Source organism: Erinaceus europaeus, chromosome 8, assembly GCF_950295315.1.
Source record: "Erinaceus europaeus chromosome 8, mEriEur2.1, whole genome shotgun sequence".
NCBI lineage: Eukaryota > Metazoa > Chordata > Mammalia > Eulipotyphla > Erinaceidae > Erinaceus > Erinaceus europaeus.
The window spans coordinates 29,159,686-29,448,043 of NC_080169.1; the positions used below are offsets into that span (position 1 = coordinate 29,159,686).

At 40.0% G+C, this 288,358-nt stretch overlaps 1 protein-coding gene, 2 long non-coding RNA genes and 2 pseudogenes across 3 annotated transcripts in view; 2 read left to right on the forward strand and 3 right to left on the reverse strand.

Annotated features, from left to right (window-relative positions):
- Window positions 1–23,063: 23,063 nt before the first annotated feature.
- On the forward strand, window positions 23,064–134,022 carry LOC132539770 (uncharacterized). The gene is made up of 4 exons (XR_009551070.1): window positions 23,064–23,112; window positions 78,482–78,630; window positions 102,406–102,515; window positions 133,698–134,022. It is a non-coding gene; the product is annotated as an uncharacterized LOC132539770 (long non-coding RNA).
- On the reverse strand, window positions 23,252–28,559 carry IL6 (interleukin 6). Its single transcript, XM_007523958.2, has 5 exons — window positions 28,104–28,559; window positions 27,746–27,930; window positions 26,540–26,653; window positions 25,340–25,486; window positions 23,252–23,836 (listed from the first exon to the last, which is right to left on the reverse strand). Exons 1-5 carry the CDS (start codon window positions 28,120–28,122, stop codon window positions 23,669–23,671), a joined length of 633 nt encoding a protein of 210 aa, XP_007524020.2. The 5' UTR covers window positions 28,123–28,559; the 3' UTR covers window positions 23,252–23,668.
- Window positions 128,195–128,309, reverse strand: LOC132539992 (small nucleolar RNA U3; annotated as a pseudogene).
- Window positions 128,781–131,514, reverse strand: LOC107522559 (large ribosomal subunit protein uL11-like; annotated as a pseudogene).
- A 49,602-nt stretch (window positions 134,023–183,624) lies between the features above and the next one.
- Window positions 183,625–288,358, forward strand: part of LOC132539891 (uncharacterized) — a 144,517-nt gene continuing 39,783 nt past the window's right edge. Inside the window, exons 1-2 of the long non-coding RNA XR_009551177.1 lie at window positions 183,625–183,790; window positions 255,869–255,985. This is a non-coding gene — a long non-coding RNA (uncharacterized LOC132539891). The remainder of the gene's footprint in view (window positions 183,791–255,868; window positions 255,986–288,358) is intronic.

Sequence of the window (288,358 nt, forward strand, 5' to 3'; positions counted from 1 at the left end):
AGATAGATAGATAGATAGAGATGGCATTGCTTCACCCTTTGTGAAGCTTTTCTCCCTGCAGATGAGGTCTGGGGACTTGAATCTGGGTCCTTGTGCATTGTGACATGAACTCCACTGCCTGGTCCTGTTTATTAGTCCTTTACTGATGTCTACTATGTAAAGATCTTCTCCCATTTTATAGGGCGTTTTTCTGTTTTGGTGATGGTTGCATTTGCTGTGCAGAAGCCTTTTCAGTTTGATATAGTCCCAATGGTTTATTTTCATTTTTGTTTTCTGCGCTATTGGATTTTGAAGACATTCTTTGAACAACAGATTGTGAAGTGTGCTGCCAATGTTTTCTTCTATGTATTCGATAGTTCCTGGTCTAATTGCCTATATCTTTGATCCACTTGGAATCGACTTTTGTGCATGATGATATGTCATGGTCCAATTCAATTTGTTTGTAAGTTTCAACCCAAGTTTTCCAAGCACCACTTGTTGAAGAGACTCCTTTCTTCATTTAATATTCTGGGCTCCCTTGCCATAGATTAGTTATCCATAGATATGGGGGCTTATTTCTGGGCTTTCAATTCTATTTCTCTGTTTTGGTTCTTGCACCAGGTAGTTTTGATTTCAGTAGTCCTGTAGTATAATTTGAGGTTAAGAAGTGTGATGAGAGGCATTAATAGAGAGGAAATCATTAAGGCAAATATATTATAAATGAGGAAGAATAAAGAAATGCAACTCACCTAGACAATTATATTGTAAATAGGTAGGGATAAAGCGTTATAAAGAAACTAGAGTTTCTGTTCTTCACTTGAAGAGATAAAATGTCAACATCAAATAGTCTGATAATTTATGTATATATAAAGTAATGAATGCGTTGAAGAAACACTGAAAGAGCTTGAAAAAGAGAAAAACTCAGAAACACAACAGATGAATCAAACTGGAGTTCTAAAAAAATGTTCCAGTGACCTTCCAGAAGGCAGGAAAACAATAGCAAAAATACAGAAAAATCATACACAATGTAGAAATGTATAATGGCAGGTCTAAGGCATAACATATCAGTTATATGGAATATAAATATAAATGGTTTAAACATACTTATTAAAGACAGATTGGTATAGTTGATTTTAAGGAGTGACCTAACTATATGTCATCCAAGAAACACACTTCAAAAATTTAAATTATATATGGGAATTAAAAGTAAAAGGATAGCCATCTCAACATGCTTCACCTCAGACTGTATCCAGAGTCTTCACGTGTGGAATGACAACCCTTCAGCTTCATTACTCGGGTGAGACCTTTCCTTTAATAGTACACTCTAATTTCATCTCAGGTAGTTCACTTTCTAACAAAGTCCCATAACCTAGATATACACCAATTTCTGTGAGAGAGAGCTTATGTGCACACGTATCCATAAACTACTGCAAAATATATACCTGAAAGCAGGATTACACTAGAGTTTGCAGTGAGTACCTCCCTAACACTTCCTCTCCACTATTCCAAGCTTGGGATCCATGATTGCTCAACAAATTGTTTGGCTTCGTATGTTAACTCTCTTTTCAATCACCAGGTTCCAGATGCCACCAGGATGCTGGCTAGGCTTCCCTGGATTGAAGACTCCACCAACGTGTCCTGGAGCTCAGCTTCCCCAGAGACACACCCTACTAGGGAAAGAGAGAGGCAGACTGGGGGTATGGACCGACCAGTCAACGCCCATATTCAGCGGGGAAGCAATTACAGAAGCCAGACCTTCTACCTTCTGCAACCCTCAATGACCCTGGGTCCATGCTCCCAGAGGGATAGAGAATGGGAAAGCTATCAGGGGAGGGGAGGGGATACGGAGATTGGGTGGTGGGAATTGTGTGGAGTTGTACCCCTCCTACCTTATGCTTTTGTTCACTAATCCTTTCTTAAATAAAAAATTAAAAAAAAAAGTAAAAGGATATATATAGATGTATATATATATATATTTCATGTATATTTATTTTTATTTATTTATTTATATCTTTCTTTTTTTTCTTTTTCTTTTTTTTTTCTTTTTTATTTAAGAAAGGATTAATTAACAAAACCATAGGGTAGGAGGGGTACAATTCCACACAATTCCCACCACCCAATCTCCATTTCCCACCCCCTCCCCTGATAGCTTTCCCATTCTCTATCCCTCTGGGAGCATGGACCCAGGGTCATTGTGGGTTGCAGAAGGTAGAAGGTCTGGCTTCTGTAATTGCTTCCCCGCTGAACATGGGCATTGACTGACTGGTCGGTCCATACTTCCAGTCTGCCTCTCTCTTTCCCTAGTAGGGTGTGTCTCTGGGGAAGCGGAGCTCCAGGACACATTGGTGGGGTCTTCAGTCTAGGGAAGCCTGGCCGGCATCCTGATGACATCTGGAACCTGGTGAATGAAAAGAGAGTTAACATACGAAGCCAAACAAATTGTTGAGCAATCATGGACCCAAAGCTTGTAATAGTGGAGAGGAAATGTTAGGGGGGTACTCACTGCAAACTCTAGTGCACTTCTGCTTTCAGGCATATATTTTGCAGTAGTTTACGGATACGTGTGAACATATGCTCCCTCTCACAGAAAGTGGTGTATATCTAGGTTTTGGGACTTTGTTAGAATGTGAACCACCTGAGATGGAATTAGAGTATACTATGAAAGGAAAGGTCTCACACAAGTAATGAAGCTGAAGGGTTGTTATTCCACACGTGAAGTCTCTGGACACAGTCTGAAGTGAAGCATTTTGAGGTGGCAATCGTTGTGTTGGTTAGGTTGTGATCAGCAGATGCAATATTATTTGATATGGATTGGGAGAGGCATACGGGAAAGTGGGCCCTATCCAAGGGTTCCAGGACTGGGGGAAGTAGGGGCTCTATAGTGGAGATGTGAGGTTCCTGCTGTCTTAGGGTTCAAAAAGAGAATGGATAGTTAATGTTATCATCACATTATTTGGTAATTGGGTTAACTTTGAAAAGTCCTTTTGTTAGGGTTTTCTGTACAGTACCCAGTATCTTGTATATTGGTTGCTTCTGATCTACTTAGTCTAGGCTTTTGAGAGAGTCTGCATATCAATTACACAGCCTATATATTGAAAAGATTCAGTTTGTGTTTTGAAAAACTTCGAGACATACAATTAATTTTCCCCCTCTTATATTAATTAACTAGTTATTTATATGACTACATTTTACTAGGAGTGTACATAAACACCATTCCCACCACCAAAAGACTGTGACCCATCCCTCCCACCTGCTCCCACCCTCCACTGTCCCAGGAAGTTGCATGTCTACTCCTCACCACAGGGTTTTTACTTTGGTGCCCTACTTACAATTTGGTCAGGTCCTGCTTTTAGTTTCCCTTTCAGATCTTCTTCCTCAACTTCTGTTGATGAGTAGGATCATCCCATACTCATCTTTATCTTTATGACTTAGCTCACTTAACATAATTCTTTCTAGCTCTGTCCACTATGGGTCAGAGAAGGTGGGTTCATTGTTCTTGATAGCTGCATAGTATTCCATTGTGTATATATACCACAGCTTTCTCAGCCACTCGTCTGTTGTTGGGCACCTGGGTTGCTTCCAGGTTTTAGCTATTATGAATTGTGCTGCTATGAACATAGGAGTACACACCTCTTTTTGGTTGGGTGTTATGGAGTCCTTGGGGTATAACCCCGGGAGAGGAATTACTGGGTTATATGGAAGGTCCATGTCTAGCCTTCTGAGAGTTTTCCAGACTGCTCTCCACAGAGGCTGTACCAATTTACATTCCCACCAGCAATGTAAAAGGGTTCTTCTGTCCCCACAACCTCTCCAGCATTTGTTGCTGCTGTCCTTTTTGATGTATGCCATTCTTACAGGAGTGAGGTGGTATCTTAGTGTTGTCTTAATTTGCATTTTTCTGACAATCAGTGACCTAGAGCAGTTTTTCATATGTTTGTTAGCCTTTTGGATCTCCTCTGTAGTGAATGTTTTGTTCATATCCTCTGCCCATTTTTGGATGGGGTCATTTGCTTTTTTGGTGCTAAGTTTGCTGAGCTCTTTATATATTTTGGTGATTAGTTTCTTGTCTGATGTATGGCATGTGAAGATCTTCTCCCATTCTGTGAGGGGTCTCTCTGTTTGTTTAATAGTTTCTTTGGATGTGCAGAAGCTTTTCAATTTGATGTAGTCCCATTGGTTTGTTTCTGCTTTAGTCTTCCTTGCAATTGGGTTTGATTCATCAAAGATGTCCTTGAGGTGTAGGTGGGAAAGTGTTTTACCAATGCTTTCCTCTAAGTATTTGATTGTTTCTGGTCTGACATCTAGGTCTTTGATCCATTTGGAGTTGATTTTTGTTTCTAGTGAGATAAAGTGGTTCAATTTCATTCTTCTGCATGTTACAACCCAGTTTTCCCAGCACCATTTATTAAAGAGAGCCTCCTTTTTCCATTTAATCCTTTGGGCCCCCGTATCAAAGATTAGATGTCCATAGGTGTTGGGATTTATTTCTGGGCTTTCAATTCTGTTCCACTGGTCTGTGTGCCTATTTTTGTTCCAGTACCATGCTGTTTTGATGATGATAGCTTTATAATATAGTTTAAGGTCTGGGAGTGTGATGCCTCCATTTCTGTTTCTTTTCCTTAAGATGGTCTTGGCAATTCTAGGTGTAATGTTCCAGATTGTAGTGTTTGTTCTATTTTCTTAAAGAAGCTTGGTGGAACTTTGATGGGTATTGCATTAAATTTGTATATGGCTCTGGGGAGAATATTCATTTTGATGATATTTATTCTTCCAACCCATGAGCATGGGATATCTTTCCATTTCTTGGTATCAGTTTCTATTTCCTTGAGTAGTGACTCATAGTTTTCAGTATATAAGTCTTTCACTTCTTTGGCCAACTTTATTCCTAGGTATTTGATTGATTTTGCTGAAACAGTAAATGGGAGTGATTTCTGGATGTCTTCTTCTTCAGATTTAGTGTTTGCATAAAGAAATGCCTCTGATTTTTGTACATTGATTTTGTAGCCTGATACCTTGTTATATTGCCTAATAACTTCCAGTAGTTTTCTGCTGGATTCTTTAGGTTTTTCTCTGTATACTATCATATCATCTGCAAATAGTGAGAGCTAGACTTCTTCCTTTCCTATCTGTATCCCTTTGATTTCTTTCTCTTGCCTGATTGCTATGGCAAGAACTTCCAATACCATGTTGAAGAGTAACGGTGACAGTGGACAGCCCTGTCTAGTCCCCGATCTAAGGGGGACTGCTTTCAGCTTCTGTCCATTGAGTATGATGTTGGTTGTAGGTTTGCTATATATAGACTCCACTATCTTGAGGAATTTCCCATCTATTCCCATTTTTTGTAGAGTTTTGAGCATGAATGGGTGTTGGATTCCGTCAAAGGTTTTCTCTGCATCTATTGAAATAATCGTGGTTTTTGGCTTTGCTTTTATTGATGTGGTGAATGACATTGATTGACTTACGGATGTTGAACCAGCCTTGCATTCCTGGGATGAATCCCACTTGGTTGTGAAGAACAATCTTTTTGATATGTTGCTGTATCCAGTTGGCCAAGATCTTGTTTAATATTTTGGCATCTATGTTCATCAGAGATATTGGTCTGTAGTTTTCCTTTTTTGTTCTGTCCCTATCAGCTTTTGGTATCAGGGTGATGTTGGCTTCATAGAAGGTGGAAGGCAGTATTCCTGTTTCTTCAATCTTATGGAAAAGCTTAAGAAGTATGGGTAGTAACTGTTTCCTGAAGTTTTGTAGAATTCATTTGTGAAGCCATCTGGTCCAGGACTTTTGTTGTTGGGGAGGTTCTTAATAACGGTTTCAATTTCTTTGTCTGTGATTGGTGCATTTAGATTTTGTAGTTCTTCTTGGTTCAGTTTTGGAAGGGCATATGCTTCTAGAAATTGTTCGATTTCTTCCAGATTCTCTAGCTTAGTGGCGTATAGTTCTTTATAGAAGTTTCACAGTATTTTCTGGATTTCTGTGGTGTCAGCTGTGATATCTCCTCCATCGTTTACAATTCTATTAATTTGAGTCTTCTCTCTTTTTTGTTTGGTGAGTCTGGCTAGGGGTTTGTCAATTTTGTTTAATCTTTCAAAGAACCAACATTTGGCTTCATTGATCTTTTGTATGGTTCTTTTATTTTCGATGTTTTTTTATTTCTCCTCTAACTTTAGTGATTTCTTTTCCTCTGGATGCTTTAGGGTTCCTTTGTTCCTCTTCCTCTAAGTCCTTGAGGTGTGCAGTAAGGTCGTTCATTTGAGCTTTTTCTTGTTGTTTGATATGTGATTGTATGGCTATGAGTTTCCCTCTCAGTACTGCTTTAGCTGTGTCCCAAATATTTTGATAGGTTGTGTCTTCATTTTCATTTGTTTCCAGGAACATTTGAATTTCCTGCTTGAGTGAATCTCTGACCCAGTGGTTCTTAAGGAGTATGTTGTTTAGTTTCCAAATTCTGTGACTTTTAATAATTTTCTGTTTGTTGTTAAATGTTAGTTTTATTCCACTGTGGTCGGAGGAGATACTTGGGATGATTTCAATGTTCTTGAATGTATTGATGTTGTCTTTGTGGCCTAACATGTGGTCTATCCTTGAGTATGTGTTATGTGGATTTGAAAAGAAGGTGTATTCCAGTTTTTTAGGGTGAAGGACTCTGAAAATGTCCAAGAGGTCTAGTCTTTCAATCTCTTCATTCAATTCTCTTGTATCTTTGTTGGTTCTCTGCTTTGTTGACCTGTTTAACTGTGAGAGTGGGGTATTGAAGTCTCCCACTATTATTGTATTACTATTGATGTATTTTTGAAGTTCTTTCAGTAAGTGCTTGACGTATTTATATGGTCCCTCATTGGGTGCATAGATGTTAATGATTGTTAAGTCTTCTTGGCTGATTGATCCTCTAATCATTATGTAGTGTCCTTGCCTATCTTTTATTACTGTATTTAATTTGAAATCTATCGTGTCTGAGATGAGAATGGCTGTTCCTGCCCTTTTATTTGGTCCGTTAGCCTGTATGATAGTTTTCCATCCTTTCACTTTAAGTCTGTGTTTATCTTGTTGTGACAGACGGGATTCTTGCAAGCAGCATATGGTTGGATTATGTTTTCTGACCCATCCCCCAACTCTGTGCCTTTTGATGGGTGAGTTTAAGTCATTGACATTTATTGATATTATGGATTTAATGTATTGTAGTGCCATTGTTCAAAAAAAATTTTTTTTGTTTGCTCTGATATATTTCCAGTATTATAGTGATGTTCTTGTTTATAAGAGGTCTTTTAGAACCTCTTTCAGGGCAGGTTTGGTGATGGTTGCCTCCTTTAACTGTTGTTTGTCTAAGAAGGTTTTGATCCCTCCATCTAGTTTGAATGAAAGTCTAGCAGGATATATTATCCTTGGTTGAAACCCTTTTTCATTCAGGGCTTGATAGATATCTTGCCATTCTCTTCTAGCTTTTAAAGTTTGAGTGGAGAAATCTGCAGATAATCTTATGGGTTTTCCCTTGTATGTGACTTTTTGTTTCTCTCTTGCAGCCTTTAGGATCCTTTCTTTTTCCTTACTACTTCTCATTGTGACTATGATGTGTCTTGGTGTCCTCAGGTCTGGGTTGATTCTGTTTGGTACTCTCTGGGCCTCTTGAATCTTGATGTCCTTTCTGTTATTCAGGTCTGGGAAGTTTTCTTCTATTATTTCCTCTAGAATGTTTGCTTCCCCTTCCTCTCTTTCTTCCTCTGGCAGGCCAATTATGCGAATGTTACTTCTTTTGAGATCATCCCATATGTCTCTGCTGTTGTTTTCAGTGTCTCTCAACCTCTTTTTAAGCTCTTTCACCTCTTAGTTTTCTCTAACTCATCCTCTGTCTGACTAATTCTGTTTTCTGCTTCTGTTAGTCTGCTTTCCCTTGCTCAGCTTCTTTCTTCATTACAGCTATTTCAGCTTTCAGTTCTCTAATTGCCTCAAGATAATCTGTATTTTCCTTGGGGGTCTCAACTGTTGTTTCCCTAATACTGCCATTCCTTTCCTCCAATGTTGTTTTCATTTCTGTGATTAATAAGTTTATTATTGCTTGCATACTTTTCTTTTTTTTTTAAATTTATTTTATTTATTTATTCCCTTTTGTTGCCCTTGTTGTTTATCATTGTGGTTCTTCTTGTTGTTGTCATTGCTGTTTTTGTTGTTGGATAGGACAGAGAGAAATGGAGAGAGGTGGGGAAGACAGAGATGGGGAGAGAAAGATAGATACCTGCAGACCTGCTTCACCGCTTGTGAAGTGATTCCCTGCAGTTGGGAAGCCGGGGGCTTGAACCAGGATCCTTATGCAGGTCCTTGCACTTTGTGCCACGTGTGCTTAACCCACTGCGCTACCGCCCGACTCCCTTGCATACTTTTCTTATCTATGGTTACTTCTGGCTGATTTGTAGTTTCTTCTGGGCTATTGTCTTCATTCATTGGAGTAGCAGTTTTATTTGTTTTTGATCTACCCATTTTTTTGATTTATGTGTTTATTTTCTTTATGCTCTGTTGTTCGTCAGTTGTTGTGTCTTGAGCACAAGCAACACTGTACTAAATACCTTTATGACAATTGCACTCACCAACCTCAGGAATTGCAGTAGCAACTGAAGCAAGTATTGAAGCAGTTTAATCACTACCAGTTAGACAAACAATTTCTCCAGTCTGTGAAAAAATAGTTAACTAAATCCCAGTGAAGAAGAAACAGAAAAGAAAGAAGGGATAGCAAGAATAGACAGTTATGCAAATCTACTATTCGCCGTATATTCTAGGGGTAACAAGAGGGGAAAGGGAACTAGAGCAGAGATACACACATAGAGAGTCCACTCTGAGTCAGATTTCTTCCCCAAAATAATTCACAAATTCAGAAAGGCAAAGAAGAAGGAAGGAAGAAGTGTATGACAAGATAAAAAAAAAAAAAAAGAAAAAGAAAAAAGAGACAAGTGAGAGAAAAGGGAAAAGAGAAGAAAAAGAGCTGTAATTAATGAGCAGTGAAAAGAAAAAAAATCCTCAGGACTAGACAAGGATAGCTGAAATAGACAGTTATGCAAATCTACTATCCACTGTATGTTCTAGGGGTGGCTAAAGGAGGAAGGGAAGTTGAGCATAGACACTCGCAGTGAGAGTCCACACTGAGTCAGAATTCTTCCCCCAAATAATTCCCAAATGTGTATCAGTGAATTCAAAAAAGCACACTGTTTGGTGGTGTGGGGGCTGGGGCCTGTGGCTTTGGAAGCTGTAGGATTAAGGAAGAAAGGATGACAAGAATGAGAAAAAGAAGAAAAAAAAAAGAAAGAGAAAAAAGAAAAGATAAGAAAAAGAACAGTCATAAAAGAGCAGTGAAAGGAAAGATTTTAATTTATTTATTTATTTTTAATAATTTAATTAGCTATGCGGGGTGAGGTGGGGGGTTGGCTACTTAGAAAGAAAAAAAAAAGGCCAGAGGTTTCAGAAGGGTATAGACTTAGAATGAATGATACTCCCTGGTGGGACAGGAATTTGTAAAGACAGAAGCTCAGCAGGGGAGCCTGCTAGGAGCTGGTCCCCAGGGACTAGTTATGGGGGGGTGGTGAGGGGGAGGAGGTGTGCTTTATAATTAAACGGAAAAAAAAAAGTTCCCCCTTTTTTTCTACTCTATTTCTTAACCCAAATTAAGTTATAGTCACCTCCTTGGTGTCACCACTAGGACCCCTTATTGACTGGCCTACTAAAGGCAGAAAATCCTACCGTTTCCAGAAGATGTGTCAGAGCTCAGGCCACTAGCAGCTTCTCAGTCCGCCATCTTCTGGGAACCTCTCATGTATCTTTAAGAAAGAAGAAGTTACTGTATTAATAGCAGGTAAAGTAGACTTAATGCAAAGACAATTGCAAAAGACAGGGGGATTTTATATAATAACTGATACTATATGATATAATCATAGCTGTATTTGATCCACCAATAAAGCATAGTAATCTCAGTTGTGTGTTCACTATCTAACAGAATTACAAATATGTGAAGCAAAGACTGATAGAACTGAAAGGTGAAAAAAGCAAATGTATAATTTTGTCTGATGACTTTCGTACCCCTCTCTCAAAAATCAGTAAATAGAGCAGCTAAAGGAAATCGTCAAGGATATAGAAGAACTCAACAGTATTTATTTACTGATACCAAAAGGATCTAATTGGAATATTAAACTATTTTATCTAACAATAGATTATATATTGTTTTAAAATAAAAAATTAAAATTAAAATATTAATTTTATTTCTTTTTGAGGTAACTTCCATTTACAAGACTAGTTTTACACCTCTTCAAAATATGTTATAGGGGCGGGGCAGTGGTGTACAGGGTTAAGTGCACAAAGTACAAAATATGTTATCACACCATAACCATCACCAAAGTAACAATATCCCTCCACCCAAGTTCACTGGACCTCCCCCCACACACACCAAAATCCACTGGATCCCTTCCTCCATCTTTGCGACTCACCTCCCTGACCAGTCCTATATGGTGACCTCAGTTCTGCAGACCAAGTCTAAAGGCCAGTCTTCAAACTGCTTGTTCTCTTAATAGTTTATCATTTATGAATGAGATAATCCAATGTTTTCCCTTTATATAAGTCCATTTAATTTTATCTATTTTAAAAGAATGATTACTCTTTTCTTTCTTTTTAAATATTTCACTTATTTATTAGAGAGAGAAAAATTGAGAGGGAAGGGGAAGAAGGAGTGAAAGAGAGATACCTGCAGCAAAGCTTCACTGCTCGCAGAGCTTTTCCCCTACAGGTTGAAAGCTGAAACTAGCTTTATGACCCAGGATATGATCTTGGTTTGTGTTCCATGGATTACTAAGAATACATAGTCTGATAAAGAGCAAATATTAAAGACTGCAAAAAAAAAAAGCAACATGTCACAGATAAAAGAACTCTCATAATCATTTTCCCAACAGTCTCTCCAGCTAGGTTATCACTTAGGTTTTGAAGAAGTGAAGAATTTCCCAAATAGTCCAAGGAATTCAGTAAACTACCCCTACAGTAAATACTAAATGGCCTCAGTGGCCCAGGAGGTGGCGCAGTAGATAAAGAGTTGGGGATTTGAAACGTGTTTGGTAATGTGTATGCTCTACCATGTGTGTGACCACCTGATTATTTATTTGTTTGTTTACTTATAGAGGCAGAGAAAGAGCGAGGCACCACAGCTATGAAGTTTCCTTCAGTGTGCTGGGGGCTAGACTTGAACCTATGTCGTATGTTTGACAATGCAGCACACTATCCAAACGAGCTATTTCTCTGGTCCCATTTATTTTTTATTTTTAGATTTATTTATTTCATGAGTGATAGGTAGATTGAAAGAGAAGGAGAGGGATGGATGGAGGAATGAGAGAGAAAGAGAGAGAGAGGCCAAGAGACTAGTGTCTGTCAGCACCTGTTGTCAAATTTAGGACTTTATGCTTATAAGCCCAACTTTTTATCCACTGCACCATGGTAGGAGTGGTTTACTGAATTCCTTGGACTGTTGTTTGGGAAATTCTGTAACACTTTGCTTTTCTTTTTCAGCCTTTAATATTTGCTCCTTATCAGACTATATGTATTCTTAATAACCCATAGAACATATACTAATATCATAAAACAAATCTCTACACACAAAAAAATCCTAAAAAGGATTAAAATCATATAAAGTATCTTTTCTGACCACACAGGCTCAAACTAGAAATGGACATTGGAAACACAGTAGAGAAATCTCCAAATATTGGGGCTCTGTACAACATACTTCTAAATCATGGACCAAAGAAATATTAAGAGAAATGAAAATCATACTGGGCTGAATGTTCTTTTTTTTTTTTTTTTTTTTTGCATGTCTATAAAAGTTTGTAGGACAGAGATAAAGCAATGGAAAGGAAATTATAGCAATACATTTTTATATGAAAAGGAAGTATAAGGATTGTTTGTATAAATACTTTTCACTTAGTGATTATCAAAATAGTGATGGTAGAGCAATAGCAGAACTTTTCAGGTCCTGGGAGATCCTATGCAGTATGGCCAATGTTTTCAAGAGGAATATTCTTTGATTAAAGACCTATCATCAGGAGAAGCTATTTTCCTCAGATATACTGAATCTGCTCCTATCCTTCCTGATTATTTTGCACTGTGCATAATCTAAGTTTTTGTTAAGACTAAACTGGGAGTCATGTTAGAATTATAGAGTAAGTTTCTTTTTTTAAAATTACAAATTATTTCTGTATGTATGTATGTATTTCTTTCTTCACCACTTCTATCATCTAAGATCTGTGTCTCTACCTCAACCCCTGTAGGTAACCACTATGGTTCTCTCACAGTCGTAGATACAGGTTGATTTTTTTTTTCACATTTGTATGTTCATTTTTTAAATTTATTATTTATTTATTTTCCCTCCAGGGTTATTGCTGAGGCTTGGTGCCTGCACTATGAGTCCACTGCTCCTGGAGCCTATTTTTTCCCTTTTGTTGCCCTTGTTGTTTAGCGTTGTTGTTGTTATTATTGTTGTTACTGCTGTCGTTAATTGTTGGATAGGACAGAGAGAGTTGGAGAGAGGAGGGAAAGACAGAGATGGGGAGAGAAAGATAGACACCTGTAGACCTGCTTCACTGCCTGTGAAGCCCCCCCCCCCCCCTCTCGCGAGCCAGAGGCTGGAACCCGGATTCTTATGCTGTCCTTGCACTTTACGCCATGTGCGCTTAACCCGTTGCACTACCGCCGGGCCCCCTGTTCAATTTATTAATTTATTTTAATTTGTTTATTTCCTTTTTGTTGTCCTTGTTTTTTTTATTGTTGTTGTTATTGGTGTCGTCATTGTTGGGTAGGACAGAGAGAAATGGAGAGAGGAGGGGAAGACAGAGAGTAAGAGAAAAACACCTGCAAACCTGCTTCACCACCTGCAGGTGGGGAGCCCGAGGCTCCCGGATCCTCAAGCCAGTCCTTGCGCTTTGCACCACATGTGTTCAATCCCCACCTACCCCCTCTGTTCAGTTTTTTATATTATGCATATGAGTGAAAACATTCTGTAGTTGTCCTTCACCTCCTTACTTGCTTCACTCAGCATCATCATCTCTAGTTCCATCCACTTTATCCAAAGGACACAATCTCATCTTTTTTTTTTTTTTTATTGCTGAGTAGTACTCTGTTGAGCATATGTCCCATAACTTTTTTTTTATTGAGGAGGTTAATGCTTTACAGTGCAGTCATTGGCATATGCATACAATTTCTATATATTTTCTTCTTACTCTTTCTCTCTCTTCCTCCCCAAAGTCCTTTGCTTTGGTGCAGTACATTATGTTCAGTCCATGTTTCATTTTGTGCTCTTTCTCCTTGTCCCTATTTTAATAAGTCCCACTAATGAGTGAGATCATTTGGTATTTGTCCTCCTTTTGGCTTATCTCACTCAATATGATATCCTTGAGGTTCATCCAAGAGATTGCAGAGGAGACAACCTCACCATTTTTAACAGCTGAGTAGTATTCCATCATGTATAGATACCACACTTTTTAAAAATTACTCACCTGATGCTGGACATCTGGGTTGCTTCCAGGTTCTTGTGATTGCAAACTGTGCTGCTATGAACATAGGGATACACAAATCTTGTCTGATAGATGTTTCTGTCTCCTTTGGGTAAATCCCCAGGAGAGGAATTGCTGGGTCATAGGGCTGGTCCATTTCTAGTGTTTCAATAAGTCTCCAAATTGCTTTCCACAGTTGTTGGATCATTTTGAACTCCTACCAGCAGTGAAAAAGTGTCCCTTTTTTTCTCCACATCCTCTCCAATATTTGTCATTTCTGATATATGACATTCTCATAGTTATAAAGTGATATCTCATTGTTGTCTTTATTTTCATTTCTCTGATGATCAATGACTTGGAGCACCTTCACATATATCTGTTGACCTGCTGCATCTCTCTCTTTTTAAATTTTATTAGTGATTTAATATTGATTTAAAAAATTACATGTCAACAGGGGTTTAAATCTACTCCATTCCCACCACCAGGGTTCTGAATCTTCAGTTGCCCCACTGCAAGCCACCACTTGGGCCAGCCATAGTCTCTACAACTATCTGTCTACATTTATACATAATTGCCCCATTTTTCTTCCTGATCCAATCCTCTCTTCCCCTTTAAGCGACTCATGACAACATTACTACCTCCACATGTCCCTCTCCTTTTCCTTCTCTCTCTGGTTGCTGGTGAAGCTGGAGTTCAGAGCCCTTTTATCTTCTTCCTATGACTTCTTTTTAAAAATTTTTTATTATGTATTTATAAAAAGGAAACACTGACAAAACTATAGGATAAGAGGGGTACAACTCCACACAGTTCCCACCATCAGGACTCTGTATCCCCTCCCCTCCCTTGATAGCTTTCCTATTCTTTAACCCTCTGGGAGCATGGACCCAGGGTCATTGAGGGTTGCAGAAGGTGGAAGCTCTGGCTTCTGTAATTGCTTCCCCGCTGAACATGGGTGTTGACAGGTTGATTCATACTCCTATTCTGCCTCTCTCTTTCCCTAGTGGGGTAGGGTTCTGTGGAATCGGAGCTCCAGGACACATTGGTGGGGTCGTCTGTCCTTGGAAGTCTGGTTGGCTATCATCATGCTAACATCTGGAACCTGGTGGCTGAAAAGAGAGTTAACCCTCCTATCATTTCTTTCCCACTGGAAGTGTGGATCAAGGTTGTTTTGGGGGTGCAGAAGGTAGGAGTTCTGGCTTCTGTAACTGCTTCTCTGCTGGATGTGGGCATTGCAAGGTCAGTCCATACCCCCAGCCTATTTCTATCCTTTCCCAGTGGGCCAGAGCTCTGGAGATGTGAGGTTCCAGGACAACACGGGTGAGGTTATCTGCCCAGGGAAATCGGGATGGAACCATGGTAGCATCTGCAACTTGGTGTTTGGAAGGACATAGATTGAGACAAAATGCTTAATCATTAGGAACCAGAAAGTAGGAACTGAGTATATGAGATTAGGGACTTTAGGATAGAAGAAAGCTAGGATGTCCATTTTAGGCATTCTCCTGGGGGCACACGATTATGATAATTTTGCTTGAGTTTGATAGGTAGCCTGAAGTTGAGTAATAATATCCCTCTGGATCTCTTCCTTGGTAAAATGTTTCTCCATGTCCTGGCTCCATTTTCTAATGGGGTTGCTTGTGTTTTGGTGCTTAGTTTACTGAGCTCTTTATTATTATTATTATTATATTACTATTATTATTATTTTGGTTATTACTCCTTTGTCTGATGTGTGTTGTGTAAACATCTTCTCCCATGCCATTGAGTGTCTCTCTATTTAGGTGATGGTACCCTTTGCTTTGCAGAAACTTTTCAGTTTGATGTAGTCCCATTGGTTTATTTTCACTTTCATTTTCTTTGCTATTGGGTTTGAGCTTTTGAAGAATTGTTTGAAGCATAGGTCATGAAGTGTCCTGCCAATATTTTCTTCTATGTATTTGATAGTTTCAGGCCTGATGTGCATGTCCTTTATCTACTTGGAGTTGACTTTTCTGCATAGTGATAAGTGATGGTTCAGTTTCATCTGCTTGCATGTTTCAATTCAGTCTTCTCAGCACCATTTGTTGAAGAGACTCTCCTTTCACCATTTAATAGTTTGGGGCCCCTTGTCAAAAATTAGCTAGTGGGGCCAGGCGATGACACACTGGTTAAGTACACACATTATAGTGTGCAAGGACCTAGGTTCAAGCCCCTTCCCCCCACCTGCAGAGGGAAGGCTTCATGAGTGGTGAAGCAGGGCTGCAGGTGTTTCTCTGTCTCTTTTCCTTTCTATCACCCCTTTCTCTCTTGATTTCTGGCTGTCTCTATCAAATAAATAAAGATAATAAAGAAAATAAATCTAAAAAAAATTTTGAAAGTAGCTGGCTTTAGATGTGGGGTGCTTATTTCTGATCTTCAATTTTATCCCACTGTGTGTCTATTTTGGTTCCAGTATCAGGCCATTTTGATTACAGTAGCTCTGCAGTATAGCTTGAGGTCAGGCAGTAAGTATAATGCCTCTAGTCTTGTTCTTTTTTTCTTAAGATTGCTTTTGCAGTCCTGGGGATTTTTTGGTTACAAATAAATTTTTGAGGTTTTTATCCTGTTCCTTTAAAGAAGTTCATTGGGGGGCCAGGCAGTGGTGCACCTGGTTAAGCACACACATTACAGTGCACAAGGACCCAAGTTCAAGCCTCCTGGGCCCCACCTGCAGGGGGAAAGCTTCAGAAGTGGTGAAACAGGGCTGCAGGTGTCTCTCTGTTTCTCTCCCTCTTTATCTCCCTCTTCCATCTCAATTTCTCTCTGTCTCTATCCAATAATAAATAAGTTATAAAAAAATTTTAAAAGTTCATTAGTACCTTCATGAGGATGCCATTAAATCTGTATATCACTTTGGGCAGGATGGTCATTTTGATGATGCTAATCTTTCCAGTCTATGAGCAATCCCACAACTTTTTTTTTTATGACTAAGTTTCTATAACAAAGAAATCCCAAAATACAGTTGTTTAAATAGGATAGAATGTATCATCTAACCATCTAGAGATTGTTGGTGATTTAGGTTGATGAGTCTAATTCTTTTTTTTTTTTTTTGTCTCCAGGGTTATTGCTAGGGTTCAGTGCCTGCACAGTGAATCCACTGCTCCTAGAGGCCATTTTTTTTTCCCTTTTGTTGCCCTTGTTGTTCATCATTGTTGTTATTGCTGTTGTCATTGTTGGATAGGACAGGGAGAAATGGAGAGAGGAGGGGAAGACAGAGAGGGGGGAGAGAAACATAGATAACTGTAGATCTGCTTCACCGCCTGTGGGGAGCAGGTAGGGAGCTGGGGGCTTGAACTGGGATCCTTAAGCTGGTCCTTGCCCTTTGCACCATGTGAGCTCAACCCACTGTGCTACTGCCTGGCCCTGATAAGTCTAATTCTTTTCATGAGACTGTTTTGTAACTAAGATCCCATTCATCTTTTTTTTTTTTTTTCCTCCATGGTTATTGCTGGGGCTCGGTCCCTGCACTATGAATCTGCTGCTCCTGGTGGCATCTTTTTTCCATTGTTATTATTGCTGCTGCTGCTGCTGCTGCTGCTGCTGCTGCTGCTGCTGCTGCTGCTGCTGGATAGGACAGAGAAAAATTGAGAGAGGAGGGGAAGACAGGAAGACACCTGCAGACCTGCTTCACTGCTTGGAAGCAACTTCTCTGCAGATGGGGAAATGAGGGTGTGAGAGGGGCACAAACCCAAATCCTTAGGCTTCTCTGTTCACTTAACCCAGTGTGCTACCATCTGTCCCCCATCCCACTCATCTTTACACTTCACTAATGATATACAGGAGAAATGTGTGCAGAATCTAGTCTATATATACTGTCCTATACATTTTGAGAGTTTCTAGCACACATGACAGTAGAGGTTTTAATTTTATCTAATTAAAAAAATAATCAGACTTAAATACATGCATTAGTTTTTTACAAGACCGAACATTTCACTTATGGAATTTCCCTGTTCTGCATAACTTGAAGCTGATTGTTTTTCTTCTAATCCATATAAACATGAAAAACTATAAATAGGCAGTTAGAAATATCTTTTTTTTTGCCAGGTAAAACAAAATCACATCAATTCTATTCAGATTTCTTAGGTGGGAACCTAGTCACTGTGTTAGGAGTTCCCAAGATCATGTTTGGTAATTTGCTAGGACTCATCCTCCTGAATATGTCTTATTACAGAAAAATGATAAAAATTCAACAAAGGAAAAAGATAAGTGAAGTGAATTATAGAGAAAAGTGTGCCCAGACTGCTAAGACTCACAGTGGAGTCACACAAAACACCCTTAATCAGTCTGGGAATGTGTCTGCCAGGGCAGCTTGTTAGCAAAATTCAGTACCCCAATTTTTTAATTTTTTAGTACCCCAAAATTTTACTCACTTATCATGAATTACAATTTCAGATTCTTAAGTATAGAGCATGCTTACCATTCAGGTTCCCAGATGCCAAAGACAAACCCCATAAGCAGATTTTTCTAGGAATACAAATACCTATGTCAGTTTTGTTCTCTTTTCAACTACATATATCTGCAAAGGATAAAGGGTAGTGTAGCCCCTATACGGGTGGACACATATACAATTCAATATCTCCTCATATGGAAGAAATGGAGAATGAATTTGAAAAAGTAGTAGTCTGCTATGAAATTTATTTTACTTTTTATTTATTAGTGATTTAATATTGATTTACAGAATTACATGTCAGTGGGTATATTTCCATACTGCTCCCACCACCAGAGTTCTGAATCCCCAACCCCTCTATTGTAAGCTACAGCAGTATTCCTAAGGTTGTAGATATGGATTAAGTATTATTTCTACAACTATCTGTCTATATTTGTATATAATTGCCCCCCCCCCTTTTATAAAGATCCCATCTTCTCTTCCTTTCCAAGCTACACATAACCCTATTACTACATCCAAATGTCCCTCTATTTTTTCTTCTTCTCTCTCCGGGGATGGAGCTGGGGTTCAGAGCCCTCTTATCTTCTTCCTTCTATCACTTTTCCCCTCACTGGGAACATGGATCAAAATTCGTTTTGGGGTACAAAAGATAAGAGTTCTGGCTTCTATAATTGCTTCTCTGCTGGAGATGGGCATTAGCAGGTTGACCCATACCCCTAGCCTGTTTCCATCTTTCCCTAGTGGGGTAGAGCTCTGTAGAGGTGAGGTTCCAGGACACATTGGTGAGGTTGTCTGCCCAGAGAAGTCAAGATGGAATCATGGTAACATCTTCCAACTTGGTGGCTGAAAGGCAGGAAGATATAAAGTGGGACAAAATGGTTAATGAATAGGAACCAAAAAATAGGAACCGAGCAGATGAGATTAAGGATCTTTTTTAAAAAATTTTTTCTCCAGTGTTTGTTTGTTTGTTTGTTTTTTACAAAAAGGAAACACTGACAAAAACCATAGGATAAGAGGGGTACAACTCCATACAAGTCCCACCACCAGAACTCCATATCCCATCCCATCCCCTGATAGCTTTCCTACGATAAAGAATGGACCAAGGGACATTATGGGGTGCAGAAGGTGGAAGGTCTGGCTTCTACAATTGCTTCCCGGTAGGTGGATCCATACTCCCAGCCTGTCTCTCTCTTTCCCTGGTGGGGCAGGGCTTAAGGATCTTAAAGTAGAAGGAAGCTAGGAAGTTCATTTTAGGCATGTTTCTAGGGGCCCATTACTATTATAGTTTTTTGCTTGAGTTTGATAGCTAACATGGAGTTGGACAAAAATATTGTCTGAGAAGATGGTGTCAGAATAGAGAAAAGGGCTAGAAAGTTGGATTAGGGAAGAGAGTACCTCCCATTCTTGAAAAAAAAAATTTATGAGTAAAATGAACTGTTTACCTCATCCACCTGATCCAGGACTTATATATGTATTTATTTTAGCATAAGATCTTGTGTAACCTTAAGTCCCTATTGATCTGAGCTCAAAGTTTATGGCCACAGTTGGGAACATTGCAGGCTACACTCATTTGGGGACCAGTCCTCGTCAAGTGGCAGGGCAGGATGACCCAGCCTTTCTCTGGAGCCTAGGGCAGGCCCTACCTTTGCTGCTTTATGGTGAGCTCAAGGTCCTGTGAGGGCCAGTCTGCTATGAAATTTACAAACTTTATGACTGCATAAATTCCTTAGATTCTCTGACTCTTCAGTGAATACATGCAATCCTGAAATATTACATTGATCTATGCATAGCACATAGTAAATGCTCAATAACAGTCAATTTTTTTTCAATAATAGTTAATGATAATGTTATCTGGCATTGGTACAGGAACAAAAATAGACACAGATTAGTGAAATAGAGTTGAGAGTCCAGAAATATGTCTTCAAACCTACAGGCAATTTATGACAAAAGGGCCCTAAATATTAAATAGAGAAAGGAGAATCTTTTCAATAAGAAGTTCTGGGAAAATTAGCTTGAAACACAAAGAAGGATAAAACAGGACCACCATGTGCTATTATGTACAAAAGTCAACTTCAAATGGATCAAAGACTTGTATGTTAGACCAGAAACAGTAACATACTCAGAAGAAAATATTGGCAGAATACTCCACAATGTTTGCTTCAGAAATATTTTTTTTGGAGACTTTAGTCCAATAATAAGGAAAGCAAAACCAAAAGTAAACCAGCAGTACTACATGAAACTGTTTTGTAATTGCTTCTTTGCTGAACATGGGCTTTGACCGGTAGGTCCATACTCCCAGCCTGTTTCTTTCCCTAGTGGTTCAGGGCTCTGGTGAGCCAGGCCTCCATGACACAATGGTGGGGAAGAGGAACATTTCTATACTGTTAGTGGGAAAATAAATTGGTTGAACCCTTTTGGAAAGCAGACTGGAGACTCCTCAGAACATTACAAATGAGTTAGCCTATGACCTGGCAATTCCTCTCCTAGGGATTTAGCCACCAAGCAGAAAAACGCCTGTCCAAAGAGACCTATGTAAACCTCTGTTCATAGCAGTACTATTTGTAGTGTTTCAAATTTGGGGACAACTGAGATGCACAATAACAGGTTAGTGACTAAAAAGGTTGTGGTATAAATGTGCAATGAGATACTATTCACTGTAGTATAGTATAAGAAATGTTGAAGTTCTTCACCACATCTTGGATAGAAGCTGAAGGAACCATGTTAAGTGAGATAAGCCAGAGGGAGAGGGATTAATACCAGATTATCTCACTTATTGTGGAATTTAAGAGACAGATAAATGGAAAACACAAAGTGAAAATTACATTAGTTGTAGTCTAGTGCTACCAACAACGTATATCCTAAAAATTAAGATGTAGTATATTGGATCATCAAAGACTCTAAAGGAGGGAGTAGGGAGTGGGTTGAGAAGATGGGCACTCAGTCCATGATACTGCAGTTGTTGGTGGTTGTCACATAGAAAGATAAGGAACTGTATTTATGTGACAACAACTTATTGTAAATAATTATTTTCCACAGTAAAGAGGTTTTTTTTAAAGTACTGTTATTGTCTTTTAGTCTATTCTTAGAGTACATGGATTGACTTATTTCTTCTTTCTCAACCTTAACCCACTAGAAGTTTTGTCAACAGTGTAATCTGAAATGCCAGGGAGTTAGTTCATGAGCTAGGGTACCTGCCTTCCAGTGCTGTTCAGCCCAGGTTCATGTCCCTGCATGGGTGTTGCCATGGCAGTAGGGGAAACTGGTACTAAGGAGTAACACACATAAACACCACATACCCTCTGTGGTCTTTGTGTCTCTGTCTGAATGAGAAAGTAGTCTGGGAAGAGTGAAACTACTCAAATATAAGGTCTAGGTTCCATGCGAGGAAAAAAAAAAAAAAAGAATCTGGTTGGCAGTCTATACAGTTCTTATCAGTCAGCTTCCTCACTTACAGATTTTTTTTGGGAGTCATTACTGCCTTCCCCAGGATTAGTTAGATTCCCTGCTATTGGTGACCCCAAGATAGATTCTTAGTGCATCTCTAAATGTCTGTTTCCCATGTTATTTACTTAATGACATGGGGGGCTAAAGCCATGCCTTTCTTGTTCACCTCTGTCCCTTCAGCATCACCTGACTTACACATTTTCATTTGAAAAATGAGCATATTGACTGACTGCTATTTCTCTTCTTCTTTGATTTTACCCAAATTTTGGGAAGCTCCCTTATGATGCATGGTTTGTAGAAATCAAAATATGTGAGTGACTCTTTTCTTGTTTGGCTCTTCTCATTTTTTAACATCTGTGGCTAATCCCTTCCTCAGCAGAACTCTGCTCTTAAAGAAAAGGAGTCTAGGGTTGTTGGAATGGGAAAGCTTTATCAGAACAGAACTTTTATTATATTGGTAGTTGAAGGGGGAAATCTTTATGGAATTTCCAGCGTTGTGTTGAGATGGAATGAAGGGCCATATACACCTCTCCAGATTGCCTCTCTTGAGGTATATGAGAAAAGAGTAGATGAAGAATTTTGCTGGTGATACCACTAGTATGTGGAATATAAGAAACAAAACAAGGCAGCAGATGAGGTGAAACCTAAACAAACCCCTAGACTATGTCTGGAGATCTAAGTTTACTAAGTGGAGTGGAAGGGGGAGATTTAAAGGATGAAGGGGGCCAGTGCTCCCTGGTGAAAGGAGATGGCCATTTTGTAGTGCATGAGCTGTGCTAATTATTTTTAGGATGTGTGAAATTGAATCCTTGAAATACCTATAATTTCGTACATCTCCATTTAACAAACAAACAAAAAAATTAACATTTAAACAGAAAAAAGAACATTGCTGGTGGGAAGTAGAAGTCAACATAGATGTACCAATATGCATAGCCTTCTCTTAGAATCTTTGACTCTTACTAGTATTTTCCCTCAAGAGAAAGAAACATAAATTTATAGGATTTTTAATCTCCCTTTCAATGACCAACAACATATGTCCTGAAAATTGAGATGTGTTATATTGGATCATCTATGCATGTCTCTTTTTTTCATTATTTCTTCTCTTTCTTTTTTCTCCTTTTTTAAAGATTATTTATTTATTTATTTATTAGAAAGGCAGGAGGAAAGAGAGAAAGAACCAGATATCACTCTGGTATATGCACTGCTAGGGATCGAATTCAGGACCTCATGAGAATCTAATTCTTTTTGTGTTTTTTTTTTTTTTGAGAATCTAATTAATTCTTTATCCACTGCACCTCTTCGTGGACCACTATTAGTGCATGCTTTCTTCATTCAACAAATGTTTGTTGGTATTTCCTAAATTTTGTACCATAGGTCTAAGATTCAAAGAAAAATACAAAAATACAATGAATTCTGCCTTTTTGAGAAATTCACATTATGTCTGGAAAGAAAAAATGATCAATTATAACAGACCGATTGCTTCAGTTTTTGAAGACCCTATTTGGAATTGGCCACATCACTATGCCATACAAGTAGCCATGTCATCTTAAAGGCTTTGGGTTGCATCTTTAAATATTTTCGCTGTATTACATTTGGGTTTATCTGCATAATCTGTCAGTTCTATGGGAGGCAATGAGAATTGGGGCCTAGAGACAGATAGATTTGTTATCAAATCTTGGACCTATGCCTTATTTTCGTACTGATAACTCACTCTGTTTCTCATCCCTTACAGAATGTTCAGGAGCCAGGGTTGCCTGATATGCTGGATGTGAGGCATGGAGCAAGGTACCTGACACATAGTAAATGATCAGTTTATCCTTCTTCAGGTGATTGTACCAACTGAAATTTTTTGGGTGATGCTAGTATCAAGAAGCTTGTTTATCTTAAGTTTCCCAGGACACACAGAGACAGTTACTGATTTTTTTAAAAAAGATTTTATTGATATAAAAATGATTTAAAAATTATATAAATACATTATAAATATTTCTTCAAAATATGTATAAATTAACAATTTATCTGAGGTAATCTCACACATTTCAAAAAATGATCTGGCTCTGAAACAATGAGGACATTCAAGCTTCATAGCCCTTTTAAGTTAATTTTTCAAAATTAATACATAAAATATTTCTTGTGGCATTTCATAAAAATATAAATATCTGTCACATAAATTAACTCAGAATCACATATTTAAATATCAATAAATTAAAAAACAATCAAAAATAGTGTCCTAACTCATACTACTAGTTCTTCAGAGAGAGCAGCATAAATTATGTGCCCAGTGGACAGGTTTCTGACCAAGGGAAGGAATGCCCAAAAAGTACAACAGTTCTAAATAGCCAGGCTACATCATCCGAATAGCCCTTACGGTATACTGCAGGAACCTCTCAAGACTTTGCAGGGTGAGGTAAAACGTTGTGTTCATCTGCCAGTTGTTCTGTGATCTCAGCATTTTTGACAGTGTGTCATATTTCACTGGGTTAGGGGTGGTTATTTCATCTGCGTTGTTCTCCTGAGGGGAAAAGAAAACAAACACAACTGTTTAAAATATTGCACATATTCTTTGCAGTGGAGGGATGCTCTAAGCTGTAGGGAGATGTTCAAATTTGGAACCTGACATGTAGGAGGTGATCATAGCAGATTTGTAAGAAGTACATAGTTAAGGTGAAAGAAACTAATTGGGGCCACCTGCGCTGACTCTCCTGATTAGGGAAGAAGGCTTTTCTCCACTGAGCCCATGACACTTTTGTAGCAACTGAACTAATCATTTCTTTGCTGTGTTCATTAAATGGAAATCAATAGCTGAATGAAGAACTTAGAGCTCAAAGGCCTTTTCATGGATTTTTCAGTGACCTCTAAGTCTATTGTTTTTCTCTGGTTTTTGATCAAGTGGTACAAAAACAACCTGTCCATAGACCCACTAGCAAAGGAATAAGTAACTGTGGAAGACTTTGCACCCCAAAGTGTGATCTCAGACCCCAGCAGCACTGACATCACCTGGAGCTTGCTAGACATACAAATCTCAGGTCTCATCTCAAATCTTGCTGACCCTTCAAATCAGGCTCTGCAGTGTAACAAGATCGCTAGGGGATTTGTGCATACATCAAGTTGGGGAAAGCCCTGGTTTAAGGCAAAGAGCAGAAAGGCAGAGGTAGGATAAAGACCTGTGTGCCTGCTTCTCTATGTTATTGCGCTTTGCCTAGCTTACTCACAAGCTGAGCCATCAGGGCTCCGTTACATGGCATTTGAATGGCTAGCTCTTGGTAACACCTCCTTCAATCTTAAGCCATTTCTCTGTACTAACTCTTCTGGCAAAAAGGTAAGGGGGAAAAAAAAAATATCTGAAACTACCATAATGACAAGACTGTCACTTGGCAGTGATTAAAACATTAGCTATTTTTATGCTTTCTGTTCCTTGTTATATGTACAACTTAATGGGGTTGGATGGATTTTCTTCTCTTACTATAGATACCATTTTCTTATTTTCTAAGCTACTAGAAATTGATATTAAAATCCACCTCATTCTATGTAGTTTTCAAGATAGTGGTTGACATTTTTTGCAGAAGAGAGCCAAACACTTTTTAAACTACCGGGAGGTATTACTCAGGGCCTTATCACCTCATCACAGACCCCTGCAAGCGTCAACCCAGCTTTGACCTAGCACGTTATGATTGGGCCCTCCTCAATCGCTATCGAACAGGCCATGGCCGGTGCGCCGCTATGTTCCATCGCTGGGGAGCCAGAGATGACCCGAACTGCCCCTGCGGCTCCAGACAGACTATGACCCACATAGTCAACGACTGCCACCTCTCCAGATTCAAAGGAGGTCTCAAAACTTTACATCAGGCTCAACCTGATGCTGTTGACTGGCTATGGAAGAAGGGCAAACGCTAGAAGAACGCAGGGCTTTTCATTTACATACAAACCTCTCTTTTGAATCAACCCCCCACTATTTAGGCTGCTTTCTTTAAGACTGACTTTTCTATGCCAACTAAAGGGATGAGGATACACTTACCATTTGCTTCAGGATCCGAATCAGGACTTTAAAATAGGTTTGAATATCAATGGCAGTTCGCTCATTAAGGTTGTAATTTTCCTGAAGATAATTGAGGTATGGTTGATACTCTGAGAGACTGGTGGTGATGGTATTCAGGCAGGTCTCCTATGAGGAAAGATTGGTTATTACCAGGAGGATACAATTGACTTTAACAGTTAAGATTACTATAATTGGGAGTTGGGCCGTAGCACAGCGGGTTAAGTGCACGTGGTACAAAGCGCAAGGACTGGAGTAAGGATCTTGGTTCAAGCCCCCGGCTCCCCACCTGCAGGGGAGTCACTTCACAAGTGGTGAAGCAGGTCTGCAGGTGTCTATCTTTCTCTCCCCCTCTCTGTCTTCCTCTCCTCTCTCCATTTCTGTCTGTCCTATCCAACAAAGATGACATCAATATTTACTACAACAATAAAAAAACAAGGGCAACAAAAAGGAATAAATAAAAATAAAAAATATTTAAAAAATTACTATAATTCAGTATTTTCTCTCTATAGTTTTGGGGAACTTCAAAGTTTAGGCTTTTTTTTTTTTTTTGAGACGTTGGAGAGCATCAGTTACCCCATTTTGTGTATCGGGACAATCAGAGACCACACTTCACCAGTTTTACCCAAAGCTCAACAGGTATTGTAATGTGGCAAGGGAGTCCTTCTGGTTCTTCTCTTAATGTTATTTCTACTGGCTGCACTCCTCCCTTTTTGTCAATGTTGTGCCCAAATGTCCCTTTTTATGAATTAGTCAAAATTCAGTGCAGGTTCCCTCCCTGTTTGGAAGAAGAAGGCACAGAGCAGGGAGGTCAGTCCTGGGTTCTGCCAAGGGCAGCCAGAGACCATGGATCCAGAAAGTTTCTTGGACTGTCTTATCCAGGACAAGTTCCTTAAACATACCACAGTGTCTAACATTTGGCAGATGTAAAAACTTCAATATTCAAAGATAATTTGCCTTTAAAACGGTTAAGCTGGCTTACTCATAGCATCTATGTGACATTTATTTTTTACATCTGTACCCCATTTTTTTGCCACCTGCCAGCTATATGTACATAAGTATCACATGTAAGAGTGAGAGTTTTTATCTAGGGAATAACTAAAAGAGAATGTAACATGTGCACTCAACCAGGTGCACCACCACTCAGTCCCATAACTAAAAGAATATATGATGAATTTGTACCTTGTTGAACCCAGATGGCAAACATCCTCCATCCTCTGTTATCTGTGGAAAATTCAGGTTGTTGTCTTCCAGGGCCACCATACCATTTCTGCACATGGAGTGATTTTCACATATCTGGGGAAGGAAAAAAAGGCTTATCATATAAATGTCCCTAAAACACACACCACTAGAGGGCCAGTTGATGTTCTGCTGTTCTACCATGGCCAGTAAGTTCTCTAAGAACTCTAAGGACAAATGAAGCCAAATCACTAGCATCCAGGCAAGCAATGACCAAGGGCACATTAGGATGCAACTCCAGACTTACCTGTGACTTCACTTTGTTACTTAACCCATCTCAGTGTCCCTGGCTCCTTAAACTGGGGATAATAGAACACCTCTTTTATAAAATTGTGTTGAGGGTCAGATATACTATTTGTATAAAGTATCCAACACATAATAGGTACTTAGTTAATAGCTATCCTGATGATCATTGGACAAACATAATTCAAGTCATGAAATATTATAGCTAGAAGGACCTGTGAATTCATCTAGTTCAGTTCCATACAGAGGGGCGCCCAACCCAGAGGCGTCAAGAAATTAATTCAAGGAGAGAAAGCTGGTTCGGCAGAGTAAGAATTAGATTTGGGGCTCCCAGTCATTGTCCTGTGGCCTTTCTTTCCTACAAAACAGACAAATTCCTTTGCGTTTAAAGCTTGGGAACAACTTTGACCTACCTATGATTTTACCAGCTTACAGGTGATAAGGCATGCATTTCATAGACAGAAATGGCTTTAGGACATCCCTAGTTAGTGGGCTTGCATAGCCTAAAGGTTATGTCCTGAGGAACTGAACATTCATTTCAGGTGGCACTCTTCTAAGCTTCTTAAAGTTCCCTGGACAAAAAACTAACAGACTATATTTTTTTGATTAGAGAAGTGGAGAGAGTACTGAGAGGCAGTGGCCCACAGATCCTGCCAAATGTGAGGCTGGGAATGAGCCAACAGCCATGGGTTCTAGTCCTATTCGACATTTTCCAGGAGGGGAAAGAGCAACAGCAGAAGAGATAACAGAAACGGGTCTGTCCCATTGGACGCAAATCAAGACAAAATTGGAGCCCATTAAAGATCACCCAAAATGGGTTTCAGTCCACCAGTTCATGCCAAGAAGCTAGGATAGGAATGTCCACAAAGGCATATATATATTTAACCAAAAGTCAAGTCTACGTACCTCCTGTTTCAGTTCAGAGATTTTGCCGAGGATGTACCTAATGCTCCCCTCAGTCTTGGATGAAAAGGCGGTTGTACTCAGGGTGGCATCCCCATGAGAGCTGGCACTGGTGGTTTCATGGATGGGGAGAGCAGTAGCCATCCCCAGGAGCAGCCCCAAGGAGAAGGCAAGTGAACTGAAGATGCCTGTGCGGGAGGGGAGGGAAGGCAGAGCAGCCAGTGAGCAGACCGGACAGCTGGGGGAGCTGTGCTTCTGGCTGCTGGCTGCCTGCCAGTCAACCAGCAGCGGACACACACCCCCTCCCTCAGACAGGCAAGTCCGCCAGACAGTTCCAGGGCCAGGGATTTCCTTCACTTACTTGTGGAAAGGGAACTCATAGCTGGTTTCCTGGAGGGCAGATGGAGCTCTCTTTCGTTCCTGGTGGGCTCGGAGGCTAGAATGAGTCTCAGGCATCCCCAGCCTCATATTTATTGTGGGTTGAGGCTCTAATTTTGAGACTCATGGGAAAATCCCACATTTGATAAATCTATGTTGGAGGGTGGGGGGGGGTGGGGCTAATGCGGGTGCGGCTGATTGGAAACCTTATTAAGATTGTGCAATGTGACGTCCTTTAGCATCATAGGAATCATAACCGGGGGGGAAAAGTGCCGCTTAGGTCATTACTGAGGCTAGCCCTAAGAAGCAGGATCACTCTTCCTTTACTTTCTTTTATTTCTTTCCTTTTTTTTTTTTTTTCTTTTAGTGACTCAGCACTTTGGCATGTCTTGAGAAAGTAAAGCTGAAGTCATACACGAGGTTTAACAAAAGGGGAGGTGGTAAACTAAAGCTGACTATGATTTATAAAAGAAAAAGACTTCAATTACCAGATTAGCAGGCTAGAATTTAGTCTTCCAGTTTATTCATATTTGTTAAAAAAAAAAAAGCTCTCAGGTGGTCCTCACGTGTTTTTAAACCTATAGCCTGGGGCTACAATTAAGATGATACTAAACTACTGATTCTTCTTATCAGCTATTGATTGCACAACTCTCTGCCCCCTGTCTCCAGCAGTCACCTTTGGGAGACTTTAGGTGTATGTGTGTGTGGGGGGGGTGGGTGACAACACATTTTTGTCACCATGTGCCATCTGCCACTTGCTGTCACCTGCCTCAGCTCAGTGAAGTCAACCCTAACCCTGCTTTCAACTTAATGGCCCCTGGGGCACCGTCCCAGAGAAGACTTTGATCAATCTCTTTGCCCAGGGGCTTGTTCTGTGCTGTGGGTGCTGTCCCACCACTGGCAACAGGTCATCCTATGTATGCACTGAGGAGCCTGGGTGGGTGCTGAGTGTGCTAAGAATCCTCATTACTGATGCTCATTTTGTTCAGGGTAGAAGTGGGGGTTGGGGGGAATTCTACTCACCTTTTTTTTTCTTCTTTTTTTGATGGGAGGTCAAAGGAGAACCTTGTGCCATTTTCTTGAGCCTTTGTTCATAGCTCCTGCGTGCTGCATAACTTGGCTGAAATCCAGAGGTAGCTGGGAAGAAATCTATTATTACAGATAGGGCTCTAGTCTCTGAATCAAGCTTCCCTCTTAAATGCCTCAGACCTGGTTATTGGGTCGCGCTTGGGCAGGCTTACTCACAGTCTCATTTGGGAGGGAACTTGGTCACATGCAAATGATCCCTAAACCAGACTGCACTACTTTGAGGTCTCTGAAGATTGGCCCTAGCCTGAAAGTAGAGCCCTCCTTTGCACAGAATTTATTTACAAAACACAGAATTAATTTGCAATCTACTTCTTTGGCAAGAAGATGTTTTCAGGCTTCCTAAAACCAGAGTAGGATATTTAAAATATGAACCGATTTTTCATGTTTTGTTTTGCCTAAAACACTTGAAGGGGCCTCCTGTTGGGGAAAGTGAGGTCACTTATTCTTCCTCTGACTTTCTAAGCAGAGGCAGGGCCAATGGTGGTGGCAGGGTTTTAGTTTGAAAATGAAAATGCCCCCAGCTCCCCACCTGCAGATGGGTCGCTTCACAGGTGGTGAAGCAGGTCTGCAAGTGTCTTTCTCCCCACCTCTCTTCATTTTCTTTCTGTCCTATCCAACAACAATGACATTAATAACAACAGTAATAACCACAACAATGATAAAACAACAAAAGGGGAAAAAATAGCCTCCAGGAGCAGTGGATTCGTGGTGCAGGCATTGAAACCTGGAGGCAAAAAAAAAAAAAAAGAAAAGAAAATGAAAATGAGAGAGGGTGACTGAATGGTTTTGCTTTTAGTGCTGTCAGCCTTGAGCAATTTAGACACCCACAGCCAAGTCTGTCTTCTGCAGTCGATGAAGCTGCTAGCTCCCCTGCCACTCACGCACTTAGACCTCTGTATGGTAGGGGAAACACTGCATTTTCTCACATTTCTGTTTTAAATAAAAGACATGACTCAGTACACTTCAAATACTTAGTGATGCAAGAACATAGAGATTTTTTTTAAATTAAATGTTTTTGTTTTAAAGTAGGCAGTACATGTATATGGTAAAATGTTCAAATAGGACTTTAGGGCATGAAAAAGAAAACTATTCTTTTCTACCTTCTTTACCTAGAGGCAGCACATGGCTCACAGTATTTTGAACCATATATTGTGTTACCCTAATCTGGGATTTTGGGAGGCTACCATGGTGTTCACCTTTGCATTTACATTATTGCTTTGTATACACACACATCTATGCAAACATACCCTCTCTGTAATTTCCAGCTAACTGCTGTGTAGCTGAGGACACATAGTAGAACACAAAATCTTGACTCACATAGCTTGGACTTGAAGCCAAGCTCTGCCACTTGCTAACTATATGCCTTTGCTTTAACATTCCTCCCCCCCCCCAAATCTGTGTTCTGTTTTGCTCTTCTGTGAGACTGGGATAATAAGGATAGTTTCTCCCATATTGCTGCTGTGCAGAAAGAATAAAAAGAAATGTGGCAAATCCCTGGCACATAGGGATCCTTCAAGAAGCCCTTGATCTTTGTAACAGGTGGTCTGGGGTCTCAGCCTTGAACACCTCCAGCTAAGCTCCACCAGTCCTCATGGCATTTCACCTATGAGGGAGCCGTGAATGAGCCAGGTCACTGTGTCACTGATCACCTGGGTTCCGCATCATCTTGCCTCTGAAGAAATGATATATAATGTTTTGTTAAAATACATAATGGCACAAAATGGGGGACAAAAAGTAGTTTCTCCTCTTTTTGAGGCTGTTAAGGACCCCCCTAACCCTGACCCCAAAGTTGGTCATTCAGTTTAGAAAGTGAGCTCAGCTCATGTCTTGTGAGAGGGCTTGATTTAACCCTCTGTTTTACGTTTCTGGTAAGTTATATGTGAAGGGAATGCATGTGTGGTTAAGCTGCTTGCCTGCCATCTTGCCTGTTACTAACCTTGAAAGTCTTTCTTGGTGTTAGTGTTTTAGATTGACATTTGCTTGTGGGAGAAATAGACCTTCCCATGCTCTAAAGTATTAATGCTATACCCATAACTCTTCATGATAACTTCCTTCCTTTATATCTAACTTGGAGAGCCTATATCTCTTATTTCATTTGAGTGAGCAGGAAAGAGTGTGTTGCCAGTATTCATTAATTAACACTTTAATTGCTTGATTATACCTTCACTGACTTGAAGTGACTGCCAACTTAGACTTAGAGAAGCAGGACAAATGAGGATATGTGGGGAGAAGGGAAATCAAAGTAGTTTCGCTTCTCTTTCTCTTCTCTTTCCACTTAAATCTAGGGCTGGCCAGTCCTGTCTGTGCCCCTTGGAATTACTGCCTATGACTGCTGGCATTCCCCCCACACACACACACAACCCCCGGAGCCCTGCTCATCTCTGGTTTATGGTGTTACTGGGGCTTGAGCCTGGGACTTTTGCTGCCTCGGGCATGTAAGTCTTTTTGTATAACTGTTATGCGGACTCCCCAGCGCTGCTTTCCAACATGTTGGTAGAGGCTGAGGAGACAGAATAATGGTCATGCAAAAAGACTTCAATGCCAGAGGCACCACAGTTCCTAGTTTCAATCCCCAGCACCACCATAAACCAGAGCTGAGCAAGAATAAAACGACAAACAAACAAGAACCAAACAAACTAAATTGGCTCTAAACCAACATATTGGCAAAATTCAATTCAGAGAGATTGTTAATACATTGCAAGTAAAGAGGGTTGGGAGGGGGATAACTTGGATCTGTTGATAAGCTCTCAGAGGGGTTCTGTTTTCCAGATCTCACTAGCTAATATGTGGTGGTATGCTCTCTTTCTTTTGACTTGGGCTTATGTTGGGTGGGTCTGTAATTCTGCAGGAGGGAGTATCCCAAGGGAAAAAAGGGAAGTAACCGGTACGACAAACTTGCAGTTGTTGTCAGAATGTAGTTTCACTCGTCACTAAGGTCACTAAGTCACAAGAAGTTTGTAAACTGAAACAGTGGGTGATTTAATGGCTCCTTCCAGAATCGAGTCTCACTGAGCAGATAACAGGCCTGTCAGACTCTGGGAAATGTCTCTCCTTTGGGAAAAGTAGTAGTATTACTAGGAGAGAGAATATTACAGACATGTGGTATGCTTATTTGGAATGGACTGGCTGATCTTGGAGGGTAGCCAGGCTTGGAGACCAAACTTTAGAACAGTTCCCAACCTGACCTGGTCTTAGGCCTGACCCTCATAACCTCAGCCCTGATGTCATAGTATAGCTCCTGGCCACATTTTGCAGTGGACTTGGCTTTTCTGAGGGCAAAGGTGTGCTGGGGATGGGTTTTTTTTTCTCTCTCTCTCTGTAGGCAGGGAAAAGACACAACTGTACTGAGGGGTTTCTGATTGAAATCTGTTCAGGAAGAGCATCTTCTTGGTACCCTCATTTTGTTGTGTACAGAGTTATTTTCTCCTGCCAAAGTGGAAAATCCCAGGCATCTTAGAAGGGAAGTGGCCTCTCCTAGGGGCAACAATGGAGACTTTCCCTGCCTTGGAGACCACTCCACTTCTGATGGTCTCCAGGTCTGGAAAAAAAAAAAAAAGAAAGAGTGTCCAGAGTTCCATATGTTTATAAACCAACTGATTTGAAGCTGGGTTGGTGATGAGAAGTTGCTTTGCTAATCCTGAAGGAATCCTGATTGGTCTTGTAACCCAGGTGTGTGTGAGGTCCCCCAGACTGAGTTTCTGGTGCTTGACCTCATCTCCATCTATGGGGTAGACCTTCTGTGCTAGTGGGATATCAGTTCTGTTTTCCAATTAGGAAACCTCAACTTGTCAGCAAGGAACACTGGGTTCATGTTCTTGCCTGCCACAAATCATTTGAACTTTCTTTGGTTTCTTCAGAGGTCTCAGTTCTCTTGCATTCAGTGTCATAGGCAGAAACCAAACATGCAAAAACATGGGTTAGTTTCTATGTGCCCTTTTCCTTCAAAATTACGCTACCAAGAGCCCAGCTGAAAGCATTATATGTGATTGCAAGATCAGGTGATTCTTCTGGTTTGCCCGTGAAATGTTTTAGCTCCATTCCCTACTCTTCTGATTACTTATTTGAAAGAAAAAGCCTCTTGTCTTTTTTGAGCTAAGCCACAGTATTTGCTCTTAGAAGCTAAATTCATGAAGGCAAGGGAAGGTCACTAAAGTCATCGTGGTGGAATAATTTTCATGATATGCTTTGGACACCGAGCTGAATCACAGATTTGAACACTGTAATTCTGAGAACTTGGAGTATGCTATCACTAAAGAGGAGTCTACAAAGATGCATTAAATTATTATGAAAGAATTTGAGCCAGGTAAGTATGTCAAAGGATAGTAGGAGATGTCTTCAAGATATAGACTTCTATGTCTGTTGTTAAGTGTGGGTGTATTTGTAGCACAGAACTCAGTCCTTGATCCACAGATCTGCCATAGCCATGGTGCTGGGGATGCTGCCCTCCCTATGTAAGGTGGCCATAGAGGCTTGTGAACCCAGGAAATTAGGCTGGTGGTCTTAGTCTTCCAGGCTAAAGCTCATTTTGTGCTATAGGGTAACTTCTGGGATCTGTACCAAAGCTGTAAGTTTGTATCCCCTGCAGGGACATGTTAGTTGGGATGACAGTACAATAGCACATATTCTAGAGTGTGTGTTTTCATGTGCTACTTTCCCATGAATGTGAAGTGGTGACAAGAGGTGAAAGTTAGGTCTTCTGTGATGAAAATGCAAATACTTGGAATACTTGTAAATAGTTTCCTCCACTCTGGCATTTTGGAATTGTATTTGGTGATACTTCTGGTGGTGAACTTTAAACAGGAGTTATTTCTCTCCCAAAACTTTGTCAGGGTGATGGTGCCTAGGCATTTGATGCTAATTGCTTCAGATTCTTTTCTAGGATAATCAACAAGACTGTAATACATACTTTCTTTGTCTTAAGTTTGCTCACTGTGACTCCAAGTACAGCCATTAAAGATAACAGGTGTGTATTCTGGAGTAGTTTACTTGTCAGAAAAGATTTGGGTTCTGAACTGTTATCATTTAATATTGTGCCTACTTTGATGGATAGACTTTTAAGGGCTCCACTTTAAAAGTGACTTTCTTGACTTCTCTTAGATTGCAGGATTCAGGAGGCTGAGCTTTTATCCTGCCAGTAAAACTTTTGAAATAATGTTAGAGTTCCCTGATTCAGCCTTCTGTTTCCCCTGGATTGCTGTATACTTGGTTTTTTGAGTGTCATGGTTGGCAGAGATAAAGATGGAAATATTGAATAATTGGAGGATTTGGGGCAGGACACACTCCCATCTGACAACTCCATTAAAGAGAGATTTTCTGAAGTCCCTTCTAGAATTCAGGATTCTGTGATTTTTTTTTTTTTTTTTGGTTTGTTTGTTTTTGGATCCACATCTGCCATACTTAATCCAATAATCCAGAACTCACTTACAACAGAGATACAGGAGTGGCAGACTCTAAATTGGGAAATAATTCCTCAAAATCCAAAATTCTCATTCCAGTCTTCCAGTTCACACTCAAAGACCTATTGTTGGTTTAGGTACCACTTATTTTGACAAGTCTAGGATCTTGTTGGCCTCAGGCAAACTAAATGAATTTGGAAGATATCAAAAACATACAAAATTGTCTTTAGCACAAAAGATGATTACACAAATAGTACATGTTCAGTGTAGAAACTGGAGATTGGCAAAAGGAGAAAAATTGCAAAACAGTCTTATCACCTAGTGATAATCATGGTTAACACTATGTTGCCATAATCCTGGTCATTTTTCTATGTAGCTGTGTACATATAAATGCATAGTAAGTACAAAACTACCAATCCAAAATGCTTTATAACTTGCGATTCTTTCTTTATATTGATTTTCATATATGACATCTTGGGTAGTTCTTTGAGTGTAAGCAATGTAAATAGTAGCTATAGGTATAGCCAAATTGAAAAGGGAAATATCAAATGAGGTTTTTTTTAATGTTTATTGTTATCTTTTTTTTTTTACTATTTATTTTATTTATTTATTCCCTTTTATTGCCCTTGTTGTTTTACTGTTGTAGTTATTATTGTTGTTGTCGTTGTTGGATAGGACAGAGAGAAATGGAGAGAGGAGGGGAAGACAGAGAGGAGGAGAGAAAGATAGACACCTGCAGACCTGCTTCACCGCCTGTGAAGCGACTCCCCTGCAGGTGGGGAGCCGGGGTTCGAACCAGGATCCTTATGCCGGTCCTTGTGCTTTGCGCCACCTGTGCTTAACCCGCTGCGCTACAGCCTGACTCCCTCAAATGAGGTTTATAAGTGGCTCCTGCCTTTGTACACTGTAAAGTTTAGAAGACACAGAAGAGAAATTTTATATTGTAATAAGGATAAGATGCATTTTCTCTAGTCTTGATTTCCCAGGGAGGTTAAGTTCTCTTTATTCATGGTTTCTTTAAATCAGTAAGCCATATTGTTTGCTTGGCATCATGAAAGTGAAATTTGCTTTTCAGGTGGAAACTTGACATAACCAAGCTCTGGTCCCTGTGTGGTGGGCATCATTTGTTGATTGGTTTTCACTGATGACAGGATGCCGGAGAGTCATTATGGGCAGTGCCATCATCTCTCCTCATCTGGTGTGGTTCATTTCCTCTGGTACCTCAAAAATTCTCATTGGGTCATGTTTTACAAAGAAAAAAAGTACATCTTGATAAGAAGTTTGTAGTCTTGCAATATTTTTCTCCTTTTCATTTCCAGTTACAGCTGTATCTTTTTCAGTTTACATTTCATCTGGTGTGACTGTGTTGCTTGTGTCAAAAGAAACTGCATTTCCTATGGGACTGAAGGTAGAACCGCAAAGCTGATTTTCTACCTTGATGATGACGAGGGAAGGTGCTTGAGTAAAAGGTAGATAGTTATAACCTTCCCTGAGGGCTCAGAGATGCTGAAATGAGATATTACTTGGTATTTCAATATCTTCAGTACTGATCTCGATAACAGGACATTTACAAGCAACTGTTGAGGAAGAGTTTGGGTGTTCAAAATGACCTGGGTGGATTCTTGGCCCTTGGATTTCATAACTTGAGTATAGTCTTCTTTCTAAGATATTTTGAATAATTGCAGAACCAAGCAGATACTTTTTGGATGTCAGGTGCTTAGTTATATTTATTACACACATTAATTCATTTAAATTGATTCTATGGAAGAGTTTATAGATGAGAAAACTGAAACTCAGAGAGCTTATATGGTTTACAAAAAATAATGTAGGCTCCCAGAATCCCGAAGAAGCTTTCTGATACTTAAAAGGAGATATAAATTGTGGTGGATAAGTTTGGCATAAAGTTGCCAGGTGAAATGCAGTATACTCACGTAGATTTCATATATAGGAGTCATTTTTAGTATGAGTTCAGTATATCACATGGAGCATATTAATGCTCTAAAGTATTCCTGCATCTGAACCTCAAATCTTGGCATCCTATATTTTAATTTTTAAATTAGTTTTTAAAGTAATGATCTACAGGAAGGGACTGGGAAGAGGCACACCTAGTTGCATGCACATGTTACAATGAGCAAGGACTCTCGTTCAAGCCTCCAGTCTCTCCTTTTGTTGGGGAGCTTCATAAGTGGTGAAGTAGTTCTTATCTCTGTCTCTCCCTCTCTATCTCTTCCTTCACTCTCAATTTCTCTCTATCCAAAATAATAAAATAAAATATTATAAGATTACATGAGTACAGTTCCACACCGGAATTCTGTACTGCCCCAGTGCTCCCTTCCCACCCCCATAGTTCTTTCAACATCTTAGAGACATTTTGGTCACTCTTATCTCTCTCTTCCCTCCTTTTTTTCCTCCCTTTCTCTTCTCTTCCCTCCCTCTCTCCCATTCTCTCTCTCCCATTTTATCTTTCTGTCTCTCTCTCTCTCTCTTTCCCAGGTCATGTATTTCTTTTCTCTAAATCCCACAAATGAAGAAAGCCATCTGGTAGTTGTGTTTCACCTTCTTACTTACTTCACTAAGCATTATCACTTAGTTACATCTATTTTGTTCCAAAGGATACAATACCACCTTTTCTGATTTCAAAATAGTATTCCATTCAATATATTGGTTAAAACTAGCACACTTTATTTCATGGCTAGACTGTAGTGGCAGGGACCTAAACAAAAGTGAAGGGGATGGGGAGTCAAAGTAGGTGGTTTGAGAAGGACAGTGATGTGATGGCAGTATTTAATCTGAGTGACTAGGAAGATGAGACTGGGATTAGAGAGGGAGGTAGGCTTGGGAATTGTTGCAACTATCTCAGCAGCCCCAAACTAGGACTGAACCTAGAAGGGGTGTGATGAGACCAACTGACTCAGTCTCAAGGAAGTGTGATTCTCACTGGTAGCTTCCCTCATGTTAGGAATGATAGGAATATTTATACCATAGAAATTACAGGTACGAGAGCTGGGCAGTGGTGCACCCAACTAAGTGCACATAGTACTAAAGGTAAGGATCTGGGTCTGAGCTCCCATTGCTTCACCTGAGGCAAAGCAGATCTGCAAATATCTATCTTTCTCCCTCTCTCTTCCCCTCGTCTCTCAATTTCTCTCTGTCCTATCTAATAAAATAGAAAAAAAATGGCTGCCAGGATAACCTTGGAGGGGGGAAAAAAAAAGAAAAAAAATTACATGTAGTACAACACCCCCCATGAAAGCTTCTTGCTAAATATTTTCAGCACACCAGTGAGTACAAAAGAATAGAGTAGTACTTCAAAGGCAAAAATTAGTTTAGTCCAGAGATTGATTCTTACACAGCTACTGTTGAGTGTATAGAAAAAAGCAATTATCAAAGTTACTAGGAACTATTTGATTTTTTTTTTTTACATTTTCAAAATAATTGACTTTAAAGCCTTTTTGAGGAAAGGAATTGTCTGGTCAAAGAATGTCACTTTTATAAAGGCAGCTTAAGTAAAGGCAGCTGTCTGTATAAACAAGTAGGTACAGGCTACCAGCTGGGTTTAGGAAAGTCAGACTGTTCATAGAGCAGAATTTCAGTTCTACAGCTTTATATGTCCTTGGATTCCCCCAGCTTTCTCCAGCCAGGTACCATTTCATGCTATAAAGAGAAGTATGAGGAGAGGCTGAACTTTTCTTTGAAACTTAACCCAAGTTAGAGTTAGAAGATTGGTCACAGTGGCAGTTAGATGCAGTATGGCAGTAGCTCAGGGGTTATAAATTTCTGCTTTATCATTGTCCATTCATAGCCAGAGCTGATGAATCAACAGTCTAGCTTTAGGACCTGTACTGGACAGGATGAGGAAAGCCCTGAAACATTCTTAGGGTCCCTAAAGGATTACTTGTTGGATCATAAGTTTAGCTCTTTACTGTACCAGAATCACACAGAATTACTTCTCCTACTGTTATTCTTGGCATTGTGTCTATTGCCTGTGTTCTCCTTCTGATTCATCTCCGCTACAGCTCAGTTGCATATTTCTAGGACATTACATTAGGAAAACAAACAGTACCATTAAATTCAACCTTCTGCCCTTTCTAACAGTGCCCGCTGATGACAGGAACCTGGTTGATACTTTACTGTATCATAGCCAAACTTCAGAATATTGAGTAAAACATAAAACCCCCAGACAGAAACTTGGTTCTTTTACATGGCACAGCTTCCAGGCAGAACACACAAGGCCCTATGCTGCTTTTCCTCCCTTATTCTTCAACGGATGTAAGTCTTTTCCTAACAGTTTCAGTGACATCTTGCGGATACTGTGACGTCTCTCTTCTGAATTTCCATCAAGACTTGTGTGCCTTTGATCCTCTGGGATTCAGACCCATTTCCAGGAATAATAAGGATTCTCCTTTGGGTTCTTCTGCAGTGTCATATTCTGTACTAATCAGTTTCCTGGCAATGCCATGATGGTACAGGCTCTAGAGATTAACTGGGTCAAATTCCTATTCTGTAATCTATAAACTGTGGTCCACTGGGAAATATTGAACATCCCAGTCTCATTTGTAAAGCAAGGGTAGTAATAACATCTTACATCATAAGGCTTTGTGAGAATTAATTAATTAATTAATTAGACCAGAGCACTACTCAGCTCTGGCTTATGGTGGTGCTGGGGAATAAACCAGGGACCTCTGCAGCCTTAGGTATGAAAGTGTTGGTGCGTAACCACTATTGCTATTTCCCCAGCACCCCTTTTTTAATTTGTGATTTGCAAAATTATAAAATAATGGGGGCATAATTCTACATTGTTCCCACCACCAGAGCTCTGTGTCCCCATTCTCTCCATCAGAAACTGCAGTGGTTCTCCCAATGTCATAGATGGGTGGACTATTATTGCTATAACTGTCTGTCTGTCTGCCTATCTATCTACCTTTCATCTACCTATCTATTTTTTCCCACAGTCCTATCTTCTCTTCAATTTTAAGTCACACCTACACCTATTAATAGTTTTGAATGTCTTTCCTTTTTCCCTCTTCTCTCTTCAGGTCCTGATGGAATTGGATTTCATAACCCTTCAGTTATCTTCCCCTAACATTTCTCCCCCTCTGGGAGTATGAACCAAAATTCTTTTTTGGGGTGCAGAAAGCAGGAGTCCTGGCTTCTGTCATTGTTTTTCCATTGAACATGGGTGTTGGTAGGTCTATTCATACCTCCAGCCTGTTTCTATCTTCTAGTGGAGTAGGGCTCTGAAGAGGTGAGGTTCTGGGACACATTAGTGAGGTCATCTCCCAGGGACTTCAGGATGGAGTCATAGTAGCATCTATAATTTGGTGTCTGAAAGGCAGTAAGTTATAGTGCAGGACAATTTGTTTAATAAAAAGAAACAAGAAAGGAATTAAGCAGGTGAGAATAGGGATTTCGGAGTGGTAGCAAGCTAGGAAGCCTCATTTAGGTATGTTCTTAGGCGACCATGACTTTAGTGATTTTTTTTCTTTGAGTTTGATAGTTAACATGGAGGTGGACTAAAAACTGTCAGAGTTGAGACTAGAACTATAAAGCTGGGTTAGGGTAGAGAGTAGCTCCCATACTTGAAGGAAATATATAAATACAGTTAACTGTTTACCCCACCAATTTGTCTCAGGGCTTATATATATTCATTTTTATCATAAAATCCTGTATAACCTCTAACTCCCTGTCAGTCTGAGCTCACAGTCCACGGTCACAGCTCGGAAGACTCTAGGCTGTACTTATTTCAGGTCCAGTCTTCCACAAGTGGCAGGATAGGATGACCTAGCCTTCCTTCGGAAAGTGGGAACCCTTACCCTAATTACTTTATGGTGAGGGCAAGGTCTTGGAGAAGGCATTGAAAGGGCTTTGATGACATTTCTGATGGAAGTGACCACTGATGGTGGAGAGAGGGGTCTGTTAGAAGGCTAGGCCCATTGTATCTATTGAGGAATCCTAGGATTCCTTGACTTGGGCCCCAGGTGATGGGATGACATGATAGTGACCAAAGAAGTCATCATTAAATGATCTAATCTCTTGCCCTTTTCTTGCTTTTATAGTCCCTTCTTTATCTGACAAGTTTGGAATTTCTCCCAGCTGTTAAAACATTGAGTGTCATTGTGTGGAATTGTACCCCTCTTATCCTATGGTTTTTGTCAGTGTTTATTTTTTATAAATGAAAATTAAAAAAAAAAAGAATTCATTTAGTGACCTGAACGTTGTCTGAAACACAGTAGGAACTCAGTAAACATTAATGTTGCTTTATCTGCACTTGACTGAGAGTTTACGAAGAGCTCCATCTTTCGAGGTCAGCGAAGAACACAATTTTGAGCAATACTGATAAATGAATGAAATGAGCTAGACTGATGAGTGAGCAGGCTTATAAATGAATTAAAAGACAGGTTTCCTTTCAACTGATTAGTTGATAATAACCATCAAAAGCTTAGAAATAAAAAATACTTCAGTTCATAAAATTTTCTTTTTGTACATGCTTTTTAAAAAAGTCATAAAGTAGGGGGCTGGGTGCTGGCACAACCAGTAAAGTATACAAGTTAACATGTACAAGGACCCAGGTTTGAGCCCCTGGTCCCCACCTACAGAGTGGGAAGCTTTGCAAACACTGAACCTAGTGCTGCAGGTGTCTCATTTTCTCTCTTCCTATCTATCTCCCTCTCCCCACTCAATTTCTCTTTGTTTTATAAAAACAAACAAAAACAAAAAAGAAAAAAATGGCTACCAGGAGTGGTGGATTGGTTGTGTAGGCATCATGCCCCAGCAATAACTTTGGCGGCAATAAAAAAATGATAAAAATATGAAGTTTTTTCTTTAATATTTATTTATTCCCCTTTTTTTGTCCTTGTTGTTTTATTGTTGTAGTTATTATTGTTGTTGTTACTGATGTCGTCATTGTTTGATAGGACAGAGAGAAATGGGAAGAGATGGGGAAGACAGAGAGGGGGAGAGAAAGATAGACACCTGCAGATCTGCTTCACCTGCTTGTAAAGCGACTCCCCTGCAGGTGGGGAGCCGGGAGCTTGAACCAGGATCCTTATGCTGGTCATTGTGCTTTGCAGCCACCTGTGCTTTGTGCCACCTGCACTTAACCCGCTGTGCTACTACCTGACTCCCCAAAAGATGAAGTTTTTAAAGAAGATTATAAAGTAGGATAAGCAAGATAACTTACCTGGGAAGGTACCTGCTTTGTCATACTCAACCCAGCTTCTACTCAGGTCCTTACTATGCTTTGGTGCTTTGTTGCATCCTCTCTCTCTCTCTCTCTCTCTCTCTGACTGGAGTGGTGAAGCCCCAACAAAAGATAATAAAGTATTAAGCAGATACTATTTATTTTATGCTGTTATTAATACTTTGCACAGGTGATATGATACAGGGAAAAGAAGGGAAGAGAAAATAGGAGAAAAGCAGCTTAAAACCAGAAATGGCTATCAAAAATGTGAAGACTAACAGATTTAATTTTGGTTTTAAGTTTATTTACTTATTTATTCATTTACTTCTGCCTCCAGGGTTATCGCTGGGGCTTGTTGCTGGCACCACAAATCCAGTGTTTCTGGCAGCCATTTTTTTCTCCATTATTATTGGCTAGAATGAGAAGATAGAGAGGGAGAGACAAAGATACTTGCAGACCTGCTTCACTGCTGCAGGTACGGAGCCGGGGTTTGAACCCGGATCCTTGTGTGGGTCCTTGCATTTATGTGCGCTTAACCAATTTATGTATTTATTTAAAATTTAAATTTTCTTTTTTTATTGAATAGAGACATCCAGAAATTGAGAGGGAAGGGGGTAATAGAGAGGGAGAGAAACAGAGAGACACCTGTAACACTACTTCAATGCTCACAAAGCTTTCCCTCTGTAGGTGGAGACCATGGGCTTGAACCTCGGTCCTTGTGCATTGTAACATGTGTGCTCAACCAGGTGCACCACCACCGAGCACTTATTTATTTATTTAAGTTTTTGTATAGGTAACTCCTACCTGCAACATAAAATTTATTTAAAAAAATTCATCAGTGATTTAATAGTGATCTGCAAGACTATAAAATGACAGGGAAGGGGCTGGACAATGGCACACCCAGAAGAGAGCATATATTACAGTGCACAAGGACCCTAGAGTTCAAACCCCCGGTCCCTACTTGAAGGGGCCAGGGCATTTTTAAGGAGAGGTGAAGTGGTGCTGCTGGTGTCTCTCTTCCTCTCTATCTCCCAGTTCCCCTCCCAGTTTCTCTCCATCTTTATGAATCGTTTAATCAATAAATCTCAGCAGCAACAAACAAGAAAATAAAATAGAAAGATATAAGGAATATAGTCCCACACCACACCCTGCACCGAAGTTCTGTACTCCCCTGCGCACCCAACGATAGCCACCATAGTTCTCTCAAAGGCTTAGAGTTAAGTTATTTACTATATATTTTTTCTTTGTAAGTTCATGTGTTTTGTTTCCCTGCATTTCACATATGAGTGAAACCTATGACATGAAATTTGAAATAGCTCAATTGGTAGAATATGAACCAGACTTTGATGCCCGAAGTTCCTGATTTGATCTGTGAAAAATAAATCACTTACATTATTCTTAAATCTGTTTACCTTTTAGGAGAACAAGAATTTATTTATCCTTCCTTTCTCCTTCTCCTTCTCCTCCTTCTCCTTCTCCTCCTCCTCCTTCTTCTTCTTCTCTTTATCCTTCTACTTCCTCCTCTTCCTTCTTCTCCTTCTCCTCCTCATCCTCTTCTCCTCAACCACTTTTCTTCCTCCTCATTTCTCCTCCTCCTCTTCTCCTCCTCCTTCTCCCCTCCTTTGTCTCTTTCTCCTCCTCCTCCTTCTCCTTCCTCTCTTCCTCCTCCTGCTCCTTCTCTTCCTTCTTTTGCCTTGTGATTCCTTCTAGCTACCCCATAGCAAAATATTAATTTCCCCTATTATTTGATTTCTCTTCTACATATTAAGTTCACTGTTTTATGCCTTGCTTTCTTTATTTAAAAACTCATTCCTTTTTGGGAGATAAAAGGCTGCCTCTTTTCTTTCTTGTATGGCATTTTTTTAATATTCAACTAGTTTTTCCATTGATAGTTTTTTAGGTTTCAGATCTTTTGTCATTACAGGTAATGACAATTGATGAATAATTTAGTCCAGGGGGCAGGCGTTGGTGCACTAGGTTAAGTGCATACACTACAGTGCACAAGGACCCGGGTCTAAGCCCCTGGTTTCCACCTGTAGTGGGGGAAGCTTCACAAGTGGTGTCTCTCTGTCTCTCTCCCTCTCTCTCTCCCCCTCTCAATTTCTCTCTGTTTCTATCCAATAGTAATATTGTATTACACCTATGTATATTTGGGTCCATTTTGAAACATTTTATATAATTTATTTTATGGGCTTGTAATATACTTAAAAAGGATTGGTCTACTGTACTAGCAAAAAAACTTTTCTAGTTTTTCCTTGCATATATTTAAATAATAGGATTTCATACTGTTTAATAAATACAGACAAGATCAACTAGTCTTAGAACACACTGATGTATATATACTTACACAGAAAAAAGAAAAGTCCCTCCTGTACTGCTGGTGGGAATGTCAGTTGGTCCAGCCCCTGTGGAGAGCAGTCTGGAGAACTCTCAGAAGTCAAAAAGTGGACTTTCCCTATGACCCTGCAATTCCTTTCGTGGGCATATACCCTAAGGAACCCAACACACCCATTCAAAAAGATTTGTGTATAGCCATGTTCATAGCAGCAAAATTTGTAGTAGCCAAAACTTGGAAGCAACCTAGGTGTCCAACAACAGATGAGTGGCTGAGCAAGCTGTGGTCTATGTACACAATGGAATACTACTCAGGTATTAAAAATGGTAATTTCACTGTTTTCAGCCCATCTTGGATGGAGCTTGAAGAAATCATGTTACTTGAAATAAGTTAGAAACAGAGGGATGGGGAGTCAGGCAGTAGTGCAGTGAGTTAAGCATTTGTGGCATGAAGTGCAAGGACCAGCATAAGGATCCCAGTTCGAGCCCCCGGCTTCCCCCCTGCAGGGGAGTCGCTTCACAGGCAGTGAAGCAGGTCTGCAGGTGTCTATCTTTCTCTCCCCCTCTCTGTCTTCCCCTCCTCTCTTCATTTCTCTTTGTCCTATCTAATAACAATGACATAAATAACAACAATAATAACTACTACAACAATAAAAAACAAGGACAACAAAAAGGAAAAAAAAAAAAAACCCAGAAAGATGAATGTGGGATGATCTCATTCACAAGCAGAAGCTGAAAAGCAAGATCAGAAGAGAAAACACTCAGCAGAACCTGGGCCGGAGTTGGTGGATTACACCAAAGTAAAAGACTCTGAGGTGGGTGGAGGGGAGAGTACAGGTCCTGGAAAAGCATGACAGAGGACCTAGTGGGGGTTGCATTGTTATATGGAAAACTGAGAAATGTTATGCCTGTGCAAACTATTGTATTTCTTCTTGATTGTAAAACATTAATCTCCCAATAAAGGAAAAAAAGTAAAAAAAAAAAAAAAAAAAAAAGAAAAATTGAAGAGAAACAGAAAAAGAAAAAAAAGCTAAAAGAAAAAAGAAACTTGGAAAGTGTAATAATACACTGAAGATTTCTCCTCTTTTTGCTTTTCTTTCTTTTCTAGGCTTTCTGTATTGATCGTGCATTATTTTGATACTTAGAGAATTATTCATTAAACATTTCTTTTACCTCCTTTGACCCTTTTAAAAGATAACCTTTAGAATGTCTTGGAAATGCTAGTAATTTTTATTAATCTTGCTTTGGAAGCAACAGTCTGCCTGACTTCTACCTCGAATAGCTTTGGTCTAGGCCTAAAAGACTTCCTTGTTGCTAAATCAAGTAAGAGTATTTTATCCCTAATCTTACTTTCCCCCACTGCATACCTGAAGTTCCTGACCACACCTTCCTGTTTGACCTATGTCTTCTCTCTCCCTGTAGTTCTTTCCTCCTCCTTTGTTGTGGATGCTTCTTAGGCTACGACCTAGCTGACCTCTATGTCGGGTGCATTTGGGAGTACGGACTGTGCATCAGGTGTTATCAGTGCTTTGCATATATTGCCTCATTTAGTTCTTACCACAGTTTTTTCTTTAAACTCCCTCTCTCTTTTAAAAATTTTATTATGTATTTTTAATTATTATTGGATAGAGACAGAGGGAAACTGAGAAGGGAGTGGGAGATAGAGAGGGAGAGAGACAGAGAGGTACCTGCAGCCCTGCTTCAACATTTGTGAAGCTTTCCCCCTGCAGGTGGGGACCAGGTGATTGAACCTGGGTCCTTGTGCACTGTACCCTTAACCAAGTGCACTGTCGACAGTTTTTAAGGGAGCTATGGTTATCAACTAGACTTTTCAGATGAGACAACAGAGAATTAGAAAAGTTAAGTAACAAGCCCATGAGCATTTATCTAGAAAAGGGTAGAGTCCAAATTGGAGCCAAGGCCTCTGTGCTCTAAACCACCCTAAACTGCATCCCTAATACGCAAGCTAAACTGTCCCAGGCACCCCTGACTCAATGCCTTCTGGGACAGTTACATCCTTGTGTGACTTTAATCACGCTTTCATTCTTCTTCCCTCCATCCTTTCATTTTTTCATCTCCTCCCTCCCCCCATCACTAGGGCTATTGTTGGAGTGCTCCAACTTTTCCTGGTGGTCTTCCCTCCCTCCATTTTCTTCTTCTATAGAGAGTGAAAAAGAGAGAGGCAGACAGAGAGAAGGAGAGACAGCTGTAGCACAAGGACCAGGGCCTTGAACCTGGGTTCTCGCACATGATAATATGTGAGCTCTGTCAGGTGATAGAGCTCAGCTCCCCCTTCTCTTTCATAAGATGACTCCCTCGTTTATGTTTGTGTTGCTAGTATTCCTCTTAAGTTCTAGACATACACTTAAGATAGTTCAAGTGAAATAACTCACTTAGATAGTGTGCTGCTTTGTCATGGGCGTGACCTAACTTCACATCTGGCTTCTACTGCATTGAAGGAAGCTTTGGTGCTTTTTTTTTTTTTTTTTTTTTGCCTCCAGAGTTATTGCTGGGGCTGGGTACCCGCACTACAAATCCACTGCTCCTGGAGGCTATTTTTTCCCATTTTGTTGCCCTTGTTATTGTTGCCATTGATGTTGTTGTTGGATAGGATAGAAATTGAGAGAGGAGGGGAAGACGGGGAGAGAAAGATAGACACTTGCAGACCTGCTTCACCACTTGTGCAGCAACCTCCCTGCAGGTGGTGAACTGGGGACTTGAACCAGGATCTTTACGAGATCCAAATGCCCGTTGTTGGGCTTCACACCTTGTGCGCTTAATCCACTGCACTGCCGCCTGGCTCCCTGGTACTGTGATATTTTTTTTTTTTTCAATTTTCTCTGCCTTTGTGCCTTTCTCCTTCTATCTTAAAAAGTTATATTTTTTACTGTTAAGTGGACATTTTCACTTAGATTTCCCTCAAATAATCTTAGTTTCAGCATGCCAATTTGGTGTCTTGAGAACATGGATCTGGTGTTGGTCTTCCTCTTTCTGAACTTAAGAATAAAGAACATTAAGGGAAAACAAGGTGAAACTTGGCCTGGGTGTGGCATAGTGCACCAAAGCAAAGGGCTCTGGGGAAGGAGGGTAAGAGACAGGAGGAAGAGACATTGGGATCCTGTTGTGTCTCTGAGACACCCATCAAGGGGAGATGAGAGGCTGTGCCTATGTGTTAAAGACTATACTGTAAGCCATTACCCCCCCCCCCCAATTAAAAAACAAAAACAAAAACATGCATCTGGAAAGATGGGGTTGCTGTCTTATTTATTGTCTTATCCTACAGTATCCTGTAGAAAAGCTAGCAGTTGAGAACACTTTGATCACAGACATTCTATATTTGGGGCTCGTGCTTTGCATTCATTAAAACTAGATTCAGTTCATCAGTGCCTATTGCTAGGCCTCAGCCTCAGCCCTCAAGCTGCAATGATTCAGTTTGATTTGCATGTCCTTGGTCTTCTAAGGCCAGTAAATTCTTTAGGAAAGTTCATTGCTTTCCCCCCACACTCCTAAGTAATTTACTTATAGAAGGTTCATTCATTTCCCAAAAGTGAACAGGACTTCCGCTCATGGAATAATTAACACTGAAGGTCTGTACTTGAGCCTGTGGTACAACCCATTGGAATTAGCGATCACAGAAAAGTCAAGGTGAGATATCATTCCATTTAAAAACAATTACATTCCAGAGGGAGGAGAAGACTTCTGACTGAAAGATTGGTTTTGATGCCTTTGTAACTGATTGCAGTAAGGAAGATTATCATCATTCCACTTCCCCAGAGCATTATTTTTCTTTTTATTGCTCTATTAATTAAAATTTTAAATTGTAAAAGTAACAAAACTGCCAGGCCCTTGAGATGATTGCTACCAACAGCTTCACAGCCTTCTACACCCTGCCACAGACTCACACCAATGGATAGATACAGGCACACTAATCACATATTTGGAGACCAGGTTTATTGTTTCTAAAGTAATGAAACCATATAATGCTTATTAATCTCCCACTTTTTTCTCTAACTTAACTCTGTATCATCAATTTACCATCCATGTCAGTTAACCTTTTTATCTTTTTAATAACAGTAATCTAGGGGTTGGACAGGTAGCTCAGCATTAGAGCATAGGACCTGTATGTCTGAGATTCTCTCTCTATATATATATTTATAATGCTTGCTCTCATAAAAATAAGTAGATACTTAAAAACATTTTTAGGGGGCCAGGTGGTGGTACATTCAATAGAGCACACATATTGCCATGTGAACCTGGGTTCAAGCCCTGTGTCCACCTGCATGGGAGGGCAGGGTTCATGAGAGGTGAAACAGCTACAGATGTATCTCTCTGTCCTTCTCTATCTCCCCCTCTCAAATTCTGTATCTATAAAAGGGAGGGGGTAAGAAAATTGGCTACCAAGGAGCTGTGGATTCACGTGCAGGCACCAAGCCCTAGCTATAATCCTGGTGGCAATATAAATAAGTAAATAAACAAATAATTTAAGAAGTAGCATGTAGGAGCTCAGTGATAGTTCACTCAGGCACACACTTATCATGTGGGAGTGTCCACAAGGACATCACTAAAGCTCCACAGGTGGGAGCGGTATTGTTTCTCCTTTTACACACACACACACACACTCTCTCTCTCTCTCTAATTAAAAAGTCAGTCCATGTGCAGTAGAATTGCATATGCACAAGGATCTAGCATGGTCCCAAATTATTAGCAGAGCACATTCTAAAATTTATTCAACTAATTCCTTTTGCTGAGCATTACATTGTTTTCTATTTCTTTTCTTTTTTTATTCCAAGCCATTCTTTTAATTAGTGATTTAATGTTGATTTACAAATTCCATACTGTCCTCATCACCAGAGTTGTGTGCCTCCATTTCCTCCAATGGAAACTGCAGTGGTTCTCCCAAGGTCACAGATACTAGTTGACTATTATCTATCTATCTATCTATCTATCTATCTATCTATCTATCTATCTAATCTATCTATCTTGCTTTCTATTGGGGAATTAATGTTTTACATTTGACAGTAAATACAATAGTTTGTACATGCATAACATTTGCCAGTTTCCCATATAACAATACAACCCCCACTAGGTCCTCTTTCATCCTTTTTGGACCTGTATTCATCCCCCTGTTCAGTATTTCTATAGGCAAAGTTATAGGAGACACCTTTGTACATATTCTCTTATATAATGAGATTTATTTCTGAAAAGTTCTAAAAGCAAGATTACCAAGCTACAGGGTTGGCTAGTTTCTAAAATGATACTAATATATGAGCAGAGGAAGGGAAAAGGGAAGTGATGTGCTTTTCTGTCTGCCAGGTACTACAGTCGGTACTTTCCATAAGTTGTTTGGTTTCATCTTGGTCTCCTGCTTCTGGTCTTGCCCCAATCCCTCCTCTACATAACCACAGATGAACATGCCACTTTGTGCTATGAAACTCTGCACAGTTCTCATCTCCCTCAGGATTAAGGCCAAACTTTTAACAGGATCCACAAAGCCCTCCGTGGTTTAGTCCTGTCCATCTCTTCAGCCTCTTTGCTCCTCTCCTGTCAGTTTGTTCCAGCACATCTGCACTCTTGGCAGTTTCCCACCATTGCAGATCACCAAAGCTTTTGCTCTCCTTTCTTCTGATGGTCTTTTATCACTTCTTCCCCTGACACATTTCACTCAGAAGTGAGCACTTTGTCAGTCTCTGGTTCTTTCAGAACACTGTTTGTAGGTTGGTTTGTGAATCAGTGATGCTAAATCATGTTGCTGTGAGTCAAAAGCTCACCAGTTTAATATAAGTCCATTGATTGACCATCAATGTGTGCTTCAGGTCTGGGTTATTCTCTTGGGCAGTTTACCTTAATGATGTGCCTGATGGAAGGTTTCCTATCCTGTAACTGCACCATCTTAAACTCTTGGATTTCTTGATTGCTGTGGCAGGGAAGGAGAGGGCTGAAAGCATTTAGTTGTATTTAGAGAAAAAAAGAGAGTGCTGAGAGTATTTAGTTGCCCAGAGGTGAGGTTTCTCCCATTCACTCAACTGGTTAGCTCTGTCATACAGCCATTTTTTTTAAAACTGCAAGGGGGCAGAAGTGTAATCCTCTCATGAGATAAGAAAAATGAGGATTGGAAATAGGGGGATATCTACCACAGCTACCACCCCTATCTCTCTCTGCCTACTGGAATTGCTTTGTGGTAGCAGAATAGAGGCTTTTATGTTCAGACCTCTAGCATCTGGCACACTGGTTCCTAGGAAAAAGCTGAGAAGCATTTGTGAAGCACATGCATTCATATAGAACAGTAATCCATACTTTATACGTGGAGACCACACAGTGGTCAAAAGGCCTATAATTATACAGCAAAGAGGCAGCAAAGTTGGTTTCAAACACAAGGTTTCCAGTTTCTAAAATTAATTCTTTCAGGAAAAGTTCTAGATGTTAAGATTCTCAGGTATGATTTGGGACAATAAACAACTCACCAGGGGGCTTCCATTTTGTGTTCTGGAAGTCTGTGCTGAAAAATTTAGCAGGTATTTATGACCTAAGTCCTTCCATCTATGGACTTGAGGGAAAAAAAAATACTGGGAAAGGAAGATAGATCTGTCTGTTGGAGCCCAGAACTTGCATCCCTGAAGCCCAATGGCTGTAGGTTCAATCCCCAGCACCACCTTATTCCAGAGCTGAGCAGTGCTCTGGAGTCTACCCCTCCTCTTTCTCACATACATCCTCTAACAAAATAAACAAATAAAAATAAATAAATAAATATTTTAACAAAGAAAAAAGTAGAAAAGCCAATCCTTAACCAAATTGAAGATCCTTTGGTCACTATTAGAGCACCACTCCATCATTTTTAAAAATAGCTTTGAATTTTATTTATCTATTTTTAAAAAAATTATTAGTGATTTAATAGTGGCCTACAGGATTATAAGCTTACAGGGATTTATTTTGACACTACAGCCACTAACATAGTTTTATGCTGTCCTCCCCTTAATCAATAATCACCAGAGTCCTCACAATGTCTTAGAGACAGTTTGTTACTTTTTTTGCTTTTGCCAGTTTATGGGTTAATATGTTTGAGTTTTAAGTAACCTTCTTACTTTTATAATTTTGTGGCTACCGAGTGCTATAGAATTGGGGATTCAAACTGAGTTTGAACCCCAACTCTGTCACATCCCTCCTGTTCCCATGACCAAACATTTCTGAACCTCTTTCCTTATCTTTTTTTTTTTTTCCTCCTCCAGGGTTATTGCTGGGCTCGGTGCCTGCACCATGAATCCACTGCTCCTGGAGGCCATTTTTCCCCCCTTTTGTTGCCTTTGTTGTAGCTTCCTTGTGGCTATTATTATTGCCCTTGTTGACGCAATTCGTTGTTGGATAGGACAGAGAGAAATGGAGAGAGGAGGGGAAGACAGAGAAGGGGAGAGAAAGATAGACACCTGCAGACCTGCTTCACCGCCTGTGAGGCAACTCCCCTGCAGGTGGGGAGCCGGGGGCTCGAACCGGGATCCTTACGCCGGTCCCTGCGCTTTGCGCCACATGCGCTTAACCCTCTGCGCCACCGCCCGACCCCCTCTTTCCTTATCTTATAAAGCAACACTGTGTGAATACTCACTTCACTATAATTTTTAGTTGACCACAAAGTGCTAACTTGGTCCTCCAATGACTCAAAATTCTAATAGAATTTCTGGTAACTACACGTTTTTATCAGAGCTATCCACAGAAACTCAGCCAGTAAGATAAGTGCCTACCCGGCACCTATGTGTAATATATGTATATATATGTGTGTTAATGTATGTTTATTTGATATATATGTGTACAGACATACCTGCTGTTGGCTCTGTCATTTTCTTATTTTTAAACTTTTCTTTCTTTTTTTAATATTTATTTTATTTATTTATTCCTTTTTGTTGCCCTTGTTGTTTTATTGTTGTAGTTATTGTTGTTGTTGATGTCATCATTGTTGTATAGAACAGAGAGAAATGGAGAGAGGAGGGGAAGAAAGAGATGGGGAGAGAAAGACAGACACCTGCAGACCTGCTTCATTGCCTGTGAAGTGACTATCCTGCAGGTGGGGAGCCGGGGCTCGAACTGGTCCATTAGCGCTTTGTGCCACATGCGCTTAACCTGCTGTGCTACCACCCACTCCCTTATTTTTAAAGTTGTTAGTTTAAATCTGGGAGTTATATTTTAACAGTTTAATTTCTCTTTAGAACAAGTCACATTTTGCAAGCAGTATTTTGGAAGCAGGATTACACTAAGACAGACTAGTTTTCTAGGAATCCAGATTCAAATCTTGTGATCTTCAGCAAAATTACATCATAATACAAAACACACTAACAACAGGATTGTAAACTACAAATAATTACCCTGTATGTACATTTTTTTTTCCTTAGAAGATAGTTGGAGTCTAATCCTTGACACCAGGATATACAGAACATCTTTATCTACCAAGGACAGAATGACCTAAGTCATATATTAGTCAAGCTGTTGACCATATCAAAACTGGTCAAGGATGGATGAACAGAGAAAGTGTTTACATTTTGAAAGCTTGTTCTGAGGTTTAAAAATTTCTGGTTGCTATTAATAAGAAAGCAGGCAAACAATATTACAGATGCATTCCCACTGATACTTGATCTTGTCGAGATCTTCCACTGGAACATGATGTTAGAGATGGACATAGGGGAGACATTACTTAGATATTTTCAACACTACTGAATAATAAGACATTTGACGTAAGGGACATTTCCATTTGCCACAATAGCAAATTATTGCTGAAGACTGTTTAAAAGAAGTGCTTTCCTCTAAAAAGGTTGGTGACACTGACACTTTTTTCCTATAGCACAAGAACACCCTCCTGCTTTCTCAGACAACCAACACAGCTAAGAAAACGTGCTGTGTAGAAAACCTTGTCAGGAGCTTTGACAAAGAGCAGGAGATGGAAAAAAAAAAAAAAGAGGATGTTTTAATTAACTAATGGTAAATTTAGTTATCATCTTTAGGATGAACTCATAAAAGCTGGCCATTGTGTTAAATAACTATAAATTGCAGAATTCCTTAGCTCTTAGCTAGAGTCTCTCCTTGTTGTCTCTTTTTTTCTTTTAAATTTATTTTTTCCTTTATTGGGGGATTAATGTTTTACAGTCAACAGTAAATACAATAGTTTGTAAATGCATAACATCTCTCAGTTTTCTACATAACAATTCAACCCCCACTATGTCCTCTGTCATCCTTTTCCAAGACCTGTATTCTCCCCACCACCTACCCTAGAGTCTTTTACTTTGCTGTAAAAAACCAACTCCAGTCCAGGTTCTGCTTAACGTTTTTCTGATCTTGTTTTTCAGCTTTGGGCCTGTGAATGAAATCGTTCCCTATCCATCCTTCTGTTTCTGACTTATTTCACATAACCTGATTTCTTCAAGCTCCATCCAAGATGGGCTGAAAATGGTAAAATCACTATTTTTAATAGCTGAGTAGTATTCCATTGTGTGTATAGACCACAACTTGCTCAGCCACTCATTTGTTGTTGGACACCTGGGTTGCTTCCAGGTTTTGGCTATTATAAATTGTGCTGCTGTGAACATAGGTGTACGTGAATCTTTTGGATGGGTGTGTTGGGTTCCTTGGGATATATCCCTAGGAAGAGGAATTGCAGGGTCATAGGGTAGGTCTACTTCTAGCTTTCTGAGAGTTCTCCAGACTGCTCTCCACAGGGGTTGAACCAATTTACATTCATAGCAGCAGTGAAGAAGGGTTCCTTTATCCCTATAATCTCTCCAGCAGTTGGTTGCTGCTATTTTTTCTGATGTATGACATTCTCACAGGAGTGAAGTGGTATATCATTGTCTTTATTTGCATTTCTCTGACAATTAATGACATGGAGCATTTCCTCATATGTGTGTTGGCCTTCTAGACTTCTTCTGTTGTGAATATTTTTTTCATAACTTCTCCCCATTTTTGGATGGGGTAATTTGTTTTCTTGTTGCTGAGTTTGATATACTCTTCATATATTTTGGTTATTAGCCTTTTGTTTGGTCTATGGCATGTAAAGATCTCCCATTCTGTGAGAGGTCTCTTTGTTTGTGTGGTGGTATCTTTTGCTGTGCAGAAACTTTTTAACTTGATGTAGTCCCATTGGTTTATTCTTACCTTAGTCTTCTTTGTAATTGGATTCATTTAATTGAAGATGTTTTTAGAATTTATGTGGAAAAGAGTTCTGCCAATATCTTCCTCTAAGTATTTGATAGTTTCTGGTGTAACATCCAAGTCCTTGGTCCATTTGGAATTTACTTTTGTTTCTGGTTCAGTTTACTTTGGTTTTTGGTTCAGTTTCTTTCTGCTGCATGTTTCAACTCATTTTTTCCCCCAAAACCATTCAGTGAAGAGACTCCCCTTTCCTTATTTAATAGTCTTGGCACCTTTATCAAAGATTAGATGGCCATAGGTATGGGGGCTTACTTATGGGCTCTTAGATCTATTCTATTGGTCAGTGTGTCTATTCATGTTCCAGTACCAAGCAGTTTTGATGACAATGGCCCTATAATACAATTTGAGGTCTGGGAGTGTGATGCTTCCAGTTCTGTTCTTTCTTCCCAAGATAGTTTTGGCAATTCTAGGTCTTTTCTGGTTCCAGATAAACATTTGTTGCATTTTTTTTATTTTCCAAAAAAATGAGTTTGGGATCTTGATGGGGATAGCATTAAATTTGTATATGGCTCTGGGTAGTATATTCATTTTAATGATGTTAATTCTTCCAACCCATGAACATGGAATATCTTTGCAGTTCTTTGTGTGTTCTTGTAGTTCCTTGAATAGTGTGTCATAATTTTCAGTATACAAATCTTTCACTTCTTTGGTTAGGTTTATTCCTAGATCTTTTATTGTTTTTGTTGCTATAGTAAAAGGAATTGATTTCTGGATTTCTTCTTCTTCTAACTTAGTATTTGCACAAAGGAATGCCACTGACTTTTGTAAGTTAATTTTGCAGCCTGACACCTTGCTGCATTACCTGACGATTTCCAAAAGCTTCTTAATAAAATCTTTAAAAAAATTTTTAAAATATTTATTTATTTTCCTTTTTTTGCCCTTGTTGTTTTATTGTTGTAGTTGTTATTGTTGTTTTTGCTTTTTATTTGTTGTATTTTGTAGTTATTATTGTATTGTTTGTCATCGTTGTTGGATAGGACAGAGAGAAATGGAGAGAGGAGGGAAAGAAAGAGATGGGGAGAGAAAGATAGACATCTGCAGATCTGCTTCACCACTTGTGAAGGGATTCCCCTGCAGTTGGGGAGCTGGGGGCTGGAACCAGGATTCTTACACCAGTCCTTGAGCTTTGCGCCATGTGCGCTTAACCCGCTGCGCTACCGCCCGACTCCCAATGAAGTCTTTAGGTTTTTCTATGTATAATATCATGTCATCTGCAAATAGGGAGAGTTTGACTTCTCTTCCAATCTGTATCCCTTTAATTCCTTGCTCCTGCCCAATTGTTATGGCAAGAACTTCCAATACTGTGTTGAATAGTAATGGTGATTGTGGGCATCCCTTTCTAGTACCTGATCTGAGGGGAAGTGCTTCCAGTTTTTCACCATTGAGTATGATGTTGACTGTAGGTTTGCTATATATGGACTCCACTCTCTTGAGGAATTTTCCATCTATTCCCATTTTTTTGTAGCGTTTTTGACAATAAAGGGATGTTGTATTTTGTCAAAGGCTTTCTCTGCATCTATTGATATGACCATGTGGTTTTTGGTCTTGCTTTTATTGATGTGGTGGATCATGTTGATTGATTTACGTATATTAAACCAACCTTGCATCCCTGGGATAAACCCCACTGATCATGATGAACAATCTTTTTTAATATACTGCTGTATTCAGTTGGCTAGAATTTTGTTCAGTATTTTAGCATCTATCTTCATCAGCGATATCGTATCGGGCTGTGGCTTTCTTTTTTTTGGTTGTATCCCTGTCCACTTTTTGTGTCAGAATGATGTTGTCTTCATAGAAGCTAGAAGGGAGTATTCCAGTGTATTCAATCTTTTGGAAGACTTTTAAGAGTAGAGGTACTAGTTCTTCTTTGAAGGTTTATAGCATTCATTTGTAAAACCATCTGGTCCAGGACTTTTATTCTTGGGAAGGTTTTTGATAACTGTTTCAATTTCTTTGGCTGTTATTTGCCTGTTCATATTTTCTAGTTCCTCTTTATTTAATTTTGGAAGTTCGTTGGTATCTAGGAAATCATTCATTTCTTCCAGGTTCTCTAGCTTGGTGGCATATAGTTCTTCATAGAAGCCTCACCATGATATGTTGAATTTCTGTGGTGTCTGTTGCGATAGATACTTGTTCATTTACAATCTGATTTATTGGGTCTTCTCTCTTTTTTGTTTTGTGAATTAGGCTAAAGGTTTGTTGATTTTGTTCACTCTTTTGAAGAACCGACACTTACTTTTGTTGATCTTTTGTATGGTTTTCTTATTTTCAGTGTTATTTATTTCTGCCCTAACTTTAGTCATTTCTGTCCTTCTGGTTGCTTTAGGGTTCCTTTCTTCTCTTTCTCTTCCTCCTCCTCCTCCTCCTCCTCCTCTTTCTCTTTCTCTTCCTCCTCCTCCTCCTCCTCCTCCTCCTCCTCCTCCTCCTCCTCCTCCTCCTCCTCCTCCTTCTTCTTCATCTTTAAGGTGTGTAATCAGGTTGTTTATTTGAGCTTGTTCTTGTTTCCCAACATGTGCGTGTATGGCTCTGAACTTCCCTCTTAGTACTGCCTTAGCTGTGTCCTATATATTTTCATAGCTTGTGTCTTCATTTTCATTGTATTCTTGAAACATTTTGATTTATTCCTTAATTTCCTTTTTGACCCAGTAGTTGTTAAGTAGTGTAATATTGAGTTTCCACATTTTGTGACTATTACTAATCTTTTCTTTATTGTTAAGTGTTAGCTTAATTCCACTGTGGTCTGAGAAGATGCTGGGGATGATTTCAATGCTCTTAAATTTGCTAACGCTGTGTTTGTGGCCTAACGTATGATCTATCCTTGAGAATGACTTATGTGGACTTGAGTAGAATGTGTATCCAGTTTCTTGGGGTGAATGACTCTGAACATGTTCAATAGTTCTAGTTTATCTATCTCTTCGTTTAACTACCTCATTTATTTATTTATTTATTTTCTGCCCAGATGACTTGTCAAGTTGAGTGAGTGGGATGTTGAAGTCCCCTACTATTAACTGTGTTGCTGTTAATATATATAATATATCTGTAGCTCTTTCAGTAGATGTTTGATGCATTACATGACCTCTCATTGGGTGCATAGATGTTAATAATTGTTAAGTCCTCGTGATTGAATGATCCTCTTGAGCATTAAGTAATGTCCATCCCTAGCTATTTTATTTTATTTTATTTTATTTATTTATTCCCTTTTGTTGCCCTTGTTGTTTTATTGTTGTAGTTATTATTGTTGTTGTCGTTGTTGGATAGGACAGAGAGAAATGGAGAGAGGAGGAGAGAAAGATAGACACCTGCAGACCTGCTTCACCGCCTGTGAAGGGACTCCCCTGCAGGTGTAGAGCCGGGGTTCGAACCGGGATCCTTATGCCGGTCCTTGTGCTTTGCGCCACCTGCGATTAACCCGCTGCGCTATAGCCCGACTCCCCCATCCCTAGCTTTTAAAATTTTGTTTATTTTAAAGTCTATCATGTCAGTTATGAGAGTAGCTGTTCCTGCTCTTTTTGTTTTTGTGGTCCATTGGTTTATATGATAGGTCTACATGCTTTCACTTTGAATCTGTTTTTGTCTTTTGAATTAGGTGGGTTTTCTGCAGACAGGATATAGTTGTGTTGTGTTTTGTGATCCATCTTCCTGCTCTGTACTATTTGTTTGTTTTTATTTTTTAAATTTTTTATTTATAAAAAGGAAACATTGACAAAACCATAGGATAAGAGGGGTACATTTCCACACAATTCCCACCACTAGATCTCCATTTCCCATCCCATCCCCTCTCCTGATAGCTTTCCTATTCTTTATCCCTCTGGGAATATGGACCCAAGGTCATTGTGGGTTGCAGAAGGTGGAAGGTCTGGCTTCTGTAATTGTTTCTCCACTGAACATGGGCATTGACAGGTCGATCCATACTCCCAGCCTGCCTTTGTCTTTCCCTAGTAGGGTGGGGCTCTGGGGAAGTGGAACTCCAGTACATATTGATAGGGCTGTCTGTCCAGGGAAGTCTTGTTGACATCATGCTAGCATCTGGAACTTGGAGGTTGAAAAGAGAGTTAACATACAAAGCCAAACAAATTGTTGATCAATCATGGACCTAAAGGCTAGAATAGTGCAGATGAAGAGTTGCGGGGTCTCCGTTTTATAGATAGCTAGTAAGTATATTTTAGTTATATTCCAAAGGGCCTGTGGGTATACTAGTGTTTTTTTTTTTTTTTTTTTTTTTGCCTGAGCTCCCAAATATGGGAAAGGTATATAAATATTGTTGACTGTAAACCCCATCGATTTGATCTGACCTGGGGCCCATATTCAGCTTAGGAGCCTATGTGACCTCAGCATCCCTGTAGATCTGAGCTCACATTCTGTGGTCATGAGTAGGTACATTCCAAGCTGCCCCAATATTAGGACCCGTCTTCCTCAGGTGTAGCATAGAGTATATTGTCCATCCTCTCTTCGGAGGATGGAACATTCTCTACCGTTGTTGATCCAAGTTGAGGGCAAGGTCCCATGGGGATGCTCTGTACTATTTGGTAGCCTCCGCAGGACTCTTAGTGAGCAGTTCTTTTTATGTGGGTATTTTATGTTATTTAAAAAAAAAACATTAAAAATTGAAGCCGGAAGGTAGTTCAATGGCACAGTTCATACTTTGCTATGTGTAAGGACCAGGATTTGAGCTCTTGTTACCATATGGGAGCACCATGCAAAGCAGAAGCTTTGTTAGTAGTAGGAGGGTGCTCATGACTTTACTAGTTTTTGCCTGAGCCTGACAGCTAACATCCAAGTGAGCTTAATGCATTGTCTGGAAAGATGGTGTCAGAGTTGAGAATAGGACTAGAAAGCTGGATCAGGGCAGAGAGTAGCTCCCAAAGATGGGGAAAATATATAAATACCATTAACTGTAAGCCCCATTGATCTCAGAACTGGTTTTGATGTGTGTGATGCAAGAGTTAACCTGATAACTGCTATTTCAATGAGATTTAAGTGTGATAGACTCTTAAACAAGTTTGGCTAGATTATTTTTCCTTCAACATAGGACTAGAAAGTTCATCAATGATTGATAAAATGGTGGAACTCATTGATTTTCACCTAAGTACTATTTTAACTTATATATATTTTTTGTTATAACCAAGGCTTTATCACTCTGAGCTGACTTTTGCAAGAGACAGTAACAGAGATGGAGAAAGAGAGGCAGAGAGAGAGACAGTGAGAGACAGAGGAAACCATCACAACACATAGGAACTTCCCACATACTGGTATGGGCTGGGTTGGAGCATGGTCCGTTCGCATGGTAGAACAGGCAGCCTTCCCATTGAACTATCTTGCCAGCCATATTTTAACATTTAAAGCAGAAATAGAATATATATAGGAAGTGGAACTCTTTTGCATCACATGTGCTTCTGGACATAAGTAACTGCTTAAAAAGTTTAAAACTGATAAAACATCTATTAAGGACGTTTTAGTAAGGAACAAGATTTTCTCCCCTACACATTCACTGACCCCTAACTCTACTGTTAGAAGTTCCCTCTGCTAAGACTTCCAGAATTTTTGTGTCAAGTATACATTTTTGTGTGGAGTACGTCGCAGATGAATTCACTCCCTACACTTGGCATGTACAAAATACAACAGCTGGGGGTCAGGCGGTGGCGCAGTGGGTTAAGCGCATGTGGCACAAAGCGCAGGGACAGGCATAGGGATCCCGGTTCGAGCCCCCGGCTCCCCACCTGCAGGGGAGTCGCTTCACAGGCGGTGAGGCAGGTCTGCAGGTGTCTATCTTTCTTTCCCCCTCTCTGTCTTCCCCTCCTCTCTCCATTTCTCTTATCCAATAACGAACAACATCAACAATGGCAATAATAATAACCACAACGAGGCTACAACAACAAGGGCAACAAAAGGGGGAAAAAATGGCCTCCAGGAGCGGTGGATTCATGGTGCAGGCACCGAGCCCAGCAATAACCCTGGAGGAAAAAAAAAAAATACAACAGTTCCCTTTTGCTTTAACAGTGGGTCATCTTTTCATTTCTCACTAGTTCTTCCCCAACAGGCAACCGGAAAGCCAAATTCTGCCAGTTAGCTGGAGCTTTGTCGCGTTCTGCTTTTAAGTTTCTTTTTGCTTTGAAACAACTCCTTTAGAGGAAATGCTTAGTCCCCTGCAGGTTCCTGCCCCAGATAGCACCTTGGTGAATTTATTTGAGAATTTACCAGCAGTAGGAGTGAAGGTTACACTTTGCCTTGTTCGCTTGCTGGTATCTGAGATTGAAGCTTGTGGCTAGTGGGCTTGAGGCCTGTCCTCCCTCAGTCCAAGCTTCCTACAGACTTTCTCAGTCACCTGTCTGAAAGCCAAGTGGGGCTGGCCTTAGCAAGACCCATGTTCCACTTGTGTGCACTCTCATGCTACATGGCAGCCAAGGGAGCCCTGGGGCACTAAACTCAGGTTCTGTTTCTGCCTCTACTGATCAAGGAGCTATTTGAAGTGCTATCCTCCCAACTTGTCAAACAGTAAAAGACTTTCTTCTCAGCCTAATGTTCACCTTCTGGGATTCTGGCCTGGGAGAAAAGAATTCTTAGATACATATGTTTGGCCCTCTTACTCCCCTTTATTTCTCTTCTTCCCACAACCTACTGAGCCTGAAAGTTGGGCTTTTTGTCCATCTCTTTTTCTGTTTATTAGACACTTCAGTGATAGACTCTTGTCCATTCTACTGTAGTGCTTTATCTTAGTCTAAACAGTTAAGTATAGAGTTCAGGGAGAGAAGTAAGCTAGAAAATAAGGGAAAATGCACTCACTGGGGAATATTTTAAGAATATATGTTAATTTAATCAAAGATGAAGTTACATTACATATAATATTCTACTCTTATGTTTTGATCTCTTGAAGTTCTTTCCATATTGATATACATGTTCATATTTAAGTTTTTTTAAAAAGAACTATTATATTTCCCAAAACTAGTAATTTCCAGTTAATCACCCTCCTTCTGAAGGATGTTGTAGTAATTTTCTATACAAATCATACTATAGTGAACATTACTAAGTATAGCTTTGTTCTGTCGCATATTTCTGTGATTATATCCTTTAGTCATATCTCTAGTATGGTCTTGAAGGACCAATAGTGTTTAAAATTATCTTTAAAAGTTCTAGCACTTTTTAGTTTCATCTACTGATAGGAAAGTTACATTTTTTTAAAAAGATAATTCCTGTATAACTATGTCAATGACTAAGAGAATATAAGTTCTTTGAAAGAAAGACAAAAAGAAACAGGAAGGAAGAGGAGTCATTTGGTAAGTACCTATGTAGTGTGGGCTTATGGATTTTACATACTTATGGATTTAGGGAATCACATAGACCTGAGTAAGAATTCCAGTTCTACCACTTACTAGTAATGCACCCTCAGTTTCTCTATTTATATAGGCTGTTGTGAAGATCAGATCAGATAATGCATGTATTTTGCTCGAAAAACATTCTTACTCTTAGTACATAATTCTATTAGTACGAATCCAGCAGTATAATAAATGTTTGACATATACCAACTAATTTTATTCTATACTAGTCCGACATAATACAATGAACCCACTGAAAACCATTAGGAAACTATGAAGACTATTAAAAGCTCTAAATACGCAGGAGATTCAGATATATTTTGGAGATTATTTATGTGGATATATATATATATATATATATATATATTAGGTAGGTTATATGAAATAATTTCTTCTTGGGAATTTAGTTCTTTTAAAGAGCTTTCTTTAATTTCACATGACATATATATACTATTGGATAGAGACAGAGAGAAATTGAGGAGAGAGTAGAAGGTATAGAGGGAGAGTCAGAGAAACACCTGCGGCTCTGCTTCACCACTCATGAAGCTTCCCCACTGCAGGTGGGGAGCAGGAGCTTGAACCTGAGTCCTTGTACACTGTACTGTGTGCGCTTAACCAGGTGCATCACCACCCAGCCCCCCACATAACTTTCTCAAATGCATCTTACAGGAAATATGATAGGTTGATATCTTCACCTTATTTTTCAAAAGTTCAACAATCTGTTGGAATTTCTTTCATTTTTGTTTTTTTTCTTAAGAGAGAGGTAGCCTGGGAATATGGATCGACCAGTCAATGTCCATGTTCAGCGGGGAAGCAATTACAGAAGCCAGACCTTCCACCCTCTGCAACCCACAACGACCCTGGATCCATACTCCCAGAGAGATAGAGAATGGGAAGGCTATCAGGGGAGGGGATGGGATATGGAGATCAGGTTATGGGAGTTGTGCGGAATTGTACGTCTCTTATTCTATGGTTTTGTTAATGTCTCCTTTCTTAAATAAAAAAAAAAAATAAAGAGATTAGGACCACACTATCCCCACAAAAAAAAAAAAAAAAAAAAGAAAAGGAAAGGAAACATTGACAAAACCATAGGATAAGAGGGGTATAGCTCCACACAATTCCCACCATCAGAACTCTGTATCCCATCCCCTCCCCTTTCCTATTCTTTATCCCTTTGGGAGCATGGACCCAAGATCACTGTGGGATGTAGAAGGTGGAAGGTATGGCTTCTGTAACTGCTTCCCCGCTGAACATGGGCATTGACAGGTGGATCCATACTCTCAGCCTGTCTCTCTTTCCCTAGGGGGGCAGGGCTCTTCTATAGAGCTAACATACTGAAATTCTATTTACTTAATTTGTGTATGTATTTTTGTGGTGCTGAGGTCTCAAGACTAATTCTAGGTTGATTTTTTTTCATTGCAAGTTTGTTTATTTTTCTGGAAATCCTGTCAGTTCCCTTCTAGTTAATTTTCAGATTTATCTTCTTGTGTCTGCCTCAACTGCTACTACTCTACTTCAAGTTTCTATTACCTCCCACCTGGCCATAATTCCCACATGGTCTCAGACTGAACTTTTCACAACATGATTCTATTGTCTTTATTTATTTGTTTATTTGATAGAGACAGTCAGAAATCTAGAGGGAAGGGGAGATAGGGAGGAAGAGAGGCAGAGTAACATCTGTAACCCTACTTCACCACTTGCAAAGCTTTCCCACTGCAGGAGGAGACTGGGGGTTTGAACCCACGTCCTTGTGTATTGTAACATGTGCCCTCAATGAGGTACGTTACTACCCAACCCCAGCACATGATTCTATAACTACATGATTTGTATAACTATACAACTGATTTTAATCTTTCTCACCTACCATATTTCTGTAAGAGCAGGTAACGCGACTAATTTTGCCCACTGCTGTTTACCACTGTATTTAGCAGAGAGCCTGGCACATGCTATTACTCAATTAAAAAAATGATTAATGAATGAGTGACTTTATCTCATCTGACTTTAATTGTACTAAGTCCATCTATCCTATATTTACATTTATATGTTCATACATGTCTTTCTCTTACATTCTCCTAATCATAAGGTGATTTCTATATTCTGTCTTGGCTGTCTATATTGATACTTCCTAATCTGAGTGTGTTAGATAGGAAATGGCAGAAACCTCATGACTGACTGTAGGGAAGGAAAGTACTTAGTAAATTACCCTTCCTCTCTCTCTTTTACCGAACTTCTGGGGAAACTCCTTCAGCCATGAAAACCAAGGACAGAGACCAGAGACTGCAGGTTACTATTGTTTGAATCAAGGCTTGAGTCCTGGATAGCTCAGAAAAAGAAGATGGAAATCCATACATATTCTGAGGTCACCGAATTCCTCTACTTGGGACAATCATAGTGTGAGGGTGCTTTTTAGGTACCTCATGAATGATCATCTCATGGATTTCATTCTATTATATCCTTATTGCAAATTAACCTTTAAGCTACAACTAGACAAGACTGAAGATAGTAGGTAGTTGGATTCCATGGTATAGGACACCTTACCAAGTGCAAGTTCAAGAAGTTAAACTATTGGCACGAGGCAGAGATGGATTGGGGAGGTTCTGAGATCTTCCCTGGGGCATTTGGGAGTGCCCCCAAGAACCAGAAAGTTGGCATTGTGAAACTAGGGACTATCCAAGATAGGTACACTGCCTTTGCACTTAGCACTCAGTAAATGTTTGCAATTCCTTTATTACTGTAGAAGGCAAATAGGCACTTATGCTTTAGTTGGGGTAAAGAAATAAATAGCATGCACAGCTCTCCTTTCCTTTAAGTTCTGGCACATTAGACTCTGTCTCTTCATTTATTAAATGGTCTCAGTTACACACACACACACACACACACACACACACACTACTATATATATGTACATATATATATAATTTTTTTATTTTTAAATTTTAATTTATTTAATTTACCAGGTTACTGCTCATCCCTGGCTTATGGTGTTGCGGGGGATTGAACCTGGGATTTTGGGGGCTTAGGCATGAGATTCTCTTTGCATAACCATTATGTCATCTCCCCCACTGTCTGTTACACTTTAAAATAAAAAAAACCTATAGAAAATATAATTCTAGGGCTATGTGGTGGCACACCTGGTCAAGTGCACATATTACCATGTGTAAGGACCTAAGTTCAAGCCTCCAGTCTCTATCTTCAGGGGGATAGTTTCACAAGTGGTGGATCAGTGCTACAGGTCTCTCTCTCTTTCTCTCTCACTCTCTCTCTCTGTCTCTCTCTCTCTCTATCCCCTTTCCCTCCCAATTTCTCTCTGTCCTATCAAATTAAATAAAGTTAAAAAATGCAATTCTAAGTGGAAGGAACTATAACATACTCTAAGTGTTGATAAAGAGGAAACTATTTACTTTTTACAGGGCTTCACTGATCTAGGCCAACTTTTCTAACTAGAAAGAGAGAGACAGAGAGGGAGAGGGAGAGATAGCATGGCATCTAAGCTTCCCCTAGTGCTGTGGGGGCTAGGGCTTGAACTGGGTGGCACACATGGCAAGTAGGCACACTCCCACATGATCTACCATGACAATCCAAAATAAACTTAAAAAAATTTACTAGGGTGCGGGAAATAGCACAGTGATTGTACTAAAGATTTTCATGCCTGAGACTTTTGACGCTCTAGCTTCAATCCCCTGCATCACCATAGACCAGAGCTGAATAGTGCTGTGGGAAAAGGAAAACATTTATTTACTTACTTATCCATACCCCCATCCTGCCTCTCTCTTTCCCTAGTGGGGCAGGGCTCTGGAGAGGTGGGGTCCCAGGACACATTGGTGAGGTCAACTGCCCAGGGAAGTCAGGTTGGTGTCATGGTAGCATCTGCAACTTGGTGGCTGAAAAAGGGTTAAGATATAAAGCAGAAAAAATTGTTAAATAATCAGGAACCTAAAAGCAAAAATATTGCAAATGAGATTTGGAGTCTCCATTTTGGATAAAGGTAGTAGGTCTATCTTAGGGATATGCCAAGGGGCCCATGACTTTACTAGTTTTTGCCTGAGCCTATCAGCTAACATGCAGGCAGACCCAAGGTATTGTCTGGGGAGATGGTGTCAGAGTTGGAAAAAGGACTAGAAAGCTGCATCAGGGAAGAGAGTAGCTCACAAATATGGGAAAAAATATATAAATAACATTAACTGTAAACCCCATTGATTTGATCTGGGACCCATATTCATTGTAGGAGCCTGTGTAACCTCTGCATATCTGTAGGTCTGAGCTTGCATTCTGTGGTCATGGCTAGGAACATTCTAGGCTGCAGTAATGTCAGGACCCATCTTCCTTGAGTGGTAGAGTATGTTGCCCAACCTCCCTTCAGAGAATGGGGCTGACCCTACAATTGTTGATCCACACTGAAGTCAAGGTCCTATAGGGGCCCACAGAGGGGTCCATTATATTGTTCCTGATGCAGATAACCCGTGCCAGTGGCGAGAGGGATCTGTTAGATGTCTAGGCCCATAATGTCTGTGAGGGAATCCCAGGACTCCCTGAGTCAGGCCCTATGTGATGGGGTGGCCTAGTAGTGACCAAAGAGCCATCACTGAAGAATGCCAGTCTCTTGCCCATATCCAGCTTTTGTAGTCCTTACTTTGTCTGAGAAGATTAAAGTTGGAGTGAGTGATTGAGGGAAGTGAAATTGGAAGTAGGTGAGAAGGGTATCTAGGTCTAAGTAGAAACTATCGACTGGCTACGGAAGAAGGGCAAACGCTAGAAGAAGAAGAAGTAGAAACTATTTGATTAGGTGCTTTATGGTGTATTTTTTAGGTCTTTCTACTTGCTTGCTGCATTTATTGACTCACTGAAAACTATTGTGCACTTTTGTTTTTAAAGTATGTATTTTCCCCTGTTTTATGGATACATGTGTACATATGCCCTATCTAATGGGCTTTAGTGTATATATAGGTTTTGAGGCTTTGTTAGGAAGTGCACCACCCGAAATGGAATTAAGGAGTCCTATGAGCTAGGAAAGGTCTCGCCTGAGTAATGAAGCTGGAGGGTTGACATTCCATGCCTGACATCTCTGGATACAGTTTGAAGTGAAACATGTTGAAGTTGTACTGGTTGCATTGATTAGGTTGGGATCAGCAGATGTAGTATCAGTTGGAATGAACTGAGAGAAGCATGCAGGCAAGTGAGCCCCACCCCAAAAGATTCCAGGACTGGGAGAAATATGGGTTTTATAGAGAATAGGGAAGGCTCCTGCTTTTTTAGAGTTTAAGAAGGCAATAGATAGTTATTGCTACAACTATATTATTTGGAAATTGGGTTGACTTTGAAAATCCTATTGTTACAATTTGATGTATCATATAAGACTTCATAATTTATGTCCTTTAATGCTATTTAGATACATATACTGTATCTTATAAAGTGACACCACTAGTTACTTCTTTTCTCCCTGGTTTAAGATTATAGATGATTTAATATTTCAAAGAAAAACTCATTATTAGAAATGTATGAACACCCCACACCTATGGACATCTAATCTTTGACAAAGGTGCCCAGACTATTCAATGGGGAAAGCAGAGTCTCTTCAACAAATGGTGTTGGAAAAAATTGGTTGAAACATGCAGAAGAATGAAACTGAACCACTATATTTCACCAAATACAAAAGTAAATTCCAAGTGCATCAAGGACTTGGATGTTAGACCAGAGACTATCAGATACTTAGAGGAAAATATTGGCAAAACTCTTTTCCACATAAATTTTAAATACATCTTCAATGAAACGAATCCAATTACAAAGAAGACTAAGACAAGAATAAACCTATGGGACTACATAAAATTAAAAAGCTTCTGCACAGCTAAAGAAACTACTACTCAAACCAAGAGACCCCTCACAGAACGGGAGAAAACCTTTACATGCCATATATCAGACAAGAGGCTAATAACCAGAATATATAAAGAGCATGCAAATCTCAACAACAAGACAACAAATAACCCCATCTAAAAATGGGGGAAGGACATGTACAGAATATTCACCAAAAGGCCAAGAAACACATGAAAAAATACTCCAAGTCTCTGACTGTCAGAGAAATGCAAATAAAGACAACAATGAGATACCACTTAACTCCTGTGAGAATGTCATACATCAGAAAAGGTAACAGCAGCAAATGCTGGAGAGGTTGTAGGGTCAAAAGAACCCTCCTACACTGCTGATGGGAATGTAAATTTGTTCAGCCTCTGTGGAGAACAGTCTGGAGAACTCTCAGAAGGCTAGATATGGACCTACCCTATGATCCTGCAATTCCTCTCCTTGGGATATATCCTAAGGAACCCAACACACCCATTCAAAAAGATCTGTGTACACATATGTTTTTGGCATCACAATTTGTAATAGCCAAAACCTGGAAGCAATCCAGGTGTCCAATAACAGATCAGTGGCTGAGCAAGTTGTGGTCTATATACACAATGGAATACTACTTAGCTGTAAAAAATGGTGACTTCACCGTTTTCAGCTGATTTTGGATGGACCTTGACAAATTCATGTTAAGTGAAATAAGTCAGAAAATAAGTCTGGCAAACGCTAGAAGAAGTCAGAAACAGAAGGATGAGTATGGGATAATCTCACTCTCAGGCCGAAGTTGAAAAACAAGATCAGAAAAGAAAACACAAGTAGAACCTGAACTGGAATTGGCGTATAGCACCAAAGTAAAAGACTCTGGGGTGGGTGGGTGGGGAGAATACAGACCCAAGAAGGATGACAGAGGACCTAATGGAGGTTGTATTGTTTTATGGAAAACTGGAAAATGTTATGCATGTACGAACTATTGTATTTACTGTTGAATGTAAAACATTAATTCCCCAATAAAGAAATAAAAAAAATGTATTAACAATTTGAGCATACTGTTGAAATTCAATCAGATTGCCAATTGGAAGTCTTAAGAGGTTAGATTGAAGGAATATATATATATATATATATATATATATATATATATGTTTAGAACTATGGTCTATGCATCAAAAAGCTTGAGACATTCAGTCTATTTTTTCCCTCATATTGATTAAATAGTGATTTGTAAGTTAATAGGAGTGTATATTAATACCATTCCTGCCACCCAAAGTCTGTGTTCCTCTCCCCTCCCCGCCACAGTGAAGCTGAAAATGTACTCTTACCCCCCACCAGAGATTTTTACTTTGGTGCCATACTCAGAACTCAGTCAGATTCTGCTTTGAGTTTCCCTTTGTGTTCTTCTTTCTCAGTTTCTGTTGATGAGTGGGATCATCCCATACTCGTCTTTGTCTTTCTGACATGTCACTTAACATAATTCCTTCTAGCTCCATCCAAGATGGGTCAGAGAAAATGGGTTCATTATTCTTAATAGCTGCATAGTTCCATTGTGTATATATATTTCACATTTTCTCAGTTGTACATCTGTTGTTGGGCACCTGGTTTGCTTCTAGGTTTTGGCTATAAAGAATTGTGCTGCCATGAACATAGGTATACACATATTTTTTTTTGGTTGGGTGTTACAGAGTCTTTAGGACATACCCCTAGGAGAGGAATTACTGGATCATATGGAAGGTCCATGTCTAGCCTTGTGAGAGTTCTCCAGACTGCTCTCCACAGAGGTTGGACCAGTTGACATTCCCACCAGCAGTGGAGGGACTAAAGTCCCTCCAAGTCTGGCTTTAATGGTAATGGGGATTGAGCATGAGACTTCTGGAGCCTCAGACATGCAAACACAATGCTATAATATATATATATATATTTTTTTCCCCAAACATTTTTTTCTTATTCTTTTTTTTAAATTTATTTTTTATTTAAGAAAGGATAAACTAACAAAACCATAGGGTAGGAGGGGTACAACTCCACACAATTCCCACCACCCAATCTCCGTATCCCCTCCCCTCCCCTGATAGCTTTCCCATTCTCTATCCCTCTGGGAGCATGGACCCAGGGTTGTTGTGGGTTGCAGAAGGAGGAAGGTCTGGCTTCTGTAATTGCTTCCCCGCTGAACATGGGTGTTGACTGGTCGGTCCATACTCCCAGTCTGCCTCTCTCTTTCCCTAGTAGGGTGGGTCTCTTGGGAAGCGGAGCTCCAGGACACATTGGTGGGGTCTTCAGTCCAGGGAAGCTTGGCTGGCATCCTGATGGCATCTGGAACCTGGTGGCTGAAAAGAGAGTTAACATACAAAGCCAAACAAACTGTTCAGCAATCAAAGGTTGGAATAGTGGAGAGGAAGTGTTGGGGAGGGGGTATTCACTGCAAACTCTAGTGTACTTCTGCTTTCAGGTATATATTTTGCAGTAGTTTATGGATACGTGTGAACATATGCTCTCTCTCACAGAACCTGGTCTATATCTAGGTTTTGGGACTTTGTTAGAAAGTGAACCACCTGGGATGGAATTAGAGAATGCTATGAAAGGAAAGGTCTCACCCAAGTAATGAAGCTGAAGGGTTGTCATTCCACACATGAAGTCTCTGGACACTGTCTGAAGTGAAGCATGTTGAGGTGTCAATCGTTGCATTGATTAGGTTGCGATCGGCTGATGCAATATTATTTGATATGGATTGGGAGAGGCATGCAGGAAAGTGGACCCTATCGTAAGGTTCCAGGACTGGGGGAAATATAGGCTCTATAGTGGAGATGTGAGGTTCCTGCTGTCTTAGGGTTCAAAAAGACAATGGATAGTTAATATTATCATCACATTATTTGGTAATTATTTGGTTAACTTTGAAAAGTCCTTTTGTTAGGGTTTGCTGTACAGTACCTAGTATCTTATATAGCTGTGCCACTGGTTGCTTCTGATCTACTTGGTCTAGGCTTTTGAGAGAGTCCGCATATCAGATACACAGCCTATATATTAAAAAGACTCAGTCTGTGTTTTAAAAACTTTGAGACATACAATTAATTTTCCCCCTCTCATATTAATTAACTAGTGATTTATATGACTACACTTTACTAGGAGTGTACCTAAACACCATTCCCACCACCAAAAGACTGTGTCCCTTCCCACCCACCCACCCCTGTTTCCCAAACATTTTTTTTAAATTTGTGATTAATAATGGGTTACAGGATTGTAAGATTACTGAGTATAGTTCCACATTGTACCCACCACCAAAGTTCTTTGTTTCCATCCTCCCAGAGATAACCACCATAGTTCTCACAAAGTCTTAGAAACATTTTTGTTTCTTTGCCAGTTCATGTGGGTCATTTATCTAGATTCTACACATGAGAGACTATCTAGTGTTGTATATCTTTGAGATATCTCCCTAAGTTTTCTTTTCTTTTAAAATTTTTTTAATTATCTTTATTTATTTATTTATTGGTTAGAGACAGCCAGAAATTGAGAGGGGAGGGGATGATAGGGATAGAGACAGAGAAATCTGCAGTACTGCTTCACTACTTGTCAAGCTTTCCCCCTGCAGGTGAGGACTGGGGGCTTGAATCTGGATCCCTAGGCACTGTAACATGTGTGCTCAACCAGGTGTGCCACCACCCTAAGTTTTCAATGAATATCTTTTGTTTTGTAATCCTTAATTCCTACCAGAGCTGTGATAATTTGCTAAGAAACAAACGACAGGTCCCTCATTGTCACTGTTATCACACTTTTACACTTTGTTTACAGACCTTATCACAATGTGTTATTATTTGTTTTTTTATTTTTAAGTTAATTTATGCCATTTCTACTAGTCCTTAAGCTCCTTGGGGATAATGAATCTCTATTGTGAAGATACCTTTCTGTATCCATAGGACCTAGAACTATCTCTGGCTTATAGTAGGTGTGCATTGTGCACTTATATGTATCAGTTAGTCCTTCTAAGATCTAAGAAGGCTTACATCATTATAATATTTATTTTAGACATGTAGAAGCAGAGTAAAGAGAGGTGAAATAATTTGCTCATCAGTAAGAGAGTCTTAGAACTTACTAAGTCTGGATGAGTTCATGATTATCATCTTATGCCACAAATACATGTTTGTTAAAAGAAGGAAGGTTTAGGGAGTTGGGCTGTAGCGCAGCGGGTTAAGCGCAGGTGGCGCAAAGCACAAGGACCAGCATAAGGATCCCGGTTTGAACCCCGGCTCCCCACCTGCAGGGGAGTCGCTTCACAGGCGGTGAAGCAGGTCTGCAGGTGTCTGTCTTTCTCTCCTCCTCTCTGTCTTCCCCTCCTCTCTCCATTTCTCTCTGTCCTATCCAACAACGACAGCAACAATAATAACTACAACAATAAAACAACAAGGGCAACAAAAGGGAATAAATAAATAAAATAAATATTAAAAAAAAAAGAAGGAAGGTTCCATGGGAACAGACTTAGAGCAACTTTGACTATGTGACGTAGGAATCATTCAGGACAGACATGTTTAGATTTCAGTTAGTTGATAAGGCCTAATTATAGTTTATACCTACATGAGTGGGGGAGGGTGGGGACAGGTAAGTGATGTAGAGATATTTGGAAATGCTCCAAGAACCCAGGTGATCTAGTCTAGTTTATTTCAGAATACTCCTTTTCTGGATTATTGTCAAGCTATAGTTTGTTGCTATACTCGGAAGCTTTTGTGAGTGAGTGAGTGAGTGTGTGTGTGTGTGTGTGTGTGTGTGTGTGTTTGTGTGTGTGTGCCACTTTAGAAGATTTCTGTAGATAGTTTGTATGCTTTCCAGCTGCACAACTGGTTTTAATTCTCTCTGATACCATTGTATATACTAGAAGAGACTGTTGGTTTAGGGTAGTTTATACTGACCTCTTAAAGAGAGCATAACAACATGTTTTCTCTATTATGTCTTATTTTTATTTTTAAAACTAGATCTTTAAAATGTATTCTAAGAAAAGTATACTTGTGAGGAAAAGGAACCACCCATTATGGAAAGGCACAAAGAAAGTCAGTAAGCCACATCCAGAAGCTTTTTTTTTCTTTCTTTTTATTTCTTTATTGGGGGTTAATGTTCTAAGCCAACAGTAAATACAGTAGTTTGTACATGCATACAGAAGCTTTACTATATCTGTTGTCCTATATATAGCCTTATCTTTTTTCTTTGTATAAATGGGAACATACTGTGTTATGTATTCAAAACTTAAAAAAATATGTGACATTAGAGAATAAGTCTAGAACCTTATGTATGCATGATTCTGCTGAGTGGTCCTGGTCCCAGGCCCAATTTTTAGTCTTGTGAGAAAGAGGGAGGAAGGAGAAAAGATGAGGAGAGAGGAGAGATGTGAAATGAGAGAGTGGAGAGAGAGGGAGAGGGAGGGAGGGGAAGGGTGTGGAGGAGGGAGGGAGGGAGGGAGAGAGAGAGAGAGAGAGCGAGAGAGAGAGACCAATACACTTCCATTATCCACGAAACTCCCCCTGATGCTATCCATGTGCATCTATATCACATGGTCTCCTATGTGTTGCTGGACCTTCCCACATTCTACCCCACTTTGTGTGTGTGTGATTCAATATTGGTTTACAAAATTACAAGATAAAAGGTTCCACGCCATTCCCACCACCAGAGTTCTGTGTCCCCATTCCCTGTACTGGAAACTGCAGTGGTTCTCCCAAGGTCACAGATACAGATTGACTATTATTTCTGTTATCTGTCTATCTATCTATCTATCTATCTATCTATCTATCTATCTATCTATCTATCCATTTTTCTATGGTCCTGACTTCTTTTAAGACACACCAACACCTATTACTACTTCTAGATGTCTTTCCTTTTTTCCTCTTTTCTCTCTGGGTCCTGATGGGATTGGGTTTCAGAGCCCTCTAGTCATCTTCCCCTAACATTTCTCCCCATTCAGGAATATGGATCAGAATTCTTTTAGGTGTGCAGAAGGTGGGAGTTTTGGATTTTTCAGTTGCTTCTCCCCTGGTCTTGGGCATCGGCAGGTTGATCCATACCCTTAGCCTGTTTCTATTTTTCCTTAGTGGGGTAGGGCTCTAGAGGAGTGAGGTTCTGGGATACATTGGTGAAGTCAAATGCCCAGGGAAGTCAGGATAGAATCCTAGTAGCATCTGAAACTTGGTGTCTGAAAGGCAGTTAAGATATGAAGTGGGACAAAATGATTAATGAACAGGAACCATAAGATATGAATAAAGCAGGTGAGAATAGGGATTTTAGGGTGGTAAGAAGCTAGGAAGTCAATTTTAGATATGTTATAGGGGGCCAAGACTTTACTAATTTTTGTTTGAGCTTGATAGTTAACATGGAGGTAGACTAAGAATTTTGTCTAGGAAGGTGGAGTTGAGAATAGAACTGGAAAGCTGGACTAGGGCCGAGAGTAGTTTTCAAAGTTGAAGAGGAAATATAAATACAATTAACTATTTACCCCATCAGTCCAACCCAGAGCCCATGTATGTCCATAATTAGCACAGAAGCCTGTATAACCTCTGAGTCCCTGTCAGTCTGAGCTCACATTTCCTGGTCACAGCTGAGAACATTCTAGGTTGCACTCATTTTAGGATTCGTCTTCCTTGAGTGGCAGGGGAGGCTGATCCAGCCTCCTTTTGGAAAGTGGGGCAGTCCCTACCAGTACTGCTTTATAGTGAGGACATAGTCCTGGAGAGGCTCTCAAAAGGGCTTCAGATGATGTTCCTAATGGAAGTGACCAGTGATAGCGGAGAGAGGGGTCAAGGCCCATCATATCTATGGGGCAATCCTGGGATTACCTGACTAGGGCCCAAGGTGATGGCCATCTAACCTTTTTAAAATTAGAAATAAATTTACTTTTGGAAATTTCTTGGCAAATATGGTAGGATATACAACACATACTTTTTTCTGCCTTCCAAAAGTCCACTGAAACTATAAAAAGAGGTTTCTTTCCCTTTAAGACAAAAATTTATAAAGACAGAGCAAATGGAAGAGAAATCAAAAGCTCTAAATATATGCAACACTGTAAACTGAAATAGGAGATGCCTGAAAATTAAACCCCAAAATATGCAAGGAGAATGCTAAGGGTCACCTGCTCTAACTCAGGGTGCCCTAAATCTTAACTACTGAGGACTAGAAACCAGTTTTAGGATGAGGGCCAGGGAAGCAAGGATGGTTTGAGTAAGGGTGGTTGGACTAAGATCACAGGGCACACAAAGGCATGTACTCTGTACTGAAAATGAAGTAGGGTTTATATGTATACCAATGCCGGTGCATAGCAAAAGTCCAACCCCTCCCCTCCACACAAAAATTTTTTCTCCCTGAGCTCAGAAGTCAGGGTTTGATCTCTAGGTAGGGGCTGGAGAAATTCCTAGAGTTCCTGATAAGGAAACAGAAAACATAAAGAGACTTGACAGTTTATTTTACGCTAAAGACTGTATGGTGAAGCTCTAAGTGATTATTGAATTCAACTCAGTTCTTTATGCCCATTATTTTCCCCCTCATTTTAAAAATTTATTATTAATAGTAGGTTACATGACTATAAGATTAGGGACCAGAGGGGGTCGGGTGATAGCACAGTGGGTTAAATAAGCACACATGGTGCAAAGTGCAAATACTGATGTAAGGATCCCGGTTTGAGCCCCCAGCTCCCCACCTGCAGTGGGGTCACCTCACAAGTGGTGAAGCAGATCTGCAGGTGTCTATCTTTCTTTCCCCCTCTCTGTCTTCCCTTCCTCTCTCCATTTCTCTCTGTCCTACCCAACAACAATGACATTAATAACAACAATAATAACCACAGTGATTAAAAAAAAAAGGGCAACAAAAGGGAAAAAGTAGCCTCTAGGAGCAGTGGTTTGTGGTGAGCTGAGCCCCAGCAATAACCCTGGAGGCAAAAAAAAAAAAAAAAAAAAGCCAACATGGCACTAAAAAAATAAGAACTATTTGAAAAAAATAAAAACAGATTAGGGGCCAGGGGTTGTGCACCTAGTTGAGTGTACACATTATACTGAGCGAAGATCTGGGTTCAAGTCCCTGTCCCCACCTGCAGAGGGGAAGCTTTATGAGTGGTTAAACAATGCTGCAGGTCTCTTTCTCCCTTCCTATCACCCCCTCTCTTAACTTCTGTCTGTCTCTGTCCTAGATACATGAATAAACAGAATATTTACAAAAACAAGATTGCAAGATTACATTGCATATTTCCACACCACACCTACCACAAAAGTTCTGTCCCCCCCACTTCCACCTCCCAATGATAAACATCATAGTTCTCACAAGTCTTAGAAATAGTTTGCTTCTGTTTTTCTCCTCCTCCTCCTTCTTCTCCATCTCCTCCTCCTCCTTCTCCTTTTCTTCTTCTCCCTCTTCCTCCTCCTCCTCCTCTTTCTCTGGCTCATTCTTCTTTGAGCCTGTGGGCCTGCCAGTGGTCCTTCTTGCCTGCTTCACTTTTGCCCTTGGCATGGTATGCAGCAGTATCCTTTTCATATTTTTCCTGCAGTTTATCTGCTTTCTGCTCATATGGCTGTTTATTCTTTAGCCGACTCTTCAGAATACATTTCACCCAACTTTTTTGCAATATCACCAGTGGATAGGCCAGGGTGTTAACTTTTGATCTCTGGGTGATGTTTAAAACAGGAAGAAAGCAGATGAAGGCCTCTTAGGAACATTGGGATCCCTTTTCTTTTCTTTTCTTTTCTTCCCCTTTCTATTTTTTTTTTTTACTTATAAAATGGAAATATTGACAAGACCATAGGATAAGAGGGGTGCAGTTCCACATAGTTCTTACCACCTGAACTCCATATCCCATTCCTCCCTTGAAAGTTTTCCTACTCTTTATCCCTCTGGGATTATGGACCCAGGGTCATTATGGGGTGCAGAAGATGGAAGATCTGACTTCTGTAATTGCTTCCCTGCTCAACATGGGCATTGGCAGGTCGATCCATACTTACAGCCTGTCTGTCTCTTTCCCTTAGTGGGGCAGGGATCTGGGGAGATGAGGCTCCAGGACATATTGGTGGGGTTGTCTGCCCAGGGAAGTCCGGTTGGCATCATGGTAGCATCTGGAACCTAGTGGCTAAAAAAGAGTTAAGATATAAAGCAGAACAAATTGTTGACTAATCACGAACCTAAAGGCAAGAATATTTCAGGTGAAGATCTGGGGTCTCCATTTTGGAAAAAGCTAGTAGGTCTATTTTAGGTATATTCCAAGGGGCCCATGAGTTTACTAGTTTTTGCCTGAGCCTGACCTCTGATATGCAGGTGGACCCAAGTTATTGTCTGACACCAAGTTATTGTATGACACCAGTCATAGTTGGAAAAAGGACTAGAAAGCTGGATCAGGAAAGAGAGTAGCTCCCAAATATGGGAAAAGTATATGAATATTATAAACTGTATACCCTATCAATTTGATATGGGGCCCATATTCATTGTAGGAGCTTGTGTAACCTCTGCATCCCTGTAGTTCTGAGCTCACATTCTGTGGTTACAGCTGGGAACATTCCAGGCTGCACTAATTTCAGGACCCATCTTCCTAGGGTGATAGGTAGAGTATGTTATCCAACTTCCCATTTGGAGAATGGAACATTCCCTACAATTGTTGATCCACATTGAGGGCAAGGTCCTGTAGGGGCCCACAAAGGGATCCATTATGTTGTTCCTGGTGGAGATTACCAGTGACAGTGGAGAGAGGGATTTTGTCAGCTGTTCTAACTTTCTGTTCTAATATAATACAGTTATCCTAGAGCAATCATCAAATCTATTTAGTTTGTTCAAGTTAAGAAGGAAATTATTTTGGGGCTGGATGGTGGTGCACCATGCACAAGAACCTGAGTTCAAGTCCCCAGTCCCCACCTACAGAGGGGAAATTTTTCATAAGCAGTGGAACAGTGCTGTAGGTGTCTCTCCTTCTCCCTCTTACAAACAAACAGAAAGAAAAAAAAAAAAGAGAGATAGAAATAATGGCCCAGGGAATGGTGGAGTTACACAGGCACTGAGCTCCAGTAGTACCCCTGGTGGCTGGAAAAAAAAAAAAACCGTATGTTTTCTGAGTTATGTGAGAAGTAGATATTTTGTTACCTTTCTTCCCCACCAGAGTATTGCTCAGCTCTAGTTTATGGTGGTTCTGGGGGACTGAACAGGGACTTTGGATCCTCAGGCATGAGAGTCTTTTTGCATAACTATTATGCTACCTATCCCCACCTAGAAGTAGATTATTTTGTTAAATAAGAATTGGCTGACAGCATCTGCCATGTTGATTGAATATATTTTTTTAATTTTTAAAATAATTTTTATTTATAAAAAGGAAACACTGACAAAAACCATAGGATAAGAGGGGTACAACTCCAAAGTAAGGACTACAAAAGCTGAATAAGGGCAAGAGACTGGCATACTTTAATGATGACTCTTTAGTCACTATCAGGCCACCCCATCAGCTGGGGCCTTAGTCGGGGAGTTCTGAGATTCCCAAATAGACAAGATGGGCCTAGACCTCGAATACATTTTTTCAAAGTTTTTTTCCCCTAGGATCCTCAGTTTACCCAAAGGTAATTAAGGAATTTCTCCAATTGTATGCTTGTTATCAGTACCATTCCAGTCAAGATCTTATCAGAAATTCTCTCTTTCACACATAGTTTAAGCCAATAAATCTGGAAACTTTAAAAGTAAATTTAGATTATGCTATGAAATGAATCAGTATATCTTCAGCTTGTTGAGGAAGAAACACTTTGCATTTATATCTAGAACACATTTATCCCAGTGACATTGTACAAACACAAATTGAATACATATGAAACCAGTAACTACTTGATTTTGATGAATCTTACCTGTGTTATTTTTGACTGCAATTTTTCTGCTAGAAAGCAGATCTCACATACATGTTAGGTTTAACTTTCTTATACATGTTCCATATTTTAAAATGTTAAAGTTTTAAATTTTTTGTGGGGTTTCCTGAAAGTTTTTTTTTTTTTTTTACTTTACTTTACTTTATTTACTTATTTCAACATGATCTCTAAACACAATCTATCTTAATTCACAGGTGTTGGAAAATCTGAGGGGTCTGGCAGAAACAGAGCTTGTGAAACCAACCCTGTGCACAGTTACCAGCTGTTCAGGGACTAGACCAGTATGGAGGAACTCCTTCAGTACCCTTGTAAACTGGGGAATCGATCCAGACACTCGTAACAGGTTGGTGGCAGATGGTTTGATTTCAAGTTTTTAAAGAATTCTTTGGGTTCCTTGAAGCCTAACATTTGATATTAGACATAATTTTTCTTCATTAGTACTTTCCACAGTTCACTAGGCGGGGCGGGATGGCGGTGGTTTAATTAGTTCGTAACTTCCAGATTTATCAGAGTGATTTCAGCCTTGAAACCAATAGGGAGGGAGGGAGGTGGTGAGAGACAGTAGAAGAGGAAAAGAACCTGAGAAATATAAGAAGAAGACCAATTTGGAGCTTGGATAGTTCCTATAATCCAGCCTCTTGGTAATTGTTTTTGTCTTTGCTTTCTTCACTTGCCATTGCCACTACCAAATGCTTGATTTTGAGAGGTTGAAGTCCTAAAAGGAATCCTGATTACATTACTGCTTTTTTTTTTTTCCCCTTGGGCAAGTGCAAATTCTGATTTCTATCTGAACTTATGTGGAAATTTTGAGGAATAGGTTATGCAAGGAAAGTGATCATGATGATAATGCTGCAGCGGCTTTGTGGATCACATTTCAGTACAACAAAACTCCAGGATATTTCACCCACTTTATTTAGCATGGCATCGAATATAATGTAATTGCCAATTGACTTGTACCCTCTTTTTAACCCTGCTTCTTAGGAATTGGATTCTCCTAACAGTGGTTATCTTTGGGACTTGCTGGGAAAGTGACTTCTTCCTAACCATCTGGTACTCAATGATTTCATTTGTTATTGCCCATACATTGAATAAATATAAATGTCTAGAAATTTAGATTTTATTTTTGTAGCACCAGAGCTACTGATCTTGGGGCAACTTTTAAATTTGTATTATTTATTTATTTTAATAACACTTTAAATATTAAGTATTTTTATTATTTTGGATACAGAGAAAATTGAGAGGGAAGAGGGAGGTAAAGAGGAAGAGAGATACTTGTAGCATTGCTTCATCGATTGCGAAGCTTTCCTCTTACATGTGGGGAGCTGGTGTTTGAATTCAGAGCCTTCCATATGGTAATGTGTGTATTCAGCTGGATGTACCACCACCTAGCCCCAACATTTTCATTTTAAAATTTTGAAAATAGAGGTGGTAAAGAGACTATAGCACAACTTTACCATTTCTGAGACTTCCTTCAGTGTCATGGTGTTCTTTTGTGGTGTTGGGGCTTAAACCAAGGATTCTATACTATACAGATTGAGCTATTTCCCAGCCCTTTTAAAATATTAGTGTATTATTTTTCAACAACTTTTCAGTATGCTATCTCTGTAGTCTACGACAATAAGAAGTTTTAACTCTTGTAACCCTATGGCATAGTTTATTGCACCTTAACAACTTTGTAAATGTTTTTTTTATTAGTAACTTACAAAATCACAAAATAATAAGGGTACAATTCCACACCATTTCCCTCACCAGAGTTCTGTGTCCCCATCCCCTCTACTGGAAACTGCGGTGGTTCTCCACAGGTCACATGAATGGATGAAGACTGTCTGTCTGTCTGTCTGTCTGTCTGTCTATCTATCTATCTACCTATTTTTCCTATGATCTTCTCTTCTTTTCTAAGTCACACCTACACCAATTACTACTTCTGAATGTCTTTCCTTTTTTCTTTTTTTTCTCTCTGGGTCCTGATTGGGTTTCAGAGTTCTCTAGTCACCTTCTTCTAACATTTCTCCTCCTTTGGAAATAAGGAACAAGATTCTTTGTGGGGTGCAAAAGGCGGGAGGTTTCTGTAATTGCTTCTCCCCTGAACATGGTTAATGGCAGGTTCATTTACACCCCCAATCTATTTCTGTCTTTCTCTAGTGGGGTAAGGCTCTGGAGAGGTGAGGTTCTGGGACACATTGGTGAGGTCATCTGCCCAGGGAGTTCAGAATGGAATCATAGTAACATCTGTAACTTGGTGGCTGAAAGGTAGTAAGTTATGAGGCAGGACAAAATGTTTAATAAACAGGAACAAGAAAGTAAGAATAGAGCAGGTGAGAATAGGGATTTTAGAGTGGTAGGAAGCTAAGAAGCCTAATTTAGGTATGTTCCTAGGGACCTATGACTTAAGTAATTTTTGCCTGAGCAATATGGAGGTGAGCTAAAAATATTTTTTGAGAAGGTATAGTCAGAGTTGAGAATAAATCTATAAAGCTAGGTAAGGGAAAACTTGAAGAAAATGTATAAATACAATTAACTGTTTACCCCATAAATTTGTCTTAGGGCCAATGTATATTCATAATTGGCACAGGAGCCTATATTATAAGGCTCTGAGTCTCTGTCAGACTGAGCTCACAGTCATGGTCACAGCTGGGAACATTCTAAGCTGCTGCATTCATTTCAGAACCAGTCTTCCTTGAATGTTAGAGTAGGCTGACCCAGCCTCCCTTTGGAAAGTAGGGAAGTCCCTGTCATTGCTACTTTACAGTGAGGGCAAGGTCATGGAGAGAGAGGCCCTTGAAAGGGCTTATGATGGCATTCCTGATAGAAGTGACCATTGACAGGGGATAAAGGGATCTTTTAGAGGGCCAGGCCCATCCTGTCTATGGAGGAATCCTAGGATTGCCCTGACTTAGGCCCCAGGTGATGGAGTGGCCTGATAGTGACTAAAGACACCATAATTCTCTCGCTCTTTTCCTGCTTTTGAAGTCCCTTATTTGTCTGACGAGTTTGGATTTTCCCTCAGCTGAGTGTCATTTGCACTGAGTGTCATTTGTTGTATCAAAATTGGTCTATACAGTCTGGCCTCAAGTTGGGAAGAAAACAGCTAGGATTTCAGTGAGGTCTAAGTTAGCCTTGAGTTTTATTGCATTTGTTTGATGATTCTAATAAAGGCTGTCATAGGGGCAATAATTGTCCTTTAGTTTATGTAAAGTTTTGCTAGTTTATCTCTTGGCCAATTGTATATATTTTTTTCTAAATATTATCAAGGGGTAACAATAAAGCTGATGCTGTCATAAGAGATTAGGAAATAGATATACCTTACTTTCTTTTGTGTAGTAAGTTGGATAGAGAGATTGAGGGATGTGAGGTAGGGGGTAGGAGAGGAGGTATCTAGGCCTAAGGAATAAATATTTGACTTGAAAAATTATGGTACCTCCTTTAGGCCAGCCATTCTACTAGATTGGTGAGCTTATTATGTCTTAGTATAATCATAGAGGACTATTAAGCACTTTTACTTTGAGGTACATAATTGCCCCTAACTTATGGATATATGTATACACCCTTAGACCCTCGCCTATATCTAGGATCAGTAACTTTGTTGGAGAATGTGCCATCTGAAATGGAACTGGGTAGTCCCATGTGACTTTAATAACTTTTATCCTGGTGTTTTCTTTAGAATTTAGATCCTCCAACACCCATTCATGCTCAAAACTCTACAGAAAATGGGAATAGATGGGAAATTCCTCAAGATAGTGGAGTCTATATATAGCAAACCTACAGCCAACATCATACTCAATGGACAGAAGCTGAAAGCAGTCCCCCTCAGATCGGGGACTAGACAGGGCTATCCACTGTCACCGTTACTCTTCAACATAGTATTGGAAGTTCTTGCCATAGCAATCAGGCAAGAGAAAGAAATCAAAGGAATACAGATTGGAAGGGAAGAAGTCAAGCTCTCACTATTTGCAGATGATATGATAGTATACATAGAAAAACCTAGAGAATCCAGCAGAAAATTACTGGAAGTTATTAGGCAATATAGCAAGGTATCAGGCTACAAAATCAATGTACAAAAATCAGTGGCATTTCTTTATGCAAACACTAAATCTGAAGAAGACATCCAGAAATCACTCCCATTTACTGTTTCAGCGAAATCAATCAAATACCTAGGAATAAAGTTGACCAAAGAAGTGAAAGACTTGTATGCTGAAAACTATGAGTCGCTACTCAAGGAAACTGATACCAAGAAATGGAAAGATATCCCATGCTCATGGATTGGAAGAATAAATATCATCAAAATGAATATTCTCCCCAGAGCCATATACAAATTTAATGCAATACCCATCAAAGTTCCACCAAGCTTCTTTAAGAGAATAGAACAAACAGTACAATCATTTATCTGAAACCTGAAAACACCTAGAATTGCCGAAACCATCTTGAGGAAAAGAAACAGAATTTAGATCCTTCTCTGCTTCTTTCCTTCTTCCTTTTCTCTCCTTTCTGTTATTTCTTTCATTCACTAAACATTAATTACACCCTAGTGGAGACACTGTCGTTTGGGCAGTTCTAGTTGGGGGTGAGAGTTAGGACTATATAGCAGAGGACTGATGAAACAAAGAGAAAGTGAATACCACCAGTGTTTTTCCCTTCTCTCCCTAGACTGTGACATTAATTTTTAACTTTTCATTTTCATATAAAAGCCCTATTTCTCAAAGGGTACCTTACCCTAAACCAATAGTTACTTAGTTTTCCCCTTTGCTATCATAACCAGAAAATATCCATGAATTGTTTAATGCTTTGCAATGACAATATGCAATGGCAGTTCAGTTGTCTCTTAAAGTTTTTAAACACTCTGAGTTGTCTTTGACAACTGAAATTCCTATTCTTGCTCCTCTGAGGAGAATTAGTGACAACTTGTGAAATTCTATTCTCTTTGAGATCTTCTCAAGTTTTAGTGATTGCCACTTCTTTTTTTCATTTCAACATTTCATTTTTATTTTTTACTATCTTTATTTATTTACTTATTGGATAAAGACAGTCAGAAATCAAGAGGGAAGGGAGTGATAAAGAGGGTGAGAGACAGCGAGACACCTGCAATACTGCTTCACCACTCGCAAGGAAAGAAAATCACTTTCCCCTGCAGGTGGGGACTGGGGGCTTGAACCTGGGTCCTTATGCATTGTAATATGTGCACTCAACCAGGTGTGCCACCAACCAGCCCCCATTTGTTGTATGCTTTACATTGGGTAGTTCTCCCCCCGCCGAGAGAATTAGATCAGTCCAGTTAGTTTCGCGAGCCCACTTGGACCCGCCCCAGGAACCCCGCCAGAGTTGCCAGAGTTTGAGAGTTCCTGGGTTCCAGAGTTGAAGAGTTCCTAAGTTCGAGAGTTCCTGAGTTCCAGAGTTGTAGAGTTGCAGAGTAAGAGAGAGTGCTTGCGCCGCAGCAAAGAGACAGCAGAGTTCTGTTTGGTGATTAGTTTGTCTTAGTTTATGAATCGTTGTTCCTGGATAAAGAGATACAGCTTCCCTGCCCAGCCGTTGTCTCCGCATCTCTGTTACCCGCCCGTGAAGCTAGCCCGGCCAGCAGGAGCCGTCCAAAATTTTAACAACAAATGGCGCCCACGTGGACCTGACCTGCGCATCTCTCAGATAAGTAAAGACAATTTGGCTACCTATGCACTATAGCCTTCTCTTCTGCTTGTGAAGAGATCTCCAAAGGCCTCTGCTCTTTCTTCACGAGACTGTTTCGCTGTTTCTGGAACATTTATATCTGGACCACTCTGTGATTTCCACTCGCTCGGGTGAACTCAGAACAGTCAGCGGGAAGAGCCAGCGGGTGGGAGGCGAGGCACGGAGCTGCTGTTTCCACCTGGTTAAACAGCCAGCCAGCCGGCTGCGCCCAGACAACCCCGCGCACTGCGCCCGCAGCCCCGCAGTCCGCAGGAGGCTGATGCCAACACACAAGAGCCCCAAGAGCCCAATGCCAGCACGCTGGAGCCCGATGCCAACACGCTGGAGCCCGATGCCAACACGCAAGAGTCCGAGGCCAGCCCACAGGAGCCGGCTCTCCACCGCGTGTAGCAGGGCACTGGATGCGTGATCCCTCCACGCTGCTCGGCCACTGCGAGCAGGGCAGCAGACATGGCAGGGCCATGGGGCAGGGCTGCGGCGGCCTATCATGGCCGCCACCCTTGGGCACCTAGGCCCACACCTTCTACAAGCCTGGCCCGCCTGCCCTCTTGCTATGAATTCTGGAACGATCCCGGGCCTCCCGGACCCTCAGGCTCCCTGCCGAAACTGGGCACACGAGATCTCCAGCTGCCAGTCCGGTCTGAAGGCAGACAAGCTGGAGTACGCAGAGATTTGTGCAGAGATCGCAACCTGCAATTCCTAGAAGTGGAGCTGTGCAGGAAGCCACCTCCAGATGGTGAACCCCCCCCAACAACTAAGACAGTACAGGTCTAAATTCGTGTTTGAAATGACATGTCTTCGTAACAAAGGTTTCTCTCCTTGTGTATTAATGACCATGTTTATGTGTATGTTTAAAGTTTGGTAAACAGTAACTTTAAGGCTAAATTCTTACTAGTCGAAGTTAAATGAAAAAGGTTTTCAACGTAATTCTCATAAAGATAAAATTAACTTACATTTAAAGTCTGAGGTAAAAATTAGTTAACAATCAATATATTTTAACTAAGTTGGTCTAAACAAAAGGTTAAATAGACTTGTTGATATGTAAAACTCTCCATTACCTTCTCTCTTAGAAATGGTAGATCGTGGGGAGTCGGGCTGTAGCACAGCGGGTTAGGCGCAGGTGGCGCAAAGCACAAGGACCAGCATAAGGATCCCGGTTCGAACCCCGGCTCCCCACCTGCAGAGGAGTCGCTTCACAGGCGGTGAAGCAGGTCTGCAGGTGTCTATCTTTCTCTCCTCCTCTCTGTCTTCCCCTCCTCTATCCATTTCTCTCTGTCCTATCCAACAATAACAACAACAATAATAACTACAACAATAAAACAATAAGGGCAACAAAAGGGAATAAATAAATAAAATAAATATTAAAAAAAAAAGAAATGGTAGATCGCACAGTGGCTATGCTAATTATTCTCATGCCTGAGGTTTCCTTTCCTGACTCCATCTTGAATGGGTGTAACAAAAGGTTAAAAAGATGTTGTTGCTATGTAAAAGTCTCAAATTCCTTCTCTATTAGAAATATGCTAATAACAAGTTTTGTTTCATAGTAAGTAAATTGCAGCCAGCTGCCTTTGGGACTCTAGGCTGTTCCCCGCCTCCATGCAAATGCCCGTCGAGGCAAGTAGCCCCCCAGAGGCAAAAAATGTTTTTTTTTAAGCTGATAAAGTTTAGCTCACAGAGGCAGATATGGCCCCCTCAGGCCTTCCCTTGGCAACACGCTGGTTCTTGTTACTTGCTTACATGTTTCTCCATGTTTGTGCCAGTTTCTTTTTTAAAAATGCCTGTATGATATATGTTTCTGTTCACCCCACACCCTTGATACTATAGTCATTTAGTTAAAAAGAAAAGGGGGAATTGTTGTATGCTTTACATTGGGTAGTTCTCCCCCCGCCGAGAGAATTAGATCAGTCCAGTTAGTTTCGCGGGCCCACTTGGCCCCGCCCCTAGGAACCCCGCCAGAGTTGCCAGAGTTCGAGAGTTCCTGGGTTCCAGAGTTGTAGAGTTGCAGAGTAAGAGAGAGTGCTTGCGCCGCAGCAAAGAGACAGCAGAGTTCTGTTTGGTGATTAGTTTGTCTTAGTTTATGAATCGTTGTTCCTGAATAAAGAGATACAGCTTCCCTGCCCAGCCGTTGTCTCCGCGTCTCTGTTACCCGCCTGTGAAGCTATCCCAGCCGGCAAGAGCCTCCGAAAATTTTAACAACACCCATTTCAACATATTATAGCAGTTCCTCACCTTGAATCTTTCGTAAAGATTTATTTTTCATGACATATAGAGACCAGAGCACAGCTCAGGTTTAACATGATGGTGCCAGGAACTGAACCTAGGACCTTAGGGTCCTCAGGCACAAGAGCCTGGCACACTACCACTGTGCCATATCTCCTTAGCCCCCACATTGAATTTTGCCACCTAGCAGGACTGCTTTCCCCATTAAGTTTTAAAGGTCAGACCCCTTCCTGCTTACAACTTTAGCTTTTCCTGTCCTGACACTCGCTTTTTCGTTAGGTCAGCTTTTGAATTTTACCAGATCTTTCAGCATCTAACACTTCAAATGGGTCATTCCTCTTTTTAGTTCAGGTATTTTCCTGACCAAAAAGATCTCTGTTTATGTATGTATCTGGTGTTTGTATAAGGTATGCTACATCTGTTTTGTTTCAGATCATTTATTTTTACTGAAGCAAAATGTACATACACTAACATGCTGATACTGAAGATAGATAGCCTGCAGCATTTTCACAGGTATATCACTTTTTAAAAAAAAAACTATCACCCAGATCAATGCATAGAACATTTCCATCACCTCATTGAATTCTATTTGCTCTTTTCCAGTTAACAACCACACTCCAGATATCACCACTATCATGACTTGTAATCAGCAGAGATCAGTGTTGCCTTTGCTTGAACTTCCTATAAGTAGAAAAATTTCTGCTTCATAGAAATCGAGATTTAAATGGTCACCACAAGGTGAATATTGGAGGTTCTAAATGTGTTTCATAAACTTCACATACACATGTAAGTGTATGTCCACTAACATACACACCTAGTATAATACAGAAGAAATTCTTTAAAAAAAATTTTTTTTTAATTTAAGAAAGGATTAATTAACAAAACCATAGGGTAGGAGGGGTACAACTCCACACAATTCCCACCACCCAGTCTCCATATACCAACCCCTCCCCCGATAGCTTTCCCATTCTCTATCCCTCTGGGAGCATGGACCCAGGGTCATTGAGGGTTGCAGAAGGTAGAAGGTCTGGCTTCTGTAATTGCTTCCCCGCTGAACATGGGCGTTGACTGGTCGGTCCATGCTCCCAGTCTGCCTCTCTCTTTCCCTAGTAGGGTGGGTCTCTGGGGAAGCGGAGCTGCAGGACACATTGGTGGGGTCTTCAGTCCAGGGAAGCCTGGCTAGCATCCTGATGGCATCTGGAACCTGGTGATTGAAAAGAGCGTTAACATACAAAGCCAAACAAATTGTTGAGCAATCATGGACCCAAAGGTTGGAATAGTGGAGAGGAAGTGTTAGGGAGGTACTCACTGCAAACTCTAGTGTACTTCTGCTTTCAGGTATATATTTTGCAGTAGTTTATGTGAACATAAGCTCTCTCACAGAAACTGGTGTATATCTAGGTTTTGGGACTTTGTTAGAAGAAGAAATTCTTTTCCCACTATGTAATAGAGATCGTTGTCCTTTCCTTGGGTAGACTGTCCCTGGAGATGTTTGTCTAGAGCTCTTGGCAGTTTATGTCATTTAGCTGAGTATTTTTTAAAAATTTTATAATTTTTATTTATAAATCAGAAACACCAACAAGACAGTAGGATTAGAGGGGTACAGTCCCACACAATCCCCACCAAAAGAACTCTGTATCTCATCCCCTCCCCTGATAGCTTTCCTGTTCTTTTTTTTTTTTCCATTACTAAAATGATTTATATATTCACATGCTGTTGATAATCTTTTTTTTAACTTTTATTTTTAAAAAGGAAACATTGACAAAACCGTAGGATAAGAGGGGTACAAATCCACACAATTCCCACCACCAGAACTCCATATCTCATCCCTCCCCTGATAGCTTTCCTATTCTTTACCCTTTTGGGAGTATGGACCCAAGGTCATTGTGGGATGCAGAAGGTGGAAGGTCTGGCTTCTGTAATTGCTTCCCTGCCGAACATGGCCATTGACAGGTCAATCCATACTCCCAGCCTGTCTCTCTCTTTCCCTAATGGGGAAGGGCTCTGGAGAAGTGGAGCTCCAGGACACATTGGTGGGGAAGTCTGGCCTGCATCATGCTAGCATCTGGAATCTGGAGGTTGAAAAGACAGTTAACATACAAAGCCAAACAAATTGTTGAACAATCATGGACCTAAAGGTTGGAATAGTGCCGTTGAAGAGTTGGGGGGGGGGGGAATCTCCATTTTGTAGATAGCTAGTAGGCCTATTTTAGTTATATTCCAAAGGGTCTGTGGCTATACCAGTTTTTTTGTTTTTTTGTTTGTTTGGTTTTTTGCCTGAGCCTGAAATCTGATTTGCAGGTGGATCCTAATTATTATCTAGGGAGATGATGCATGGCTGGCAGAAGGACCAGAAAGCTGGATCAGGGAAGAAAGTAGCTCCCAAATATGGGAAAGGTGTATAAATATTGTTGATTGTAAACCCCATCGATTTGATGTAATCTGGGGTCCATATTCAGTTTAGGAGCCTATGTGACCTCTGCCTGCCTTTAGATCTGAGCTCACATTTTGTGGTCATGAATAGGAACGTTTCAAGCTGCCCCAATATTAGGGCCCATCTTCCTCAGGTGTAGCATAGAGTATATTATCCAGCCTCCCTTTGGAGGATGGAACATTCTTTACCATTGTTGATCCACCTTGAGGGCAAGGTCCTATGGGGGCCCACAAAAGGGTTCTGTTTTGTTGTTTCTGATAGAGATGACTGGTAACAATGGAGAGAGGGATTTATTCGAGATCTAGGCCCATCATGTCTGTTTGGGAATCTCAGGGCTTCCCAATTAAGGCCCAAGCTGTTGGGCCTTAATAGTGACTAATAGTGACTAAATAGGCCTTAATAGTGGCCTGATAGTGACTAAAGAGTCATCGTTAAAGTATGCCAGTCTCTTGCCCTTATTCAGCTTTTGCAATCCTTGCTTTAATAAGGTTAGCTTGGGAGTGAGTGAGAGAACTGTAATAGGAAGGTGAGGAGGGTACCTAAGTCTAAGTAGACACTATTTCATTATGAACTTTATACTAACTCATTGTAGATTATTGTGTACTTTTGATTTCAGGTATATATTTTTCCCTAATTTATGGATACATGTGAACATGTGCTCTATTTTATGGGACCTAGTCTATATCTAGGTTTTGGGACTTTGTTAGGAAGTGAACCTCCTGAAATGGAATTAGAGAATCTTATGAAAGGAAAGGTCTCAGCTGAGTATTGAGGCTGAAGGGTTGACATTCCATGTCTGACGTCTCTGGACATAGTCTGAAGTGAAGTTGGTACTGAGTTGGTACCACACTCGTTGTGTTGATTAGGTTGGGATAAGCAGATGCAATATCATTTGGTATGAATTGAAAGAAGAATGCAAGAAAGTGAGCCCCACCCTAGAGGTTCCAGGACTGGGGAAATATAGGCTCTATAGGGGAAGCGGGAGGTTCCTGCTGTCTTAGGGTTTAAGAAGACAAAAGATAGTTATTGCTATAATCATATTATTTAGCAATTGAGTTAACTTTGAAATATCCCTTTGTTAGGATTTGCTGTGTCATACACAACATCACCATAATGTATGTCCTTTGACATTATTTGTATATAGCTGTGCCACCGGTTGCTTCTGTTCTCCCTGGTCTAACCTCTTAAGATTGAGTCAACATATCAAAGACAGCCTATGTATTAAAATGACTCAGTCTGTGATGTAAAAAGTTTGAGATATTCAATTTTCCCCTCTCATATTAATTAAATAGTAATTTATCTGACTACAAATTGATAGGAGTGTACACAAACACCATTCCCACCGCCAAAAGACTGTATTCCATCCCCTCCTCCCTCCCCTCCCCCCGACCCCATGAAGCTGAGCATCCACCCTCATCCTCAACCCAGGGTTTTTACTTTTGTGCCCTACTCCAGATTCAGTCAAATTCTGCTTTTAGTTTCCCTTTCTGTTCTTTCTCAACTTCTGTTTTTGAGTGGGATCATCCCATACTCATCTTTATCTTTCTGACTTAGCTCAATTAATTCCTTCTAGCTCCATCCAAGATAGGTCAGAGAAGGTCGGTTCATTGTTCTTAATAGCTGCGTAGTATTCCATTGTGTATATGTATCACAGCTTTCTCAGCCACTCATCTGTTGTTGGGCACCTGGATTGCTTCCAGGTTTTAGCTATTACAAGTTGTGCTGCTATGAAAATAGGTGTACACATTTCTTTTTGGTTGGGTATTATGGAGTCCTTGGGGTATATCCCTAGGAGAGGGATTACTGGGTCATATGGAAGGTCCATGTCTATCCTTGTGAGAGTTCTCCAGACTGCTCTCTACAGAGGTTGGACCAATTTACATTCCCACCAGCAGTGCAGAAGGGTTCCTCTGTCCTCACAGCCTCTCCAGCATTTGCTGCTGCTGTCCTTTTTGATGTATGCCATTCTCACAGGGGTAAGTTGGTTATCTCAATATTGTCTTTATTTGCATTTCTCTGACAGTCAGCGACCTGGAACAATTTTTCATATGTTTGTTAGCCTTTTGGATCTCTTCTTAGTAGTGAATGTTCTGGATCTCTTCTTAGTAGTGAATGTTCTGTTCATATCCTTTGCCCATTTTTGGATGGGGTCATTTGCTTTTTTGATGCTAAGTTTGCTGAGCTCTTTGTATATTTTGGTGATTAGTGCCTTGTCTGATGTATGGCATGTGAAGATCTTCTCCCATTCTGTGAGGGGTCTCTTTGTTTGTGTGATAGTTTCTTTGGCTGTGCAGAAGCTTTTCAATTTGATGTAGCCCCAATTTGATGGTTTGTTTCTGCTTTAGTCTTCTTTGCAATTGGGTTTGTTTCATCAAAGATGTCCTTGAGGTTTGGGTAGCTTTCCTATTCTTTATCCCTCTGGGAGTATGGACCCAGGGTCATTACTGAGTACAGAAGGTGGAAGGTCTGGCTTCTCTAATTGCTTGCCTGCTGAACATGGCCATTTAATCAGATCAGTACTCAGTTTTGTTTTGTTTTTGTTTTTTTTTTAACCAGAGCACTGCTCAGCTCTGAGTCATGGTGTTGTGGGGGATTGAACCTGGGACCTTGGAGTCTCAGGCTTTGATGTCTTTTTGCATATCCATTATGTACTGTGATATCACCCCAGTTTGAGTATCTTTTTAAAAAATGGAGCTGGCTTTTTTTTTTTTTTTTTTTTTGGCAAGAGCACTGTGCAGCTCTGGCTTATTGTAGTTCTGGGGATTGGACCTGGGTCTAATGTTCACTTTATGGATACAGTTTTGGAGTTGGTTCACCTCTTTAGAATGTTTGTCACCCAAGGCTAGCAGGTGACTCATCCACTAGAGTATACATGTTACCATGGGCAAGGACCCCACGTTGGATCCCCAACCACTGCATGGAAGCATGTGCAGGGGTTGGGTGGATGGGGGAGCTTCATGAATGATGAAGTAGTGCTATTGTGTCTCTCCTCTTTCTCTCTCTTTTTCTCTCACTTTCTCTATGTATCCTACCCTCTATCTAGAGGAAAGTAAAAACAGGGTCACCACGACTGGCAGAATCCTGCAGATACTGAGGCCCAGCAATAACCCTAGTGGCAAATAAAGTATGTTACCATGCATGGCACACTCATCACCAGAGTCCCAATATCCCTTCAGCACAGTATTTTAAACCCCTTCCACTCAAGTTAATTTCTTTCTTTCTTTCTTTCTTTCTTTCTTTCTTTCTTTCTTTCTTTTTTCTTTTTTTCTTTCTTTCTTTCTTCCTTTCTCTCTTTAGATTTAAATCTAAACCCTTAGATTTCCAAAACAGCAAGATGGAGCTCACTGGAGATTATTCAGCGGAAAGTTTAGAACTGGAGCTGCTAAGAGAATACACTAAGCAGATCTTAGAATGGAGTTGGTAAAAGTAAAAGACTCTGGGGTGGAGGTGGGGTATTCATATTCAGGTCCTGGAGCATCATAGCAGAGGACCCAGTGGGGGTTGTATTGTTATATGGAAAACTGGGAAATGTTATGCATGTACAAACTATTATATTTACTTTCAAGTATGTAACATTAATTCCCCATTAAAAAAAAACCAAAAATATTAAAATCAACTTGGAGGTAAAAAAAAAAAAAAGAACTAGCTCAGTTTAGACACAAAACAAAGGGACACTTTAGTTAGCCTTTTAATTAGCCTTGAAAGGTTTTGATGCCCTGATGGGAACGATTAACTAGCAGGCCAGTGAGTTCCCACAGCTCAGTGGGGTACTAAGCTGATGCAGGGACAGTGATTTACAATTATGACCATTTCTGTAGCTACTTAGAGAAGGGAATCAGTTTATCTTTTTTTCTAGACTCTACCCTACTCTGAGAAATGCCCAAGGAAAGATATTTTTGGTTAGCAACAAAGATGCTTTTGGGGGAGCAGGGTACAAAAGGGAATAGATCTCATGCAAAAAGGTCACATAGCTGTAGGTTTAAAAGTTTATGCTTATAAATAGGAAAGGGTACACAGTTTACTATAATTTTGACTGTGCTTATTCATTTAAGTAGTCCATATAAAAATGTGTACTGTATTCTGGTCCTATTTGTCCTAAACTGTATACAAGAGAATATATAGTGTCATGATCCAAAGGAGTCAACCACCTTCATTGTTTATCTTAATCTCTTTGTAGTCTCCAGATGACTTTTTATGTGTTCCCAGAAATCTGCTCTGGGTCGTCTTTTTCTACCCGCCACACACTCTCCTTGGGGAATTTCATCATCTGTTGTGGCTCTAGTCATTATCTTGATGGGTGTGACTCTCACATATGTTCATGTCAGCCCAACCTTGGATGGATTGATCCCTTGACTCAAATCTGCGCTTTCTGGATGTGGATATATTCTACAGACACGTGCATGAGCATCTTCCACATATGTTCTAGAGGCATGTTTATTTATTTATTTATTGGATAGAGACAGAGAGAAATTGAGAAGTAAGGGGCATATAGAAGGAAATAGACAGAGAGACACGTGCAACCCTGCTTTACCACTTGTGAAGCTTTCCCAAGGGTTTGAACCCAGGTCCTTGCACATTGTAGTGTGTGTGCTTACCTAGGTGTGCCACTGCCTAGCCCCTTTCTATAGCATCTTCAAGCTACTACTTCCTAAACTGAATTTCAGTGTTCCTTTTCTCCAAGTCTACTCACCCTCCTGTGGTCTATACATTGGTGAAGTGAATCTCTTTACACCCTCACCTCTGATTTCTTGTTCTTTCTTAATTTTGTATTGATCTCTAGGGCTTTACTGCTCTGGGTTTTTTCAGATATGAAGAATGAGTAAAGAGAGACAGAGATAGAGAGCAACTCCAAGCAGAGAAAAAGAGAGAGAGAGAGAGAGAGAGGAGACTGATTCTACTGCACCAAAGCTTCCTTCAATTTGGTTGGGGCCAGACTAGAATCTGGGTCAGCCATATGGCAAAGGAACACATTACCTAAGGGGGCTATTTTGCCGACCCTCACCTCTGATTTCCATTTCATCCAATTCTCTTTGATCTGTGTCTTCCTCTTCAGTTCAGTTCTACTTTTGCCGCCTAGTTCAAGGCCCTCTTCTCCCTGCTAGGCTTTGCCTAAGAGCCTCCCTGTTTTGTTATCCTTCATCTCTTCTGCTCCTACTGCCAGCTTTGATGGAAGATTTGATCATATCACTCCGATTCAAAATACTTCAACAACTTCGCATTTCAACCTCTTCACCTGGCTCTCAAGTTTCTTACCATCTGGCCACTGACTGCTTATTCAGACTTTCACCTTGCCACTTTTTCTTCAAACTTTTGAGTTTCTGCATAATGATGAATATCAGACCCTTGTCTGAATATACTTCTGCTATGCTTTTGCTCTTCATTTTTTTTTTTTTCCTGAGCTAACCTCTTCCTTTCTGTTCAGCTAGGAAGAGTAGGGGACCCTTAATTCTACCAGCTTTGTGAACTCTTCCTTCATTCCTAACTCCTTAAGCAAAGAGCCCTCAGTCCTACAGTTACAAGGTAATCAGTTCTGCAACCACTTGAGTCAACTTGAATGTAACTTCATGGAGACAATGTTCCTACATTGTAGTAGTTTTCATTCTCTCACTCCTGCTTGTCTATAAGTTTCCAGAGGACAGAGTGTTTATTATTCAGTCTCACACATAGATGATATCCAGCATCATTCAACTAGTGTGTTGTGCTAGCTTCTTTTAAATAGGTTGAATAATAGATATATCATTTTTTTCTTTTTTAAATTTTTTATATTTATTTTCCCTTTTTGTTGCCCTTGTTGTTTTTCATTATTGTTGTAGTTATTATTGTTGTTGATGATGATGTTGTTGTTGTTAGATAGGGCAGAGAGAAATGGAGAGGGGAGGGGAAGGCAGAGAGGGGGAGAGAAAGACACCTGCAGACCTACTTCACCACCTGTGAAGCTACTCCCCTACAGGTGAGGAGCCAGGGGCTCGAACTGGGGTCCTTACACCGGTCCTTGCACTTTGCGCCACGTGCGCTTAACCTGCTGCATTACTGCCCGACTCCCTGAAATATCATTTCTATTCCTTTATACTTCACTGTGGAAAGAATGATAAAGGTCGGAAAGATAAAAGACAAAGCAAAAAAGAGTTATCCTTTGGGAAATACTTGTTTTGAAATTTTTTTAAATTTATTTTTTATTTAAGAAAGGATAAATTAACAAAACCATAGTTGAACAATTTATTAAAGGCCATTTAAGTGAATGTGAGTTGTGAGACTCCTAAAAATTGTCTTCTGTTTCCAATTAGTCAGTGGAGCCTTGACAATTGGGGAGACCTGGGCTGGAGTTGTAATGAAAGGGCATGTTCAGAGGGCGGGGGAAGGATTTACCAGACACTGGGTGTGTTTTTGGAAGAGGATCCTGAGCATGAGTAGAATGTTGCTAGGAAGGCACTTAGCTCAGATTTGCCTAGGGTGACAGCTTCAGCAGCACAGGAATGAGATAAGCAGTGGGATAGTGAGATAATTCAGGACATAATGACTAAAAGGCAGAGTTTCAGATTGCTGAGGCCTCTCTAGATCCTTTTAGTGTGTTCAGATTTCTGCCCTTGGGGATTACCTTGACTTTATCTGTCCATCATAAGGACTAATCTATTATAATTGTAAACTGACTGACTGCTGTCCTTATTTCCAGCAACACTGAGAATATAGAGTATGTCAGTAAAGTTGAGAAAAATTTATTCTGCTCATATCATTAATGTGTATGAATTTTGTTTAGTCTTTTTTTTTATTTAAGAAAGGAGACATTAACAAAATCATAGGATGGGGGGTACAGCTCCACACAATTCCCGCCACCCAATCTCTATATCCCGTCCCCTCCCCTGATAGCTTTCCCATTCTCTATCCCTCTGGGAGCATGGACCTAGGGTCGTTGTGGGTTGCAGAAGGTGGAAGGTCTGGCTTCTGTAATTGCTTCTCCGCTGAACATGTGCATTGACTGGTCGATCCATACTCCCAGTCTGCCTCTCTCTTTCCCTAGTAGGATGGGTCTCTGGGGAAGCGGAGCTCCAGGACGCATTGGCGGGGTCTTCAGTCCAGGGAAGCCTGGCCGGCATCCTGATGGCATCTGGAACCTGGTGGCTGAAAAGAGAGTTAACATACAAAGCCAAACAAATTGTTGAAGAATCATGGAACCAAAGGATGGAATAGTGGAGATAAAGTGTTGGGGGGTACTCACTGCAAACTCTAGTGTACTATTGCTTTCAGGTATATACATGTGGACAAATGCTCTATCTCCTGGAACTTGGTCTATATCTAGGTTTTGTGACTTTGTTAGGAAGTGAACCACCTGGGATGGAGTTAGAGAATGCTATGAAAGGAAAGGTCTCACCCTAGTGATGAAGCTGAAGGGTTGTCATTCCACACCTGAAGTCTCTGGACACAGTCTGAAGTGAAGCATGCTGGGGTGGCACTCGTGTTGATTAGGTTGCGATCAGTGGATGCAATATTATTTGATAAGAATTGGGAGAAGCATACAGCAAAGTGGGCCCTACCCTAGGGTCCCAGGACTGGGGGAAGTTTAGGCTCTATAGTGGAAATGTGAGGTTCCTGCTGTCTTAGGGTTCAAGAATACAATGGATAGTTATTGTTAACATCAAATTATTTAGTGATTGGGTTAACTTTGAAAAGTCCCTTTGTTAGACATATAATTTTCCCCCCTCGCATATTAATTAAATAGTGATTTATATGACTACAATTTAATAGGTGTGTACATAAACACCATTCCCACCACCAAAAGATTGTGTCCCATCCCACCCACGCACCCCCACCCCCACCCCCCCACCAGCCCAGGAAGCTGCATGTTCATCCTCCCCCTCACCACAGGGGAGAGAGAAAGATACCTGCAGACCTGCTTCACCACCTGTGAATCTACTCCCCTACAGGTGAGGAGCCGGGGGCTCGAACCGGAATCCTTACACCGGTCCTTGCACCTGCTTTGCTATGCATGCGACACAGGTTTGAGCTCCTGCCTCCCATCACACAGGGGTGTGCTTCAGTCCAGTGATGTCTTTCTCTTCCTCTCTCTGTTTCTTTTTATCTGAAAAAAATTGGCATGGAGCAGTAAAGCATTAGTGATGACAAAAAATTTACTAATATTTTAAAATATACAAAACAAAACATTTTAAACTATAAGATGAAAGAGAATTCTAGAAGAAACAATTTATTGAGGGGCTAACTAGTGGCACACTTGGTAGAACACACACATTATAGTAAGCAAGGAATCAGATTCAAGCCTCTGGTCTGTACCTGCACCTGGTCTGGTCTGTACCTGTACTTGGATGTTTCTTAAGCAGTGGGGCATTGTTGCAGGTCTCTCTCTCTCTCTCTCTCTCTCTCTCTTTCTCTTGCCACCAGGGTTATTGCTGGAGCTCAGTGCCAGCACTATGAAACTATGAATCCACTGCTTCTGGTGACCATTTCCCCCCTTTTTTTTCCTTTTCCTTTATATGTTATTCAATAGGACAGAGATAAATTGACAGGGGAACGGTACATAGGGAGAGAAAGACCTGTTTCACCGCTCACGAACTATCCCCGCTGCAGATAGGGAGCCTGGGGCTCAAACCTGGGTTCTTGTGTGGATCCTTCTGCATGGTACTTTGCACACTATTATTATTAACTAGGTGGTTAATGACATGGAAAGACAACATTTCATTCATATATTTAATGATGCAGATCCAGAAGAATTCTCAAAAGAACTTAGGAAGTACATTGCTGGGAAAAATGAAGAAACTCAATGTTCTCGATTTGATATGGGAAACAGAAATCCTTGGTTTCAAAGATCCATTTGCTAGGAAAATCAATGAAAACAGAGTTATAGAGTATGAAGGACACTAAGAATGCATTCCAGTTTCAGATAGCAAGGTAAGGAAGTAGACTTACCTATAAAGAAGAGAGAACATCAGGAGTAGAAGACAAAATGACTTCAAAGTAGGAGAAAAATGTTTTAAGAAAAATGAAGCAATCCTTCAAGAAATTGAAGAACTGATTAGAAAAACAAATATAAAAAATATATGGGTCTTAGAAGGAACAGTAACAAAGAAATTAACAGAAATCATATTAAAAAATATAAGAAAAATTTCCAAATTTGGGATGTTGTCAGGATATAGATGCTCAGGAAGCAGAGTGAACTCCTGAATACAACTAAACCAAAGTATATCAGTATGACCTTTGATAAAAGGTCAAGGACAGGGGGCTGGGTGGTGGCGCACTTGGTTGAGTGCATGTCTTACAATGTGCAAGGACCCAGGTTCGAGCCTCCAGTCCCCACCTACAGGGGGAAAGCTTTACAAGTGGTGAAGCAGGGCTGCAGGTGTCTCTCTGTCTCTGTCCCTCTCTATCACCCCCCCACCTCTTGATTTCTGGCTGTCTCTATCCAATAAATAAAGATAATAATAAATTAAAAAAAATTTTTTTTAAGTCAAGAACAAAGAAAAAATTTTGTAAGTTGACAGGGAAAAGAATAAAGTGATTGGTAAAGGCAGTGTAATCAGACTCATACTAGACTTTCCTGCAGGAACCGTGTAGGCCAGAAGAGAGTGGGATAACATATTCAAGATATTAAAAGGAAACATCTACCACTCATACATGTTTTTCTCTGTAAGACTCTAATTCAAATATGAAGGTGAAATAAAAACAGTACCAGATATATAAAACTTAAGAAGTTTGTCATTACCAGCTCTGCCATGCAATAGATACTGAAAGGAGGGCCATGTTTTTTATTCCCATCAGAACACTGATCAACTTTGGCTTATGGTGTTGTTGGGTATTTAAGTTGGGACCTTTGGTGCCTCAGGCATGAAAGCTTTTTTGTATAACTATTATGTATATTATGTATAACTATCTTCCTAGCCAAGTATGTGTATTTTAAAATTTGTTTTATATTTTACTTGTTATTAATAGTTTGCTACAAGAGTGTAAGATTACAATGTATATATAGTTCCACATCCACAACCAATGTTCAGTATTCCTACCCTTCCAAAGATAACAACTATTGTTCTCATAAAATGTCTTTCAAACAGTATGCTTGCTTCCAAACAGTTTGGATTTTTGACAAGGTCATGTAAATAAGATCTCTAGATTCCACATATGAGTAAAACCATCTGGTAGTTGTCTTTCATTTGTTAACTTATTTCACAAAGTAGAATCACCTCCAGTTCCATCATTTTTGACCCCAGAGACATAATATCATCTTTTTTGATTATAGAGTAGTATTCTATGCAATATATATGCCATAACAACTTTACCCATTTATATGATCAAGTATGCATATATTTATTTGCCATACTTCTTGTTTTGTTAGTTAAAATTAATTTTGCAATATTGTACATTATATACATTTTTATTTTTTAATTTAATTTTTTATTTATAAAAGGAAACACTGATCATAGGATAAGAGGGGTACAACTCTACACAATTGCCACCACCAGAACTCCATATTCCATCCCCTCCCTTGATAGCTTTCCTATTTTTTTTTTTGCCTCTAGGGTTATTGTCGGGGCTCAGGACCTGCACCACAAATCCACTGCTCCTGGAGACCATTTTTTCCCCTTTTGTTGCCCTTGTTGTTTTATCATTGTTGTGGTATTATTATTGTTGTTATTCTTGCTGTCATTGGATAGGACAGATAGAAATCGAGAGAGGAGGGGAGACAGATGGGGGAGAGAAAGAACGACACCTGTAGATCTGCTTCTCTGCCTGTGAAGTGACTCCCCTATAGGTGGGGAACTGGGGGCTTGACTGGGATCCTTACGCTTGTCCTTGGGCTTTGCGCCACGTGCACTTAACCCACTGCACTACTGCCTTGGCTCCCAACTTTCCTATTCTTTAACCCTCTGGGAGTATGGAGCCAAGGTCATTGTGGGATGCAGAAAGTGGAAGTTCTGGCTTCTGTAATGGCTTTCCCGCTGAACATGGGCATTGACAGGTCGATCCATACTCCCAACCTGTCTCTCTCTTTCCCTAGTGGGGAAGGGCTCTGGGGAAGCGGAGCTCCAGGACACATTGGTGGGGTTGTCTGACCAGGGAAGTCTGGTTGACATCATGCTAGCATCTGGAACCTGGTAGCTGAAAAGAGAGTTAACATACAAAGCCAAACAAATTGTTGAACAATCATGAGCTTAAAGGTTGGAATAGTGCAGGTGAAGAGTTGGAGGGGGTGTCACCATTTTGTAGATATCTAGTAGGCATATTTTAGTTATTTTCCAAAAGGCCTGTGGCTATACTCGCTTTTTTTCTCCCTGAGCCTGAAATCTGATATGCAGGTGGATCCAAGTTATTGTCTGAGGAGATGATGTCATGGCTGCATAAAGGACCAGAAAGCTGGATCAGGGAAGAGAGTAACTCCCAAATATGGGAAAGGTGTATAAATATTGTTGACTGTAAACCCCAAGATCTGATGTGATCTTGGGCTCATATTCAGCTTAGGAGCCTATGTGACCTCTTCATCCCTGTAGATCTGAGCTCACATTCTGTGGTCGTCAGTAGAAATGTTCCAAGCAGCCCCAATATTAGGACCCATCTTCCTCAGGTGTAGCTAGAGTATATTGTCCATCCTCCCTTCTCTACCTTTGTTGATCCAAGTTGAGCACAAGGTCCTATGGGGGCCCTCAAAGTGGTCTATTGTGTTGTTCATGATAGAGATGACTGGTAACAATGGAGAGAGGGATTTATTTGAGGTCTAGGCCCACCATGTCTGCTTGGGAGTCTCAGGATTCCCCGACTAGAGCCCCGGCTGCTGGGGTGGCCTGATAGTGACTAAAGAGTCATCATTAAAGTATGCTAGTCTCTTGTCCTTATTCAGCTTTTGCTGTCCTTGCTTTGATGAGCTTAGCTTTGGAATGAGTGAGGGAAGTGTAATAGGAAGTAGGTGAGGAGGCTATCTATCTAAGTAGACACTATTTCATTATGGACTTCATACTGACTCACTGTAGACTCACTGTTTACTTTTGCTTTCAGGTATATATTTTGGATACATGTGAACTATCTTATGCGACCTGGTCTATATCTAGGTTTTGGGACTTTGTTAGGAAGTGAACCTCCTGGAATGGAATTAGAGAATCTTATGAAAGGAAAGGTCTCAGCTGAGTATTGAGGCTGAAGGGTTGACATTCCATGCCTGACATCTCTGGACACAATCTGAAGTGAAGCATGCTGAGGTGGTACTCATTGAGTTGATTAGGTTGGGATTAGCAGATGCAATATTATTTGGTATGAATTGAGAGAATCATGCAGGACATTGAACCCCATCCTAGAGGTTCCAGGACTGGGGAAATGTAGGCTCCATAGAGGAAGTGGGAGGTTCCTGCTGTCTTAGGGTTTAAGAAGACCATAGATAGTTATTGCTATAATCACATTATTGGGCAATTGGGTTAACTTTGAAATATCCCTTTGTTAGGATTTGCTGTATCATACACAACATCACCATAATTTATGTCCTTTGACATTATTTGTATATAGCTGTGCCACTGGTTGCTTCTGTTCTCCCTGGTCCAAGCTTTTAAGAGAGTCAACATATCAAAGACTCAGACTATGTATTAAAAAGACTCAGTCTGTGATTTAAAATGTTTGAGATAGTCAATCATTTTCCCCTTTCATATTAATTAAATAGTGATTGATCTGACTACAAATTGATAGGAGTGTACATAAACACCATGCCCACCACCAAAAGACTGTTTCCCCCACCCCCCACCCCGCTCCATGAAGCTGAACATCCACCCTTACCCTCAACCCAAGGTTTTTACTTTTGTGCCCTACTCCAAATTCAGTCAAATCCTGCTTTGAGATTCTCTTTCTGTTCTTCTTTCTCAAGTTCTGTTTATGAGTGGGATTATCCCATACTCGTCTTTGTCTTTCTTACTTAGCTCACTTAACATGATTCCTTCTAGCTCCATCCAAGATGGGTCAGAGAAGGTGGGTTCATTGTTCATCATAGCTGCTTAGTATTCCATTGTGTAAATTTACCACAGCTTTCTCAGCCACTCATCTGTTGTTGGGCACCTGGATTGCTTTCAGGTTTTAACTATTATGAAATGTGCTGCTATGAACATAGTGTACACATATCTTTTTGGTTGAGTATTACTATTTTTCTTACAATACATAGTAACTTACCTGAGTGTTATGCATTCACCTTTTGCATGATTTATATTTGAATAAGATGGTTTATCTGGAACAAACTCTTTGAATATGACCTGGAGGTTGGCAAGGTGGGAGACAGCCCACCCAGTAGAGTATTTGCTTTACTATGTGTGAAGGCCTGGATTTGAGCTTTGGTACTATCATAATAAATATGGAGCTCCATATTTATTATGAGCAGGAGCTCCATGGTTGTATCATTTTTACTGTCCCTTCTCTCTCTCTCTCTCTTTCTCTCTCTCTCTAGCCCTGTCTCTTTGTCTTCATCTCCTCCATTTCCTCCTCTTTCTCCTTCTTTTTCTCAGAGCACTGCTCAACTCTGGCTTATGGTGGTGTGGGGGACCGAGCCTGGGACTTTGGATTTTTGAGAGTCTCTTTGCATAACCATTAATTATGCTATGTACCCTTGCCTCTTCTCCTCTCTTCTCCTCTCTTCTCTCTTCTCCTCTCTTCTCCTCTCTTCTCCTCTCTTCTCCTCTCTTCTCCTCTCTTCTCCTCTCCTCTCCTCTCTTCTCCTCTCCTCTCCTCTCCTCTCCTCTCCTCTCCTCTCCTCTCCTCTCCTTTTCTCTCCATTTCATTTCTTTTTAAATTTATTTATTTTCTCCTTCTTCTTTTCACCAGAGGCTTATGTTGCTGCTTTGGACTGAACCTGAAACCTTATTGGCTCAGCATGAAAGTCTTTGGTCTAAGAATTATGCTGCCTTCCACTCCCTTACTCTGCATTAACAAATGTAAGTTGTGTATGTATGTATGTGTTAGAAGTAAATTCAAGGATTTTATTCTTCGGTTTTCTGAGTTTAAGGAGTCTTAATGTGGTTTATACCTGTTATCAAATAATGTGCATTTCTCTGAAAGACAAGTACAATATCTTTGAACATATATGGAATATAAGAATTGAAGCACTTGAACTTGTTTTAAAAAAACCAGTAGCCAATACAGAAGTTATGGGATATATATTCCATAATAATACTCTACAATCCGAAAAGATGGTATTGAGTCCTTTGGGATAAAATATGGATGGAAATGGAAGTATTATGTTTGTCAAAATAAGTAAACAGATGAAAGAAAAATTACCAGATGGTTTCACTCATATGTGTAATCTAGAGATTGGATTCACATAAACGTCCATAAGAAACAAATAAAACAACACCAACAAAACAGAAGAAAGCAAAGTGTTTCTAAAACTTGTGTGAGAACTATGGTGTTTATATTTGGGAGGAAGAAGGGTGGGGATACAGAATTTTGGTGGTGTGAAACTATGCATTGTAATCTTATAATCTTATAACGTACTATTGATAACAAAACAACAACAACAAATTAGTAGCCAAACTGTCACTAAAATTTTGTAAAATCTATGATTGTTATCCTTGTCAGGAGGGGACATTAAGGGGACTGAACTTTGGTTGTGGGTGTAGTGTGGAACTATATCCCTGTAATCTAATAATCTTGTAAACCATTATTAAGCCACAAATTAAAATAAATAAAGCAATAATGATCAGAGGATCTGTTCAGAAAGTGCAATTTCTGAATAAGTGTGTTTGAAAGAGGGAACTGAATAGCTGAAGAGAAGAAATCACTAGCAAACTAATTCAAGCACATTTTCAAGAACGGGAAGACATGAGTTTCCTGACTGAAACTGCTTATTGAATGTCCATCGTAATGCAAGAAATCAGATCCACACCCAAGACAAAGCATTGTGAAATTTCAGAACACTCAAGACAAGGAGAAGAATGCCTGAAAAATTCCAAGTTGTCGGAGACAAATCAGGTTACATACAAAGAACAACTATTAGAATGATTCTAGACTTGTTAATGGGAACATTAGAGACCAAAATACAAATTTGAATCAAGTATGAAGTGGAATGAAGACATACTTAGTCTTGAAAATGAACTCTGCCTCCCACACAGCCCTTCTCAAGAAGCTGTTGTATATGAGTATCAGGAAAACAATGGAGAAAACCAAATAAGAAAGATACAGGAGTCAGGACAGAGGTGAAGGGAATCTCCAGGTGACAGTAAAGGGAAGTTCCAGATGACTCCTTGGCACCACTCAGGGAGTGGAATCAGTCTACTTTAGAATCAGCCAAGAGACTCTGAGAGATGCTTCTTCAAAGAGGTAAAAAGGCTAGAATACATGATGTACTTGAATGTCTGGAGAGGAAGTTCAGACATTTGACAGAAAGTTGGGAGTCTAAATTATTCATAAACATAACAATTAGCATGTACAAAAGCAAGACTTTCTTCATTGTTTTTTTTTAATTCCCTTTTGTTGCCCTTGTTGTAGTTATTGTTGTTATTGCTGTCATCGTTGTTGGATAGGACAGAGAGAAATGGAGAGAGGAGGGGAAGACAGAGAGGGGGAGAGAAAGAGAGACACCTGCAGACGTGCTTCACCGAAGGTGGGGAGCCTGGGGCTCCAACCGGGATCCTTATGCCGGTCCTTGCACTTTGCCTCACGTGAGCTTAACTGGCTGTGCTACCGCCCGACTCCCAAAGCAAGACTTTCTATTCAGAGAAAATGCAAATTTATAAGAAAGGAAAAATAGTCATGGTTTACATAATGACTTAACCCTGAATAGTGTTTAGTTACAATAATATAAAAATTAAATAGTGAGAGGCCAGGTGGTGGTGCATCTGGTTAAGTGCGCACATTACAGTGCCAGGGACCAGGGTTCAAGGTCCCCACCTGCAGGGGAAAACCTTCACAAGTGATGAAGCAGGGCTGCAGGTTTCTCTCTGTCTCTTTCCCTATCTATCTTCCCCTCCTCTCTCAATTTGCCTCTGTCTGTAGCCAACAATAAATAATTTATATTATACAAACTAAATACGGATCTAACTCAAACCACTACAGAAAACATAGTGGAATAAGAAGGAAATGGGAAGGGCATGTATGTATATTCTGAGTGGGGGAATGAAAGAGAACAAAAATCATATAACAATGTGGGAAGTTAATGGAGAATGTTTAATACTGAAAAATTAAGAGAGGACAATATGTTGTTATTATTTAGGGGTATAGAGGTATAATTTTCTTTTTTAAATTTAATTTTATTTATTTGATGAATTTATTATTAGAGGTACAGTTGCCTCAAAACTTTGAAAAGGGAGGCCTTCTATATATTTTTTTTTAACAAGTCTTGTAGAATGATGCAACTCCTTAAATTGTATGTATGTATGTCTAATTGTTTGGGGGGGTGGAATGAGAGCCTTGCACATGTGTGATGTCACTGCTCCAGACATTTGCTAAAATTTAGATATACATATAGAGAAACACAGCTGGGGAGACCACAACTCCAAAGATTTTTTCATTGCTATTGTACCTTCTGTGTGGTGCGAGGACTTGAACCTGTGTCATATGAATGGTAATGTAAACACCTTGCTTGGTGAGCTATCTCTCCAGCCAACTTTAATGTTAAAAAGCACTCAAGTGATGGAAAGGAGATGACTTTATCATTTTTAACAACTGACTATTATTCCAGTGTGTATATATAATACAGTTTTTGTCAGCTGCTCATCTAAGACATCATGTTAAGTGAGATAAGTCAAAATACTCAATGATCTTATTTATAGGTGGGACATAAGAAATGGGGACAAGGAGGGAGGACACAAAGTGAAACTTGGACGGAACCAAGTGTATTGCATCAGAGCAAATGATTGTGGAGAAGAGGGGAGGGAAGGGCTGAAGAGAACCTTGGGGTTGTTGTGCAGAATGAGAGTGTTCTGCAGAGAACTTTCACAAGGAGATGAGAAATTATATGCATGTATCAACAACTGCATTGTAACCCATTAACCTTCCAATAAAAATGATTTAAAAATACTATGCATTCTCTGGTGTGGTCCTTATCTCTGAAATGTTTCAGATCTTTTAGGAGGGTGATGCTACGGTGATCCAAACATCCTGAGGCCGACTAGATGAAATTCCTTTTGCTATATATTTTTTTAGTTTGACGAGTGAATGTTTTTCATTAGTGGTTCTATTTTCCAGTGCTGTTAATTTCCCATTGATCTGTAGAAATGTTCTCTCTTAAAATGAAATATAATTTCGGATAATGTCTACTGTTGGTTTTGGTTTTACTGTTGGGACATACCAAGTAAGTCCATTTCCTCTTTACCAGCCCCCTTGAAACAGGATAGACTGTTATCATTGATAAAATATCCCTACTTCTCACACCCGCTTGCATGGCTTTTGTCTTCTCACTTCCTGTTCAACTTCCTATGATTACATTCCATTTTTTAAAGTGTGTGTGAATGTCTAAAACAGAACAGAATATTTTAACTGTGGCCTGTCCATATGACTTTTCTATAATGTTTAGTAGTTTTGAGTAGATTCTTCAAAGCTGATTGATTTCAAGTTAGTATGGAACCTCCACTGTCTTCCAAATTCTTCTTGTATAAAATGGGGACATTGTCAGCACCTTCTTCATGCCCAGCACTTAGAAAAGAGACTGACACACTGTGAGCATTTAATGGGTGCAGACTACTCATGTCTTCCCCCAAATTGTTCTGTTAATATATCCTAGGAATTCATTAATAGCACACAGAATCAAATGGCAAATATTTATTGAATTCCTACTCTGTGTTAGATACTGGAAAATAGGAGAGTAAGACCAGCTCCATTGTTGGAAGAATTGATATTTTATCACCTTGTAAACTAATTGAACTAACAACTACAGTCCTTTCCATTTGTTTTATTTATTTATGTTTTTCTTTGGAGAGTGTAACAATTTAAAAAGTCAGTTATTTTATCATTTGTGTCAAGTGTGCACATAATTTGGAAAAGTGGATAATATATATATTTTTACAATTATAGTAAACCACAAAAGTTTCCCATTTCACTTCTCATAGCCCTTCAGGGTCCTCTTAGGAAAAACAGCATTTGCTATTCTGATACATCTTGGCACTTTCAAATATTTCTAGACTGTGATATTTCTAAGTATAAGTTTTAGATTTTTTTTCCATCAACTATTATGGTAGACAAGCATCTAACTCTCTTATCCTATCTTCCTTCCCCATACCTGTATTGCCAAAATAATGCTCTTTTGATTAAATTTCTGTGTTTTCATAACTTATCTGTGCAAATACAGTTTGCAGTTGAGCATTGTAGAATGTGATCTTTTCATATTCTAATATTAGTATGTTACCTCCCCCTGCCTTGCTTGGTTTTCTTTGTATTCACCTTCTAGTAGATACACTCCTAATAAATAAAAGGTCAGTTAACACTTCATAATCCACTAGTGTCTTTCTCTGGAATAATACTTGACTCCTTCAACCATATTTTTTTCTACCTGAGTTTAGTGCTCCCCATGCTGTATGGAGTTGTCTTGGAACTTCCCTTCACTATCAACTTTGGAATTCCCTAAGTTTTTCTTCCAATTCGTGTTCCTCATCTCTTCCTGTTTCTTGATTTATACTCGTTAGTAGATGGCATCCTCTACTAGTCAAGGCATAAAAGATCTCCTCTTTGTGATTAGTATACTAAAATTTCATTGTAGTACTCCAGGGCTTGAGTTTGTTTTCTTTCATCTGTTATGTTGGCCCTTTGTGACCCATTCAGAAATTATATCTTTCAATTTGTGTGAAATTTGCTTGAATTATTTTATTGATGAATTCTTCCTCTTGATTATCTGTTACTTCTATTTAAAACTCTTGTAGATCAAGTATTGGAATTCATGCATTGATCCACTAGTGCCTCGGCTTTTTTAATTTCTTTTTTCCCTTTCTCTATCATTACATCTCCTTAGTAGACTACCTGAACTTTTTGTTCTGATTCTCCTCTGGAATTTCATTATTGCTATTATTTTAATTACCTTCTAAATTTCTTTCTCTCTATTTTGTGACACTGAGGCCTTATGCATGCATAATACAACTCTGTGGCTAACTTTCATTTTCTTCTATTCCAGTCCATTCCACTCCCACCTCCCCTCCATCTCATCTCATCTCACCCCACCCCATCCTACCCTATCCTACTCCCCCCCAATCTCACCTCACCCCACTTCATTCCACTCTACTCTGAGAGAAAAACACCACAGCATTGCTTCACCATCCATGGAAGTTCTACCAGTGCCATGGTATTCCAGTCTGCTGTCAGGGCTCAAACTCAGGGCGTTGTGCATCATATGAGTACACCCTATAGGGTGGGATATTTCCCGACACTTTTTAAAATATAAAACTTATTTTTTTGATAGCCTAAAACATTTAAAAAAGAAAGTAATTCCCTGTTTTTATTTTAGGTTTACAAATATCTCTTATTTCTCTAAGAGAATATATATATATTTAAACCAGAGCACTGCTCAGCTCTGGGTTACAGTGGTGCCAGGGAATGAACCTGGAACCTCAGAGTCTCAGGAATACAAATCTTTTGCATAACCACTATGCTGTCTCTCTAGTCCCTTTTCCAAAGAGTATTAGTGACACTAAAGTTTGTTTTAATTCTTGTATATTTTGTTTCCTCTGAGTTATTGTTATCTATTTGTTTTGTTCTCTAGTATTCTTATTTTGAGTCTTCCTTTAATAGTTGGTAACTTTTGGATGTTTGTTTAGGGTTAAAAGAATAGAGTATTAATTAGAAACTGAGCTTATAAATGAGACTTGTTGACTGAGCTCTCTAAAGGGTGATATGAAAGCAATATTTACTTGAGGAAACTACCAGTTCAACTTTTTTCTTTTTTTAGGATTTTTTTTTAAGGTACAGATTTCATCTTTCAAGATTTCTGTTTAATAGCTTTAGTTTTTTTTTTTTTTTCTGGTCTTCTTTTGTGTGTTTGAATGTGTATGGGGGGAATGTAGGGTGTGGCTGGTCACATTCTCCAGAAGGAAAGAAAGATTTCTTCTCTCCTGCAAAGTTCCAAATATGCTGCTAGTTTTCTGGTAGTCAGTTGGGGAAATAGGATGAGGAGGGACAACTAGGAGACTCGGCATGTTATGGTTACTATATGCCCAAGTTTGTGCTACTGTAGTTCTTTCTTTTTTATTTTTTATGCATTTATTTCATTTTTAATAATATTTTGACCAAAGAACTGATCAGCTTTGGCTTATGGAAGTGCAGGGTTGGAACTTGGTACCTCTGGACCTAAGCCGTGCAAGTTTGTCCCATAGCAACTCTGCCATTCCCTGGCTCCAGCAAATTTTTAACTAGCTAGATTTTAATTAATTACTTTATTTTTATTGTCACCAGGGTTATTGTTGAGGCTTGGTGCCAGCACTATGAGCCCATTGCTCCAGGTGGATCCACTGCTCCCAGTGGCCATTTTTTTCTTTCTATTTTATTTGATTGGACAGAGAGAAATTGAGAGTGGAGGGGGAGATAGAGAGGGAGAGAAAGATGCCTGCAGACCTGTTTTACCACTCATAAAGTATCCCCCTATAGGTGGGAAGCTGGGGTTTAAAACCTGGGTCCTGCACATTGTAATGTGTGTGCTCAGTTGGGTGTGGCACTGCCTGGCACCCAAATAGCTAGATTTCTGCCTCAGAGCCCATGTGTAGAGCCACTACACCAGGTCAGCACTCTGCAAAATAGTTAGACTTCTAAGGGTCATTTCAAATAATCTGACATCGGGAGTCCAGACATCTGTAGTTAAATGAATCTAACATAGAACCAGAAAAAGTCCCATGATTCTTTTTAAAAATTATTAATTGAAGAAATATTATTTTACAAACTGTTTCAATCACAGGGGTACAGTCTTCCAGCTTTCTCAAGTAGATGCCAGCACACCTCACCCACTACCATATTGCCATCTCTCTGTACCACAGGGCACTCCGCTTCCTCTCACTCATTTCTCACCACCCCCATTTTGAGTCCTTGCCTTCAAGAGCCCCATGTCAGGATCTGAGAACAGAGACCAGGGTGTGTGTGTGTGTGTGTGTGTGTGTGTGTACACAGTGTACGTACTTCTTGCTATTTCACAATGTATTTCATTCAGTTGGGACAGTGTTTTCTAATTTTATTTTCATAAAAAATTAAACCCTCCTACTCTTGCTCAAATCCCCTTTCCTTCTAGTAGTCTCAGCTCTGTTTTTGATGTTCACAGACATTTTTATTTATTTGTTCTTTAATCTGCTTTGTTTTCTCATATTGCACATACAGATGAAATGACCCAGTAAATGTCTTTCTCCAGACTTATTTTGCTTCATTAAATTCCCTCAAGTTCCTTCTGTTTTTCTGCAACTGGCAAACTTCTCCTATTTTTAAATAGTCAAATAATATTCCACTTTGTATATATCTACCACATCTTATTTTTAAAATTTATTTTATTTTTTACATCTTATTTTTATAGTGATTTAAAATTGATTTACATGATTTTAAGGGATATAATTATAATAGGGATATAATCCCATGCAGTTCTCACCACCAGAGTTCTATGTCACTTTGCCTCCATTGGAAATTTCCCTTATTTATCCCTCTGGGAGTAAGGGCCAAAATTCTTTTTGGGGTACAGAAGGTGGGAGTTTTGGTTTCTATAATTGCTTCTCTGCTAGACATGGGCAATGGCAGGTTGTTCCATACCGCCAGCCTGTTTCAGTCTTTCCCTAGTCAGTTAGGGGTCTGGAGAGGAGAGGTTCTAGGAAGCAGTGGTGAGGTTATCTGCTCAGGGAAGTCAGGATGGAATCATAGCAGCATATGCATCATGGTGGCTGAAATGCAGTAAGATGGAAAGCAGGACAAAATGTTTAACAAACAGGAACCATAAAGTAGAAATAGAGCAGATGAAAATAAGGACTTCAGGGTAGAAAGAAAATATGAAGTCTATTTTAGGAATTTTCCTAGGAGCCTATCACATATAATTTATTTACCTATCAATATAGGTTGTTTCCATATCTGAGCCACTGTTAATAATACTGCAGTAAATATTGTGATCCACTGCTGATATAACAATTCAAAGTAATGATTTCTTATACTTGGTCATTTTTTTGTGGGTGTAATTTTACATGTTAACGTTTCTGCTTCATAGAACATAGTACACCCATGAGACATACTTTTCAGGTTTAATTTTATTTTTCTATTTTTTATTTATGATTAGTAGTAGATTATGAGATTGTAAGATTACACGGTATAGTTCCACACCACCAAAAAACTCTGGTCCCACCCTCCCTGTCATTTGTTTTTATGACAGAGGGAGACCAAAGCACTGCTCAGCTCTGGCTTATCTCAGTGCCAGGGATTGAACCTGGACCTTTATGCATGCTAGTCTAGCCCTCTAATTTGCTTATCTATCTCATCAGCTCTTTAGGTTTTTTTTTTTTAATCATTTTATTGGGGGCAAACAATGATTGACAAGACAATTGTTATCACATGATTACAATTTCTTATTTCCTCATGATATGTTTCTGTACACCACTCCCACTGCCACTGTGCACTTGTTCCTGAAAACCCCTGTCCCACTCTCCCTCTCTTTTCCCTTTCTTTCTTTCTTTCTTTCTTTCTTTCTTTCTTTCTTCCTCTCTTTTTTTTAAGGATACTCCATAATGTTTTTTCAAAATCAGTTCACCAGTTTACATTCCCACCAACATTATACATGGGTTCCATTTCTCCATGCTTCACCAGTACTTGTTACTCCTAGTCTTTTTTTTTTTTTTTTATGTAAGTCATTCTCACAAGTATGAGATGATGGATTATTATGGTTTTGATCTGAATTTCTCTAATAATGAGCTATGAACTTCTTTTTCATAAGCCAGTTGACCATCTGTAAATTCTCTTGGAGAAGTTAAATTGTTTATCTGAAAAATTTTCATTTCTTAATATAGACCTATAATGTCATTAACTTCTCTTTTAGTGCTACTTTTACTGTATCCAGTTGGTTCTGTGTCTTTATTTTCATTTATCTCTAAGCATTTCTTAACTTTCTGCTTTAAGAGAAGGATAAATATGGAATAATCCCACTCATAGACCGAAATTGAAAACTAAGGACAGAAGGGTAAACACAAAGCAAAACTTAGACTGGAGTTGGTGTGTTGCACCAAAGTAAAGCACTCTGGCGGGGCGAGGGGTGGAGTGTGGGGAGTGTTCAGGTCCTGGAACATAATGGTGGGGGAGGATCTAGGTGGAGGGTTAGAATGTTATGTGCAGGTAGGGGGGAGAGTACAGGTCCTGGAACATAATGGTGGAGGAGGATCTAGGTGGAGGGTTAGAATGTTATGTGGAGGTAGGGGGGGAGAATACAGGTCCTGGAAAAGGATGACAGAGGACCTAGTGGGGGTTGTATTGTTATGTGGAAAACTGAGAAATGTCATGCATGTACAAACTATTTTATTCACTGTGAAACATAAAACATTAATCCCCCAATAAAGGAAAAAATAGGACTAGAAAAAAAAAGAATGTAGTGTGCAAAACTGAGAAATGTTACACATGTACCAACTACTGTATTTTACTGTCGACTATAAACCATGAATCCTCCCAATAAAGAAAAAAAATCTGCTTTAATTCCTCCCTGACCCAATGGTTGTTGAGAATCATGTTATTTAGTTTTCACATGTTTAAGATGTTCCCAGGAGGTAGAGAAAGATCTCACCTGGTAGGTCTCTTGCCTTTCATGTACATAGCCCAAGGTTAAGTCCTGGCACACCACATGGGACTACTATGTCATTGGGAAGAAGATTCAGTAAGATAGTATCTTTTCCTTTCTGTCTGTCTACCTTTCTTTGTCTTTGTCTCCCCAAATGAAAAAGTCAGCCCAGACCTCACAAGGATCTGGTCACCAAATTAATTAGGTGTTTCTATTTTTTTTTCTTTGTGTGTGTGTGTGTGGTTGATTGCTAGTCTTCAAAAACTTTATAGACTTCTTCCTTTCTGTTATGCTTGAATCCCCTTTCCAAGTTTGTATGTATTGCCTCTATGAATTTAATTTTAAGGTTATCATGGAGCTTATATGTAAGGCTCTATTTTTATTGCTGTTTAGCAGATTGATTATTCTAAGGGTTCACAATTTAATCCCTCATATATATTTTTGGTGGTGTCTATATGTATATAGATATAAAGGATATAGATAAATAGATACATTTTAGTTTATTTAACTGTCTTGCCTCTAAGTGGGATTTATTTTTATGTTTATGGGAATTCAGTATTTCTTGAAAGACTACGGATGGATGACTTCTTGTAATTTTTGTCTATAAACCTCTTTATTTCTTTTTTAAATTCTGAGTGATAATCTATCAGGGATATAGTATTTTCAGTTGAGAAATCTCAACATTTTAAATATCTCATGTTACAGCCATCTAGTTTGCAAGATTTCCCACTAAGATTCCACAAGATTCCCACTAAGAAATCTATAGATAACTTTGTCAGAATTCCCTTGTCATGCTTTGTTTTTCTCCAGATGCTTTTTTTTAAATTAAGTTTTTATTTATTTATTTATTTATTTTCCTTTTTGTTGCCCTTGTTGTTTAACATTGTTGTGGTTATTAATGTCATTGTTGTTGGATAGGAGAGAGAGAAATGGAGAGAGGAGGGGAAGACAGAGAGGAGGAGAGAAAGACCTGCTTCTGAAAGACACCGCTTGTGAAGCGACTCCCCTGCAGGTAGGGAGCCGGGGGCTTGAACTGGGATCCTTACGCAGGTCCTGGCGATTTGCCCCATGTGCGCTTAACCCACTGCGCCACCGCCCGACTCCCTTCTCCAGATGCTTTTAAACAAAAAACAAAGAATTTGCAATTATGAAAATAAAGTAAGAGTGTTATGAGACAACATCAAGAAAAATAATATCCATAGCATAGGGTTCCTAGAAGGAGAAGTGAAACTTATTTGAACAAAGAATATCTAAGAACTTCTCTATCTCAAGGAAGGAAACATATCCAGACATAAAAATCTTAAAACATCCCAAATGATATAAAACCAAACAACCATGAAAATTAAAGTGGAAAAAAAAACTAAAGATAAGGACAAATCTTTGTTTTTTGTGTTGCTGGTCTCTGGGTGTTTTCAGCCGCACTGTACTCTAGTTCACTGGTTCTGTTACCTGTTTCTTTTTTTCTTTTTTTTTAAATTTTTTTATTTAAGAAAAGATTAACGAACAAAAACATAAGGTAGGAGGGGTACAACTCCACACAATTCCCACCACCCAATCTCCATAACCCACCCCCTCCCATGATAGCTTTCCCATTCTCTAGCCCTCTGGGAGCATGGACCCAGGGTCGTTGAGGGTTGCAGAAGGTAGAAGGTCTGGCTTCTGTAATTGCTTCCCCGCTGAACATGGGCGTTGACTGGTTGGTCCATACTCCCAGTCTGCCTCTCTCTTTCCCTAGTAAGGTGTGTCTCTGGGGAAGCTGAGCTCCAGGACACATTGGTGGGGTCTTCAATCCAGGGAAGCCTGGCCAGCATCCTGGTGGCATCTGGAACCTGGTGATTGAAAAGAGAGTTAAAAATTTGTTGAGCAGCTTCCCCAGAGTCACACCCTACTAGGGAAAGAGAGAGGCAGACTGGGGGTATGGACCGACCAGTCAACGCCCATGTTCAGCGGGGAAGCAATTACAGAAGCCAGACCTTCTACCTTCTGCATCCCTCAACGACCCTGAGTCCATGCTCCCAGAGGGATAGAGAATGGGAAAGCTATCAGGGGAGGGGGTGGGTTATGGGGATTGGGTGTTGGGAATTGTGTGGAGTTGTACCCCTCCTACCTTATGCTTTTGTTCACTAATCCTTTCTTAAATAAAAAATTAAAAAAAAAAAAATTCAAAAAAAAAAAAATTTGTTGAACAATCATGGATCCCAAGCTTGGATAGTGGAGAGGAAGTGTTAGGGAGGTACTCACTGCAAACTCTAGTGTACTACTGCTTTCAGGTATATATTTTGCAGTAGTTTATGGATATGTGTGCATATAAGCTCTCTCTCACAGAAACTGGTGTATATCTAGGTTATGGGACTTTGTTAGAAAGTGAACTACCTGAGATGAAATTAGAGTGTACTATAAAAGGAAAGGTCTCACCCGAGTAATGAAGCTGAAGGGTTGTCATTCCACACGTGAAGTCTCTGGACACAGTCTGAGGTGAAGCATGTTGAGGTGGCAATCGTTGCGTTGGTTAGGTTGTGATCGGCGGATGCAATATTATTTGGTTTGGTTTGGGAGATGCATACGGGAAAGTGGGCCCTATCCAAGGGTTCCAGGACTGGGGGAAGTAGGGGCTCTATAGTGGAGATGTAAGGTTCCTGCTGTCTTAGGGTTCAAAAAGACAATCGATAGTTAATGTTATCATCACATTATTTGTTAATTGGGTTAACTTTGAATAGTCCTTTTGTTATGGTTTGCTGTACAGTATCCAGTATCTTGTATATAGCTGTGCTATTGGATGCTTCTAATCTACTTGGTCTAGGCTTTTGAGAGAGTCCGCATATCAAATATACAGCCTATATATTAAAAGGATTCAGTTTGTGTTTTGAGAAACTTTGAGACATACAATTGATTTTCCCCCTCTCATATTAATTAACTACTGATTTATATGTCTACATTTTGCTAGGAGTGTACATAAACACCATTCCCACCACCAAAGGACTGTGACCCATCCCTCCCGCCCACTCCCACCCCCCACTAGCCCAGGAAGCTGCATGTCTACCCCTCACCACTGGATTTTTACTTTGGTGCCCTACTTACAATTTGATCAGGTCCTGCTTTTAGTTTCCCTTTCAGATCTTCTTAATCAACTTCTGTTGATGAGTGGGATCATCCCATACTCATCTTTATCCTTTTGACTTAGTTCACTTAACATAATTCCTTCTAGCTCTGCCCAAGATGGGTCAGAGAAGGTGGGTTCATTGTTTTTGATAGCTGCATAACCTGTTTCTTATATACCTTTGAGCCCCTCTATTGTATTTTTAAAATTTTATTTATAAAATAGAAATGCCAACAAGACCATAGGACAAGAGGGGTACAACTCAACACAATTACCACCACCTATTCCCTTGAAAGCTTTCCTATTCTTTATCACTCTGGGAGTATGGACTCAGAGTCATTATGGGGTGCAGAAGATGGAAGGTTACGTTATCTACTTATGTTGCATTTACATTTTTCCTTAGGTTTTTTTTTAATTAAAAAAATTATTTGTTATTAATAGTTTGTTCTGGCTTCTGTAATTACTTCCCTGCCAAACATGGGTGTTGACAGGTCGATTCATATTCCCAGCCTGCCTTTCTCTTTCCCCAGTGGGGCAGGATTCTGGGGAAAGAGGGCTCCAGGACACACTGGTGGGGTTGTCTGTCCAGGGAAGTCTGGTTGGCATCATGGTAGCATTTGGAACCTGGTGGCTGAAAAAAGAGTTAACATATAGAGCCAAACAAGTTGTTGACTAATCATGAACCTAGAGGCTGGAAAAGTTCAAATAAAGAGCTGGGGGATGGGAGTCTCCATTTTGTAGATAGTTACTAGTTCTATTTTAGTTATATTCCAAAGAGCCCATGATTATGATATGAAGGTGGATCTAAGTTATTGTCTGGGGAGATGATGTCATGTCTGCAAAAAGAACTAGAAAGCTGAATCAGGAAAGAGAGTAGCTCCCAGATATGGGAAAGGTATATAAATATTGTTGATTGTAAACCCCATCGATTTGGTCTGATCTGGGGCCCATATTCAGCTTATGTTGACCTCTGCATCCCTATAGATCTGAGCTCACATTCTGTGGTCATGAGCAGGAACATTCCAAACTGCTCCAATTTCAGGACCCATCTTCCTCAGGTGGAACATAAAGTTCCTTCAGAGGATGGATCATTCTCTACTCTTGTTGATCCACGTTGAGGGCAAGGTCCCATGGGGGCCCACAAAGGGGTCTATTGTGTTGTTCCTGATAGAGATGACTGGTAACAATGGAGAGAGTGATCTATTCGAGGTCTAGGCCCATCATGTCTGTGTGGAAATCTCAGGACCCCCCGAATAGGGCCCCAGCTGCTCAGCTAGCCTGATAGTGACTAAAGAGTCATCGTTAAAGTATGCCAGTCTCTTGCTCTTATTCAGCTTTTGTAGTCCTTACTTTGATAAGTTTAGCTTTGGAGTGAGTGAGGAAAGTATAATAGGAAGTAGGTCAGGAGGGTATCTAAGTCTAAGTAGACACCATTTCATTAGAAACTTTATAATGTCTTTTTAGGTCTATTTTCCTACTGGATATACTGACTCACTGCAGACTATTGTGCACTTTTGCTTTCAGGTATATATTTTGTCCTAATTTATGGATACATGTGAACATCTGCCCTATCTCATGGGACTTGGTCTATATCTAGGTTTTGGGACTTAGAGAATTAGAGAATCCTATGAAAGGAAAGGTCTCACCAGAGTAATGATGCTGAAGGGTTGACATTCCACGCCTGACGTCTATGGACATTCTAAAGTGAAGCTTGCTGAGGTGGTACTTTCATTGATTAGGTTGGGGTCAGCAGATGCAGTATCATTTGGTATGAATTGAGAGAAGCATTCAGGCAAGTGAGCCCCACCCTACAGGTTCCAGGACCGGGGGAAATATAGGCTCTATAGAGGAAGCGGGAGTTCCTGTTGTCTTAGGGTTTAAGAAGGCAATAGATAGTTATTGCTGTAATCAAATTATTATTTTTTTCTTCTCTATTTTTTAAATTGGGGAATTAATGTTTTACATTCAACAGTAAGTACAATGGTGTGTACATGCATAACATTCCCCAGTTTCCCATATAACATTACAACCCAAATTATTTGTCAGTTTGGTTAACTTTGAAAATCTCTGTTAGGATTTGCTGTATCATACACAACATCACCATAATTTATGTCCTTTGACATTATTTGTATATAGCTGTGTCTTATAGAGTAATGCCACCAGTTGCTTCTGTTCTCTCTGGTCTGGTCTCAGATTTTAAGAGAGTCAGCATTTCAAAGACTCAGCCTATTGCATTTAAAAATTTTTTTTTTTAGGTCTTTATACTTGCTTTCTGCCCTTACTGAATTACTGCAAACTATTCTGCACTTTTACTTTAAGGTATATATTTCCCCCTAACTTGTGGATACATGTGCACATGTGCTGTGTGTGTCTCATCAGCCCTGGTCCCCTGTATTGCATTTAAAAAATCATTTTACTGGGGGGGTTAATGGCTTATAGTACATTTGTTAACATGGATATTGTTTCTCATGATAAGTATCCATGATAAGTGTCTGAAAAAGATTATTACTCCCAACTTAGGTTCTACTTCATTTTAAAGTTAAATTCTTGTGTTCCTTGGTCCTGTTCTTTCTGTTTCATACTCTGTCATATTATTCTGCATTTATTGTAATTTGATTTTGTTCACTTGTTCTTATTTCATTACATACTGCTAGGACTATTACTTTAAACTCTCTTTTTAGGTACGTTATCTACTTATGTTGCATTTACATTTTTCCTTAGGTTTTTTTTTAATTAAAAAATTTATTTGTTATTAATAGTTTGTTTGAAGATTGTAAGATTACAATGTGTAGTTACACACTGTCATTTAAGTTCAGGGCTCTAGTAGGCTAGGCTAGCTTCGCAGTGGTAGACAGAGACTCAAGGACACACGCTAGGCAGAGAAGCTGTATTTATTCACGAACAACGATTCAAAAACTAACCCAAACCAATCACCACACAGATCTGTCCTGCATCCTTCTCCTACGGTGGCAGTGGTAAGAACTCTGGAAGTCCATAGGGGGCAGGGGGCGGGGAGAAGGGGGCGTGGGAAAGTAGCAGGGGCCAAACCACAATCTCCCAGAGGCCGGAGGGGTGGGGGTGAGACCAAAACCAATGTGAAGCATACAACAACACACCACACCCACCACACTCCCATCTCCCAGTGATAACCACCATAGTTCTCATAAGTTCTACAGTTTGCTTGCTTCTGTTTTGCTCAGATTTTTCTTTTTTGCTAAGTTCATGTAAATCAGATCTCTAGATTCCATGTATGAGTGAAGCCATCTAGTAGTTGTCTTTCATCTCTTTACTTATTTTACTAAGCATAAGCACCTCCAGCTCCAGCCATTTTGTCTCAAAGGACACAATATTACTTTTTTTGACTGCAGAATAGTGTTCTATGGAATTATATATCCCACAACTTCTTTTAAAATATATTTATGTACACATATATATATTATTGGAAAGAGACAGAGAGAAATTGAGAGGGGAGAGGGAGATAGAGACAGAGGAACACCTGCAGCACTGCTTCAGCACTTGTGAAGCTTTCCCTGGGAAGGTGGGGACCAGGGGTTTGAACCTGCATCCTTGCACACTGTAATGTGTGCGCTTAACCAGGTGTGCCTGGCCCCCTCCTATAACTTCTTTAGCCAATCATCTGATGATGGGCATTTAGGCTTCTTACACTCCCCTAAGATTTTATTAAATATCAATATTTGTGGTCTATTCCTGTCTCTCATTTTGTTTAGAATTACATGTTAATTTCTATGGATTGAGATAAATAGCTTTCATTCCTTAGCTTATGCTGGCCTCATATTAAGATTATAGATTGCAAGAAATAACCCTAGATTTTTTTTTGACCAGGATATTAAGGTATGTGCTGCTTTCTATTATTGATATCTCTGCACCATTTGGATGACTGTGGCTTTAATGTTGGCACAGGGTAGAAACTGGAGCAGCAGGAAGTAATGAAGTTGTTACTAGAAAGGACGAAGAGTTCATGCCCCTAAAATGTCTAGCTGGAACTGATTGGGAGATTAGCAACAAACCTCTAAATTATTTCATCAGAGCTTTCACAGTAACCTGAGGCTAAAATTGATCCCTGAATTGTGATCCAGTTCTAACCTGCAATTTTTGCAACCAACATTCTCACCACGAAGTGTAGGCAGGTCACAACAGTCTGATAACTGAACTGATGACAGGACAATCTGATAGCTGAACATTCTGATAGTTTGGGTTGCAGACAGGCTGCATTCAGAATAGTGCTGCATGCAGATAAGGTCTGCATGCAGATAAGGTTTCTCAGGGTCTTTGGGTATCCTCCATAAGAATGGTTTCCCTTTTGTTGACCTCTGTTAATCCTCTCTCTGTAGTCATGACCTTATAAGAAGAAACTACAACTGGGTCTGTTTCCAGCAACTCCCATGTACAGAACTTTCCCTCAAGTGCTTCTAGAGCCTAGGTGCTTTAAACTCTGACTAGAGCTGAAGCTCAGTGGGTTAAAGTAATTCCAGTGATAGCCCCAAATGAGGGTGGGACAGGCGTTTTGTATAACACAGAATTTAGTAATAGAGAGTATCCTGTGTGTGTATGTTTGTTGGGGTGAGGGGGGTTACAGGTAGACCTTTCAAAATTTTTTATTAGTGATTTAATAGTGATTAACAGAATTGTAAGATAACAAGGGTACAGTTCTGCACAGTTCGCACCACCAGGATTTCTTGTCCCATCCTTTCCTCTGGAGCTTCCCTCTTCTTTATCCCTCTGGGAGTATGGACAAGAATTCTATATGGGGAGCAGAATGTGGAAGTTCTGGCTCTATAGTAGCTTTTCCACTGGACATGGACATTGGCAAATTGATCTATACCTCCAGCCTGTTTCTATCTTTCCCTAGTTGGGTAGGGTTTCGTAGAGGTAAGGTTCCGGGACACATTGGTGAGGTCCCAGTCTGCCCAGGGACATCAGATCAGGATGGTGTCATAGTAGATGCAGCTTGGTGGCTGAAAGACAATAAGATATAAAGCAAATGGTTCAATAAACAGGAACCCAAAGTAGGAATAGAGCAAATGAAACTAGGGGTCTTCATGTGGAAAGAAGCTTAGGAAGTCTATTTTAAGTATGTTCCACGTGGCCCATAACTTTAATAATTTTTGCCTGATCCTGATAGCTAACATGCAGGTAAACTAAAAGTATTATCTGGTAAGATGGTGTCAGAGTTGAGAATAGGACTAGAAAGTTGGATTATAGCAGAGAGTCGCTCTCAAATATGAGGAAAGTATATAAATATCATTAACTGTTTACCCCATCTATCTGACCTAGGGCCCATATCTACTTATATTTAGCACAGGAGCCTGTGTAACCTCTGAGTTCCTGTCAATCTAAACTTGTAGTCCCTGGTCACAGCTAGGAAAATTCTAGGCTGCTCTCATTTCAGGACCAGTCTTCCTCAAGTAGCTGAGTAGGTTGATCCAGCCTTCCTTTGGAGAGTGGGGAAGATCTTATTCATTTCCCAACATGTTCTGCTAATCAGGTCTTCTCCAAAGTCTTGAACTCCACCTAGAGTTGTAGGCTTAAGCTGCCAGTCACTAGCTTCATCAGGTGTTAAATCAAAAATTGTAAAAACTGTATGATGACCTGAGGTATTGCTAATAATAAAGGTGAGGATATTTCACCCTCTGTTCCCTGATCGTTGGTTGACTTCTAGTATTACAACATCTCCCTTGCCAGCATCTGATACCTGAATTCTTGGCCTCAAATCTCTGCTTTTCAGTATCTTTTTGTTTTCTGGAAGAAGGTTCCTCAGTTGTTCACGCCTGGTCATGTGATCCACTTACTAATGCAATCTCCAGGTGCTAGGACCACCAATGGGGACCCTTCAGTCATAAAAAAATAGTCTGGCCTCACTAATGTGTCCTGGAATCTCATCTCTCCAAAGCCCTATCCCACTAGGGAAAGCTAGAAACAGGCTGGAGGTATTGATCGACCTGACAATGCCCATATCCAGAAAAGAAGCAATTATAGAAGCTAGAACTTACATTTTCTGCACCCCATAAAGAATTTTGGTCCATACTTCCAGAAGGGGAGACATGTTAGGGGAAGATGATCAGATTGCTCTGAATTCCAATTACATGAGGACCTTAAGAGAGAAAAGGAAAAAACAAACAACAAACACACAAAGCAAAACAAACAAACAAACAAAAAGCCAAGGAGGGACACTCAGAAGCAGTAGATGTGACTTAGGAAGGAAGAGAAAGCAGGGCCATAGAAAAATGCATCAATATATAAAAATATATTTTTTATTATTATTTCCAATGGAGGGAATGGGGACACAGAACTCTGGCTGTGAGAAAGGTGTGGAATCATTCCCCTGTTATCTTACAATTTTGTAAATCAATACTAAATTACTAATAGAAAGTTTTTTAAAGTTTGGCATTTCTTTTCTTACAATGCCCAGTGATATTCCAAGTAAAATCATGTTGCAATTTTTCAGACCCATCTGAAACCTGTTTTTCTTTGTGCAAATAGGAATACCTCTCCCTAAATACATATACATACATAAACACACACACACAAACACACACATATGTTCCTTTTGTAGTTTATATGGGGGACTGAATGAATCTGGCATCTTTACTGTCTGTCTTCTTGTCAAAACTCCTCCTAAATTTTTTTTTTTAATCATTAAAAAAAACTCTTATTTTAGGAATAACAAAAGGTGAAACTTGTACTGATGTGATGTTTGTACCAAAGCAGAGGACTCTGGGGAAGGTGGGGGAGGGAAGGGCAGGAGAGGCTGAAGAGATCCTTGGAGTCCTGCTGTATGATGATGGAAAGACCTAGGTTGTGGGTGAGAGTGTTCTATAGAGAACATTCACAGGGAGGTAAGAAATTGTATCCATGTGTACCACACCTTAAACCATTAACCTCAGGAATAAACACATGGACAAATAAATAAACCCTCACTTTTTTCTTATACTTTCTGGAAGATTCACTCTGTTTTATTATTTAACTTTTACTGAGCTTTTCATCTCTGCTGTTATATGTTCCAAGGACCTCTTTTTAAAAATAGTGCCAAAAACAATAGATGAAAAATGAAAAACAATAGTGCCTTGGGACTGGGTAGTAGCAACACCAGGGAGAATGCACATGTTACCATATGTAACATCTGAGTTCAAACCTTTGGTCCCCGCCTGAGTGGGGGAAGGTTCACAAGTGGCAAAGCAGTGCTACAGTGCTTCTTCATTCTCTTTGTTTCTCTCTTCCTGTCTTTCATCCTCTATCAAAACAGGAAGAAGAAAACAGATGCCCCAAACAGTGGTATTTTGCAGGAGCTGAACTCGGCAATAACAGTGGTGGTCATAAGCCAACAAATAATCCTAGTGTCTTGAATGAATACTATATCATCCTTTCCTGCTCTGAGGAAATTACTATTAACTTACAATATTTTTCTAATATTCCACTCATTTATTTACTTCCCCCTGAATTTTTTCCTTCTATAAATTTGGTTTATTGGTTTCTTTCAAGGATGTGTATTTACTCAGAAATCTTGGTTTTTTTTTTTTTTTAATATTTATTTATTTATTCCCTTTTGTTGCCCTTGTTTTTATTTTTTATTGCTGTCGTTATTATTGTTGCTGTTATTGATGTCATTGTTGTTGGAAAGGACAAACAGAGAAATGGAGAGAGGAGGGGAAGACAGAGAGAGGGAGAGAAAGATAGACACATAGAGACCTGCTTCACCGCCTGTGAAGCGACTCCCCTGCAGGTGGGGAGCCGGGATCCTTCCGCTGGTCCTTGGGCTTTGTGCCACCTGTGCTTAACCCGCTGCACTACAGCCCGACACCCGAAGTCTTGGTTTTTGTTTGTTTTTGAGAAAGAGATATGGAGAAGGGAGGGACGGAGGGGGAGAGAGAGAGAGAGAGAGAGAAAGAAAGAAAAAGAAATTGAGAGAGATTCACAGCATTGACTCTTCTTTCAGTGCAGTAGGGGCCAGGTTTGAAAGTGGTTCACAGACATGGCAAAGCAGTGCACTATCAAAATGAAGTATTGGCTGACCCTTGGTTACTTATTGTTAAGGGAGAGACATTTAAATGTAGTTAGGAAATTTTGTACATATGGAGCTTATTAGCTGGTGGGCTTTTCTGAAGTGAGATTTGACAGGTCTCTAATTCTTTCCATTGGAAGATCTTTAAATATTAGTTTATATGCAAGGTATATGACAGGCGTCTCTTGGGACATTTAGTTTTCCCAGAGAAAAGTTGTCCTGTCTCCTACCCAGAGTATATAAACTCACCTTCTAAGTATTCTGACAGCTGAACCTTGAAAAGGTTTGCAGGTATTGGTGGTGTACATGCATACCTGCATGAGTGTCTCATTGTCCAGTTCTTCTTCTTCTAGCGTTTGCCCTTTTTCCATAGCCAGTCAACAGCATCAGGTTGAGCCTGATGTAAAGTTTTGAGACCTCCTTTGAATCTGGAGAGGTGGCAGTCGTTGACTATGTGGGTCATAGTCTGTCTGGAGCCGCAGGGGCAGTTCGGGTCATCTCTGGCTCCCCAGCGATGGAACATAGCGGCGCACCGGCCATGGCCTGTTCGATAGCGATTGAGGAGGGCCCAATCATAACGTGTCCAGTGTGACTTTTTCACTAATCTCCTTGTTGTCTGGTATTTCACTCTGTCCACACCTGTGAATGAAGTATCAAATTTAAATTACTTTGGCATCGTAGGGTAGTTTTTTTAAGAATTATTTTCATAATATCACTTCAATGAAAACGAGGGAGTTATAAACACAAATCTTTAATTCTTTAAATGGAACTACAAATTCCACTTACTAACTTCAAATTCTAGCCAAGTCATGTCTTCTCTCTGAATTTGTAAAATTGTTTACATGAAACCTTACTCCTCTGCATCTTACTTACTCTGAAAGGGGGCATATTGGGATTTTGATTTTTGCCTTTCATGAGTCAGAGAATTTGGGTATTGGTGTTGGGATTCTGAATTATGAGTCGACATATCAACTTCTTCAGGTAGTTGTGCTCAAGAGAGAAGAATCTGACATAGGAGTAAGTAAACCTGTGTATGTGTGAAGGCACAATAGTTATAGTGGCAGCTGCTGTGTTTTTTTTTAATTTTTATTTATAAAATGGAAATACTGACAAGACCATAGGATAAGAGGGGTACAATTCCACACAATTCCCACCACCTGAACTCTGTATCCCATCTCCTCCCCTGATAGCCCTCCTATTCTTTATCCCTCTGGGAGTATGGACCCAGGGTCATTATGGGGTGCAGAAGGTGGAAGGTCTGGCTTCTGTAACTGCTTCCCCGCTGAACATGGGTATTGACAGGTCAATCCAAACTCCCAGCCTGCCTCTCTCTTTCCCTAATGGGGCAGGCAAGGTTCTGGGGAAGCGGGGCTCCGGGACACATTGTTGTGGCCATCTGCCCAGGGATTCTGATCTCACACTGCAGCCTCTTGAATTCTTTTCATGGGGGTCCTCTTATTCCTTGTACATGCCTAGAGAGCTGTGCTGACACTATTGCTCTGTGCTTTACTCTGTTCTCACAGATCATCAGTTGTCCCTTTCTACTGGAGCAGTTTTCTTAGCTTTTCCTTCTTAAAGTCCTACATGCAATCAGTACTCTAGAGGTCATGACCTAATTATGATATAGTGGACAGTGAAAATAATTCACATTGGGCAATCACATACCCTTGCTATTGTTGAAATGGGAGTAGAATTTTATCTATGTATATGAAAGACTAAATATATAAACAAAGGCCTAAAAGAATAAATGACTTCAAAACTCTACTTGGATATTTTAGAACTTAATGAATGGCTGCATTCTTTGAATTACTTCATTCACTAAAAGTCTCTAACCTAGTCACCAATCAAGAGACTGCCACAAAATAGTCCTTTGCTAATTCTTAGTCATACTATGAATTTGAAAGTAATTAAAAAAATTTTTTTTAAATTCTCCCATCAATTACATTAAAGAATAAAGGAGGTTTTCACTAACTTAGAGTGACAGCCATCCTGTTAGTTCAGAATGACCCATATTGGCAAGTAGATTTTAAGGGTTTCTTTTGAGTAACTAGTGGACACTTTAATGGCTCGTGAGGAATTTGCTTCCTGTTCACATCCAGAATCCAGGAAGCTTGTTTGACGTCAGTACCAAGTTGGAGTACTATGGGGCAAGGTAGGAGCAGGGCCCTAGTCAAGGTTGGCAGGAGTCCTCAGTTCCTTATGCTATCTCCTTCGTGTGTCTGTCTGTCTCTATTTAAAATCTAGGAGGAAAAGGAAAGTTGATTTGTCTTAGACTTGAGTGTATTAAAAATTATCTGCTGAAATAACAGTTTTTTATTTTTATTTATTGTGAGTTTCCAGGGAATGAATTCAGGGTTTTCATTACTCTATACACTGCTGAAATAGCTTTATCTGATTGTTCTATTGTATATTTTTATGAGAGAAAGAAAAAAAAAGAGGGGGAGATGCCAAAGCATCACTCCATCATTCTTGGAGTTCTACCTTATTGTCCTTGTTGATCTCATGTGGTATGGGGTATGTGGAATGGCATGTGTTCAGCCATCTCACCCATCAGGATATAGGTCACATTTTTTTAATACTAAGGACAGACTACTTGTGACTCAGAAGTTGTGTAGGTGGGAGGTGGGGTTTTTATGACAGTTCTTAGGAAGTCAGTATACTTTCACCTCCATAATTTTCTGCAAACTTGCTTTGCATTATTTATTTATTTATTTATTCCCTTTTGTTGGCCTTGTTTTATTGTTGTAGTTATTATTGTTGTTGTTATTAATGTCATTGTTGTTGGACAGGACAGAGAGAAATGGGGGGGGGAGACAGAGGGAGAGAGAAAGAGAGACACCTGCAAACCTGCTTCACCGCCTGTGAAGCTACTCCCCCACAGGTGCGGAGCCGGGACTTGAATCAGGATCCTTACTTTGGTCCTTGCACTTTGTGCCACCTGTGCTTAACCCACTGCACTACTGCCCAACTCCCTGCTTTGCATTATTTTTTAACTGTGTAAATGATCAGTGAATTTTTAAAGTATGCGGAAATGAAATTTATAGGTTTCATTTCCAGGGTTTTATTTATCAATGTTGTGTTTGAAATTTAAGATGTTGTAAAACCCTCTATTACTATCTTGCAAAATTCCACTATTATGCCATCATCATTAGCTAATGTGTTTTTTAGCCACAGGAATAAAATTTTTCTCCCAATAATACTACTGGAATTTTTATTTATTTATTTATTTATTTATTTCTTTATTTATAAAATGGAAATACTGACAAGACTATAGGATAAGAGGGATACAATTTTACACAGTTCCTGCCTCCTGAACACCGTATCCCTTCCCTCCCTTGAAAGCTTTCCTATTCTTTATCACTCTGGGAGCATGGACCCAGGATCATTATGGGGTGCAGAAGCTGGAAGGTCTGGCTTCTGTAATTGCTTCTCAACTGAACATGGGCATTGGCAGGTCGATCCATACTCCCAGCCTGTCTCTCTCTTTCCCTAGTGGGGCAGGGCTCTGGGGAGGCGGGGCTCCAGGACACATTGGTGAGGTCATCTTCCCAGGGAAGCCAGGTTGGCATCATGGTAGCATCTGGAACCTGGTAGCTGAAAAACGACAACATATAAAGCCATATTGTTGACTATCCATGAACCTAAATGCAAGAATATTGCAAATGAGATTTGGAGTCTCCATTTTGGATAAAAGTAGTAGGTCTATATTAGGTATATGCCAAGGGGCCCATGACTTTACTAGTTTTTGCCTGAGCCTATCAGCTAACATGCAGGCAGACCCAAGGTATTATCTGGGGAGATGGTGTCAGAGTTGGAAAAAGGACTAGAAAGCTGCATCAGGGAAGAGAGTAGCTCACAAATATGGGAAAAAATATATAAATAACATTAACTGTAAACCCCACTGATTTGATCTGGTACCCATATTCATTGTAGGAGCCTGTGTAACCTCTACATGTCTGTAGGTCTGAGCTCTCATTCTATGATCATGGCTAGGAACATTCTAGGCTGCAGTAATGTCAGAACCCATCTTCCTTGAGTGGTAGAGTATGTTGCCCAACCTCCCTTCAGAGAATGGGGCTGACCCTACTGTTGTTGATCCACAATGAGAGAAAGGTCCTATAGGGGCCCACGAAGGGGCCCATTATGTTGTTTCTGATGCAGATAACCAGTGACAGTGGAGAGAGGGCTCTGTTAGAGGTCTAGGCCCATCATGTTTGTGTGGGAATCCCAGGACTCCCTTACTTGGGCCCTGTGTGATGGGGTGGCATGGTAGTGACCAAAGAGCCATCACTGAAGTATGCCTCTCTTGCCCTTATCCACTACTGGAATTTTTAATGTCCTTAAAACATTTACCTTTTGAATGAAGGATAAAGAAAACATATTTTACATATATTAATATATTCTTTCTAGCTCAGGGGAGAACATTAAGTTTTTTTCTGTTTTATTTATTTATTTATCTATTTTTCTTTATTGGGAGATTAATGGTTTATAGTTAACAGTAGAATACAGTAGCTAGTACATGTGTAACATTTCTCAGATTTTCATATAATAATTCAACCCCTCTAGGTCCTCCTCTGCCATCATGTTCCATGATCTGAACTGCCTCCTCCACCCCCAGAGTCTTCTACTTTGGTGCAATACACCAAAAAACCAAAAACCATTAATTTTAGTCATGGTGAGATAAGTGTTCCTTCATGGATATTGATGGAATGGAAGGTGCAAAAAAGTTGAATTTTACTTCTAGGCACTTGAGCAAAACAATCTGGGTTTCAGGACAGATTTATATAGCCTGAAGGTCACCTTTCAGAAGTATGCTAGCTAATGGATGTCTTTTGTGGGAGCAGGTAGGAGAAAGTAAAGCAGCAAGAATTCTAGTAACAAACTATAGAAATGATCCCTGAAAGTATACTCTTGAGAATTCTATAGCATATGCATTGCTGTGCTTACTTATTTTTTCTTTCTTTTTTTTCTTTCTCTTTGTTTCTTTCTTTACTCCTCTCTTCCTTCTACTTCTTTTACAATTTCAGATAATCCTTTATTGAGGCATCTTCCTTCGTAATTTTTTTTTTTTTTGCCTCGAGGGTTATCACTGGGGCTCAGTGCCTGCACTACAAATCCACAGCTCCTGAGGTCATTTCCCCCATTTTGTTGCCCTTATTATTGTTATTATTGTTATTGTTGTTATAGCTGTTGTTGTTGTTGTTGTTGTTGGATAGGACAGAGAGAATTCGAGAAAGGAGAGGAAGACAGAGAAGGGGAGACAAAGACACCTGCAAACCTGCAAAACTGCTTGTGAAGCGACCCACTTGCACTGTGGTTCTTGTGCTTTGAGAGGAGTACACTTAATCGCCTGCACCACCGCCCAGCCCCCTCCTTTGTAATACTTAACTAGTTAGGCATTCCACAATGCCACTGTTGTTATCATCTATGATATCATGAGGGTAGCAGCCATCAACATTGCAGCCCACAGATTGAACCATCCCCAGGGTTTCTTTGATGGTCCCAGAGATTTGTCTAAAGATCTGGTGCCTCATTTATTAGGAATGTTAACAATTTCATCAAAAGTGATGTTTCCACTGTGCTTAATATTTTTTTCCTTTCCTTTTTATTTATTTATTGATAAAAAGGGAACACTGACAAAACCATAGGGTAAGAGGGGTACAATTCCACACAATTCCCACCACCAGAACTCCATATCCTATCCCCTCCACTGAAAGATAGTTTTCCTATACTTTACTTTAATCTTCTGGGAGTATGGACCCAAGGTCATTGTAGGATACAGAAGGTGGAAGGTCTGGCTTCTGTAATTGCTTCCCTGATGAACATGGACATTGACAGGTCAATCCATACTCCCAGCCTGTCTCTCTCTTTCCCTAGTGGGGTGGGGTTCTGGGGAAGTGGAGCTCCAGGTTTTATTGGTGGGGTTGTCTGCCCAGGGAAGTCTGGTTGGCATCATGCTAGCATCTGGAACCTGGTGGCTGAAAAGAAAGTTAACATATAAAGCCAAACAAATTGTTGACTAATCATGAAACTAAAGGTTGGAGTAGTGCAGATGAAGAGTTGGGGGGGGTGTGTCCGTTTTGTAGATAGCTAGTGGGCATATTTTAGTTATATTCCAAAGGGCCTGTAGCTATACCAGTTTTTTTTTTTTTTTTTTTTTTTTGGTTTTTACTCTGAGCCTGAAATCTGATATGCAGGTGAATCCTAGTTATTGTGTGGTGAGATGATGTCATGGCTGGAAAAAGGACCAGAAAGCTGGATCAGGGAAGAGAGTAGCTCCCTAATATGGGAAAGGTGTATAAATATTGTTGACTATCAATCCCATTGATTTCATCTGATCTGGGGCCCATATTCAGCTTAGGAGCCTATCTGACCTCTGCATGCCTTTAGATATGAGCTCACATTCTGTGGTCATGAGTAGGAACATTCCAAGCTGCCCCAATATCAGGACCCATCTTCCTCAGGTGTAGCATAGATTATGTTGTCCATCCTCCCTTTGGAGGATGGATCATTCTCTACTGTTGTTGATCCAAGTTGAGGGCAAGGTCCTATGGGGGCCCACAAAAGGGTTCTGTTTTGTTGTTCCTGATAGAGATGACTGGTAACAATGGAGAGAGGGACTCATTCGAGGTCTAGGCCCATCATATCTGTTTGGGAATCTCAGGACTCCCCAAATAGGGCCCCAGCTGCTGGGGTGGCCTGTTAGTGACTAAAGAGTCATCGTTAAAGTATGCCAGTCTCTTGCTTTTATTCAACTTTTGTAGTCCTTGCTTTGATAAAGTTAGCTTTGGAGTGATCAAGGGAAGTATAATAGGAAGTAGGTGAGGAGGGTATCTAAGTCTAAGTAGACACTATTTCATTATGGACTTCATACTGACTCACTGTAGACGATTGTGTACTTTTGCTTTCAGATATATATTTTGCCCTAATTTATAGATACATGTGAACATATGCTGTATCTCATGGGACCTGATCTGTATCTAGGTTTTAGGACTTTGTTAGGAAGTGAACCTCCTGAAATGGAATTAGAGAATCTTATGAAAGGAAAGGTCTCAGCTGAGTATTGAGGCTGAAGTGTTGACATTCCATGCCTGACATCTCTGGACACAGTCTGAACTGAAGCATTCTGAGGTGGTACTCCTTGCATTGATTAGGTTGGGGTTAGCAGATGCAATATCATTTGGTATGAATTGAGAAAAGCATGCAGGAAAATGAGCTCCACTCTAAAGGTTCCAGGACTAGGGAAATATAGGCTCTATAGAGGAAGCAGAAGGTTCCTGCTGTCTTAGGATTTAAGAAGACAATAGGTAGTTACTTCTATAATCACATTGTTTGGCAATTGGATTAACTTTGAAATATCCCTTTGTTAGGATTTGCTGTATCATACATATCACCATAATTTATGTCCTTTGACATTATTTGTTTATAGCTGTGCCACCAGTTGCTTCTGTTCTCCCTGGTCTAAGCTCTTAAGAGAGTCAATATATCAAAGACTCAGCCAATGGTCTGTGCATTAAAAAGTTTGAGACATTCAATCAGTTTTTCCCCTCTCGTATTAAATAGTGATTTATATGACTACAGATTAATAAGAGTGTACATAAACACCATTCCCACCACCAGAAGTCTGTGTCTCATCCCACCCATCCCTACCACAGCCCCATGAAGCCGAACATCCACCCTCACCCTCAACCTAGGGTTTTTACTGTGGTGCCCTACTCCAAGTTCAGTCAAATCCTCCTTTGAGTTTGTGATTAATATTTTTCTGCTTCTTTCTGTTTCTTTGTGGTTCCCTCAGGGCTTTTATGATGAAGGCAGATGTAGAAGGCACCACCTCAAACTGGGTTTGTCAGTGCTGGATGGTCAGTTTTACTGTCATCCTCAGACCCTTCCAATCACCAGTAGTCTTGGCAAAATGTCATCACCAAATTTTTTTGGAGGCAGGCCAAACAGCCCAATTTTGGGGGCTAAGGTTGAAGTGGCACTGACTTCCCAACTGGTGCATCTCAGGTACACAACTTTGATCTCACTGGGGTCAAACTTTGGTGGCATGCTAGAGGTAGTTGTTGTCGGATGAACCCAGATTCTGGATGACCAAAGAATGTTGCACCTTGGCCTTTTCCGAGCAAAAAGCCCAAAGACTTATTTTTCTTTATTAAACTTAAAAATATTTTATCTATTTATTAATGAGAAAGATAGGAGGAGAGAGAGAAAGAACCAGACACCACTCTGGTACATATGCTGCCAGGGATCGAACCCAGGGCCTCTTGCTTGAGAGTACAATGCTTTATCCACTGAGCCATCTACTAGACCACAAGACTCATTTTTCTTTATGCAGTCATTTATCATGGAAAATGACAGTTATACACAGTAGTGGAGAGATTCACATAATGAACCACAATTGTGAAATTTTGTTTTTAACCTAATGTCTTCATCCTGATTTGAGGGAAAAACCAAGTGTCGTTGTAATAAATCCTTACAAATGTAGTGGAACTGAAAACCCACAGAAAGGACATATTTCCTCGACTGCCTAGATCTACTCCTTGTCTAACAAAAACCTGCAAGAAATAAATGGCATTTTAAACAACAGCCATGCTTCCAGACTTTTGGCAATGCCTTGTTTCTTAGGATTCATATGGGTTCAGTAGCTTTTAAAGTAGGCTCATGGAGTAAACCTGGCTCTCTGACTTCACCATATCCACTGTGTTAAGGAAGGTGTAAATTTAGTCAATGATAGTTGTCACATCATGAAAGGCAAGTGCTGAAAAGGTACATGTGACAGGTTCATGATGATCTGGGAAAAGCTATCAGATGAGCGATATGCTTGACTCATGGGCCTTAAAAATGCTTGTGTCGAGTGATATCTAATGGAAGTAGGGGCTGCAGTTGCAAATTGCCTTCAAACCCCACCCTCCAAGCTCCATTTACCTTCCCTTTCTAGCTTTTAATTATAGTTGTTCCACAGGGCAAAGACTGTACATTGTTTTTCTGTCTGTCTTCCTCTTGTTGTTGTTATTGTTGCTCTTCTTTTTCTTCTTTTGAAGGAATGTCAATATTTAATTTACCACATGGAAAACCCTAAAACCCCCCAGGGCCTTCCAAAAGTAGATAGAATTAGTCAGTAGTGACATTTAAGGGTTTTTTCCCCTCCTTCTCCCCCCCCTTCTCAGGAATGACAAAAGTTTTTCTTCTTTCTACTCAGTAAACGTATCTCCCTTGAGGATTTTCACCTTATGGAAGAAAGACATGGTCAAATTCTATCTTAGATTTACTGGACCCTATTTTAAAACAACAAAACACAACTAATTTTTCTGTGGTGATTTTTGAGGAAGTATTTCAATTATGTTGATAATGGAGAATGCTATCAACTGGAAAAAAATATGGTGAATTAGTGTGAAGTTGAATGCAGTGATTCTTCTGAATGAGTTCATTTCATGCAGTAGAAACTAAGGAAATGTTTACATAAATACTGCTGAATTCTTTTCAAATTACAATGGAAGGTGCCCAGCACTCACATCTGCTTTACAGATTGATAAAATGCAATCACATCCCAGACAACAACTTGGGTCCACCTGCATATAAGATTTCTGGCTCAGGGAAAAACTAGTCTAGTCATGGGCCCTTTGGAATATAACTAAAATAGGCCTACTAGCTATCTACAAAATGAAGATGCCAAATCTTCATCTGCAATATTCCAGCCTTTAGTTTCATGACTAGTCAATAATTTGTTTGGCTTTATATGTTAACTCTTTTCAGCCACTAGGTTCCAGATGCTAGCATGATGCCAACCAGACTTCCCTGGGCAGACAACCCCACCAGTGTGTCCTGGAGCCCCAATTCCCCAGAACCCTGCCCCACTAGGGAAAGAGAGAGACAGGCTGGGAGTATGGATCGACCTGCCAGTGCCTATGTTCAGCGGGGAAGCCATTACAGAAGCCAGACCTTCCAGCTTCTGCACCCCATAATGATCCTGGGTCCATGCTCCCAGAGGGATAAAGAATAGGAAAGTTATCAGGAGAGGGAATGGGATATGGAATTCTGGTGGTGGGAACTGTGCAGAGTTGTACCTCTTTTATCCTATGGTTTTGTCAGTGTTTCCTTTTTTAGAAATTAAAAAAAATGCAATCACATGTGTCTGGCAACAGAGATGTACTCATTGAGAAAGAACCCCAACAAGAGGTAGAGTGGAAGTAACTGAGGGCAAGGCCAGGTTATTTGGTCATTGTTCTGTTTGCTTGTTGATTGATTGACTCACACATTCATTCACTCATTCATCCTTTTATTTTGTCTTCTTTCCCATGAAGGACCTTTGGTCTCCTGAATGCTGCTTCAGAGCTTATTCTTACTATTCTTTCATCAGATTGGAGACATAACTGCGTTTCTTCAGGTAAGTCTCCCTGAACCTCCTCTTGCATTTAAAAGGTTGATCAGGTTTTTATGGAACTACTCTCTGTAGTACATAATAAACACTTAATACATACTTGTGGAATGAATAACCAAGCTGATCCAATCATCTGTGGTCATTTGTCTCTTCACCAAGTAAGACTTTACTTAATAACATCTGGATGAGAACTCTGGAAAGGAGGGTCAGGCTAGGAGAGCAATCTTTTACACATGAGGACTTATTCCTGTTAGGATTCACCTTGTTTAAAAACATTAGGCATCTGAGAGTAAGGTAGATTTCAGCCTGGGTTTAAAAGTGGTTGTTTTTGAAACTAGCCAAGAACAGAGAAATAGGAAACCAAGTTAACAGTTGTGCCAAACTCATCAAACTCTTAGAAGCTGAAATATCATTTTCCTGGTAACGACTCTGAGACCAAGAGAGACTGACTGACACTGAAGTCATGAAATTAACTCATTTCTCTGATATTTCTTTGAACTGGTTAAATTGTTGTGTATCAAACTATAGGAATGCACAGAATGTTTTGCTGCCTTGAAATTGAAGTGGATACTTTTTTTTCTCAGAGAAGTAAAAGGACTCAGAGTGTAAACCCTAGAGGAAATGTCTAAAAGAGAAACTCCTTAGAGCTTCAGGACTTTCCTACCTTGAGATGGTAGTAACAGAGGGGGTATCTCTCAACCTCACCAGGAAAGCTTTCTGGGATTGTGCTTACTATTACTTCAACAATTGATTTAACTACTGCTGAGTTTTACCAAAAAGCACGTTTTTTTTTTTTTTTTTAGATCAGTGCAGAAACTTTATGTGATTCCAGTTCCTAGATAGTTTCTAGGATATTCTATCTAGAAGGGAAAGACCCAAGTTGGAGGTGTTTTACAGATACCTATCATGGGGAGGTGAGAAATTGTGCACATGTCCACAACTGCACTGTAAACCATTAGCGCCCCCCCCACACACACACACACATAAAATAAAACAAAAGCAAACCCATCCAGTGTGTATCTCGGAAATAACTGTACCTCATTTGCAGGGTTTTGGTAAATACAAAGTTATTTCACACATGTTAACTTATTTGGCTCTATAGAACTCCTGTGAAGAAATTCACACCTAAAAAGTCTGTGATTATCCAAGAATCACAAGGCAGGTAGGTAGAGGGAAAAGGATATAAACCTTGGCCCCTGACCCAGTTCCAGTACCACAGCTGACTCACATAAAAGGATGTGTTTCCCCCCTCAGGCTAGAGACACATATTGAAGTGTGTCAAAGTTTTGAAAGCACTCACATTTCACTTTTAATACTCTTATTTATGTGCTTGCTATCCCTCTCAGAAGTCTGGCTTATTTACTGGGAACTTTTCATTTACTATAGCAGAAGGTGATAGAAGTGAGCAGTAACTTAGGAGGATAATTGTCAGCAATCTTCTACGTAGTATTTACTATGTGCAGATACCAAGTGCTTCATTTATATTAGTTAACCTAGTCTTATAGTAAATCTGTAAAACAGGTGTGATAATGATGCCATTTTATAGATGTAGAAACTGAGGCGCATAGTGTGACAAACTGCATTAAAGTAGCAGTAGTTTTAGTGATTGAAGTCTACTTTTTAAAAAATCACCACATTAAGAAAATGTACTTACTTTTTGCTTACATATAGTTATAAAACAACTTAAAGACAAAGGATAGGCCTCAATATTCAAAATTAGAAGATATTCTGACTGCCAGAGAAGTAGCTGACCTGGTAGCTGAGGCTCCTGGTCCCAGCTTTATGTGCTAAAATGGTGTTTGAATTCCTTTCTTTCTGTCAGCTGAAACTCCCTCTCAGATGGTCTAAATAGCAAAATGAATCTTTGAAAATATTCTGAAGACTCTGGGTTTCAAAAAAATCACTTTTCTTTGTAATTTTAAAAGTTATTTTTTATTTGAAACCAATTTATTCACTGGACAATCCATACATATAGCACAACACTCAAAAGTACTCAAAAGAGTGTGGGGGAAACAAAGTCAAGATCCTTCTTCCCTGTCTCCCAGCTCCACTGTTATCCTCTCTAGAGGCCTCTGCGACCAATAGTTTCTTGTGTTGAAAATGAAGTGTGAAGATTCCCTTAATCATTTGTTCTACTTTAAATTTCTTTATTGGGGGATTAATGGTTTAAACAGTAAAACCCAATAGTTTGTACATGCATAATATTTCCACATAACAATACATTTCACTTGCTCTTAAAGCAGCCCTCTTCCCCACCCAGTCCTCCAGCCTTGAGCTCAGTCTTTCTCAGGATGAAGAGATTGTGCTGCATGATAAACTGGCAGCCAGCCAGATGGCAGGGCTGCTTTGAGTGAGGAACTAAGTGTTCAGGAGAGACAAGTGCCTGGTGCCTAGGAGAGAAGGAGCTTGGCCCCACATCAAAGCTTTCAGGCTTAGTGGGTGGGGGCAGGGGGAGGAGGATTCTGAGGAAGCAGGGGTGATTTCCTTGATTCCCATAGCAGACCAAGCTCTCCCCACATGGAGTCATTTCTGAGTCCTTTGGTTTGGAGGAAACTCAGTGGACAGAGATAAAACCTGCAAAGGCTGCTTCTTTGAATATTCTGGAGGGTGTTCAGTAGTGCTGGCGGCCCCCTTTATCACAACAGACCTGGATAAGGGAGAAGCTCCTTCATTGATATCCCCTAGATTATTGGACAGTGTTGTCACTGAGTTTCCTGGAAGTGTTGCTGGAGGGTCAATGTCTTGAAGGAGGTAGCAGAACAGTGAGTATCCGAGGGGCATTACTCAGACTAGAGGGGTCTCAGAAGCCAACCTTTCCAAGAGACTTGAAAGCAAGAGAAAAAAATGGCAGGCCCAACTCTACAAAATCATGACAGCATATAAAGAACTCAGATAAGAATTAAAATGTTATTTTGAGCTTTCATAGTATTCTCTAATTCCATTCCAGGTGGTCCACTCCCCAATAAAGTCTCCAAACCGAGATATAGTCCAGGTCCCCTGAGATAGAGCATATGTTCACACATGCCCATAAACCAGGTAAAAATACATACCTGAAAGCAGAAGTACACAAGAGTCTGCAGGGAGTACTCCCCCAACACTTCATCTGCACTATTCCAGCTATTCCATGATTGTTGATCGATTTGTTTGGCTTTGTATATTAACTCTCTTTTTAACCACCAGGTTCTGGATGCCAGCATAATGCCGACCAGACTTCCCTGGACTGACGACCCCACCAATGTGTCCTGGATCTCCGCTTCCCCAGAGACCCACCCTACTAGGGAAAGAGAGAGGCAGACTGGGAGTATGGACCGACCAGTCAACACCCATGTTCAGCGGGGAAGCAATTACAGAAGCCAGACCTTCCACCTTCTGCAACCCACAATGGCCCTAGATCCATACTCCCAGAGAGACAGAGAATGGGAAGGCTATCAGGAATGGGACGGGATATGGAGGTTGGGTTGTGGGAATTGTGTGGAGCTGTATCCCTCTTATCCTACGGTTTTGTTAATGTCTCCTTTCTTAAGTAAATAATTAGAAAAAAATAAAATATTATTTTTTAGTTTTTTAAGCTTTTTTAAAATTTAATTTTTATTTTATTTTTATTTATTTTATTTTATTTAATTTTTAAAATTTAATTTTTATTTAATTTTTATTTAATTTTTAAAAGGAAACACTGACAAAAAACATAGTAGGATAAGAGGGGTATGACTCCACACAATTCCCACCACCAGAACTCCATATCCCATCCCCTCCCCTGATAGCTTTCCTATTCTTTATCCCTCAGGGAGTATGGACCCAGAGTCATTATGGGGTACAGAAGGTGAAAGGTCTGCTTTCTGTAATTGATTCCCATGTCCTTTAATGATTTAATAATGATTAACAAGATTGTAAAATAAGAGGGATATAATTTCACACAGTTCCCACCAACAGAGTTCTGTGTCCCATCTCCTTCTTTGGAAGCTTTCCTATTCTTTATCCCTCTGGGAGTATGAACCAGAATTCTATTAATTAATTAATTTTGTATTACCAAATTACATGTTGACATGGGTTTGAATCCACATCATCCCCACCACCAGAGGTCTGAATCTTCACTTTCCCCACTGCAATTTACCACAGTTCCCCTAAGGTTGTGGACATGGGCCAACCATCTTCTCTACAACTATCTGTCCACATTTATACATAGTTGCCCCTTCTTTTTCTGATTCAATCCTCTCTTCTCCTCTAAGCCATTCATGACATCATAGCTACCTCCATAGCCTCTCCTTTTCCTTCACTCTTTTTGGGTGCTGATGGAGCTGGAGTACAGAGCCCTCTTATCTTCATCCTCTTATCTTCATTCTCCCCCACTGGGAGTATGGATAGAGGTTGTTTATGGGGAGCAGAAGGTAGGAGTTTTGGCTTCTGTAGCTGCTTCTCTGCTGAGAATGGGTACTGACAGTTCGATCCATACCCCTAGCCTGTTTCTGTCTTTCCCTAGTGGAACAGAGCTCTGGAGATGGGAGGGTCCAAGACACATTGGTGAGTTCATCTGCCCAGAGAAGTCAGGATGGAGTCATGGTAGCATCTGTAACTTGGTGTCTGGAGGGTGGCATGACCTAAGTTGAGACAAAATGGTTAATGAACAGGAACCAAAAAGTAAGATTAGAGCAGATGAGATTAGGGATTTTAGGGTAGAAGAAAGCTAGGAAAATCATTTTAGGCATGTTCATGGGGGTATGCAACTATGGTAGTTTTTCTTGAGTTTGGTAGTTAGCCTGAGATTAGATAAGGATATTGTCTGAAAGAATGGTGTCAGAGTAGAAAAAAGGGCTAGAAAGTTGAATTAGGGCAGGGAGTAGCTCCCATTCTTGTAAAAAAAAATCTATGGCTAAAATCAACTGTTTACCTCCATCCACCTACTCCAGGCTATATGTATATGTATATATATATATATATATATATATATATATATATATATATATATATATATATATATTTGGCACCAGAGCCTGTGTAGAACCTCTGAGTCCCTGTTGGTCTGAGCTTATAGCTCATGGTCACCTCTGAGGAACATTGGAGGCTGCACTCATTTCAGGACCAGTCTTTTTTGAGTGACAGGGCAGGATACCCCCAGCCTCCCTTTGGAGACTGGACCTATCCCTACTGTCATTGCTTTATGGTAAAGTCAAGTGGGCCAGAATTCTTTATAGGGAGCAGAATTTGGAAGTTCTGGCTCTATAGTAGTCTCTCTCTCTCTTTATTTATTTATTAATAAGAAAGATAGGAGGAGTGAGAGAAATAACCAGTCATCACTCTGGTACATGTGCTGCCAGGGATTGAACTCAGGACCTCATACTTGAGGGTCCAGTGCTTTATGCACTGCACCTTCTCCTGGACCACTCTTCTTTTCTTTCTGCAGGCCTGATGAGATTGAAGTTCAGAGCCCTCTGGTCGTTTCCACCTAACATTTCTCTCTCTCTGGGAGTATGGATCAAAGTTCTATATGGGGTACAGAAGGTGGGAGTTCTGGCTTTTGTAATTGCTTCTCTGTTGGACATGGGGCATTGGTATATTGACCTATACCCTCAGCCTGTTTCTAGGGCTCTGGAGAGGTGAGACTTGGGGACACATTGGTGAGGTCATCTGCCCAGAGAAGTCAGGATAATATCATAGCAACTTCTGCAACTTGGTGGCAGAAAGGTGGTAAGATATAAATCAAGACAAAATGTTTCATAAACAGGACCAAAAAGTAGGAATAGGACAGATGAGAATAATGAATTTAGGGTGAAAAGAAGTTAGGAATGTATATTTTCCATGGAATATTGTTCTGTGATCAAGAAAGATACTATGTTCTTTAGGACAAAATAGATGGAACTGGAAGTGATTATGCTTAGTGAAAAAAGTAAACAGATGAAAGACAGCTAGCTACCAGATAGTTTCATGCCTATGTAAAATCTAGAGATCTGATTTACATGAACTCCACCCCCACCCCAAAAAAGGTTTAAACAAAACAGAACCAAGCAAACTGTCTGCAAGACTTGTGAGAACTATGGTGGTTATATTTGGAAAGTGGGAGGATGGGGATACAGAACTTTGGTGGTGGGTGTGGTGTGGAACTGTACTTTGTAGTTTTACGATCTTGAAACATACTATCAATAACAAAAATAATAGTGTACCTTCAAGAACAGAAAAGAAGCTAAGGAGTCTATTTTAGGTATGTTCCTAGGGGCTCATGGCTTTGATACAATGAATTTAGACCTCTAATGAAAGTCTTTTTACATCACCATTATATTATCTCCCTAGCCCTTTGGCTATCCTTTTAATATGTGGTCAGGCTGCTTCTTTCTTTCTTTTTAAAATTATTTTTATTATCTTTATTATTTATTGGATAGAGATAGCCAGATAGAGAGGGAAGGAGATGATAGAGAGGCAGCGAGACACCTACAGCACTACTTCACCACTCACAAAGATTCCCCCTTGCAGGTGGGAACTGGAAGCTTGAGCCTGGGTCCTTGTGCATTGTAACATGTACATCAACCGGGTGTGCCACCATCCAGCTCCAGACTACTTCTTTCTTACACACCCTAGCCCCTGATCTTACAGAGATGTTATACTGGCTAAGATCATGAACTTTTCTTTTTTCAATTTTATATTTGTGATTAATAGTGGATTACAAGATTGTAAGATTACTGTGTATAGCTCCACACCACACCCACCACCAAAGTTCTGTGCCTCCCCCACCTCCCGCTTCCCAAAGATAAACACCATAGAATGAACTTTTTCTGTTTAGTGGTATTGATCAGTTCTGTAAGTATGACCAGTTCCAGTATCTGATTTTCAGTAGATATACTGAGAAAGTGTAGAGTTCCTACAGGATACTCTGAGCTATACCAGGAATACATTTTGTCTTTACAAAAGATCCCCCAGTGAAAGCTAACTTAGCAAACTTAGAACCTTCATTTTGGTTGGGAGTGGAGCTAAAAAATGTCTGCTATTGATAGATAAACTATCTATTATTTTTATTTAATAGAGACACATTTGGAACAGACTGCACTGGAAAATGAGCTGTATCAGCCTATCACCATTTAATTGTCTTAAGTTTCCATCAGAGTACTAACTATTGCTCATATTACTCAAGTTTAAGTCTTAACACACACACACACACACGCACACACACGCACACATGCACACACACACACACACACACACACACACACCTTGAGAAATCTCATACTGTTTCAGTGAAGATAATTTTCTGAGAGTTTGTTGAGATTAGCTGGAGAAAGACTTCCTTCCTATCTCATCTCTCTGTGTCACTTCTGTCTCTCTCCCTCTTTGACTCTCTCTCTCTCTCTCTCTCTCTCCATTCTAGACATGAGGCATTATATCAGTTGCCTTGGAGGCAAGTTTGGGACATAACATGTGGGTCAGTGTGGAAGAAGTAAGCAAATGATAATGTTTCTAAGTTGCACAGGGGAAATAAACCCTAACTGGTATACTTTTGGTATGTAACATGTTGTCTCTTTAGAAGACTGTCAGGGATATTGCAGGGGAGTAGGGGTGGAGGATAAAGGTCTGAATTCTCTGAGTAGGTTTTGCTTTGGATTGTTCTAATTAAATAGATGAAGCTTGTGCTCAAAGATTGTAAACCTATATGTAGTGATGCAAACTGAAGAGTCACACTCTGTAAAAGTGGTAATTTCCCTATTTGGAAGGTAAGGAGACAGAAATGGGAGGGGTAGGTGGGGGAATCAGTGTGTAGGTTAAAATTTTGAGTTTTCAGTGCAATCTTCTTAGTCATCACTTTCATTTCTGTCTTCTAGGGAAATCTGACACAGCTAGAAAGCAATGGAAAATACAAATGATTGCATCAGTTGTTGAAGAGGAACTGGTCAGACCATGGAGATAAGAATGATTTCTTTAAGGAGGATTTTAAAAAATGCTGACTATTTAAAGGTAGCTTTTTTTTTTTCTGGGTCATGGGGAAAGTTGAGGGGCTTTAGAGGTCAGTGTTTCCTAAATTAGTAATGTTAGCCCAATGGTGGAAAGAGGAATGGTTATCTGTTGCTGTTACTACTACTACTGCTTCCTCCTCCCCTCCTCTTTCTGTTTAGTATAGATTCATAAGGGTAGGATGCAAATATACCTTTTCTCTTTCCAGGATGCCTCCCTATAGAGCAGGTTCTAGATTCATTCTATGGAACAACATTGACCAACATACTTGGTAAGATTACAGTTTTGCCTTAATTCTCTTGGGCACATTACTTTCTTTTATTCAGCCTCAACACTGAATCTAATACTAGCCTACAGTGTTACTGGTTCTGTAAATGACTTAGAGTAGGGTTAGAAAGGAAGTAAAATATGTAGCCACAGAAAGCTCATTGGGGAGAAACAACACAGTAATAATTAACATTCAAGACAATGCTTGACATTTTAAAGGTCACTTCTACTACTTTATCTCATCTGTTCTCTCCATAAGTACTTTGTATATTCTTATACTTTTCTCTATTCCTGCTATGAATGAAGATATAGCAGCTTCCAAGCAGTTGAGGGGTTTCCCTAGGATCCAGTTAAAAAACAGGATATGAACTTAGTATTTTGATTTTAAAACTGTGTCAGACTCCACTGAAAATTGATATAGTCCAATCTCTATACAACACCTACTTTGTGAATGATCAAAGGTCAAGGGATTCCTTAGGGGTGGGTTTTTGGGAAGAAAGCAGCACATGCTAGTTTTTTTAAATTTTTCTTTTTAAATCACCTTTATTTATTAGATAGAAGCAGCCAGAAATAAAGAGGGAAGGGAGACATAGAGGGAGAGACACCTGCAGCACAGCCTCACCACTTGCAAAACTTCCCCCCTGCAGGTGGGGACTGGGGTCTCAAACCCAAGCCCTCCTGCATTGTAACATATGTGCTCAACCAGGTACGTCACCACCTGGCCCCCACATGTTGATTATTGGTGGAGTCAGAGGAGGCTCTCCTGTGAGGTGAAAGGCAGAAATTGACATGGGAGGAGGACAAAGGCAGATGGTTCCCCATGGTGTCAGAGAAAGGAGGCAGACCTTCCTAAGCAGAAGAGCATAGTTGGAAACAAACAGTGAGACAAGTCTAAGACATGCTGCGAATATTAAGTCAACGGGGTAGAGGGACTCTCCCTGATTGTCTCAGGAAGCTTATAGAAGCTCTGTGAGAACTCTTAAGGACATGTTATTATTATTGTTGTTGTTGCTGTTATTAAATTTTATCTATAAGTATCAGCTTACAGTGCTATAAAATTTCAGGAGTACAGTTTCATACCTCTATAATGTATATAAGACTCACTGTACACATCACCAGAGTTCCTGTGCCATCACACTATCAAAATGGTATCCTCTACCCATCCTTCCTATTTTCATTCTCTCTTCCTGCGGGTAACCACTATACCTTTCAGAGCATCTAATAGTTGTTTATTTATTGATTGATTGATTTTTGCTGTTTTGCTTTATTATTTTTGCTTATTTGTTTGGTTTTTGCTGGGGCTTGAACCTATGACCTCATAAATGCTAGGCATGGAATCTACCACTGAACTACATCCCTGGTCTCCTAAGAACGTGTTTTGCACTAGTGCTTTAATGGGTAGAAAAGGGGGGAGCCAGGGGCTGGGTGGTGGCACACCTGGTTAAGTGCATGCATTACTATGCACAAGGACCAGGCTCAAGCTCCTGGTACTCATCCGCAGGAGGAAAGCTTCACGAGTGGTGAAGCAGTGCTGCTGGTATCTGTGTCTCTCCCGCTCTATCTCCCCCCTCCAGCTCAATTTCTTTCTGTTCTATCAGATAAAATAAAGTTTAAAATATGTTTTTTAAAAAAAGAAAAGGGGGTTGCCAAATGAGCTATATATATAGAAGCTGTGCAAGGGAAGTTCTTATGCAAACGACTACAATGGTCCATTGCCCTGCCTAGTTACTTATGAATATATAAGTATAAGTGCAGAAGTTGATGGAACCAGACACTATTTAAGAGGTTGCTCAGAGAATAAAATGAGAAAAAGCAGTTGTTTGAACAGATGAAGGAATAGCTCAACTGGTAAAGCATTGGATTTGAATGCCTGAGGTTCATGGTTTGACTCCTTAGCACTGCGTGTACCAGAGAGGTTCTCTGGTTTCTCTGTCTCATGTGAAACTCTTCCTCTCATGTGTAATTAATAAAACAAAACTTTTTTTTTTCAACTTTTAATACTTTTATTGAGTAGAGACAAACCAAGAAAAGAGCAGCATGTAAAGGAATGACACCTGCAGCCCTGCTTCACCACTTGTGAAGCTTCCCTGCTGCAATAAAACAAAACTTTTAAAAAAGTTTCTCTACAAATTGTGCTGCTAGGAACACAACTATATTGTAAGATAATAACCTCCCAATAAAATGTTACTAAGTAGGGGCCGGGCAGTGGCACACCTGGGTAAGTGCACACATCCCCATGCTCAAAGGCCCAGGTTTAAGCCTCAGCTCCCCACTTGCCTCAGGAAAGCTTCACAAGTGGTGAAGCAAGTGCTGCAGGTGTCTCTCTCTGTGTCTCTCCCATCTGTGTCTCCTTCCTCTCCTCTCAGTTTCTCCCTGTCTTGTCAAATAAAGAAAAAAAAAAATGGCCATCAGAAGTGGTGGATTAGATGTGCAGGCACCAAGCCCCCAGTGTGACCCTGGTGGCAATAAAAAAATAAAATTGTAGATGCTAATAAATAAACAAATAAATATTCCTTGAAATAAGGAAAAAGGTAGATTTGGGGGAGAAATTGATCTAAAAGATAGGGCTTCTCAATGGCCTGCTGTCGTTGATGACATTTTATCTCTCTGTCATAGTAAAGACAGTTTTATTCACTTTCCCATCAAGCATTTTCTTTACTGAACAATGATGCCTTTGAGCTTGGGGGATACTGGGTAACAGAGAGCACTGACTTAGAGTTGGTGTGTGGAGAAGGAAGAGAGACCTGCCGCAGAACTAGATGACCTCTACAGTAATGTAACTTTAACAGCAAGTTGCTTATTACACCTTTGAATTCATAGGTTCAGGATCACTGTACATTTGAGTCATTCCAGTTATCTTGAGGTACATTTTCTTTGAGACTCATAGGACTGTAAATAGCACCTCAATCTTGGTGATATAGGCTGGCAAGATTACTTGTCTGGGAAGGTACCTGGTTTACCCTACTTGAGACACAGGTTCAAGCCCAGTTCCCACCACACTGGGAGAAGCTTTGGTGTTGTGTGTCTCTCTCTCTTTCAAAGTAGGATTTATTTATTTATTGGGTAGAGACAGAAAGAAACTGAGATTTCTAAGGAGAAAATAGAAGAGACGGAGAAGGAGAGGGAAGGTGGGAGAAGGAGAGGGAAGGAGGAAGAGAGAGAGAGAGAGAGAGAGAGAGAGAGTGAGAGAGAGAGAGAGAGAAGGAGAGAGAGAGAGAGTGAAGGAGAGAGAGATGGAGAGAGAGAAACCTGCAGTACTGCTTCAGGACTTGTGAAACAACTCCACAGGTGTGGATCAGGAACTTGAACTCAGGTCTTTACACATGCTAATTGATGTGTGTGCTCTATTGGGTGGGCCACCGACTTCTCCCTCCCCCCCCCACATAAAGAAGTTGACCTTGAGTACTAAACCCCTGCAACAACAAAAAGGAAAGAAATCTGAGTGATGCACCACTGATGCACTGCAGTCTACTCTGTGTCTCAGCTTCACTTATCACAGTTCTGTAAATAATGTTTACCAGAATCACGCAGCTCCTGGGAAGACTTAGAAGAGCAAATTGAATAAAATGAACTGGAGCCCTCACTGAAGCAGCTACTCTTGAGGTCACGACATATAATCACTGCCTTCCTTTTCCACTAACCTCTCTGGCTTCTCTTTACTTGTATCTGGTACAAGTGACTTACTTTGAGGGCACAAACAAGACTGTGAGTGCTGTACTTACTCATTTTTCACTAAAAAACACCGAAGAAGATTACCTGGGTTTTATTGTTTCCCATCTGGAAAAGCAGCCTTGTCACTTTTTGATTTCAGGCCCAACCACTCATGTGAGAATGACTCTTTTCCCTTGGTAGGAAGAATTTTGATTTAACTGTATAATATTAACACTGGAAGCAGACTGCCACCCATGCTATGATCCTCTCTGTCTTTGTCATGTTTCTCTTCTCCTGTCTGAAGAACATGTGACTTATCGTCTTCAACGCACTTGCCTCTTCTTCCTCCTCAGGTCCAAATAACATACTGTCGTCCACAGAGTGGACTGGCATATTCTTCAAAATGTCTAAATGATCCAGGTATTTTGGACTAAGTTTTGTTATGGAATAAGAGAGTTCACACATACATGGACACGGTTAAAAATGTTTCTTCATTTCTCCCCCTAGTGAAGAACTGCCTATGATCTTCCTTTCTGAGAAAGCTTGCAGGAAATGCATTTTTTCATATCCCTGTCTGCAAACTGTATACCTGAGACAATGCTGATCAGCTCTAGACAAGATAGAGCATCTGAGGTAGCTGCTGCAATTGGGCCTAGAGCTTACTTGAGTTTGCACTGACCCACAGTCATTTTTGCAGGATGACCAATCTTGGTGATGCCACACTGCTGAACTAAATGCCAATGTAGGGGGAATCACCACTCCTGAACCATATAGATTTGCCATTTCCTTTGAAATTTGTTTTTGTTTTCAGTTAACTATCTTGCTTGAAGTGTGGAGGGATATTTTCAGAGGCTTCTACTTGGCTTTTCCAAGGTGGTAGGGGCTTCTGTCAACCACAAAGTATAACCATGCTGATTTTATGTTCAGGTGTAAGGAGAGGACTACTGGAAGGGTCTAAGGACCCACTGTATTCACTGTAAGCCAAAACTAAACATGGGTCCCACTTGGCCACCTCAGACTTCTGCTCTAATGTGGATGTGGGGAACATAAAGTTGTCTTGAAGCCCTGGGTTTCATTGTAAACCTTTGTCCTGTCTTCTACACTTCTAAAAATGTTTGGTATTTCCCATTTTCTAGGCATACAATTACCTGGAAGAATCAATATATATCCTCGATAGATTAGTAGAGATAGTCAATACTATATAGATTCTTACTATGGCATTATATGGTACTCTCTCCTAGAAATCTCATTTAATTTGCAGGTTCCAGGACACAGCATTGACTCAGATTCAGAAATTGGACTAGGGAATCTTGCTTTTTACATGCTTCTTCTAGAATCATGATAATCTATTCTTGATTTTTTTTGTACTTTTTAAAATTTTTTATTTATAAAAAAGAAACATTGGCAAAACCATAGGATAAGAGGGGTACAACTCCACACAGTTCCCACCACCAGAACTCCATATCCCATCCCATCCCCTGATAGCTTTCCTATTCTTTATCCTTCTGGGAGTATGGACCCAAGGTCAATGTGGGATGCAGAAGGTTGATGGTCTGGCTTCTGTAATTGCTTCCCCACTGAACATGGCCATTGACAGGTCGATCTATACTCCCAGCCTGTCTCTCTCTTTCCCTAGTGGGGTGGGCTCTGGAGAATCAGAGCTCCATGAAACATTGGTGGGGTTGTCTGTCCAGGGAAGTTGATGGTTGGCATCATGCTAGCATCTGGAACCTGGTAGCTGGAAAGCGAGTTAACATATAAAGCCAAACAAGTTGTTGACTAATCATGAACCTGAAGGCTGGAGTAGTGCAGATGAAGAGTTGGGGGGGGGGGGTCTCCGTTTTGTAGATAGCTAGTAGTTATATTCCAACTAAAATATTCTATATTTTAGTTATATTCCAAAGGGCCTGTGGCTATATTAGTTTTTTTTTTTTTCTCCTCTAAACCTGAAATCTGATATGCAGGTGGATCCTAGTTATTGTCTGGGGAGATGATGTCATGGCTGAAAAAAGGACCAGAAAGCTGGATCAGGGAGGAGAGTAGCTCCCAAATATGGGAAAGGTGTATAAATATTGTTGACTGTAAACCCCATTTATTTGATTTGATCTGGGGCCCATATTCAGCTTAGGAGGAGCCTATGTGACCTCTGCATGCCTTTAGATATGAGCTCACATTCTGTGGTCATGAGTATAAACATTCCAAGCTGCCCCAGTATCAGGACCCATCTTCCTCAGGTGTAGCATAGAGTATGTTGTTCATCCTCCCTTCAGAGGATGGAACATTCTCTACCATTGTTGATCCAAGTTGAGGATAAAGTCCTATGGGGGCCCACAAAGGGTTCTGTTTTGTTCCTGATAGAGATGACTGGTAACAATGGAGAGAAGGATTTATTTGAGGTCTAGGCCCATCATTGTCGGGGTACATCGCAGGGGAGAGAAGAGACCAGGAACTTGTGGCAGAGCGGAAATGCAAAACTTTATTCACGCAGGCGCCCCAGAATTGGGTGTGGGCACAGCGGTTCGGGCCACGTGGAGCTAGCAAAATGGCCGCCTCCCACTATGCCCAACAGGCCTTCTCCAGGTTGGGTCATGGAAGAGAAAAAAGCAAAGAGAGCGAAAGTGGAAATAGGAGAGGCTTTTATGAGAAGATTCCAGAAGTGGCAAGTCGGGGCAGGATGGAGAGAGGCAAAAGGCATGTTGAGAAGGTGGAAGCATCCTTAACAACTGTTGCAATGGTTTTAACTGAATTAGCAATACCCTGAGGGGATAATGTGGTGGATATCTGTAAATAATGCTTACATGGAAATATAGTGGTTTGTGGGCCCTGTCAATGTTCGGCCACATCTTCTGCACAATTTCCCAACACATCATGTCTGTTTGGGAATCTCAGGACTCCCGAAATAGGGCCCCAGCTGCTGGGGTAGCCTGAAAGAGTTATCATTAAAGTATGCCAGTCTCTTGCCCTTATTCAGCTTTTGCAGTCCTTGCTTTGATAAGAATAGCTTGGGAGTGAGTGAAGGAGGTATAATAGGAAGTAGGTGAGGAGGGTATCTAAGTCTAAGTAGACACTATTTCATTATGAACTTCATATTGACTCACTGTAGATGATCGTGTACTTTTGCTTTCAGGTATATATTTTGCCCTAATTTATGGATACATGTGAACATATGCTCTATCTCATGGGACCTGGTCTATATCTAGGTTTTGGGACTTTGTTAGGAAGTGAACCTCCTGGAAAGGAATTAGAGAATCATATGAAAGGAAAAGTCTGAGCTGAGTATTGAGGCTGAAGTGTTGACATTCCATGCCTGACGTCTCTGGACACAGTCTCATCTGAAGCATGCTGAGGTGGTACTCATTGTGTTGATTAGGTTGGGGTTAGCAGATGCAATATCATTTGTTATGAATTGAGAGAAGCATGCAGGAAAGTGAGCCCCACTCTAGAGGTTCCTATAGAGGAAGCAGGAGGTACCTGCTGTCTTAGGGTTTAAGAAGACAATAGATAGTTATTGCTATAATCATATTATTTGGCAATTGGGTTAACTCTGAACAATCCCATTGTTAGGATTTGCTGTGTCATACACAACATCACCATAATTTATGTCCTTTGACATTATTTGTATATAGCTATGCCACCAGTTGCTTCTGTTCTCCCTGGTCTAAGCTTTTAAGAGAGTCAACATATCAAAGACTCAGCCTGTAGTCTGTACATTAAGAAGTTTGAGAGATTCAGGGGCCAGGTGGTGGCACACCTGGTTGAGTGCATGTACTACAGTGTACAAGGACCTGCGTTTGAGCCCCCGGTTCCCACCTGCAGCCGGAAAGCTTTAGGAGTGGTGAAGCAGGGCTGCAGGTATCTCTCTGTGTCTCTCCCTCTCTATCACCCCCTCCCTCTTGATTTCTGGCTGTCTCTATCCAATAAATAATGATTAAAAAATTTTAAAAAATTGAGACATTCAATCAATTTGTCCCCTCTCATATTAATTAAATAGTGATTTTTATGGCTGCAGATTAATAGGAGTGTACATAAACACCATTCCCACCACCAAAAGACTATGTCCCACCCACCCCCCACCTCACCCACATCTGCCCCATGAAGCTGAACATACACCCTCACCCTTAACCCAGGGTTTTTACTTTGGTGCCCTACTCCAAATCCAGTCAAATCCTGCTTTGAGTTTCCTTTCTGTTCTTCTTTCTCATCTTCTGTTTATGAGTGGGATCATCCACGCAACATAATTCCTTCTAGCTCCATCCAAGTTGGGTCAGAGAAGGTGGGTTCATTGTTCTTAATAGCTGCATTGTCTTCATTTTTTTAATAGTTTAAATATTATCCTTATTGGGTTGCCCTGGAAATCTTGTGTTATGTTAACCATCTCCATGACTTGTAGTAATTGTAACTGGTTTGTTTATGGTCATTAAGGATGGTTACCAGGACTCTTTTCATAATTCTACCTTCTCTATTGCTATCAACAAGTTAAGTGCTATGATAGCATATACCACTGTTACTGTGGCCCTACAGAAAATGGCAACTGAATTACTGAAATTCTAAATGAAATTGGCATCCCTTCCAAAGTGACAAGTATTCCTTGTCACTTTGGTAAACAAAATATTTTAAATTATATTACCTTTTATTTGTATTTATTGAATAGAGAGAGTCAGAAATTAAGAGGGGAGGACAGGTAGAGAGGAAGACAGACAGAGAGACACCTGCAGCACTGCTTCACTATTTGGAAAGCTTTTCCCCTGCATATGGGTACTGGGGGCTCGAACCTCAGTCCTTGTGCATTGTAACCTGTGCACTCAACCAGGTGTGCCATCACCTGGCCCCAACAAAATATCCTTTAAAAAATTTTAATTAAAATTTTGAAATATTTATTTGATTGAAATAGCCAGAAATTGAGAGAAGAGGGAGGAGATAGAGAGGGAGAGAGACACCTGCAAAACTGCTAAACCCCTCGCAAAGCTTCCCCCCTGCAGGTGGGGACCAGGGGCTCAATCCCAGGTCCTTGCACATATAACATGTGCACTCAACCAGGTGTGTCTCCAGCCAGTCCCAATAAACAGAATGTCTTCAGGGTCCTCTTTCTGGATAAAGTTACTGATGAATTTTCTCATCTTGTTTAATCTATCAGATTTTATAAATACATCTACTCCTTTGAGTTCTTTGCCTCTTTCTTTCCCTATTTTCCAATGCGTTTCTGGCATTTTTACTTCACTAATTTCTCTCTCATTTATTTCTTTTCTTTTTTTAATTAGTGATTTAATATTGATTTACAAAATTACAAGATAACATGGGTACAACTCTGCACCGTTCCCACCACCAGAGTTCTGTGTCCTCATTCCCAAGGTAAGCTACAGCAGTTTTCCCAAGGTTGCAGATATGGGTCAACTATTATTTCTACAGCCACCTGTCTATATTTGTATATATTTGGCCTTTACTTTTTGTCCCATCTTCTCTTCCTTTCCAAGTCACACATAAACCTATTATCATATCCAAATGTCCCTCTCTTTTTCCTCCCCTCTCTCTGGTTCCTAATGGAGATGGAGTTCAGAGCCCTCTGGTCATCTTCCTCTATCATTTCTCCTCCACTGGGAGTATGGGTCAAAGTTGGGTTTGGGGTGCAGAGGGTGGGAGATCTGGCTTCTGTAGTTGCTTCTCTGTTGGACATGGGTGTCGGCAGGTCGATTCATACCCCCAGCCTGTTTCTGTCTTTCCCTAGTGGGGCAGGGTTCTGGAGTGTTGTGGTTCCAAGACACATTGGTGAGGTCATCTGCCCAGGGGCTTCACTGATGTCTCAAGCTTCCAAGATCCATCCTAGTTTTGCCTTAGCACTGTTTCCTGGGATCTTAAGTCCTTGTCATAGATATTATATCCCAGTTCCTTCTGGCATATGCTAACTAAATTCTGCAGTTCGTTTGGACATAGAACCTCTTAGTTTTCTTACAATTTCCAGAACATCCTTAATTGGACTATGTTTTATTATTATTATTTTTAACATTTTACTTATTTTATTTTTGAAAGCGTCCAACAGAGAGACACCCAGAGAAACACCAGAGCACTGCTCATGCTCAGCTCTGGCTTATAGTGGTGTGGGGGATTGAACCTGGGACTTTGGAGCCTCAGGCATGAGAGTCTGTTTGCATAACCATTATGCTATCTCCCCCACCCCAAGGCAAAATTTCTTTTTTTTTCAATTGGGGAATTAATGTTTTACATTCAACAGTAAGTACAATAGTTTGTACATGCATAACATTCCCCAGTTTCCCATATAACAATACAACCCCCACTAGGTCCTCTGAATCCTTCTTGGATCTGTATTCTCCCCACCCACCCACCCCAGAGTCTTTTACTTTGGTGCGATATGCCAATTCCATTTCAGGTTCTACTTGTGTTTTCTTTTCTGATCTTGTTTTTCAACTTCTTCCTGAGAGTGAGATCATCCCATATTCATCCTTCTGTTTCTGACTTATTTCACTTAACATGATTTTTTCAAGGTCCATCCAAGATCGGCTGAAAACGGTGAAGTCACCATTTTTATAGCTGAGTAGTATTCCATTGTGTATATAGACCACAACTTGCTCAGCCACTCATCTGTTGTTGGACACCTGGGTTGCTTCCAGGTTTTGGCTATTATAAATTGTGCTGCCAAGAACATGTGTACACAGATCTTTTTGGATGGATATGTTGGGTTCCTTAGGATATATTCCCAGGAGAGGAATTGCAGGATCATAGGGTAGGTCCATTTCTAGCCTTCTGAGAGTTCTTCAAACTGTTTTCCATAGAAGTTGGACCAATTGACATTCCCACCAGCAGTGTAGGAGGGTTCCTTTGACCCCACACCCTCTCCAGCATTTGCTGCTGTTACCTTTTCTGATGTATGCCATTCTCACAGGAGTGAAGTGGTATCTCATTGTTGTCTTTATTTGCATTTCTCTGACAGTCAGAGACTTGGAGCATTTTTGCATGTGTTTTTTGGCTTTTTGGATTTCTTCTGTGGTGAATATTCTGTCCAAGTCCTCCCCCCATTTTTGGATGGGGTTATTTGTTTTCTTGTTGTTGAGTTTGGCAAGCTCTTTATATATGTTGGGTATTAAACTCTTGTCTGAATACATTTTATTTTGTAAGAGATTGTTAGAGGAAAGGGAATGAGAACACAGTTATACATTCTGTTCACTCAGAAATATGTATTCATAATAAAATAAGTAGGAAGTACTTATGATATTTGCATTCTTTTTTTCTGTCCCTAGCCATGTTAAAGACAGGCCATAGCTATTTTTTGTTTTTGTTTTTTTTACCACCAGAGGGTTTTTTAAAAAATTTATTTATAAAATGGAAATATTGACAAGACCATAGGATAAGAGGAGTACAATTCCCACCACCTGAACTCTGTACCCCATCTCCTCCCTTAAAAGCTTTCCTATTCTCTATCCCTCTGGGAACATGGATCCAGGATTATTATGGGGTGCATAAGGTGGAAGGTCTGGCTTCTGCAATTGCTTCTCCACTGAACATGGGCTTTGACAGTTGACCTATATTCCCAGCCTGTCTCTTTCCCTAGTCGGGCAGGGATCTGGAAAGGTGGGGTTCCAGGATTTAATAATGATTAACAAGATTGTAGGACAAGAGGATTATAATTCTATACAATTCCCACCACCAGAGTTCCATATTCCAACCCCTCCATTGGAAGATTCCCTATTCTTTATCCCTCTGGTAGTATGGACCAAAGATCTTTATTGGGTCCAGAAAGTTGAAGATCTGAATTCTGTAATTGTTTATCCACTGAGCTTGGAAATTGACACTGACAGATTGGTACATACTCCCAGCCTGTTTCTATCTTTTCCTAGTTGGGTAGGGAATTTTGGGAGGTTAGGTTCCAGGACACATCGGTGAGGTCATCTGCCTAGGGAAGTCAGATTGTCATGGTGTCATGGTAGCATCTGCAACTTGGTGGCTGAAAAGTGGTAAGGTATAAAGCAGGACAAATTGTTTAATAATCAGGAACCTAAAGGTAAGAATATAACAGATGGAACTAAGTGTATTTGGGAAGAAGCTAGGAAGTCTATTCTAAGTATATTCCAAGGGGCCTATAACTTTACTAATTTTTGCCTGAGCCCAATAACTAACATGCAGGTGGACCAAATGTATTGTCTGGGAAGATGGTGTTAAAGTTGAGAATAGGACTAGAAAGCTGGATCATGGAAAAGGATAGCTCCCAAATATGAGAAACATTTATAAATACCATTAAGTATAAACTCCAGTAATCTGACCTAGGGCCGTATCCACATTTAACACTGGAGCCTGTGTAACCTCTGCATTCCTCTCAGTCTGAGCTTGCATTCCATGGTCACAGCAAAGAACATTCTAGGCTGCACTTATTTCAGTATCAATTTCCCTTAAGTGACATAGTATGTTGAGCCAGCCTCCATTTGGAGAGTGAGGGAGTCTCTACCATTGCTGTTCTACTTTGGGGGCAAGGTCCTGTAGAAGCCCACAAGAGGACTTATGATGATGTTCCTGATGGAGATAGCCATGATAGTAGAGAGAGAGTCTGTTAAAGGTCTAGGCCCATCATATCTACATGGGAATCCAAGGAGCCCCAGATGATGGGATGCCACCAGAGTTTTTACTGAGACTTAGTGTCTGCAGGACCCCAGAGTTTCTGGTGGCCATTTATTTTTGACAGAGGGTAAGAGACAGAAATAGGGAGGGAAGGAGAAATAGAGATAGAGAGGGTGAGACACTACAAAAGTGTTCTACCTCTCTTGAAGCTTCTCTCCTGAAAACATTCCTCTGCAATAACAGAGGGCTTGAACCCAGATCCTTGCATATGGTAGCATATATATTCTACCAGGCGCGTCACCACCTACCTGTCCCTCATCATATATATATATATATAATTTATTTTTTAGTTACTTATTTTAGTGAAAGAGGTAGGAATAGAGATAGAGTTAGAGAGATGTATAGAGACCAGAGTGCTACTCAGGTCTGGTTTATGGTGGTGCTAACAGCCTCAGACATGAGTCTTTTTGCATAAACATTATGCTCCCTCCCCATCATGTAGCTAGGTTTTTTGTTGGCCTATGGTTACAGTTTTTCCTATCACCAAGATAGGTGTCTGTAAAACACTGTTACCCTCAATTTAAGTCCATCAGTTTGTTCCAGGACCTGAATGACCCCCTGATCCCACCCCTCTCCCTGTCCTCTGTCCCCAAAGTCCCTTGCTTTGGTGCAGTACACCAAACATATATCCAAGTTTTACTTTATTTCTTTGTTCTGTTCTTGTTTCTTAAGTTTTGCCCATGAGTGAGATCACCCCATATTCATCCTTCACAAATTTCTTGGAGAGAATACAATAAAAGCTACAAAAGTTTATCTGGAATCAAAGAATATCTAGAATCACTTAATTCTCTTTTCAGCCACCAGGTTCCAGATGCTAGCAGGATGCGACCAGACTTCCCTGGACAGATAACCCTACCAATGTGCCTTGCAGCTCTGCTTCCCCAGAGCCCTTCCCCACTAGGGAAAGAGAGAGGCAGGCTGGGAGTATGGATTGACCTGTCAATGCCCATGTTCAGCGGGGGAAGCAATTACAGAAGACAGACCTTCCACCTCCTGCATCCCACAATGAACTTGGGTCCGTACTCCCAGAGGGTTAAAGAGTAGGAAAGCTATCAGTGGAGGGGATGGGATATGGAGGTCTGGTGGTAGGAATTGTGCAAAGTTGTACCCCTCTTATCCTATGGTTTTGTCAGTGTTTCCTTTTTATAAATAAAAAAAAATTTTTTAAAAAACCTCCCTGAAAAAGCAAAAAAAAAAAAAAGAAGTAATGCTTTATAGAATACCATAATGGCAGGTTGGCAAGTCAGATGACCTGGGAAGGTACCAGTTCTTTTTTTTTTTTTTTTTCCTGTTGTTTGTTTGTTTTTTTAATGGGGCATTAATGTTTTACAGTTGACAGTAAATACAGTAGTTTGTACATGCATAACATTTCCCAGATTTCCACATAACAATACAACCTCCATTAGGTCCTATTCTGCCATCATGTTCCGGACGTGAGCTCTCCCCCTAACCCCAGAGTCTTTTACTTTGGTGTAATAAACCAACTCCAGTCCAGGTTCTACTTAGTGTTTTCTCTTTTGATCTTGTTTTTCAACTTCTGCCTGTGAATGAGATCATCCCATATTCGTCCTTCTCTTTCTGACTTGGCTTACTTAACATGATTCCTTCAAGCTCCATCCAAGATGAGATGAAGAAGGTGAATTCACCGTTTTTAATAGCTGAGTAGTATTCTAAGCTGTATATATATATATCACAACTTGCTTAGCCACTCATCTGTTGTCAGACACCTGAATTGCTTCTAGGTTTTGGCTACTACAAATTGTGCTGCTATGAACATAGGTATACACGAATCTTTTTTTGATGGGTTTGTTTGGTTCATTGGGCTATATCCTCAGGAGAGGAACTGTCGGGTCATAGGTTAGGTCCACTTCTAGTCTTCTGCTCTCCACAAGGGTTGGACCAATTTACATTCCCACCAGTAGTGCAGGAGGGTTCCTTTGTTCCCACAACCTCTCCAGCATTTGTTGCTGCTATCTTTTCTTTCTTTCTTTTTTTTTTTTTTTTCTCCAGGGTTATTGCTGGGCTCAGTGCCTGCACCATGAATCTACCGCTCCTGGAGGCCATTTTTTCCCCCTTTTGTTGCCCTTGTTGTAGCCTCGTTGTAGTTATTATTATTGCTATTGTTGATGTTGTTCATTTTTGGATAGGACAGAGAGAAATGGAAGGAGGAGGGGAAGACAGAGAGGGGGAGAGAAAGACAGACACCTGCAGACCTGCCTCACTGCCTGTGAAGTGACTCGAGCCAGGGGCTCGAACAAGGATCCTCAAGCTGGTCCTTGCGCTTTGCGCCACATGTGCTTAACACACTGGGCCACAGCCCGACCCCTGCTGCTATCTTTTCTTATGTATGACATTCTCACAGGAATGTCAGATACAGAAGTGGTATCTCATTATTGTCTTTATTTGCATTTCACTGACAATCAGTGACTTGGAGCATGTTTTCATGTTTGTTGGCCTTTTGGATTTCTTCTGTTGTGAATATTCTGTTCATATCCTCTCCCCAATTTTAGATGGGGTCATTTGTTTTCTTGGTGCTAGGTTTGGTGAGCTCTTTATATGTCTTGGTTATTAGCCTCTTGTATGATGTATGGCATGTAAAAATCTTCTCCCATTCTGTAAGGGGTATTTTTATTTGGGTATTGGTTTCTTTTGCTGTGCAGAAGCTTTTTAATTTGATGTAGTATCATTGGTTTATTTTTTATTTAGTCTTCCTTATAATTGGATTTGTATCATTGAAGATGCCTTTAAAATTTAGATGGAAAAGAGTTTTGCCAATATTTTCTTCTAAGTATCTGATAGTTTCTGATCTAACATCCAAGTCCTTGAGCCATTTGGAATTTACTTTTGTGTTTGGTGAAATATAGTGGTTCAGTTTTCATTCTTCTGCATGTTTCAATCCAAATATATATATATATATATATATATATATATATATATATATATATATATATACTTTTTTTTGCCTCCAGGGTTATTGCTGGGGCTCAGTGCCTGCACTATGAATTCACTGCTCCTGGAGGCCACTTTTTCCGCTTTGTTGCCCTTGTTGTTCATTGTTGTTATTGCTATTATTATTGTTGTTGTTGTTGTTGCTGGATAGGACAGAGAGATGTCAAGGGAAGAAGGGAAGACAGAGGTGGAAGAGAAAGACACCTGCAGACCTGCTCCACCATTTGTGAAGCAACCCCCCTGCAGTTGGGGAACTGGGGGCTCAAGCTGGAATCCTTATGCTGGTCCTTGCACTTTGCACCACATATGCTTAACCAACTCCGTTACTGCCTGGCCCCTCAACCCAATTTTTATAACACCACTTTTGAAGAGACTTCCCTTTCCCCATTTAATAGTCTGGGCACCCTTGCCAAAGATCAGATGTCTGTAGGTGTGGAGGCTTGCTTCTGGACTCTCAGTTCTATTCCGCTGGTCAGTGTGTCTGTTTATGTTCCAGTGAAGCTACCAGTTCTGTCATAGCTACAAACCCAACCCAACCCCCACCGTACTTTGGTGCTTCTCTCCTTTTTTTTTTTTTTTTGTGTGTGTATGTGTCTTTCTGTTTTTCTATGTAAAAGAAACATAGCCTGGAGAGGTGAAGCTATGATAATGGAAAAACAACAACAACAACAACAAAAAAACCCCACTCAAACAATACCATAAAGATTAGTAAATAAGGCATTCTTAATGTCATAGATGGTAGGTTTGGCAGAAGCAATAAACACAGGGAAGGCAAATCTGTATCTAGATTTTTCCAGTAAGAACAAAAATGCAGTTCCTTTTATGATAGAAGAAGCCCGATGCAATTGCCACTAGGTAACTGACTGATTACCTCAGGGCAATGGTGCTCTATAGGAGAATTAGTGCTTCTGTCTATTGCTGAAAGACTGGGCACTCAGCAGTGGCTAGTAGAAATCCACATTGCTGAGTATAACCTCTTCCAGACATAGCCTTCATCACTGCCGCTGTGGATACTTCATTCATGTATGCGTTGATCAATGGCAAATGCGGAGAAAATGGGAGAAAAACCTTCTGGTATCTACAAAATGGCCTATCCTGTCTACTCAGATATTAAACACCTCCTCAATTGAAACCATCTTTTGGCTAGTAGTAGTTACATGATACACAGAAGCTTTTTCCTTTCTCTTCTTCCTCTCCTCCTCCTTCTTTTCCCCAAAGGGTTCTATCCATTTCCCCCTCATATTTCTTTGCTTTCAATTTTCTCGTCATGTTACACTCAGCTCATTAGCCATCCCATCAAACCACTGGCCCCCAAACTGTCATATAGTTATACATCTGGTTGTTTCTCCTTCCAAGAAAATTAAGCAGTCAGGTGTATTATTTGAAGAGCTATCTATTAAGTTTATTTCTCTTCTCCATAGTCCAATAGGGAAAATCAGCCAGGTCACGTTTTTTTGTTGTTGTTGTTGGATGTGCATGCATATTGTTTAGAACAATATCTAAATCAGACTTGAGTCTGCGAATTCTCTCAAGTTGTAGAAGACTTCCTGAGAGGCAATAGCTGCTTCTTGAGAGAGAAGTCTGTGTAGCAGGAGTGGCAGCCATGATCATTTAATTCACTTTTTTTTTCCTGCCTCCAGGGTTATTGCTGGGGCTCAGTGCCTGCTCCTGAAGGCCTTCTTTTCTTCTTTCGTTACTGTTAGGACAGAGAGAAATTGAGAGAGGAGGGGAAGATGGTTAGACACCTGCAGACCTATTTCACCGCTTGTGGGGCAACCACCCCCCTGCAGATGGGGAGTCAGGGGCTCGAACTGGGGTCCTTGTGCTTTGCACTATGTGCGCTTAACCTAGTATGCTGCTGCATGCCCCCATTTAGTTCACTTCTTTATATACCTTGTGTCTTCAGGAAACAGTTGGACTTAGGTATGTTTCACTTCAGTTGAATAATGGAACTTTGCTATGCATGTCAGACTTTGTAACTTGGTAGACTAGATACTTGGTGCATAATGGGAAACTCAGGTTATGTGGTAAATAGTGAGTCATGGTTAAATATTCAGTCTCTGCTGAAGCCTAGGAACACTCCATGAACTGTTACTCTTTTCTTTTTGTTTTCAATTTTTTTTCAAAGCATTTATTTATTTATTTCCTTTTGTTGCCCTTGTTGTTTTTATTGTTGTAGTTATTATTGTTATTAATGTCGTTCGTTGTTGGATAGGACAGAAAGAAATGGAGAGAAGAGGGGAAGACAGCGATGGGAGAGAAAGATAGACACCTGCAGACCTGCTTCACCGCCTGTGAAGGGACTCCCCTGCAGGTGGGGAGCCGGGGGCTCGAACCGGGATCCTTCCACCAGTCCTTGCACTTTGTGCCACGTGTGCTTAACCTGCTGCGCTACCACCCGACTCCCTGTTGCTCTTTTCAAAAGGAGTGTAGTTGTTTGTGGATGATGGCAATACATTGTTTCAAAATCCTAATGATCTGTGCTTTAATTTACCTCTATGGTCTACTAAAGGTTCCAAACAGTATCTCTATCTGCCACTGACACATTAAACTTCATCAGATCTTTTCAATCACATAAACAAGTGGCAAAGCAGTTTGTGTAGAAGCATGGAACTGTTGTGGAACCTTCGCTTGTTCTGAACCCTGCTGAAGACTGATACCTGTGTATGACAGTCAGAAAATGGTTCCAAGTGACACAACTAAATGAGGGACTTCCAAAATCCAGTGAGGTTGGCAAATACTGTGTCTCTTTATTTATTTATTTATTTATTTATTTATTTATTTATTTATGAAAGGATAAATTAACAAAACTGTAGGGTAGGAGGGGTACAACTCCATACAATTCCCACCACCCAATCTCCATATCCCACCCCCTCCCCTGATAGCTTTCCCACTCTCTATCCCTCTGGGAGCATGGACCCAGGGTCATTGTGGGTTGTAGAAGGTGTAAGGTCTGGCTTGTGTAATTGCTTCCCCGCTGAACATGGGCGTTGACTGGTTGGTCCATACTCCCAGTCTGCCTCTCTCTTTCCCTAGTAGGGTGGGTCTCTGGGGAAGCAGAGCTCGAGGACACATTGGTGGGGTCTTCAGTCCAGGGAAGCCTGGCCGGCATCCTGATGACATCTGGAACCTGGTGACTGAAAAGAGAGTTAACATACAAAGCCAAACAAATTGTTGAGCAATCATGGACCCAAAGCTTGGAATAGTGGAGAGGAAGTGTTAGGGGGATACTCACTGCAAACTCTAGTGTACTTCTGCTTTCAGGTATATATTTTACAGTAGTTTATGGATACGTGTGAACATATGCTCTCTCTCACAGAAACTGGTGTATATCTAGGTTATGGGACTTTGTTAGAAAGTGAACCACCTGAGATGGAATTAGAATATACTATGAAAGGAAAGGTCTCACCCAAGTAATGAAGCTGAAGGGTTGTCATTCCACACGTGAAGTCTCTGGACACAGTCTGAGCTGAAGCATGTTGAGGTGGCCATCATTGCGTTGATTAGGTTGTGATCGGCAGATGCAATATTTTTTTTATATGGATTGTGAGAGGCATATGGGAAAGTGGGCCCTATCCAAGGGTTCCAGGACTGGGGGAAGTAGGGGCTCTATAGTGGAGATGTGAGGTTCCTGCTGTCTTAGGGTTCAAAAAGAGAATGGATAGTTAATGTTATCATCACATTATTCGGTAATTGGGTTAACTTTGAAAAGTCCTTTTGTTATGGTTTGTTGTACAGTACCCAGTATCTTGTATATAGCTATGCTGTTGGTTGCTTCTGATCTACTTGGTCTAGGCTTTTGAGAGAGTCCGCATATATATCAGCCTATATATTAAAAAGATTCAGTCTGTGTTTTAAAAGACTTCGAGACATACAATTAATTTTCCCCCTTTTATATTAATTAACTAGTGATTTATATGACTATATTTTACTAGGAGTGTACATAAACACCATTCCCACCACCAAAAGACTGTGACCCATCCCTCCCACCCACTCCCACCCCCCACTGGCCCAAGAAGCTGCATATCTACCCCTCACCACTGGGCTTTTACTTTGGTGCCCTACTTACAATTTGGTCAGGTCCTGCTTTTAGTTTCCCTTTCAGATCTTCTTACTCAACTTCTGTTGATGAGTGGGATCATCCCATACTCATCTTTATCTTTCTGACTTAGCTCACTTAACATAATTCCTTCTAGCTCTGTCCAAGATGGGTCAGAGAAGGTGGGTTCATTGTTCTTGATAGCTGCATAGTATTCCATTGTGTATATATACCACAGCTTTCTCAAATACTGTGTTTCTTTTTATTACCAAGGAAGAAAGTAGCTGGATGTGCCCCGCGCTGTGGGACTCTTGGAAAGATCAGTAAAATAGAAGACCCCTAAATTTCAGTCCAAGTTAGTTATCTCCCACCTTCAGGTATGCCGATATACTTCTGGTATGCAGATATACTACTTCTAGAGTAGTTGCTGGATGTTTCTCAAAAGAGACAGCACAATATCCTCAATATAATAAGCTGGTGTGACAGTGTATGGAAGGACAAAGTGATGAGAACCCCTGTAAACTAAATTATGACCCAATGGCTAGGGAAGTGGCTTAATGTGTTGGAGTAGTCCTCTGTTTTTCTCTCTTATAAAATGAATAAATAATTTTTTTTTCAATTATGACCTAGAACTGGAGAGTTAACATACACTTGATGTGAGATAGTTAAGATACATTGATAATCTTGTCAGTTGAAATCAAACTGCTTCAAATGGTGCATTTTATAGACAGGGACTGAGAAAAAGGTATTTTCCAGATCAATAGCTGCATACTTAGGTGTCAGGTTATATTTACCTGTGATTTCCCTTTACAGTTCTGTTATTTATTTTACTGTTAAGCACACCTTGGTCAAGTAGCCAGTACCACAAGTCTGTACAAATCAGACTGCTCTGTTGTAGTAGATTACGAGCCTAGGACCTTGCATCTGTATGGCACCACCAAGTCTCCCTGTTCTGATTGTTATTTTGATTCTGCTGCTCATCATACTAACAATACTTGTCTTACCTTGGCAGGAAGGACCATATGCCTTGGTGACTGAGTGCTACCATTTGAATATTGTTAACTCAGAATACAATTATTTCATTGAGTTTAGTTTTCTTAAGTCAGTGACTGTAGTTTTTACTATAAGGTTTGCCCTACAGAGAAAATGGACTTCTAGATTACTGGGACTTTTTTCACATTAATTTCTCACAGTGCTGGTGAAAGGCAAAGTTTTCTAGACCCTCCCAGTGTGGGTGGGGAGGGATAAATGACATAACTGCTCTGACATAACCATCATCCTAAGACTCTTAATCTTTTCCTGGTTTCACTGAGTTAAGCAGAGTGAGCATTTCTAATTCATCCACACAGATCATTTTTGCTACATGTTGAAGCCAAGCAAGCATCCAAATTGTCAGAGTCATTTCTGAGTTACCATGCTGAACAATTAAATGCAGGGGATTTGCTTAGTGAGTCCATATCTATAAATTTGGACTGGTCCAATTTTATGTTCCTTCTGTCATACTTTATTGTCTTTATTAGTTATTGGATAGAGACAGTCAAAGGGAAGTGGGAGATAGAGAGGAAGAGAGACACAGAGATACCAGCAGCACTGCTTTGCCACTCACAAAGCTTTCCACCTCCATCTAGGTGGGGACTGGGGGCTTGAACCTGGATCCTTGTGCATTGCAACATGTGTACTCGGCCAGGAATGCCACCAGCTGGCCCCTTCATTATCTGATACTTTTAGTTTCCATTCCTACACATATCTCCCCACATTTCTACTTGTATATATTAGAAAACTGAAGTAGTTCTTTTGAACTGTAGTGTACCTCATGAGGAATCATACTCTTTCCTCACCTTAAGGAATCTATATGGACTTGAGTCTACTTGTGGGTAGGTCTAGAAACAGGAGGAGGTGGAGTCATAGAAGAATTACTATTGTCTTACATGATAACTGCCTCCTGGGATGCCATTACCACTTATTTGGTCAGTGCAGAATTAACCCCTCATGGACAATGGTAGAAAGGTTGCTATAATTCTAGAAGTAGGGATATCACTGCCTCTCAGTGTGGTGAGGCCTAATTCACTGGGGGTGAGTAGAGCTTTAATACTGACTCAGCAGAATTTAGACTGAATTTTCCTTGCTTCATGAGGGTCTTTTCACATGATTCCGATACTCGATTTACAGGATCCTTTTCTTTCTCAATCACTGCTTTCACTAAAACAGCAGTCACCCTGTAAAGCTGAAAGTTCATGTTATGTTGCAATCCAGCTAATTTCAGATAAGAGCCTGCATTTGATTTTCAGCAATTTTTGCCCTATGGCCCAATGAAAACTAGGGACTTCCTTCAAGGCATACATGTTAGCTCTGGGGTTCTTTATGTCATATTGGAGCTGGGAATTCATACTCCTGACTAGGTACTTTTCTTTCACCACTTGTCTGATGATATTAGGAGCAACCAAACTATTATATATTCAGTAGTTTCCTTCAAATGTTTGAAAGTATCATATACAATGTCATCTACCTCATTTCTTCTTACATGTAGTTGAATAGGAGTAATTAATGCAGACATTTTGTGCATATTTCTAAAGGATTCATGCTTTAGACTATTAATGATCTCTTTCATTATGGATGCAGAATTATTAGCATCTTTAAACTTAATCAAATTAGCTAAAATTTGGAAAACTCATTCTCCCCACCTGTAGGGGGTTGCTTCATGAGCAGTGAAGCAGTGCTGCAGGTATCTTTCCTTCACCCTTCTCTCACCATTTCTTTCTGTCACAATCTAATAAGTACATAAAATTAAGTATAAAAAGAGAAACAAAAGAAAACACATCCTTAAAATTCTCTAGAGCGGGAGTCGGGCGGTAGTGCAGCGGGTTAAGTGCACGTGGCACAAAGCACAAGGACCAGCTTTAGGATCCCGGTTCGAGCCCCCGGCTCCCCACCTGCAGGGGAGTCGCTTCACAGGCGGTGAAGCAGGTCTGCAGGTGTCTGTCTTTCTCTTCCCCTCTCTGTCTTCCTGTCCTCTCTCCATTTCTCTCTGTCCTATCCAACAATGATGATAACAATAATAACTACAACAAGAAAACAACTAGGGCAACAAAAGGGAATAAATAAATAAATACTTATAAAAAATTCTCTAGGGCTACTCTCAATACAAAAATTGTGTTATTAGGGTTCTCTAGAGAGACAGTCTATAGGCTATGCATATATTCACATATATAAGCATTTATACACATGAAGAGATTATAAGGAATTCACTCACAATTATGGAGGCTGAGAAATCCCTTGGCCGGCCATCTGCAAGTTGGAGACTCAGGGAAGCCAATGTTCAAAGTCTGAGAGCCAGAGGAATCAGTGATAGAGATTCCAGTCCGGTTGTTAAGGTCTGAGAACCAGTGGTGCCAACAAAACAAGACTGTTGTTGCAGCTCAAACAGTCAAACAGGAAAGGCTTAATTCTTGTTTTCTGTTCAGGAACTCAGAGGATTAAATAATGTTTATCTACTGTCCTCAATGGGGAGGGTCTACTGCTTTAAAAGAGTACACTGATACGAATGCCAATTTAATCTGAAAACACCCTCACAGACACACCCAGAAATAATGTTTATCCAAATATCTGGGCAGCCTGTGGTCCAGTCAGTTTAACACACAAAATTAACCATTCCTCGGGTGGAACCTAAACATTGAGGATAGCAGAAGGGCCTGGAAAAATAGCTGACCTGGAGAGTGTACACAGTCCAAGTTCAAGCCTGACCTCCACTAGAGAAAGCATCAGTGTTGTGTCTTTCCCTCTCTTCTTCTGTCTCAGTTTCCCTCTGAAAAAGTCAGTTTGGAGTGATGAAGCCCTAATGAGGACCCAGGACTTGTGAAGCCAAGACATTCACATGCTTTATTTTATTACTCCTGGACCACTTTTTAAAAATTTTTATTTTTATAAATATATATATATATATTGTTCTAGAATTACATGTCAACAGAGGTTTGAATCCACACCATTCCCACCACCAGAGGTCTGAATCTTCACTCTCCTCACTGCAATCCACCACAGCTCCCCTAAGGCTGTGGACATGGGCCAACCATCTTCTCTACAACTATCTGTCCACATTTATACATAGTTGCCCCTTCTTTTTCTGATTCAATCCTCTCTTCTCCTCTAAGCCATTCATGACATCATAGCTACCTCCATAGCCTCTCCTTTTCCTTCACTCTCTCTGGGTGCTGATGGAGCTGGAGTACAGAGCCCTCTTATCTTCATCCTCTTATCTTCATTCTCCCCCACTGGGAGTATGGATAGAGGTTGTTTATGGGGAGCAGAAGGTAGGAGTTTTGGCTTCTGTAGCTGCTTCTCTGCTGAGAATGGGTACTGACAGTTCGATCCATACCCCAACCCTGTTTCTGTCTTTCCCTAGTGGAACAGAGCTCTGGAGATGGGAGGGTCCAGGACACATTGGTGAGTTCATCTGCCCAGAGAAGTCAGGATGGAATCATGGTAGCATCTGTAACTTGGTATCTGGAAGGTGGCATGACCTAAGTTGAGACAAAATGGTTAATGAACAGGAACCAAAAAGTAAGATTAGAGCAGATGAGGTTAGGGATTTTAGGGTAGAAGAAAGCTAGGAAAATCATTTTAGGCATGCTCATGGGAACATGCACCTATGGTAGTTTTTCTTGAGTTTGGTAGCTAGCCTGAGGTTGAATAAAAATATTGTCTGAGAAAATGGTGTCAGAGTAGAGAAAAGGGCTAGAATGTTGAATTAGAGCAGGGAGTAGCTCCCATTCTTGTAAAAAAAAAAATCTGTGGCTAAAATTAACTATTTACCTCTATCCACCTGTTCCAGGACATATATATATACTTAACACCGGAATCTGAGTAAACTCTAAGTCCCTGTTGGTCTGAGCTTATAGCTCATGGTCACCTCTTAGGAACATTGCAGGCTGTACTCATTTCAGGACCAGTCTTTTTTGAGTGACAGGGCAGGATACCCCCAGCCTCCCTTTGGAGACTGGGCCTATCCCTACCGTCATTGCTTTAAAGCCAAGGTCCTGGGAGGGCCCACAAGATGCAGTTCCTTATGGAAGCAACCAGTGGTAGTGGAGAGGGGGACCCTTTAGAGGTCTAGGCTGGGCCACTTTTTAATCAGTTGGTGGGGTGGTAGAGGGCAATAAAATACCTGAGGTTCCTCTGGTGCCATGGCACCTCCCATGTAGTACTGGGACTTGAACTTGGCATGTACACAAGGTTGCTTTCTGCTACCTGCCCCTCAAATCACCTATCATAACAGATTATGCCAACTGACCATTAAATCCCCATAGTGTTTTATGGTTTAACCATCAAGCCTCTGTTAGAGCCTAATGTGTAAGGAAATAAATTGTTTATATGATCTCCCTATAATCAGAGTATTATTTATATAAACTAGTGGGATTATCATGTGTTATATCCAAGAATATATCCAAGATGTAACCTATATTTACTTTAATCCTTCTCTGCCTAAAACCATAGTGAAACTTGCATTTTAACATTCTGTCCAACTTGAGTAATGTGCATCCATTAGAAAATAAATATCAGGAAGGGTCTGAGTATGGAAATAGAAGACTGATCAGATTCTTGACAACTTGTTGCTGCTGCCATGGGTCTGGATGCACTGGCATTAGAGGTAGTATACCTGCACTCTAAAAGTGGTTGGTTCTTCTAAAAGAATAAACTTCAGGAGAAAGCATTGAACCACTAGGAAATGAGCAGATAGAGACTAATTAACAGATATGAGAGAGGAAAGAAGGGGAATTTGAGAAGATGCCCCTGATTTAGCTTTAAGTTAACTATTATCTTGGAACCTTATGAAATATCATCTCTCAGCCTATGGACAATTCTGAGGTTCCATCTGACTCAGGGAACCTCTGGGCTGGGTGCTACTACTGGCTGGCATTCACATTTGTTATTGGATATTTCTACCTCATGAAAGAGAATACAACTTTGGGGTTATCTCTCCAGGTACTTCCTGTGACTATCCAGCACTTTTCCCTGTTGTAGGGATGAATCCCTCTCTCCTAGTTGGTTCATAAGTTATTATTGGCAGATCCTGGCCGTAGCTGATTGGTGTTTGATCTAAGCCAAACCGTATCTCTCAAGCCCTTTTACTAGTGTTCATCTGCTTACAGTGATTTAACTAAGAGCATGAGAGGTAGGTTTTATCTATAGTTCCATCCATAATGTGAAGGGTTGGGAGCTATGAATTGGTCATCTTCTGCCCAACATGAAAATGGATAAGTAAAAAGACCAGACTTTAGAGAAAGAAGGACAGGGCTCTGCTTGCCTCCATCTTTAAGCAGTTGATACATGTCTCATCTTTGTCTCTTATTGAGTGTCTCTATAACTTTCTGGCTAGAAATAATGCTTTTGCATATGTATTGATTTTCTCCCCAGCTGTTATTTCTTCTAGAGGCTTTTGCTTCTTTGAGTTAGGATTTGATCTTATTTACTTTCAGATGTCAGTTAGGATCATCAATTAAAATGTCACAAATGCTTTCCTCTGAGTATGCAAGGATAACATTAGAACAGAGAACACCGAAGCTGTGATGCCTGGGGTTACATAAATACTCTCATTATACCAAGTACGCCCCACTGTTCTCACACTTGAAGTTTTGGGTTTCATGGTGTGTAGAGTTCAGCCTCTTTGCCTTTGTTCTGTTATAGTATTTGTACACACCTTTGCTCTTGTGCTGCTTTTGTGAGCTCTTGTTACCAAGAAACAAAGAAAGTCTGAAACTTTTTATTACTGTTTTTGTGAGTTTTGTGTCTGTGCAATTTCCCACTTCTTGGTGAACATATTTCTTATTTATTTATTTTTGCCTCCAGGGTTATCGCTCGGGCTTCATGCCTGCACTACAAATCCACTGCTCCTGGTGGCCATTTTTTCTATTTTTATTGGATATGACAGAGAGAAATTGAGAGGGGAGGGAGAGATGCGGGGGAGAGAGAAAGACAGACACCTGCAGATCTGCTTCACTGCCTGTGACGCGACTCCCCTGCAGATGAAGAGCTGGGAGCTCGAACCGGGCTTCTTGCTCAAGTCCTTGCACTTTATACTATGTGCCCTTAATCCAGTGCACTACCACCCAACCCCCAACACTTTTCTTTAGATAAACAAAGAAAGAAGGATGCCGTTGTACCTCCCACGTGGTGCTGGGATTCAAACCTGGGCCATGCACATGGCAAAGCACATGAACTAACAAGAAAGTTAGCTCTCTGATCCCCAGGTCAAAGTTCTTCACATGAAAGGTGTTGTTAATAACAGAAGGGGGGAGAGAGGAATGATTGTAGATAAAAAGTGTCAGATGTGCTTTATGTCAACTTGAATTTTCACCAGAAATGCTATTTGCCAAACATCAGTATTAAGGAAGGGTCCAACAATGACTGGGTTAGTAAACTTCTTCTGTGCCAGGAGTTTTACAGTAATGAGAATGAAACTAGTGCTCAGTCCTTGAGTAGAGGCAACTCCACATCATAATGGTTTTGACACAGATAAAGACTGATAGCAATGAGGGTAGTTAAGGAATGCTGCAAATTGACACATGCATTTACTCACAGAAGAGGAGTATTTAGATATTTTAAGTTTCATTTTAAGCTATTACAACATTTTTTGTTTAATTTAAATTTTTAAAAAATTTTTATTTATAAAAAGCAAACACTGACAAAAACCATAGGACAAGAGGGGTGTAACTTCACATAATTCCCATCACCAGAACTCCCTATCCCATCCCTTCTCCTGATAGCTTTCCTATTCTTTATCCCTCTGGGAGTATGGACCCAAGGTCATTATGGGGTGCAGGAGGTGGAAGGTCTGGCTTTTGTAATTGCTTCCCCGCTGAACATGAGTGTTGACAGGTTGATCCATACTCCCAGCCTCTCTCTCCCTTTCTCTAGTGGGGTGGGGCTCTGGGGAATCAGAGCTCCAGGACATATTGGTGGGGTTATCTGCCCAGGGAAGTCTGGCTGGCATCATGTTAGCATCTGGAACCTGGTGACTGAAAGGAGAGTTAATATATAAAGCCAAACAAATTGTTGACTAATCATGAACCTAAAGGCTGGAATAGTTCAGATGAAGAGTTGGGGGGGAGCTCCATTTTGTAGATAGTTAGTAGGCCTATTTTAGTTATATTCCAAAGGGCCCATGACTATACTAGTTGTTTTTTTTTTCTGAGCCTGAAATCTGATATGCAGGTGGATCCAAGTTATTACAATATTTTTAAAGATTTATTATCACATGTGAGAGAGAGAGAGAGACATAAAACAGAGAAAAAGAGATAAATTAGAGTTTTACTCAGGTATATGCAATGCTTGGGGTCTGACCGAGAACCTCAGACATGCAAGTCTGATGTTTTGCCAGTTGAGCTACTTTTCAAACTGAAAGTTATTAAAATATCTAAGTCTAAAATTAGTTTGATATCAAAATCTGGTTATAATAGTTATATATGTCAGTGGTATCTAAGTCTCTTAATTTGCTAAAAATTAGACTAAAACAAATTTTGTGTTTTTTCTTATAGTGTGGACTTTTTTTTTTCTACCGAGGTTATTGCTGAGGCTTAGTGCCAGCATGACAAGTCCACTGCTACTGGAAGCCCTTTTTTTCTTCTTCTTCTTCTTCTTTTTTACCTCTTCTTTTCCTTTCTTTTTTTTATTGTTGTAGTTATTATTGCTGTTGTTATTGATATTGTCATTGTTAGGTAGGACAGAGAGAAATGGAGAGAGGAGGGGAAGACAGAGGGGGAGAGAAAGACAGACACCTGCAGACCTGCTTCACCACCTGTGAAGCTACTCCCCTGCAGGTGGGGAGCCGGGGGCTCGAACCCAGATTCTTACAATGGTCCTTGTGCTTTGCGCCACGTGCGCTTAACCCACTGCGCTACAGCCCAACTCCTTTCTTCTTTTGCTTTCTATATTTGACAAGACAAAGAGAAATTAAGAGGGAAGAAGGAGATAGACTGGGAGAGAGACACTTGCAGACCTGCTATACCACTCATGAAGCTTCCTCACTGCACATGGGGAGTGGGGTTCAGACACTGTAAGATATGCTCTTAACCAAGTATGCTGCTATCTGGTTCCCTAATATAGACTTCTGAATTATTGGTACTCTGCTTTTCTACATGGTGCATTAAATATATCCATGTATGAATAAAGGTCTAAATGATAATTTATGAAGTCTTTTCTTTCTTTCTTTCTTTTTTTTTTTTTTTTTTTGCAGAACTGTAGCATCACTCATGTGATTTCACAGGTCCTAGACCATTTTTTATTCAGAGAAAGAAACAGAGAGATACCACAGGAAAAAGAGCCTCCTTTGCTATCATGTCACTCATATATGGTGCCAGGGATTGAACCTGGCTCATGTGTATGGCAAAGTATGTGTCCTACTTGTTAAGCTATCACTTAGACCCTCTTTTGAAATTTTAATGTGCATAATAATCTCCTAAGTATATTAATAAAATGTGGATTCTGGCTCATGCAGCAGGTCTGAAAAGGGCCTGAGACTCTGCATTTCTAACAAGTTCCTAAGTTATGCTTACATTGCTGCTATATGGACAAGATTTTGAGTTGCACAGATTTAGAATACTAGAAAGAACTTCATACAGAGCAATATCCTTTGATCTTTTTTTTTTTTTTCTTTGACTGTCCAAGTTGTTGCCATTTACCAGTAAGGTAAATGAACACTGAATGTTGTAGTGTGAGGTGAAAATTTGACTGATAGTCCTGACCTTGCCCTTAGTCCCACAATTTGAGGCAGAATGAGGTGAATGTACTCTTTGGAGTGTAATTTTCTGCCCTATAAAATGAGGGAATAGGTCTGGGTTTCAGGTTGTCCTGAGGAATCCTGTTTCTCTACAGATACCTAGGGGACCCCTAAGAAAAACTGAGGTGGAAGCCAGCTGGTGGCATACCTGGTTCAATGCTCATGTTACCATGCACAAGGACTCAGGTTTAAGCCTCTGGTCCCCATTTGCAGGGGAGAAGCTTCATGTGTGGTGAAGCAGTTGCTGTGGGTGTCCCTCTATCTGTCTCTGTTTCACCCTTCCCTCTCAATCTCTCTCTGTGCTATCAAATAAAGAGGAGAAAAGAAAATTGAGAAATGGCAGAATGGCCACTAGGAGCAGTGGATTTGTTGTGCAGGCACCAAACTCCAGCAATAATCCTGGTGGCAAAATACACACACACACACACACACACACACACACACACACACACACACACAGACTGGTGTGAAGAGGTAGAAAAGTAGTGAAGGAAATGGAGGCGAATCATTAATTATAAAAGTACAACAACCATTTAACTGTCCTGTCAACAAAAAATGACTATACAGGATGTGATGATGGGTTGTGGCAAACATGTTTATTCAACTGTCATTAAATATAGTGTTTAAAGCTAACACATTCCCAATTTCTAAGCTTTTAATGTGTTCAGTGTTCTGGTGACATCTGAAAAATTAAGTCTGGACTCAGCCTTCACTGGTGGGATCTGTAGTATTTAGGATAATCTTAAATGGCTTTAGAGGAGGGAAGAGAAATAGGATCTGAATCAGAAGTCACCAGAGCTATTCTACCATTCCTGAGATCTGATCTGTTCTTATTCTTTTCTTCTGATTCCCTGAGTGGATCTCCTTCTTGCTATTGTTTCCTTAGGAATGGAGAGACAGCTGAGTCAGCTGCCATTCTTGGGCAGAGCTCCAGGAGGTAATGATTGATGTCGGGTCCTGGGCAAGACATATATGCTGAGGTCACTTTTAGATCCTCTATTTCCAGGAAAAAGAGAAGAGGAAGGAGAAAGAAGAATTCTTCAGCAACTCATTTTTACAGTTTAAAACCATTTTTTCCCCCTCACTTTTGGTTGTATTTTAGAATTACCTTACTGTTACAAGACACAGATGCTCAAGCCCCCTGTGCTCTGGCCCTGCCCAGCTTCTGATTAGTTGTTAAGAGAGTGGAACATGTGTTTTTCTTGTTTTTAACTTCCCCAAGATGATTTTAATGTGCAACCAGAGTGAGAATGGCTTTAGAACTTGGGCTTAGTGTTTCTCTTCTGTCAGTGTCATCTTGGACAGTGTGCCCCATGATGACTATGTGCTATTTAAAGGACATCTTGATCTAGGAAGCATTGTGCAGTTAAATTTCTGTTCAAAAAATGATGTATCCCAGATTCCTGTGATATTCCGGCCTCAGCAGTCACAAGTGATGACTCACTGAGAAACTACAAGGCAGAGTGATAGTTTTTAGGTAACAAAAGCTCTAAGCTGGTTTGTGAGACCCAGTAGTATTTCCATAACTTCAGCATATATGGGATGTTTTAGTTAAGCATAAGGTCCATAGATGATGGGAATTGTATCTGTCTCAACTTGTCAGTCAGTGAGTAGATGTGTCTGGATTTTGTTGCTCTATTATTTTGCTTGAGAGTGAAATTTAGAGGCAGAAACTTGAGATTAGGGCCCAGAGTGGTATTCAAATATTACGTATCATGATTTCATTCAACTGGTAGTAATTCTCTCTCTTCGTGGTTTTGAAGGAAATCAGAATATGCCACCCCAGGATATGCCAGTTTGACATAAAGATTGTTTTGAGCTAAAGACATTTTGAGATTTCAGTGTTCCTCCCCTGGTTAGCTGCACCCCCATGGGCCCATGGTCTGTAACTCTATGGGAGGCCATTTAGCTTTCTTCACAAGCCATTTTGAGTACCTGCGGTATACCAACCACTGACATAGAGTGACAAATCAAATAGAGGTCAGATTTCCTGAAGCTTGTAGTACTATATTGAGAGAGGTAATAAAAAAAAAATGAAGGTATTTCAGATAGTGAGGAGTATGTTGAAATATGTAAAACAATGGAAGACAGAGTGATGGGAGAGCTATTAGGTTGTCAGAAAAGTCCTGATGTATTTTTTCATAAAAAAATATGTCATGGCTTTTCTGGCAACCCAATACTTTAAGAAGTACAACCACAGAGAGCCTTTTACAGGGTCAACTGGAGTGGGAAGGGCCATGGGAAAATGGGAGATGATTATTCAAGATAAAGATCACTACAGGTTCCTGTGTCCTGATGCTGTTTGTAAAGAATCCGAGGGAATATCTCCTGGAAAATATTGGGCCAGGGAGAGGTAAAGAAGGCCATATCATATTGGATTTGTAGGGAATGATGAAGATGTTGAACTTAATTATGTTTTTTTTTGGTCCACATTTCTTATTTATACCTTTATTCATTTCCCCTCTCCTAATTGGGTGTGTGTGTGTGTGTGTGTGTGTGTGTGTGTGTGTGTGTGTGTGTAATTGTCAAGATCCTGTTATATTTCTTCTGAACTGTTTACCTTCTCAGTTTTTCTAATTATTTCTCCTGCTCAGGAATCTTAGTAGAATCTTTTCTTCCATTTTCTCACCTCTTAGCATTCAGCAATATTTAAGCTTCTCTCCTATTTCTTCCAGGGATGTAATATACCTGAGGGGTAGAATATCTGGTTAATCATTTTGCCCAGGCCTTGACATATTATAATGTCAACCTGGCAAGCCCTTTACTATAGAAAAGGATTATTACCTTTTTATTTTATACTCATTTGTCTCCCCAGCCTCTGTTTTAACCAGTATCTTTTTTATTTTAGTTCATTCTCATGAGGTATATATTTTATTTGTGTCTTTATTTTAAATTCTATAAATCACAAGATATACATTTTTATTTGTGTGTCTTCATTTTATATTGTTATATATTCCAATCACCTTCCTGATTTTTTATTAAGCATTATGTTTTTTCAAAAATATTTATTTACTCCCTTTTGTTGCTGTGGTTGTTTTATTGTTGTCGTCATTGTTGGATAGGGCAGAGAGAAATGGAGAGAGGAGAGGAAGACAGAGAGGGGGAGAGAAAGATAGACACCTGCAGATCTGCTTCACCCCCTATGAAGCAACTCTCCTACATGTGGAGAGCCAGGGGCTTGAACCAGGATCCTTAAGCCAGTCCTTGCACTTTGTGCCATGTGTGCTTAACCCACTGCGCTACCGCCCAACTCCCTGGCATTATGTTTTTAAGCTCTATGAAACTTGTGTATTTCAAGTCTATGTTTGTTTCTTGATGTACATATTTAGTTAGGATAAGTTAGAATGTGCTGTAGTAATCACTGTGATTTTATTTCTAATTCAAGCAGAATCCTGTGTAAGTCTGGCACTTTTTTAGGGAGGCTCTCTTTTCATCTCTGATTTAGAGATCTCTACTTTTGGTTTATACTCTCATAAACCTAGATAAACATTTTTTTTCTGGGATATTGCATGACATTGAATGATGGCTCTCAAAGAGACATGTCCATAACCTAATCCCTAGAATTTGTGAGAAACTTCGTTATTTGGGGAAAAAAAATTTTTTTTTAATTATTACTAGTGATCAGACAATGATTTAAAGCTGTAACATTTCAGGGACCTAGTTTCACATCCAGACATGGTATGTGTAAATCACAATACCCACCAAGGAGAAACTACTTTAGTTCAATTAAGATTATGTGCAGTTTACCCTGAATTATGCAACTATAGTCATATGGATAGAAGAGTGCCAGGCTAGTGTTGGGGTGCTTCTTCCCTGGGCACATACTCTCTGGGTTGGAGAGAACTCGACCAGAGCCAGCCTGGGCTGCTACTCACTCAGTGATGGAAGATATATGACTCAGGAACCAAACACATGGCGTGAGGTAATGCAATCTTTATTGATGAGAGAGACAATGCTTTTATAGGATAGAACTGGTAGTGGCAAGTCGGAAATGGAAATGGCTAGGAAAAGGGGTGGAGAAAGGCAAAAGCAGGCTGAGAAGCTATAAACTTCCTTAGCAACTGTTGCGATGGTTTTAACTGGCGGGATTAATGTTACCCAGAAGGCAGGGTGGTTCTCGAAGAAGACAGAACAAAAGAATGGAATGGGTGGGGATCTTTCAGGCAAAACAGTGATTATGTAAATAGGCCATAGTATCAGCAATGCAGGGTGGAGCAGGGGGAGCTGGCTTAATGCCCAACAGAAGAGAAGTCTTGAAAGGAGAAAACTCTTAAAGATGGAGGCAGAGATTGGAGTTTTATGTAGTCATGGCCAAGGAACACCTCTAGGCTCCAGAAATAGAAGAAACAAGGAAGAATTCTCAGTCAGAACCTTCAGCAAAACACACTCTTAATTTCAGACTTCTAGTCTCCAGAATTACTAGGGATACATTTCTGTTTTACTTATCTATTTATAAAATATTTTTTGTTATTAATAGTTTGTTAGAAGATTGTTAAGATTGCAGTGTATAATTTCATACCACACCTACCACCATAGTTCTGTAATCCCCACCCTCCCACTTCCCAAAGATGATCATCATAGTTTTTTTAAAAGTTTTGTTAGTGATTTAATATTGATTTACAAAATTACATGTCAACAGGGATATAATTCCACACCATTCCCACCACCAGAGTTCTGAATCCCAGTCTCTCCACTGCAAGCCACCCAGTTCTCCCAAGGTTGCAGACATGGGATAACCATTATCTCTACAACTCTCTATCTAGATTTGTACATAATTGCTCCCTTATATATATATATTTACCACAAGAGCCTGTGTAACCTCAGAGTTCCTATTGGTCTGAGCTCACAGCTTAGGATCACAGCTGGAAACATTGCAGACTGCACCCATTTCATGACCAGTCTTCCTCAAGTGGCAGGGCAAGATACCCCAGTCTCTTTTTGGAGACTGGGGCTGTCCTTACTATCACTGCTTTTTGGTGAGGCCATTTCCAGGGGAAGCCCACAAGAGGGCTTATGATGACATTCTTGATGGAAGTGACCAGTGATCACCATAGTTTTCACAAGTTTTATAAACAGTTTACTTGCTTCTGTTCTGTTTGTTTTTTTCTTTTCTATTTTTGCCAAGTTCATCCAAACCTAAGTTCCACATATGAGTAAGATAAGTTGTCTTTCATGTCTTCACTTATTTTTCTAAGCATAATAAACTCCAGTTGTATCTATTTTGTTCCAAAGGATACAATGTCATCTTTTTTGATTGATGAGTGCTATTCCATGGAATATATATATCCCATAGCTTCATTATCTAGTCATCTGTTGATGGGCATTTAGACTGCTTCTGATCCTTAGGAAGTGTGAATAATGCAGCTATGAAGATAGCTGTTTTTGTTATGTTCCTGGTTTTATTCTAATGCTGATCATCTCATTAAAGGTTGAAATTCCTTTGCTTCATATTTTGATGTAGGACTCTTCTCAGTAATTCTTGCAGTGCAAGATTAGTAGTGGCAAATTCCTTAAGTTGCTGAATGTTTGAAAAGATCTTTATTTCTTCCTCATATTTTAAGGATAATCTAGAAGAATACAGAATTCGTGGCTGACAACTCTTTTAATGCTTTGAATATGACATTCCACTCCTTCCTTGCTTCTAGGGTTTATGATGAAAAATCTGATGAAAGCCTGATAGTTCTTCCTGTGTAATTTTTTTCCTTTCCTTGGCAGCCTGAAATATTTTTCCATATCCCTGGCTTTGGATAGTTTTACAAGGATATACCCTGGTGTGCATCATTGGATTCAAAAATTTAGGTGTATGTTCACCTAATTTCTATATTTTGAACATTGCTATGGTGTGGAAAATTTTCTGCTAAAATTTCTTTGAATATGTTTTCTACACCTCTCTGCCTCTCTTCTTCGTCAGGGTCCGCAATAACTCGAATATTTGTCTTTCTTGTGGAGTCTGCTATTCTGTTGACAAGTGCTTCATTTTTCCTAAATCTTTCCTTTTCAAGAGTTTTAAATTCATATAAAGTGGTGGTTGATTTTCTCTCTTTCACGTGATTAAGTCTACTTTCAGGGTATTTACCTCAACCTGAACTGCATTCAATGTGTTCTTTAAACCCTGAAGTTCTGTTTGAAGTACTTTTCTTTGTACTTTGTAATTATTCTTTGGTAAAATGATCACTAAGTTCCTGAATATTATCTTTACTTTCATGAAGTAATTTCATAATGAGTTTTCTGAGCTCTATCTTTGTCATTCTTTTTTCTGGATCTGAGCCTGTCTGGTTGTTTTCTGTCATTGCTATCGGTGTATTTCTCAGTTCCTGCATTTAATGTGGCTTTCATTTTTGTGCCAGCAAGAACGGGAATAGAACACTAAGGTGTTCAATTTCCCTGTTTATATATTTTGATGGAGGAGGGGTGGTTTTATCCTGAGTCGCCAGGCTAGGTCAGTGTTTCCTATGTCAATATAGGATTTCCCTGCTGCTGTTCCAGCCTCTGTGGGGCAACAGCATTGGAAACTCAAAAAGTCACCATTATAAATCTAGGTAACTTTTTTCTTTTTAACAGTTCTCTGTTGCTTTAACTCATGCCCTGAAGTGGTGTGTCTCAGCTGCCAGTCTCCCATTTTGGTACCAACAATCCTTGAGCACTGGTTTTTAGTCCTGGCAATTACTTCCTCACCTTCTTTCCATCCACAACCCATACATGTCTACACTCACCTGTGGCTTAGGTGATTTTTATCATCTTTCTTTCTCTCTTTCTATAAAAAAAAAAAAGAGGAAATAAATGAAATGCAAAAAGAAAAAGTAGCCCAACTCTCTCTTAGGCTTTGTGAGTAATATGGAGGATATGGGATGGGAGGCACAGGACTTTGATAGGTGCAATGACTTATGCCTACATATTTGGTTGTAAAATTGTATCCCTGACACCTTATACTTTACTAAACCAATTTTAAAGCTTTAATAATAAAACACTAATTTTAAAATTAAGGATGATATGTTGAGGAAGGAACTATTAAAAAAAAGTTAACAGTTTGGGGAGATTCTTTTTTTACTGGGGGAGTTACTAGTTTACAATAAATACAATTATTGATACATGTGTAAAATTCGTCAGATTTCTGTAAGGCACTCTCATCCCCAGCCTAAGTCCTCCTCCGCCATTATGTACCAGGACTTGAAAGCCTCTCTGCAGTCCCCATCTTGCACCCAGTCCTTTACTTTACTACAATACACTAGACCCAATCCACGTTCTACTCTGTGTTTCCCCTTCCTGTTCTTTTTGACTAGGGAGATTCTTAATCTACCCACATTACAAAGGATGCTAAAATTAGAAAATTCACTGTTGGGAAATATGCTCATGGAGAAGACTAAGTGTGGCATGACTAAACCACCTTCCCTGAAGAAGCTAAGCATGTGATGCATGGATCCACTCAATCATCTCAGCAGAAATCAGGAATAGAAATGGAGTTATGAAGAAAATATCTGTAGAGGACCCTCTTGTCTAATCACATGGACACTGAGACACATACTGGAAACCCACAGATTTTTGAGACTGTTCTATCAGCAGAAACACTGAAAGCTTAAGCTGAAAGATGCAGAAATGTGATGAAATGATAGAATACTTCCAAAATTCTTCAGGCAGGAAATGAGCTGATAAAAGTACTCATTTTCAGACACTTTCTATCATTCAAGAAGAAGGAAGAATGTCTCTGAGATGCCAATATAGATTTAAAGAATAGGGCCACCATCAGCCGAGAAGACTGAGTTGCCCTAGTCCCATAGGGTGAATGGAGTCATAGAGAATTAATTCTCAGTCCTGGAAATCTAGTGATATTTGCTGTGCTAGGTTTTGACTTTCTTTGCAATCATTGCCCCATAAGTCCTTCCATTTTCTACTTCTCAGAATGGGGATGCCAGTCCTTTACATTGCTCTGTACGGAAGGAAGCATATAACCCATTTTCTAGCTTCAGAGGTCCACAGATGGAAAGGAATGTGCTCCAGAATGGACCATGCCTGAGGATTCACTCACTCACTCACTCACTCACTCACTCACTCACTCACTCTTAGTTTATATTATTTAGATGATGAGATTTTGGATTTTTTTTTTCTTTTTTTTTTTTTTGCCTCCTGGGCTCAGTTCTAGTACTAAGAATCCACTGCTCCTGGTGGCCATCCCCCCCACCCCCATTTTATTGCATAGGACAGAGAGCAGTTGAGAGGGGAGGGAAAGATAGAGAGGGAGAGAGAAGATAGATACCTACAGACCTGCTTCACTGCTTCTTAAGTTAAGCCATGGACTCAAACCCAGCTCCTTGAGCAGGTCCTTGTGCTTAGTACTATGTGAAATTAACTGAGTGTGCCACCACCCGGCCCCTGATTTTGAACTTTTCTGAGTTGATATTTGCATGAGATTTTGTTTATTGGTTTTACATAATGTAGGATTCTAGGACTATAGTTCCACATCTGTGTATATTTGTGTGTGTGTGTGTGTGACTCATTACACCCACCACCAAAGTTCCAGATGTAATCTCCAATCTCTTCCCCTCTCTTCCTCTTTTCCTCTAATAACCACCACAGTTTTCATGGTGTCTAGAAATGAGTTTGTTTATTATTATTAACAAGTTTGTTTTAGTTATCTACATTCCATATATGAGTGAAAGCATCCTGCCATGTAGTTCTTAATTTTACTTAGCACAATAACTTCTAGTTTCATCTTTGTGATGCCAAATGACATGTCATTTTTAACAAACAATTAATATTTCTTTAAGTCTATGTGCCATACTATGACTTCTTTATCCATTTGTTTATTGATAGGCATTTAGTCTGCTTCCAATTCTTGGCAATTGAAATACAGCAGCTGTGAACATAGAGGTACATAAATTGTTTTAAATTAGTTCTCCCAAGGTCTTAGAGATGGGTTGCCTACTTTATTTTTTTTTTTGAGTTTATGTATTTCAATTCTGTATATTCCATATGAGTATAACAAACCAGTAATCCTTTCTCACATCATTACTTAACCTTCTTCTTCTTCTAGCGTTTGCCCTTCTTCCGTAGCCAGTCAACAGCGTCAGGTTGAGCCTGATGTAAAGTTTCGAGACCTCCTTTGAATCTGGAGAGGTGGCAGTCGTTGACTATGTGGGTCATAGTCTGTCTGGAGCTGCAGGGGCAGTTCGGGTCGTCTCTGGCTCCCCAGCGATGGAACATAGCGGCGCACCGGCCATGGCCTGTTCGATAGCGACTGAGGAGGGCCCAATCATAACGTGCTAGGTCAAAGCCGGGTTGACGCTTGCAGGGGTCTGTGCTGAGGTGTTTGTTCTTTACCTCAGCTGACTGCCAACTCTGTTTCCAAGAGTCTGGAACAGTGTAGGCGTAGGGGACCAGATTGGGTGACGAGACATCAAGCGTTGGACAGGGTGGGTGAAGATATCCGCGTATATTGGCAGGTCCTGTAGAGCGTAGACGTGGGAAATGAACTTAGATGATGCCGCATCCCGACGAATATCTGGTGGGGCGATGTTGCTAAGAACTGGCAGCCATGGAACCGGGGTGGAACGGATGGTTCCAGAAATGATCCTCATGGAGGAATATAATTTGGAATCGACCAAGTGGACATGGGGGCTACGGAACCATACTGGGGCACAGTATTCTGCAGTGGAATAGCATAATGCCAGAGAGGATGATCGTAGTGTGGAAGCGCTCGCGCCCCATGAGGAACTGGCCAGTCTTGCAATGATGTTATTCCTCGCGCCCACCTTTGCTGCAGTTTTTATGAGATGTTTGTGAAATGACAGAGTGCGATCGAGAGTAACACCAAGATACACTGGCTGGGCTTCATGCCAGATTCTCGTATCATCAAGCTGCACATTAAGCTCACGCGAGGCCGAGGCATGGTGTAGATGGAAAACAGATGATACCGTTTTTGCAGTGCTAGGGATTAGTCGCCATTTTTTACAGTAATCAGATATCAGAGACATGTCTTTCGTGAGTGTTTCCTCGAGGATGTCGAACTTGGATGCCTGAGTTGCACAGCAGATGTCATCGGCGTAGATGAACTTCCTTGAAGAAGTTTCTGGAAGGTCATTGATGTAAATATTAAATAGCGTAGGAGCCAGAACAGAGCCCTGGGGGAGGCCACTTGAGACAAGTCTCCATCTGCTAGACTTGTCACCCAGATGCACCCGGAATCTTCTGTTTTAGAGAAGAAACGATATAGTGTTGGCCACCCATGGAGGCAGGCATCTTGAGATCTTGACTAGGAGACCACGGTGCCAGACCGTGTCATAGGCTGTTATGAGATCAACAAAGACAGCACCCGTCTTTAAATTCTCCTGGAATCCATTTTCAATGTAAGTTGAGAGGGCCAGGGCTTGTTTGCAGGTAGATCTTCCTGGGTGGAAACCAGCTTGGGCGGGTGATAGGAATTTCTCTGTAAGATGAGAAATACGTGACAGAAGCAGCCTCTCAAGGAGTTTGTAACACACAGAGAGGAGAGAAATTGGTCTATAGCTGGCGGCCAGTGTTGGGTCTTTCTTTGGTTTCAAAACCGCTATAATCTTCGCACGACGCCAAACTTTGGGCATAGACTCAGATTCCAAGATGTGGGACAGGAATGAAGCGAGCCACTTCTTTGCCGCAGGACCCAGGTTAAGAATGAGTTCTGGGGTGATGTTATCATAGCCAGCAGCTGTTCCCAGTTTAACCCTCTTCAAAGCATCTTCCAGTTCAGACAGTGTAAAGGGAGAGATTTTTGGAGATGGACAAGATAACCGGAAGTGGGATGACCACTCATGGGAAATTTCTCTTTTCCAGACTGGGTCAATCTTAGCACGTCCAACTTGAGTTAGGTGACTGGCCACTGAGTTTGGAGATATGGGAGGATGGGAGACGGGAGGGGGTTGGCTACCGGCACCCAGTCTGTGAAGAAGCTTCCAGGCCTTCCTACTTGAGTGGGTGAAGTTCAGACTTTCCTCAGTAAGCATAATCACCTTCATTTCCATCCATTTGGTCCCAAAGAACACGCTATCATGTTTTAATTGCTATAGTAGTACTCCACTGAGTATATGTCCCATCATTTATGTATCTAATCATCTGTCAGTAGACATTTAGGTTGCTTCCATATTTTGGCTATTATAAACAATGCAGTTATGAATTTGAGAGTGCATATAACCCTTCAATTTTGTGTTTTCATGTCTTTTGGATTAATACCCAAGAGCCATGTTGCTGGATCATAAGATATTTCCATTCTGGGAGTCGGGCTGTAGCGCAGCGGGTTAAGCGCAGGTGGCGCAAAGCACAAGGACCGGCATAAGGATCCCGGTTCGAACCCCAGCTCCCCACCTGCAGGGGAGTCGCTTCACAGGCGGTGAAGCAGGTCTGCAGGTGTCTATCTTTCTCTCCCCCTCTCTGTCTTCCCCTCCTCTCTCCGTTTCTCTCTGTCCTATCCAACAACGACGACAACAACAATAATAACTACAACAATAAAACAAGGGCAACAAAAGGGAATAAATAAATAAAATAAAATATTTTTAAAAAATTAAAAAAAAAGATATTTCTATTCTTATTTTTATTTATTTACTTAGGATAGAGACAGAGGGAAATCAAGAGGGAAAAGGGAGATGGAGAGAGAGAAAAAGGAGAGAGAGAGATAAAGGAGAGAGAGAGAGAGTTCTGAAGGACTGACAGCTACACTACTCATTTTCCCCTGCAGGTGGTAACTGGGGACTTAAACCTAGATCCTTGTGTGTTGTAATGTGTGTGCTCAACCAAGAATACCACCACCTGGCCCCTTTACTCTTACTTGTTTAAGGATTATCCATAATCCATACTCTTCGTTATAATGACTGCACCAGTTTGCATTCCCACCGGCAGTGTAACAGAGTTCCTCTTTTTCCATACTTATTTCTTGTTTTGCTGATAGGAGCCATTCTCACAGGTGTGAGGTAGAATCTCATTGTGGATTGTTTGTTCTTTCTCTCTATATATCTCTATTTCTCTCTCTCAACTTGTTTCCTTTGCCTTACATTCCTGCTCACCAGTTCAACCTCTAACTTCTGTCTTACTGAGACTCATCTATTGTTTGTTTTAACTTCAGTTACTGAATTCTTAGTCTCTGATTTCTTCTGTGACTTTGTTAAAAATTTCTTCTGGGAGTTGGGTGGTGGTCAGCAGGTTAAACACATGTGGCGCAAAGCGCAAGGACCGTCTTAAGGATCCCGGTTCGAGCCCCCCGGCTCCCCACCTGCAGGGGAGTCGCTTCACAAGCGGTGAAGCAGGTCTGCAGGTATCTGTCTTTCTCTCCCCCTCTCTGTCTTCCCCTCTTCTCTCCATTTCTCTCTATCCTATCTAACAACAATGACATCAATAATAATAGTAACCACAACAATGTTAAATAACAAGGGCAACAAAAGGGAAAATAAATAAATAAATATTTTAAAATCTAAAAAATTTCTTCCATTGAACTTTTCATTTCAGTGAGCATCACTATGGCCATAACTTCTTTAGGAAGTTGGGTTTGGAGTTTTCTTCAAGCTACCGTTTTGGGCCATCACTGGGGGTGATTTCTTTTGTGTTCTCTTAATGTCTGGTTTTCTGTGAGGATCAGTGGTTTCAAGTTTCAGATGCTATTTCCAAATGGTTTGTAACCTTTATTTCCAATTCCCTTGTATTGCACAGCTATGGTCACAAAATTGTAATTGCTGGGGGTGGTGTGCTATGGAGCAGGAGTGTGATGCATGCAGGGACCTCAGAGAGCTGCATGCATCTGGGGAGTGACTACCCTGGAGCCAGGTCATGGGTAAGCCAGGCTGAGAGGTGAGGAGCCAACAGGCATTTCTGTTATCTTTGGTATATGAATTAATGTGTCCTTTCTGCCTGAATGCTGGGCCTTTTTACATTGTCAGAGTTTATTAAATCTAACCCTATATCTATGCATGATTTTCCATGTATATTATAGTTTTTATTGTAGTTGTGGAGACAAATAAAAGCAGAACCTGCTGGTTTTTCATCTTGGCTCTGTCGTTCCCACCTCCAGCCCTCCTGGATATCTTCATTATAGACTTCTGACCTTATGAACTGTGGGAGAATCTTTTTTTCACTATATTGCAACACTTTAACCATCAATTTAACTTTATTTATCATTAAATTTAATAACATCAAATTTCTGTTTCCTTAAAAATCAATAAATTTATGGTACTTTGCTAAGACAACCCTAAGAAACTAATACAGAAGTTTACCCAGTAAAGGTCATAAATATAAATGTACTAAATAATTGTATTTTCCTCACCTTATAGCCCCCTTAGCCCCATTAGATCATTATCTGTTAGATTTCTCTCCATACTTACAGAGTAAGTTTATACTCACACCACAGTGCACAGTTTCTATACTTCTGCCAATGTTTTGGCATTAGCCAGTTGTCTTATAGGTGAAAATAAATATCTTATTCATTTGAATTTCCATATCCTTGATTATTCCTGATTTTGAGTATCTCAGGGTACTCTTTCTAGCTTTTGAGTTTTTTCTTTTGCTAATTGTGTTTGATTATTTTTCTTTTGGGATCGATTTCTGTTTCTTAAGTATCTTCATGATTTCCATAGATGTTTTATATTAATCTCTCACTGGCTTTAGACATTGCCAATAACATTTCTCATCTTTTTAAAATCTGTCCTTTTAAATCTTGTTTATGCTGTTCCTCACTGAGTAGAAATTATTGTCTCATAATCTTTTTGCTCTCATCCACGCCAGTGTCTTCTTTTACTAACTTTGTTGAATTTTACTGAGTGTTATTGTAATAATTGAGTTAGACAGCTTGTTGTCTGTTCACTTGCCATCATCTGTTGTACATTATTTTTTTTTCTGAACTATGCAATTGTATGTTTAGCAAAATCAGGTCTGGAAATGGCAGGGCTATTCTATAACAAAAAATATTGTCACTAATCAGGAATTTGGAACTTCAGGACATTTTCTCACAGTCAGGCTGTTCACATGTGGCTGTGATGTTATGTGTTTGGATGTAAATTTATATTTTACTCACCTTATAGCCCCATTAGGGAACCTGCTCAGACATTAGAGGGCAAGTGACAAACAGGTGTATATGAGAGCAGGTGTGTCTAACCTTGTGGAACTGAGACCTAGGGAAGTAAAGGGGCTTGTTCTATTTCACATGACTCAATGGATTGCTGAGACTAGAACTCAAGTCTTGACTCCCATTATGTATGTTTCCATTTTTTTCTGCTTCCCCAAGAAGATATCAGAAGTTGGGGGGGGGGGTTCTGGGAGGGATTCTACTAGACCACAACTAGTTTGTGGTCTAGTAGAATTTGATCTAGGAAATTAGAAACATCCAGAATTCAGATATACCCAACCTCTCTAATGTTATTTATTTATTTTTATTAGTGATTTAGTACTTACTTGCAAAGATATAAGATCACAGGGTACTATTAATTGCCTACCTTCCCCACCACCAGAGTTCAATGTCTCTATTCCCTCCATTGGAAATTGCATTGGAGGGGCAGAGTGGTTGTGCACCCGATTGAGCACACATACTACTAAGCACAAGGATACCCACAAGGACCCAGGTTCTAGCCCCCAGCCCCCCACCTGCAGGGAAATACTCCATAAGCTGCAAAGCAGGTCTGCAGATGTCTTTCTCTCACTTTCTTTGTGTCCTATCCAATAAAACAGAAAAGAAAAAATAGGGAGCTGGGCGGTAGCGCAGCGGGTTAAGTGCAGGTGGCTCAAAGTGCAAGGACTGGCATATGGATCCTGGTTCGAGCCCCCGGCTCCCCACCTGCAGGGGAGTCACTTTACAAGCAGTGAAGCAGGCCTGCAGGTGTCTTTCTCTCCCCCTCGATGTCTTCCCCTCCTCTCTCCATTTCTCTCTGTCCTATCCAACAATGATGACATCAACAACAATAATAACAACAACAACAACAAGGGCAACAAAAAGGAAATAAGTAAATATTAAAAAAAAAAAAAAAAGAAAATAAATGGCCACCAAGAGCAGTGGATTCATAGTGCCAGCACCGAGCCTCAGTAATAGCCCTGGAGGAAAAAAAAAACATATTAGTTCTCCCAAGATCATAGATACAGGTTGACTATTATTTCTATAGCTACATCTCTACATTTATATTTAGTTGCTCCCTTTTTTCTATGGTCCTGCCTCCTTTTCCTTTCTAAGTTACACTTACTACTTCTGAGTATTCTTCCTTTTTTTTTTTCTTACCTATTTTCTTTCTAGATTATTTTTTTAATTTTTAATTTTTATTTATAAAAATCAAACACTGACAAAAACCACAGGATAAGGGGGGTAGAACTCCACACAGTTCCCACCACCAGAACTCTGTATCTCATCCCCTCCCCAGATAGCTTTCCTGTTCTTTATCCCTCTGGGAGTATAGACCCAGGATCACTATGAGGTGCAAAAGGTGGAAGGTCTGGCTTCTATAATTGCTTCTGATGACATTGAAGTTCAGAGCCCTCTGGTCATCTTCCCCTAATAGCTAATGTTATTTCTTGCCATTCTAGGTTAACCTCTGCCTCATCCCTCTAACATTCCATGTTCTACTTTTATCTTTACACCTTCACTCATGCTATACTCATACATATCATGCCTAAAATCTTCTTTCTGGCTAGTATCATTTCTCAAGTGTTCATCTGCTACTTAACATTATCCCCTGCCCCCTTTATTTTGATTTAACAACATCTGAAATCTATAAAAGTTCAATTTAGACTTGATTTATCTTGCCTTTATCTTTTGGAATGTTTTAATTGCACAGATGACTAAGAAAGTCATTTAATATCACTGTGCTTTTCTTAACTTTACTTACTAATAAAAAAAGAGTTGATCAAGATTGTTTCTAAGGATATTTCTATATATAACATTCCATATTTCCATAAGATTCTAAAATAATCCAGTAAAATGACTCTCCCATTTCTCTTGCAATTTTCTTAGTCTAATATTTCTCAACTGAGAACAGTCTTACTCTACAGAGTCATTAAACAGAATTTTTTTTTTGAGTTGTTAAAACTGAAGGAAGAAGGCACTATTGCAGTCTAGTGGTGAGAGGTTAGGGCGTCAGCCAACATCTTTTTAAAAAATTTTTTTCATTATTTATTTATTTATTCCCTTTTGTTGCCCTTGTTATAGTTATTATTGTTGTCGTCATTGTTGGATAGGACAGAGAGAAATGGAGAGGGGATGGGAAAACTGAGAGGAGGACAGGAAGATAGACACCTGCAGACCTGCTTCACCACTTGTGAAGCGACTCCCCTGCAGGTGGGGAGTCAGGGGCTCGAACCAGGATCTTCCAGCCCTTGTGCTTTGTGCCACGTGCGCTTAACCCACTGCGCTCCCGCCAGACTCCCATCAGACAACATCTTATAGTGCATAGTACAACCCCCCCACAAGAATGAATTATCTATCAAAATTCCTGGCAAGGTAAGAAACCAAACGCCATAGACACAGAGTAAACACTAAATAAATACTCTCACTTTTCAGTTAAAGAAAATTGTCTTTGTATAAGAAACCCTGTCAGATGTAGAGCTGCTATGAGGGGTGAAAGTAAAAAAAATGCCCATGCCTATAAAACCAATACTAAGTCAGAGAAACAATATACTTCTTCTTAGTCAAGAGGTAGAGGAGAGGGTTCAGTAAAGAAGGAAATGATAGATGGATGAAAAAAGCACTAAGAAGGATAAAGTGTTGATTTAAATGCCTCATCTTCTGGACATCTCTGCGGGACCTGTTTGTGCCAGTGATAAACAGTGATAGCGATAGTATCGGAAACCATAAAGAAAACTTCTGGGAACCATCACTCATGTTGTCAAGGAGATTCATATTTCTAATATCATCATTCTTACCTTCACTTTAAATAAATTCTAAGCGATAAAAGTGGCTCTAATTAATTGATGAGGCAAGGAAATTGATTTCATGAGCTCTGTGTTTCAACATTGAAAAAAAAAATCAGACTATTTTTCTAAATGCCCACTGAAGGCTTTCTGAGGTTAGGGATGATGGATGGCTGTGTTCGGTGACTCCTCCAAGCCTCTGCCTTGGCTATGCTCTCCATCTTCTCTCTTTCTGTTATGCCTGTCTTCTTCTTTAGGTTGCAATATTCAAGCAAGTAAAGTTGTTATTTCTTAACCCTCCTCCTCTCTCCTCTTAACCCCTAACTATATATATATAAGAAATATCTTTGACATACAAAATAAAAAACTCCCCCCAAATGGGGATTGGAGGGAAAGTCCATGATCTAAAAAACTCTTTTGAGATGCATATCATTATTCTCAACTTCTCCAAGCACTTGGCAGTAGGAGACTGTTAGTTCTCCTGTCTACTAAAGTAATTGGGCACCATTTCTATTTAGATTTTTCTGGGAGAAGAAATGCTGAAGTTAAACATTAAAATTTATGGGAATATTTCAGTTCCTTGTACACTCTTATAGTCATAACTGCTTCCAGAGAGGTGCCATTTGAGGCTCCTCACTGAAGAAAAGTTCTCCTGTGGGGAACTTCCAACAGTTCATTTCAGGAGACATTATTCTGTTGCCTAGTGAAATATATATGTTAGCAAGACTCATGAACTGTTTTAGGGTTTAGGTTCCTCTCTGTGGTATAGAGCTTTGTTGGCTCTACAGAAAAGTCAATACTTAAATATACCCATGTTCATAGTAGCAAATTTGTAATAGCTCAAATTGGAAGCAACCAGGATGCCCAATGACAGATGAGTCACAAAGAAAGCTGTGAATATATCATCTATTAACAATGATGAAGTCATTTTCTTTACCTTATCTTGGAGAAAATTTGAGAGAATCATGTTAAGTGAGTTAAGCCAAAAGAAGAATGACAAATACTGTATGATCTCACTTAATGGTGGAACTTAAGAAATGGGGACAGAATAGGGAAAACACAAAGGAAACTTGAGATAGGTGTAGTGTATTGCAGCAAAGCAAAGGACTCTGGGCAAAGAGAAGGATGAAAGTGGTAGAGAAAATGTTGGGGTCCTGGTGCATGATGGTGGAAAAGGGCTTAAATTGGGGGTGAGAATGTTTGGCAGACACCTATCACAGGAACATGAGAAATCGTACCTCTGTGTAAGCAATTGTACTATAAACCATTAAGCCCCAAATAAAATTATTTAAAAAAATTGTGTTTCAGGAATGCCTCTAGAAAGCATTTTTTCTTTTGAAGATTACTATAAATATTTGTGAAAAGAACAATAGATAAAATCTACCATCTAGCCTTAATTTCTTTCATACTCTGTTAAAGATATTAAGTGAAAAATAAGAAAGTTTAAGACTTATTTATTATTGGATAAAGACAGAGAGAAATTGAGAGGGATGGGGAAGATAGAAAGTGAAAGAGACAGAGAAACACCTGCAGCACTGCTTCACCACTCATGAAGCTTCCCCCCTGTAGATGGGAACTAGGGGCCTGAACCTACCTTCTTGCACATTATAAAGTATGTGCTTAACTAGGTGTGCCATCGTGTGACCCCAAACTTAATACTTTTCACCCAGTTATGTCTGCATTTGTTGTTCATTACACCAGGTCTGCTACATTGTTTAATGCTGTGGTCTATTTACATAATCATTGTTTTGTTTGAGACCCACACTGGTTTACTCCCCATTGGTTTAATCTCCACTGGTTCAAGCTTTTTTTTCACTCCACCCCCTTATCCTATGTACTTCCTGTTTTCCACCCTACCACTTCTGTCTTAGAAGATATTTAAAGGCAGACTCTTTTCTAATTAATAAACACATTGGATTGCATTCTGCTCCGCAAGTCCCAGAGTCTCTCTCTCTCTCTTTCTCTCTCTCTCTCTCTCTCTCTCTCCTGCAACACTAGCCCAGCACGAGTTCTTGATCCCTCTCCCGTGCAGCAGCCTAGGTTGGCTCTGGTGGAGTTCTCTCCAAATCAGAGAGCAGGTGCTTCTGAACGAAGCACCCTCAGGCTGTCCCAGCATGCATTCATTCCCCTTAAAGAAACATCATTTAAAGGACCGAAGCACCTCTTGATCTCCTTTAGTTTTCCTGTAAAGGTTTTTGGGAAAATATTTGGGAACAAGGCCCAAATGCCAGTGTATCCAGTACAGAGATATATGTATGCTTGAAACTGAAACTGGACGAATGTGTATTGTTGTTGCTGTGTCTTTTTTTTTTTTCAGGGTTGGGGGCTTGGGGAGGCAGAGAAAAATACTTGATATCTGTTTATAAAATGATCTGGGAAAGGTTGGGTGGTGGTGCACCTGGCTAAGTGTGTATGTTAACATCTCAAGGACCTGGGTTCAAGCCCTGCTCCCCAACTGTGGGGGTTGGGAGAGGGGAAGCTTCACAAGTGGTTAAGCAAGTACTGCAGTTGTCTTTCTGTTTCTCTCCCTCTCTCCCTCCTTCTCCCCTCTCAATATCTATTTGTCCTGTCAAGAAAAAAGGGAAAAAAGAAAAAAGGCCCCAGGGAGCAGTAAATTTTTTGTGCAAGTACCAGGCGAGAGTGATAACATGGTGGCAAGAAAAAAAAAAAAAAGATCTGGATGGAAAAAACAGGAAGGAGTGATGAAAACATAAAGCCCTTATATGTGATCTCATATTTTATGAAGTCACTGTTTCTGTTAGTGGGGAATTTTGATTTTGCTTCCTTTCTTTAAAGTTGCCTCATTCACTTTTTAAAAATTTCTTTTAGAGCACTTGCACTTCATTCACATTTTTATCCCACTTTCCCTCTACATCATATGGTAGTTGAGTGTAATCAACTGGAATTATCACCATGCTGAGCTCATATTTGACACTGTTTTTCTTCTTCCCCATCTTGTAATTAGTAAAAATTGGAATGTCAAAAGAGTCTGGACAGCTCTTTGTTTAAATTCTTGTCTTGTTTCTGTAAGCCTTTCATGTGTGCTTGGCAGGCTGCAGCTGAGACTGCTTATTTACAAGAAGCTATAAATAAACTTCAGAATGGAAAAAGTTGTGTAAACTCTCAACTGTGATGGCAGAGTGTGTAAAAAGGGAAAAAAGAAGGCCCTCTTTAACTTTGTGAGAATGCATAATTTAGCATAACTCTGTCCCCCATGTTCCATATAGACAGGAATGGCTTGTGAGCCAGGCGGTAGCACACTGGGTTAAGGGCACATAGTACAAAGCACAAGGACTGGTGCAAGGATTCAGGGTTGAGCCCCTGGCTCCCCACCTGCTAGGGGTTACTTCATAAGTGGTGAAGCAGATATCCAGATGTCTTTCTGTCTATTACCCTATGTTCCCCTCCCCTTCGAGTTTTCTCTGTCCTATCAAATAAAAAAAATGGCCACCAGGAACAGTGTATTTATAATGCTGGCACCTAGCCCCAGCAATAACCCTGGAGGCAAAAGAAAAAAAATAGAAAGAAAAGAAAAAATGGCTTGGCTACTAGTTGCTTTCTTGTACTCATTAGGAAATTGTTTCTGCTAGCCAGCTGTTTTGTGATCATCTCACTGTAGTTATGATTTTCACTTAAATGTGGAATATAACTCTTGCAAATAAATTGAACAAGTGTGTGCTTTTTTTCTAATCTATTTATTTATTATTGAATTATTGGATAGAGTCAAAGAGTATTTGAGAGGGGGTGGGGAGATAGAGAGAGTGAAAGAGACAGAGAGACACCTGCATCCCTACTTCACCACTCATGAAGCTTACCTCCTGCAGGTGGGGATGAGGGTCTTGAATCCGGGTCTTTGCAAACTGTAATGTGTGTACTTAACCAGATGTACCACCATCTGGGCCATATGTATGTGCTTTGCAGAACTGTAAGATATGAAATATTCTGCTTCTCTCCCTTCCCTGTAGGTGTCTTGTCTAAAGACTATGCAGGAAAGACTATGAATGATGGCCTTTATTATTTTTTTAAATTTCCTTATTGGGGGATTAATGTTTTGCATTCTAAAGTAAATACAGCAGTTTGTACATGCATAACATTTCTCAGTTTTCCACATAACAATACAACCCCCACATCCTTTTTGGACCTGTATTCTCACCCCCCTCCCCAACCACCCCAGGGTCTTTTACTTTGGTGCAATACACCAACTCCAGTTCAGGTTCTATTGTGTTTTCTGATCTTGTTTTAAAACTTCTTTGTTATTTGTTGTCTTGTTGTTGATATTTGCAAGTTCTTTATATAGTCTGGTTATTAGCCTCTTGTCTGATGTATGGCATGTAAAGATCTTCTCCCATTCTTTGAGGGGTCTCTTGGTTTGGGTAGTGGTTTCTATTGCTGTGAAGAAGCTTTTTAATTTGATGTAGTCCCATAGGTTTATACTTGTCTTAGTCTTCTTTGTAATTGGATTCATTTCATTGAAGATGTCTTTAAAATTTATGCTGAAAAGAGTTCTGCCAATATTTTCCTCTAAGTATCTGGTGGTTTCTGGTCTAACATCCAAGTCCTTGATCCACTTGGAATTTACTTTTGTATTTGGTGAAATATAGTAGTTCAGTTTCATTCTTCTGCATGTTTCAACCCATTTTTTCCAACACATTTGTTGAAGAGTATCTGCTTTCCCCATTTAATAGCCTGGGCACCTTTGTCAAAGATTAGATGTCCATAGGTGTAGGGGCTTACTTCTGGGCTCTCAATTCTATTCCACTGGTCAGTGTGTCTATTCATGTTCCAGTACCAAGCAGTTTTGATGACAACAGCCCTATAATGCAATTTGAGATCTGGGAGTGTGATGCCTCCAGTTCTGCTCTTTCTTCTCAAGATTGTTTTGGCAATTCTAGGTCTCTTCTGGTTCCAGATAAACATTTGTAGCATTTGTTCTATTCTCCTAAAAAATATGGTTGGTATTTTGATGGGGATAGCATTTGTAAATTTGTATATGGCTCTGGGTAATATATTCATTTTGATGATGTGAATTCTTCCAACCCATGAACATGGAATATCTTTCCACTTCTTTGTGTCTTTTTCAATTTCCTTGAATAGTGACTCATACTTTTCAGTATATAAGTCTTTCACTTCTTTGGTTAGGTTTATTCTTAGGTATTTTATTGTTTTTGTTGCTATAGTAAAAGCAATTGATTTCTGCATTTCAACTTCTTCTAACTTAGTGTTTGCATAGAGGAATGCTACTGACTTTTGAATGTTAATTTTGTAGATGACAGCTTACTGTATTGCCTGATGATTTCCAAAAGCTTCTTGCTGGATTCTTTAGGTTTCTCTATGTATACTATCATGTCATCTGCAAATAGGAAGAGTTTGACTTCTTCTCTTCCAATCTGTATCCCTTTAATTCCTTGCTCCTGCCTGATTGCTATGGCAAGAACTTCCAACACTATGTTGAATAATAATGGTGATAGTGGGCAACCCTGTCTAGTACCTGATCTGAGGGGAAATGCCTCCAGTTTTTCACCATTCGGTATGATGTTGGCTCTAGGTTTGCTTTATGTAGACTCCACTATCCTAAGGAATTTTCCATGTATTCCCATTTTTTGTAGTGTTTTGATCATAAAGGGATGTCATATTTTGTCAAAGGCTTTCTCTGCATCTATCGATATGACCATGTGGTTTTTGGTCTTGCTTTTATTGATGTGGTGGATCATGTTGATTGAGTTACATATGTTAAACCAATCTTGCATCCCTGGGATAAACCCCACTTGGTCATGATGAACAAGCTTTTTAATATACTTCTATATCCGGTTTGCTAGAATTTTGGTCAATGTTTTAGCATCTATGTTCATCAGAGATATTGGTCTGTAGTTTTCATTTTTGGTTGTTTCCCTTTCTGCTTTTGGTATCAAAGTGATGTTGGCTTCATAGAAGCTGGAAGGGAGTATTCCAGTGTCTTCAATCTTCTGGAAGACTTTTAAAAGTAGAGGTATTAGTTCTTCTTTGAAGGTTTTGTACAATTCATTTGTAAAACCATCTGGTCCAGGACTTTTATTTTTGGGAAGGTTTTTGATAACTGTTTCAATATCATTAGCTGTGATGGGCCTGTTCATGCTATCTAGTTCCCCTTTACTTAATTTTGGAAGTTCTTCTATATCTAGGAAATAGTCCATTTCTTCCAGGTTCTCTAGCTTGGTGGCATATAGTTGTTTATAGAAGCCTTGCATGTTATGCTGAATTTCTGCAGTGTCTTTGTGATATCTCCTCTTTCATTTAGTATCTGATTTATTTGGGTCTTCTCCCTTTTCTGTTTTGTGAGTCTGGCTAAAGGTTTGTTGGTTTTGTTCACTCTTTTGAAGAACAAACACTTTCATTGATATTTTATATGGTTTTCTTATTATCAATATTATTTATTTCGGCCCTCACTTTACTTATTTCTGTCTTTATGGTTACGTTAGGGTTCCTTTGTTCTTCTTCTTCTTCTAGGTCTTTAAGGTGTGCAATCAGGTTGTTTATTTGTGGTTTTTCTTGTTTCCAAATGTGTGCTTGTATGGCTATGAATATCCCTCTCAGGACTGCCTTAGCTGTGCCCCATATATTTTCATAGCTTGTGTCTTCATTGAACTCTCAAAACATTTTGATTTCTTCCTTTGTATTCTCTTTGACCCAGTAGTTGTTAAGTAGTGTACTGTTGAGCTTCCACATTTTGAGACTTTTACTAATCTTTTGTTGATTGTTAAGTGTTATTTTAATTCCACTGTGGTCTGAGAAGACGCCTGGGAGGATTTCAGTGCTCTTGAATTTGCTAATGCTGTCTTTGTGGCCTAACATATGTTCTATCCTTGAGAATGACCCATGTGGACTTATAGAATGTATATTCCAGTTTCTTGGGATGAATGACTCTGAAAATGTCCAATAGTTCTAGTTTATCTATCTCATTTAGCTCCCTCATGTCTTCATTGATTTTCTGCCTGGATGTTCTCTGTCAAGTTGAGAGGGTGGGGTGTTGAGTCCCCTACTATGACTGTGTTGCTGTTAATATATTGCTGTAGCTCTTTCAGTAGATGTTTGATGTATTTAGATGGCTTCTCATTGGGTGCATAGATGTTAATATTTGTTAAGTCCTCTTGATTGACTGATCCTCTGAGCAGTAATTAGTGTCCATCCATATTTTTTAAAATTTTATTTATTTTAAAGTCTATTGTGTCAGATATGAGAATAGCTGTTTCTGTCCTTTTTTGTGGTCCATTGGCTTGTATGATAGTTTTCCATCCTTTCACTTGAGTCTGTGTTTGTCTTGTTGACTTAGGTGGGTTTTCTGTAGACAGCATATTGTTGGGTTGTGTTTTCTAACCCATCTTCCTATTTTTAATAGGAATTTAATAGGCCTTTTAATAGGTGAATTCAGATCATTGACATTTATTGATAGGAAAGATTAAAGATATTTTAATGCCATTCTTGTCAATTTTTAGAGTGTCCTGATCTATGGCATATTTATGGTGGTCTGTTTATAGGAGACCTTTCAGAACTTCTTTCAGGGCAGGCTTGGTGATAGCTTATTCTTTCAACTGTTGCTTGTCTGCGAAGGTTTTTATGCCCCCATGTAGTCTGAATGACAGGCTAGCAGGATATAGTAGTCTTGGTTGAAAGCCTTTCTCATTGAGTACTCGATAGATATCTTGCCATTCTCTACTGGCCTGTAGGGTTTGTGAGGAGAAGTATGCTACTAATCTTATGGGTTTTCTTCTGTAGGTGACTCTTTGTTTTTCTCTTGCAGCCTTCAGGATCCTTTTTTTATCCTATTCCTTTCCATTCTAAGTATGATGTATCTTGGTGTCTTTAAGTCTGGGATAATTCTGTTTGGGACCCTCTGGGCTTCTTGAACCTTTATGTCTTTGATGTTGTCTAGACTAGAGAAGTTTTCAGCTATTATGTCCTGAAGAATGTGTTCTTTCCCTCCCTCTCTTTCTTCCTCTGGTAAGCCAATAATTCATATATTATTTCTTTTGTAGTCATCCCATAGGTCTCTGTTGTTGTTTTCAGTATCTCTTAATCTCTTTTTGAGATCTCTTACTTATTTTTAGTTGTCTCTAATCCATCCTCTATCTTGCTAATTCTGTCTTCAGCCTCATTGATTCTATTCTATCTCCCCACTGCTGTTTTCTGGAGTTCATCTATTTTGTTACCCTGTTCTGATACTGTTTTAGCTTGTTCAGCTAGTTTTGTTCCTAGCTCAGCTATTTTAGCTTTCAGCTCTCTACTAACCTTGAGATAATTAGTGTTTTCTTCCAGGGTCTCATTTGTTGTTTCTGCATTTCTGATGACAATTCTTTCAAACTCTTTACTCACTCCTGTGACTATTTCCTTAGCAAGCATTTGGATGTTGACATCATTATGTTGTGCTTCAGCCTTTGGGGGGCTTTTCACTGGACTCTTTTCCTGGTTCATTTCTTCAGTATTTCTTCTTGTTGGTTTAACTATTTTATATAGTATGTTATGAGGTACCACTCTCAGTACTTTTCAAATTACAGATCACTCTTCTCTGGATTGACTTGTGTCTACTTAAAAAGTTTACAGTTGTGGAAATTGACAGTTATTTCAATATTAATTTAATCCCTGAGTTCAAGCACAGTGGCTTAAAAGTCTCATTTGTTCTTTTTCTTCCCTGCAGGCTATGGGAGTCTGAGGGATTTTAAACTACAAGTAGGCTTCTTAGCTTAATCACTGACTTCTGGCCAAGAGATAAAGCAGGGTGGGGCAGAGATAATCTGGTGGTTATGCAAAGACACTCTCACAGCCCCACTGCTATGCCACCCAGGTATAGATCTTCTCCTGAGTTTTCTCATTAGTTCTCTGTCCCCTGGTGTCAGCACAGGGCTCCCCACCCCCCCACTGCGCCATATTCTGAGGGCAGTAGCAATGGAGACTTACAGTTGCATTTGGTGAGTCTTAGGGGAGTTCTCTCTTCTCTTCAGCCGTCTTTTTGTTGGTGAAACAGATTAGAGTGGTGTCTCCACTGGTAAACTGCTGATTGTTACCAACCACTTAATCTCTCTCTAGGCTTCTATCTCTCCAGGAGCCACATGTGTTTGTACTTACTGGTGATTTGGTGGGGTCCTGAAGTCGTTGTAGTCTTGTCTTTTTGTGGTCCCAGATGATCTCCTTGGTATTTCTAGTTGACCCAGGAGAGGAGAGGAAAGATACACAGTTGCTGCTTCTCTGTAGCCTCGCCTCTGGAAGTCACCCCCCCCCCTAATATTTTATTGTTTTATATTTTATTTATTTTAGATAGAGACAGAGAAAAATTGACAGTGAAGGGGGAGATGGAGTGGAAGAAAGAAATAACTGCAGCCCTGTTCCTCTGCTAGTGAAGTTTTAACCTACCTCCATGGGTGGGGACTAGGGAGGTTGAGCCAGTGTCCTTGTGCACTGTAATGTGCATGCCCTACCAGGTATGCCACTGCCAGACCCCAGTTGTTTGTTGTACATCAGTGGACAACTGGTATGAATCAGGAGCAAATCCTTGGGAGAGGAAAGCTAAGTTTTATGTTTATGCTGGGTTTTAGAGTAAAATTCATGTGATAATTAGTTATGTGTCAATTTGACTGTTCAGTTATGTGTCAATTTGACTGTGGTGCCCTGTTACTTAAACCCTAGTCTATATTGAAAGTACTTCTTTGAAAGTATTCTGTAGAAACAATATGCACTACCAGTTGGCTTTAGGTAGAGAGTGTTGCCCTCCTTAGTGTGTCCTTATTCAATTAGTGTAAGGCCTTCTGAGAAAACACAGGTTTCCTGGAAAAAAAGAAATTCTGCAAGGCTGTACCTTCACACTCCTGCATGCATCTCCAGTATGTTGACTTGCCCTGTGGGATTCAGATTTTCCAGGCTTCACAATCCCATGAGCCAGTTCTTTAAGTTAAATCTTATTCTATCAGTTCTGTCTCATAAACAGCATATATAACTAGATATAGTCATGAACTCAGGTTCCTACAGGGACCATACAGGTAGGTGGCATGTGATGGGGCTAATTTGAAGACAAGCCTCATACACAGTCCCACAAACCATAGCTAGCTGATATGTAGTGCCACAAACTAGTACCTCAAATTGTAAACACTGGCTTAGGACTGCTAGGTTTTTTGACATTTTTCAAAAAGTATGTAGAAATCCAGAATATCACACAAAATTTCCCAAATTCTAAATCTAGGTTACTAATTAAAAAAAAATTGAATGTATCGCAAGGAAACTGACTACTGGTGTCAGGCTGTTGCACACTCGCTGAGTGTACATGCTCCACTGCACAAGGATCCAGGTTCAACCCCCTGGCTCCCACCTGCAGGGGGAAAGCTCATGAGGGGTGAAGCAGCACTGCATTTGTCTCTTTTCCTCTCTCCCTCTCTATCTCCCCTTCCTTCTGGATCTCTTTCTGTCTCTATCTAGTAAATAAAAAAATAATAAAAATTTAAAAAAAAAAAGCTACCTAGAATATGGGTTGCCTTAAAAGGCACACCAGGCTTGTTCCTTCAGTAAGTTTTTGTTGCTTTTCTTTAAATGCAGGGCTGGGGAACTTTCAGAAGTTGAAGACTAGAAAAGACCAGATCTATCAACCAAATGCAGTGAGTATCTGAAGCCTTACTTGAAAAACAAACTCACTTATAATGGGAATTTACACATAGTTGTGAAAATTTGAGTATAAATTGAGTATTAAATAATATTAGGAGCTTCAAGTTCATTGAGATATGATAATGGCACTGTGAGTATGAAAATGAAGTTGGTTTTGTAGTGATACATGCTGAGATATACATAGGCATGAAATATGATCATGTCTGAGTTTACTTAAAATTTTTTCCTTTCCATTAGGGATTTTTGTGAGAAATTTAACTTGTTTGAGATTACTGGTTGCCTGTGGTATTGGGTGTATATACTGTTAATATAGTAAAAAAAAAAACAAAACATTGTGTTATATATTTTCAGTGAGTGAATTATATGGTATGAAAGTCTGTCAATGGAAGTGGTAAATTTTTTTGCTTGTTCTTTCCACATACACAATGAAATGTTAATATAATAACTCAATCTAGATTCTGGGAATATGTGTAGTTAGCTTGTATTTTCTCTGTTTAGAACATTTGATAACGAGTATTTTTCTTGTCATCTCTGGGGCTTTACCACTGTTGTTGTTGTTATCATTGAGGTTTTGCTGTTCCAGGCTAACCTTTTCAGGCATAAAGGCAGAGAGAGATATACACTGAGAGAAAGACATCACAGCATTAAGATTCCTGAGTGCAGTGGGGATTGGGTTCAAACCCCAGTCATGTACGTGGAAAAAGAAATACCACTTCTAACCCACTCTTTTTGTAAAAGAGAGAGAGACAGAGACAGAGAGAGGCAGACCATGGCACCAAAGCTTCTTCCAGTATGCTGGAGCTGGGCTCAAATCTGGGTTGTATGCATAAAAAAGCGGGCACACTGTCCAGATGAGGTATCTTACTGGCCCTGATCAGTATCTTAAATTTTTTCTCTCTTTTTTAAAATAAATTTTAAGATTTATTTATTCTCCCTTTTGTTGCTCTTGTTTTTTTATTGTTGTTGTAGTTATTATTGTTGTTAGATAGGACAGAGAGAAATGGAGGGAGGAGGGGAAGACAGAGACGGGGAGAGAAAGATAGACACCTGCAGACCTGCTTCACCCCCAGTGAAGGTGAGGAGCCAGGGCTTGAATCGGGATCCTTATGCCCCTTTGTACCATGTGCGCTTAACCCGCTGTGCTACCGCCTGACTCCCTTAAAATAATTTTTATCTGTTATTAATAGTATGTTACAAGATGGCAAGATTGCAGTGTATAGTTCCACACCACACCCACCACCAAAGTTCTGTGTCCCCATTCTCTTATCTCCCAAAGATGACCACCAGCGTTCTCACAAAGTATCAAAAATGCTTTTTCCTTCATTCCTCCCTCCCTCCTTCCTTCCCTTTCTCTTTTCTTCTTTTTTGCAAGTTCATATGTATCAGTTCTCTAGTTTTCACATATAAGTGAAATCATCTGTATTTGTCTTTCATCTATTTTACTAAGTACACTCACCTTAGGTTTCATTCGCTTTGTCCCAGAGGACACAATATCATCCCTTTTTGATTTCACAGTAGTATTTCATGGGGTATCTATCCCACAACTTCTTTAGTCAATCATCTGTCAGTGGGCATTTAAGCTGTTTCCACTCTGTGGCTGTTGTGAATAATGCAGCTATGGACATAGGGGTACAGATGTCCCTTTGAATAGTGTTTGCATGTTCTTTGGATAATTTTCTAAGAGTTATCTTGCCTAATCATAACGTAATTTTATTTTTTAAGGAGTCTCCATATGGTTTTTGAAAGGGGCTGCAGCAGTTTGCATAGCCACCAGCAGTATATCAGAGTTCCTTTTCTCACCACAACTTTGCAAAAACCTATTTTTTTCTGGTTTGTTGGTGTAAGCCATTCTCTCAGGTGTGAGATGAATCTCAGTGTAGTTTTAATTTGCATTTATTTCATTATAAGTGAAACAGAACATTTTATTTAAAATTTAACAAAATATTTATTTATTTTGGATAGAGACAGAAATTGAGAGGGAAGAGAGAAGCAGGGTAAGAGAAAGAGACACCTACAGCACTGCTTCACTGCTTTTGCAGCTTCCTTCCTACAGGTGGGGACCAGGGGCTTGAACTGGTGTTCTTGTACATGTAATGTGTGTCCTCAACCAGTTATATTGCCACCCAGTCCCTGGAACATTTGTTCATATGTTTTTGGCTGTGTGTGTCTTTTTAGAAAATTGTCTATTTAGTTCTGTAGCACACTTTTTCCTAATAAGTATCTTTTTAAAAACTTTATTAGTGACTTAATAATGATTAAGAAGATTGTAGGATAAGATGTTCATATTTATATTATTTATACTTATATTTATCCCTACCATTGTTGCTTTATGGTGAGGACAAGGTCCTGGGAGGGCACATAAGATGCCAGAACTATTAAATTTCTGGGCCAACTTTTTCAGATAGATAGATAGATAGACAGACAGATAGACAGATCATAGCACCAAAGCTCTCTTCAGAGTTGTAGTACTCCACACTGGTACATGGGAATCTTAAAGCTGGGTTGCATGCATGAAAGAACAGGTGCCCTCCTAGGTAAGCCATCTCACTAACCTCATACCCCATCACCTACAATTATAAACTTTTTTTTTCTTTTTTCAAACTTGAGGCAGAAAAATCATTAAGTATTTAAATCCTTGAGTGAAATGGGATTAAAGTGGAATTAATTAAAAATATCTAAAAGAATGGACGATTTTGTGTGAGAGGTCTTTCCTTTTATCCTTTTAGAGAATATCTTACTTATTAGTGCACACATTACCATGTGCACACAATACCCAGGTTCGAGCCACCATTCTCCACCTGAAGGGGGAAAGCTTTCTCTCTTCCTCTACCTTTCCCTCCCCTCTCAATTTCTCTCTGTCCTGTCAAATAAAGAAGAAAGAAGTCATGGGGGATGGCCTCCTGGAGTGATGGCTTTGCAGTTCTGGCCTTGAGCCCAATGATAACCTCAGTCGCAAAAAAAAAAAAAAAAGGAGTATAACACCTTCCATTTACTGTAACCAACAAAGTCCATAACGAATAGGCTGTCTGCTTATAAATTGGGGGAGAAAAGGGAAATTCCTACGAGAGTCACTTTTCCCAAGTTGAGTATTGCCACAAAATTATCTTCAGTTTGTAAATTACTATCAACTTTTTTTTTTTTTTTTTAGTTCAAATCACTTTTCCCTTGTCATAATTGGCCTCAGTATTTTCTTTGGCATTTGAATTAATCTAGGTTGAAGTGCTATTGAAACAGTTGGCAAAGAAAAAAAAAAGGCAGTGGCCTGTGAGAAATTTGATATGTGTGAATCCAAGAAGGTTATAGCACTATAGTGTTTTTTAATTTTTTATTTATTTATTTTTTTTGCAGGCAGAGGGAATAGTGTATTGCTACTATTTGTGTGGTTTTTCAGCTATTTGAAAGTAGCACATAGAATTTGCAAGAATTGTAATGTGTCCATTTTTTTTCTAGACAGATACAATTCTTATACAGCTTATATTTTGTTGTTGTGTCACCCTCCCCCTAGTCAAGTATGTTCACACTGATCTTCAACCAGACACAAGCAACAGTGCAATGCTATTTATCTTTTCCCAAAGCAGATTGCCAAAGGTCACATCAATGGCCTAGAATCCAGAATAGTAATAGATTTTCTCCTTAAGAAAATGGTAAGACTTAGTCAGCACATACTTGATTACATATCACAAATTTCTGGTAGATACTTCTTTGGGGGGGGGAGGGGAGGCTGCCAGTTGCTAGTAATTCACTTCTCCAGGCTGACTTTTAGACAGAAAGAGACAAAAATAGTGGCATAGGGAAAGATACCACAGCGTTGAAGCTTCCTCCAAAGTGGCAGGGGCTGGCCTTGTACCTGAGTTCTGTGCTTGGCAAAGCAAGTGCACTACCAGGTGAGCTAGCTTTCTGAAGTGACCTATTTTAGTAACTTGGAGAAGAGCATTAAACAATGGAGGAGTGTGTAACATATACAATCAACCCTTTCTCTCTTCCCTAGATCCAGAACAGAAATTTAAAAAAGAGACCACTTTGCAGCTGGAGCAGTTTTAGGACTAGCATATCAAGAAAGAATTGGGGTGGGGATGCAGGTAGTGTGACCATGCACAACGACCCAGGTTCAAGACCCTGGATGCGCCCCCCTCCCTTGCATGGGATGGGAGAGGGGAGCAGCACTAGCTTTGGAGAAGTGCTATAGAACTCTCTCTCTCTCTCTCTCTCTCTCTCTCTTCTCCCCCACCCTCTCTCAATTTCTCTATATCAACAAAAAGAAAAGAAGAGAAAAAGGGGGACTGGGAACTCTGGCCACTGGAAGCTCTGGAGTCATCCTCATTCAGGCACTGATAACCCTGGTGGTAATTAAAAAGAAGAAGAAAGAAAGAAAAAGAAAAAAAAAAGTGAATCTACTCAGAGTCTCACTGCTTTTGGCCATAATTGTCAGTATCCCATGTAGATACAGACTAGGGCAAAACTTGTAATGGAAAAACATCCCTCTCTCCTGGAATTGAGATAGGACCTTCCTGCCTTTGCTCAAGGCTGGGAATGGTTTGAGAAGAGCTGGCAGTCCCCAGCAGTGTGATACTAACATTTCTCAGTTATTTGGTGAATGTGGGAGAGGCTGCTAGAGAAATGTTTACGTGAAGGGCCATGCAGAACTCTAAATGTCAGATGAGCTCAGGGGTGAATTCACCTATTATCAGAACTACACTTAAATTTTCATAAAGAAGATAATTAACTTCAGTGCCCTATTTTGTTCTCTTTGGATTAAATTTTTTAAATTCTGTGTTCATAATAGAGATGTTTAGTTAACTCTATAGGTGGTACTCATGTTGCAATATAAAAATGTATCAACACCCAGTCAACTTAATAAGTGAGTTTAAAATGTAACTGTGAGAAGATAGAAATGCTAAGTTTTCTGTGGTAGTCACTATACATTTTACACCTTGACTCTGTACAATGTTGGGTCTGTTGTATCTCAATTTCTAAAATCCAAGATGGGAACTCAAAAAATACTTTGTTTTCTTGGGATGGTAACTTGTTTTGTGTTTATATCTAAGAGAAGACAACATTGTACTTAAATTTTATAAGAGACTAGCTGCCATAAACTAACTCTCTCTTCCCACAATGACCTTGGGTCCATACTCCCAGAGGGTTAAAGAATAGGAAAGTTATCTGGGGAGGGGATGGGATATGAAGTTCTGGTGGTGGGAATTGTGTGGAGTTGTACCCCTCTTAGCCTATGGTTTTGTTAATGTCTCCTTTTTTTTTTTTTTTTCCCCCTCCAGGGTTATTGCTGGGCTTGGTGCCTGCACCATGAATTCACCGCTCCTGGAGGCCATTTTTCCCCCTTTTGTTGCCTTTGTTGTTGTAGCCTCGTTGTGGTTATTATTATTGCCATTGTTGATGTTGTTCGTTGTTGGACAGGACAGAGAGAAATGGAGAGAGGAGGGGAAGACAGAGAGGGGGAGAGAAAGACAGACACCTGCAGACCTGCCTCACCACCTGTGAAGCGACTCCCCTGCAGGTGGGGAGCCCGGGGCTCCAACCGGGATCCTTATGCCGGTCTTTGCGCTTTGCGCCACATGCGCTTAACCCACTGCGTCACCGCCCAACCCCCTAATGTCTCCTTTTTTAAATAAATTTAAAAAATTAAAAACAACTAGCACTCTCTCCCTGCCCCCTCTTTCTCTCTCTCTCTGACCAGTCAAAGTACAGCTAAAAAAACAATTATAGCCATTTACCATTAGAATAATCAGAAGTGCCTTTCTTAAAATTTATATTCATTCTTGAACATTAATCTAAAGGAGATTGTCCACATGTCATGGACACACAGATAGAAGTTGTTACTGAGCCATCTCTAGGGCCACATTTACTGGGTGAACTCAGAGGGTTAAATATTTCAGGCAAAAGAGGAGAGTGAAGTGTGCTCAGATTGCATTGCTAAACTTATGGGCAGAGTCTGGAATCTTATGAGTACAAAGAAGCTTGCCAGCACTTCAGCAGCATATTTCAAAGTTTAAAAATTAGACTAAAGGAAAATAATATTACAAAATGATAGAAAATAACCATGACTTATCATCTCCATTGGAATAAAATTGGCTGCAGCTAATTAACTTTTAATGTTGCTTCAAATTCTCCTCATTCCTTCTTATTTACCCTGTCTTCATAACCATCATGCTATCTACCCCCACCCTTTACCCTGTCTTCATTAGCACCTTCTTCCCACCCTCTAGTCAAGGATACTTCTGGAAATTCTCTCTTAGATCAGATCATTGTTTTGAGGAACAATGAATTATCTTAACTGTTATGACAGTGCTTTATCTTCTACCCAGAGTTATTCGAATTCTCTCTGTGCTGGTGACTACTGCAGGTTCCCCCCCCCCCCCCCCAGAATTCCAGGACCTTCTGTGCACCTTTTTAAGAAGTAAGCAAAATATGTGCTCTTCAGAGAAAAATGTAGCCTCCAATGGGGGCCATGAGGAAATGTAGGTTATATGTCATTCATCACTTGTCCCTTGCCTGGTGCCTTTGCGCCGTGATCTGCCTTTATAATGATATACAGTCTCTCTGCTCTCCTCCTCCTTCTGCTGTGAAGTATAACTAAGATAAACAGTTAGGAAAATGGATGTGCACAATGCTGAAAGGACTTGTTTGTGGAAGTCAAATGCAGCATCAGGCCATTGGGTCATAATAACTGTACTAAGTCTTTAAGTACTCCTCCTTCTTTTTGTTTTTTAAATGCAGCCCAGGAGATTGAATCCAAGTCTCATACATGTCCCATACCTTCCCAGAAAATTTTTTGTTATTGCTACAATGAGAGACAGAGAGGAGGGAAGAGAAAGAGAGGAGAGATAGATAGATAGATAGAGCGAGCGAGAGAGAGAGATAGGTGGATAGATTGATTGATGATAAACCATTCAACCATGGAGTTTTCCTTGCTGCTCCCATGTTGTCCCAGTGAAGGAACACAGAGCCTTATGTACATAATGCAGGCTTTCTACTACTGAGTTATCTCTCCAGACCACACCTTCCTTTTTCTTTTCTGTAGAATGTGAAAGTAGGACTTTTGATCTTATAGCTTTGGCAGAAACCCCCCACCTGAGAAAAAACATCCTAGAGAATGGTATGGGGGCAAACCTAACAGGGTATGTGTAGAGACTGCTGGAATTAGTTTATGCTTCACCTCCAAGTGACAGAATGAAGGAGAGAAGAGAAATGTGGGAACTGAGAGTATCTGTGGAGAGAGACATTAGCTTTGGCTGCCATCTCGAGCCAACAAAAACTTCGTGTTTTGCTGGAATGTGAGGGAATACATAAGAATTCTGAAGAGGAGAGAATGAGTGTCTCTAGCTTGGTACTCTGAAATCAGAGAAGAGACCATTGTTGAGCATGATCTCTAGTTTCAGAGCTTGTTGGGGCAAGGATGTTGGTCAGATGAGGACTCCTGGGAAGGACTAGACTAGATTGTGTTGTGATGAACTTTTTTCAGAGGACTGCATGATGAGAAATATTGATTGTTACAAGATTAGCAGTCGCAGGGTAGTAGTTCAGTGGCTGTCTTTCAGAAATTCTTAAGTTTGGGAAGACTTTATACTAGATTGTGTTGTGATGAACTTTTTTCAGAGGACTGCATGATGAGAAAGATTGATTCTTACAAAATTAGACGTCGCAGGGCTGTAGTTCAGCGCTGTCTTTCAGAAATTCTTAAGTTTGGGAAGACTTTATAGAATTCATTTTAAAAAAAAGCGGGGGTCAGGCAGTAGTGCAGTGGGTTAAGCACACATGGTGCAAAGTGCAAGGACCAGCATAAGGATCCCAGTTTGAACCCCTGGCACCCCACCTGCAGGGTGGTCGCTTCACAAGTTGTGAAGCAGGTCTGCAGGTGTCTATCTTTCTCTCCCCCTCTTTGTCTCCTCTTCTCTATCCAGTTTTCTCTGTCCTATCCAATAACAACAACATCAGTGGAAACAATAACAATAGTTATGACAACAACAAGGGCAACAAAATGGGGAAAAAAATAGCCTCCAGGAACAGTGGATTCATAGTGCAGGCACCAAGCCCCAGAAATAACCCTGTAGGCATATATGTAAGGAGGACTGGATTGTATTTAAATTCTGTATTCCTGAAAAGACGTCATAGCCAAATTACAACCAATCAAATAAGGCCTTTCCTCCTTTTTATTTATTCTTATCTTTATTGCCACCAGGATTATCGCTGAGTGTTGGTGCCTGCATAATGATAAATCCACTACTCCTGGCAGTCATTTTTTTTTCCTTTTACTTATTTATTTCTTTTGGATAGAGATAGAGAGAAATCTGAGAAGGAACAGGAGATAGAGAAGGAGAGCCCATGACTATACTAGTTTTTTTCTTCTTTTTTTCCTGAGCCTGAAATCTGATACGCAGGTGGATCCAAGTTATTGTCTGTGAAGATGATGTCATGGCTAGAAAAAGGACTAAAAAGCAGGATCAGGGAAGAGAATAACTCCCAAATATGGGAAAAGTGTATAAGTATTGTTGACTGTAAACCCCATCGATTTGATCTGATCTGGGGCCCATATTCAACTAATATGTGACCTCGGCATGCCTGTAGGTCTGAGCTCATATTCTATGGTCATGAGTAGGAACGTTCTAAGCTGCCCCAATTTCAGGACCCATCTTCCTCAGGTGGAACGTAGAGTATGTTGTTCAGCCTCCCTTCTGAGGATGGAACATTCTCTACTGTTGTTGATTCACGTTGAGGGCAAGGTCCTATGAGGACCCACAAAGGGGTTTTTGTGTTGTTCCTGATAGAAATGACCAGTAACAATGGAGAGAGGGATTTATTTGAGGTCTAGGCCCATCAAGTCTGTTTGGGAATCTCAGGACTCTCCGACTAGAGCCCCAGCTGATGGGGTGGCTTGATAGTGATTAAAGAGTCATTGTTAAAGTCTGCCAGTCTCTTGCCCTTATTCAGCTTTTGCTGTCCTTGCTTTGATTAGCTTAGCTTTGGAGTGAGTGAGGGAAGTATAATAGGAAGTAGGTGAGGAGGGCATCTAAGTCTTAAGTAGACACTATTTCATTTAGAACTTTATGGTGTCTTTTTAGGTCTTTCTGCTTGCTTGCTGCATATACTGACTTACTTCAGACTATTGTGTACTTTTGCTTTCAGGTATATTTTGTCCTAATTTATGGATACATGTGAACATATGCCCAATCTTATGGGACTTTGTTAGGAAGTGAATGACCTGAAATGGAATTAGAGAATCCTATGAAAGGAAAGGTCTCACCTGAGTAATGATGCTTAAGGGTTGACATTCCATGCCTGACATCTCTGGACACAGTCTCAAGTGAAACATGCTGAGGTGGTATTCGTTGATTAGGTTGGGATCAGCAGCATTTGATATGAATTGAGAGAGGCATGCAGGAAAGTGAGCCCCACCCTAGAGGTTCCAGGATTGGGGGAAATAGAGGCTGTAGAGAGGAAGCGGGAATTTCCTGCTCTCTTAGGGTTTAAGAAGGCAATAGGTAGATATTGCTGTAATCAAATTATTTGTCAATTGGGCTAACTTTGAAAATCCCTTTGTTAGGATTATACAGAACATTACCATAACTTATGCCCTTTGACTTTCTTTGTATATAGCTGTGTTCTTATAGAGTAATGCCACCGGTTGCTTCTATTCTCCCTGGTCTAAGCTTTTAAGAGAATCAACATTTCAAAGACAGCTGTGGTCTGTGAATTAAAAAGTTTGAGACATTCAATCAATTTTCCCCTCTCATATTAATTAAATAGTGATTTATATGACTACAGATTAATAGAAGCGTACATAAACACCATTCCTACCACCAAACAACTATGTCCCATCCTAACCTTCCCTCCTCCCTCCAGTGAAGCCAAACATCCACCCTCACCCTCAGCCCAGAGATTTTTACTTTAGTGCCCTACTCCAAACTCAGTCAAATCCTGCTTTGAGTTTCTCTTTCTATTCTTCTTTCTCAACCTCTGTTTATGAGTGGGATCATCCCATACTGGTCTTTGTCTTTCTGACTTAGCTCACTTAACATAATTCCTTCTAGCTCTATCCAAGATAGGTCAGAGAAGGTGGGCTCATTGTTCTTCATAGCTGTGTAGTATTCCACTGTGTAAATATACCACAGCTTTCTCAGCCATTCATCTGTTATTGGACACCTGGGTTACTTCTAGGTTTTAGCTATTACAAATTGGGCTGCTGTTGGTATGCATGAGACCCCTTCTGTTTCATTTGGTTTAAATCCCCCCTGCTTAACACTATTCTATTTACATAACCACTTCATTCTATTTACATAACCGCTGTTAACAAGCACCTCCCTCCAGGGCATTGGTTCAATCCCCACTGTTTCATGATATGTTTTTGCTCCACCTCCCCTCCTTGTCACACCCTGATCCCCTCTTTGTCACACTCTGATTTTCACCAGTCACTTTTCTCTCCACCCTCTCTACGTCACATCCTGTTTCCACCCTACTTGGGAAGTATATATAAAGACAGCATTGTGAGTTTTAGAGTACTGTACTGTACCTTGAGTTTAGCTTAGCTCGTCATAGATTGTGCTGCGTCCTGCATGAATAAAGAGATACTGCCTACAGCTCAACCATGAGTCCCTGGTCATCTGTTACCTGCCCGTGAAGCCAGCCCGGCGAAAACAACATAACCCGTCGAAAACAACAGGCTGCTGTGAATATAGATGTATACATATCTTTTTGGTTGGGTGTTATGGAGTCCTTGGGGTATATCCTTAGGAGAGGGATTACTGGGTCATATGGAAGGTCCATGCCTAGCCTTGTGAGAGGTCTCCAGACTTCTCTCCACAGAGGCTGGACCAATTTACATTCCCACCAGCAGTGTAGGAGGGTTCCCTTGTTCCCACAACCTCTCCAGCATTTGTTGCTGCTGTCCTTTTTGATATATGCCATTCTCACAAGGGTGAGGTGGTATCTCAGTGTTGTCTTTATTTGCATTTCTCTAACAATCAGTGACCTGGAGCAGTATTTCATGTTTATTAGCCTTTTGGATCTTTTCTGTAGAGACTGTTATGTTCAGATCCTCTGCCCATTTTTGGATGGGGTCATTTGCTTTTTTGGTGCTAAGTTTGCTGAGCTCTTTGTATATTTTGGTTATTAATCTCTTGTCTGATGTCTGGCATGTGAAGATCTTCTCCCATTCTGTGAGGGGTTTCTTTGTTTGTGTGATAGTTTCTTTGGCTGTGCAGAGCTTTTCAATTTGATGTAGTCCCATTGATTTGTTTTTGTTTTTGTTTTTGTTTTAATCTTCCTTGCAACTGGGTTTGAATTGTCAAAGATGTCCTTAGGTTAAGGTGGGCATGTGTTCCACCAATGTTTTCCTCAAAGAATTTGATATCTAACCTTAACATACTATATTTTTCAATTGGAGAATGTCCTCTTGATCTTTTTTTTTTTCCCTTGAACCAGTCATATTTTATTGGGTGTTAATCTCAACCAGGATACAAAAGGGTTTCTTCCAGGGCACTGAGTGGAAGCCAGTCAGGAATGCAGTGTTTCCTCTACACCAGGCCTCTTCAGTGTTACTTTTATAGCCACTCATGCTTGGGCTCCAAAGAGTGGCAGTAGTTGAACAGCACGTAAGCAAGTGGTCAGGACCATTGACACCGTGGCCATATTGCTTTTCTTCACGTTAGTGTACTTGTTGTAGTAGTAGTGGTACTCTTTGAAATGCACAGACAATGCCTTTCAGGGTGAAATCATGCATCAATATCCAGCTTGGCAGCTCCCCTAGTTTCACACAGAGCCTCTTCTCCTTCAGTGGTGTAGCTGACACCATATTGGAGGCCTGGGTGTCCGCTTCCCTCTTGGTCTTTTTATGTAGATTTCAATTATCTGTTGGCATTTCTTGTTTTTCATCCATTTCCCCATTTTACAACTATCAGTCATACTTTCAGCTCTTTTGAATGTCTAGTTATGTTACAATTTGTACAACATTGGATTTGAAGCAGTGCACAAGTCCCAGATGATATCTTACACTAGAAAGGGTTTCCATTTGCTCATTTAAGCAGATAGGATGAAGCTTTTAAGTTTGTGATGGCTAGAATTTAAGTTACTTTAGCAAGACTTATGACTCCCATCCCCCACCCCTGTTCATCAAATATACATTATCTGGGATGTTGACTAGAGCGTGTAGAATCTATGTCTTATCAGTCATGAAAGATTGGAAATTTAATGCTATATTTTGGTGATTTTGAGCTTAGAACTTTGCCCTCCCATTCTTTGTTCCATCACAATTACAGAGTCTAGAAGATGTCCTAAGGGTTGCCTAGCTGTGTGTTTGAATGGCATTCTGTAGTTAGATATTTTCTCCTTCACATTAGAAAATTAGGATAGATTTTATCATGCCTTTTGTAGCCTTTAGCCAAGTCTCCTTGCCTTCTTTGCATAGCCCTTAAACTAAGAAACTGTCCTAAGGGGGAAAACCAGCTATATGCTTACCATTTCTCAAGATTCTAGTTCCTCTCACCAGCCTCCTATGACTACCAAAAACCTCTCTGGTTTCTTTTTGCTCAAGGAAATTCTTCATTACAAGTCAAGTCTAATTCTCGGTTCACGCTTAGATTTAACACTTCCCCCAGCAAGAGGAAAACTGTTGGTAATTTATGTAGCCATGAATTCTCTTTTTCTGAGACCTTTACAAATGGTAGTTGAAAGGCAGTAGTTGGAAATCAGGACAAAATGTTTAATAAACAAGAACTATAAAGTAAGAATAGCGCAGATGAAAGTAGGGACCCTAGGGTAGAAGAAAGCTAGGATGTTTATTTTAGGTATGTTCTTGGGAGCCTATCTCTTAGTAATCTTTGAGCTTGATAGCAAACATGGAGGTGGACTAGAAATATTGTCTGGGAATATGGTCTCACAGTTGAAAATAGACCTAGGAAGCAGGATTAGGGCAGAGAATTGCTCACAAACTTCACAAAGTTATGTAAATGCAATCTTTCCACATTGATTTAATGCAGGGACCATATCTAGTTATATTTAGCACTGGAGCCTGTACAGCATCTGAGTTCCTGTCAGACTGATCTCACAGTCCACATAGTCACATCTGGGAACATTCTAGACTGTACTCACTTTAGAACCAGTTTTCCTCATGTGGTAGAGTAAGCTGACCCATCTTCCCTTTGGAGAGTGGGGAGGTCCCTACCATTGCTAGTTCATAATGAAGACATTATCCTGAAGAAGCCCACAAAAGGGCTTACGTTTCCAATGGATGTGACCAGTGATGTTAGAGAGAGGGATCTATTAGAGGTCTAGGCCCATATTATCTGTGGGGAATCCAAGGATTCCCTCTCTAGTATCCTACATGATATGGGGAGCTGATAGTAGCCAAAAAGACATTTATTATGTGAGCCAGTCTCTTGGCCTTATTTAGCCTTTATTTATTTGAGAAGCTTAGACTTTCCCCCAGTTGTTAAAAGTGTTGAGTGGCATTTGTTGTATCCAAATCAGTGTTAGGTTTATGGGATCTGGCCTCCAGTTAGGAAGGAAATGGACCTAGGATTTTAGTGGAGTCTTAGTATGTAAATTTCTTAAGTTATTTATATTTATGAGTGAAACCAACTGGTAATTGTATTTCACTTTATTATTTATTTCATTTTAACCTTGAGTTCCTTCCATTTTATTGAAAGGCTTGAAATCATTTCATCAATAGAGGGTTGTATTCCACTAAGTATATATACCACAACTACTTTCTCCAGATTTTATTGATCAACATTTAGGTTGATTCCACATTTGGGTTGTTATGAATACAGTTGCTATGAATATAGGGATGCAATATGATACTTTAAGTTAGATTCATACTTTTTTTTTTGCCTCCAGGGTTATCACTGGGACTCAGTACCAGCACTACTACTTGGTTAAGTGATAAGACTATGTGCAATTAACTGGGTATGCCACTGCCTGACCCCAATCCATACCACTTAAAAATATAATTTATTAATTTTTGACAAATTTTTATTAGTGACTTAATAATGATCGACAGGATTGTGGGATAAGAGGGGTACAGTTCCACACAATTTCCACCACAAATGTTCCACATTCCATCCCCTCCATTGGAAAGTTCCCTGTTCTTTATGCCTCTGGGAGTATGGACCAAAGATCTTTACGGGGTGCAGAAGGTGGGAGGTCTTTATAATTGCTTCTCCACTGGACGTGGGCATTGACAGGTCGATGCATAACCCCAGGTTGTTTCTGTCTTTGCCTGGTGGGGTAGGGCTCTGGGGAGGTGAGGTTCCAGTGTAGTTGGTGGCCAGATTATAACTTGAACCATGCACATGGCAAAACAGCCTACAGTCCTACTATACAAGCAAGCTATTTTGCTGTTGGTTTTTTTTCAAACTTATAAAAAGTTTGTTACTTATCTCTCTTTATAGTAGTAAACTTATCTCTCTTTACAGTTTTCCTTTATCTCATTAGGGAGGTAAATAATTTTATATGTTGTAAAAACAATTTTCTGAAATTTTCTTTCATATTTTATGGGAGAAAACTTTGTCAATTTATTTGGGTTTTTTCAATTTTTTAGTTTATCTTTATTTATTTATTGGATAGAGATGGCCAGAAATTGAGAGGGAAGGGGGAAATAGGGAGAGAGACAGAGGGACACTTGCAGCACTGTTTCACTACTTGTAAAGCTTTCCCCTGCAGGTGGGGACCGGGGGCTCAAACCTGCATCCTTGTGCACTGTAACAGGTGAACTCAACCAGGTGTGCTACCAGCTGGCCCTGGAAGAAAACTTTTGAAGGTTGTTTTTTTTTCCCATATCTCCAGAATGATGTTTTTTCTTCATATTTTGTTGTTGGTGATGTTGTGGTGGTGATTTTGGTTATATATGGTTTCTTCTTTTATTTTCCTCAAATATTAAAAGCAAAATGATCTCACTGGCCCCTCCCCTGTAATGTGGATAATAAACAATGATTTTTTTTTGTATTGTCTTTATTTATTGGATAGAGACAGTCAGAAATCGAGAGGGAAAGAGAGATAGAGAGAGGCAGAGAGACACCTGCAGCCCTGCTACAGCACTCATGAAGCTTTCCCCCTGCAGGTGGGGACTGGAGGTTTGAACCCGGGTCCTTGTACACTATAACATGTGCTCAACCAGGTGCACCACCACCCTGACCCCTAAACACTGATTTTTTTAAAAAAAACTTCTGTGACACAATTTAACATTCCCATTCTGAAAATCTGGTATTTTCTTTTTGTGTTGTTTTGCTTTGTGAGAGATGATCTACCTCTACTAAGACTGGACACAATGTACTTTAAAAACCTTTTCCTGAATCACTTTTGCCATGCTGTTCTCCATTGCCAGCCTATAGTGCTTTCCTTATTGGTACCTCTTTTCTCAAGAAGCTATCTATGTACTATGTACTCTCACTTTACCTGTGACTCAGTTGTGTTCCATGTCCATCAGATGATGGCATGAACTGAGGATTAATAAACACCCCAGAGAAGGGTCCCAGTGAGCTAGGGGATGATTGATATGCTTACTTGTAGGTACATAACTTTCCCTGAGTCAGTAGTCTGTCGAGGATAATAGATTTGAAGTAATGAAATGAGTTGGAGTAAAATATGGCTAGGGGGGCCAAGTGGTCATGCATCTGGTTAAGTGAGCATGTTACCATGCACAAGGTTCTGTGTTAAAGCCCTGGTCCCTTGATCCACTGGAATTTACTTTTGCATTTGGTGAAATACAGTGGTTCAGTTTCATTCTTCTGCATGTTTCAACCCATTGTTTCCAACACCATTTGTTGAAGAGACTCTGCTTTCCCCATTTAATAGTATGGGCCCCTTTGTCAAAGATTAAATGTCCATAGTGTGGGGGCTCACTTCTGGGCTCTCAGTTCTATTCCACTGGTCAGTATATCTTTCCATAGTAGGGTGGGCCTCTGGGGAAGTGGAGCTCCAGGACAAACTGGTGGGGTCATCTGAACCTGGATTATTTCTTAAATTTGGATCTTTATGTGAAGTTAGTCTAAGAACTTCAGTTTATACATTTGCTATATAGTTCCAAATCTTAAGTTTTTTTTCTTATTCTCATCTTCTACTTTCTTCTTCCACTTATTTATGTCTTTTTCACTGTCTATTTCACTTTTTACACTCTTTACTCTCATCTTGCCTGCATTCCTTCTTTCTGTCTTACTCATACTTTCTCCCTGTTTCTTTCTTTCATTCTTGCTCTTGTACTCAGTTTCTCTCTCTCTCTGTCTCTCTCTCTCCCTCTTTCTCTCCCCCCCCCATTCGCTCTCCTGTAATTTTTAAAAGAATCTGCCCACACCTACAGTTTCAGTTACAAACTGCATAGAGGTGTCTTCCTCTCTATTTGTAGTTGTGGGGTTCTTTGAGTTGCTAATAACAGAAACTAACTTTGACTGATTGTAGAAATAGAAGGGGAAATTTATTGAGAGGTTGCAGAGATATCTCACAGATTCAAGAGTTAAAGAACAACCATGATAGAAATAACACCAGAGTTCACTGAGGATATGTGAATTTATACCATTAATCCACAGTCTTCTTATTGTTCTATTCTTAGGAGACAGAATTTTACCAACTCAGATCTAACTATATCAGTCAGCTAGGATAGAGATGTAGAGCTGTGTTTGTCTACCCACATCTATTGTGTTGTTTCCCCCCTCTCTCTCTCTCTCTCTCTCTCTCTCTCTCTGTGTATGTTTTGTTTTGCAGAACATTACTCAGCACTGGCTTATGATGTTGCTGGGGATTGAACCTGGGACTCTGGAGCCATAGGCATGACAGTCTTTTGCATAATAATTATGTTATCTCCCCATCCCTAGCTATTCTCTGATTATAAAGTTGACAGTAACCCAAATGTCTGTCCAGTGAAATTTCAACCTATCCTGGCTCTGATTTTAATATGATAGATCTACTTGGAAAGAGCTATGCTTACTGCTCAGGTGGTAGATCTACTTGGATGAGCCATGGTAGTGACTGACAGTCTCATCTTCCCTGTAAGATCCCACTGTTCAGTGGAATTTGCTCTCACCAAGTCTCTTGCCTGGTTCATCTGTCTACATGACTGTTATCACTACTATTTCATTAACCTCACCTCATATAACACATTCTGTAATCAGTCATACAAACCCAAATCTGTGAGTAAGAAAGAGAACCCAGTTAGTCAGAAAACATAAATCCCAGGAGATACTTACAAATGTTTTACTAAGGTTTTTCAACTGATTAAAAACAAGATCAGCAGAGAAAACACTAAGCAGAACCTGGACTGGAGTTGGTATATTGCACCAAAGTAAAAGACTCTGGAGTGGGGGTGGGGGTTCAGGTCCTAGAACAAGATGGTAGAGGACCTAGTAGGGGTTGTATTGTTATGTGGAAAACTGAGAAATGTTATGAATGTACTAACTATTGTATTTACTGGCAACTGTAAAACATTAATCCCCCAATAAAGGAAAAAAAATATTTTTAAAAAAAGATTTTTTTCAACTGAAATCCAGTTTTGATCATAGTAAAGAGACCAGTTAACTTAAAAGCATAATTATTTAGTTATTTACCCCTTTAAAAATTTTTCTCAGCAAAAGGTGAGAAATATTAGATAAAACTCTGATCATGAATCATCTGGTCTAATGAGGATTATTGAAACTAATTAAAGAGACTGACAGACCAGCATGCAATTTGCAACGGTTTTTAGGACACAGAAAGAGAGGTAGGGTATTGGATACAGAGTTCTGGGGGTGAGAATTCTGTGGTACTGTGCCCCTCCTATCCTATAGTCTTGTCAGTATTTCCATTTTATAAATAAAAATTTTTTTAAAAGGCGAGGTAGGAGAACACATTTAAAGGGAGACCAGAGGAGTCTTTCTCTGAGAACTGATGTGTGCTCTGAGATCAGATGACTGAAAGTCAGGGTGTCAGGTAGTAGATACTGACAAGAGTTTCACAGACAGACAGAAGTGTGTGTATATTCGAGGAACTGGGATTCCAGCCAGTGTACCTGGGGACAACATAGTTGTTGCGTGAAGAGCAAGGAGGAGGAGATTAGATAGGGCAGACAGGGCCAGTCCCTGAGAGTAGTTTCCAGATTTTGATTGAGAAGCAGTAGTATTCTTTAAGCAGTAGTATAACAATCAAATTCATGTTTTTAAGATAATCACTTTGATAGCTATATAGTAAATTAATTGGGAGGGCAGGAGATTATATGGGTTAAATGAGGGACATACTGAATGAGGTCTGGAAACAACTACAGTGAAGTAGTTTCAGATCTGTAGAATTGGTATCTGGTCTCTGATAATGTTATGGATAATTTCATTGTGAACCTGCTGCCAATCATCATAGTTCAGTGGTAATTAAGTGGTTATGAGTTTGACAGAAATGTTAAACCACTAGGTTTTACTCCACATGATGAAATAATAGCACCACATATGAATCAAGGATACTTCCTTGATAACAAACTTCTGGCTTGAGAACTTAGGTAATTGGTGTCAGTGCCTATTGCTGTCTCCTTTATTTCTCTCTGGTAGATTATTTAGTGAGAAGAGGCTGTCTTATGTTTTACTTTGTTGATTAAGCTCCTAACTTAGTCTATGTATTTAATAAGTTTCTTTATTATTCACCTGGTTGAAGATAATATTTATATATTTAAGCTTTTATATATATATTTTTTTTTCAAAATAGCCATAAAATATCATATTTGGGGGCTTGCAGGAAATGCTAGATTTAGGTGCTTAGGTCATTATGAAATCTAGCCTTCAAAACTCTCTGGTAATTTATGACTCACTCCAACTTTGGTTTATTAAAAACATATTGAGACATTTCAAAAGTAGTGTTTTAAATGCTGGCTATTGTTAGGATGACTGGAGAGAGTTGGTGACAGTCTGCATATCTATTACTGGAAAATGGGAAAGCAAAATATAGTGGACACAGAGGTTAGAAGGAAAAGACTAGTTGGCCATACTCATAGCAAAGAGTGCTTAATAAACCATCATTTCTCTGAAATATCCTCTGCCCTGAGGCTAGAATATTTCAGACTCAGGATTACATTTAATTGCTCTATAATACTTTCATGGTATATTAATTTTTTTTCTTCTTTTATTCTTCTCCTTTACTCACTTAGTTTTTTTCTTAACCTTAGCTATTGTGCTAGGATATTGTAAAACAAAAAGAAAAAAAAAACCAGCATAGACTTTTATTTTCCCCAGTGAAATGGGGACATAGAGGATAACAAATAATCATACAAATAAATATATGGGTACAAACAGTGATGAACTTCTGAAGAAAAAAATACACATTGCTAAGTGACAGATAAATACAAGAGTTGGCTTCTTTGCAGAAGTAACATTTGAGTTGAGATCTAAAGAATCCTGTTTCTCCAAGAGAAGCTGAGAGGAGAACATTTTAATACACAGGAATTGCATGTATAGCAGGCTAAAACAGGAAAAGGACTTGGTGTCTAAGAGAAACTAAAAGGAGAGAGGATTAAGGTATGCATATGAGAGAAGGGAACTAAAAAGTGCCTAAACTAAAACATGCAATTCTAAACCCTTTTACTAGTCTTTGCTCTTACTCTCCAGTCAGTTGACCTCTGTTGTAGGACTTTGAGCTGAGGAATGCAATTTGATTGACTGCCTTTCACTGCTGTAAGGAGCCAGGGAATAGGAGCAAACAATTATGCAGACAAACTATTTGAAGCATTTTCAGTGAGTAGGTGCTTGGATTAGAGAGTGTAACAGTAAAGATGAAGAAAAATGGATGTATTTGAAGTCTGATGGTAGAATAGTATGGCTTGGCACAATATTATATATGATAACTAAGGAAAGGCATACTCAATGATAACTCCTAGGCTCTGGCATGTGAAATTATGAATATTAGTATTGGTTACTAAGTGGGACAAGCTGAGATATCACACTTCCAGGAAAAGATCAGGGTTCCCATTTTGTGTACTTGTTTAGCTATGTGTGACTTAAGTTGGAAGAGGAATCAAAGTTGGATAAATAAATGTGGGATTGGCATATATGTTTAAAACATATTTAAAGTCATTGGAATGCATAAGTTAACCAAAAGTGAGAATACATCACAGGAAGAGAAGAGACTCTAGGGTGATTCCAGTGTTAGAGAAGGAGAGGTCACTGAGAAGGAGACTCTAGGAGAAACTCCAGAAGGCACAGTGCCATTGAAGTTAAGAGAAAAGAATGTTTTGAGAAGTGGCTGCTCAGAAGTGTTGAATGCTACTAAGAGTGAAATAAGACTGAAACAGACCTAGTGAGTTTAGCAGTATGCCACCCTTAATGATTTTGAGAGGAACCGTTTGAAAGAGGGAGAAGGGAACCAAAGCAGTTTACAGTAGAATTAATTGTGAATAGGAGGTAAAGGAGTGGAGGCAACTTGCACCAAAGTCTTCCCAAGAAGCATGAGTATAAGGGAGCATGAGGAGATAAATCAGGATAGTTGATCATAGCCAAGAATCAGAAGCAGGATATGGAGGGGGCTGCATTGGATATCTTGCTTATCACTGAAAATCTTACAGAGAAATATGTATGGAAATATATTTATTATTATTATTATTATTAGTTTGCATATCACTTTATACCTTGGCTCTGTTTTCTTTTAAAAAATATTTATTTATAAAATGTAAAAATCAACAAGACCATAGGGTAAGAGGGGTACAATTCAACACAATTCCTACCACCAGAGCTCTGTATCCCATCCCCCTCCCTTGAAAGCTTTCCTATTCTCTTATTTATTTATTTTTATAAAATGGAAATATTGATAAGACCATAGGATAATAGGGTTACAATTCCACACAATTCTCACCTCCAGAGTTCTGTATGCCATCCCCTTCCATGAAGGCTTTCCTATTCTTTATCCCTCTGGGAGCATGGACCCAGAATCATGAGGGGTTACAGAAGGTAGAAGGTCTGGCTTCTGTAATTGTTTCCCTGCTGAACATGGGCATTGGCAGGCTGATCCATACTCCCAGCCTGTTTCTCTCTTTCCCTAGTGGGGAAGGGCTTTGGGGAGGTGGGGTTCTAGGATATATTGGTGAGGCTGTCTGCCCAGGGAAGTCAGGTTGGTATCTGCAATTTGGTGGCTGAGAAAGCAGATATAAAGCAGAACAAATTGTTAAATAATCAGGAACCTAAAGGTAAGAATACACCAGATGAGTTTTGGGGTCTCCACTTTGGAAAAAGCTAGTAGGTCTATTTTAGGTATATTCCAAGGAGCTCATGACTTTACTAATTTTTACCTGAGCCCAACAGTTAACATGCAGGTGGACTAAAAGTATTGTCTGGGGAGATGGTGTCAGAGTTAGGAATTGGACTGGAAAGCTGGATCAGGGAAGACAGTAGCTCCCAAATATGGGAACAGTATGTAAATATTGTTAACTGTAAACCCTATCGATTTGATCTGGGGCCCATATTCAGCATAGGAGCCTGTGTAACCTCTGCACCCTCTGTTTTCTACCCTGTCATAGTAACCTCTAAGTAGATGTTAAACCATCTTCTCAGTGCTTTATCTTGATAATCCCTTCCCTTGGGACACTCCTGCTCTGAAACTTCTTTGCTTTGTTACTGAGAACACTTGAGGGAACTATCTTAGCATGCATGCCTGTGTAACTCAGAAGTCAGGGGTAATAATAGCCAAAGATGACTCTTACCTAGAGGGTAGTGGGAACCCTTGGGTGGATGACTTTGAAACACATTTCATAAGTTTACTCAAATGGACCCAGGGGATTGAACATTACATGGTTTTAACGATGATAAAGAAAATTTAAATCTAAGAAAAATAGTAACCAAACTGTCTCTTAGACTTTGTGGCTATTAGAGGTGAGGGGCACAGAACCCTGGTGGTGGGTGTGGTGACTTATACACATATTTACAAGTGTGTGAAACTTGATGAGAAATTGTAGGCATGCATCAACTTCACTCTGAACTATTAACCCCCAATAAAAATGAAAAGTGGGAATTGTGTGGAGTTGTACCCCTCCTACCCTATGGTTTTGTTAATTTATCCTTTCTTAAATAAAAAATAAATTAAAAAAAAATAATTCCCATACCAGTTTATTCAACCAACCATTATTACTAATATGTATTATCTTTTAAAATACTTGAATCTGGGGGCTGGGCAGTAGCGCAGCAGGTTAAGCACACATGGCACAAAGCGCAAGGATAAGGATCCAGTATAAGGATCCCCATTCAAACCCCTGTCTCCCCACTTGCAAGGATTGCTTCACAAGCGGTGAAGCAGGTCTGCAAGTATCTATCTTTCTCACCCGCTCTCTATCTTCCCCTCCTCTCTCCATTTCTCTGTCCTATCCAACAACAATGACAGCAATAACAACAACAATGATAAACAACAAGGGCAACAAAAGGGGAAAAAATAGCTTTCAGGAGCAGTAGATTTGTAGTGCAAGCACAGAGCCCAGCAATAATGCTGGAGGCAAAAAAAAAAATACTTGAATCTAGACTGGCATACTTTAATGATGCTCTTTAGTCACTATCAGGCCAACCCATCATCCGTGGCCCTTGTCAGGGAGTCCCGAGATTTCCACACAGACTTGATGGGCCTAGACCTCGAATAGATCACTCTCTCCATTGTTACTGGTCATCTCTATCAGGAACAACACAATAGACCCCTCTGTGGGCCCCCCATAGGACCTTGCCCTCAAGGTGGATCAACAATGGTAGAGAATGTTTCTTCCTTTGAAGGGATGCTGGATAACATACTCTATTTACCACCTGAGGAAGATGGGTCCTGAAATTGAGGCAGCTTGGAATGTTCCTACTCATGACCACAGAATGTGAGCTCAGATCTAAAGGTATGCAGAGGTCACATAGGTTCCTAAGCTGAATATGGACCCCAGATCAAATTGATGGGGTCTACAGTCAATAATATTTATATACCTTTCCCATATTTGGAAGCTACTCTCTTCCCTGATCTGGTACTTTTTGCAGCCATGACATCATCACTCTGGACAATAACTTGGGTCCACCTGGATATCAGATGTCAGGCTCAGGAAAAAACTAGTATAGTCATGGGCCCTTTGGAATATAACTAAAATAGACCTACTAGCTGTCTTCAAAATGGAGACCCCAAATCTTCATCTGCAATATTCCAGCCTTTAGGTTCATGATTAATCAACAATTTGTTTATATGTTAACTCTTTTTTCAGCCACCAGGTTCCAGATGCTAACATGATGCCAATTAGACTTCCCTGGGCAGATGACCCCACCAGTATGTCCTGGATCCCTGCTTCCCCAGAACCCTGCCCCACTAGGGAAAGAGAGAGACAGGCTGGAAGTATGGATCAACCAGCCAACGCCCATGTTAGCAGGGAAGCAATAACAGAAGCCAGACCTTCCACCTTCTGCATCTCATAATGACCCTGGGTCCATATTCCCAGAGGGATAAAGAATAGGAAAGCTGTCAGGGGAGGGGATGAGATAGGGAGTTCTAGTAGTGGGAATTATGTGGAGTTGTACCTCTCTTATCCTATGTTTTTGTCAGTGTTTCCTTTTTATTAAAAAAAAAAAACAAACTAAAAAACACCTTGAATCTGAAAAGCAAAAAGTATCTCTCTATTTTTATTTTTATTTTCTCAACTCCTAATATTAAGGGATTTTGATGATATATATTTCTTTCTAAATTGGTAATTAATGCCACTCTTTATTGACTTACTGATTTGTAAGGATTTCTTCTTAAACAATGCATTATTTAATATTTATTTACAAAATTACATGTCAACAGGGGTTTAATTCCATACTGGTCCCACCACCAGAGTTCTTAATCCCCAGTGACTCCTAGGCAAACCACTGCAGTTCCTCTAATGTTGCAGATATGGGCCAACCATCATCTCTGCATGTCTATATTTGTACATAATTGCCCCCTTTTTCTTCCAGGTCCCTTCCTCTCCTCTCTTCCCCTCCATGCCACTTATGACACCAGTACTGATTCCAAATATCTCTCTCCTTTTTCTTCTCTCTTTCTAAGTGCGGATGAAGCTGGAGTTCAGAGCCCTCGTATCTTCCTCTTATCACTTCTCCCCCACTGGGAGTTTGGATCAAGGTTAATTTTGGGGTACAGAAGGAAGTAGTTCTGGCTTCTGTTATTGCTTCTCAAATGGACATGTGCATTGGCAGGTCAATCCATACCCTCAGCCTGTTTCTATCTTTCTCTAGTGGGGTAGGGCTCTGGATGAAGGAGAAGTGAGGTTCCAGGACACACTGGTGAGGTCATTTGCACAGAGAAGTCAGGATGCAATCATTGTAGCATCTGCAACTTGGTGTCTGGAAGGTGGCAGGATATATGTGAGACAAAATGGTTAATGAACAGGACCAAAAAGTAGAAACAGAACAGATGATATTAGGGATCTTACGGTAGAAGAAAGCTAGGAAGTCCATTTTAGGCATGTTCCTAGAGGCACACAACCATGGTAGTTTTGCTTGAGTTTGATAGTTAGCCTGAAGTTGAATATAAATATTTTCTGAGCAAATGGTATCTGAGTAGAGAAAAGAGCTAGAAAGTTGGATTAGGGCAGTAAGTAGCTCTCATTCTTGGAAAAAAAAAATCTGTAGATAAAATTAACAATTTACCTCCATCCACCTGACCCAGGCCCATATATATTTATATTTAGCACCAGAGACTATTTAACCTCTGAATCCCTGTTGGTCTGAGCTTGCAGCTTCTGGTCACAGCTGGGAACATTGTGGGCTGCAATCATTTCAGGACCGGTCTTCCTTGAGTGGCAGGTCAGGATGCCCCAGACTCTTTTTGGAGCCTGGGGCTGTACCTACCATCACTGCTTTATGGCGAGGACAAGGTCTTGGCAAGGCCTACAAGAGGGCTTATGATGATGTTCCTGATAGAAGTCACCAGTGGTGATGGAGAGAGGGATTCATCAGAGGTCTAGGCCCATAATATTTGTGTGGGAATCCAAGGACTCCCTGACTGAGCCCCAGATAATGAGTAGTATGGTATTGACTAAAAGAGCCATTATTAAGTGGGCCAGTCTCTTGCCCTTATCCAACTTTTGTAGTCTTCTCTTTATCTGGTGACTTCAGACTTCCTCCCAGTTGTTTAAGCATTAAGTATCATTTGTTGAACCCAGCTGGATTTAGGTTTTTGGGATCTGTCTTCTTTGGGCCTTTCTGCTAGGTTGCCAAGCTAATTTGGTCTAAGTCTAATTGACTAGAGAATTTTTTAAATTAATTTATTTATTTAAAAAAGGAGACATTAACAAAATCATAGGATGGGGGGTACAACTCCACACAATTCCCGCCACCCAATCTCCATATCCCATCCCATCCCCAATAGCTTTCCCATTCTCTATCCCTCTGGGAGCATGGACCCAGGGTTGTTGTGGGTTGCAGAAGGTGGGAGGTCTGGCTTCTGTAATTGCTTCCCCGCTGAACATGGGCGTTGACTGGTCGATCCATATTCCCTCTCTGCCTCTCTCTTTCCCTAGAAGGGTGAGTCTCTGGGGGAAGCTGAGCTCCAGGACGCATTGGTGGGGTCTTCAGTCCAGGGAAGCCTGGCCGGCATCCTGATGGCATCTGGAACCTGGTGGCTGAAAAGAGAGTTAACATACAAAGCCAAACGAATTGTTGAGCAGTCATGGACCCAAAAGTTGGAATAGTGGAGATGAAGTGTTGGGGGTACTCACTGCAAATTCTAGTGTACTACTGCTTTCAGGTATATATTTGCCCTGGTTTATGGATACCTGTGAACATATGCTCTATCTCCTGGAACCTGGTCTATATCTAGGTTTTGAGACTTTGTTAGGAAGTGAACCACCTGGGATGGAATTAGAGAATACTATGAAAGGAAAGGTCTCACCCGAGTGATGAAGCTGAAGGGTTGTCGTTCCACACCTGAAGTCTCTGGACACAGTCTGAAGTGAAGCATGCTGGGGTGGCACTCCTTGCATTGATTAGGTTGCATTCAGCGGATGCAATATTATTTGATAAGAATTGGGAGAAGTGGGCCCTACCCTAGGGTCCCAGACTGGGGGAAGTTTAGGCTCCATAGTGGAAATGTGAGATTCCTGCTGTCTTAGGGTTCAAGAAGACAATGGATAGTTACTGTTATCATCACATTATTTGGTAATTGGGTTAGCTTTGAAAAGTCCCTTTGTTAGACATACAATCAGTTTTCCCCCTCTCATATTAAATAAATAGTGATTTATATTAATACAATTTAATAGGTGTGTACATAAGCACCATTCCCATCACCAAAAGACTGTGTCCTATCCCACCCACCCGCCCCCACCCCTCCGCCAGCCCAGGAAGCTGCATGTCCACTCTCCCGCTCACCACAGGGTTTTTACTTTGATGCCCTAATTTCAATTTAGTCAGATCCTGCCTTTAGTTTCCCTTTCTGATCTTTCTCAACTTCAGTTGATGAATGGGATCATTCCATACTCATCTTTATCTTTCTGACTTAGCTCACTAAACATAATTCCTTCCAGCTCTGACCATGATGGGTCAGAGAAGTTGAGTTCATTGTTTTTAGTAGCTGCATAGTATTCCATTGTGTATATATACCACAGCTTTCTCAGCCACTCATCTGTTGTTGGGCACCTGGGTTGCTTCCAGGTTTTAGCTATTATGAATTGTGCTGTAATGAACATAGGAGTACACACATCTTTTTGGTTGGGTGAGTTATTCCAGGAGAGGAATTACTGGGTCATATGGAAGGTCTATGTCTAGCCTTGTAAGAGTTCTCCAGACAGCTCTCCACAGAGGCTGGACCAATTTACATTCCCACCAGCAGTGCAGAAGTGTTCCTCTATCCCTACAGCCTCTCCAACATTTGTTGCTGCTATCCTTTTTGATGTATGCCATTCTCACAGGGGTGAGGTGGTATCTCATTGTTGTCTTTATTTGCATTTCTCTGACAATCAGCGACCTGGAGCAGTTTTTCATGTGTTTGTTAGCCTTTTGGATCTCCTCTGCAGTGAATGTTTTGTTCATATCCTCTGCCCATTTATGGATGGTGTCATTTGCTTTTTTGGTGCTAAGTTTGCTGAGCTCTTTGTATATTTTGGTGATTAGTCTCTTGTCTGATGTGTGGCATGTAAAGATCTTCTCACATTCTGTGAGGGGTCTCTTTGTTTATGTGATAGTGTCCTTGGCTGTGCAGAAGCTTTTGAATTTGATATTGTCCCATTTGTTTGTTTCTGCTTTAGTTTTCCTTCCAATTGGGTTTGTTTCATAAAAGATGTCCTTGATGTTTAGGTGGGAAAGTGTTTTACTAATGTTTTCCTCTAAGTGCTTGATTGTTTCTGGTCTAACATCCAGGTCTTTAATCCATTTGGATTTTATTTTTGTTTCTGGTGAGATAAAGTGGTTCAGTTTCGTTCTTTTGCATATTACAACCCAGTTTTTCCCAGCAACATTTATTGAAGAGAGCCTTTTCCCTCCATTTAATACTTTGGGCCCCCTTATCAAAGATTAGATGTCCATAGGTGTGAGGGTTTAGTTCTGGGCTTTCAATTCTGTTCCACTGGTCTGTGTGCCTGCTTTTGTTCTAGTACCATGCTGTTTTGATTATGATGGCTTTATAATAAAGTTTGAGATCTGGGAGTGTGATGCCTCTATTTCTGTTTCTTATCCTCAAGATGGTTTTGGCAATTCTAGGTGTTTTCTGGTTCCAGATAAATGATTGTAGTTTTTGTTCTATTCTCTTAAAGAAGTTTGGTGGAACTTTGATGGGTATCACATTACATTTGTATATTGTTCTGGGGAGAATATTCATTTTGATGATATTAATTCTTCCAATCCATGAGCATGGGATATCTTTCATTTTTTGGTATCAGTTTATATTTCCTTGAATAGTGACCCATAGTTTTCAGTATACAAGTCTTTCACTTCTCTGGTCAGCTTTATTCCTAGGTATTTTAATGATTTGCTGCAACAGTGAATGGGAGTGATTTCTGGATGTCTTCTTCTTCAGATTTAGTGTTTGCATAAAGAAATGCCACTGATTTTTGTACATTGATTTTATAGCCTGACACCTTGCTATATTGCCTAATAACTTCCAGTAGTTTTCTACTGGATTCTTTAGGTTTTTCTATGTATACTATCATATCATCTGCAAATAGTGAGAGCTTGACTTCTTCTCTTCCAATCTGTATTTCTTTGATTCCTTTCTCTTGCCTGATTGCTATGGCAAAAACTTCCAACACTATGTTGAAGAGTAATGGTGACAGTGGACAGCCCTGTCTAGTTCCCGATCTGAGGGGGAGTGCTTTCAGCTTCTGGCCATTGAGTATGATGTGGCTGTAGGTTTGCTATATATGGGTCCACTATCTTGAGGAATTTCCCATCTATTCCCATTTTTTGTAGTGTTTTGAGCATGAATGGGTGTTGGATTTTTGTTGTATGCTTTACATTGGGTTGTTCTAGCTCTCCCCCTGCCAAGAAAATTTGGATCAGTCCTGCTAGTTTCTCAGGCCCGCTTGGCCCTGCCCCAAGGAACCCCGAGAGGGCTCCAGAGTTCCAGAGTTCAAGAGTTCGAGAGTGCTTGGCGCCGTCGCAGGGCAAAGAGGCAACAGAGTTCTGTTTGGTGATTAGTTTGTCTTAGTTTATGAATCGTTGTTCCTGAATAAAGAAATACAGCTTCCCTGCCCAGCCGTTGTCTCCGCGTCTCTGTTACCCGCCCGTGAAGCTAGCCCGGCCAGCTGGAGCCTCCAAATTTTAACAACAAATGGCGCCCACGTGGACCTGACCTGTGCATCTCTCAGATAAGTGAAGACAATTTGGCTACCTATGTACTATGGCCTTCTCTTCTGCTTGTGAAGAGATCTCCAAAGGCCTCTGCTCTTTCTTCACGAGACTGTTTTGCTGTTACTGGAACATTTATCTCTTGACCACTCTGTGGTTTCCACTCGCTTGGGTGAACTCAAAACAGCCAGAGGAGTCGGGAAGAGCCAGCGGGCAAGAGGCGAGGCGCGGAGCTGTCTTTTCCACCTGGTGGAACAGCCAGCCAGCCAGCTGCGCCCAGACAACCCCACGCACCGTGCCCGCAGCCCCGGAGCCCGATGCCACCACACAGGAGCCCAATGCCAACACACTGGAGCCTGATGCCAACACGCTGGAGCCCGATGCCAACACACAGGAGCCCAATGCCAGCACGCAGGCCAGCCCACAGGAGCCAGCTCTCCACCGCGTGGCGCAGGGCACTGGACGCGTGATCCCTCTATGCTGCTCGGCCACTGCGAACAGAGCAGCAGACATGGCAGGGCCATGGGGCAGGGCTGCGGTGGCCTATCATGGCCGCCACCCCTGGGCACCTTGGCCCGCGCCTTCTACAAGGCTGGCCTGCCCGCCCTTGTGCTATGAATTCTGGAATGATCCTGGACCTCCCGGACCCCCGGGCTCTCTGCCGAAACTGGGCACACGAGATCTCCAGCTGCCGGTCCGGTCTGAAGGCAGACAAGCTGGAGTATGCAGAGATTTGTACAGAGATCGCAACCTGCAATTCCTAGAAGTGACGCTGCCCAAGAGACCACCACTGGACAATGCACCCCCCCAACAACTAAGACAGTACAGATTTAAATTCGTGTTTAAAATGACATGTCTTCGTAACAATGGTTTCTCTCCTTGTGTATTAATGACCATGTTTATGTGTATGTTTAAAGGTTAGTAAACAGTAACTTTAAGGCTAAATTCTTACTAGTCAAAGTTAAATGAAAAAAGTTTTCAACGTAATTCTCATAAAGATAAAATTAACTTACATTTAAAGTCTGAGGTAAAAATTAGTTAACAATCAATATATTTTGACTAAGTTGGTCTAAACAAAAGGTTAAATAGACTTGTTGATATGTAAAACTCTCCATTACCTTCTCTATTAGAAATGGTAGATCGCACAATGGCTATGCTAATTATTCTCATGCCTGAGGTTTCCTTTCCTGCGCACACCTAGGGTGTGTCTCCATCTTGAATGGGTGTAACAAAAGGTTTAAAAGACGTTGTTGATATGTAAAAGTCTCAAATTCCTTCTCTATTAGAAACGTTAGATTGTGCTTTGGTTATGCTAATAACAAGTTTTGTTTCATAGTAAGTAATTGCAGCCAGCTGCCTTTGGGACTCTAGGCCGTTCCCCACCCCCATGCAAATGCCTGTCGAGGCAAGTACACCCCCAGAGGCAAGAAATGTTTTTTTTTAAGCTGATAAAGTTTTGCTCACAGAGGCAAAAAAGGCCCCCTCAGGCCTTCCCTTGGCAGCACACTGGTTCTTGTTACTTGCTTATATGTTTCTCCATGTTTGTGCCAGTTTCTTTTTTAAAAATGCCTGTATGATATATGTTTCTGTTCACCCCACACCCTTGATACTGTAGTCATTTAGTTTAAAAGAAAAGGGGGAATTGTTGTATGCTTTACATTGGGTTGTTCTAGCTCTCCCCCTGCCAAGAAAATTTGGATCAGTCCTGCTAGTTTCTCGGGCCCGCTTGGCCCCGCCCCAAGGAACCCCAAGAGGGCTCCAGAATTCCAGAGTTCGAGAGTTCGAGAGTTCGAGAGTGCTTGGCGCCGTCGCAGGGCAAAGAGGCAACAGAGTTCTGTTTGGTGACTAGTTTGTCTTAGTTTATGAATTGTTGTTCCTGAATAAAGAAATACAGCTTCCCTGCCCAGCCATTGTCTCCGCGTCTCTGTTACCCACCTGTGAAGCTAGCCCGGCCAGCTGGAGCCTCCGAATTTTAACAACAGATTTTGTCAAAGGCTTTCTCTGCATCTATTGAGATAATCATGTGGTTTTTGGCTTTGCTTTTATTGATGTGGTGAATGACATTGATTGACTTATGTATGTTGAACCAGCCTTGCATTCCTGGGATAAATCCCACTTGGTCATGATGAACAATCTTTTTGATATGCTGCTGTATCTGGTTGGCCAAGATCTTGTTTAATATTTTGGCATCTATGTTCATTAGAGATATTGGCCTGTAGTTTTCCTTTTTTGTTGTGTCCCTATCTGCTTTTGGTATCAGGGTGATGTTGTCTTCATAGAAGGTGGAAGGGAATATTCCTGTTTCCTCGATCTTATGGAAAAGCTTTAAAAGTGTGGGTACTAACTGTTTCCTGAAGGTTTTTTAGAATTTGTTTGTGAAGCAAGACTTTTGTTGTTGGGGAGATTCTTAATAACGGTTTTTATTTCTTTGTCTGTGATTGGTGCATTTAGGTTTTATAGTTCTTCTTGGTTCAGTTTTGGAAGGGCATATACTTCTAGGAATTCTTCCATTTCTTCCAGATTTTATACCTTGGTGGCGTATAGTTCTTCATAAAAGTTTTGCATGATTTTCTGGATTTCTGTGCTGTCAGTTGTGATATCTCCTCTATCATTTACAATTCTATGAATTTGAGTCTTCTCCCTTTTTTGTTTAGTGAGTCTGGCTAGGGGTTTGTCAATTTTGTTTAATCTTTCAAGAACCAATATTTGGCTTCATTGATCTTCTGTATGGTTCTCTTATTTTCGATGTTGTTTATTTCTGCTCTAATTTTAGTGATTTCTGTCCTTCTGGTTGCTTAGGGTTACTTTGTCCTCTTCCTCTAAGTCCTTGAGGTGTGCAATAATGTTGTTTATTTGAGCTTTTTCTTGTTGTTTAATATGTGATTGTATGGCTATGAGTTTCCCTCTCAATACTGCTTGAGCTGTGTCCCAAATATTTTGATAGGTGTGTCTTCATTTTCATTTGTTTCCAGGAATATTTGAATTTCTTGCTTGAGTGACTCTCTGACCCAGTGGTTGTTAAGGACTATGTTGTTTAGTTTCCAAATTCTGTGTCTTTTAATACTTTTCTGTTTGTTGTTAAATGTTAGTTTTACTCCACTGTGGTGTGAGAAGATACTTGGGATGATTTCAATGCTCTTGAATTTATTGATGCTGTCTTTGTGGCCTAACATGTGGTCTATCCTTGAGTATGTGTTGTGTGGATTTGAGAAGAATGTGTATTCCAGTTTTTTGGGGTGAAGGCCTTTGAAGATGTCCAGGAGGTCTAGTATGACCATCTCTTCGTTTAATTCTCTTGTTTATTTGTTGATTCTCTGCTTTGCTGATCTGTCTAAGTGTGAGAGTGGAGTGTTAAAATCTCCCACTATTATTGTATTACTATTGATATATTTTTGAAGTTCTTTCAGTAGGTGCTTGACGTATTTAGATGGTCCCTCATTGGGTGCATAGGTGTTAATAATTGTTATATCTTCTTGGATGACTGATCCTCTAATAATTATGTAATGTCCTTGCCTATCTTTTATTACTTTATTTAATTAAAAATCTATTGTGTCAGAAATGAGAATGGCTGTTCCAGCTTTTTTTTGTGGTCCGTTAGCCTGTATGATAGTTTTCCATCCTTTCACTTTAAGTCTGTGTTTCTCTTGTTGTGTCAGATGGGATTCTTGCAAGCAGCATATGGTTGGGTTATGTTTTCTGATCCATCCTCCCACTCTGTGCCTTTTGATGGCTGAGTCAGATTTCTTCCCCAAAATAATTCACAAACAAGTATCAGGGAATTCAGAAAGCTGAAGAAGGAGGAAGGAAGAAAGGAAGACAAGAGAAAAAAAAAAGGAAGAAAAACAACAGAGAGAAAAGAAAAAAAGATAAAAAGAACTGTAATAAAGGAGCAGTAAAAAGAAAGTTTTTTAGTTAATTAATTATTTTTTATTTTATTTTTTAATTAGCTAGGAGGAGGGAGAAGGGGAGAGTGGGTAAAGGAGGTAGAAGTAGTGAAACAAGTTTCTCTTACAATGGATAAGACGCCCAGTCTCCTAGCAATGGAAAATACACTAAGAGTTAATTCTGGTCAACCTAAAGGAGGGGGGAAAAGAGATACACCTTTATATAATATTAATAATAAAATAGAGCAGGGTAAAAAACCCTGTCCCAGATTGCCTCAAGCTGCCTGAGCAGAGGCAGCTGATCGTTAAGAAAGTAAAACAAACAAACCAAACACCAAAAAAAAAAACCACCTCAGGGCAGTCTTTCCCTTTTGTAGATCCAATTGACCATTTAGAAGGAAAGAGGGATGAGGGTTTCAGAAAGGAATAGACTTGTAATGGAACCCCTGTTGAGCTAGGAATCTTAGTAAAGAAAGAAGCTCAGCAGGGAAGCCTGCTAGGAGCAGCTTTCTGGCACCCAGGGTCTGGTTATGGGGGGGGGGGGCAGGGGTGCGCTTTGGGAATAATAAAAAAATTTTTTTTTCTTTCTTTTTTCCTCTATACTCTAACCCAAACTGGGCTATATTTGTCCCCTTGGTGTCACAGCTAAGACCCCAAATTCACTGTCCTGCTGAAGGCAAAATATCCTACTGTTTCCAGCAGTTGATGTTGGAACTCAGACCAGAAGCTACTTCTCAGTCCCCCATCTTGGCTCTGCCCCCCTTGATTAGAGAATTTATGTTGTCTTCTTTAGGCACTTCAACTAGGATACCAGGTTTATTCAGTCTAATCACTGAGGACTTTTGAGCACTTTAACTTTGAGTTATATAATTGCCCAATGCTTATGGATACATGTACACCTGTACCTAGTACCCTAAACCCTAGCCTATATCTAGTATCTGTGAGTTAAATAACGTGTCATCTAACATGGGTGTAGGTAGTCCTATGTGTTAGGAAAGATCTCACCAGATTTGAAGAGTTGTGACATTGACTTATCAGGCTTGGTATCACTGGTTACAGTCCACAGTAAGAATTCACTAGTGAATTCTTACAGCACTAGTAGCAGTCTGCTTGAAGTCGACAGAGGTGGTATGGCAGTAAGGAATCAGAAGAAATATTAAGAAGTATGGGACTAGAAGAAATAAGGATCTTTAAGAGAATGTAAGGAGTGCTTATAGTCTTAGAAAGAGTTTAGAATACCAATAGTCAATTATTATTATAACCAAGTTAGTTGGGGGGGGGTTGTTTTCTATGATAATCCAGTGGTTAGTGTCTATAGTAATATACTTGACTTCACTATGCTTTGTGCCCTTTTAGTGATATCTGAACATCTTCATATTTTAGATACTGACAGGGCCCAATTATATTGATCTGGCCTAAAGTTGTAGTTGACTTCAATGTTTAAAAATCTATATACATTTTTAGAGCTCCTTAAATAATTTAAGCCCATTGTCAGAGTTTCATTATCTTATATATCTAAGATATTAAATGTTTAGGCTAAAGCAAATATTTGTACTAAGGGCTGTGATCTAGGCAGTTAGAGAACTTGAGATATTATATATATTCCCCCCTCCTGACATGTCACATTAATAGTGATTTATGAGAATATAAAGCAATAGGATTAAAATTTCAGATCTTTCCCACTACCAAAAATCTCTGCCCAGTCCCCTCCTCCCTAGGTAACCACTACAGTTTTCCACATTCTAAATATGGGTTGTATTGTGTTTGGTTGGTTATTTCAAGTATGTGTGTTCAGTTCTCTAAATTCCACATGAATTGGTTTTCCTTTACTTCTTTGCTTATTTCACTAAGCATTATGTTCTCGAGTTCCATCCATTTTATCCCAAAGTATGTAAAATCATCCTTTTTATTGCTGAATAATACTTATTTGAGTATATGTCCCATAACTTTTTTGTTTTTTTAATAAAATAGTTTATTTTTATTTTTTTATTTCTTTATTGGGGGATTAATGTTTTATAGTCAACAGTAAATACAATAGTTTGTACATACATAACATTTCTCAGTTTTCCACACAATAATACAACCCCCACTAGGTCCTCTGCCATCCTGTTCCAGGACCAGCACTCCACCCACCCACCCAAGAGTCTTTTTCTTTGGTGCAATATACCATCCCATAACTTTTTTATCTAATCATCTGCCATAGGGCATTTTGATTGCTTCCAAATTTTGGCTACTGTGGATAATGCATCTATGATCATGGGGGTACATACATCCCTTTGAATTAATGTTATTATCTCTTTTGGATAAATACCTAGGGAGCCAAATTGCTGGATCATAAGGTATTTCCATTTGTATTTGCTTAAGGATTCTCCAAACTGTCTTCCATAGTGGTTTTATCAGTTTGCATTCCCACCAGCAGTGTAATATAGTTCCTTTCTCTCCACATCATTTCCAAAAGTTATCCTCTCCTGTTTTGTTGATGAAGGCCATTCTCATAGGTGTGAGGTGGTATCTTAATGTGGTTTTAATTTGCAATTCTCTGGTGATGAGTGAATTGGAGCATTTCCACATATGTTTGTGGGCCATGTGTATCTCTTCTCTAGAGAACTGTCTATATTCATGTCTTCTGCCCACTTTAATTGGGTTGTTCTTTTTCTTTTTGTTGAACTGTATGAGTTCTTTACAAATGTTTGATATCAACCACTTGTCTGAAGTATGGTGTGCCAATATGTTCTCCCAGTTGCTAGTTTTCCTGTTTATCTGTAAGGTGATTCTTGATAAGTATGTTTTAAAACTTATAATATTTGTGTGAAACTAAGAGAAGATTTTGTGGTGATAGATATGTTCTAAATCTGCATTGTCCAATAAATACAGCAACTGTTAGCCACAGTGTGCCTTTTAAATGTTATTAAAATGTAAGTTTTAAATGTCATTTTATTTTTATCAACTTACATTTTCATAAGCATGTGTCCAGTGTTGCTATTATATAAGGCAGAGTTATCAATGAGGATATTATTGCTAGCTAAATGTAGTGAATTCTTTAAGGCACAAAAGCATAGCATGCTCTTATTTGCTCTTCAGTCTATACAGTGAGAATTTCTCAGAATTTGACTTTGCATTCTAGTATTAGCAAACACTAACAGTAAATATGAAGTTGTGTGGTAAACTGCTTTTAACTAAAATCACAAAGTAGGTGTGTATTCCAGCATGGGACAAGCAATCATTGATGTCCCTTGTAGACAGAGCCTCTTCCAGCTGGCAATCCCATTGCAAACAATAGCAGCTCATAGACTGCATCATATTTTCTGATTAATGTGTTGCATTCTATTTCATCAGCACAATGAAAACAAATGTGGTCAAAGAAATATTCTCCTTAGAACAAAAGAAAAGTCACAATGGCTTTTTAAAAGTTGAAACTGCACCACTGATATTCCCAAACACAATGCAGTAAAAAATTATAATAAAAAAGTAAAACTATTTTCATTTCGAAATGTGAAAAATTATTCAAAGTAATCTTGGATCAGAAGGAACTCAAAATTGAAATGAAGATTTATTTAGATAAACTGATGCTGGAACTATTATATTAGAATAGAGGGAAAGCAGCCAACACCAGTTAAAACACTTTTCTTTGATAGCTTTAAAATATATATATATATATTTTTTTAGGGACAGGAGAAATAAACAAACATTTGTGAAAATGAAACATTTAATTCTAAAAACTAGAAGAAAATCAACAGTAACACGGGGAAAACAAAATATAACAGTAAGGACAAAAAATGAAACTAAAAGGTAAACATGATAAGTAAAGACTAGAAATTAGAATTTATTTTAGCAAAGGACACTATGGAAGGAGGGGAAAGGTGAGATGAGGGCATTGGAGATCCTAGTGCATTATGGTAGAAAAAGACCAGGTTGGGGGCCAGGTGGTGGTGCACCTGGTTAAGTGCACACATGACAGTGCACAAGGAACCAGGTTCAAGCCCTTGCTCCCCATCTGCAGGGGGAAAGCTTCACGAGTGGTGGAGCAAGGGTGTGGGTGTCTTTCTGTCTCTCTCTTTCTCTATCTCCCCCTCCTCTCTTGATTTCTCTCTGTCTCCATCCAACAATAAAAATAAAATATTAAAAAATAAAGTCTGAAACAATAAGAGACATAGCAAAAAAAAAAAAAAAAAGGAAAGAAAGAAAGAAAGAAAGAGAAAAAGACCAGGTTGGGGTGAAAATGTTCTACAGATACCAGCTGTACAGTAAACTATTACCCCCTCAATAAGATGATTAAAAAAATAAATAAAGACCAAAAAAGTAAGTGAGTGAGTGTGTGTGTGTGTGTGTGTGTATCCAATGTCTTTACTGAAAAAATCCAAAGTAGTCTAAGGATGGATTTAAACCAGAGAAGAGAACTTTCCCTTTGTATTTTTCTCTGTTTCTGCATTAATTTTTTATAATGGTCATAATTTATACTTACTTCTTTTTTTAAGACTTCTTTAATAATTATTTATTTTCCCTTTTGTTGCCCTCGTTGTTTTTTTATTGTTGTTGTTGTTATTGATGTCCTCATTGTTGGATAGGACAGAGAGAAATGGAGAGAGGAGGGGAAGACAGAGAGAGGGAGAGAAAGGTAGACACCTGCAGACTGCAGAGGTGATTCACCGCTTGCAAAGCGACCTCCCTGCAGGTGGGGAGCTGGGGGCTCCAACCAGGGTCCTTACGCCTGTCCTTGTGGTTTGTGCCACATGCATTTAACCTGCTGTACTACCGCTGGGCTCCCATTTATACTTACTTCTAAAAAGTTAATATGTTCTTATTCTTTTGTTTAGAGTACTTCCTCAGCTCTAGTTTCTGGTGGTACCAGGGATTGAACCCTAGACCTTTAGTGTGTCAGGCATAAAAGCCTATTGTGTCAATCACTATGCTATCTTTTTTTGGCACTGGACCTGAATTATATTTACTAAGGACATATGATGCATTTAAAAACCACTAACAGTGTTAAACCAAGTATCAGTTTCTGAGTGAGTGCTGATGGCAAGTTATTTCACTTAGGGGGTATCCAAACCAAGCTTACTGTAGCGATTTCCCTTCTGCTCCATACTGCTCATCATCCACACTTCCAGGAGCTATGCTTTTTGTGTGTTCCTGGCATATTTCATGGAAAGCCAATGAATCTTCATAGTGGCATTTGTTGATATGAGAAATGAAAATTTTTCATGAATTTCAGGTTGCCTGAAAGGATAAAATTAGGACATGTAGGGAATATATCAGAGAAATCCCAGTTGACCAAGATGTTTTGGTGGCTGTATAGGAAGGACTGACTCTGTGGCTGTCTTTGCCTATCAGAGCAAAAAGCCTGACAGGAGGTGAGTGTTCTGCTTCAAACATTACTCCATTGCCAAGGATCTTGACCAATCAGCCTGGCTGGGTACCCAGATCTGTTTTAAATTATAACTTATGTGGTATGTTTTTGTTTTTCTCTGTGCTAAATTCCCGTCTATCTCTTGCTTCTGACATTGTATTCTTCACATTATTTTGAGAATTTTTAATGATGTGCTGATGGTGACTTTCTGTCATCCCCCCACCACACACACACACACACACACACACACACACACACACACACACACACACACACACACACTGGGGTAGCAAACTGTTTCTTCACAGTTGGGAGCAAAGAAATGTTCACTAACTGACCCGCAGATGCACAGAAGAACTTTGAGCCTAAAAAGTATCATCAAGATTAAACTATTAAACAAAAATTAATGGGAATGTTATTATGCCCCATATCTCATTTTCCATACCTTGGAACTTACTTTCCTGGGTAGTAAAATATAAACCACAGTGACTCAGTATTGCCTGAAGTGCTGTTAAGCACAGATTAACTGCTGGGGACTACCAGTGTTTCTGACTCAGTAGCTATGGGATGGGGCCTAGAAGTTTACAGTTCTCACAAATCCTCATTTGCTGTTGCTGCTGCTGTTCTGGAAAATCACTGCTATGGAGAAGCACTGTGCAACAGAAGTTAATTGTGAGCCACCCGTGTAATTTCAAGTTACCTAGAAACAATATTAAGAAATTAAAAAGAAACAAATGAAAGCCATTTTAATCATGTTACTTGACCTAACAGATACATTAGTATTATTAGTTCAGTATTATTGAGAAACTATTACAAAAGTTATTTATGATACAATTTACATTCTTTTTAAGGGAATATGTTTTTGAAATCTGGAGCATATTATTATTCTTCCAGCTCAGCTCAGTTGAGACCAACTTTTCAAGTGAATAGTAACCACTGTGTTGGCTATTCAGTTCATAATATTTAGTGTGTGTCTTAATCATGTTTATGCCCCAGTACGCCTCAGGGATATGATACACCCTCATAAAATAGTCTACTTAAGGCTACATTTTCTATAAAATATATGTGTGGTCTTGTCCCTTATTACTGTATTTGAGGGGGTTGAGGGGGCGCTTGTAAGAAAATGAAATAGGTCTAACATATTTGACTCAATGAGAATGCTGTTTTCTGGTAGGAGGATCAATTAGTGTAGCACAGTGTCCTATTCACTTTTACTTAACATCTGAATCCCGTGGACCTATAGGAGACAAGGGATGGACAAGAGAAAGCACAAAGAACTGTTTCTCGGTGTCTTGAAGGCAATAAGGCATCTCCAATAGTGTGGATGACACTCTTCAGTAAGGGAAAGTTCTATATTTGTGTTCACCATAGAACACTGAGTAAGTTTGACATTGTAGGGGTTCAGTACTTTAGCTATGACAGGGATCACAGTGTACTGCAGAAATGAATGCCCCCAAGCACCTAGTTTATCATTGTTAGAGGTGGCCCTTTTAGGTGGCTGAGTTCTACAGGAGTTCAGAAAAAAAAAAAAGATTAGCTAAATATATTAAAGAAGGCAATATAGACCAGGATATGCTTGAGCTAGATTGAAAACTTGGGGTAGGGGGGTGCTGTAGGCATAGGAAACAGCTTGAGAAAAAGCCTAGTGGGTATGAGGGTTTTGTTTGTTTGATTGTTTTAGCCTTAAATTCTTTATTTTATTATTTTTTGATTGATTGATTTATAAAATGGAAGTTGACAAGACCATAGAATAAGAGGGGTACAATTCCATATAATTCCCATCACCAGAACTCTGTATCTAATCCCCTCCCTTGAAATACTTTCTATTCTTTTTTGTTTGTTTGTTTGTTTGTTTACAGAAGCAGTCTCTGCGTGAATGAAGACAGGAAGAGAGGTAGGGCTATAAAATGGACAGGGGGTTGGATATAGAATAGCAGGTCTAGAACTTTGGACTTTACTTTTTACTTTTGCTTCATAGGACAATCTTACTTTTCTTTCCTTTTTTTTCCCTCCTTTTCTCTTCTCACTTTTTTTCTTCTTTCCCCTTTCCCCCTTCTTTCCCACTATGGTTATTGCTAGGGCTCAGCACTTATACTACATATCTCCAGTACTCCTAGCAGTCTTTCATACACTGTACAAAGAAAAGGTATAAAGAATAGGGAAACTTCCAATGGAGGGGAGGGAATATGGAACTCTGGTGGTGGGAATTGTATGGAATTGTGCCCTTATTATCCTACAATCTTGTTAATCATTACTAAATCACTAATCGAAAGAAAGCAAAAGAGAGAAAAGAAGAAAGAAAGGAAGAAAGAAAGGAAGAGAGGGAAAGAAAAGAAAAGTAGCCTTGGTAAAATGAATGGAGTAGAAAAGAATTACCTTTTTTTTTTATTGTGTCAATGGGTCACAGTTTTGCCACTTCACATTTATTTGTGTTATGTTTTGTTAAAGGCACATTTGAGAAACTCATTTAAGGCATTTGAAAAGCTCATTTAAAACCCTGGCATTTGTTCCATTAAAAAAATTTACCCTTTTCTTTCCCCTGGAAGAAATCTAACAGCTCTGTACTGTTGATAAACATTCCCTTTTGGTGTCCCATCTCTTTTGAAGTAAAAAATGAGGTAATCAAAACTTTCTAAGCAAATATGTGATTACCCTAATTTGCATGTTGTTTGCATATGTAAAGATGCAGGGATTTTCTCCTCCTTCTGTGGGAGAAACCCAGCCACAGGCCTTTCTTGGATTTCATCTTGTATCAAACTCCCTGTTTTAGACACTCAGTGCTAAGAGAATTTTCTTGGATTTACATAATCTGCCCACCCCCTCACCTTCTAACCTTCCTTAATAACCAAATTAAATTGCTCAAGCCCTCCACCTGCATAGTAGTAAAAAATACATTCTCTTTCTGAATATTTCAAAGGAATTCAAAGAATGATTTCTTACTACTTAGTGACAGTTTCTGAAAACATCTACCTCCCTCTCCTGGCTTTGCTCCAAAAATACAGTTCCTCCTTCATTTCCTGAGGCATTGTTAACATAACCTAAATTGTAGTGGTTAATCTGGCTTCCTAAAGATGGAAATAGCAAAGAAAATGACAAAGCAAAAATGAAAAATATGGCATCTGTCTCCCTCAGCCAGTGGCGTGGGTGCGACCAGAAGCCCTGATGGAGCATGAGGACAGGAGCAACCATCCTCTGATATCTGGGTCCTAACAGCCCCTCTCATGGCAAGAGTAACATCTCTTCTTCATCATAAGAATTCTGTGACTTCATGTTCCATTTAACCTCGCTGATAATTAGAAAAGATGACCAGCCCAAATTAGTTAGAAGCCCATTATCCTTGAAACTGTTTCAGTCACACAGTTTTTCAAGTTATTCACATGTACCTCCACTCATCTCATGAAGGTTTACACTGAGCACAGAGGAATACCAAAGGAGACCACCTGGGACTGAAACAAGGAAGGACTAGAATGATTTCAGGAACCCACCAAACCACCAGTGAGTGCAAACACATGTGGCTCATAGACAGGGAGGAGCCTAAGGAGAGATTGAGAGGCTGGTAACAGTCCAGCAGTTTACCAGTTGAGGCACCACTCCAGTCTGTTTTACCAACAAAAAGACTGCTGAAGGGAGGAGAGGACTCCCCTAAGACTTACCAAGTGCAACTGTGAGTCTCCATTGCTACTGCCCTCCAAAGCTGGAGCAGCTATGGGGAGGCCCTGTGCTGACATCTGGGAATAGAGAACTGACCAGGAAACTCAGGAGAAGAGCTACATCTCCGGGGCCTAGCAGTGGAACTATATAGTGGGAGCCTTTCCACATTGTTCTCCTGATGAGAACGTGGTGAATAATTAGCTCAGAACCTATACACTATAAACAGGACTTCTTTAGAAACTTACAGGGCCCAGCAGTGCTGACATCTTTGCAGAGAAGCTGAATTGAGCCAGGAGTTTTGGGTCCATGGGGTGTGAGAGTCTCTTTACATTATTACTACTGTGCTATCTCTCCCCCATCCTGCTTTATCGCTTGGTTAGAAGTGAGTGATTGGTTAGAAGAGAGCTTCCCCAGAGACACACCCTACTAGGGAAAGAGAGAGGCAGACTGGGAGTATGGACCGGCCAGTCAACGCCCATGTTCAGCGGGGAAGCAATTACAGAAGCCAGATGACCTTCTACCTTCTGCAACCCTCAATGACCCTGGGTCCATGCTCCCAGAGGGATAGAGAATGGGAAAGCTATCAGGGGAGGGGGTGGGATATGGAGATTGGGTGGTGGGAATTGTGTGGAGTTGTACCCCTCCTACCCTATGGTTTTGTTAATTAATCCTTTCTTAAATAAAAAAAATTTTTTAAAATGTGATTAAGCTAAGAAGCCTACTTATAGTTTAAAAGCTCTCAGGCTCCCATAGCCTACAAGGAATAAAAATAACAAATGAGACTTTTAACAGCCACTATGCTCCAACTCAGGGATTGAAATAATATTGAAACAACTTTTAATTTCCACAACTGTGAACTCTTTAATTACCTTACTTAGACACAAGTCAGTCCAGGCAAGAGTGATCAGTAATTTGAAAAGTACTGAGAGTGGTACCTCATAACATACTATATAGAATGGCTAAACCAACAAGGTAAAATATTGGAGAAATGAACCAAGATAAGAGTACAGCTAAACGCCCCCCAAAGGCTGAAGCACAACATAATGATGTCAACATCCAAACACTTGTTAAGGAAATAGTCACAGGAGTGAACAAAGAGTTTGAAAGAATTGTCATCAGAAATACAGAAACAGCAAATGGGACCCTGGAAGAAAACACTAATTATCTCAAGGTTAGTAGAGAGCTAAAAGCTGAAATAGCTGAGCTAGGAACAAAACTAGCTGAACAAGCTAAAACAGTATCAGAACAGGGTAACAAAATAGATGAACTCCAGAAAACAGCAGTGGGGAGAGAGAATAGAAACAATGAGGCTAAAGACAGAATTAGCAAGATAGAGGATGGATTAGAGACAACTAAAAGAGAAGTAAGAGATCTCAAAAAGAGATTAAGAGATACTGAAAACAACAACAGAGACCTATGGGATGACTACAAAAGAAATAATATATGAATTATTGGTTTACCAGAGGAAGAAAGAGAGGGAGGGGAAGAAAGCATTCTTCAGGACATAATAGCTGAGAACTTCTCTAGTCTAGACAACATCAAAGACATAAAGGTTCAAGAAGCACAGAGGGTCCCAAATAGAATTAACCCAGACTTAAAGACACCAAAACACATCATATTTAGAATGGAAAGGAATAAGGATAAAGAAGGCTGAAAGCCTGAAGGCTGCAAGAGAAAAACAAAGAGTCACCTACAGAGGAAAACCCAGAAGATTAGAAGCAGACTTCTCCACATAAACCCTACAGGCCAGTAGAGAATGGCAAGATATCTATAGAGTGCTCAATGAGAAAGGCTTTCAACTAAGACTACTGTATCCTCCTAGACTGTCATTCAGACTAGATGGAGGCATAAAAACCCTCTTGGATAAGCAGCTGTTGAAAGAATCCACTATCACCAAGCCTGCCCTGAAAAAAGTTCTGAAAGATCTCCTATAAACAGTCAGACCACCATAAATATGTCTTATATCAGAACAATCTGAAAACCTACAAGAATGGCATTAAATTATCTTCAATCTATGATATCAATAAATGTCAGTGGCCTGAATTGACCTATTAAAAGGCACAGAGTAGGAAGATGGGTCAGAAAACTCAGCCCAACAATATGCTGTCTACAGGAAACTCACCTAAGTCAACAAGACAAACACAGACCTAAAGTGAAAGAATAGAAAACCACTATACAAGCCAATGACCCACAAAAAAGACAGGAATAGCTATTCTAATATCTGACACAATAGACTTTAAAATAAATAAAATTTTAAAAGGGATGGACATTGCTTAATGCTCAGAGGATCAGTCAACCTAGAGAACTTAACAATTATTAACATCTATGCACCCAATGAGAAGCCATCTAAATATATCAAACATCTACTGAAAGAGCTACAGCAATATCTTAACAGCAACACAGTAATAGTAGGGGACTTCAACACCCATTCTCTAAACTTGACAGATCCATTCAGGCAGAAAATCAAAAAAGACATGAGGGAGCTAAATGAGGAGATAGATAAGCTAGAACTGTTGGACATTTTCAGAATCATTCACCCCAAGAAACTGGAATACACATTTTACTCAAGTCCAAATGGGTCATTCTCAAGGATAGAACATATGTTAGGCCACAGAGACAGCATCAGCAAATTCAAGAGCACTGAAATCATCCCATGCATCTTCTCAGATCACAGTGGAATTAAACTAACACTTAACAATCAACAAAAGATTTGTAGTAGTCCCAAAATGTGGAAGCTCAGCAGTACACTACTTAACAACTACTGGGTCAAAGAGGAAATAACGGAAGAAATCAAAATGTCTAGAAATTTTAAAAATCAGGGGTTGGGCCATAGTGCAGTGGGGTAAACACACATGGTACAAAGCACAAGGACTGGTGTAAGGATTCTGGTTCGAGCCCCAGCTCCCCACTTGCAGGGGAGTCGCTTCATGAGCAATAAAGCAGGTCTAAAGGTGTCTTTCTCTCCCAATCTCTGTCTCCCCTCTTCTCTCCATTTCTCTCTGTCCTATGCAACAACAATGACATCAATAACAACAATAACCACAACAATGATAAAACAACAAGGGCAACAAAAGGGGGGGAGCCTACAGGAGCAGTGGATTTGTGGTGCAGGCACTTAGCTCCAGCAATAACCCTGGGAACGGGAGTCGGGCGGTAGTGCAGCAGGTTAAGCGCAGGTGGTGTGAAGCACAAAGATTGCTGTAAGGATCCCAGGTTGAGCCCCTGGCTCCCCACCTGCAGGAGTGTCGCTTCACAAGTGGTAAAGCAGGTCTACAGGTGTCTATCTTTCTCTCCTCATCTTTGTCTTCCCCTCCGCTCTCCATTTTTCTCTGTCCTATCCAACAACGATGACATCAGTAACAATAACAATAAATACAACAAGAAAACAACAAGGGCAACAAAAGGGAATAAATAAATAAATAATATTTAAAAAAAGAGAAAAAAAATTGTTTAAAAAATAAGAAAACCAGAGAAAAGATCAACGAAAGTAAATGTTGGTTCTTTGAAAGAGTGAACAAAATCAACAAACCTTTAGCCAGACTCACAAAACAAAAAAGGGATAAGACCCAAATTAATCAGTTTGTAAATGGAAGAGGAGATATCACAACAGACACCTCAGAAACTCAACATATCATGTGAGGCTACTATGAAAAACTATGCCACCAACCTAGAGAACCTAGAAGAAATGAACGATTTCCTAGATACCTATGAACTTCCAAAATTAAATAAAGAGGAATTAGATAATATGAACAGGCTCATCACAGCCAACGAACTTGAAACAGTTATCAAAAACCTTCCCAAGAATAAAAGTCCTTGACCAGATGGTTTTACAAATGAATTCTACAAAAGCTTCAAGGAAGAGTTAATACCTTTACTTTTAAAAGTCTTCCAGAAGGGAGTTGGACTGTAGCACAGCGGGTTAGGGGCACGTGGTACCAAGCTCAAGGATCTGCATAAGTATCCCCGTTCAAGCCCCTGGCTCCCCACCTGCAGGGGAGTCACTTCACAGGCAGTGAATCAGGTCTGCAGGTGTCTATCTTACTCTCCCTTTCTTTGTCTTCCCCTCCTCTCTCCATTTCTCTCTGTCCTATCTAACAGCGATGGCACCAAAAGCCACAAAAATAATAACTACAACAACAATTAAAAACAAGGGCAACAAAAGGATAAATAAGTAAATAAATAAATATTCTTCCAAAAGATTGAAAACACAGGAATCCTCCCTTCTAGCTTCTGTGAAGCCAACATCACTCTGATACCAAAAGCAGACAGGGACACAACCAAAAAAGAAAACTACAGACCAATAACTCTGATGAACATAGATGCTAAAATATTGAACAAAATTCTAGCCAATCAGATACAGCAGTATATTAAAAAGATTGTTCATCATGACCATGTGGGGTTTATCCCAGAGATGCAAGTGGGGTTTAATATATGTAAATCAATCAACGTGATCCACCACATCAATAAGAGCAAGGCCAAAAATCACACCATCATATCAATAGATGCAGAGAAAGCCTTTAACAAAATGCAATATCCATTTAAGATAAAAACACTACAAGAAATGGCAATAGATGGAAAATTCCTTAGGATAGTGGAGTCTATATATAGCAAACCTATAGCCAACATCATACTCAATGGTGAAAAACTGGAAGCATTTCCCCTCAGATCAGTTACTAGACAGGGATGCCCACTATCACCATTATTATTCAACATAGTGTTGGAAGTTCTTGTCATAGCAATCAGGAAGGAGCAAGGAATTAAAGGGATACAGATTGGAAGAGAAGAAGTCAAACTTTTCCTATTTGCAGATGACATGATAGTATACATAGAAAAACCTAGAAAAACCAGCAAGAAGCTTTTGGAAATCATCAGGCAATACAGTAAGTTGTCAGGCTACAAAATTAACATATAAAAGTCAGTGACATTCCTCTATGCAAACACTAAGAGGAAAATTAAATCCAGAAATCAATTCCTTTTACTATAGCAACAAAAACAATAAAATCTAGGAATTAACCTAACCAAAGAAGTGAAAGACTTGTATACTGAAAATTATGAGTCACTACTCAAGAAAACTGAAAAAGGCACAAAGAAGTGGAAAGATATTTCATGTTCATGGGTTGGAAGAATTAACATCATCAAAATGAATATATTACCCAGAGCAATATACAAATTTAACGCTATCCCCATCAAGATCCCAACCATATTTTTTAGGAGAAGAGAACAAATGCACAAATGTTTATCTGGAACCAGTAAAGACCTAGAATTGCCAAAACTATCTTGAGAAGAAAGAGCAGAACTGGAGGCATCACACTCCCAGATCTCAAATTGCGTTATAGGGCTGTTGTCATCAAAACTGCTTGGTACTAGAACATGAATAGACACAATGACCAGTGGAATAGAATTGAGAGCCCAGAAGTAAGTCCCCACACCTATGGACATCTAATCTTTGACAAAGGTGCCCAGACTATTCAATGGGGAAAGGGGAGTCTCTTCAACAAATGGTGTTGGAAAAAAATGGGTTGAAACATGCAGAAGAATGACACTGAACCACTATATTTCACCAAATACAAAAGTAAATTCCAAGTGGATCAAGGACTTGAATGTTAGACCAGAAACTATCAGATACTTAGAGGAAAATATTGGAAGAACTCTTTTCCACATAAATTTTAAACACATTTTCAATGAAACAAATCCAATTACAAAGAAGACTAAGGCAACTATAAACCTATGGGACTACATCAAATTAAAAAGCTTCTGCACAGCAAAAGAAACCACTACCCAAACCAAGAGACCCCTCATAGAATGGGAAAAGATCTTTACATGCCATATATCAGACAAGAGGTTAATAACCAAAATATATAAAGAGCTTGCCAAACTCAACCACAAGAAAACATATAACCCCATCCAAAAATGGGGAGAGGACATGGACCACATTCACCACAGAAGAGATCCAAAAGGCCGACAAACACATGAAATAATGCTCCAAGTCTTTGTCAGAGAAAAGCAAATCAAGACAATAATGAGATACCACTTCACTCCTGTGAGAATGTCAAACATCAGAAAACGTAGCAGCATCAAACAATGACCTTAGGTCCATACTCTCAGAGAGTTAAAGAATAGGAAAGCTATCAAGAGAGGGGGATGGTATATGGAGTTCTGGTGGTGGGAATTGTGTAGAGTTATACCCCTTTTATACTATGGTTTTGTCAGTGTTTCCTTTTTATAAATAAATAGAAAAAGAAAAAGAAAAAAGAAAGAGTGAAAAGGTAGCAGCAAGAAATGCTAGAGAGGTTGTGGAGTCATAGTAATCCTCCTGCACTGTTGGTTGGAATGTATATTTGCCCAACTCCTGTGGAGAGCAGTCTGGAGAACTCTCAGAGGCTAGAAATGGACCTACCCTATGATCCTGCAATTCCTCTCCTGGGGATATATCCTAAGGAACCCAACACATCCATCCAAAACGATCTGTGTACACATATGTTCTTGGCAGCATAATTTGTAATAGCCAAAACCTGGAAGCAACCCAAGTGTCCAACAACAGATGAGTGGCTGAGCAAGTTGTGGTCTATATACACAATGGATACTGCTCAGCTATAAAAAACAGTGACTTCACCGTTTTCAGCTGGTCTTGGATGGACCTTGAAAAATTCATATTAAGTGAAATAAGTCAGAATCAAAAGGATAAATATGGATTATCTCACTCTCAGACAGAAGTTGTAAAACAAGATCAGAAGAGAAAACACAAGTAGAACCTGAACTGGAATTGGTGTATTGCACCAAAGTAAAAGACTCTGGTGTGGTTGTGGCGGGGGAGAATACAGGCCCAAAAAGGATGACAGAGGACCTAGTGGGGGTTGTATTGTTATGTGGAAAACTGAGAAAACATTAATCCCCCAATAAAGAAATTTTTAAAAAGCTTGATGAAAACTTATCTCTAGCTAATGCTATTAAGCTGTCATTAATTTTATCTTTACCTTCTCCATTTATAACTAAGCAAATAATATATATATATATATATTCCCTCCAGGGTTATTGCTGGGCTCAGTGCCTGCACCATGAATTCACCGCTCCTGGAGGCCATCTCTTCCCCCTTTTTTTTGCGCTTGTTATTGTAGCCTCGTTGTGGTTATTATTATTGCCATTGTTGATGTTGTTCGTTGTTGGATAGGACAGAGAGAAATGGAGAGAGGAGGGGAAGACAGAGAGGGGGAGAGAAAGATAGACACTTGCAGACCTGCTTCACCACCTGTGAAGCGACTCCCCTTGCAGGTGAGGAGCCAGGGACTTGAACCGGGATCCTTATGCCGGTCCCTGCCCTTTGCGCCACGTGCGCTTAACCCACTGCGCCACCACCCGACCCCTGAAAATATTTTTTTAAATAAATTTTTTGTTTTTTCTCCAGGACTATCATTGGCGTTTGGTAGTGACACTACAAATTAATTGTTCCTGGTGGCCATTTATTCTTTTTTTTTTTTTTCATTTTATTGGGTAGGATAGAGAGAAATTGAGAGAGGCTGGGGGAGGTAGAGAGGGAGAAATAAAGAGAGACACCTGCACACTTACTTCACCACTTGTAAGCTTCCCCCCTGCTGGTGGAGATTCAGGGGCTCAAACCCAGATCCTTGTATGGATCCTTAAGCTTAGTACTATGTGTACTTAACTGAGTATATGACCGCCTGGCCCCCATTACTTATTTTTATTTATTATTTTATTTATTTCTGCAGAGTTGGAGTCTTGCACATAGGTAATTTCATTGTTCCAGATCGCTTTCACATAAACACACACACACACACATACACAATACCAGGGCACTTCTCATGTGGTAGCAGCATTCAAAACTGTACTAAGCACATTGAAAGGCCACACTCGATCTTGGTAGCTGTCTCTCCAGCTCTACTTATTTATTCATACTTAATATGTTTCTTTATGTCACAAAAGCCAAACACAGCTCAGATGTTCTTCCATAGATGTACAGAAAAATAAAAAGAGATCTTGGCAAAAAAAAATTTTTTTTTGAAAGAGTAGAATAGGGATCCATTTTAACAGTCAACTCAAAATTTGTAATTACACAATAAAGCTTTATGGTACAGATTGAAAAAAATATTAAAACTCTCAAAAATCATGGCCCTTTAGTGGTCTGGGAGGTGGCACAGTGAATAAAGCATTGAATTCTCGACCATGAGGTCCTGAGTTCAGTCCCCAGCAGCACATGTACCAGAGTGATGTCTGGTTCTTTCTTTCCTGTCTTTCTCATGAATAAATAAATAAATTATTTTAAAAAATCATAATCCCCCAACAACAAAAGTCCTGGATCAGATGGCTTCACAAACAAATTCTAAAAAACTTTCGGGAAACAGTTAATACCTATATTTCTAAAGCTTTTCCACAAGATCAAAGAAACAGGAACATTCCCTTCCACCTTCTATGAAGCCAACATCACCCTGCTACCAAAAGCAATAGGGACACAACAAAAAAGGAAAACTACAGGCCACTATCTCTGATGAACATAGATGCCAAATTATTAAACAAGATCTTGGCCAACCAGATACAGCAGTATATCAAAAAGATTGTTCATCACGACCAAGTGGGATTCATCCCAGGAATGCAAGGCTGGTTCAACATACGTAAGTCAATCAATGTCATTCACCACATCAATAAAAGCAAAGCCAAAAACCACATGATTATCTCAATAGATGCAGAGAAAGCCTTTGACAAAATCCAATACCCATTCATGTTCAAAACTCTACAAAAAATGGGAATAGATGGGAATTTCCTCAAGATAGTGGAGTCCATATATAGCAAACCTACAGCCAACATCATACTCAATGGACAGAAGATGAAAACATTCTCCCTCTGATTGGGGACTATCACCATTATTCTTCAACATCATATTGGAAGTTCTTGCCATAGCAATCAGGCAAGAGAAAGAAATCAAAGGAATACAGATTGGAAGGGAAGAAGTCAAGCTCTTACTATTTGCAGATGATATGATAGTATACATAGAAAAACCTAAGGAATCCAGCAGAAAACTACTGGAAGTTATTAGGCAATATAGCAAGGTATCAGGCTACAAAATAAATGTACAAAAATCAGTGGCATTTCTTTATGCAAACACTAAATCTGAAGAAGAAGACATCCAGAAATCACTCCCATTCACTGTTGCAGCAAAATCATTAAAATACCTAGGAATAAAACTGACCAGAGAAGTGAAAGACTTGTATACTGAAAACTATGGGTCACTATTCAAGGAAATAGAAACTGATAGCAAGAAGTGGAAAGACATCCCATGCCCATGGATTGGAAGAATTAATATCATCAAAATGAATATTCTCCCCAGAACAATATACAAATGTAATGCGATACCCATCAAAGTTCCACCGAGCTTCTTTAAGAGAATAGAAAAAAATTACAATATTTTATCTGGAACCACAAAACACCTACAATTGTCAAAACCATTTGAGGAAAAGAAAAAGAAATGGAGGCTTCACACTCCCAGATCTCAAACTATATTATAAGGCCATCATCATCAAAACAGCCTGGTACTGGAACCAAAATAGGCACACAGACCAGTGGAACAGAATTGAAAGCCCAGAACTAAACCCCCACACCTATGGACATCTAGTCCATGTTCAGCAGGGAAGCAATTACAGAAGCCAGACCTTCCACCTTCTACAACCCACAATGACCCTGGGTCCATGCTCCCAGAGGGATAGAGAATGGGAAAGCTATCAGGGGAGGGGGTGGGATATGGAGATTGGGTGGTGGGAATTGTGTGGAGTTGTACCCCTTCTACCCTATGGTTTTGTTAATTTATCCTTTCTTAAATAAAAAAATAAAAAAAGAAATAACTACCTATTATTGTCTTCTTAAATCCTAAGACAGCAGGAACCTCCTGCTTCCTCTATAGAGCCTATATTTCCCCCAGTCCTAGAACCTCTAGGGTGGGGCTCACTTTCCTGCATGCTTCTCTCAATTCATAACAAATGATATTGCATCCGACGATCCCAACCTAGTTAAGGCTACAAGTACCACCTCAGCATGCTTCACGTCAGACTGTGTCCAGAGATGTCAGGTGTGGAATGTCAGCCCTTCAGCCTCATGACTCGGGTGAGACCTTTCCTTTCACAGTATTCTTTAATTCCATTCCACGAGGTTCACTTCCTAACAAAGTCCCAAAACCTAGATATAGACCAGGTCCTGTAAGATACAGCATATGTCCACATGTACCCATAAATTAGGGCAAAATATATACTTGAAAGCAAAAATACACAAAAGTCTGAAGTGAGTCAGTATCAAGTTCCTAATGAAATGGTATCTACTTAAACTTAGATACCCTCCTCACCTATTTCCTATTATGGTGGTGGTGGTGACTAAACCTGGGACCTCAAACTATCAGGCATGAAATTATTTTTTAATTTTTATTTATAAAAAGGAAACACTGACAAAAAACATAGGATAAGAGGGGTACAACAATTCCCACCACCAGAACTCTGTATCCTATCTCCTCCCCTGATAGCTTTCCTATTCTTTATCCCTCTGGGAGTATGGACCCAAGGTCATTGTGGGTTGCAGAAGGTGGAAGGTCTGGCTTCTGTAATTGCTTCCCCGCTGAACATGGGTGTTGACTGGTTGATCCATACTCCCAGCCTGCCTTTCTCTTTCCTAGTAGGGTGGGTCTCTGGGGAAGCGGAGCTCCAGGACACACTGGTGGAAGTCTGGTCAGCACCCTGCTGGCATCTGGAACCTGGTGGCTGAAAAGAGAGTTAATATACAAAGCCAAACAAATTGTTGAACAATTATGGACCTAAAGGCTGAAATAGTGCAGATGAAGTGTTGGGAGGTACTCACTGCAGACTATTGTGTGCTTTTGCTTTCAGGTATATGTTTTGCCCTAGTTTATGGATATGTGTGAACATATGCTCTATCTCAGGGGACCTGGTCTATATCTAGGTTTTGGGACTTTGTTAGGAAGTGAACCACCTGGGATGGAATTAGAGAATACTATGAAAGGAATGGTCTCACCCGAGTTATGAAGCTGAAGGGTTGTCATTCCACACCTGAAATCTCTGGACACAGTCAGAAGTGAAGCATGCTGAGGTGGCACTCGTTGCATTGATTATGTTGTGATCAATTAGGCGGATGCAATATTATTTGATACAAATTGAGAGAAGCATGCAGGAAAGTGCGCCCCACCCTAAGTTTCCAGGACTGGGGGAAATATAGGCTCTATAGTGGAAATGTGAGATTCCTGCTATCTTAGGGTTCAAGAAGACAATGGATAGTTATTGTTATCATCACATTATTTGGTAATTGGGTTAACTTTAAAAAGTCCCTTTGTTTGGATTTGCTGTACAATACCCAACATCTTGTATATAGCTGTGCCACTGGTTGCTTCTGTTCTCCCTGGTCTAGGCTTTTGAGAGAGTCAACATATGAAAGACTCAGCCTATGTATTAAAAAGACTCAGTCTGTTTTAAAAACCTCGAGACATACAATCAATTTTTCCCCTCATATTAATTAAATAGTGATTTATATGACTACAATTTAATAGGAGTGTACATAGACACCATTCCCACCACCAAAAGACTGTGTCCCATTCCACCCACCCATCCCCACCCCACCCCATTCCCCATTGCCGCCCCAGGAAGCCAAATGTCCACCCTCCCCCTCACCACAGGGTTTTAACTTTGGTGCCCTACTCTAGATTTAGTCAGATCCTGCTTTGAGTTTACCTTTCTATTCTTCTTTCTCAACTTCTGTTGATGAGTGGGATCATCCCATACTCATCTTTATCTTTCTGACTTAGCTCACTTAACATAATTCCTTCTAGCTCTATCCAAATGGATCAGAGAAGGTGGGTTCATTGTTTTTAATAGCTGCATAGTATTCTGTTGTGTATATATACCACAGCTTTCTCAGCCACAGAAATTGTTGACTAATCATGAATTTTAGGAACTCTGTGCCAGCAGTCAAGGTCATAGACTTGTTATTATTTTATTATTTTTTAAAATTTCTTTATATTTATTTATTTATTTTCCCTTTTGTTGCCCTTGTTGTTTTTTATTGTTGTTGGAGTTATTGTTGTTGTTGATGTCATCATTGTTGGATAGGACAGAGAGAAATCCAGAGAGGATGGGAAGACAGAGGGGGAGAGAAAGACACCTGCAGACCTGCTTCACCACCTGTGAAGCGACTTCCCCTGCAGGTGGGGAGCCAGGGGCTTGAACCGGGATCCTTATGCTGGTCTTTACACCATGTGCGCTTAACCCACTGTGCTACCACCTGACTCCTGACTTGTTATTATTTTATACCTTCTTTTTTTTCTGGATGATACCATAATTTCTCTTTCTTTATTGGGGAGATTAATAGTTTATAGTCAACAGCAAAATACAGTAGTTTGTACATGTGTAATATTTCTCAGTTTTCTATATAACAATTCAACCCCCTCTAGGTCCTCCTTTGCCATCATGTACCAAGACCTGAACTCTGCCCACCATCCCACCATCCCAGAGTCTTTTACTTTAGTGTAATACACCAATTCCAATCTAAGTTCTGCTTAGTACTTTTCCTTCTGACCTTGTTTTTCAACTTCTGTGAGTGAGATCATCCCATATTCTTCTTTCTCTTTCTGACTTGTCTCGCTTAACATGATTCCTTCAAGCTCTATTCAAGATGATGAGGTGAAGAAAGTAAAATCACCATTTTTAGTAACTGAGTAGTATTCCATTGTGTGTATATACTGTAACTTATTCAACCACTCTTCTGTTGTTGGATGCCTGGGTTGCTTCCAGGTTTTGGCTATTACAAATTTTGCTGCTATTAACATAGGTACACACAAATCTTTTTGGATGGGTATGTTTGTTTACTTAGGGTATATGTCCATGAGAGGAATTGCAGGGTCATAGGTAGGTCTACTTCTTGACTTCTGAGAGTTCTTCAGACTGCTCTCCCAGCAGGGATTGGGCCAATTTACATTCCCACTAGCAGTGCAGGAAGGTTACTTTGTCCTCACAACCTCTCCAGCATTTGTTGTTTCTGCTGTTTCTGATGTATAATATTCTCACAGGGGTGAGGTGTTATCTCACTGTTGTCTTTATTTGCATTTCTCTAACAGTGACTTGGAATACTTTGTTCATGTGTTTCTAAGCCTTTTGGATCTCTTCTTTGGTGAATATTCTCTTCATATTCTCTCTCCACTTTTGGGTGGGGTCATTTGTTTTCTTATTGCTGGGTTTGGTGAGCTCTTTATATATTTTGGTTATTAGCCTTTTGTCTGATGTCTGACATATAAAGATCTTCTCCCATTCTGTAAGGTGTCTTTTTGTTTGGGTTGTGGTTTCTATTGCTGTGCAGAAGCTTTTCAGTTTGATGTAATCCCATTGGTTTATTTTTGTATTAGTCTTCCTTGTAGTTGGATTTGTATCATTGAAGATGCCTTTAAATTTTAGATGGAAAAGAGTTCTGCCAATGTTTTCTTCTAAATATTTGATAGTTTCTGGTCTAATATCCAAGTCTTTGATCCATTTGGAATTTACTTTTGTGTTTTGTGGGATGTAGTGGTTCAGTTTCATTCTTCTACAAGTTTCAATCCAATTTTTCCAGCACTATTTGTTAAAGAGACTCTCCCCCACTTACTAGTCTGGGCACCTTTGTCTGTGATTAGATGTCCATAGGTGTGGGGACCTATTTCTGGACTCTCATTTCTATTCCACTGTCTACCCTCTTTTTCAACCCTTTTCTGCATCATTAGATGTGCTAAATATGCCCAAATTGAAAAAATCTTATTTGATCCCAATACTTCTTTTAATTCCAGGTTAATAATTATCTTGTCCTAATCCCTGAATATGTGAGCTGTCACTCAGCATCACCTTCTGGGCAGGTAGAATTCTTTCTCTTTCTCCTCTTTCTCCTTTTTCCCCCCTAGCTTTCTTCTTCTGACTCATCATCCAGCTGGACCTTTTCTCCCACTGCTTACTAATGACCACATTCATTGCCACATGCAGTGGTCTTTCGTTGAAGTTCATTTCTATGACTCCACTGGCTGTCATCCCTAGTATTACTTCATCTCTCTTCTATTTCTCTCTCTCTCTCTCTTCCATGACATCACTTTTCTAATGTTATTTATCTCATTTTTATCTCATTCTCTTATTATTTTTGTTGTTTGTCATCTACAGGGCTTCACTGCTCTGGGTCAACTTTTCTTCAGATAGAGAAACACAGAGACAGAGAGAGAGAGAGGAAAAGTCACCACACAGCACTGAAGCTACCTCAAATCTGAGTCATGAACATGGCAAAGCAAGCAGCTTCCCAGGTGAGCTATCTAGCTGGCCCTCTAGATTTTTTTCTCTCTCTCCCTGTCTCCCTTCCTTTCTTCCTTCCTTCTTCCCTCCCTCCCTTTCTCTCTGCCTCCCTCCTTTTCTCCCCACCTCCCTCCCTCCCTTTCTTCCTTTCTTCCATTCTCTTTCTCCCCTGCATTTCTCTCTTTTTCTTTTTTTATGCTTTATCTTTTTAAATATTTATCTATTTGATAAAGACATCCAGAAATTGATACGAAGGGGGAGATAGAGAAAGGAGACAGAGAGACACTGTTTCACCACTTGTGAAGCTTTCCCCCTGCAGGTGGGGACCAGGGTCTTGAACCCGAGTCTTGTGCACAATAACATGTGCGCTCAACCAGGTGCACCACCATCTGACCCCTCTCTCTTTTTCATTATCTCTCTTTCTTTCTTGCTTCTTTCCTTTTCCCCACATACCAACTGTGTCATATGCTCCACTCCAGCCTCCTCATGCACCTTCCCTTAAGGCATCCACTGGCATGATGTCTACTCTTACCTCTGATAATGTCTTCATCAGGAATTCAAGCACCAGATAGAGCAGGTACTCCACAGACAAGCACCCTAAATTAACCAGGGAGCTGATTGGAAGTGTCTTCTCATAGGACCAGCTAGAATTGACGGCAGAATTTGCAGCTGGGTGTGCCAACTGTGGGTTTGTGACCTGGATCAGAGACAGTTCTAGAGACCTTTTATCATCTTGAAGACCTCAATGCTCCATCCCCATGACTGCTACTTGGTTTAGTAGCATTGCCTCAGGCCTTAGTCTAAGTTTTTGGGCAACCACTTCATATAATTGAAAAGCAGTTTGCAAAAGAAAAATGGGAAATTCCCCAACTTGAGGGTGGAAGGGGGAGGCAGTGGTACACCTAGCAGAGCATTCACATTTCCATGTGCAAAACCTGGATTCCCACCTGCAGGGGGGAAGCTTCTATTGGATAGAGACAGAGAGAAATTGAGAAAGGAAGAAAAGATACAGAGAGAAAGAGACAGAGAGACACTTGCAGCCCTGCTCCACCACTTGTGAAGCTTTCCTTCTACAGTTGGGAACCAGGTGCCTTAATCATGTGTGCTGCTGCCTGACTCCGTAGTGTTCTTTTTCTATATCATTCTTCCCTCTCAAATTTTCTGTCTATACTCAAAAAGAGAAAAGAGTAAAAAAAAAAAAAATCATTTCTGGGAGTGCTTCTGGGCTTCATGCAGGCATCAAGCCCCAGGGATAACCCCAGTAGCAAAACATGTCTAATGTCCATATCTTTGATCCACTTGGAGTTTACCTTTGTGCATTTCGATATGTGGCAGTACAGTTTCATTCATCTGCATATTTCACCCCAATTTTTCAAACACCATTTGTTGAAGAACTCTTCTCTATTTCATGTTTTGGGCCCTCTTCTCAAAAATTAGTTGTCCATAATGTGTAGACGCTTATTTCTGGGGTTTCAGTTCTATTCCATTTATCTGAGTGTATATTTTTTATTCCAGGACATTTGGATTATAGTATCCCTGGGAGCTGGGCAGTAGCACAGTGGGTTAAGTGCACATGGTGCAAAGCACAAGGACCGGCGTAAGGATTATAGCAGCCCTGTAGGATAATATAAGGTAAGGAAGCGTGATGCCTCTAGTCTTGTTTTTTGTTGTTATCCCTCTCAAGATTGCTTTGGCAATGTTCAGTATTTTCTTGTTTCAGATAAACTTTTGTAGCTTTTGTTCTATTCCTTTAAAGAAATTTGGTAGTACCTTAATAGGAATGACATTAAATCTGTATATGGACTGATTAGCATGGTCATTTTAACAATATTAGTTCATTCAGTCCATGAGCATAGAATATGTTTCTATTTCTTTGTATCTCTTTCTATTCCCTTGAAGAGTGATTCATATTTCCAATGTAAAAATTTTCCACCTCCTTTGTTAACTTCATACTAAATATTTGATTGTTGGGGGTCGAGCAGTAGTAGCACAGTGGGTTAAGTGCATGTGGTGCAAAGCGCAAGGACTGGCATAAGGATCCCGTTTCCAGCCCCCAGCTCCCCACCTGCAGGGGAGTCGCTTCACAAGCAGTGAAGCAGGTCTGCAGATGTCTATCTTTCTCTCCCCCTCGATGTCTTCCCCTCCTCTCTCCATTTCTCTCTGTCCTATCCAACAACGAACAACATCAACAACAATAATGACCATAACAAGGCTACAACAATAAGGGCAACAAAAGTGGGAAAAAGTGGCCTCCAGGAGCAGTAGATTCATGGTGCAGGCACTGAGCCCCAGCAATAACCCTGGAAGAAAAAATATATATATTTGATGATTTTCCTGCTGTAGTAGAGGGGTTTGGTTTCCAAATTTCTTTTTCTTCTGGTTTAATGTTTGCATAGAGTGGTTTCCAAATTTCTTTCTTTTCTGGTTTAGTTTTTGTATAGAGGAAGACCAGTGAATTTTTGTATATTGCTACCTTACTATATTTTTTAAATAATTTCCAGGAGTTTTCTACTGAATTCTTTAAGATTTGGTATATTTAATATAATATCAGTTGAAGATAGTGACAGTTTAACTTTCAATCTATATTCTTTAATTTTCTTCTCTTGCGTAATTGCTATGGCTAGAACTTCCAAGACTATGCATAATAGTAATGATCATAGTGGACTACCCTATCTTGTACCTGATCAAAGAAGGATAGTTTTAAGTTTCTTATTATTGAGCATGATTTTGTCTGTTGCTTTGCTGAACATTGGCTTAACTAGTTTGAAGAATTTGCCATCTATCTTCATCTTTTTTTAGAAAGAGATTAAATACATTTATTTCACCTCTCATATTCAGCAGTACTTAATTGGTTAATCCACTGGTTCTACATACATTCAAGATGGTTAGTAGTGAATATAGACTAGTTAAGGTTATCTGTGTTTAATCTTCACAGGCAAGTACTATTATGACACTATTAACATAGTATCACATTTATGGTCCATAAAAATCAATCTTTTGAAGTCAGGTTGCATATTGCAAAAATAGAACTCTAAAGTAGGACACAGACATAAGAAACACACTGGAATCAACATCTGAAATTGCAAAACTATTCTCCATTTATATTGAGTTTTTAGGTTACCACTAGGAAAAAAAACACACTAAAATTAGAAGAGATAAAGGAAGATTTACTTTTTTCCAAATGTAAAGACTTACAAAATTAGAGCTAAAATTGTTTTGTCTCTTTTGCCTCCTATCACTATTTCTAAAAATTGAAGTTAGTCTATTTAACAGTAGGTGTGGTGATCTCTGAGAATCAGTAAGCTTTGTTTTATAGTCCAAGTACTTGTGCCCTTGTGTCTTTTGTTGTTGTTGTTCCAGAAGCTTATTGATAAGTTCTTTTAAAATAATAAATCAGTTACTATGAATTTATAGATTTCAGAACAGAATCAGCTCCACAGTTTGCTTTTTATGAGGTCTTTTTAAAAATTTTATTAGTGATTTACAAAACTACATGTCAACAAGGGTATAAATCCACTCCATTCCCACCACCAGATTTCTGAGTCTTCAGTTTCTCATTGCAAGCCATCACAGTTCCCCCCAAGGTTGTAGACATGGACCAACCATCATCTCTACAACTATCTGTCTACAGATAGTTGTAATTGGTCCTGTTTTCTTCTTGATCCAATCCTCCCTTCCCATCCAAGTCATTCATGACAACATTGCTACCTCCATATGTCCCTCTCATTTTTCTTTTCTCTGTCTTTGGGTGTTGATGAAGCTGGAGTTCAGAGCCCTCTTCCCTTCTTTTTTATTTAATTTTTGTATTTATAAAATGGAAATATTGACAAGGCTATAGGATAAGAGGGGCCCTAATCCACACAATTTCCACCACCAGAACTCCACATCTAATCCTCTCCCTTGATGGCTTTACCATTCTTTACTCCTCTGGGAGTATGGATCCAGGGCCATTATGGGGTACAGAAGGTGGGAGGTCTGGCTTCTGTAATTGCTTCCCTGCTGACCGTGGGCATTGACAGGTTGATCCATACTCCCAGCCTGTCTCTCTCTCTTTTTCCCTAGTGGGTTAGGGATTTGGGGAGATAGGGCTCCAGGACACATGGTGGGGTAGTCTGCCCAGCAAAGTCAGGTTGGTATTGTGATAATATCTGGAACCTGATGGCTGAAAAAGAGTTAAGATATAAAGTAGAACAAATTGGTGACTAATCATGAACCTAAAAGCTAGAATATTGCTGATGAAGATTTGGGGTCTTCATTTTGGAAAAAGCTAATAACTAAAATATACAAAGAGCTCAGCAAACATAGTAACAAAAAAGCAAATGACCCCATCCAAAAATAGGCAGAGGATTTGAACAAAATAGTCACTATGGAAGAGATCCAAAAGGCTAACAAACACATGAAAAATTGTTTCAGGTAACTGATTGTCAGAGAAATTCAAATAAAGACAACATTGAGATACCACCTTATCCCTGTGAAAATGTCATACATCAAAAAGGACAGCAGCAACAAATGCTGGAGAGGTTGTGGGAACAAAGGAACCCTCCTGCACTGCTGGTGGGAATGTAAATTGGTCCAACATTTGTGGAGAACAGTCTGAATAACCCTCACAAGGCTAGAAATAGACCTCTATGACCCAGTAATTTCTCTTTCAGGGATATATCCTAAGAACTCCATCACACCCAGCCAAAAAGATATGTGTACACCTATGTTCATAACAGCACAATTTGTAATAGCTAAAACCTGGAAGCAACCCAGATGCCCAGCAACAGATGAGTGGCTGAGAAAGCTGTAGTATATATACACAATGGAATACTCCGCAGCTATTAAGAACAATGAACCCACCTTCTCTGATCTATCTTAGATGGAGCTAGAAGGAATTATGTTAAGTGAGCTAAGACAGAAAGACAAAGATGAGTATGGGATGATCCCACTCATAAACAGAAGAACAGAAAGAGAAACTCAAGGGAGTCGGGCAGTAGCACAGTGGGTTAAGTGCACGTGGCATAAAGCAAAGGACCGGTATAAGAATCCCAGTTCGCGCCCCCAGGTCCCCACTTGCAGGGGATTCACTTCACAGGTGGTGAAGCAGCTCTGCAGGTGTCTTTCTCTCCCCCTCTCTGTCTTCCCCTCCTCTTTCCATTTTTCTCTGTCCTATCTAATAATGATGACATCAGTCACAACAACAATAATTACTACAACAATAGAAAACAACAAGGGCAACAAAAGGGAAAATAAAATTTTTTAAAAATTTTAAAAAGGAAAAAAAAGAGAGAAACTCAAAGCAAGATATGACTGAGTTTGGAGTATGGCACTAAAGTAAAAATCTCTGGGTGGAGGGTGAGGGTAGATGTTCAGCCTCATTGGGGGATGGGGGGGACACAGAACTTTGGTGGTGGAAATGATGTTAATATGCACTTCTATTAATTTATAGTCTCACAAATAACTATTCAATTTATATGAGAGGGGAAAAATGGATTTAATGTTTTAAACTTTTTGATGCATAGACCATAGCTCTAACCTAAGCACTTAAAACTTCAAATTGGCAATCAGATTGAATTTTAACAGTGGGCTTACATTGTTAATACATTTCTAATAATGAGTTGTTCTTTGAAATATTGACTCTCCTAAAAGCGTAGACCAGGGAGAACAGAAGCAATTGGTCGTATTGCTTTATAAGATACAGCTATATGTAAATAGCATTAAAGGACATAAATTATGGTGAGGTTTTGTATGCTACAGCAAATATGAACAATGGGATTTTCAAAGTTAATCCAATTGTCAAATGATTTGGTTATAGCTATAACTATCAATTGCCTTCTTAAACCTTACAACAGCAGGAACCTTCCCCTTTCTCTATAAAGCCCACATTTCTCCCTGTCCTGAAATCTCTAGGGTGAGGCTTACTTTCTTGCATGCTTCTTCCAATTCATACCAGCTGATGTTCTACTTTATATCTTAACTCTTTTTCAGCCATCAGGTTCCAGATATTATCACAATACCAACCTGACTTTGCTGGGCAGACTACCCCACCATGTGTCCTGGAGCCCTGCCTCCCCAAATCCCTAACCCACTAGGGAAAGAGGGGGGGGGGGGCTGGGAGTATGGATTAACCTGTCAATACCCATGGTCAGCAGGGAAGCAATTACAGAAGCCAGACCTCCCACCTTCTGTACCCCATAATGGCCCTGGATCCATACTCCCAGAGAAGTAAAGAATGGTAAAGCCATCAAAGGAGAAGATTAGATGTGGAGTTCTGGTGGTGGAAACTGTGTGGATTAGGGCCCTTCTTATCCTATGGTCTTATCAATATTTCCATTTAATAAATACAAAAATTAAATAAAAAAGAAGGGAAGAGGGCTCTGAACTCCAGCTTCATCAACACCCAAAGACAGAGAAAAGAAACATGACTGTATCTGCTGATCCCAATCCAGTCAATGCAACCAGTACTTCCTCTACATGTTTCACTTCAGACTGCATCCAGAGACGTCAGGTGTGGAATGTCAACCCACCAGCCCTCTTACCTTCCTCCTATCACTTCTCCCCTGCTGGAAGTATGGATCAAGGTTGCTTTTGGGTTGCAAAAGGTAGGAGTTCTGGCATCTGTAAATGCTTCTCCACTGGATGTGGGCATTGGCAGGTCAATCAATATCCTCAGCCTTTCAGCCTTTTTCTTTCTTTCCCTAGTGGGCCAGAGCTCTGGAGATAGGTCATTTTTTATAGGTATTTTCATCAGGGTTTCTTTTTTCTTTGCCTCTAAATCAGTGTGTGAGCATTGGTCTTTTTTTTTTTTTTTTTTTAATACAGTCATGTTCAAATCTCTGGCTTTGGTGAGTTTTTGAAAAGATCCTGGTTGCATTTTGTTTAGTTTTCAGGTGATTTTCGTTGCTTTTCCTAGTTGATCGGGGAGAACAGAAACATTTTTTTTTAATACTTTGATCACGAAAGTATTCTGGAGCTTATCCATATCTTCACTTAATTATCTCTGTTTCCTTATTAATTTTCTGCATGGTTAATCTTTCTTTCTCCTTGGGAGAGCTGGGAGTTAAAATTCCCCACTGTATTGCTATCGGTATACTTTCTTAGGTCTCTCAGTAACTGCTTTGCTTATTTTGCTGTCCTTTCAGTTTGAGCATGGATATTAATTGTTTTTGTCCCTGTTGGTTGACTGGTCGCCTAAGCATTATGTAGTGTTCATCCTTATCTTGCTTTAATTATTTTTGAAGGTAATTGTATCAGATATGAGTTTGCCTATTCTTTTTCTTTTTTTCCCCATGGTCCATTGTCTTTTATGATAGCTTTCCATCCTTTCACTTTGAGACTATTTTTGACTGGTTAGGCCAAGTGTATCTCCTACAGACAGCATATAATTGGGTCATGTTGCTGGATCCATACTCATAGTTGGCACCTTTTGATAGTTGAATTCAGATCATTGAAATTTAGTGAAATTACAGATTTGAGATACTTCAGTGTCATTGTTTTATGTGGATCGTGTGTGTGTGTGTGTGTGTGTGTGTGTGTGTGTGTGTGTGTGTGTGCATGTACTCATGCTTATACAAGTTCCTCTGGAACTTCTTGCAGAGCTGGTTTGGTTTGTTTGTTTCCTTTTCCAGAGCAGTGTTCAGCTCTAGCCTATGATGGTGTGGGGTTGGGGGGTGGGGAGGAATTGAACCTTGGACTTTTGAGCATCAGGTATAAAAGTCTTTTTGCATAACCATTATACTATCTGCTCTACCCTCTTTCAACTGTTTCTTTACTGAGAATACCTTTATTCCTCCAGCCAATCTGAATGAACATCTGGTAGGATAGAGTATTCTTGGTTGGAAATCTTTCTCATTTAGCATTGCCTTTCTCTTCTGGTTTTTAGAGTTTTTTTTGTTGAGGAATCTGCACATAGCCTTGTGGGTTTACCTCTGTATGCTAACCTTTGCTTTTCTCTTACTGATTTTAATATCTTTTCTTTATCTTTTGTCTTTGCCAGTTTAATTATGGTGCATCTTGATGTATGTGTCTCTGGAATGATTTTGTTTAGTAATCTCTGAGCTTCTTATACTTTTTTTATATCCCCCCAGTTATTCTTCTGGGGGAAGTTTTCTGCTATAGTTTCATCCAGTATGTACTTTTCACTGGTTTATTCATCTCCTTGTGACAGGTCAATGATTCAAATATTGCTTTTCTTGAAGTCATCAAACATGTCTCTGTTGTTGTTTTCATTGTCTCTTAACCTCTTTTTTAGATCTATCACTCTTTGTTTCTTATGCTTCATTTTTAGAACTGCTGATTCTTTTTTCAGTTCATGTTTTTTTGCTCGCAGGTCCCTCAAGTCTATTCATTAGTTCATGTATTGTCATTTTTTTTGCTCAACTATTGTGTCTTTTTGCCTAGTTGTTGTAGCTTTTAATTTATTTATTATATTGCTTTGTTCAGTATCTCTGGTTTTTAGCTTCACTATTGTATTATTTTCATTGGCTATTGTGACATTAACTTTGGCTAATGTGTCTATTAATTCACCTATTTGGGCATTTAGTTCTTTATTTTCTTTTGCTTTTGGCTCATATACTCTTTTTCCAGTTTCCACTGGGATTTTCTTCCATGAGTTTTCCCATTTCTGTGGTACTCATGGACTAGTCTTTCAGAACCTACCTCAAAAATGTTGATAATCTCTGGTTTATTAGATTTTTTTCTGAGCTTTTGTCTTTATTTATTGATTTGATGGATTCCTCTGTTTCCTTATTCACCAGTACATGTCAGGTTACACATAGGTTCCAGTGAGTCATAGTTGGCCAGGAAATTTGAGGTGGTACATAGAGGGAGAGGCTGGGCCTAGGGCTACCCCAAAGGGGTCCCTGGGGTGGTCAGCATGCCAGGAGGTACTTGGTAGGATATGTCGAGGGACACTAGGCCTGGAGCAGTGGCAAAGCGTTCCCAGTGTAGAAGGTAGCCTATTGGGTATTATGTGGGTCACATGTCGGTAGGCAAGCTAGGGCAGCTGGTGGTGTTAGAAGTCCTGAATATATGGACAGTTGCCTTTAGGCTCCAGCATGGATGGAAAGCAGCCCAGTGGGTCCTGAGTGGGATGTTTGTGAGGGTTGACAGGCAGGTTCTGGGGGTCCAGACATAGAACACAGTCCAAAATATTACTGGCAGGTGGGCAGCCACTAGAGCTATTCGCAGCTGGTAGTGCCTGGACCTAGGCATGGATGGAAGATGACCTGGCAGGGTGGATGAGTGTGGGTGCATGGGCAGGCACTGGCATGTATGAACTATGGCCCATGGAGCTCTGGTCTGGACAGAATGTGGTCCTGCTGGCTCCAGGTAGCGAGCAAAGTGGTGGGTTCCATGACTAAGGCAGCCAGTAAACCAGGGGTACTAGCATAGATGGAATGTGGTGCAGTGGCTCTGAGCGGAGTGGGTTGGCATCAAGCGTCCCAGAATGGACAGAATGCTGACCAGAGAGCTAAAGAGGTTCTGGTGACAGGAAGAACTTTCAATATAATTTTGGTTGGTTTATTTGATTTAGCCTGTCTTTTCAGTAGCCCTATGTCCTTAGTATAAGGGCACCAAACTCTCTGCTGCAGGGATCCAGACTTTTCAGTTATCCTTGTCTCCCTTCCTGAGTTCCATATACTTCTCTTCTTCTGTCTTTTGACTTTCTGTGCCTTGGGGACTGTTTGTATATTTGTTAGTTCATGCATTTTGTGTAGTTATAGTGTTTTCTTTTTGCCAGTTTTACAAAGACCTTTCCTGGAGATTTCTAGGTGATCATCATTTTGGATAATCTCCACAGTTCTTTCTCTCTTCCTCACTCTCAAAGTATCAGCCAACTCTAGGAGTCTTCTGGGGGCAGGAAGTATATTATACCCACTATGCCCAAGAAAATATTTTCAATATGAACAATAAATGATGGAGGTTGATCTCATTAAATAGGGAAGTAGTTGAATCCATGTACCATGCTCTTTTCATCTCAGTGCCTATTTTTGTGTTTTCCAATTTTTTTTGAATATTTATTTATTCCCTTTTGTTGCCCTTGTTGCTTTATTGTTGTAGTTATTATTGTTGTTGTTATTGATGTTGTTAGATAGGACAGAGAGAAATGCAGAGAGGAGGGAGAAGACAGAGAGGGGGAGAGAAAGACACCTGCAGACCTGCTTCACCGCCCGTGAAGCAACTCCCCTGCAGGTGGGGAGCCAAGGGCTCAAACCAGGATCCTTAGGTCAGTTTTCCAATGTTTTTCATTTAACATATTGATGAAAGTTCAGTAGCTGTAAAATGGTAGTGGTTGGTTTGAGTGAGGACCGGGAGAATGAGGAAATAGAATGAGGAAGAAAAAGGGAAATGAAAAGAAGGAGCTAGAGCACCCGAGTTTATAAAAATATTTCCATCTCCATAGATTTAAATGGCAAGGCTTAATTATCTTGCCATCTTCTTCTTTTCAGTATCCATCAGTATGCATCCATCATGGGTCTGCCATGAGAGAGGACTCAGGAAATCTGATGATAGTATCGTGTTCTAAGAAATGATTTGTAGTCATAGTGGCAGCAGCAACAATAGCTCCAGCACAGTCCTCTGGAACGTCTGATCTTTCCTTTGTGTTGTTTTAAGCCCAGGAATCAGGACTGGATGAAAAACAACCCCCCCTCCCCCACCTTACACACACAGAGGCACACACACTGCTTCCAAGGCTGTCTTGTGGTCAATAAAGTAAATACAGTTTGTGACTCTTAAGAAATGTGGGGCAGGAGACAATGTGGAGTGCTGCCAATGTGGTAGTGGAGGTACGTCAGTGGGCTTGGTGACAGGTGGCAGAGGGCATGCGCCTGGGGAATAACTTACAGTCACGGAGGTTTCTTTTTCACCAAGTCTTTGTCCAGTGATGGGAATGAGGTAGTGGGTAGCCAAGCCACAAAACAAGAGTCTGGAGGATGTCTTGGGCAATTTACATATGAGTTTCCTTCTTTAAATAACTACACTGTAAGACAATATCCCTGGGGGCATTTGCTTATTGCCTGACGCAGTTCTTTCTTTTTTTTTTTTTTCTTCAGCATATCACATGCTTCTCCTGGCTTTATTATGCACTTGCTCAGGCTTGTCTTATAATACTGAACTTTATTTCATTGAAATTTAGGGAGGAGCCAACTTTGCACCTGGAAAGCATTGCAGCACAAGGTCAATGAAATGGTAGGTTTGAGGGTGGGGGTGGGCTGTGGTGAACCTGGTTGAGCACACACATTGCTGTGCACAGAGATCTGCATTCAAGCTCTTGGCCCCTACCTGACTGCAGCAGAGGAAGCTTTATGAGTGGTGAGACAGTGCTGCAGGTGTCTCTCTTCCTCTCTCCCTCTTTGTCTTTCCCTCCCCTCTCAGTTTCTCTCTGTCCTATCAAATGAAAAAGAAAAAGGGGGTAGGGATAAAATATCCACCAGGAGAGGTGGGCTCATTGTGTAGGCACCAAGCTCCAACTGTAACTTTGGTGGCGAAAAAAAAAAAAAAGAAAGGAAGGAAGAAAAAAGAAAGAGTCGACTCAATTTGTAGATGAGCATCAGAGGGGAAGTGTGCAGCCATTGTGTGAGAGAAGTTTTAGGGACAGGATGTGCACGGTGGGTTTTAGCTGACAGGCCCAGGGCAACCAGCTAATGGTAGGACTAGTAATAGAAACTATTAGAAAAACTGCTAGTTGGCTTTTGCCTTCCATTTGAAATATGACATCTACACTGATTCTAAATCCCCCCTTCATGGAGTGTGGTAATGGTACATGGATAATCTGGCTCTTTGGAAAGGGAAAAAAGAAAAAAAAAGTGGTGATTGGTACCAAATCAATGCTTCTTTTAGGCCAGCTTTGAATATACGTGCAATCCCCTTCTTTTTCAAATCCCACCCCTCAAAACAAGATTTCTTCAACTTAGCCCCTTACTAGCAAATGGTCTTTTGGCAAGTGTTTTTCTTTCTCTAAACTGTGTTTCTTTTTTTTTTCATGTTTTTTTAAAAATTTATTTAAGAAAGGAGACATTAACAAAACCATAGGATAGGAGGGGTACAACTCCATACAATTCCTACCACCTGATCTCCATATCCCATCCCCTCCCCTGATAGCTTTCCCATTCTCTATCCATCTGGGAGTATGGACCCAGGGTCATTGTGGGTTACAGAAGGTGGAAGGTCTGGCTTCTGTAATTGCGTCCCCACTGAACATGGGCGTTAAACTGTGTTTCTTTTGAAAAATAAGTTCAGATTGTTGTAAGAGGACTGGCCTGAAGGACAAAATGGTGCCTAAGAGTCTGTTTCCCCCTAGTAGTTGTTAGGTACAAGCTCAGATGTTGCTTCAGAAGAATCACAAAAGTTTCAGTGGGTCAGATATTCAAACTTTTATTTCAAAGAAGTGAGGTAGTTTGCGGAAACATATTTAAATTACACGATAACTCATGCAAAGAGTCAGAAAGATTATAAAGAGAAGTGACCTATCCCTCAGTTCTCTTTCCTATTGTATTCCCAGCCTTAGTCCTACTGAACCCAGCTTTTCTTCTTCTTATTTTAATTAGTGATTTAATAATGACTGACAAGATTGTGAGATAAAAGGTGTGCAATTCCATACAATTTAGTTCCCACCACCAAAGTTCCATATCCCATCTCCTCCACTGGAAGTTTCCTTATTCATTATCCCTCTGGAAATATGGACCAAAGATTGCTATGGGGCACAGAAGGTGGAAGGTCTGGCTTCGGTAATTTCTCCTCCACTAGACATGGGCATTGACAGGTCAATCCATACCCCCAGTCTGTTTATTTTTTCCCCTAGTGGGTTAGGGCTCTGAGGAGGTGGGGTTCTAAGACACACTGGTGAGGTCATCTGCCCAGGGAAATCAGGTTGGTGTCATCTGTAACTTGGCTGAAAAGCATTAAGATATAAAGTAGAACAAATTGTATAATAATCAGAAACCTAAAAGTAAGAATATAGCAGATGAAATTTGGGGTCTTCATGTTGTAAGAAGATAAGAAGTCTATTTTATGTATATTCCAAGTGGCCCATAACTTTAGTAATTTTTTTGCCTGAGCCTGATAGCTACCATGCAGGTGTGCTGAAAGTATTGTCTAGGAAGATGGTGTCAGAGTTGAGAAAAGGACTAGAAAGTTGGATTAGGGAAGAGACAAGCTCCCAAATATGGGAAAAATATATAAATACTGTTAACTGTAAACCCCATCAATCTGACCCAGGGCCCATATCTATTCATACTTAGTACAGGAGCCTGTGTAACCTCTGCATCCCTGTAAGTTTGCATTTGCATTCCATGGTCATAGTTAGGAACATTCTAGACTGCACTCATTTCAAGACTGTCTTCCTCAAGTGACAGAATATGTTGACCCAGCAGCCTCTCTTTGTAGGGCAGTTTCTACCATTGTTGTTCTATGTTGAGGGCAAGATCCTGTAGAGCTCCACAAGAGATTTTATGATGTTGTTTCTGATGGAGATGACCAGTGGTGGTGGAGAAAGGGATCTGTTAGAGGTCTAGGCATATCATATCTATGTGGGAACCCAGGAATTCTCTGTCTGGGACCCCAGATGATGGCATAGCCTGGTAGTGAACACTACCAGGGCCATCACTAAACTGTGCTGGTCTCTTGCCCTTATCTAGCTTTTGTGCACTTAGAGTGATTGAGGGAAGTGAAATAGGAAGTAGGTGAGGAGGGTGAAGCCAACTTTTCAATGGCCTATTGAGATTATTTGCTTTTTCTATTGAACTCCTATTTTCTAAGTGCAGGCACCTCTCTAAAATGCCTCTCAGAGTGAATGGTGCTTCCTAGTGCACCCTTAAAACTCTTCCCACTGTTCTTTGGTGCTTTAAAAAAAAAAAACACAAAAAAACCCTCTTCCCATCATGAAGGAAACAGGAAAAATTAAAAAAAAAAACAAACTATAGTCTTAGACAGTCCCAGCTAACTGGGTTCCAGACCTCCTAGCCCTCAGAGTTCCCCAATAAGATGATACAGTAGGTGCTGTTTTAGTCTCTGCCAAGCTCACACCACTTCTCTGAAGACTATACTTCTCCTTTATGGTGTTCTGTCTGCATCAAGATAGTATGACCTATAGCCTTTGTTGTAATGATCAGGGGTGAATATTAACCCCCCCCCCAGGGGCCCATTCATTATTGGGGCCTTGCCATTCAGTTCTCTTTCTTGGATTAGTTGGACAGTACACCTTTGAACTTGGGCTTGGAAGAGAAGAGGAAGACAGACAGGGGCACAGAGGAGGATGCCTCCATACTGCTACATTTCTTCATCTGCCTGCTCTTTGGCCTGTTCACTTATTTTTATCTTGGAGTTTGGAATATATCCCAGATTCTTCCAATAAACTCAGTCCAGTCTAAGTGGGATTTTAAAAATTACAAACAGTAAAGCTTTAAATAAGGCAGAAACAATTGTTGAAGTCTTTCTGAGTTCAAATGTTATGTTTGGGATTTTTTTTGGGGGGGGCATGGTAAGAGCTATTGTCATGGATGCTAATTCTCTAGCCCTATGCTAAATCTGAAACCCAAAGCCAAGGCCCAGAAATGTGTATTTGAAGCCTTCTAGGTGATTCTTTTTTTTTTTAATTATGTATTTAATGTCTTTTATTACATACCTTACTTTAAACAATAAAGTATATCATTTTAATTTTTTCTTACTTCAGCGGCACAGTTAAAGCTACAAAATTATCTACTTAGCAGATTTGTCTACTTGCTGAAGGTCTTTTGGCTGCAATGAGATAAATGTGCAGTAATTGCATCTAGTCCTTCTTTTGTTCAAATAGGTAGAAAGAATTATGACCAGTGTTTATAGAGGCACACTGAACCTTTTTTTTTTTCTTTTTCTTTTTATCCATGACCTTAGGAGAACCACTACAGTTTCCAATGGAGAGAATGGGGACACAGAACTCTGGTGGTCGGAATGGTGTAGAATTGTACCCCTATTATCTTATGGTTTTGTAAGTCACTATTAAATTACCTTCTAGGTGACTCTTATGTGTGCTCCCAGAGAGGAGCTTTGGGGCATATTGCCAGCAAGGTGCACCTGCAGGCTTCATAATGGGCAGTGAGCCAGGGCTGCTGCACTCCTATTCCAAAGGAAACATAGCTTATGGGAGAAATTATCCATTTATTAGATTGAAGCCCAAAAGGTTATTTTCATTAGTTAATAAAAAAAAGCAAATGCTTTCATAAGTAATATGTATACCTTTTACAATTTAAACAATTGCATTTCCTTTAATTTTTTTCCCCTATTCATTAGGCCAACAATAATTTATAACATTAGTCTAAAAGATTATAAGGGAAAAGAGAGTGTGATGAGTAAAAATGCTGCCAATAAAAAAGTGGAAAATGAGTGTAATATGAATAATTTCAAAATGATGAGAGCCCAAAAGGAATGCAGAAGATAATCCAGATGCTGTGTGGTATTGCGCTGGGGAGGATTTCACAAAACATACTGTTAAAATGATGAATACGGCTGGCCTTAGAAAACAGTGCAGTGATGGCCTGTTAACATAGGGACAGTGAAAAGTGAAATGGCAAACAGGAAACATTTACTTAGCTTCATACTGATATATCTCAAAGCCAGTTTTCACTACTGGGTGGAGATAAGGAATTTTCAGGACATGATCTTATACAAGATAGGGTTCATTTGTAGACTAGTTGTCTGAATCTAATAACTGTTTTCATATAGAAATTCATACCACTGGAGAATACATGGGAACTTGGATAGTAAGGTTCTTAGTGTAAGTAAAATACAGTGTTGGTGGTAGTAGGTAGAGCCCATACCTGCACTTTCCCTTATTTTTTTATTGATTCCAACTTGATTGAGGTATAACTGACATGTAACACTATATAAGCTAAAGTTGTGCTACGTATTGATTTGTGCACACATACTGTAGTACGGCTGATATTAGAACATTAGCTAACATTTCTTATCATGTCACATAATCACCATTTCTTCCTACAGCGAGAATATTTTAAATCTATTCTCTTTTTTGTACTTTAGTTCTAGTTCAACACTATACCCACAACAATAGTTATGCACCTTCCTCCTACCCATTGGCTCTCCACCGTCCTCACCCCTCACCAAGGATAATGACTATAATTTCCACAGTCCTAGCCATGGGTTGACTTTTTTCCTCTTTCTTGAATAAATTCATGTGTCTCCATTCTTTACATTGCACATATGTCCTTCAGAGTTATGCAGGGCCCTTGATAAGAGATGTAAACTATAACAGGACTTCCAGAACATAAACACCAACTTAAAGAACTTCAGTGTATTATATACATGATAAGGAGGATGAGAAAGAAAAAAGACAATGTAGAAAAAATTATAAAGTACTAGAGAGTAAATGACATCATTTAAAAAGACATAGAAACCTGTATGTATTTAGATGTGTTATATATAAAAGTATATATACAATTTATATATAAATGTATTATATATAAATATATTTAAGACATTCTTTATAAAACTTTATAACTCACCATTCTTTGCTTGAACATCCATCTATTTCTTTTTCCCCTTTCATGGTTTAAATTTATTACATATTTTCTAAGGTTTGTGTTTCTGGGTCTGTTTTTACTGTGTATCACCTTGTTGAGAATTAAATACACATGGGAAACATTTCTATAATAATTTGTGCCATAGATAGATGTTTATTTCTTATTAGTGATTTAATAATGATCAACCAGAGTTCTGTATACTGTACACTCCATTGGAGGCTCTCTATTCTTTATCCCTCTTTTGGGAGTATGGACCAAAATTCTTCATGGGGTGCAGAAGGTAGAAGGTCTGGATTCTGCAATTGCTTCTCCACTGAACATGGACATTAGCAGGTCAATCCGTATGAGAGATGTTTATTATGATAGTACTTATTTCTTTCAGTGACTACTGTCTGAAGATAATGGGCTTTAAAACTGAAACAAAAGAAAGTGAAAGTAAACCCTGTCTAGTGTAGCAGGGAAACTACCTGAATATATTTATTTAATCATGTGCCTAGCTCTTCTGACCACCCCAGTTGCTGAAAATATTCATGAGTGTGGCATTGCCTTCACTAAGCTGGGTAAATACACACAATATACTTACACTATACTTCTGGACATTAGAAAGGCTTTGAAAGACTTAGAAATGCTTGAAATACTTGGTTTTGACATGGGGTTTCCAGAGTCCCTGTGCCACATGGGACTCTGGGTCTTCTGACTGGCTCATGTATTAAAGTACCCCCCCCACCCACCCCCCAGCATTCCCATTAAGGTTTTCCCAGGAAGGCATATGCATTCTTCTCTCCATGGATGCCTTACTTTGAAAGCAACAATCCTCCTCCTCTTTGAGAGAGAGAGAGAGAGAGAGAGAGAGAGAGGGATCACAAAGTAAGAGACTAGAGCACTGCTCAATTCTGGCTTATGGTGGTATTGGGGATTAAACCTGAGACCTCGGAGTATCAGGTATAAGAGTCTTTTGCATAATCATTATGCTATCTCCCCAGCCCAAACTAACATCCTTAGCATTATTCTCTACTGATTCCAAGACAAACCTTGACAAGATGGCACCTTCCAAAGTTATGAGTGAGAATGAGAAGCTATTGTGTGTCCTTCATCATGCTGGGCATCTGGTTGGCACCAGTCAATTCTGGCTGCTATTAGTCCTTAAGGCACCACACAAGTATGAGGTTTTATTACCGACAAAAACAGTTGTGGAAATCTGGCTTAGCCTTGGATTTCTGGAAGGCTGAAGAACATTTAAAGATATGGCCACATTGAGGTTACTTCACAGAGTTGAACATGGACTGAACTGAGAAAGCTCTAAGTTCCGTTTCACACTCATGTCAGTGGTTCTATTAATAAATAGCCTTTCTGGCATGCCTGGCCATTGCTCTTTGGCTGTCTTATCTTTCAGACCTCCTATAAAATACCAGCTTTTATGTACTACCAATGTTTTATATAGAGTTTTGGACTCAGCTGCAAATCTAGCATTTATTAAACAGATGAATGAACAGAGTTAACCGTCTTAATTTACATGAGCTGCTACATAAAGACTGGTCAAAGCCTGAGTTCCAGTAAGTTCAGGCTGGAAAAAAGGGATTTGGGGTTACATACTGACAATACCAGATGGTATTAAAGCCAAGTATAAACAAGATGGACTATGTAGGAATAACATACCCCCGACCCACCACCAATTTGAACATTTAGGAGTCATAGTCTTAATGTTCAGAGCTGAAGGAAATTTGGAAGGTGTTAGTTTCAATGTCAGGAAAGCAGGTACATGCCAACCCTTATTGATACATTGGGAAATAAATCCCATGGTCATTTACTCACTCATCTATATTTGTTGAGGGACTGTTATGTGCCAAGCATTATTTTAGGCACTAGGAGTGTGTTAGTAAGCAAAACATAAAGCATTCTTATCCTCATTAAGTAGGATGAAACAGAAAACAAGTACCTCAGTGACACAGGTGAGTGAATGTAAATATGATGAAAACTAAAACTGTACTAGGGGATAGCAAAGGATGCTATTTCAGTACGGGGGGCAGGCAAAGAATCTCCTTGAGGGGACAAGTTTGTTTGGAGACATTCATAGAGGGAATTGTAATAATATCTCAAGGAGAGGTGTTCTAGTCATGTGACTGTCAAGAACTTGAGGAAGCTGTATTAATGACAGTTTCAATAAACAGCAAAAGAATCTGCACAGCTAAAAAATGTGTGCACTCAATGAAGGTCAGCAAAGAAAGAGACAGTCCTGGTCCTGGAATACATTTCAGGTCAAGGGCAGAATTTGGGGTTGAGTTATTTATCACCAGGGTCATTGCTGGGACTCACTGGTTGCATGACTCCACCATTCCCAGTGACATTTTCTTTTTCTTTCTTTCTTTTTTTTCTATCCTTTTTTGTTAGAGAATAAAAGACAAACAGAGAGACAAAGACAGAAAAAAGGAGAGACATCTTCAACATTGCTCCACCACTAGTAAAGCTTCCCCCCTGCAGGTGGGGACCAGGGGTTTGAACCTCAGTCCTTATGCATGGCAATGTGTGCACTCTACTGGACGAGTCACCACATGGCCCCTCCTACTTTGTTTGATTTTCTTTTTTTTTATTATTATTAGATAGGATAGAGAGAAATTGGAAGGTAGGGTGAGATAGAAAGAGAGAGAGACAAAAAGAGATCCCTGCAAACCTGCTTCACCACTCCTCACAAAGTGTCACTGCCACCCCAGCAAGTGGGGGAGTGGGGGATTGAACCCAAGTCTTTGTGCATTGTAAAATATGCACTCAACTGAGTGTACCACTGTCCACCCCACCCACTAGCTTTATTTTTTAAATATTTATTTTTATAATAGAGAGACTAGAGTAGTGCTCAGCTCTGGCATATGGCAATGCCAGGGCCCACATCGGTTCCCTGAAGCTGGCAAGTCCTATGCTCAACAACTGACTACCTCCCTAGCCCAGGGTTTATTCTTAGTGTGATGAGAGAATTGTGAATGGAAAAATGGTTTTCACTTATTTATCTATGGGATAGAAACAAAAATTGAGAGAGTCAGGGAGTTTGAAAGAGAGACACCTGTGACACTGCTTCTCTGCTCATGAAGCTTTCTGACTGCAGGTGGACTGGGAGCTTGAACCCAGAACCTGGTGCATGATAATGTGAGTTCAACTTGGTGCACTGCCACCCAACATCATGGAATGATTTTCTTCTTCTTTTTTTTTTTTTCATACCATTTCTTTTCTAAAATTTTTATAACTTTGTAATTATTATTTATTTATAAAATAAAAAATATTGACATGACCATAGGACAAGAGGGGTACAAATCCACACAATTCGTACCAGCAGATTTCCATATCCCATCCCCTCTCCTGAAAGCTTTCCTATTCTTTATCGCTCTGGGATTATGAACCCAGGATCAATATGGGGTACAGAAGTTGGAAGGTCTGGCTTCTGTAGTTGCTTCTCTGCTGAACATGGGTGTTGGAAGGTTGATCCATACTCCCAGCCTGTCCCTATCTTTCCCTAGTGGGGCAGGGGTCTCGGGAGGCAGAGCTCCAGGACACATTGGTGAGGTCATCTTCCCAGGGAAGCCAGATTGGCATCATGATAGCATCTGGAACTTGGTGGTTGAAAAGGCATTAAGATATAAAGCAGAACAAATTGTTTGTCAGGAATCTAAAGGCAAGAATATAGCAGATGGATTTTGGGGTCTCCATTTTGGAAAGAGCTACTAGGTCTATTTTAGCTATATTCCAGGGGTCCCATGACAGGATCACTTCTGATAACGTGTAGAGAAGAAACACTGAATGCAAACGTGGAAGCAGCCTCTGATACCCCACTTGCTAATGGGAAGCTTCACAAGTGGTGAAGTAGTGCTGCAGTCATCTAGCTTTCTTCCTTTCTATCTTCCTTTTTCCTTTAGATTCCTCACTGTCTCTATCCAATAAGTAAATAAATGTAAAGAAAAATTTAAATAAAAAAATAAAAGTGAAAGCAGGGAGACTAATTAAGCTACTGTAGAGGTCCTGACAAGAGGTTGTGGTAATATGGATAAAGGTGAGAGGTACAGAAGAAATAATAAACGAAGACATCTGGGGTTTAGAGGTTGAGCTGACAGAATTCGCCAATGGATTAAATGTGGCATTTAATGTTCAGTGGGGAAGCAATTAAGAAGCCGGACCTTCTACCTTCTGCAACCCATAATGGCCCTGGGTCCATACTCCCAGAGAGATAAAGAATAGGAAAGCTATCAGGGGAGGGGATGGGATGCAGAGGTCTGGTGGGGGGAATTGTGTGGAGTTGTACCCCTTTTATCCTATGTTTTTTGTCAGTGTTTCCTTTTTATAAATATTTTTTTTTATTTAAGAAAGGATTAATTAACAAAACCATAGGGTTGGAGGGGTACAACTCCACACAATTCCCACCACCCAATCTCCATATCCCCTGATAGCTTTCCCATTCTCTATCCCTCTGGGAGCATGGACCCAGGGTCATTGTGGGTTGCAGAAGGTAGAAGGTCTGGCTTCTGTAATTGCTTCCCCGCTGAACATGGGCGTTGACTGGTCAGTCCATACTCCCAGTCTGCCTCTCTCTTTCCCTAGTAGGGTGTGTCTCTGGGGAAGCTGAGCTCCAGGACATATTGGTGGGGTCTTCAATCCAGGGAAGCCTGGCCAGCATCCTGATGGCATCTGGAACCTGGTAACTGAAAAGAGAGTTAACATACGAAGCCAAACAAATTGTTAAGCAATCATGGACCCAAAGCCTGGAATAGTGGAGCGGAAGTGTTAGGGCGGTACTCACTGCAAACTCTAGTGTACTTCTGCTTTCAGGTATATATTTTGCAGTAGTTTATGGATATGTGTGAACATATGCTCTCTCTCACAGAAACTGGTGTATATCTAGGTTTTGGGACTTTGTTAGAAAGTGAACCACCTGAGATGAAATTAGAGTATGCTATGAAAGGAAAGGACTCACCCGAGTAATGAAGCTAAAGGGTTATCATTCCACACTTGAAGTCTCTGGACACAGTCTGAAGTGAAGCATGTTGAGGTGGCAATCATTGCGTTGGTTAGGTTATGATCGGCAGATACAATATTATTTGATATGGATTGGGAGAGGCATACGGGAAAGTGGGCCCTATCCAAGGGTTCCAGGACTGGGGGAAGTAGGGGCTCTATAATGTAGATGTGAGGTTCCTGCTGTCTTAGGGTTCAAAAAGACAATGGATAGTTAATGTTATCATCACATTATTTTATCCTATGTTTTTTGTCAGTGTTTCCTTTTTATAAATAATTTTTTTTTTAAAAATGTGGCATTTAAGAGAAAGAGAAGATCAAGGATGACTTCAAAGGATTTTGTTTTGTCTTTTTTTTTTCTTTCACCTAAACAAGTGGAGTTTTTTTTTTCCCCTAAGGTAGAATGTACATGGGAGAAGCAGGTTTTGAGTAGGGGAAGTAAAAGCTGCAGCTCAAGATACTATTATAGTCATCAGCTACTGTGAAACAAATGCCTCAGCATCTAGTGACAAAATTATAATTTATTTTGTCTCTATAGGTTGACTGGGATCAGCTCATGATTCTTATTTTTTGTGGTAGTTGCAATGATCCATCAAGGGCTCACTCATCACTGGCAGTTGATGGAGCTCAGCTGAAACTATTAACACATGGCATTTGATTTTCTTAAAGGAAGTCAGCTGGATTCCAAGCTGGTGTGTTTTCAAGCATCTGCAGTCTATTCTCTGGAAGCCTTGGTAGATGTTCCAAGAATTCTTATGACCCAGCTGTATAATATCTCCAATTTTACTAGTGCTATATTTAATTGACCAAACCAGTCTCTATCCTATTCACTTTTTTCAAATTTCTTTCTTTTTTTCTTAAATTCTTTCTCTTTTCTTTTTTTTTCCTTCCCTTTTCTTCCTTCCTTCCTTCCTTCCTTCCTTCCTTTTTTTTTCTTTTTTTTTTTTTTGCCTGCAGGGTTATTGTTGGAGCGTAGTGCCTGCACTACGAATCTGCTGTTCCTGCAGGCCATTATTTCCCCATATTGTTGCCCTTGTTGTCGTCATTATTGTTGTTGTTGCCATTGATGTTATTGTTGTTGGATAAGACAGAGAGAAATGGTGAGAGGAGGGGAAGACAGAGAGGGGAAGAGAAAGATAGACACCTGCAGACCTGCTTCACCACTTGTGAAGTGACCCCCCTCCCGCAGGTGGGGAGCTGGGGGCTCCTTGCACCTGTGCTTACTCTTCGTGCCACATGTGCTTAACCCACTGCACTACCGCCCGACATTTCTTTTTTCTTTTATAAAATTATAACAACAGTACAGTTGTTAAAACATAGGTACAACTTCTCATCTCTCTATGATAGGTGTAAGCGAAACACCCCCCCCCAAAAAAGTCTATTTACACTAATCAGGACCCCAAAACACACTCTCCCCTATCCTCCTCTATGCCATTTTCCCCCAGAGTTCTTTGTTTAGGTGCAATAGACCAAACCCAATCCAAGTTGTTTTTTGGTTTTTGTATTCTCCTTTTCTGTCCTTGTTCCTTGTGTTCTACTTATTAGTTATATCATCTGGTATACATCATTCTCCTTTTGGCTTATCTCAGTTTCACTCTGATGGTCCATCCAACATGAGGTCAAGGATATGACCTTGTCATTCTTAATTATAATATATAAGAATTTTCTTATATACCCATCTGTGGTTGAACACTTGGGTTGCTTTGAAGTTTGAGTTATTATAATTTGAGGTCCTGTGGACATAGGTATACCTAGATCTCTTTGGATGTGTGTATTTGTTTCTTTTAGATATATGCCCAGGAGAAGAATTGTTGGGTCTTTTGGTAGGTCCATTTTTTTATTATTAAATTTATTTATTTATTTAAGAAAGGAGACATTAACAAAATCATAGGATGAGGGGGGTACAACTCCACACAATTCCCACCACCCAATCTCCATATCCCATCCCCTCCCCAATAGCTTTCCCATTCTCTATCCCTCTGGGAGCATGGGCCCAGGGCTGTTGTGGGTTGCAGAAGGTGGGAGGTCTGGCTTCTGTAATTGCTTCCCTGCTGAACGTGGGCATTGACTGGTCGATCCATACTCCCAGTCTGCCTCTCTTTCTCTAGAAGGGTGAGTCTCTGAGGAAGCGGGGCTCCAGGACATATTGGTGGGGTCTTCAGTCCAGGGATGCCTGGCCGGCATCCTGATGGTATCTGGAAACTGGTGGAGTTTCCAGCAGTTGTTGTCGGAACTCTGACCAGAAGCTACTTCTCAGTCCGCCATCTTGGCTCCGCCCCCATTTTTAGCACTTTGAGTACTCATACAAGGATGGAAGGAGCTGTTGGCAGACATCTTTGAGCACTATCACAGATGCTGTAAATTTTGAGATATATATTGACATTTAAATATGGAACTGAAAGAATGGACTTGGAAATTGGGTATGAAATTTCAGAGATCTAATTTGGAGTATTGGACCTGATGTTGTTAAATTAGCAACATTAGATAGCAGTGCTGTCAATATAAATATGACTAGTGAGTGTTGAGTGAACACACACACACACACACACACAGAGAGAGAGAGAGAAAGAGAGAGAGAAAGAGAGGAGTTAGAGAAGGAAGGGCTCCACACTTATCAGCTAGCTCCATTCTTATAGGCATATGAGTGAGGTGGTCTTGAATCTTTCATTCTTAGTTGATTTACCTCTGACAGTAGATACCACATGCAGCAGAGATGAACCATCCCTACTGAGCTTGGTTTAAAGTCCTGACCCACAGAATCATAAGCAATAACATGGTTTTTGTTTGAAGCTACCTGAAATTTCGTAGCTTCAAACAAAAACCATGTTATTGCTTATGATTCTGTGGGTCAGGACTATTTATTTATTTGAGGGAGAACTATGTTCCAAATTGGAAGAAACTGAGAAAACATCAATATGATAATGATTGATGTTTTCTCAGTTTCTTCCAATTTGGAACATAGTTCTCCCTCAAATAAATAAATACCTTCAATTATATAAGGTTTAAGGAAAAAAAAATAGTAACTATCCGTATTTCTGGCACTGGGGGATGGTTCACCCTTAGAGTTCACATTAGAGTGTAGACCTCAGGCAGGACATGGGAGCACCATGCAAAGGTGAAGCAGTGCTATGATGTCTCACCTCCTCCCTGTTTCTACTTCTCCCTCTCTACCTCTCACCCTGTATCTGAGAAAACAAAACAAAAAGTCTCCTGAGAACAGTGGGCTTGTGCAGGCACAAAGCCCTAAACAAGCCATAGTGGCAAGGAAAAAAATATTGTCCATGTTTTCCTCCAGGTCAGATTTTCTGGTACTTACAAAACAGTCCATGAAATTCAATGAAAAGTCACAATTTCAAAACAAATCCTGTTGATGATTTGGGAATTATCATTTCCTCAACTCATCTTCCTACTCAGAAATGCTCCTACTCAATGAGATGGAACTTTATAGCGTATCTGGGGCTACAAGAAGATATGTTCCTAGAAGGTATAGTGTAAAACTACACAGTCACCAGAAAGATCGCTTCAAACCATGTCTAATGCTTCTAAAGAAAAAAAAAATGGGTGGTTGCCTAGTCATAGCAAATCCATAAGAGAATAAATATTGAATGACAACTATTGTTTGAGACCAGGATTAGTTAAGAGAGGATGTTCTGTATTTGCTAAACCTCAGAACGGCTAGGGCACATGGCTTCCAAAGCAACAATCTGTGGAGGCATTATCTTCTGAGAATGCCAATCAGAGCTACCAGTGCAGCTGACCAAGCAGGATATCTTCAATCTATGTGACAGTTTCTCAATAGGAAGTATGAAAATTAGGAAGATTGCAACAGGGAGGACAAGAGCTCTGAAAGATTAATATCCGGTGAGGTGTGCTAGGGAAACTTAAGCTATTTTATAATGGAAAATTATTTTTGGTAGCCAAGTTTGGAAAGTTAACATGAACAGAATAAAACCAGGAGATTATAAAGTCAGGAATGTGCATGAATTCATTAGCATGACTTTCTGAAGCTTATTTGCTCTTTCTGAGGAAATTTTCCCCTATTGCTCCATATGAGTGTGTTTGTTTATACTTTAAAATAAACCACATTTCCTCTCTAGGCCATATTACTCCTATTCCATATCTTGATCCATGTGTGCTATTCAGTAATTATGATTGCTTCAGCATTTCTTTAAAAAGCAAACGGAATACTTTCTCTTCTGTATCTGCCTAAACTTAAGACTTAACATTATTCTTTAAATAGAGAATGAAGTATTTCCTGTAGACTTTGACTATCAGAGGAAGCCTTCTCCTGGGTCTGTAAAGGAATCCTTATAATAAGTGAAGTTAAAATCTTCCATGAGTTCTCATCAGTCTAGCGCTCAAAAAATACCAACAACTAGTTCTATCTGATATAGAATCTGAACATCCAATTTACTGACAGAAACAAAACAAGGGTCAATACCATCATTATTACCATTTATTGCAGAGCCATACTCTGCTTTGAATTGCTGTATAACATCCAGGAGAGACATTAATCCAGGAAAAAAGAAACACCATGGGATGGAATTATTATTACAAGAAAAATAAATCATGTAAGTTAGGTGAGTGGTTTTAAAAGTTCAGACTGATAGACACTGCCATGAATTCAGTGTTTCAAAATGAGGCAGAAAGAATGGAATTCTTTTCCTAGCAAATACAAAATCATGTTGTTATTTTGCCGCAGCGATTGATACTTAGTTGGCAACATCCTACTGAGGCATCCTATTTTTTATTTTTACAACCAATCATCAGATCTAGGTTGTCAGTGTTAGATATTACAGTCTGTTAGATATCCTTGAAGCTAGAAGATTGGATTTTCTTCAGGTAAATCTAGAGAAAACATCTCGTGCTCTTTTCAAGTAAAGGAGTAGGAACATTCTCATCAATTCAGAGACCCAAGTTGAATTTCCTGGGGCATGACCCCTTTGTCTTGACAGGAATAGCTTAAAGTACTCTTAGGGGGAAGGATGAGAAGTGTCCTTGTGATCTCTCCCCAGCCCCCAACATTTCCCCTCACAGCACCTGAGTGTTTTTTCACTTCTCTTTGTGACATTCTACTGAAAAGACCACAAATTCATTCTGCTTGTAGAGATGCAAATGGTCCTGGTAAAGGAGGTGGGGTGGCAGGAATGCTGCCTTACAGAACTAAATGCAGAAAAGGGGACATGACTGGGTTTAGAAAAGTGTACTCAAAGCTTGGAAGGTGGAGATACAGCTCTTTAGACTTGGATCTAGTATCTAGTTTGTGGGCAACATGGCCAAAATTACCAAGTAGACCAGAGCCCTCAGCAAATACAGGACATGTTAGGATGGCTGTCTTAGAGAAATGGTGAAAACAAACTGAAATCAGCTAGGGACTAAGTGGTGGTACCTTTGGTTGAGTGTACACGTTATCATATGCAAGGGTTCAAACCTCAAGTCCTCATCTGCAGGGAGGATGAAGCAGTGTTGCAGGTGTCTCCTTTATTAAAATATTTTATTTATTTATCTATTTATTGGATGGAAACAGAGAGAAATTGAGAGGAGAGGGGGTTAGAGAAGAAAAGAGACAGTGAGACACCTGTAACCCTGCTTCACCACTCATGAAGCTTCCCCCCTGTAGGTGGGGTCCACAGGCTTGAACCAGAATCTTTGGACTGTAATGTGTATGCTTAACCAGGTGTGTCAGCACCTGGCCCCGTGTCTTTCTTTATATCTTACCCTTCCCTATCAATTTCCTACTATCTGTAGTCAATAAGTAAATAATATACTGACAGAAAAGAAGGGGCTAGGTGGAGGTGCACCTGGTTAAGCATACACATGACAGTATACCAGGACCCAGGTTCAAGCCTGTGGTTCACACCTGTAGGGTGAAAGTTTCACAAGTGGAGAAGCAGGGCTTCAGGTGTCTCTGTCTCTTTCCTTCTCTGTCTCCCTCTCCCCTTTTAAGTCTCTATCCAATAAGAAGTAAATAAAAATATTTTTAAAAAAAGAAATCAGCCAGTGTACCAGGAACACATGCTCCATTTTTAAATTTAATTTAATTTATTTATTTTGAACAGAGAAAGAAATTGTAATTTGTGTGCTTTCCCAAGTGCACAATCACCTGATCCAGGAAACTTGCTCCTTTTATGGCAAAACCAAGATAAAGAGATAAGCTGTGGGGATCTAGCACTGTGGTTCCTACTGTGCTGGTGGTGTCTGGTATATAACATCATGTCTGTCCTCACAGTAAAATCTTCCATTGGAAGACTAAAGAAATTGAAAGACTAGAAGGACTACCATTTGAAATATCGCTAACCAGTACTACATGGGTTTATTTATTTAAAAAAAATAAATGAAGTCAAATATATATAGAACAGGGATCTTGTCAGGACTTTCAAGAGACACCAGAGTTTGGATAGTGAGTCTGAGAAGAACAATTGTAGTGGAGGTGTGACATGGGGGCGGAAATCATGGTCCTCAGAAACATGGATCAAAGTCAGTAAGAAGTTTTGGACATTAGGTAAATGGGACCTTTAGAGGTGACAAGAGATGCAAAAAGTTGGTGGGAAGAGACGTTTCAAGGGAAGGAGGAACTGAAGTCAACCTTTTTTTTTTTTTTTTCTTTTTCAGGAAGAGAATAGGGGAGTGTTTTTCTTTTGTTTTGTCTTGTTTTTCTTCTCCTCCCATCTGTTCCTGAGATATAGGAAAGGTTCAGACTGGAACTGTTGGTTCCAAGACATACTTTCTCAGCAAGTTCTTGAGTCTTTTGGTATGTGTAGACTGTCATTTCAACTTAGTCTGTTAGCTCTGTCAATAGTACTACAAAGCACATTGCATTCTACAGATTAAAAGTTTAGAAAAACAGCTTGTGGGTTCTTTTCTTTTTTAAAAATGCTTTTCTTTCTTTTATTTTTATTAGTGGTTTAATAATGATTGACAAGATTGTGGGATAAGAGAGGTACAATTCCATATAGTTCCCACCACCAGAGTTTCATATCCCATCATCTCCAGTGAAAGCTTTCCTATTTTTTTATCCCTCTGGAAGTATGGACCAAAGATCTTTTATGGGGTACAGAAGGTGGGAGGTCTGGCTTCTGTTGTTGCTTCTCTGCTGGACATGGGCATTGACAGGTTGATCCATACCTCCAGCCTGTTTCTGTCTTTCCCTGGTGGGGTAGGGCTCTGGGGAGGTGGACTTTGAGGACTCATTGTCTGCCCAGGGAATTCAGGTTGGTGTCATGGTAGCATTTGCAATTTGGTTTCTGTGGTAAAGTAGTCTATACCATAGGTGAGATTTATGAGACTCGGTCTCCTGTGGCTGCATTCCAAGCTTTATTAGGGTCAAGCACACCCTGAGCACACAGCATGTCACAGTGTGCTAATCAGTAAATTGGGCTGGAACAGTTAAGCAAAGGAAAAACTTCCTTTATATTTTTATTTTCTTTTATTTTCTTTCTTTCTTTCTTTCTTTCTCTCTCTCTTTCTTTCTCTCTTTCTTCCTTTCTTTGCCTCTAGGGTTACTGCTGGGGCTCAGTGCATGCACTACAAATCCACTCCTCCTGGAAGCCACTTTTTCCCATTTTGTTGCTCTTATTGTCACTCCTATTGTTATTATTGTTGTCATTGCTGTTGTTAGATAGGACAAAGAGAAATGGAGAGAGGAGGGGAAGACAGGGAGGGGGAGAGAAAGATAGACACTTGCAAACCTGCTTCACCGCTTGTGAAGCGATCCCCCTGCAGGTGGGGAGTCAGGGGTTCGAAGCAGGATCCCTACATCTGTCCATGCACTTCACAGCCATGTGGCTTCCTTTATTTTTCTTTGCATTGCCAGTGCTCATCATAATTTATATGATATCATTCTTCAAAATACCAAGAAAAGAGTGCAATAAAAAATTAACAAAATACTTTCTGTTTTCTATGGTTTTTGTATACATATCTTTTTTAACTTTTTAATTTTAATTTTATTAGTGATTTAATAATGATTGATAAGATCATGGGATAAGAGTGGTACACTTCCACACAATACCCACCACCAGAGTTCCATATATCCTCCTTTCCATTGGAAGGGTCCCTAGTCTTTATTCCCCTGGGCATATGGACCAAAGATCTTTATGGGGTACAGGAGGTAGGAGGTCTGGCTTCTGTAATTGCTTCTCCTCTGGACATGGGCATTGACAGGTCAATCCATATCCCCAGCCTGTTTCTGTGTTTCCCAACGTGGCTAGGGCTCTGGTGAAGTGGGGCTCCAGGACACATTGGTGAGGTCCTCTGCCCAAGGAAATCCAGTTGGCATCATGGTAGCATCTGCAACTTGGTAGCTGAAAAGCAGTAAGATACAAAGCAGAACACATTGCTTAATAATCAGGAACCTAAAGGTAAGAATATAGTGGATGAAGTTTGTGGTTTTCATGTTGGAAGAAGCTAGGAAGTCTATTTCAGGTATATTCTACAGGGCCCATAACTTTACTAATTTTTGTCTGAGCCCCACAGATAACATGCAAGTACACTAAAAGTGTTGCCTAGAAAGATAGGACTAGGAATAGGACTAGAAAGTTGGATCAGGGAAAAGAATACCTCCCAAATATGGGGCAAGTATATAAATACCATTAACTGTAAACCCCATTGATCTGACCTAGGGCCCATGTCTATTCATATTTAGCACAGGAGCCTGTGTAACATCTGCATCCCTGTCAGTCTGAGGTTACTTTCCATGGCTATAGCTAGGAACATTCTAGGATGCACTCATTTCAGGACCAGTCTTCCTCAAGTGACAGAATGTGACAGAATATTTCCCTTTAGAGAGTGGGGCAGTTTCCACCATTGTTGTTCTACATTGAGGGCAAGGTCCTGTAGAGGCCCATAAGAGGATTTATGATGTTGTTCCTGATGGAGACGACCATTGATGGCAGAGAGAGGGATCTGTTAGAGGTCTAGGCCCATAATATTTATGTAGGAATCCCAGGGTTCCCTGAATAGGGCCCCAGATGATGGGGTGGCCTAGAAGTGACCAAAAGGGCCATCATTAAAGTCTGCCAATCTCTTGCCCTTATCCAGCTTTGTAATCCTTACTTTGTCTGACAGGATTAGAGTTAGAGTGATTGAGGAAATGAAATAGGAAGTAGATGAGGAGAGAATGTAGGTCTAATTAGAAAATATCTGACTAAGTACTTTATGATGTCTTTTTTAGGTCTTTCTACTTGCTTGCTGCACTTTTTTGAGTCACTGTAGACCATTGCACACCTTTACTTTAAGGTCTATATTTTCCCCTTATGGATCCATGTGCACACATGCCCTATTTCTCGGGCCCTGGTCTATATCTAGGTTCTGTAATTTTTTTAGGCACTAAGGAGTCCTATGAGCTAGGAAAGGTTTCACTCGAGTATTGGAGTTGAAAGGTTGACATCCCAAACCTGGCATCTCTGGATATTGTCTCAAGGTGGCACTGGTTGCCTTGATTTGGTTGAGATCTGCAGATGCAGTATCAAATGTTATAGATCAAGAAAAGCATGAAGGAAAATGAGCAAAGGCCCAGAGATTCCAGGACTGGGAGAAGTATGGGTTTTATAGAGGATGAAGAAGGTTCCTTGCTCTCTTAGAGCTTAAGAAAGCAATAGATAATAATTATTGTAACCAGTAATTTGGGAGCTTAGTTTACTTTGAAAATCCCATGATTAGGGTTTACTATACCACACATAATCTATCAAAGCACAGCAAAGAGTGCTTGGCTCTTCAGAGGTGAAAGCATAACAAAATCATCGGATGCATCTGGTAGTTGAAAATGGGTAATGATGTTTGTTCTCATTCATTTTTTTTTCCTCCAGGGTTATTGCTGGGCTCGGTGCCTGCACCATGAGTCCACCGCTCCTGGAGGCCATTTTCCCCCCTTTTTGTTGCCCTTGTTGTTGTAGCCTCGTTGTGATTATTATTATTGCCATTGTTGGTGTTGTTCATTGTTGGATAGGACAGAGAGAAATGGAGAGAGGAGGGGAAGACAGAAAGGGGGAGATAAAGATAGACACCTGCAGACCTGCTTCACCGCCTGTGAAGCGACTCCTCTGCAGGTGGGGAGCCGGGGCTCGAACCGGGATCCTTATGCCGGTCCCTACGCTTTGCGCCACCTGCGCTTAACCCACTGTGCCACTGCCCGACCCCCCTCATTCATTCTTTAAGCTAGCATTCTCTGCATACTAAAAGGTAGCAAATTTTAGTTCAGAGAGGCTTCTCCATTGTGGAAGTAGAAAGAGTTAAGATTCTATGAGTATATATGCTACACAATGTTTTCCCTTTTAATTCTATATTGTAAATTAATATCCTGAGGTCTTATTTCCCCTTATAACTATATAGTTAGAAAAAGAAATCTAGTCAGGATGTAAAAAGATAGTAAAACTATTAGGTCCAGTGTAGCCAGAGAACCCCTGAAGAGGACTTTTCAGGGGACTTGCAAGGCTAGGCCTTTTCCAACTTGTGTGCATGTGAAGCTGTATTTTTCTACCATATATTTCTGCTTAGTCAGCACATAAGAGATTTAAATGCAGAAACAGATAATAGATTTTAGCCATATTCTTTGAGACAAGATTTTTATTTATTTATTTATTTTTATTTAGAAAAAGGAAATGTTGAAAAAAACCATAGGATAAGAGGGGTACAACTCCACACAATTCCCACCACCAGAACTCCATATCCCATCCTCTCCCCCGATAGCTTTCCTATTCTTTATCCCTCTGGGAGTATGGACCTAACTAAGGTCATTGTGGGATGCAGAAGGTGGAAGGTCTGGCTTCTGTAATTGCTTCCCCACTGAACATGGGCATTGACAGGTCGATCCATACTCCCAGCCTGTCTCTCTCTTTCCCTGGTGGGGAAGGGCTCTGGGGAAGCGGAGCTCCAGGACACATTGGTGGGGTTGTCTGTCTAGGGAAGTCTGATCGGCATCCTGCTAGCATCTGGAACCTGGTGGCTGAAAAGAAAGTTAACATACAAAGCCAAACAAATTATTGAATAATCATGGACCTAAAGGCTGGAATAGTGCAGATGAAGAGTTGGGGGGGGGGGGTCTCTGTTTTGTAGGGCCTGTGGTTATACTACTTCTTTTTTTTCTTTTTCATTTTATTTTTTCCTCTGAGGCTGAAGTCTGATATGAAGGTGGATCCAAGTTATTGTCTGATGTCATGGCTGGAAAAGGAACAGAAAGCTGGATCAGGGAAGAGAGTAGCTCCCTAATATGGGAAAGGTGTATAAATATTGTTGACTGCAAACCCCATTGATTTGATCTGGTCTGGGGCCCATATTCAGCTTAGGAGCCTATGTGACCTCTGCATGCCTATAGATCTGAGCTCATATTCTGTGGTCATTAGTAGGAACATTCCAAGCTGCCCCAATATCAGGACCCATCTTCCTCATGTGTAGCATAGAGTGTGTTGTCCATCTCCCCTTTGGCAGATGAAACATTCTCTACCTTTATTGATCCAAGTTGAGGGTAAGGTCCTATGGGGGCCCACAATGGTGTCCATTTTGTTGTTTCTGATAGAGATGACAGGTAACAACTGAGAGAGAGATTTATTATCTAGGCCCATCATGTCTGGGAATCTCAGGACTCCCGAAATAGGGCCCCAGCTGCTGGGGTAGCCTGATAGTGACTAAAGAGTTATCATTAAAGTATGCCAGTCTCTTGCCCTTATTCAGCTTTTGCAGTCCTTGCTTTGATAAGGATGGCTTTGAAGTGAGTGAGGGAAATGTAATAGGAAGTAGATGAGGAGGGTATCTAAGTCTAAGTAGACACTATTTCATTAGGAACTTTATACTGACTCACTGCAGACTATTGTGTACTTTTGTTTTCAGGTATATATTTTGCCCTAATTTATGGATACATGTGAATATATGCCCTATCTCATAGGACCTGGTCTATATCTAGATTTTGGGTCTTTATTAGGAAGTGAACCACCTGAAAGGGAATTAGAGAATCCTATGAAAGGAAAGGTCTCACCCGAGTAATGAGGGTGAAGGGTTGACATTCCATGCCTGATGAGATCAGATATTAAATAGTCTTCCAATACATAACACAGTGATGATCTTCATGCCACATTTTGGGGGAGGGGCAATATATTTAGTTTGTATAAAAAGATGTTATCTATGGCCAGAACGTTGTATTTTAACAAAATTTGTTTTTAGTAGACTAATTTGAAGATATGTGTTATTTATGTTAATATGTAAATGAATAGTTATTACTTCAATACAAATATTTTTCAGATTACTTTTTTTGTCTTCAGTGTTATTGTTGGGGTCAGTATCTATACAACTCCACTAATTCTGGCAACCATTTCATTTTTCTTCCTTTTTTCCTTCTTTCCTTCTTCCCTTCCTTCCTTCCTTCCTTCCTTTTTTCCATTTTGAGAAAAATAGAGGGGGAGAGAAAGAGAAGGAGAGGGAGAAAGAGAGACACCTGTAGCACTGCTCCACTGTTTGTGACATTCCCCTTCTGCAGGTGGGGACCAGGGACTTGAACTGAGGTCCTACGTGCCCTTAGTTTTAGTTT

Bases quoted from the DNA above. Each gene is read 5' to 3' on its own strand.
- IL6 (XM_007523958.2), bottom strand. The intron at 26,654-27,745 runs GTACGTAGACTT...TTCCTTCCCCAG, and splicing joins TCTCTGAACTGAAACAGGAG to ATATGTGAAAATCACTCCAT. The intron at 25,487-26,539 runs GTACAAATTCAT...CTTTCCTCATAG, and splicing joins TGCCATCTGGGTTCAACAAG to GAGACCTGCCTGAATACCAT.